At 32.6% G+C, this 216,530-nt stretch overlaps 8 protein-coding genes across 9 annotated transcripts; 1 reads left to right on the top strand and 7 right to left on the bottom strand.

Annotated features, from left to right (window-relative positions):
- Positions 1–9,379: 9,379 nt before the first annotated feature.
- LOC136980642 (longitudinals lacking protein, isoforms H/M/V-like) lies at positions 9,380–10,168 on the bottom strand. Its single transcript, XM_067276780.1, has one exon. It carries the CDS (start codon positions 10,166–10,168, stop codon positions 9,380–9,382), a length of 789 nt encoding a protein of 262 aa, XP_067132881.1.
- A 10,073-nt stretch (positions 10,169–20,241) lies between these two features.
- On the bottom strand, positions 20,242–35,715 carry beta4GalT7 (beta-1,4-galactosyltransferase 7). The gene is made up of 7 exons (XM_067276917.1): positions 35,578–35,715; positions 26,288–26,434; positions 23,107–23,276; positions 22,637–22,862; positions 22,476–22,559; positions 20,569–20,676; positions 20,242–20,497 (listed from the first exon to the last, which is right to left on the bottom strand). Exons 2-7 carry the CDS (start codon positions 26,420–26,422, stop codon positions 20,324–20,326), a joined length of 897 nt encoding a protein of 298 aa, XP_067133018.1. The 5' UTR covers positions 26,423–26,434; positions 35,578–35,715; the 3' UTR covers positions 20,242–20,323.
- Positions 35,716–64,786: 29,071 nt separating this feature from the next.
- On the bottom strand, positions 64,787–89,409 carry LOC136980736 (serine/threonine-protein phosphatase 6 regulatory ankyrin repeat subunit B-like). The gene is made up of 5 exons (XM_067276934.1): positions 88,955–89,409; positions 79,431–79,577; positions 70,173–70,400; positions 66,861–67,082; positions 64,787–66,179 (listed from the first exon to the last, which is right to left on the bottom strand). The coding sequence occupies exons 1-5, from the start codon at positions 89,193–89,195 to the stop codon at positions 65,611–65,613; spliced, it is 1,407 nt and encodes a 468-aa protein (XP_067133035.1). The 5' UTR covers positions 89,196–89,409; the 3' UTR covers positions 64,787–65,610.
- A 654-nt stretch (positions 89,410–90,063) lies between these two features.
- Positions 90,064–100,264, bottom strand: LOC136980640 (uncharacterized). Its single transcript, XM_067276779.1, is given in 6 exon segments — positions 90,064–90,906; positions 90,953–91,782; positions 91,785–92,247; positions 94,701–94,856; positions 97,685–97,922; positions 100,173–100,264. Coding segments are annotated over 6 exon segments (2,622 nt in total).
- A 9,328-nt stretch (positions 100,265–109,592) lies between these two features.
- Positions 109,593–152,655, top strand: LOC136980731 (uncharacterized). Its single transcript, XM_067276929.1, has 14 exons — positions 109,593–109,799; positions 111,168–111,250; positions 117,209–117,319; positions 119,333–119,434; positions 120,288–120,542; positions 123,597–123,764; positions 126,463–126,930; positions 131,298–131,415; positions 136,764–136,912; positions 138,301–138,399; positions 140,488–140,617; positions 143,900–150,255; positions 150,345–150,473; positions 152,441–152,655. Exons 3-14 carry the CDS (start codon positions 117,221–117,223, stop codon positions 152,489–152,491), a joined length of 8,124 nt encoding a protein of 2,707 aa, XP_067133030.1. The 5' UTR covers positions 109,593–109,799; positions 111,168–111,250; positions 117,209–117,220; the 3' UTR covers positions 152,492–152,655.
- Positions 152,656–154,589: 1,934 nt separating this feature from the next.
- LOC136980735 (tryptophan 5-hydroxylase 1-like) lies at positions 154,590–171,444 on the bottom strand. Its single transcript, XM_067276933.1, has 13 exons — positions 171,309–171,444; positions 170,904–171,047; positions 170,612–170,828; positions 170,388–170,488; positions 170,255–170,322; positions 170,136–170,186; positions 169,970–170,068; positions 169,848–169,894; positions 169,645–169,780; positions 169,456–169,582; positions 169,290–169,385; positions 154,906–155,039; positions 154,590–154,840 (listed from the first exon to the last, which is right to left on the bottom strand). Exons 1-13 carry the CDS (start codon positions 171,417–171,419, stop codon positions 154,672–154,674), a joined length of 1,500 nt encoding a protein of 499 aa, XP_067133034.1. The 5' UTR covers positions 171,420–171,444; the 3' UTR covers positions 154,590–154,671.
- Positions 171,445–183,126: 11,682 nt separating this feature from the next.
- Positions 183,127–198,697, bottom strand: LOC136980738 (uncharacterized). Of its 2 annotated transcripts, none has more exons than XM_067276935.1 (6): positions 198,511–198,697; positions 194,352–194,482; positions 194,157–194,294; positions 193,415–193,549; positions 183,786–183,941; positions 183,127–183,592 (listed from the first exon to the last, which is right to left on the bottom strand). In XM_067276935.1, the coding sequence occupies exons 1-6, from the start codon at positions 198,540–198,542 to the stop codon at positions 183,564–183,566; spliced, it is 621 nt and encodes a 206-aa protein (XP_067133036.1). In that variant the 5' UTR covers positions 198,543–198,697; the 3' UTR covers positions 183,127–183,563. The 2 variants fall into 2 exon arrangements, with proteins under 2 accessions (XP_067133036.1, XP_067133037.1); XM_067276936.1 differs by having other exon boundaries at positions 198,479–198,694.
- Positions 198,698–199,078: 381 nt separating this feature from the next.
- Positions 199,079–208,405, bottom strand: snky (sneaky). The gene is made up of 17 exons (XM_067276778.1): positions 208,268–208,405; positions 208,063–208,173; positions 207,797–208,000; positions 207,589–207,728; positions 207,451–207,519; positions 207,159–207,333; positions 206,938–207,075; positions 206,736–206,863; positions 206,520–206,674; positions 203,038–203,137; positions 202,866–202,961; positions 200,227–200,353; positions 200,032–200,148; positions 199,828–199,970; positions 199,650–199,763; positions 199,392–199,574; positions 199,079–199,179 (listed from the first exon to the last, which is right to left on the bottom strand). The coding sequence occupies exons 1-17, from the start codon at positions 208,326–208,328 to the stop codon at positions 199,102–199,104; spliced, it is 2,139 nt and encodes a 712-aa protein (XP_067132879.1). The 5' UTR covers positions 208,329–208,405; the 3' UTR covers positions 199,079–199,101.
- Positions 208,406–216,530: the final 8,125 nt, after the last annotated feature.

The following is a 216,530-nucleotide window of genomic DNA, read 5'->3' as shown; positions in this document are numbered from 1 at the left end:
ACTCGTCAATGGAGGAAATCGGCACCCTACTCAATGCATCGGCATTGGTGTGCGCCTTTCCTGGACGATGAACTATTTCAAACTGGTACTCCTGCAGAGCCAGATTCCATCTGCTCAACCTTGAGCTCTCATCCTTCACGTTGATAAGCCATTTTAGAGGCCGGTGATCGGTTATAATTTTAAACTTCCGACCATACAAATATGGCCTAAAATACTTTATGGCCCAGATGACGGCTAGACATTCCTTCTCCGTCGTGCTGTAGTTTCGCTCGGCTTTCTTGAGCAAGCGGCTCGCGTAAGCCACTGGTAGGTCGCCGCTTTCGTCCTCCTGCGACAACACAGCGCCTATTGCTACATTGGATGCGTCTGTTGCTATAATGAAGGGTCGACTAAAGTCAGGCGATCGCAGAAGCGGAGCAGAGGTCAACGCTTTCTTCAATCTCTCAAAAGCTGACTCCTGTTCCTCTTGCCATTGGAATTTCGTTTCTTTCTTCAAAAGCTCGGAGAGAGGCCTTGACATTTTCGCGTATTGGGCTATATGTCTTCGATAGTATCCAGTCAATCCCAAAAATGCCCGGACATCTCGCTCATTTCTCGGCCGTGGGAAGTCTCGAACAGATTCTATTTTTCCCGAATCCGGTCGGATTCCCGCTTCGGAGACCTCATGTCCCAAAAATTTTATCTGTCTCTTTAAAAAGTGACATTTCCTAGGCTTAAGTTTTAATCCCGCTACGGCTAATCTTTGGAAGACTAGTTCTAACCTCTCTAGATGAGAGTGGAAGTCGGGACTAAACACAAGGATGTCATCCATATATACTAAGCATATTTTGTTCTTCAGCCCACTTAATATCAAATCGGCGCACCTTTGGAATGTGGCCGCTGCGTTGCATAAACCCATCGCGAGGCGATTAAAGTGGTAATGCCCCGATGGAGTACTGAACCCCGTTTTCTCTTTTGAATCCGGGCTCAGCGGCAGTTGCCAATAGCCACTCAACGTGTCCATAGTAGAATAATATTTGGTCTTGCCCAATAAGCTCAATGATTCCTGAATCAATGGCAAGGGGTATGGATCTACCTTCGTCACTTTATTTAATTGCCTATAATCTACCACAAATCGATAGCTCGAATCAGCTTTCTTGACTAATAAAGCTGGCGATGACCATGGGGAGCTGGAGGGTTCAACTACCCCACTCTCCATCATGTCTTCAATTAATTTGTCCATAACTTCTCGCTGCGCATAGGGAATGCGATATGGAGCCCGATAGAGTGGAGGACTATCGCCCGTATCTATCTTATGCTCGGCAAAATTGCAATAGCCCAAGTCAAAATCATCCCTCGCAAATACCTGTCTGTATTTATACAATAGGTCCAGCAGAGGGGTCAGTTTGTCCTTCCCTATTTCGCTTAAATCGAATAAATTTGCTACTTGAGCTCTAGTTAACTCCTTTCCCTTAGGACGTAATGCATTATTTCGTTCGCCCATTTCCTTTGTTTCTTCCTCCGCCTTAAAAAAGGTGCCTACTTTACTTCCTCTATTTAATTTAATAGGTTGAGTTGCAACATTCATAATTCTAATCGGTATTTTACCGCGGTGTTGTGTTTTCACTAAGATCCCTGCTATAAACGTTTCTTCTCGGTCTAAGGTGCAAGGTTCTACTACTCCTACCTGGTTAACGACTTCTCCTCTCACATTTCCTTCCACAATGACTTCCGATCGCGGAGGAATTACGCAATCGTTTAACAACACGACGTCTTTCGGAGCGTCATCTTCCCTTTTGTTTTTTCTAACCGCTGAACTTTGGTTTAGAGTTTCTAAATTGTTTCTCTGTTTGCTTATCCGCACGCGGCTACCTTTTCTTTGTCTTTTATATTTGTTACATTTATTAAACTTGTTCCTAACTTCGCCAACATAGTCTAATCGTGTCACATTTTCCTCGACCCTAACATGTGGCTTCTTCTCTTTCTGTCTATTATCCCTTGTTTCTAATCTTCGCGGATTACTAACTTTGTTGTGAAAACTCGCTAATCCCCAAAAGGTTATCTCATCTCCCGTTGGGAATATTAGCTTCGCATTTTTAATGGATATGGTTATATCATATTTCTCAATTATATCCCTTCCTAAAATTCCCTCATTTGGCTCGGTTATTTTAGGGTCTACCACGTAACAGTCGTGCGAAAACGCTAGGTTGCCAATTTTAAATTTTATGTTATATTTTCCCATTGTTTCTATTTCATGCCCTGTTACGCTTATTAACTCTACCGCGCTCGTTTCCGCTTTCTGCACTTTGCTCAAATCAGGAAAGAGAGTTTTAGATACTAATGTAACGGCTGCGCCCGTATCTATCGTTAGTCGCGTTCTTTTACTTTCTATTTCGCAGACCAAGGTACACGGCGGTAATTCCAGCGGAGAATCCTCACTCTTTGATCTCCCGACTCCCGCTAATGGGATTGTATTGCGCGCTTCCTCCTGTAAACGTTCCCAGTCGCGTGGTTGATCTCTAACTTTAACCGTGATAACTCTATCGCCGCGATTCCCTTTTGAACTATCTCGCCTTCCTTCCCTCTGATAATCGGCTTGTTCGCCGCTTCCTTCTGAACTTGGCAAGGCTAGGCATTTGCTGGCGGTCGCCCCAAACGGTGTTCGCGGCGTCGCGTAACTCCCTTCCGGCCAATCCTGATCGTACCGCGCCGGAAAATAAGGCGTTTGTTCCCAATTTTGCCCTTCATTTTGCCCAAACTGCCTATAATGGGCCTGATAAAAAGGAGCACGACCCGTATATTGTAAATACAATGGGTTTGGAAAGGGTGCTATCGGGGTTTGTTTCCTAGACACCGACTGATCGCACTGGTTAAATTCCGGCCATACCTGATATGAATGGACAAAAGGCAAGGGTTTTTCCCGGTCTACTTGTCCCGTTAGTGGAAAAGGGTTCGGTCCGCGGTATTGCCACAACGGCCTTGGATAGAAATTCGCGGGAGAGGGCCTAAATGATCGCCCACCCGGGGGTCTAGAAAAGTTCGGAGGCCGTGGTTGGCGTTGCCCGCTCGAATAATTCTGCGCTTTTCCCCTTCCAAAATTGGGTGTAGTAGCGGATTGGGGTGTTTGCCTAAATTGCGTGTACGCCTCCTTACGAGGATTATTTATTGGTTCTTTTGAAATGCGCTTCTCAAATTTTTTTCCTAAATCTTCGAGTTGCCTCGAAATTTGCTCGATTTTCGCATCCAGCGCGGGTTCTTGGTTTACGTTTTTGTTCTCCCTTTCTAGTGCGTGATCGTCCTGCGTTTCCTCTACGCCCGCAACCAAATTCCTATTTTTCCCCGTTAGCTGTTCGATCGTTTCCTCCCTAATCGCTATCCTTAATGCTTCTGCGAATGTGGGAGGGTCTTGTGCCATAACATTTCTTTTATGCTTCTCGTTTAGTCCGTACAAAAATTGGACGCGAAGCTTTTCATCTAGCTCCCGCTGCAGACATTGTCTTATGGTGGCGCGCTCCTGCTCTGTCGTTCCCGTGTGTTGGATGGTCGTCGCGCTGGCTAGAGTTTGCAACCTAACCGCAAATTCTTGCACCTTTTCTTCCCGTCTCTGGACGCAAGCGTGAAATTTTTGCACGCGAATCGAATACGGTTCTTGGTCAAACCTCTGCACCATTAATCGTCGAAACTCGTCGTACGCGATAACGCTTTTCATCTGCATGTCCCTCCATGCAAAATCTCTGGCTACGCCCGCTAGTTTGCATTTCGCGATACCTAATTTCTGTCTCGCGGTCCATCCCGCTAAGCTGGCTACCTCGTCCAACGTATCAAAAAAGTCGGAGATGCGCCCGCTTTCCCCGGAAAAGGTTGGGATCATCCCACCAAACGCCGCGATTGAGCCTCCGCCTACTTCCCGCGTTTGCGATGGGGCAGATGGAACACCTGTCTCAGTAGCCATGTTCTGACCCACGTTTCTCTCTCACCCCGTAAATTTTGTGTCGGCTTCCTCGGGATTCTGGCGGACGGTACTGCTACCTTTCCCCACCAGCGTGACTTGGGCCGAAAGATCCCACTTTACTGACACCAGTGTAAAGGCCAGCCGATGGGAGAGAAAGAAAGTTACGGCGGTCGAGCGGTCAGACTGACTTGTGGGAATGGACTGACATCACTGAGACAGGTTACCATCTAAAACCGTTTAATAAACATAAAAATGGAGCTTACAAAAATGCTTTTAATTCGGCGTAACACCAATCCAACGGGCGGATCAGTCCGTGTAACAGTTCAATAGTCCCGTCGATCGTTTAAACTTCCGATGAAGGTGAGGAGGGTGGTGTCGGCCCGGGGGCACACTGCACGACTTGTTGTGACGCTTTCGGCGGCGGGATGTACCTGGTCGCAACTCGTCGGGAGCGGAGGTCGGAGACCAGGTCGAAGCGACGATCCAGACTTCGTTGTTAAACTTTATCCGGAACCCAGTAGCGGAGCACCCTGCACCGAAGACCAAGAACTCCGAATGTCCTTGAAACGACGATTTTATAATCTTTCTCCCCCAAATCGCCTCTTCATTGGTCTCTCATTGTCACCTGGTGCCAATTCGAAACCCGATGGAGGGCGCGGGAGAGGTCATCGTCGCGACAGAACTTGATTCCTCTCTCGTCGCGTGTTTCTCGAATTCGTTCTTTTCCTTTGTTTTAAATACACAGAAAAAAACTTCCATAAAACAATGGAAAGCTCCAATTTCGTCCCTTTTTAGTCGAACCCCGTTCAGGTCCTCACATACATAACTAACACAACCTTTGATCTGACATGACAATAGCGTTTCGCTTTTAATATATAAAAATTAAATTTTAGTTTCGACCCGTTCTGGATCCTTAGTTTCCGTAAAAATTTTAAACAAATACTGGAAATGAAAAAAATAAACAGTTTATTTATTTTAATTCTATAATTGATATATTGACACGAAACAAAGATATAAAAACTTGTTTTTATTATTTATTATTTACTAACTCTGTTCAGCGATTTTTTTCCGCAAAGTCGTTAATTACTTTATCATAAAAATCGCTCTTTGTCCATTCCATTAAAGTACTGTACTTAAAAATTCTTTTTCTATTGAAAGCAACGTTAGTGACAACAATGTTTCACCCGAGTGTTCCTTGCAAATTCCTTCATGGTTGAAAAACAGCGCTCAACAACGCACTCGTAGATGGTAGCGTAAAAATTAATGATATTAAATCATATAATTCTTTTAGTATATCTTTGTTAGGATCGTCATTAATTATAATATTTTTTACGTCTAAGAGTGATTCGCCAATATAGTCTGGACACGAATATAAATATTACAATTCACTACGTAATTTAGATAAATCAATAAAGTTCTCCATTAAAATTTGCTTAAAGAATTAAAACTCGCTTTGGAAAATTGTTTTTCATATTATTTAAAATTATTAACATCTAAAACTGATAAATATTCTAAAGATTTTATGTCTGAAAATCTGTCAATATAATTATAATTAAAAGAAAATTATAATTAAATATAGCTTTGTAAAATAACGTACATAAAAATAACATAAAATATTTTTTACTTTTTAAATCTTAAAACAATGCATTTAGTCAAATAGCTCCCTACCAGTAGCAAATGGCTGCTGTACACGATTCAGATATTTTCGCCGTAGAAACTGTCAATACGGCGCTTTCGTTGGGAATATGCATATACGACTTTATATTCGAATATACAATAGCAATCTTATCGTTTTTCACCTGTATAGAAATTTGTAATAAAATAGAAAATGCAGTTATAATAAAATATTAATTTTAAGTAATTCAAAGTACGTTAAAATATGAAAATAATCGCATAGTATGTATATATATTTTAGAAAATACAAGGGAAGCGTTGCTTCCACAGCTTCCATGGACTCCACTGAAAAGTGGGTATACAGTTGAGAATCTGAGAAAAACAAATGTTTGATGTTCATTATTATTATTTTTACAAGTCAAAAGGCCAGATGCAGTCATCAGGATATACTAAATTACAAATAAAAATATACTGAATATTATACTGTAAAAATATAAAATAAATATAATTTATATTGTTAATTTAAATAATAGCTAGGGGCGTCCCTACTGGCCGTTTTTGGCATACCGTGACAGAAAGAAACAAAGAGACTGCCCATTTTTTCAGCTTTATATAGTAGATTAGTTCGTATTCCGTAGTTGTGATTTAATTTGTACATAAAAATAAACGTTTTTTCTTCCTAATTTCTCCCTGTATGTTTTTCCCCATAACAACAACTGTTTACCTACTTTTGCACCTATTTACCTCTAAATAGCGGACACTGTAAATAACGGACGCCGTCGTCCATAACCAACCTCACAAAAACGCAATGTTCCGCCTTCAATATTCTGAATGAATTGCGTACGAAATATTTTAAAACTAAGGCCGCGACTCCACTAGCCGTAAACGGGTCGTAAAACCCCTCGCCGTAAAAGCTTTTAATCACGTGACCATGCTATTTTACGCCTGAGCAGGTCGTAAAACCAACGTAAAAGCGAGTTGAGCAGTGTTCAACTTTCGAAGTGAATACGACCGTAAACTGGTACCATCCACCAATCAGAAGTCAGTTAAATCTAGGTCATCGTGACACGGTGCGAAAATGGCGGAAAACGAGCTTTTCTCGTGGCTACTCTAGAACAGGGGTGGCCAACCAGTCGATCGTGATCGATCGGTCGATCGCCAAGCCAATTTTGGTCGATCGCTCGCGATGTCTTATATGTAATATATGTATTATATTTGTAACTGAACGCAACAGTATGCATGCAGTTATGACTCGACACATAAACAGTGCACCTCGTACTGAAACAGTGTATAAACATAGTACGTATTTCACACCTCTCCTCCCCACTTATACTCTGCCTATGACAACAAGTCGATCGCGACACATTTTTAAGATAAAAAGTAGATCTTATGTACACAAAAGTTGGCCACCCCTGCTCTAGAAGATCTGGAAAGATTTATCGAAACATCCGAAAGTATTCATGTATCTACGACAAGTGGTATCCCGATTATAATAATGGATGCCTAAAACACGCGATATGAACGGCCAAAGGAAAATCCTTCAATTTAGAGGAGTATATAATAAAAAAGCTAAGCTTATAAATGCTGTATATTATCTTAATTAATAATATAATAATAAAAGTCAATATATGAAAGTAAAGATATTACTTTTACTATATTTGTAATTATAGTATAGAGAAAACTCGTAGAATATAATTATTGTCTTTATATTGATATATCACGTATACACCGTAATCAGAGTCGGATCCAATAGGTGCGAGGCCCGATTGAATTTTTTTGCGGGGCCCCAGTGGCGTCTTTAGAATGTAAGGGGCCCTGGGCCAGGACCAAGATGGGGCCCTCTTAAGGAAACAGAAAGAATAGTATATTACAGACCTAGGGCATTGGCGTAGCCAGGGTTTTGTTATGGGAAGCCTAGTAGAGGCCAGCCTGACACGAAATTGAATTATTTCAAATTACTGGTCATTGAAACGAAATTTACATTGGAATCTACAATAACTGAACACATAATATGAAACTTTCTTTAACCATACGTTCTCGTAATTCCGTAAAGAACACGCAGTACGTAGTGTTTTCGGATACATTTTTCACCTTGCACACAATTAGCCGTTGACCTTTTTTTTAGTCGCCAGAGTTTTTTAACTTTGTCGAACCATTCAGCCATCTATTAGTACTCAAGTAACTGATATTCAGAAGTTAGTCGCGGACTGGGGACCCTGGGCCAGAGCCCCGTACGCCCTGCTATAAAGACGACACTGCGGGGCCTCTCAAACTTTACATAACAAAATTAATTAACAGTTCATTTACATATTATAATAATATATTGATACCTAGATATTTTTGTAAAATGTACTATTTTTAAATATATAAATTTTGAAGTGATGCGGGGCCCGATTGACTCTAATCGCCTCAAATCCGGCCCTGACCGTAATAGTACTGTCGCCGTAAAAAGCTTCGCTAACCGGACCTCCACCGCAATCCGAGCGCAAACGCAAATAGGTCACGTGATTAAAAGCTTTTACGGCTGTTTTACGGCTAGTGGAGTCGCGGCCTAAAACAAAGAGTCAGTTCAAATACTCTAGGGCAGGGGTGGCCAACAAGTCGATCTCCAAGCCAATTTTGGTCGATCGCTAGCGATGACTTAATGTATTATATTTGTAACCGAACGCAACTGTATGCATGCAGTTATGACTCGACTCATAAGCAGTGAGTACACTTCATACTGAAACAGTGTATGAACATAGTATGTATTTCACACTTCCCCCTCCCCACTTAGACTATGCCTATGATAACAAGTCGATCGCGACACATTTTTACGATAAAAAGTAGATCTTATGTGCACAGAAGTTGGCCACCCCTGCTCTAGGGGACGAATTTGACCGTAAGCATCGAATACACTTAAAATAGGATTAGGGGAGGAAAGTAGGTTGTAAAAAGCCGAACAATACTCTCCATCTGTTAGAGAAGACTAATCTGGTTAAGTTGTCAATCACCACTTATCATCATATTGTTAAACTTCTGTTTTATTGTTGAAATTAAGCTTCGGTAGAAAGAAACTATAAACTTTTCCGAAGTTATTCATTACTTCAAGAAGAACCGTGGTAGGCTATAGTAGTAACGAAAAAACAAACAGTTACTACAACAGCGTTTATTTGGCGAATGCGTCATAAATAAAGTTACAAATTCAACTAATATCCACCCCCTTGAAGTGACTAGTAACTCGACATTCGAACTCATCGCCTAAACCAGGGATGGCGAACCTATGGCACGCGTGCCCAAAGTGGCACGTAATGTATCATTTCTGTCTTTTTCAATCATTCTTTCTCTTTATCACCTGATCATCTTTTTTTTTATCAGATTTTTTACATTTATTCGAATTAAAGCGTACTCGTTTAATTTCTTTAAATATCATTATTCTAAGTCTAAGACATTGGCACGCATTAACATCTTTAAAGCTAAGTATGCTTACAACACGGCACGCGGACTCAAAAAGGTTCGTCATCCCTGGCCTAAACCGTCCTTCGCCACCTTTCCGTTCAAGTTTCATTTTTAAAATAAGTGTCCAATTACTTACTATTCCTGACAATAAATTTATCGGCAAATTAATTAGGTTTAACATTTTTTTTATTGAAATAAATACATGGACAATTGTAAAACTTTAAAATACACAGAAGTCATTATTTCTCTTATTTTATTAAGACCAACCTTTGAACTTATAAAGTATATTTAGAAATCAACTATTACATAATAAAATAACTAAAACTTGTTAGTTGAATGTAGTAAAGGTTATTTTATTTCAAATAATAATTTTAATATAAAATCTAAGAATATGCTTTAAGTGCACTCAACTGACGAGTCAGACTCCAGCGAATGAAGTTGCATGTGACGTTGCAATCGACTTTTATGAATGAAAGATATATTACAAACTTCACAAAAAAATTTATCGTCGTTTTGCATTTCCTTGAAACTTCCATCTTTTATCAATTCCTGCTCGTAGTTACGGCTGCTTTTGTCATATTGGGAGAAAGGATTACAGGAAACTGTTACCGAGTGTCCTTGCGATGTTAAAATACCAGTTTTCTGTTCTGTATATTCGCAAACTGTTGAAGTCGAGGGGGAATTCATTTGAATAAAACAGGTGCCTTTTTCTAATTTCTCCTTCAAAAACTTGTAATTTGACGACGATTCCGCCGTTGGTGTAGAATCATTATCGAATTTTAATCGTTTTCTTATCAATGTTTTCGATTCGTCCAATTCTTCAATTAAATTTTCTGTTTTCACACATCTTTCATCGTTTAAATATTTCGATTCGTCATTCTTCTCATCAATCATTTTTACTATATTTTTAATTTGAAATTTATCCGCAGCGTCAATAAATTCTGACATTTGGTCAAGAGTCAATTGGACTTCTCCATAATACATGAAATCTATCAAATCTTTCAAGAGCTTATATTTTAAATCGGTTAAGTAAACCACCGTATCATTGCTTGGATTTTCCAAAAATAAAGTACAAAAATAAGGACTGAATGATGATAGTATTATTTTGTGACATTTCAGTATCTTTCCTTCGCACATTAAAGTCACATCGACGAATCTTCCCGTTGAATAAAAGTCAGCAAACATTTTGCCGAGTAAATCGCAATTATCTCGAACAAATTTAATTGAGTTATTCATTCTAAAAAAGAAGAAATTTCTTTAAATTAAATATTCTCTTCTTTAAATTTTAAAGTAATTGATACAAATTTACCTTGCGAAACGTTTAACACCAACACGAAACTTACCCACGTGCTAACTACTGACCTGACTGTCGTATGGGTGTCAATGATGAATATTAAGGAGTAATTATACAAATTAAGGAGATATGAGTTTTTTTTCTTAATTTATTTCAAGAAGAAGGTATATTTAATATACATTCAGAAAACGCATAATATTTTCCAGATGATCCAGATATAAAGTGCTATAAAGAAAAAATCATAGAACTATTTACCGATTGTGCCCCGTTCGAGACGCCATTGTTTAAGCCGATCGTCCTCGTGGAAGTGCACACTGGACGGCGGATGCACACGAACCGTGTCATGTGACCCTATTTTGACGTCACTCGGTCACGTGAATGTCTATTTTATTTAATAATAGACATTCTTCTCATCTTTTTGAAACCGTCTTTTTGAAATAAAACAGTGGCGTGCCGTGACATTTGATGATAGGGAAGCTGTGTTTCTGTAAGAAGCCGACTTACAGGGGCAATCAATTAATTGCGCGTCAGGGCCCGTTCGTATTCGTTTGTTCGATAAGCCAGTAAAAACCGTATACTTCTTTAAATGTATTTTTAATAGATTATCTGACGTACTTAATAAATAAGAAAGTTCAATATAATTACCTCCGTTATTAGATTCAATAAATTCCCTATGCCCTCTAAATGCCAATTCTTGCTTTGAGAAAAAACATATAACGCCTATTAATTTAGATATATCTATTAATCGTAATTATCTGGTTATAATTTTCAATATTTATTTTATATTGTCTACCAATGTTAAATTCTATTCCGCTTTGATTTCCAAATTGCTTCAATTTTACGAAAGAATCGTCATTCGTGATAAATTTTATCGTCAAAATGTCGAAATTTTTTGTCGACGTATTTATATTTAATTTAGACATTGGTCTTTCTCTTTTAATAATGTTTTCTTTTTCATTATACGGTCTCGAGCCAAAACTTTTTTAAAATAAATTTTTGAATCACTAGCCACGATATAAGGGCTAAAATTAAAATTATCAGAAAAACTTACTTGGTAAAACAAAATGTGTGATGAATATACATGCCTAGTATAAAAAATTCTTCAATTGTACGAATATGCTTTTAAAGAAACTTATAATTAAATATAACTTTGTGAAGAAACGTACATAAAAATAACAAAATATTCTTTACTTTTTAAATCTTAAAACAATCCACTTAGTGAAGTAGCTCCCTACGGGTGGCTAATGAATGGAATCAGAGACGGTCCAGGTAGGTGTGTCCGTGCCAAATCCCGAGGGTGCCGATACCGGTCAATGTCAAATGCCTCTTTTGTCGCATCACTAGTATATATCAAAGGACGCTACGGGGTTGTTGTAGATTTTAAACGTTTCTCACCACAGCTGTAAAAATCTAAATATGTTAAACTTAACAGATTGTCCGTCGTTCGTTTTCTAACTAATTCGTTTTAGGACCAAGTGTTCACGGAAATTTCCGAAATTTACGACTTTTCGGTCACTCTCATTGAACTGGAGAAATTTCTGTCTTTATTACATCTAATATTACGAAGAGATCAGACCCCACTGTACTCGGCAAGAGATTGGTTCAGTTAAGCTTCTGATTAAGTAAACTTTCGGCTCTTTCATCAGGGTTTTATTTATGTTTCTAATTCCCTAATCGCTTAATTATTTAACTACTTCTTAAGTAGAAATAAGTTGAAACCGGTTACTTTGTACTTGAATATCTGTAGTCTTGGGAAAGAAGTGGAAAGAAATTTTTATGACAACCGATACATAAATCGTAAATTTAAGGAAAATAAATTCTAGAGCTTTTTTTGTACCATTGTACTGTACGTACGTAAGAGCAGCTTGAGTTTTTTCGTGCATACAATGTGATGAGCCTGTGAATGTTGCAGAAGAATAACTCGTTGACCTAAAATCATTTTGGCCATCATATGAACACAGTATTGATTAAATAATTGTCTATAAAGATGTAGATGGTTAAGACTATTTTTTCTGACCATAAAGTGGTTGACATAGAATGGCATGCAAGAAACAGTTTTTGCCTGGTTATTATGCTGTTTAATATTGATATGATATCAATCTTCTCCTCTAATAAAATTATTATCATCTTGACCCAGGATTTTAAAAGTAGGGCATGAAATTCCCTTCTCTTATTACTTTGGCTCCAAATGATGCCATATGAAATAGAGTGTCGTACTGTCTAGAATTGTCTAAGAAATGTATAGAAAGAGGATCTGTTCCTAAAATCAAATTTTTAATAAAATCAGGAGGTTCTTCAAGTTGTTCAAGAACAATTTTCTCTGCAGCACAACAAATTACAGAAGTTTCGTGATACCATTTTTTGACAAAACAATGATCACATATTTTAATCATTTTACCTATTCGAACCTCTTTCATATCCAAACAGTCATTTTCACGATGATAATCAAAAGCTGATTTGAAACCTAAAAAATTCCTCGCTACACACGTTGGATTCTGAGCCAAACGAATTCGTTGCTCTTCCAGTCTTTGAGACCGCTCTGCTGTAGATTCACGCACTGTTGCCATGCCGATTTGCTTGCCATCAGTAGATTCCTTAGGCAATTTTCGGTAGATCGACTTTTTGTGGCAGAAAGGGTGTTGCACATAAACAATAACGTGTTTTTATCGTCATTTATTTTATTATAAACTATAAAACAATAAAAAAAAATCTAACACAGAACACTTACGTAAAAAAATAATAATTTACTAATTAAATAAGTACATTTTGTCTTATTTTTCTAACAAAAAATTATCTTTTACTTTTTGGAAATTAATAATAATAATAATAATAATTCAGTATTTTCCGTTTGTATGTTTTTTAATACTGTTTGTTGTTTTTGAAATTCAATTATCTTTTACAGAAAAATCGTAACAGTAACTTTTTCCAATTAATAGTTTAGTAAGAAGTAAGCCAGTGATTGTTTCAGAGTTCAGTTTATCTCTTTGTTTCGTTTTAAACAGATTTATTGACGAGAAAATTCTTTCCACATTAGCTGAAGAATAAAGCAGACACAAGATATTCTCAACGATACTAGACAACACTGGAAAACAAGTGTTTCATCGTCCAGAGTAATAGTTTTAATATTTCGCCAGAAAACTTGCACATCATTGCTAAACGACTGTATTTCTTGATTATATCTTAAAATAAATTTTAATCTCTACTTTATAATTAATTATTTTAACTTTTATAGGAAAAAATAAGATTATATACAGTATATATATAATGCTCAGAAAAATTTTTTGCTCAGAATCTGCTCAGCAAAAATTTTTTTGCTCAGAGAAGTATATGTTCCGCTCATCTACAAAAAAAAAAAAAAAAAAAAAAAAAGAGGAACATTGGCAAGCAACCCCATTAATTTTTCACGGGCAGTCTGTGGAGAATCCCGGTTTTCCCATCATCCCCTATTATGGGCCTGGTCGAACTCGCATTGAGCATGGAAAAGAGCCATTCTTTAGTGCCTACAAGATGGAGTCAAAAATGTAAAAGATGCCTTACCAGAAATTTTATGCATTTATATGTACTGTACAAATTACTGGGTAATGAAAGTACAGTGGGTAATCAGTTAACGAACAAATCGGATAATGAACACTTTCGCGGAAGATTTTTATATTCGGACAACGAACACATGTTCGGATAACGAACACCTCACAGAACAAACATAAGAAGCGACGTAAAATAATGACTACCGATTGATCTTCCCTCGTCTTCGGACAAAAATTCGAAACTTTTCGGAGCGTGGGAGACGTCGACATCGACGTCTCCCGCGTATCGACATCGACCCGGTATATACTGATCAGATAATATTTCTCCAAACTTTGAAACTGTCCCTTGTAATTCCAGCCTTTTATTTTTCTGACAGAAACAATTTTTTTATAGTATTCGCGAGACTGTCGAATGGGCACTCGTTAAATTTTGCGTCGGTTTTTATTTTCGAAAGGTGAGAGAAAGGTTATAATAGCAAAGGTAGAGAGTGGGCAGAAGATGCTTGATGTTCCTGGGCAGTATGGCTCGAACAGGTCTACAGTAGGCTGCAGTTCAATCTTATTTAAGAAAGATACAGTATAATCAAGAAGACTCAATCAGCTAAACGAGTAACAAAAATCACATCTAAGAAATAAAGAACATTGAAGAGCTCATAACGGACCTGAAACAGATCTGACGATGGAAGAATGCCAAGAACTCTTGAATGAAGAACACCAAAAACTCGGCGAGATATGTTTTCTTCTGAAAAAAAGGATTAATGCCGATATCTTCTCTTAAACATCTTTTGAAGTGGGAGGATGTCAGAACGACGGTCTTAGAATGGCATCCAAACCAGATTGAGGTTAATAGGCTTGGGGATCTCTACAATTACAATGTTATTAATTACTTCTGAAAATCCTGAAGAAAAAAGCAATTGACATTAGACAGATCTTTAACCCCTACAAACGGAAAAAACATGATTAATAAAAATGCAATACTGTGTATACATGTATTTTTAAATTTTACATATAAATAAACGTAGTAAGAAAGTATATATTTTTTTATTTCTTGAGGTCTTCGGAACGAATTAATCAAATTCTCATAAAAACCTATGGTAAATCGATAATCGGTTAACGAACAATTCGGATAGCGAACAAAGTCTTGGAACGGATTATGTTCATTAACCGATCACCAACTTTATTAGTCAAAATCAAGAAAAAGAATGTTTTACAGGTAAATTATAAAATTTATTTTAAAATTGATTGATTTATTCATGAAAACTTTGAAAATAGATTTAAAATGAATATTGGAACTGCGGTTTAAGAAAGAATTTCGTTCCTAAACATAACATTTTTTGAAATGTGATCATGACAAGAAATTTCAAGACGAATTGGTTACTACTCAAAACGTTGTGTTAAATAGGATATAATCTGTAATTATGGGCGTTTGTAAAACATTTTCTAAGAGGAAAAGCTTTGAGATAAATAATTATATCAATCAATTTTAATTATTTAATTTTTTTTTTCCACAAGTAGATTGTAGAACACTATTGCATCAATACAAAAAGACAGACAAAGCATCCCATGGTTGAGGGTGTAAGGTTACATATCTTAATCACTTTTACGATTATTTTTGGAATTTTTTTTTACTCAATTCAGGAAGGGCAAGTGCTCTGTCTCCTCTGCGGACGCGCAGGTTTGCAACAATTATCATCTTCCCCCCTTTCTATAGTTATCCTTCATTTGTGAATAGATGAATGCATAGTTCAATCTTATCAATTTAGAGAATTCAAGAAAAATTCGAATTTGAATTAGGATTGCGCGATTCTTTGTGGGTAATACAAGTTGAGACCATTTATTTATTCCTAATTCGTATCGAACGGCGAGTCAGTTCTATCTGTAAATATCGTGACTTGTCCTTTAGCTTTTAATGAAGTAGAGCGACGCCCTAACAAACCAATTCTGCTCTTCCTGCAGATGTTCATCAGGAAAGAACTAAGAAATCTTGAGCACTTTTCACACTTGGTTCCGTGTCATTACTATTTTAACACGTCTTTTTTTTAAAAAAATTAGCACAAATTTCTAGATTCATATTAGGATTTAAAAATACTATATTTATACATATATTCAAATTAAGTGTATAAAATATAATTATAGTGCTGGCGATAATTAGATTTTCTTATGAAAATAAGCTGGATAGTAGACATTTTTAACACTGTCCTGTGGGAACTAAGAATATTTTTCATACCTCTCATGGATTCAGCCATGTACACAATAGAGGGGTTTCAAGGTCGCATGTCACGTGATAAAACACACGTTTGCTCCGCCCATTCGCCATTTTTGTGGTAGTTTTCGCTCGCTTAGCTTGCACGTGGTCTGTTATTCGACGTCTTTTTTTAGTTTAAACGTGCAAAAATACTGCAGTTCTGTTATCATGGATTAAGTTAAAAAAGATTCTTTTCTTGTGGGCTATTCTAGCGGTCTAACAGGACGAGATGCAGCTCTGTACGAAGAGAAAATTTCGTTATGTCAAGGCGATCCATACGAAGCCAGTTTATCAGACTTCGTCGTAGATCAAGAGTTGTGGCCGAAAGTAGAATTTGGTGACATTATAAACTATTTGCTTTTGACAACAAATTTCTACACCCTGTCACAAATGAAAGCTTATAAATCTTTAGAGGCCCATAACTATTTAACAAGTGGCTGGGTTTCTCCTGATATAAAAGTAAAAGTAACCTTTATTTTCTAGTTGAAACTAGCATATAATAAGCCTCCTTGCTTTTAGTTTTAACGTGTAATGTTTATAAGTTTGCACTAGCTAAATCATGAAATTACATTAGTTATTCGTTTATAAATGCACTACACCTAACTAAATTAATATAAGCAAATCAGTAAACTCTTTTAGGTTTTAAAATATAACTTAGTGTTTATTAACGTAAATATTGAAATGAAATGTTTCTGACAAACTCTTGTATTGATATTCACTTTATTCGTAACGAAATTTTTCCGGTTAATTCTCGAGAGCCATGCAGTTTGCCTTCGTCGTGAAAGCTCCTCAGTTTGGGATCCTTGATGACAAATAATGCCGGGAATTTTAAAAAATGATGTTCCTTTGTTCTTGAGTGAACTAGCATTACACCCAATTACACAACAACTCACCATAGTGATATTCGCGACGAAAAAAACAACACAAGAACTCCAGTTAAAGCGCACGCGAACACACACAAAACGTAAACAAGTCACAGTCACAAAGATGGCGCTGGACAATTGCGCATGCTCATGACGTCACTCGTGATGTCGACATGAAACCTCTATAGTAGCAGCTGAGTGGTGAAGGACAAGGCCCGATATATCCAGAAAAATTCCTGTAGTTGTTCGCCAGATTCGACTCCGAATCTGCCAGTGATAGGGATGGGTCTATGCAACTACAGCCTATGTTAGCGGCTGTTGCTGTGGACAATCTAAATTTGGATATTGTCCGAATTTCCATTATTTGTACGATAATACGATTTTCCATCCCTCTGTTGTCGATTCTATTGCAGGTTAGACCAGTCTGCAACGGGTATAGTTGTGAACGACTGTATAAGGTATTTGTACCTCGCGCTGATTAATCAATTTATACAATTCGCTATCAATAGATATGTAAAATATATCTACTCTTGGAATTCTGACGTCACTCCAACAGCAACTTTATTTGGACAGTATTTTCTAGTTGTTCTTCGAAATTACGCAATTTTCCCTAATAGGAGATAAATCTTTAAATGGCATTTACGTCATATAAAGATATGACGTTTCTACTTGAAAATAAATCTTTTGTTTTTACAGTATTTTTCCGTAAGTGGAACTAGGATTTGTCCATATGTAACAATGTAGGTTTCTTTTATTGTTTACGTCAACGCAGCATGTTATCGATCTGCCGAGAATGTCTCCGAAAGGACTTAATATAAGGGAAACTGTCCCTATTTAGATATTACTAACGAAGAAAGACTGGAAAACTACGTATGGCCAATTCGTTGGAGACGTGAACCCACGACCAACTGATGTTCAGTAGTTTTATCTACTTGGCCACTAGTGGGTGTAATGTCAATATTTTGAATTTATTAAACTATGTTTTAAAATTAAGTTAAAAAAGGCAGTTTTTTTTTCTTAAAGATGAAAACTGATAACACATTAATAAAGACATCAAAATGATTACCAATACAAACTGAAGATACCCTATGTAAATTAACTTCTGCAAAATCTGAAATGCACTTCAATAAATGTGTGGAGATTATCTATGAACATGGATAAACAAAATATCTATATGTGAGAGGTAGAGATGGTAGTATAAAAATGAATAATGCAAAACTTACAGTATTTGACCATTAGAAATATTTTTCTTTAATTCCACTCCTAAATAAGACATAACAGAGACTGGAAAGGAATAAAAAGGTATTAAGCTAAATGGAATCTGGTAGAATGTCAAAATGTTGAAATGAAAATTGAATATACTGTATTATATAAAACTATATACAAAATTTAAAAAAAAAAATGAACATGAAGATATTAATTACTGATGAAAAAAAAAAAAAAGGCAGTAGTATGGTGTGATCATATGAAATGAATTACAGGATGCAAATCACCAAGAATAGCTAAATAGGAACCATAAAAAAAGGAAAATTGAGAAAGACCTAGGAAAAAAGGACAAGAAAAATGATGGACACATACCAAAAGATAAGTAAAGTATGTATGAATAGAACAGAGTGGAAAGATAATGTTTGAAGATATATGTGTAAAAAGAAAACATTAAACTCCAGAGACTATAGCATTTCCCAGGTTAGAAATGGAACTGATGTGATGGATCTTATGTGTACCACTTTGCTGTCTTAATTAAGCAATGAAAATTCTTCAAAACAATGTTTGAACTTAAAAAATAAACTTTGAATTTTCAAATATAAAAAAAAAATTACATGACATTGTGATGCCTAATGTTTTTTTTTTAATCATCTCAAAATTTCATGCAAAAATGTTTGAAATGTCAAATTTCAAATAGATTTTTATATATATATATATTATATATATGTTTGAATTGTTACACATATATTGTATTAAAAAATTGTTTTACTTTGTAATGAACATAGGACTATTTTTGTTTGCATATGTACACTAATGGACCTTCAGCTCCATTCTTACTCTGTTCAAGACTGATATACATACCCACACTTCCAGTGTGTATACATTTATTTGTACAAAAAGGTGAAAGTTGTATTTACATATACCAGAAAAATTTATAATACTGAACAATATTATATATATATATATATATATTTTTTTTGGTTTATTTGGATACTCCTTCATTTTGCCTGTTTTTATTTTTTTTGTATATGTTACCGGCAGAACCCGATTTTACACCAAACTAGTTTGGCGTAAGCGTGCCAGGCCAAACTAGTTTAGAATTATTATTCAAGTTTATTAACGGTTAAATATATTAATGGTTAATTTAAGTTCACCATAAAACACAAATAAGTTCATTTTTAATTTTAGTTTGATTTTAAAAGTTATTTTTATTATTTCGTTTGAATTTTTGAAAATATTTTCGAAAGTTAATTACCTTTAAAAGTGCATGGCTTAATAAAAAAATACAAATTGATAAGTATTGATTAGCTTATTTTTATTTTATAGTTTTGTACAAGTGTTGTGTCACTTCTAATCAATACCGTTTTTGGTTAATTTTACCCTAGGTGTCGAAGATGGCGGCTCGTCTCTGATTCCACCGATCAGAAGACAGGGAACAGTGGGGATGCACGTTCTAACCTAACCTATTCTAATAATTTGGTTGCTAATAATTATGGTAATTTATTAGAATAGGTTAGGTTAGGTTAGAACGTGCGTCCCCACTGTTCCGTCTTCTAATAGCTGAAATCAGACGAGCCGCCACCTTCGATATCTAGGGTAACATCAATCCCGTTTTTTATAATTAAGTAGACTATAAATAAATATTGTTCATCTAATTGATTGCCTTTTAATTTTATTTTAACTATTAATATATTTAACCATTAATATACTTGAATAATAATTCTAAACTAGTTTGGCCTAGGCAAAACTAGTTTAGCGTAAAATCGGGTATTGCCGGTAACATATATAATTCATTCTGTCTTATGGGCACAAAGGCGCCTTTTTAACAAGCCCATTATGAATTTGGCCAGGCTCAGAATGGGGCTCAACATATTCAGATAAATCATTCCCCAAAAAATTCCTGAGATTTTCAATCCATCAATATTCAATTCCAGTTGCTACAGTGTGGTAGGCTGCCATCTTAATCATTTGGCATCTGGACATCCATTCCATCTGATTAGTAAAAATTCATGGGAGGATATTGATAAATATCATCATTTTAATGAATTAAATTTTAATAGTTGGAATGATAATGTAGTTAGTTCAGAAATTCAAACTATCATATTTAAAAGATCAAAATCACTAAATAAATATTATAAACAACTTTTAATAATTCTTTGGATAAACAAGAGCACCGTCATTTTCTTAGAACTATTTTTCATCATGTAATTATAATTTTTTTGGTATATATTTATGCTCGCACCAAGGCGTCAAAGTATAGTTACAGACAAGTTTGACATTGTATACAAAAACAGGGGCAGTGCCTATCACTAATTCATGTCTGTTGACCACTGTATATTTTACTGTGGTCAGTCCAGTTAATCGGTCTCGACGTCTTGTAGCCTAAAAAATAAATAAAAGTTAAAGAAACATATCAGAAGGAATCTAATAAAACTGAAAATATTTTAGCAAACCTCTTTCTGATTAAAAAGTCGTGCTGTATCTCTTCTTCGACTTTTGTGATCATGGATATGAAGAAACGTATTCTTAGGACCTGTTACTATTCCCTTTGGACGAGTTACCTAAACAAAATCATTAATTACACAATATCTCAAATAGTAGCTGTTTTTCAAATAAAAAATTTTTATATCAACTTACAAATTATTTACTATTGGCAATCAGATTTTTCTTCAGTATTTTTTAATACCTGAATAATGCCTTGATATGATAATGAACTGTCCTAGGAAGATACCTGCAATGAAATAATGCAAAACTTCACCACTTTTAGAAATGAAAAGCAACTCTAAAATTATATCAATTAATGTTAAAGGATTTTTAAGCTGGATGAATGAGAGCCAAAATTTTTTATTTTTCTGTTTATTATTATTATTATTATTTTTACTTTATAAATAAAAATACAGTGTAATTTTCATAATTCTATAGTTTTTAAATTAAAACATTAAGATTTATGGAAATAAACCAACAAAAATGTAGAATTCCATTTATATAATGCACTTTAACAATCATACAAAATTTCTTAGTGTTATTTAAATTATAAAGCTTTGATTTAGTGAGAAATAATCTGAATACATTTTAATGTATCTTCTACAGACAGTTCATAATAAATACTAGAGAAAGAAAAACAATTCAATTTATAAATCAATAAAAATTATTATATTTTATATAATTATAAATTGGTCTGAGATTTGTAAAATATAGTGAATAATGTTCTAAAGACAAAAGTAATAAACAAAGACATGATGAAACAATTAGATATTTTGTATATATTATTTTGTAATAGCTATAATTAAGTGTAAAATTTCTTAATAAAATAACTTCCCACTTCAAAAAATTTTTATCTTTTCTGTATAAATGACCATCATTCAGCTAAAAAGGAAAGATGTATGAAAATGTGCAAATTGATCTTCACTGGAAATATATATTCATTTCTCCCCTAGTTCAATGATTTGCAACCTGCAGTCTGGAGTTGCATGTGGCTGTTTGAGAATGTTTCTGTCTTCTGACATCTTTAATTTAAATTATCAATAATTTTGGTCCTAATTTTTAAGAATTTTGCTTCACAAACAATTTTTTTTTTTTAGACCAGTGCTTCTCAAAGTACTGGAATATCGTCACCTGAAGTTTGGTTGAATTATCCAAAAAGGCGTTAGGCTTGATAGGGGGGGTGATAGGTTCTGTTGCCTCCTATCCTTGTTCTGTGTACAAATAACAGGACGCATTACTATTAACAGTCACAATCAAGGGAGCAGTGATCCAAAAAAGTTTGAGATGCACTATTTCAGACTAATATTAAGCCAGTAAATCAAGAAAAACACATATTTTTAAAAGTAGAACAGAAATGTATAAATTCCTTAAAATCAAGAAATTATAATAATTTAGTTTATTGTTTGGATCTGTATCAAATTATTACTTCAGCAACTTCTAATGTGTTGCTGAAGTAAAAATTCAAAATAATTCTGTTTTAAGATACAGTAAATTATAAATAATTTTTCCAAATGAATTATGTAATTTATAATAAATGATTTTTTCAATAGAATGATGAGAAATTATTGTAATGCTAAAATATATTTTTAAATGAAAACTTCTGAAATATAATCTGTTTAATTCTAAATAGTGAAAGGCTGCAATAAATACTACACTAAAAAATATTTAAAAATTAGATATTTATGGTATTGTTAATGTTTTGTAATGGTTAGCTAATATACTGTACATAATCATATTTTATAAAATTAATTTTACTTTTAAAGAAGAATTTGCTTATATCAATCATTAATATCAATCAAGGCAATATTCAAAATAATTTGTTTCACATAAAACTTTAAATATATATATATATTAAAGTAAAACTTGTAATACTTACATTCAATTTAGCTTCTTTAATTCTAGCATAGAATTCATCATCTTCTAAACCCCAACCCCAGTATTTATTAGATAGTCCATTTAACTAAAAGTGAAATTATAGTAACATTATTCTTCCATAAATTTAATAATAATGTAAATAAAAAATAAGAATAATCATACAAGTTCAAAATGTTCCCTTGTCAAAAGAAGGATGCCTCCAACAAAAGTCGAATAATGATATCTAGGATGCAATTCAGGTGCAGCAATATGATAAGGACCACTTTCTGGATATGAATAGCTTAAATTGGGATTCAATGGCAAAAGGTCCACATCATGCATGACTAAATAATCACATTCAGAACGACTCAATAAATGACCAACATTGATCAATGATGCTCGGTTAAATCTATATAAAAAAGTTAGTATGTAATCAAATTTTAATTCTGAACAATTACTTTTAGAAAAGACATAATTAAAATTGAGTACAGTAAGGACATAGAGGTATAAGAATTAATTACTTTTAAAATTTGTAAATTAATATTTACAGAGATTAAATTAAATAATTATTAAACTACTAAATGTTTTTAGATACAGTTAATAACAAATTTTCTTATAATTAATATCTTAACCAAATCATATCTGAATCTTACCTTAAATTGTCTACTTGGTTTATAACATAAATTTTATGACGAATCTGTTGGTTATTTAAAAAACGATGAATATAAGGTGAAAATTGTAGCAATTCTTCAAATCGATTACGGAATGGCACAATTACAGCTAACTGATGTGGTCCCCAATTTGAGAGTCTATTCAATTGATACTTAAATAAATACAATCAAATTAATTATAAAGTATAAAATATTTTATTTATATTTAATTATATGTTTTAGCAATTAATGTAATTTAATTTAGGATTACAATTTAATATATTATTTGTAATGATACAGTGTAGTTCAGTACACTACAGTGGAATCGCATTATGTCAGATTGCAATAAGTTGAAATTATATAAAATCAAATATATTTATATTCTCCAGTAATCCACTACATGAATTTAAGTGTGAATTTAAATTTGTTAACACTAGAACGCCTAGCAGGGATCAACTGACTGCTTTTGATTTTCGAATTTGCTTATTTACAGTGTTTTTGGTAATTATTCTGAGATCTTTGATATTTTAGTTAGTTATTTTTGACTAGTAATCATTGTTTTCCAGGATAAAGTTTTTAAGATAACACTGATTTTACTTTTTGCTCCCAGCAGAGGTCAATTAACCGTCCTCTGTTTAACAAGGTGTTTTCATATACTTTTAATGATAAAAGTTCACTAATTTATCACTTAATACTGAAAAGAATATAGTAAGTATGATAACTGCAAAAGATGTTTGCTGTACCAGTTTTGAGGATGCACAGCTGCCAGCTCTAGACTTGCAGTTTTTATAGAAGTTTCCTGGCCCTTTAATGTAACATCTGTTTAAGTTGCATTGCATTTACTACTTTATATATAGTTGCATATGTATCTTTGCTCAAGCATGATCTTACTGCACATGAAATTATGAAAGCTGTGCAAGTGACATATATCATTTATTTTTGTTTCTTCATTTTCATTTATACAATTTTTTAATAAATGTCACTAGGGGAAGCAAATCCATTTCCAGTAATTATATATAATAAAATATATCTAAAGTAAAAGCTGTAAAAAGAGTAAAACTTGTCAGTGCTCTCTGAAAAATTATATCAAAAGGGAAAAATTGTAATCCATGTGAAAAACAGAAAATTGTAAGTAATTTTAACTAACAAAATATAATTGTAAAACAAATAGATAAAATATTTCAATTGTTAATTATAGTAAAAAATACAACAAGTGTATACTGTTAAAAATGATGAAAAAAATATTTTCTAAAATTATATTCTAATTAAGTTAAATTTAATTCATGTCTCTTAAAAATATAAGTAATGTTGTAAGATAAAATTTTAATTATGTAGACTTTATTAGATCAAATTGTAAAACTCCAACTGAAGAAGGGTAGAAAACCTGAAATGTACTGTACATCTTGGAGATTTAGTCTAATGAAAAATAATAAAACCAAGTAAAAGTTCCTCAAAAAATGTGATGTGATTAGTCTGATTAAATAGCCAAAAAAAGTAACTATAAAAGAATAAAATAAAAATCCTTATTTGTTACTGTATTTTACAGTATATAAGATTCATTGCCATTTTAGTGCAGGTCACATGATTTTTTTACTGTATTCTGGTTAAAAAAAGAGGTAAAATTAGAATGCACACTTATTTATCAAGCAAAATGACTGTTTTATTGTATATGATCAAAAAGTGTTAGCTATTAAACTATTCATGAATAAAATAAAGTTAATAAATAATATACAATTTGAATAGGAAGGAGAAGTTAATAATGGTTTAGATTATTTACATGTTTTCCTAGTCTGATTAGATAGTAAATTGTTATTCAACAAATACATTAAGGAATGAGCTACAGAAAAAGTCATACATTATAAATTTAATATACCACTATGTATAAAAAAAGAGCACATTTCAGATGTATAGTAGTAAAATTAAAAATTGGAGATAGACTAGAAAAAATCTCCAATTGTGTTATGAAAAGTTGTGCGCATATTTAAAAAACTTTTGTCACATCATACTTTGTCATTATGTATGTCACGTTTTTGTTCTGAATTTGAACACAGTCACATGGCACACAGAATGTTCCATGTTTTAAAAAATCCAGCAATGAGTCACTTAACTTTCCTCGCAACATTTGGTGATGCCATCTGTTATCATATTTTATGTAAAACTTTTTAAATTTTTAACTGTTATAAAATGGCTTGTTGCCATGAATGGCTTTTATAAAAATTATAAATACTAATAACAAGTAAAATTGTAATTAAGTCTGATCCTACTGAAGATACACGCAACCCTCTATCTCCCCACTCTGACCTTTAATCACCAAAATTTAATATCATTAATCCTCCCTGCTAAATTTCAGAAACTTTCAACAAAAAGAACGAGAGTTATTAAGCTTCAAGGAGGTTGAACAAAATTGTGCTCCCCCCACACACATCCATACATACAGAAAAATCTCCCAAATTGTTTTGCATTTCTCAATATTTCAAACTGTTCTGAGTCCAACAATGTAAAAATCTTGATGGTGTCATTTTTTGACCAATTTCTATACTTTTCCAGCTGTTATATATTAACAGCTGGAAAAGTAAAAACAGCTCAAATAACAATCAATTCAAGGAACAGTACATTAACCTGACGAAGATCTCTGACAGTGATCAAAAATGTTAGTTTGGTTGTTTTTTACATTAAATGTACCTGCTGAAATCAACACATAAGCTGTCTGAATATTTATATCCATTTCCAGCTTCTGAGGTGTTTTTTAATTTAATTTTTTATCTAATGAATATTTACATGTAATTTATAATTCAGAGGAGAATACTAAATCTTCTAGATTTATATAAATAAACCTACTAGAATCCATTTAGAACATTTGGTAATCAAAATATTTAAATTAAATTTTTCATAAAGTATCTTATAAATTAAATTTATTATTCATTAATTTATGAGACATATATTAAACAATCCACAATTATAAGTGAAACATAATTTACTTAACACTTTCTCATATTTTCTGAAAATCAATAAAAAAAATTAAATTTTAAATTTCATATTTTGACATATTAACAAATTAAAATAAACTAAATATTTTAATAATATAATTCAGTGTTAAATATCATAAACTGAAGTTATATATTAAGAAATTAAGTTTGTATATTATAAAATTGAAAATTAATATTTACTCAATAATTAAACTAACCAGATTATCATTTTGAAGTTTATCACATGAGCATGAAGAAAAAGTTGAAAATGCTATGAATACAGAGCAAATTACAGAAATGACCAAACATAATAATAAAAATCCAACTAAACGCCTCATCGGTCCAAGATTCATAATTTTAAATTCCTGAAAATAAAAAAAAAGTTTAGTGTAATATTATATTAATTACAATATACAATTAAATTTAATAAAATGATTGCTGATCAAAATTATTTTGTACTGTACATATTCATTAGTTTACTTCAACAAATAAACAAGTACTTATAAAAAAAACATGTAAATTACAAATAATATATTCCAGAAAATATTGCATTTTAAAAGTAAAAAATTTAAAAAATAATTGTATCAAGAAATTAATATTAAGAATAAAAACATACCTAAAAGAATACTTTTATTTGGAATTAAAAAGTTTTGTTATTTGTGAAAAACATTCTAAAAGGATTGACTTTATTTACAGTTTATAATAGTTCAAAATCAAACATACTGTCAAAACAAATTTGAATTTTTCCATCACTAGAGTCTTGTTTGGAGTTTCGTCATCTCATATTTTTAACTCTTCAAAACTTTAGAAAATCAGAGTTTGAAATTTAAAAAAACTTAAAATGATGGGCTAGTCAAATTTAAACAAAAATCAGTGTATATGATTCTGAACTGAAAATGAACACCATATATTCACTCTTTTCTATAAGTAATAGTAATAAAACTGAATTCAGAACACAAAAAATTAATTTGAATATCAAAATGATAAATGTTACAGAACAATGATAATGCATTTTTAATAACAATATAAAAATTCTTAAATTTTATTTTAAATGAAATTACTGTCATTTGAAAGTATGTGAAATTTATTAGCATCCTAATTATCCAAGGTAATGTGGACCATAGGTACCATACTTTGGATATCAGTTTTATTTGAGTAATAAACTACCCTCAAATAGTAACCGCATCTTGTCCTTAAAGTTTGAAATAATTACTATTTGAGAATTTCTGAAAACTTAAGAAAACAATGTAAAATTAATAAATAATGAAGCCCAATATAAATACATCTGTAAGCAAAGGTTTGCTTGGGGTCCTGGTGACAACTGCCAAGTACACCACATGGTAAGCAGGGGTTGCAGATTCAAGCCCCACCCCAGGCTATGTAAAATTAATAAATAATGAAGCCCAATATAAATACATCTGTAAGCAAAGGTTTTCTTGGGGTCCTGGTGACACAACTGCCAAGTACACCACATGGCAAGCAGAGGTTGCAGATTCAAGCCCCACCCCAGGCTAACTTTTCTTCCAGATGATTCTAAATTGTTTAATAAATTATTTAAATTAATACACAACCAACCATAATAATTGGGCAGAATACAAGCAACAAATATTAAATTTGGAAATTAATTGTTACTTGTAATCTGTCCAATTATTACGGTTGATGGTTGTGTACTAATTTATATTTATCGGATTAATGTGATGTTGTGTTATTGTTAAATTATTTAAATTATAATTATTAATTTAAATAAATTAATAATTATAATTTAAATAAAAGATGGCGCCTAACGTCTATCTCTAGTAGCAAATTATAGTATTAATTATTAAAATTAGCAGATTTATAGCTCGAGTAATTAAGGCAAGTGTTTGGCTATGTACTGTACAGTATACATATTGTAATTACATGCAGAAATGCCTGAGTAAATTGACTTATTATGGTTTGAAAAAGACCATGACTGATTATAATGGTAAGCTTTGATGAATTAAAATATTTCTTTATTATGTCAAAATTTTTATGTCTTTAGGTATTCTTACCTATTGTCTCTCTCAGGAATGTTATATGAAAATAAATTTCTGAAATAGAACAGATTAAAGAAATAAAAAGAACAAATTCAAAATATAAATTTAGTATTTTCTAGAATTTCTTTGTTCTTTATAAAATACTGTTAAAGATACTGTAAGTAGCTGAAAACAAGCATAATAGCATTTTGCAAATTTTCCATCATAATCATATAGTACTGGTCAAATATCCAATAACCTTGGGACCAGAAGAGATCTGGATTTTCTAGTTTCTAGACACATGCTAAATATACTTAATATATAAAAAGAAAACAATGGAAAGTAAAGAACAAAACTGTTTTTAACACCATATAACAGCAGTCAGACTGGAACCAGTGTTGCTTGACACACATTATGAAAATCAAAACAAAATGGCCATATGGCAAACCACAGCTGTACTATCAAATTCAAAACTAACCAGTTTTCTGGTAATCCTAGATTTCTGGAAGTCAAACTTGGTCCAAATATTGTATAAAATGCTATACAGTAGAGGTTCCTAGCTTAATTTTATCATGGAACCCTTTTCACTACAATAAAAAATGTTATAACTATCACCTTTTCAAATTACTGGAGCAATCAAATAAAAACACAACCTTTAAATAGCAGTAACAGAACCCATAAAAAAACATTGAACATAAACGTACTCAGCAAAAATATATACTCCAGTAACCACCACCTTATAAGTTGCCGAGGGAATTTTTAATTAAGAAAACTAACGTTTTCAATCTATTCCATAGATCATCTTCAGGTTTAAACTGACGAACAAAAATAATTTCATAGAATAGAACACAACATATTTAAATTCAAAAAAACCGACAACAGAGCAACTAATTAAAATAAGAATTAAAGCGTAAAAAATACACAAATGTAAACTAACAAACACATAACAATTCCAAAGTTATTAGTACACACGCTAACACCATTTAACAGATAATAAAATATTAAAGTTCTCCAAATACGAAACACATCGCAAATCATAAGCCATTTGAAAGTCTCTTAATTGCAAACTTCCAAGCTGACGGTAATCCCTCAGCGTCCCTGGCGTTAATGCATCTATTGTCGAGTCTACTCTTGTATATTTCTATTTTTTCCACCGTCTTTGCTAAAGTTGGGAAATATATTTGTCTGACAATTTCCGCCTCTTCCCATTCAATGACGGATCCTCTTTGGCCTGGGCCAGTACCGTTGCGTTCGAACTTTTCCTTACATCATATTTGTGTTCTTTGACCCTTACAACTAGGTTTCTCGTTGTGACCCCTATATACTCCTGTTTTAATCCTAATTGCTGGTTTTCATAAGGGATCCTATAAACCCCAGCTTTATTCTCTTTCTTAATCTCCCCTTATGTGTTTGTTAGTTTACATTTGTGTATTTTTTACACTTTAATTCTCATTTTAATTAGTTGCTCCGTTGTCGATTTTTTTGAATTTAAATATGTTGTGTTCTATTCTATGAAATTATTTTTGTTTGTCAGTTTAAACCTGAAGATGATCTATGGAATAGATCAAAAACGTTAGTTTTCTTAATTAAAAATTCTCTCGGCAACTTATAAGGTGGTGGTTACTGGAGCCCATAAAAAACGTTGGAACCCTGACCATAACAAACATTGAAACCCTGCAGATATTAACAAATTAATGCATACTAGGTAGCCACTTTACACCAAAACAGAAAATAAAACTACAATTAAAAATAAATTCAAAATTAATTAAATAAAATTGTTTTAATTTCAATTGATTTGATTTCAATCTTTTAAAAGACATTTAAAAGTCGTTTTGAAATTTTCAAATATATACACATACATACAGATTTAACAGAGTATTTGTATTTTTGTATTTATATGTTGGATCCTTTTTAAAGTTATAATTTTTGAATGATTTTCTAGCTTTAGTTTGTTTTACTGTTTGTATGGTTTCCATTACCTTATCAAATATTATATCATAATTTCAATTTGTTCCATTGCTGCTAAATCAGTTCCCACTGTTTATAAAGCTATAAATAACTTTAGCATATGTATAGTAGGGTGTCCCTTATTTTTCGAATATTTTTTCTGTAACGCATAGGGCCTAGTTTTGTTTATTTTACCCTTAAATACTCCCACAATAAATTTCAGCTCATTTTGATCACTAGAACCCGTGCTGACTTGCATCGAATCATTTCCATACATGTGGTGCTAGAGAAGCTTGTGGCACGTATTCGCTTTGTTTGCCATTCTAACACAATTTGTCGGGCTATTAACACGTATAGTTTTTTTCGAAGATGTCAGTGGAATTACGAAGCCCTAAAAAAACATGTTTTCTTAGTCGGAGAGATAAACCACCAAATCACGGGTGCAAAATTAGCATCAAATCGGCAAGTACTCACAGTTTTGTTTTTTAACATTTACAAAGTTAAACTAACTGTGAGTGAAAGCATAAATCTTGTAATACACGAGTGTATCATATTTTGGGAAAAAGCTAGAATACCTAAAAAATCTATACCTAAGTGTTTCAAGAAATTGGTGGATATTTATCTGGTATGGAGACTCTCCATATGTGATAAAGATCCACCAATTTCTTGACACACTTAGGTATAGATTTTTTAGGTATTCTAGCTTTTTCCCAAAATATGATACACTCATGTATTACAAGATTTATGCTTTCACTCAGTTAGTTTAACTTTGTAAATGTTAAAAATCAAAACTGTGAGTACTTGCCGATTTGATGCTAATTTTGCACCCGTGATTTAGTGGTTTATCTCTCCGACTAAGAAAACATGTTTTTTTTAGGGCTTCGTAATTCCACTGACATCTTCGAAAAAAACTATACGTGTTAATAGCCCGACAAATTGTGTTAGAATGGCAAACAAAGCAAATACGTGCCACTTCTCTAGCACCACATGTATGGAAATGATTCGATGCAAGTCAGCACGGGTTCTAGTGATCAAAATGAGCTGAAATTTATTGTGGGAGTATTTAAGGGTAAAATAAACAAAACTAGGCCCTATGCGTTAGAAAAAAAAAATATTCGAAAAATAAGGGACATCCTAATGTATAGTCTCTAATCAAGTTCTTATATGAGAATCCAAGACTAGAACAATTACATCTCACATCCCAAATCTGCATTGGCTCATTTATACATCACTAGACTCAACGGATTTTATTGTGGAACCACAAATTTTTATTGTTGGAACCCTAGGGTTCTGCAGAACACAAGTTGGGAGCCCATGCTATACAGCATAGTGCACACTACCTAATCTGAATCTGTGTTAACATAAACATTGCTTAATCTAAATCATTTTATTTGGTATTTTTACTACTTTTTACTTAGTTAATAACACGTTTTATTTTTAAACTGTGTTTAATTATAAAAAAAATTAATGCAAGTAAAATATTCAGTACCACATAAAATAGAATTTTCTCAAAATATTCATTTGGTCATATTAAACTTGCTGTTTTTTAAAACAAGATTTCTAGTTTTTAGTGAAACAATAGATGATAACAGTGTAATAATTTAGTCACAATACAACACTTACAAACAAAAATTAAAACAAACTTTGCATACAAACGTATATATGTTACTTTCATTACGTGACAGCATCTTAAAAAAATTTGCAAGATTAATATGAACACATTTTAAGATTTAGCATATTTGGTACTGCACATCTAATTTAAAAAAACATTTTTAAAAGACATGTTTGTATATAGTCCTTTTTGACTTTCTTTTTTCATATATACAACTCTGCTTTTATACAATTGAACTCTTCAGTAATTTCAACAACCTTACACAATAATTAAAGTATAAAGGATAAACACCGGAACGAAATTAAAATAAAAACCAAAGTGCCTTTGACCGGTGTGTTTCTTCTCTCAGTAAATCGCAAATGTTTTCAAACTTCGTTGGGTTCTTCCTCAGGCATAATGGAATTCTGTATTCTAAAAATTTAAATATCCCATCAAAGTTCACCATTAGAAAATAATAAAAGTTAACTCACGCCAAAGTTGCATATACTTCTGATAAGTAGCACTGAGTTCAGCGTTAACGTAGATTCTTCCTTTTTATTGCAAGTACTTTCGACGAAAAATTATGATCGTCGTCTTCAGGCGAATGTGGAAAGAACAAATTTGAAAGAGGCACGTGCCGAACGTTCCAAACCGATAACGGAAGATTTTCGTTGGCGAATTTTTAAAAATAATGTATTCTTTTAGCGTTCGGTAACTTCGCCGGTTTGAAGGAGATTTTAAATCGGCACGATTGACAGTGCATGCGCTGAAAAGCACACGCGCTACGTGTGCGCTTGTCGGCGTGTTTGAGTGTTTATGCGCTTGTAAAGAGTGACCCAAATTTCGGGCAAGTCCAGGGTGGGGACATTGCATGCCTCTGCTGTTATTGTGAGGATCGCTTCCCAGATAAATATTATTTTTCTATTGTTGGAGCTTTTTAGGAGCGCTGTTTCTGACCAAAGCGGAGTGTAACCTTGTTGTAGAACTTTTCTGGTCAGCTCTGTTGTTTGCCTTCCTTTATTTATATCATCCTGGTGTTCTGCGATACGGCAGGCGATCATTCTTGCTGTTGCCCCTATATATTTCTCTATTTCTCCTGTTGTTGGATTTTCTAGTGGCACCGCGTAGACCCCCGATTTTTCTAATGCGCTGATTTTGTCTCGGTCGTTGCATATGCTTCTGCGTAGGCTGGGTAGAGGGGTCAAGGGGAGCACGAAGCCGTACCGCTGGAATATACGGCTAATGAGTATGAACTGTGCTCCTAGATATGGTAATGTTGACGATACTATTGCCATTTCTTTTTTGTTGTGTAGCGTGGTGAATGGGTGGATGGAGTCGTTCACTCTACGCAGTATATGTGTAAATTTGGCGCCTGTAAACCCAGCGTGTTGTACTGCCGTTCGTATGATTTCCAATTCATCGTTTAGGAAGAAAGGAAGAATCTACGTTAACGCTGAACTCAGTGCTACTTATCAGAAGTAAAGTTCACCATTGTTTTAGAAAAACAATAATTAGTTTGGATTGGCAAAAGTATACTATAATTAAATGTTTTTTAATTGTATAAACTTTATGTACAGATGGAAAAAAATTATTTTCATTAATACAGTCTCAAATTCAAAATTAAAGTTATGGAAAATAAGATTTGTTTCCCATTTCTTTAGAAACAAATTAGGTAGTAAAAGTAGAGTCCTACTATATCCAGAGAAATTTTTTCCCTAGATATATTTCACTAATATTTTTTTTAATGTTAATTTTGCTTAATTATTGACAACTGTTCTTGTTTACTGTCATAATTTTCTGGAAATAAACCAAATTTATTATGTAGGAGTTAAATCTACATGTTTTCATAAATAATTAAAAATGATTTAAAAAATTGTTTTCTTTTATTAGAAATTCCTTTAATATTGATAGTTAAAGCTGATGAAAAAAGAAGATTGAAATATATGAATACATTGTCTTGTAAATTTTTATGTCTGGTATAAAAAATTTTCAAAGGCAGGATTTAAGAATATAAAGATTTGAGAAAAGGAAGAGTAATTATAGACCTAACAGAATATGTATTAAATAAGGAAGTTAAATAAACTGAAGATGGATTTTGATCTAAACAATTAGACAAATACCCAATGAAGTTGACTGGCAATAAGTTTCGATAGTAATAGCTGTAAATAAGGATGTAAAATTTAAGAAAAAAGAAAAATTGCTAGAACTTTAGAACTTTACAGAAAAAAAAAAATTCAAACTTAGAGAAAAATATAACATAAACATAATATCAATTAAATTCAATTAGACAATGCATTGCTTATCAATTAAAAAACCCTTAATGATGTTACATAATTGTTGAGTGACACTTTACCAACAAAACATTAAAATTTTAGATTATTATATTCTTAAAGAATCAAGCTGCAAATAAAATTTACAGCTTGTTTTTAATTTTGTATCATTTAAATTGAATTATTTTGATGTTTTGAAAATGATCTAATTTGTTTAATTTATATGCTCAACAAATGGAATTGACAAAATGCAAGGAATTATTTTTTCAGCCTATTTTCATTTTATTTGGTTCTAAAAAAATCTAAAATAAACAAGCATATTGTAAAGGAAATAAGATAAAGGTATATTTTTGACTTAAACTTGTTTATTAATAAAAGCTTCCACATCTGCAATTTCCAAAACATTTAATATTTCATATATAGATCTGAAGTAAATTAGCAAAAATAATACACTGTATTAATACTAAGATATTAAATAATACTGTATTTTATGCCCTATATTTCTCATTACTTTCACTTTTATTTCCATTTTAGTAAGAATGATAGAAACAAAGATTGTCTTAAATTTGCAAGTAGATTTAGCTATTTAATTCAAACTAATTATTGTTAATAAGATCTATGGTCTGTTTACTAGATCAAAAACATCTTTCTACAATTAAATACAATTTGATACCTAAGATTTTGTCAGTACAGTTAACAAATATAGAATTCTAGCAAGCAGATTTAGCAAATTCAATTTTTCTGAAAACTAATTTAGACTTATTACATTAATTTATCTATATACATAAAAACCTAAAATTTAGATTTTTAAAAAAGAATCTTGACTTGAAAATCATTCTTATTTTATTGTTTCTCATTAAATGATCAACAATGTAAAACATATGGTGATCATTTAATCAAATTATTGTGAAAATTCCAGAAAAATCTCATAATGATTGAAATTTTCTTATACATTGGCTGCATTCAGCAAACTCAACAGTTCTGGAGCTGTCGAGTATTTTTCTGCCAAACGCTTTCTACAGTTGTGCCGTTTCGGAACATGCTTGATATTTTGACATCACATTTAGTAATGTCTTTCATTTATGCTACCCGAAACTGACCAACAGTGGCTGCCTTTTGTTCCAACGCATACATCTCTCACCGTTCAGCAGATGTAACTACATAACAGTTACTGATCAAAACAGCTTTGCTCAGTTACAACTGTTGACTCTGCCGAACGCAGCCATTGTCTTCACGTTACACACTGTGAAAATGAAACTCTTTAGTTTGTTATTAATTCTTCTTCTTCTCTTAATCCAAGAAGAGGAAGAATTATATTATTTGTTAATAATATATGTAAAATATTTAAAAATTGTATATAAATAAATTTTATTTTTGCTTATAATAATAATAAATGATTAGAATTATTTACATAGAATTTGTTGTTAAATCTGATAAATCACATCTGGAATTTAACAGAAATTTTAGTCCAAAATCTTAAATAAAATTATTTAAAGAATTTTAAATTTCATTAGAACATAACAAATGAGAGATTTTTAAAGTGCAATATTATATTCTCAAAGATATCCGATCGACTTTTTAATTCTCCCAATCACATTTTTTTCATCATAAAATCATTTTCAAACTGGACGCTCGCCAAGTATTAAATATCCAAACCATATAAACAACAATTTCAAATTCAAAAACTTATACAATATTAAACTTACCGAACGTTAAAGACGCTCTCGTAATTATTCATTTTGTTTTTGGGATAACCCTTCCGTTCTCATTTTTACAAAATCACTACATCTTCCCCACCAGACCACACGACTCCTAACAAATACAATATACAGCTCGGCAAGGCATACAGTAGATACTTATAGCGCTGCCATCTTTTAAAATCGCTTAAAAAAAAAAAAAAAAAAAAACAAATTTAATTGCGAGAATCTCAGATTATTCTAAAATACGGAAAATAAAATATTTTTTGTGTTTATAAATATTTTATTTAAATTATGTTTAATAGTAATAGTTTTTATGTAAGAGTAAATATATTTTTTAACTCTCCGCTCTGTGGGCACTAAGAGGGCTTCTTTTAGCAAGTCCATTATATGACGGCCGGATGGCCGAGCGGTCAAGGTGGCAGCCTACCGCTCTGGGGAACCCGGGATCGAATCCGAACGGGTCGAATAATCCCCAGGAATTTTTCGGGGGGTGGTCCGTTCGGATATGTCGGGCCCCGTCCCTCACCACCCGGTCGTCCCATTGTGGGCCTGGCCGAACCCATAATGGGCCTACTAAAAGAGGCCCTCTTAGTGCCCACAGGGCGGAAAGAGTTTAAAAAAAAAAGCAAGTCCATTATGGGTTAGTCCAAGCCCACAATAGGGCGACCAAGTAATGAGGAACTGGGCCCGACATATCTGGACGGACCGCCACCGGCCGAAAAGTTCTTAGGAATTTATCGGCCGGTACGGATTTAATCTCTGGTTCCCCAAAGCAGCAGGCTGTCACCACGACCGCTCGGCTATCCGGCCGTCACACAAGAGTAGTTGAAGATGTTAAAATATGGAAGTGTGGCTGTACGCCATATTTTTGTACATATGAATTTTAGATTTAATTAGTTTTAATAATTTTCTCTCCTTCTTAACCCTTCTTTCTAATTTCCTTTGTCCATTGTTCTGGCTTCTGGGAACGCGGGCTTCCCACTCCCCACCCACCAGGGGGTCGTGTGGAACAAAGAGTTCGAGTGGAGGACGAGTAAAATCTGGGTCATCGAAGAGTCACTTTTTCTCCGGCCGGACACGAGGAAGCACGGACGAGAACGGCGAGCTCGTGAGACGGAATTCTACGAGGGCCGAATAGAGAGCCGTGAGGTGAGGATCCGGACCGTAGAGTCAAAGACACTGACAAGAAATTATCCTAAAAGGTATTTTTACAACGTTGACGAACCCAGAGATACGCAGAATAAACCACCAGCCGGAATCGGAGTTCAGCGAGAACAAGGGTACCCCACTATCCTATCAATTCTTCTCACTTCCTACTTTTATACTTTTCTATCCTTTTAGGTTTAAGTTAGTTAAGAATCGCGCGGGTTTTATTGTTACAATCGGACAACAAGAGAAGTTGGACTGAGGGAATCCACAAAGAACTTTTTGTATATATTATTAATCGCGAAATTAAATTTGTTTTAATTGAATTCACGTGTCTGTGTATTCCTATCGCGCTTCACACTTTACATTGGCGTCCGCGACAGGATTCCCTCCTCGTTGATCCAATTCTCTGTATAGCTGTACTGATTATCAGCCATCGTTGTAAGTTATATGGAGGACAAAGGTACTCCCAGTATGAGTTTGGTGGCAGAAAGCCACAGTGAGAACCCCCCACTCGTGGTTACTGGATTCTTAGGGATGATCCCCACTTTCTCAAATTCGCCTAACGACACGGTAAATATAAATCAACTATTTAGAACCATTGATAATGTGGCTAAGTTAGCCCAATGGGGGGACGAGGTTAAGGTGGCTGCGTTGCAAGCTAAACTAAAAGGTGAACCATTAAACACTTTCTTTTGTTTATTGGAGCAATCGCCTGCACCAACGTTTAAGGAAATTGAGCAAGATCTAATTAAATGTTTCCAGAAGCACGAAGGGAAAGGAAGGGGCTTACTCGATCAATTACTAAATTTGAGGCAAGGAGGAAAGGAATTAGTCAGTGAGTATATCATTAGGACTAAAACCATAATGTCTAGGGCTATCCGGAGTAACCCAAATATCGTGACATTCAAAGATGAGATTATCAAGGAGAGGTTCATCAGGGGATTAGACATAAGTATCCGAAGTCACGTATGTCGCAGGGAACCTGCTACCTTAGAGAAAGCTTTCGAATGCGCTGAAAGGGAGGAAGAGCTAGAAAAGGAATGTAGTAATCCTAGAGACCTCAAAACGGTCTGTTATAACTCCCAAAGCGAAGTGGGTGCTGAATGTACTAGTCCTGAAGTAAACCCTGACAAGACTCCAAAAGATGAGGATCGGTTAGCCAATTTAGAAAAAGGGTTGAAAACCCTGTTCGAAATAGTTTCCAAGATGGCCGAAAACTCGACCCAGACTACTAAGTCGCCTAATATTAACAGCAGACTTTGTTTCGTTTGCAATAGCCCAAATCACTTGGCTAGGAAATGCCCCAAAAGAAATAGTCAGGATTTAAACTAGTCCGGGAACCTGATCAGGGTCAGTGTCGTGTTCCCATCCTCATCTTTAAACTGACCGAATTTTCATGTTCGGAGAGGGGACTCCCATTAATATGTGGCAGGGTAGTGGGGGTAGAGATTAAATTCTTAATTGACTCAGGTGCGGAAAGGTCTTTAGTTGATATAGCGCTGACTCAAAACGCGAAATTGGCTAAGTCCTTCCAGGTTGCAAGAAGGGGTGAGATCACCCATATCAGAGGTATCAACGGCACAATCTCCACATGTAAGGAAGTCCTAAAGGGATCGATAAGCTACAAGGATGAGATAATACCCGCTTCCCTTTGTTGTATGGAATTCCCGGATAGGCTAGAATACCAAGGGATCTTGGGGATGGATGTCATCAACTCAATCCCGTCATTGATAATTGATGGATGTACATTCATCAGTCGTGAAGCTAGAGTATTGAACCATAGTCCTCGCCCATCGATCATGTATTTCGATTGCTTAAGTAGTACTCTGGTTGGCACCGCCATAACTCCAGGAACTACAAAAATGAATGACGAAAATCAGGTGACTCGCGTCCTCGATAAGTATCCCGGTTTGTTTTCGGAGGGGGTCGAAGATTTGAAAGGCACCGATCTTTTTATGCACAGCCCTGAAATAGACACTAACCGGGTAATCAATACCCGTCAATACCGTATTCCGAATTGCTACCTTGCCGAGTTAAAAAAATTGACTGATGCATATCTTAAGGCAGGCATCATAGAGGAAAGCCATTCGGAATGGAATTCCCCCATCCATATTGTGAAGAAAACCTCGGGTGAAATCAGGATGACTTTGGACTTACGTAGGATTAATGACATAACGAAACCACAGGTGTTCCCGCTAAGTAGGGTGGACGAAATACTCACGACCTTCCATGGTAGCAAATACTTTTCCGTAATAGACCTCAAATCCGGTTACTTCCAGATCCCGCTTGACCCCAAGGTTAGGCATATATTTGCATTCACTACCCCTTGGTCCAAATATCAATTAACGCGTATCCCACAAGGGGGGAAGAACAGCGGTCGGTTCTTTCAATATTGTATGTCACGTCTCCTCGCCCCCTTCATCGGAAACAAATGTTATGTATTTCAGGATGATATCATCCTTTTTTCCCCTTCTCTGGAGGAGCATTTAAAACTTCTTGATCAAGTGATAGGGATCTTACATAAGGCAAATCTGAAGCTCCACCCTACCAAAAGCAAATTTTGTGTTAGAGAAATTAAATATTTAGGTCACATCATTAGTAGTGATGGTATATACCCTGACCCAGGCAACGTCGAAGCAATTAAGGAATGTAGAACCCCGCGTAATGTCAAAGAGGTTCGCAGTTTCCTCGGAATGGTCGGTTTTTTCCGCAATTTCATCCCCAATTTTTCCGAGATGGCGCTGCCCATGACTGAACTAACAAAAAAAGGGAAACATTTTGTTTGGGACAGTAATTGTCAGTCCAAGTTTATGAGGTTCAAGGAAGTTTTATCAAACCCCCCCCTTTTGGCACACCCAGATTTCTCTTCTCCATTTGTGCTATATACCGATGCCTCTGATAGTTGGCTAGGTGCCGTTTTGGGACAGCAACGGGATGAAGGCGTGGTCCCACTCGGATATTATAGCAGGAAGTTTAGGGGACCGGAATTGAGGTATTCAACGATCGAGAAGGAGTGCCTTGCGATTATTCTCTCTCTCCGGCACTTCAAATCGATAGTTCTAGGTCACGAAGTTTCTGTATATTCGGATCATAAGCCCTTATCTTACTTGAGGAGTATGAATAATCACAACGACAGATTAATGAGATGGGCCTTAGAATTGACGAATTACGATGTTACGATAGCTCATGTTAGGGGTAAACACAATCCGGTGGCCGACCTTTTGTCACGCCCGATATGTTGCGGAGAGAGACCTAACTTGGTCAACCAGTGTTTAGATGTGCATAGTCCCAGTTTCCACCATAGAGTAGTGGAATCACAAATGGAAGACGATTTTTTAAAAAAAATGAAACTAGGTCTTGCGAAGGCTCAAAGGAACATGCATCAGGGTCTTGCCGGAAAGGGTGTCCAGCCAGAATTCCAGTTGGAAGGAGGTGTGTTGGTCCACATTAAACCGGGAAGATATGGCCTATATAACTGGAAGCGGATATGTGTAGGTCAGAAAATGGGTGAAGAGGTTGTTAGAGCGTTCCATGAGTCGGGCCTTGGGGGGCACTTGGGCATAGAGAAGACTTGTAATACCGTTGACAGGCATTACTACATACGGGGTCTACAATCGGTAGTCCGATCGGTAGTGAGGGTGTGTAGGACATGTCAGAGGTTTAATTTACACAAGGGAAAGGAGCCGTTCCAAGAAACAGAGTTAGCTGGCTTCCCTTTTCAGAAGGTAGCTATAGATATAGTCGGCCCACTCATGGTTACTCCCAGCGGAAATCGGTACATTCTATCTATCATTGACGTTTTCACCAGGTATTCTGAAGCAATTCCTATTAAGGACCAGACTGCAAAGAACGTAGCAGACGCCATATTCCAGCATGTGATATGCCGTTACGGTTGCCCCGAAATTATTATCTCAGACCGGGGGGCTAATTTCACTTCTTCCACGTTTCAGGAATTATGTGGCATACTCCGTATCAAACATAAAATCACTACTGCTTACCGTCCGTGTGCGAACTCGGTTTGTGAGCGGTTTAATAAGTCTATATGTAGTATTATAGCTCGGATCTCCAGAGGAAGTAATGGGAAGTGGGATGAGCATCTTGCTCAGGCAGTGTTTGCTTATAATAACGCCACTCATGCATCCACCGGCGAATCCCCTGCCTTCCTTCTCTTCGGTTTTGACCCCAGGTTACCTCAGGTCTTTCCGACGGGCGTGCCGGCCCACCATAATTTGCATGATTATCGGAGGGAGCTGTTAGAAAAATTGAACACTGTTCGTAACTTGGCTTATTCACGGAGCAGGCAAAACAACTTAAAGAATAGGGAGCGGTGCAATATAAAAAGGAAAGGGCGTGGCTTTAGTGTTGGTGAGAGAGTGTGGCTGTTACGCAAGCACCAGGGTAGGAAGTTCGGAAAATTTTCCCCTAAGTATTCGGGTCCTTTCCGTATTACGAGAATTTTAGGTCCAGTAACCGCAGAGTTGGGTGGTAGTGATGGAAAGAAAAATTGTATTGTGCATTTCGATCGTTTGAAACCATATTATTCATATGCTGTATATAAAGGTCGAAACCATTACCGACCCAACAACAATGATTCCCCGGATATGTCTGATGATGATGGAGGTGATGAGATTGCATTACAGTACAGGAGACAGCCGATGATACCTATCAGGCGGCAAGAAGACGATGCATCACCAGAGAATCCCCTTGAATCGGATGACGAGCATCAAGCTGTTCCCGCAAGCGAGGGTCGATACCACCTTCGGAAAAGGAGAGTAGATTACTACAAACTCCATCATGGACTTTGAGCCTTTCCGATGGGGCGTATGTGGCTGTACGCCATATTTTTGTACATATGAATTTTAGATTTAATTAGTTTTAATAATTTTCTCTCCTTCTTAACCCTTCTTTCTAATTTCCTTTGTCCATTGTTCTGGCTTCTGGGAACGCGGGCTTCCCACTCCCCACCCACCAGGGGGTCGTGTGGAACAAAGAGTTCGAGTGGAGGACGAGTAAAATCTGGGTCATCGAAGAGTCACTTTTTCTCCGGCCGGACACGAGGAAGCACGGACGAGAACGGCGAGCTCGTGAGACGGAATTCTACGAGGGCCGAATAGAGAGCCGTGAGGTGAGGATCCGGACCGTAGAGTCAAAGACACTGACAAGAAATTATCCTAAAAGGTATTTTTACAACGTTGACGAACCCAGAGATACGCAGAATAAACCACCAGCCGGAATCGGAGTTCAGCGAGAACAAGGGTACCCCACTATCCTATCAATTCTTCTCACTTCCTACTTTTATACTTTTCTATCCTTTTAGGTTTAAGTTAGTTAAGAATCGCGCGGGTTTTATTGTTACAATCGGACAACAAGAGAAGTTGGACTGAGGGAATCCACAAAGAACTTATTTGTATATATTATTAATCGCGAAATTAAATTTGTTTTAATTGAATTCACGTGTCTGTGTATTCCTATCGCGCTTCACACCTTACAGAAGATATTGGAACATGTTATCAAAACATTTGTGATTGATTCTAATGTAGTTTTCAATTAAAATTTCAATCAAATTTAGTAGCTTTTATAATTCATTATTGAATTTAACGTTTTAAAACGTTTAAAATAAATTTAAGCTTAATTATACTGCTTTATATTGCACAAATCGATGTAGGAACAAAACTGCAACTTTAAAAAAATTTATAATTATTATTATACTTTCCTCATTTTTGATATTGATAACCTGGAACGCTAAGAGGATTTATTTAGGTTTTGACTTTTTCTACCGTATGGGCATTAATAAAGCATTTTTATCGTACCCACAATGGAGTCGGCTAGGTGGTGAGGGACGAGGCCGACTTATCCGGAACAGACCGTCTATGAAAATTCCTGATGTTGCTAATGAAAAGCGCATCATTTTCGGTTTTGTTATCGTCGTTCTTTATTTTTCTTGAGGAAATTTCGATGTTCTTCAAAATCGCGCTTTCTTGAAATGAATTCACTGAAATAAAAGAGAGTCGTTCTACATTTCAACTAGGAAAGATTTCATTTAGAATATTAATTTAGCTATAAGATTAGGGTTGCCATAAGTTCAAAACTAAAAATCGGGACAATGAAGTTGTATTGTGATAAAAATTGATGGATACCCCATTAGGAAAATAGTAGCTACTTTAGAAAATAAGTGAGTAACTATAATTAAATAAATTTTATTGAATTATCAATTACTAAACATTTATTATTATGTTACAAAATTTGCTTTAAAAGCTTTAACTAAGCTTTTGTTAGAAAATCCGGCTGCTCTATTGTGGACTTGGCCGAATCCATGGTAAACATGATTAAATAGTGTGCACAAAGTAAAAACAGCAAAAGACAAATAAAAAAGCTAGGCTATGGAAAGATGTAACCATTGATTAATCCTACGTCAATGATTGCAAGAAATTATAGATAGTTGTGAAGCCATTTCACAGCACTACACAAGGCTACATAACACGGCGCATGCTTCAAAGATTACTAAAGGCGTGCGCATATGAGATTGCGATAACAGTTGATACATGCATGCACGACAAAATTCTTATTTAACTTTTTTAAAAGACAAATCAGAGTATTTTTAATAAAAATGAACAAATCGGGACATTTCGGAAAAACTTTTCCAATCGAAACGAATGTTCCAAATCAGGAAGTACGGCGACCCTACATAAAATTCAATTTCGGAATTTTGTTAGTAGATTTATTAAAAAATAACTGAGAACATCCTTAGACAAAACTATTTTTGCAGCGATCACCATCCATGTCTATCAAGGCAAATGGTCTCAGGATTAAAATTTACCGCCAATAAAACTTTTATCCAACCTACGAAAATATAATTTCCATTAACTACATTTTTTTCAGTTGAATTCGTTTTTGTTAGAAATCCTAGAAAGCTAAGCTTCTTATTAATTAACAAAATACTTTCTAAGAAATGTGATAAATTCTCGTGAATTTAATTTATATGTAGGGTAACCTAAAACAAATGTACGAACAAAGGTTTTTTCGTAAACTAATGAATATGTTATTGTAAAAGCCTTACTGTCCTTAAATTCTAATATTATTGTTAATTGTCTACTTGGACTTTACTTATTAATAGGACTTTATACTGGTGTTTAAAGATTGGCACAGTGATGAGAGTTAGTTCAGGAAAGAACAAAATTTCTTTATTATATCACCTGTAGTAATAATTTCAGTACACATATTATACGTGTTTCGGGCTAGCATGCCCCTCATCAGCAGTATTACTAACAAACACTAAAAAGTAACAAAACAAACAAATAAGTTACTGTATAACTTAAAATTTCTTAGCAATAAAATACAATTTTAAAACTTACTGTAAATACATATTCCAATCCCGAGTATAACTGGATAATATTTCTCGTTTTACAATTAAACATTTCACTGTATAATTAAAATTAAATAAATAAAGTAAATAAAGACTGTTATTAACAGTTTTTATTTACTTTATTTAGAAATTATTTTATTAGTTTACAGAAATTATTACTACAGGTGATATAATAAAGAAATTTTGTTCTTTCCTGAACTAACTCTCATTACTGTGCCAATCTTTAAACACCAGTATAAAGTCCTATTAATAAGTAAAGTCCAAGTAGACAATTAACAATAATATAATGAATATGTTGATAACATCTCTACTTCAGTAGTAAATAAAATGGTGGACATGTAATACGTATTATGTGGACGTTCTTATTATGCGATAATTATTGTTTTATTATAATCTAACTCTTGTTTTATTATTTAAATCGAAGTGCTATTACTCGGCCCCTGATTAGTTTTTAGAAATTTTATTATCTTTGTAGTATTAAGTGTTTATTAATCTTCAAATGATATGTGTTTAAACACCGGTTATTTCTGTGAAGAAAGATGGGCAGAGTCAACGAGTATAAGTGGCGTTTTAGAGCAAAAGTACTCAACACACTACATTCACAGGTATTTACTGACGAAAATTTTCTTCAAGGCATGAATTTTCTGTCATCAACTCTATTCTCCTTGTCTATTTTTCAGTTTACCTCTATTGAGCGAAAAAAACTTCAATTAAAAACAAGTGAAAAATTTAATTTGAATAGTTATTAATTAAATAATTAATTGAATATATAGCCTATATTTTGACTAAAAAGCAAAATACGGTAAAAGTTTGATTTATGACTACCAGAGCCCGTAGCAATGTTTTTGACGTCTTTGGCAAATATCTAAACAGCTGCCCCTTTTTAACTTATTTTATCATAAGTAGCTGAATGATGAAGATCTGTATTGTACGAAATAATTTTATTTTAAATAAGAATTTATTATAGAAAATAAAACATACCGGTAAGTTCAAAATAAAATATACAATATATACAGGGTGGGCCTGAATACCTACAACTCCGATGTTCAGATATAGATGGTGCCACAATTTTTTAATTAAATATTCATAATTTAACGGAATTACTAGTGCCAGATCTTTGGTTCATCCATCAGGCTGCGTCGCAGCACCATTTCAACTATTAGTTTAAAAGAAGAATCACTGTGCACTGACGGGAAATTTCAGGGACATACTAGGGCCGGACGAATATGCAATAATAGCAATAGGACGAAAATAGCAAAGAGCGCGAGATATTTTTAGTTTTTTTAGTCCACGACGCATAAATGTTTGCCAGGTGTGAGAGGCGCTTGCTTACCTTTACACCTCGCGTCCTTGGTACTTGGCTCCGTTGCCAATACATTACAATGATTCTGATGATTACTTCGGTTACATGGTCACCCCTAAATTCTGAGAAAACGACACAAGTTTAAATATAAATCAAATTTCATCTTGGTGGCTACATGGTCAAGAACGTTCAATAGTGACACTTATCATCATTACGTGGCCATTAGAACAAAAAAAAAAAAAAAAAAAAAAAAACTCATGCGTTCCTAAACAAATTGTATTGTTTAAAGTCCTTTAAACAATAGCAATTTTTTAAAGGACTAAATTGCTAATTGCTATTTAGCTTTGCTAAATTGCTGTTAGGTATTTCAATTGCTGTCTGTTTGATCAATGAAATTGTGCCATTTCGTACCACCGAGTGATAATAGTAGGGTGAAATCACCAAACTCTCTATATGGTTTTCGTTTTAATGTTTGTTATATATCATAGTATTTGATTTATATAACTACAAAGGTTATCTTACGTAATGGTTTATCACACCGCGTGACTAATCTAACACATTTAAAAAATTTTTTAAATTGTGTACAGTAGAGGAATAAAGGTTTCAAATAACGGGCTAGTTATTTATAAATAATAAACTGAACTCCAAGCATACTATATATAGATTCGAAAAATGAAAGGTAAGAAAACGAATAAAATTCGATAATGATTCTACTCAAATGGCGGAATCGTCGTCAAATTACTTTTTTAAATGAACTGAGGTTTGTTGGTATAGTTTTAAAACAGTTTGCTGAGATCCCTACAAGAGATGAGGCTTCAAATAAAATAAATGTTCAAATAAAATAAAATAAAATAAATAAAATTTAATTTTTCGACTGTAAGTGACTGTAAGTAAAGTAATTTTTCGACTGTAAGATTTTTCGAAAAATTAAATTTGTTTCTAGAATTTAGTAAGAAAAACAATTATGCATTTTTCAATATTTTTATACAAAATTACATTTTGTACAAATATAACTATGTATATTGGCGGTATTGGTCTATATCATTGACAGGTCATTTGTAACACTCGAAGAAAAATATCGACGAGTCTGATGTAAAAGCCCGTTTAATTATTCACACTATTTTCCGACACTTGAACACTTTTGCATATCTAGTGACTTCTGTTTAATATTTTCTAAATTCTCCTGTCAAAATGCGGTACTGTATTTAAATAAAAACTGTATTATTATTTCATAAATATATTAATTTTGTTGGGGTATTGAATCCGTCTATGGGTACAAAACAATTCCGTTTGGTACTGTGTTGTACAGTACTTGAATACAGTACCAAAAGGAGCCCTGTACTGCACAATACAGTACAGGGTTCGTCGAGTATGTTCACTTGAACAAACCTTACTGAAACAGCTTGCGTTCATTTTACACGAACCCTGTATACTCCAATCTATTCTTTAGCGTTAATACATTATTCTGTACGAAAGTTTGAATTACCGTATATTGCAAATTACTAGTGTGTACAGTATTATGTAAATTATTTCGTTTACTTTTATAATCTGTATTGAACTTTCAACAGGATTCAACAAAGCACTCTAATTACAGTTCTGCATATCAATTTTTTCATAACACCGTCTAGGCGGCCACTTCTTCTTCGTTTACGGTTTCATACGGAGAATCTAGGCGGCCACCTCACTTATGTAAGTACCCCGTAGGTGATCACATAAGTGAGATTTTGCTGTATATAGGAAAAAACGGTATTATGACATATAAGTTTCTGTGGTTTATTAAAAAAAATTGGGCATGAATAGAGAAATGATATTATTTTTCCTATCTAAATATGAAGAGTTAGTTAAATAATAAAAAAATCTAATTATGAAATTTTATACAGTAATCTTTAAAAACTTATATTTAATAAAAAAATATATATATGTTTAGACTTGCTCTCGATCTGCCGAATATATATGAACAAATGCTGTTTTGTACTGAATATGAACTTTCCTTCTAATCACCTCATTACAGAAGATATGATTTTAAGTTTTATTCGGAATAGAGAGTTTAAGATCTTAAGATCATAAATACTTAACTTCATAAATAAACTATCATTAAATAAATGATAATTGAATCTATCTCGCTGCGCTGATATATTAATACTATTTGATTTTAAAAAACGAAGCTCCAAAGCTTCGCACACTATTAATAAACTGGAACATGATAAAGATTTAATGAAGGCGCGAAGGCACGAGTAACAACTAAAAAAAGGATTAAGAAAAAATCACCGCCAACGATCATATACAATCGTTTACTCTTCAACCTGATTATTAACTTAATTTGTGCTACAAAAAAACGCGAATCTTATTACAAATTATTAGATGCGGAACAGTTTTGAAAACAAAATTATCTGCATAAAAAGGCCAGAAAAGATATCTTCGATATTTTTAATATTTTACTACTTTCATCTTCGACGAAAGAATGAATATATGTTTTTGTATTGTCCTGTTTCGTGTTTTTGTGTTGTTTAATGGCTTATGATAAAGAAAAGCCGTCATATATAACATCACAATGAAAATAACTAAATTTGCTAAACAAATTTAGTTTTGTTTCTGTTTTGCTCTGCTGAACCAAGGAATTCATTTACATATTGCCACGCTACAATATAGTATTTTTTTGTGTACCAGTTTCTAGTTAAGCTTCGCAAATTATTCCCTATTTAATTAATACTGTACTTTTGTTTATAAAACGCGATGAAACTCGTTTATTTTAAAATTCTAATATTTTGTTGAAATCAGCTTTAAAAATGAAATTTGTTAATATTCTCAGTACATTTATTTCATAATAAAATGCGCGCTACTTATACGATAATTTTGAAATTTAAGATATTTCAAAACACAGGAATTTTGCGAATTATTTTGATTTTTATTTATAACTTTTATATAAAATACATTAATGATATTTAAAAAATTAACACGTTTAATAACAAGATAAATTTTATGATATTTAATACATAGAAATCCATTTAATCAAGTATTTGTTTTTGTCGCCATAAAAATAGTATTATGTCGAATAGGAAAAAAATGTATTTAATTCATTGTTTACTTTTCAAGTAGTATAAAAACAAATTTTATTTTTTTAAACTAGATTCTCATTAATTAAAGGCCATTATAGAAATGTTATAAAAAATTGCATTTGTTGTCCTTGACGGATTTTAACTTAAAATTCAATATCTTTTCTAAAGAAACAACTTCCTGCCGAAGTTTAATTAAGAAAAATAATTTAAAAAATTGAATTACATTTTTCAGTATTTTAGGAAGTGAAGCATATCTTAATAGAAATAACATGAAAAATAAATTTTATCGACATTTCGATATGGTTGTGTCAGTTGGGATCTTTGTGACTTACTTAATCAAATGTATCATTTATTACTTGAAGAATAAGATAATATCTATTACGTGCAATTTGTTTTCGCCATTATATCCTCTATCTTTGCGATCATTTACATAATTTCTATAGAATAAATATAATGTAAATTATCTTAATGCTCTGTTTTCCTTTTTCTAATGGTTTCAAAAGAGTTTAAAATGATTTTTTTTTTACATTTTTTTCTTCATTTGCCATATGCAGCAATGATTTCGTCGTCAATCAGACAACTAGTAAAAATAGAATGGCCTGTCCCCGTAAGGAACTATTCTTCTTTTATATTCTTTTTACTGAGTTTTACCTTTTAGTAACAGCGAATAAATCTGTAAAAATCACTTTCCCCCAATGCACCTAAAAATACTTTTTCCTAATCGATAAGAATGTTGAGTAGAGATAGTGATCACATGCTTTATAAGTTTTGCATTCAGCATTATCCTGTCAAGTAGGCATACCGTAAATATACTGATAGATATTGTATCATTCATTTGTACAAAGTAACTATTTTGTTAAAAATTATGATCATAAACATAACTTACAAATTAATTTTAAACCAAAAAATGATAGTTGAACTATGATATTGAGTAACACAGCCTATATTGATTGATGCTAAATAAGAAATGTCCTATCGAAACATCTAGAGAGAGGGGAGTGTAGAAAATGGAGTTGGGCGTGGCAGGCACCATTGACACATAAACTGCAAAATAATTAATTACAAAACTCTGCCATTAATTGCTTCCAACTATGTTTGTTGTCAATCCATAAAATTCATCGGTCCGAGATGTGGCAAATCTAATTGTTCTAAAACAATAAAATGAATATTTAAAAAACTTGTCCTCCAGAAAAATTACTTTCGAGTTTCGTTAAATACTCAAAAACTAAGACGACCTTCAAAATCGACATCTTTGAAAAATTTTATAGGCCAACAGCGAAAAATATGAAAGAGAAAGTCAACTTTCCTGTAACGATGTAATAGTAGCCATGTTTTTGCACATTTCCCATTAAGCAGACCGAGTTTGAAAATATTATGGCTAATTTAATTGGTTGAGAAAAAAGCATCATCGGTTGTAATCATTCAAGTATTGAAGAACCTCCCACTATTTTTTTTTACTACAAAACAATATTCAGTTCGAGTAACGTCGCAATGCGTGACGATTTCGACTGAAACTTCCTGGTGGCGACTCCCGCCAAAAAGATGCATCCTTCTTATAAAAGGTTTGTCGATATTAGAAAATATTCGAATAGCGGATCGATAATTCTACTATTTTCATCGTTCTCTTCAAAAAGTAAATATGGTAAGCGATAACTTTTATTTAATCACTTTTGCTCTTACAGACAAACGAATTTTTACAATCTTCTGTCGCAAAGACCTCAATAAGATTTTTGCCATAGAATGAGTAATATAACGTAATGAGTATTATAAGTAAAATCTTTGTGACAGTTAAAATTTGTTTCTTCTGTAAAGATTTCATATATTATACTCGTTGTAATACGGGTTAAAAGGCTAAAAGTTTTTCTATTTGTGTTTTAAATAATTTATTGCGAGAATTGTTGAAAGTGATATTTTACGAGTAGAAAGTAGTTTTATTATATATATATATATATATATATATATATATATATTCTTTTTATCCGTGTATAATCTATTTTTTCATCCAGAATTTCATTCGTTACAAAAGGATAATGGTGACACGCGTAAAAAACTTTCATGTGATAACGATGCCAATAAGAAGATTTAAATTTAAATCTTCTTACTGGAAGATTAAAACAATCTGAAACATCCGTTCAAAAATAGCATTTTGAAAGTAGAAGAATACAAATATTTTCCGTCACTTCTAGTGAATTAAGATTTTTTCTGCTTTAAATTCGTTGCGATCATAGATTAATTTTTCTGAATCAAAATACAGTAGTCTATTCTTTTCAGATATGTGTTTATCTTTTTTGATATTAAAATAATTTGTTTTTTAAATTTAAGTATAGAAATGAGTCATTTCGATTTTAATTACAATGTTTAATTTGGTAACCACTAAAATGGGGTTTATAGACCAATAAACGAATTTGTTATGACTTTCTAATCCAACATTCAGCAGGTGCCAATAGGTGATTATATCAGGCAAATATTGTTAACTTTAGCTTTACGTTAATTACAATGTTCTTTTTACAGCGCTTAATTCTTACGTTGGGACTTTTCTTGTGTGTTGTCAGTACGTGCCTAACATGGGAGAAATTCGAAACTGCTGCTTCCCACGGCCATTATTATCATCATCATGGTCATGGTTATCGCGGCCATGACCATGATGATCATCACGACGACCATCATCACGACCATCATCACGACGACCATCATGACGATCACCACGACGATCACCACGACGATCATCATGACGATCACCACGACGATCATCATGATGACCACCACGACGATCATCACGACGATCATCATGATGACCACCACGACGATCATCACGACGATCATCATGATGACCACCATGACGATCATCATCATGACGATCATCATCATGACCACCACGATGATCACCACGACGATCATCACCATGACGATCATCACCACGATCACGACCATCATCATGATCACGATCATCACCACGATCATGAGCATCATCATGAGCATCATCATGATGACCATCATGGCGACCATCATGACGACCATCACGACGACCATCACGACGACCATCACGGTCATCATCACCATCGCTATCATCCACATCATCATTATCATCATCATCCTCTTCACCATCGCCACTATGATGGTCATCATCACCACCTCTTCCATCATCACAAATAATGATTACAATAGAATCAGCTCAAAATCTAAATTTTCAAGGATTATGTTTCTTCGAAATTATCTTTAATAAAGCAAACTCAATAAATTTGACTTCTGTTAATGAAGTATTAAGCTTAATGATTTAAGTATATCTCACCGGAGACCAGAATTTTAATGGAATATTGATCTCTTCTCAGCAATATCTCATCATCAAATATTAACGGACTTATAATGTCATAAATATCGCTTATAAATTTATTGTTATTTACGTTTAAATTTGCTATAATTTGAGTGTGAAATATCTGATGTCACTCCGTAGTATTTAAATACACGTAAATGGCAACTATGAATTGATGTGCTCAAATTATTCTATGAAGATGATTCTCTGTAAATCAAGTATAGACAACAACTTCAGATTTAATATTTATTTATTTGCGTTTAAAGTTTTAACTGTCAATTTTTCGACTATGAATAATATAAAGATACTTCAATTCTATTTATATGCAGAGTATTGTTTTTGAAAAATTGAGGTTTAATTAAGAGAGTTTTTAAGATGCCTTGAATATGAGTAATTGATTTCAAGATAATTTAATATCTGTCATTAAAAAAGTACTTAAGTTATTATTACTGAAAATGATAACTAAATGATTAATGGTTATTAATAATTTGGAAATCAGTAATTCGTTCAGGATTCACAAATCATTCATGGATCTAGAATTCATTCATACTTGAAGCGTGCAATGCCATAAGGTTGTAAATGCCATTTTTCTCAAAATACGTTTTATTGAAGAAACGAATTTTAAATGCAATGTTTTTTCTTACAAAAAAATATTGTGGCAATTATGGCGCTCTAAATGGCTATATTTTGAAGATGAATTTATGTGCAAGCCATAACGTTTTAAGTGCCAAAGTTCAAGCCACGTGACTTTTGGCGCGTAAAATGTTACGGTTTACATTTACATCATTTTGTTATTCCAATTTGTAACGCAGTGAGTTTTTTACGCAGAACCGGATAACTGAATCTCAGTTTATTAATAGTTAACCCAGTGGTCCCCAACCCTATGCTCGATGGCCGGATGGCCGACGGTAAAGGTGGCAGTCTACCGCTCTGGGGAACCCGGGATCGAATCCGAACGAGTCGAATAATCCCCAGGAATTTTTCGGGGGGTGGTCCGTTCGGATATGTCGGGCCCCATCCCTCACCACCCGGTCGCCCCATTGTGGGCCTGGCCGAACCCATAATGGGCTTACTAAAAGAGGCCCTCTTAGTGCCCACAGGGCGGAAAGAGTTTAAAAAAAAAAAACCCTATGCCTGCGGGCACCATAGCGCCCGCCGATCGTTTCACGTGTGCCCGCCGCTGTGCGACCACGTGCTATAAAAATAAAAATATTTCGGTTTTCAATAAAATGCTATGTAAAAGTTTTTTCGTTTTTAATGATTAACCACTCAAAAGTAGAAATGGCGTCCAACACAGATAAAAGCACAAAACGAAATGCGACTGATCTCTTTTTCCCCTCCGCCAAATCTTCACCAACCAAATTTCCCATACCTGAAATGAAATAAACCGGTCCGTTCTGAATATAATAAAATCAAAGTACAGATCACGACTTACAGATGAACACCGTGACGATTGCTTACGAGCAGGAATATCATCATACTCTCCTAATTACGAAGCAATGGCCAATGAAATGCAATGCCAAAAATCACATTTACTTTCAGATTTATATTTTTTATAAAGAATTTTTATACTCTGTAGATTTTGTATGCATTGTTTAGTAATTACTTGTTTTGTAAAAATTATTGTCAATAGTCTTGTGTATGTTTTATTACATTTTTGGAATTAAATGTTTTCTGTACATTATGTGTATGTATTATTAACTATGTCCAAGTATAAATTCACCTTGAAAAAATAAATGGTGCCCGCCGTCCGGCCGGTATTCTAGAAGGTGCTCTTAGGTACAAAAAGGTTGGGGACCCCTGAGTTAACCTGTATCATCTTATTATTTGATATTTCAAAATGATATTCGGACTTCCATTAATCTTTCAAATTTGAAGTTTTTAAATACATTTTAACTTTTATTACACTAAATTAATACCTTATTGTTTATATTTTCCTTTATTTATCATAATTATATTACAATTGATAAAGATTACAGCCCAGTTCAAGTACCAAAACTGTGGGCCCACATTGTTGAAGCCAGGAAGCAGTCACTAATAGGTTATTGCCAGTTTTTAATGTTAAAATTGATATTGAATTTGTAAATTGTGTTTAATAATTTAAATGTAAGTTTTTGGTATTCGAAACTGTTTTTCAGCTGTAGAAACATTAATTTTATGATTGCAATTGTTTTTGGCATTTACAACTTTATGCACTTGCACAATTTTGGCATTTACAACGTTATGGCTCTAACTCTGTTTTTAAACTTTTTTTGTTTCCTTACCATCATACTTAGGTGTTTGAAATTAAACCCAATGTTTTATTCCAAAGTGTAAATTGTTAAAATAATTTTTTTAGCATTTGATTAAAGTTTGTTCATTAGAAAAAGTGTTTTTTCTCTCTCCTGAAAAGTTTGTTTTTTGACATTTACAACATTAGGGCTTTGCACGCTTCACTTGTGTGATGATTTAGAAATGTCATAGTTGATATAAATGAAAAACGAGCATATAATTTCAATATTTGCACTATTTTTGAAATCTTTTTCTTTTCTTTTAACTCCTGTCCTGTGGGCACTGGAAGGTCTTTGTTCAGTAGTCATCGTGGCCCAGGCCCACAATGGGGATAACTGGGTAACAATGGACTGGGCCTGAGACATAGGAGACAGATCGTATTTGAAAAATTCCTGGGGTTGCTCGCAAGATTTAACCCTAACTCTCCCTGACATTTGCGGTCACTAAAACATATTGAAGCGGTGAGCAAGGCAGCGATGAAAGCGGAGAAACAATTTCTACTAGGTGACAGAGTCATATATATAAAGTCATGCTAAAAAGTTTCAAATCGAGAAAGAACTAATAAAACCATGGATTTGAGAAAATTCGTCCTTAAAATTTGGCATTTACAGTATTGAAAAATAAAAGCAAACTAAAAGTTGTAATTTTCACGTGATAAATAAAAGTAGATTTATACACCGTAAATTTCATCATTTGTATGAATAATTACGTGAAGATCCGGCAAGTTCCATTTATATTTTCGTATGAGTATTTCAACGTTTGATTATATTTTGGACACAATACATCATCCCACATTTTATGTAAAATGAAACGGGTATGATGTTGAGAATCTTTTTGATCTCACAGATTTTTTAGCGAAAACACTACTTATAAATTCATCGATGTTTATTTTTATCTATGTGTGACACTGTGAATGACGATAACAGCAAAGAAATCAAACTTGTTTGAACGCTTCGTTTTGCTTTACTATAAAGCTAAATGAATCCAATTTGATGCTATATCCATGGTACCCAAGGCTTTGGATAGCATGGACATGATATCTAATTGGCGTCATTTTGCTGCATATTAGACACGACACTCAAGAACTTAAATCCAACTTAACAACAGTGCAGTAACATCTCGTTATGCATGTTCTAACACAAATACATTTGTTTATTTTCGCCGCTTTGCTCTCCGCTTCAACATGTTTCGCCTTAGATGTTCAAATGCGCATCGTAAGCCTTCTGTTTTGCTATTGCAAATCGAAACTTCGATATTATCAAAAATAGTTAAGACTAGGCCCGAAATCTATAATGAGAGTGAACAAGGGCCGTATCCAGTGACATAGATTGCTAATTAAGAAATTTAATTGGCTAGGAAAGCGGAGCAAAAAGTTGTTCTTAAGTGTCCTGTGTTAGCGAGTCACACCACTGTTTAAAATGGTGAAACAGATAAAAATGATTCATTGAGCATCAAACACAAGACCGTGTTGAATAAATGAATCCAGCGTTAGTTGACTGAAGAGGGGCAAAATGCCCGAAACGAGTGAAATAAAATCTCGTCTCAACTAATAGAGGTGGAAAAATGCCAAGTGTTTAATAAATAACACGGTCTTGTGTTTGATGCTCAACATGTAAGGAACCAAGTCCGAGCGTTATTTTTTATTTTACTTTTATTTTGCTTATTATTCTATTTTTGTTTGGGGCTTATGTTTTGTTAGGACGAAGGTTTCCTCACCATTCACCTTCAGTAATTAAACAGAGAAGAATTAAAACCCAACTCACCGACGAAAGAAAAGCGCCATAGGACTCACGCACATTTTCGCGCCCCGAGCGGCAAAGAATAGGTCCGCACCGAGAAGAGGGGGGGGGAGAACCTACAAGCACGAAATAAAACTCGCTAAACCTTAAGTAATAAAAACGTCCCGGAAAGAATTGTAACAACAAATAATGTAAAAGGTTAGTGAGTAAACTGTCGGAAAAAGGGCTGCCAGACGATGAAAAACGTTATTGTTAGCATTTAAGTATGTAAATGAGGGGAGTGACCGCATTCAGAATTGTGACGTCACCTCACACTATAAATCCCGAGTCTCAAGTGAAGACGGAGAGGTGAATTCTGATAGCAACGAGCTTGGTGAGCTTCGCAGCAGTAATAGAGGTGTCCGATAGGATCTCGAGTAGTTCCAAGGTGATTTTGAAGTGATTCGAAGTTTGGATCGACAGTCTGAGAAAGTCTTGAGAGTTTAAGGAAATAGGTTCCGAGTATATTGAGGTGACGATTAGGATTTCTAGTTTATAAGAATTATTGTTATAAGTTAAACTTTTGGTTTTGTCGGATTCCCAAGGGGAATAGAGTTAAGTTAGACATAGATTTGAATCGAGAATTGTCGGGTTGACTTTGTTGAATTTCTTTGAATAAATTATTGTTTGATTTTACTAAATATTGTACATAGTTATTGCTAAACGATTAATTAAATCTTTGGTTTTTTTCTATTGACAAATATTGTCTTTATTTAATTCGGTGCACGCTTAAAGTCCAGGCCTGGCACGCTAACGCGAATCCGAGTAAAGTACCCGGTAGGTTAACGGTTGTTTCCGACACGGTAGAGTCGAATAATGCCAAGTGTTTAATAAATAACACGGTCTTGTGTTTGATGCTCAACATATAAGAAAACACGGAATATTTAAATTAATGATTCATTCACTCAAAATGATTCCATTGTCATTGTAATTTTTTCATAGTTATAAAAATGTACAGGCTATTTTGTACAAAAATAGCATATACATTCTCGTGTTACAAGCCGTAAACTGTTGTTTTTGATGGAATGAAAAATTGTTTTTCTAAAATTACGTAATCTTTATTGAGTTGCAAAATTTCTTTTATCACAACACTTTTCACGAAGACCGTCGTCGCCTAATAAAAGGTTTGCGTTGCTGTTCGAAATCTGAAATACAGTCAAACTTGTTAATAGAATGTTGAAAGAAATTAAAAATTGACATTTTGTATTAATGAGGTTTGTATTAAACAAACAAATTTTATATATATTTTTTTTTATTAATGTAACAAGAAAAGCTTAAGAGGAGTAATTCCGTTGAATTGTGAGAAATGTCTTTATTTTAAAAAAAATATTTATAACACTAAAGGAGACACATTGGCACAAAGTTGAAATTGTATCTGGCGCAATCTGTTTAGAAATGTTATTAAAAATAACTTTTATATTATTAATTTATTTATTTTTACATATGATCAGAAAAGTCCCGAAATACAATTGATATCTGCCCCTCAAGTTAACAAATTTACAAACAAATATAAAAATAACAATTTATTAAAAGTTGTGCAACGCGTTTTTACATTTTAATTTAAAACTAGAAAAGTCAGCAATATTGTTTGAATTTTAAGCAATACGGTAAAAAAAAGTCCAGCAACGAGTTGCATAACTTTCCCGGCTATTATGAGATCTCATTTACCGTGGAAAATAACTTTTATCATTTTAATTACAATATGGCTTCATAAAATTGTATGGTACCATCTGTTATAAAAAGCTTTTTATAATAAAATCTCACATCTTTAATTACTATAAAATGGCAAAAAGCTTACTTTTGAGAGTAGGGATAAGTTTTATAAAAAGTAAATGTTAATAACGAGTAAAATTATCATTAAGTCTGACCCTACTGGAGATAAACACGATTCCCATTATCTCCCCACTCTCTCGACTTTTAACCTCCAAAATTTAACAGCATCAATGTTCCCTATGTGCAAGTTACCATAACAAAATTAGATTTTTAAACTACCAATACCAGATATGAAACGAAATAGACGCTCACACCCACACAATTTTTCCCTTCTTTTTACTTTTTTTGGGTTCCGGTCTCAAAACGTCGACATTTGAAAAAAACACGTAGTCAGATTCGACACGATTACAATACTTTCCCGTGTTATATACATAATAGCCAGGAAAGTAAAATCAATGGTCCTACCATCAAATTTTTACTGGCTTATCGAACAAATGAATACGAATGGAACCTAGACCAGGGACGGGCAACCTTTTTCTATGTAATAGCCGCATTTTAAGACTTTTGAACTGATGCGGGGCCGCATACAACAGAAAGAGAAAAAAAAATGTTGGTAAATCAGAATTATTTATTCATGTATAATTATAAATTAGCATAGGTATACTTAATTTAGCTTCTGGAACTGATGTGAACGTAATATATTGGAAATATTTGGTTAAATATTCGTCACTGCTAGTTTTAAATTAGTTTCGATGTGTCTGTTAGCCGGTTTCTTGTTTTAATTTTCACTAAATTCATTGCGGGAAAAACTATTCACATAAAAAGTTGTAAAAATAACGTTTGAATTTTTGCTGCATACTTCCTTTAGCTGGGAAATTGATATATTTATTCACATTTTATGTGTCACGGGCCGCAGGTTGCCCATCCCTGCCCTAGACCATCACTGACGCGTAATTAACTGATTGCCCCTGGAGTCGGCTTCTTACAGAAACGCAGCTTCCCTGTCATCAAATGTCACGGCACGCCACTGGTTCATTGAAACAAATAAGGCAAATCGATTTATTGACACAAAGAAAAAAGACAGAGCTCTCTAGCAATTGCATGGGCTCAAGGATACCGGCACATTTCATCGTAACGCAATGACATCACTGCTATTCCGCTCGTCAAACAGTCCGTGTTTTACTTCTTATATTCTGATGACAATCGTATTAATTTCTATTGTACCCAATTTAATGTTTCATGGATAGGAAACTGTAAAGAGATTTATTCCAGTTTGTATTTCAATACAAAAGGCAACTTTGTACTGTTGGTGCCAAGATCTTTTATCCAGGCCCATTACGAGACTGGCTGGGGTAATGAAGGATGCATTCAATATATCGAGTACAGACCTCCCCTGAAAAATTTCTGAGGTTGCTGACCCAGGCATGAGCAGCAATACATCATATTTTTAAATTGCATAATATCTATATTATTTTTTTTAAATAAATATAATTAGCGGTATAACTTCTAATCATATGTAATAATTTCATCCAATCGGCATATTAAATGTTACCTTATTATTTCCGCCATGCGGATTCTATGGGAATCTTTTTTTCATTTTCATTATTGGTTCGACAAACTAACTCAGATAATGAGACAAGGCTTCGATATATCCGATCAACCTGTACATTAAAATTCTCAGTTAATATACAATATTTGTTGTGCCATATATCAATTTAAGAATTTTCTTATTATATCACTTTAAAGTTTAGTTTTCATGTAACACGTTATTTTAAAGCAAACGTAAGAAATCAGTCAGTAGTTAATGAGATAGATATTCAGCTTGTCAAAACTTCTACTGTATTTACTAATTTGAAATAGAAAATTTGACAACCCATTGTCGCTACTCTGATATCTAGGTACTCTAATTGACAGGCTACACGTATGCCATCTTGTAACGAAATTTTAAACTAGACCTTCCCAAGTTATTTATATACCTGTTAATACATTTTAGTGTAAATGTTATGTGATTGCATTAAAAACCAAAATATATATTAATGTATATAAATATATATTTTACAGCCTCTCTTTTCATTAAACAAAAAATATGCAATTTATAAAGTTACTATTTATTAAAAAAAAAATAGAAGAAATGTTACTTCTAATTTGGTTTATAAAAATATTAACATTTAGGGTTGTATATTTTCACAAATTTTCAATTAAGTAGAATTACTTGAATTTTTAAATTAAATATAAAGTAAAAACGGAATATATTTACATTAATGCCATCTGGAGATCAGAACAGAAATTATCTTTTCCATACTGAAATAATATATTTTATATATTATAAAATATATTTAACTTATTAATATATTACAAAATAATTATTAGAATGTATTTTCTGTAGTTTTTATTCTAATAACTTATTATTATATATTATTTTCATAATAAAATTCATTTATTCTTTTAATATATTTAAATTTAATTTATCATTAATATCTCAACAATAAATGAATTCATTTAGCGAAATTATAGTTTTAAATAATAAAAAACATTTAATATACTAAATTATTTTGATGTTTTGGATATTACGTCATAGGTAGGTCACAGGAAGTAGAATGGCGTCACCAGGCGTTTCTGCGGTCACATGACCTCTCACGTCACCACTAAAACACGTGCTTTTGTTTACAATATTTGTCACTATTATATGTTATAAAGTAATTAACAAAAGTGAACAAAAATGTGAAAAATAACAGAAAGCTGTCAATAACAAACATATAACAGCTTAAATTAGTACAAAATCTAACAAAATAATAAAAACATCAACAAAAGTAACTTTTATATATTGCTTTTACGTTAAAAAAATATATATATATATCATCAGAAATTATAAAAAGTATAATGGACATATGTAATGAACTAAATAAATTTGTATTAACACAAAAATTAGCACAAAAATTAAAGAAAAAGACAGAAAAAGGAACGTTTACCTCTAGTCTATAGATGACCTTGAGTTGTGTTTTTTAAAAAAATCCAAAATAACAAATCTATTTAATAAAAAAATCCAAAACAATTTTTTCTATGTAAATTAAACACAGAAGAAAACAATCGTGAAAACTGCGAGAGTCTAAGATGTATAGTTCTCAAGTAATATTTTTTCTAAACCGTTAACTCTGAACTGCAGAAAATTCTGCAGCTTGAGCGTTACAGGGAGTAAAACAACTGCAGAAAATTCTGCAGGTTGAGCGTAAGAGGGTTAACTAGAATTCCTAAATCAGCACGCAGATGCCTTTACCGCCTCGGTCTCCGGCAATATTAATTTTTGATTGAAAACACGAATACATTTCTTTAACATAAGCTCAGTAAATGTAGAAAAAAGTTTATTTAATTCATTAAGATTACACTTAAAATTACATCTTATTGTATACATATGCTTTGTACTAAATTTTATTTAAAACTAAATAAGCCAATTTAATAAAAATTATTGTAAAACAAAGTATAGGTAGGTATCCCTCGTACAACACGGCTTTTCTACAACACGGTTCGAAAATTTGAGAAATCCTCCGTAGAAAATTTCGTAACTTTTAACTGCAAACTCAGTTATTTGAAAGTTTTTGCTCAAGTAAGCCTGCGTGCTTGCCCATGGGTTTTAAAATACTGAAATTTTCAATTTGTTTTGTGTCTTTCGTCAGGTTTATTTAATAAAAAACTGACAGTACAATATTTTTCTTCCTTGTTCTTAGCTTTCCTATCAACCAGGTGTCATTGTCGTTACTTTCAGATTTTAGCCTTAATTAAACATGGTCACTGTGTTTTGACTTTATAGATTAATTTTCGTATTTAGTAAAGCTTATTCAAACACAGAGGCGTAGCTACCGTGGAGCAGTTGGAGAAAAATGTTCCAGGCGCTCGAATCACGAGGACTCCAAATTAGAAAGGGCGAAATAAAAACTTATAAAAACATTTGTAAAAAAACATTTTGGGTTTAATTAATAGTTAATCGATTAACTATTAGAAAGTGTAAATAACTGTCGAACGGATTCAATTCTAAGTGCTTATCACCTGCATATCTCGTCGCGTCATCTGATAAAAATGGCAACGCTTTAATTTGTTTTAAATTGTTCTTTCTGTTAACGGGCTTAAAGTTACAACTGGCGTCCTGCCAAATGTAACTTTAACCACCAAAATTTAATTTAATCAATTCCCGTAATACACGAACTCTTCCTGCAAAATTCCTAAAATTTTCGACAAAAAGCACAAGAGTTATTAGGCTTCAAACAGGGTGAACAAAATCGTGCGACACACACACTAACATCCATACATGCGGAACCCCTCACCCGAATTTCTTCGCATTTCTCGTAATTTCAAGGTCCCCGAGTCCAAAAATGTAAAAATCTCGAAGGGTCATTCTTTGACCGATCGCCATACTTTCTCGCTGCTATATGTAACAGCCGAGAAAGTAAAAATACTCTCTCAAATGATATATATTTTATTGAAATGTAAGACTCGCATGAGAAAACTCTCTCTTGTTCGTTCCACGTGCAAAACAACGTGTTTCAAGATGACAAAACGAAGATTTCTCTGTAAAACAATTAACTCTTTGTGGTTACCGTTAAGACAACGACAAGAAATATGTTTAGAAAAAGTGAATGCTTATGAATTTATGTAAATTTAAAACAGGATAAGTAAAAAGTTGTAATGGAGAATGTTGTTGCTAGAACGAATTTACAAATTGTCTGCAATAATTTAATTCATTGATTATACATTAATATAATTGTGAAAAATTTGATTTATAAATTGCAAAAGTTTCTGTGAAAATATCAATATACCGATTGACGAAACAATAAACAATCGACAATACAAATAACAAGAATGTAATATAACAATCGGGCGTCTTATTTAATTGTTTGACTTCATTTAATGCGGAGAGACGAAATACGCGTCTCTCCGGACTAAATGGGGGCGGAAACCCAAATCCTCCGAGCCTTGACCTCCTCGTGGTGCCCCGGGATACTTCCTTTCTGCCCCGGCGTAAGTCCTTTCGGTGCAGGACTTTTGGCCTTTTTTTTTTTTTTTTTTTTTTGGTTAATGTAACCCTTGGTGCCAAGATGGCGGCTCGTCTCTGATTCCAGCGAGGAAACAGTGGGACGCACGTTCTAACGTAACCTAACCTATTCTAATAATTTGGTTGCTAATGATTATGGTAATATTAGAATAGGTTAGGCTAGGTTAGAACCTGCGTCCCACTGTTTCCTTGCTGGAATCAGAGACGAGCCGCCATCTTGGCACCAAGGGTTACATTAACCGTTTTTTTTTTTCTAAATTTTGTCAGACTGGAGTATGCAAACAAGGCAGGGGGTACTCCTCCCCGTCGTGTCTCCACCTTGTCGTGGTGGGGAGGCTTGATGATCTGTGCTGCAGTGTCTCGATGGGATTTCTCGTCAGAGTGTTGCCGCCGGATCCAACTAAGAGAGACACACTCCAATGCCGAGCAGGAAGGCATGGTGCAGAGGTAGCTTTCTGCCTTATCTTTGAGTACGCTTTGTCAAAAAATTCACGTGGCTGGTGACATTTAAAATCTGGAGTTTAGAGGAAGTTTCTGTAGTTACTATAAATATACACCGAATTCTAGTCTGTAACAAAATGTATAAACACACCTGTTTTTTTTTTTTTTTTTTTAATTTTAAGTTAAAAAGCTATAAAAATTACTTATATCTACAGATTTTAAATATAATTTAATACATTTTAGTAAATTGTTATATTAAAATGATTACTAGTTTAAAAACAACTTCCTACACTTATCAAAATCATCGTCATTGTCTGCATGCAAAGCATTCAACAACTCACTTTATAATATTTATCTATTTAAGCATTACTACAGTAGAACCTCGATTATCCGGACTAATTGGGGATGAAGGTAGTCCGGATAAGGAAAAATCCGGATAATCGAAAAATACTGTAATTCAATTATTTCTTTATAAACTGTTTAATGTAATATGCTATATTAAAAATAATAGAATATTTAACAATTTAGCATAAAGTAATTTAAAAATGAGTACATAATAACCGATCGTCACGTCGTTAAAAGTGTACCAAACCTCACCCACCCAAGTCAGGTGGTGAGAGTACCACCCACAGTCGTTCTAGGAAGCGGACTCTGACCCTAGGACTAAACACGTAGTATTTTCTTTGTGAAACTAAATTTGTAATCTAATTTTGTAAATTTGGGAGTGCTTCAAATATGACGTTAAAACAGGGTTTTATGTCGTTACAAGCAAGTTTTTTAAGAAAAAGTTATGCATTCAATCACGTACATAAACAGTGTCGCAATCGCCAAGTGCAAATCAGCGAATTTGTAAAATTTTTATTTTGAACAATCCGGATAATGGAGGTTCTACTGTATTTGAATTTTAGCAAAACATAATTAGTACGTAAATGCTTTGTGTAACGCATGAAAAGGAAAAACAATTTGTGAACTTACCTGAATGTAGTACTAGAAGTAAGTGCTATGAAATAGCAACAACCATCAACCAACACATGTAGAATGCTTATTAAATACAAAAAAGACTAGCAACTTATTGCCTAAATTATTCAAATTTCAGCCAAATGATTATCATATGCTATAAAGTGATGAGTCTGAGACTCACCTTGCCCATTTACCTCAAATAATTTCAAAATAATTTATAAGAAAAACAAAAGCACAATTGAAAAGACTGCATTTAATCTGAAAAATTACTACAAAACATACAAAAGCAAAAAGTTTAAACTTCTAGAATTAATTTTTAACAATATGCTGTGATGGATCCAACTCACCTTGCCCAAAAGGTTAAAAAAAGCTGCTTAAGATCAGCTCTGCTATTGCTGCTTTGTAGTTTGTACAATATTTTTTGTTTAAATCAAATGCTTACTCAGAAAAGAAACAAAACTATCATAAAAATCATATCATAGGTAGCTAACAACATATCCAAATGTATTCCCCAATCTAAAAAATTTAACGATGCTTTACTGTTCACAGCAGTTATCTTCAATTTGTCTTTCAGTACTTCCAACCCTTGCTGAATGAGCCACAGAGGCTAACTTGAAGCTAAAGGTTACTAATCTATCTTTTAGCAAAGCCTTTCAGCAGATTTACTGACCAATGTGCCCTATATCTTGTTAATTTAAAAATGTATCTTGCTGTCTTGAATGTCCTAGTGGGTCAAGAATGGTTGAACATGTTTCATCTTCAATTGATGAAACGTTTGTGTTTCATCATAATGACTACTAAAGGCAATTGAAAAAATTATTAAAATCTTCTGGTGATTAATAATTTGCATTTATTTGAAAACGAAATATTCATAATTACAGATCTCAGTATTTGGCAAATGTTTCCGATATAGAAGCAAGTTTACATAAACCAGTTTTAATCTAACTATTCATTCCAATCTAACTTCCTAATGATCAAATTAATCTCCAGTTCTAAATACAAATTTTACATAAAAACAAAAACTAAAAAAATTAGTTGCAGTTTATTTTACAAATTATTTTTATTTACATAACAATATAATTATAAAGCTGAAGTTTTCTTTTTTTTTATAAATTTAAATTTTTCTTATATAACATTTTTAAAAAAGATACATAAAAGCCTGTTGGGCTTTTTTTCTCATAAATTACAACTTCACCACTATATAATTAAAAATAGATTTGAAATGTTCATTTCATTTTTCACTTTCTAAAAATAATTTATAAATAAATATTCAATTTCTTTTAACTTTTTTTAAAAAATTGTTTTCTATAAATTGAGTAAAACAAAGTTAAAAATTTGTATTCTTGAATATATAATACTTTCTGTTGAAAGATAAGAATTTTATATAGACACTATAACATTTCATATATTTAACAAGATGTACAGTACTGTCCATGGTACATAATCTGATATGGCATTTTTAACTCCAAAGATGGAGATTACATTTAGATAAATTTTAGGAATAAAAATTTTCAAACATTTTGCTCTTTCAGAAAAAACTCATTGTAAGAATAATTAAAAACTATTTTCATGCTCTTGTATTGGCTAGAATCGTTGGCAAGTATTCCACATGCTTATGCATGAACACAGATTTAAATGCACAAAAATTTTATTATCTATCAAATTCTAATAGTATGTACTGCTGAAGTAATTTTGGAATTGGAAGATTTTTTGTGAATCTGAGACGCTTTGAACCTAAGGTACTTCGGATAGCATATCGACAATAATGCTGGAGGGAGCGTGGTGACGATACAATAGATGTATACCATAGATATTTTTCCCATTCGTGATTCCTCTTTTGGTGGTCAAGAAAATCTTGTAGAGAAGACCCCAGAATCGACAATGGAATCTCTGCTCGATTGGGAGGGGCCCACCAAGAATTTTCATATTGAACATTGGAAATTCGAGCAATAGTCTGAGGACAGGGTGGAGATTCAGGTTCTGGAGGTGGTGAAATATTTAAAGAAGACAAACTGGGTAAATGAAGCATACTTCTATTAATTGCTTTCAGGATGATAGTGCAATCTCCAAATTTTTCAAATTCAACTCTTATCAAACTGTATCCCTTTTGATTAGTGATGGTTACTTCGGCTCCATACGCAATCAAAAACACAGCCAGTTCTGGTCGTCTTTTCTGACGTCCACCATCACAGAAACAGACATAATGCAAAGGTGACAAACCTGAAATAGATAATTTAGCAAAAATTACAAGAAAATTGTTATGATGAGAAATTAACAGAATAAACATGCAATTTAAGCTAAAACAGATTAACATGGTTATTCAAATATCACTAATAGTGCAATTATGAAAGTTTTATTGTAACAAATTTTGGACGTTTCATAAAATCGTATTTAATTTTTTTATAAAAGTACCATAAAATGGATTTCACATTTCCGATCTATTAGAAATTACTGTATTTATTGGAAAGTTATTTGTTGTTATTTTTCTGCAACTGATAATCCATTTCTCATTCTTTATTTACTTTTTATAATTTTAAATTTCTTAATAATTTTCATTACATATGAAAAAATCCAGCAACATTTAAATTGCCATTTTTTACTTTTTTGGGTTTAGGGGTCTCAAAATGTGGAGATTTTTGCAAATCTCCGAGGATCAAATTTTACACATTCCAATACCTTTTCCTTGTTATGTATACATAACATGAGCGGTAATCCAAAAACATCCGAAATTGAACATTTGAAACAAAAATTATCAAACTGAAAATAATGCTGGGTTCAAATAACCAATAATTAAAATGAATAAAGTGTAAATTAATCAGATTTGACTGCATACAAAGACTAAATTTATTGAGATAAATCAAAATATACTATTTTGAATTTTTTAAAAATAATTGTTTTTACCTGAAGGATCTGGTTGATTTATATCTACATCATGACCCTTTAAAACTAGAAGATGAAGTATCTCTTTGGCAACATGTTCAGTATCAGGACTTTTTGATACTGCAAAATGAAGTGGTGAAAATCTTGCATAATTACGGTGATTAACATCAGCTCCATGATCCAATAATTCTGACACACACTCAACCATGCCATGTTTTACACAGAAATGTAATGGAGTGTTTCCTATAAATAAAGTTTATAATTTTAATATATTTAAACAATCTTTTACATGTTTTAATATTACTTTATAACATAACAGATGTGTTTTAAATCCAGATCGGTGACTTATTAACAATACATTTGTTTTTATACAAATAAATTATCAGTAAAGATAGTTAAGTTAGATAAATAGTCTTAAATTTTATAATATTTATTTTAACAGATGACCATACAATGCACAAGTTTCTTCAAAATTTCAGAAGACTAATTTTTTTTTTTTTTTTTACCATTTGGCAAGAGTTTATGCCAAATAATAAAAACATTAATAGGCAAAAATTGGCCATTATTACTGCAATAGAAGTGATAATGGCCAATTTGGGTTCTGTACTTGTGATCATTTTATGAATAAAGTTCACTCCTCTCATTCTTTTATTAAATGAACTAAATGAAAGCAGCTGTAAAACTCTCACTTTATTTAACTTTTTGGTCATTTGGAACAAATTCCTATTTATTATTATTGAATTGCATTTGTTGAGGAGTTATTAGTTACCTGAAGAAGAACCTGAGAGTTCGAAAACGTTTGTAACAGTCTATTTATTAGAAGACACACACTGGTAACAGGCTCAGTGGTATGTTTGTTTACTTTACTCCGGTGTAGTATCACTGTTATTTAATTCCTATTTTATTTCCTTTATGATTTATTCTAGAATTTTCAATAATCATTATATATAATAATTAATTGGAATTATTATAAGGAAATAAATCATAAAGGAAATATATATATATATTTTTTTTCAGATTTAAAAACAGGAAAAAAAAATTCAACAATATAAAAAAAAGCAAGTTTTCTTGAAATATGTACAGTAAGACCTGCTTAACGTGAAGGATGCATTCCTAGATGACAAAGTGCTAAACAAAACAGTGTTAAATGAGGTCATTTTAACAGAGTAAATAGGGAAAGGGAAACACTCGACCAAAAATAAACAGATTTTACTTTAATTTTAAGTTATTTTTATATTAATTTGCATCATAATATATGTTAAATAACACAAACATGTGCAAACAGAAATGTAAAGTTCATTTTTTGTGATGAAGGTCATGGCTTTTCTGAAATTCTTGTTTTTTTGTGATAAAGTCGTGTAGTTTCATTTGTTGCTTTTTTTCTTTCCTTAAGCAAATGTCAGTAGCAGAAGATTGCATCCAAAATGCATTGTTTTGCTTTTGCACTTTCAAAATCTGGATTATTCACTACAAATTTGATCAATGATTTTGGTTATCATTACCAAACTTTTACTAAGGAAATCTGTAGAGAAATTCTTTGGGTTCTTTGTTTTCAGAATCACTATTTTCCAGTTCTGTATGAATTCCTTGTTCTGCCAGTTCTTGAAGGTCATCGTTGGTAAGGCTCTCACCAGAAACCTGCAGTAACTCCTCAATATCCTGCTTGTCTACATCTGCTGCTGTATAGATTAGGTTGAGTTTGGTCAACCTAATGATACAGCGATAGGCTCTGTTCATTGAGAATTCTTGGATACCTTCAGCCATAACTTCTTTCACACCCCGTTCATGCATTTATCAATTAATTCTTGCCAAATGAAGTTGATATTTCCTATGGCATTCATGATGTTATATTTTTTCCAAAATTGCACCAAACAAACAGATTTAGGAAAAGTACAGCACTACAATGAATTGTCACCTTTTGCTGATTGGTTCATGTTTGTAAATAATCGTATTATATATGAATCAATGAAATGCCGTGATAATTTGAATCATCATAAATTCTGAGCTTTTTTTTAGGCTTCGAGTAGACCGCGTTATATCAAATCAGTGTTAAGTGGGGTCTTACTGTATATCACAACAATGACTAATGTCTTAGGAATTACTATGCAAGAAAAGAATGATAAAAAAAAAAGTAATGGAAATGTAAAAAATAAAATTAACTCTTGCAATGCATAAAGTATGTTGTCTGCCTGATGCCATGTTGACTTAAAAAAGTTAGACATTGTTGCTAACCTTTTAAAATGATTAACTATATTTTTTCATAAATAAGTGATCTCTAGCTTATGGAATAAATATATATATTTTTTCATATTAATGAAAAAAATATTTTTTCCTAAATGTGGACTCTAAAGCACAATCCAAGTTTTCAGATCACATGCAGTAATGGTTTAAATAAAAATGCTAATCTTTTTAAATAATTTTTCTATTTCTGCAGCAGACTTATCATACTAATGAACTATTCCTGCAATTGTTAAGTAATTTTCTTACAGCTAGTTGACAGCTCTTATCATACAATCGCATATGCCATATCTGATTCATCTCAAAAAGGCATTAAAACAATTCATTAAACAAGATAAAATTCTAATTTTATTACTTCTTTTTTATTTAGCTTTACAATGTGTTTTTCTATTATAGCTATAATATATTTCTTCAGTGACTAGTAATAAAGATATTTCATATTATACAGTGTTTCTGCATTATTCATTTCACTTTTATTTTTGATAATTTTTTATCATTAGAAATAATTTTCCCATATTATCTGCCCTATCATTTAGCATTATCTCCATCCTTATGTGTGAATATAAAATAAACAAGCTTTGGTTAAATTAAATAATGCAGAAGATTTACTGAAACATTTCAAGTACAGATCCCAACAAAGCTGAAGGCAGAATATAAAATAAAGCATTATGCAATAATTGGGTTTATTTCACAATATTTCAAAAAGAAAACAGTACAGCTACAGATATTTTATAATTTTACACCAATAAATTTATAATGGCATAAAAATTTTGTAATGAACAAATTTTTATAAGAATATAATAAAATTGATATTTTTAAAAATAATAATATTGTGATTCATCAGGCAAGCATTACTATAAATGTTATTTCTAATTAAACAATAATTTAAAAATTATTAAAGTAACAAATTTCACTGTCATAAAAGTAATGTATAGAATATAAATCATCATGGCACTTAAAAAAGTGTGCATATATTAATATATATATATTCTGGATTGCAGTTTCTCTTTAATACATCATAAAAAAACAAACACACTCTTATTCATTTATCAAAAAAGCATTAATAATTTTTATTCAACATTCTTTCAATAGTACCTGTTTCTAATCCTGGCAATGATAAAATATCTTTTCCAATGGCATTTCTAAGAAGAGTTAAAACACAATCAGCATGACCAGCTTCAGCAGCTATATATAAACTTGTTCTTCCCCTCTCATCTACTGCATTATAATCTGCACCATACTGAATTAATTCTTTGACACATTCTACATGATTGTGAGCAGCTGCTAGATGTAATGGAGTTGTTCCACCTGGATATGGAGAAGCTGAATAACAATAAAAAGTATTTTTAATTTGAACAATAAATTGAACTTACTGAAAATGTTCAAAAATAGAAATTTTTGAGTCTTAAATATTTTCTTTCCTCTTAGTAAACAACACTAGATGGTTATTTTCTGTGTATAATGCTACTCCATAGTGTTCATTGTTCTTGATAATTATAAATCAAATAAGTTTTTTTTTGTAAAATTTGTGGAGTCGTTATAAATTTTATAGAAGTCAGAAATGAAAAATTTAGAATAACTGAAGTGCGACATTTCTAAAAAATTATGAATTTTTATAATTTTATGAATAAAATTATGAATTTACTTATTTCATAAATTTTAAAAATTTATATAATGATGCAAAAAAAAAAAAAAAATTATGACTACATGCATAAGGCCACTACAAATTAGGCAATATTGAAGCAAATTCATTTGATCATTGACTGTTTGATGGCCATCAATTTTTCTCTTACCAACTCACTGTCAATCTGTCATAGCCTTCGACGGAAAGTAGGTGGTCTATTTGTTGCCTCTCAAATCCAAGAAAAGTTTGAATTTTTAGATGGCAATTGATGATGCTCATGCACATTTGAAAGTTTGTGAGTAAAGAGCACGCATCATAAGCCACAAAAAAAGGGCACGCATTTGTGCTACGATCTTTATCAGGTTTCAGTGATGTCTTTGCTAGTTAGGATTATGAAACTGACAGCTGTTTGATAGGCTTTCATAGATGTGAGAATATAAATTATTTCATTGATTTTATTGAAATTTATAAATGTTATGTACATATCATTAAAGATATTTATTACAGCTCATTGGGTACTCTGGGATCCCAAAAATTCACAGTATTTTAATAGAGTTTTAAGAAGAAATCATCTTTAAGATTTAGGGAAAATTACAGAAAATACGTGTAAAAGATTAGTCAATGGCAAGCTATTTCTATTATGTACAGTATTATTATTATTATTTTTAATAAGCTCTTTATGAAAGTTTAAAGAATGTGGATTAGTTTAAAAATAAATTATACATTTATAATATTCAAATTCAATTAAATATTAAGTATTATTAGTAAAATAAAGCTGAATCTTGCATTGTTAGAAATGAAAAAGAACAATTCTGGATAGACGTGAATAAGTCTAGAGGAGAATTCTAGAAAACAAAATAAATTTCTGTGGTTACAACTCTGTCAACCACATGTTACAGAACTTAGTTACTCCAGATTAAAAATTTTAAAATGACAAAAATAAATGAGTGGAGGAGTATGTAAGTTATGACTTATTTCAAGAGTATGACAGTGAATCTGTTTTTTTTTTTTTAAATACTGAAGTATTTAACTAATTTTGTTGCTTTTGTGAATTCTCAAGTGCCATAAAAGCAATTTTTACTTTAATAATAATAATTTATTTTGTATGTTTATAATTTACAGTACATTTAAAAACAGTAAGTTATATTAACAACTTTTATAAAACATAACATTCCCTTTTTTTGAGGAAAATATTATAAAGAAATAGAAAAAACCTTAGAACCTAAGTATCTTCAGTTTTTCCTTATTGCAGTGCAATCTTGTGTTATCATGGTACAAGAAAAAGACCATTCTTTCCAACCTTACTTAGAACAGCTGTCTTGAATGTTCTCAGATATATTTTACGAACAGTAAAAACTGGTTTGGATTAGCTACATGTTACTTGTGGTTTAGTTGCTTCCAATGAAACAACTAAATTTAGAATTTAAACAATTGGGCATAATGTAGACTAAAAACAAACTGGCATTTAGTTTTACCTTTGGTATCTAAATTTCAAACATCTAAAAACATTTTTTAAATAAGTTTTGTATTTATGTCAATTTTTTCTATTTACCTTTGGGAAAAAAAGATTTAAAATAAGTTTTACTTTATAATCAATTTATAAAAATTGGACTTAAATAACTTTATTATGTACTTTTGTTTATCATATAACAGCTCAAATAAAAGTGTTCATGAAAAGTAATTCGCTTGCTTTTTGTGTGTAAAGAATTTTTGCACTGGTAAATTTTCAAATATCAAGTGTAATTGAGCAAAGACAGTGCATTAAATTTTGTTTTAAAATGGAATTACTGCTACAAAATATTGGAATTGTTGCAAAAACCATTTAGTTATGATTGTCTATCAAAAACAAGAGTGAGTGGTACAAGATGTTCAAGGAAGGCTGAAAATGCATTGCAAATGAACCATGTTCTGGGAGACCTCCCACTTCAACTGATGAACATGTTGTTCAAGTCAGAGATTTGGTGTTCAATGATCATCATTTAACAATTAGGACATTATTGAACATGTTTAGGTATCATTTGTATCTTGTCAAGCAATTTTAAAAGATTATTAGGCTTGTGATGTGTTACAGAGTTGTCCTGAAAACATTGAATTTTTTCCAAAAACAATGAGTGGCTTAGGAAATGCTTTCTCAAAGCAAATTGTTCTTAAAACACATTATTACAGGTGATGAAACATGGATCTACACTTCTGACACAAAAAGACCTCAACAATCAAGTGAATGGCATTCAAAAGGTGAAGCAAGACTGTGTAGGAAAATTCTCCAGGCAAGTACAGTGTTTGTCCAGAAACTAGTTCAGCTGCAGTGGTGTCAATGTTGTCTTTGTAGGCCGGATTCCAAGGGTACGATGGGCAGGTCATGTGTCCAGTGATCGGAAGAGTGACACTTGATTGCTGCCTTGAGTTGCCAGTGGAATTGCTCTCGATTATTCTGTTGGCAGCTGGATGAAAGGCAGTGGTGTGGATCCTCGATGTCCCTGTCAGCAATGTCAATGCTTTAAACAGGTAAAACTCGAATTGTTGCCCCTGGTCAGTTGTCAATTATTGTGGAATGACAAAATGAGTGATCCAATCTTTGAAAAATGTTTTCACTACAGCGGCAGCTGTAATTTCTGACATGGAGAATGCTTCCGTCCGATGGGAAAAATGGTTGATTGCCATGAGGCAATATGTAAAACCATTGGATGGCAGAAGCAGTCCAATGGTCCATGTCTAGGTAGACATGATCAAATCGCTGATTTGATGAAGTGAATGATCCAGCTGGTGATATGGTGTGCTGAGTGATTTTGTTTTTCTGGCACATGATACAGTTTCATACAAACTTCTTGCAGTCACACTTGATGTCAGGCCACACAAAGGACTTCTTAGCGAGACAACATGTGGTTCTTACCTCCAAGTGTGACAAACCGTGTAGTGAGGCAATCGCCTGATGTCAGAAGTGTTTGGTGACGAAAGGACAGGCGTTGAGTGTGGCTGTATCGCAGTATTCATCCATAGCTGTGCCGTACGGGACATTCCAATTTTCAACGCTGACTCGCCGCTGATCTCAACATTCGTTAAAATTCGTTCCTTTTTTCAACGTTGAAGTGGCACTGTTGTCAGCACTGACTCAACACACTCAGCACACAACAGATATGTTGACTGCTACTTTCCAATGAATTGTGGGTAATTGGTACGACATTTGAATGGAATCCATCTTGCTAAGAATGGAATTATGGGAACTAAGCACTTCGTACTCAAGTTGGAATGCTGTTGATGACGTCAAATTGTTGGTTTCAACACTCAACACTCGTGTTGAAAATTGGAATGTCCCGGTAGTATTCAGGATGGTAATCCATTTTAGCTGTAGGCCTGTGTTTGAACAAAAAAGTTGCCTCAAGTTCATTGTCAGATTCCTGGGCAGAGAAGAGTGCTGGGAAGTCAATCACCTGCATGATAAACTCTATACGAGACAAGGCATATGCAAGGATGTTGCTGGCTCCCTTGACATGATGGATGTCATGGTGAACTGTGCTATAAAATCTAAGTGATGAAACTGTTGGGGTGATTCTCTTTTGGGTTTTTGCTTCAGGGTGAAAGTTAGTAAATTGCCTTCCTTCCAGCATGTATTTGAACTTCCTGATAGCAGTTTAAGTGGCATACAACTCGTGGTCATATGCAGACCACTTTTTTTTTGTGATTCTGAGAGTTTCTGACCAAAAAATGTTAATGGCTGCCAATGTCTGCCGATCATCTGTTGCTACAAAGAGTTGATAATCTTCTACACAGTTCCTTGGAAGATGCGAAGCTGGGTAAACAAAGATGTCGGCGCCAGTGTCGATCAGGAATGCCACTTTGGATGTACAGTCAGTGATAAATAGGAGATGGCTTTGGTTTTCGGAACAGTCGCCATCTCTACTGACTGTTGTTTTTATTTCCCATTGAACAAGGTGGTCGGCATCATCGGGCATTTGTGCCAAATTTCTAATGGTACCAGTAGATATTGTTAGGAGAGGTAGTAGGTAAAGTGTCAACCAAGTCTTCCATGGCTCGAGTGATGGCATCAAGTTGGGGAATGGCCATATTGTCATAACATCTCAGAAATTTGTGCTGAGAGCTCTGTGATTTGCACTTCGAGCACAGCGATCTTGGGATTGTTTGTGGCAGGGGTCGTTGACATGGTAGAGATGTTCAGTGTCAAAGGATATACAGACGACTTCGCATAAGTTGACACCTGGATAACTCATCCATTATGTAGTAAATTTTTTGTGGTCCCGGCCGACTTACATAGGCATTAATGTTATTAACCTTAAAAAACTCGGTTTACTCGACATCATTTAACTCATCACCACTGGATAAATCAACATACTTTTTCTGTTTCACACTTTTTAGAATGCAACTTGAACACAAACTATATGGTGTATTTTCTCGGACACATGGCAAATTTCATCACTAAGTTTTCCTCAGTTGATACGTGTATTAAGTTTTGTACACGTTTCGGGCTGTTGACGCCCCTCTTCAGCCAACTTTAAATCACAGATTTTTGCAAACATAAAATTGTTTTAAAACCTCTCTGTACATTAATTAATTTTTTATCATCTAGTCGATCTTTTTTCATCGAGGCCAGAGATTCTGTTGTACAAACGAATTCTTATTGGTTTTGTTGCGTATGACTCTATTCATTTACATAGTGATGTGGTAGATGGGCCACCTCGTGGCAATCTTCTGTTTATAGGCATTAATTTTTATTTTATTATTTTACATAAAAAATAATTTACTTTTTAGTTTATATGTAAAATAATAAAATAAAAATTAATGCCTATAAACAGAAGATTGCCACGAGGTGGCCCATCTACCACATCACTATGTAAATGAATAGAGTCATACGCAACAAAACCAATAAGAATTCGTTTGTACAACAGAATCTCTGGCCTCGATGAAAAAAGATCGACTAGATGATAAAAAATTAATTAATGTACAGAGAGGTTTTAAAACAATTTTATGTTTGCAAAAATCTGTGATTTAAAGTTGGCTGAAGAGGGGCGTCAACAGCCCGAAACGTGTACAAAACTTAATACACGTATCAACTGAGGAAAACTTAGTGATGAAATTTGCCATGTGTCCGAGAAAATACACCATATAGTTTGTGTTCAAGTTGCAGAATAAGCACCGGCACGGTTTCATAAACACTACTTTTTAGAATTCTGATAAGTCGACTCCCCCCTGAAAAATGAGTTCACACCACACAGCTTATTGTACGGTGTGAACTCATTTTTTCAGAAGGGAAGTCAATTTATCAGACATCAAAAAAGTGTGAAACAGAAAAAGTACGTCGATTTATCCAGTAGTGATGAATTAAACGATGTCAAGTAAACAGAGTTTTTTAACGTTAATAACATTATTGCCTATGTAAGTCGGCCGGAACCACAGAAAATTAAATAATTAACCTACGGTGACAAGTTATCCGGGTGTCGACTTATGCGGAGTCAACTGTAGTTTGATAAGATGATCAGCGATCTTAGGGATTCGAGCTTGGAGCTTGGTAGGGATTCAAGCTTGCCCTTGGATACAGTTAGTATCTTCTGCATATCTGTGGAAAGACAGGATAACCAAATACTTTTAAGTCCTCCGTAATTGTATGACCTACGAGTGTTCTCAAGCATTGGAGAAACTGCGATGGCATGTGGTTGCAGAGCTCTTTGGTACATAGAAGCTTTTCGAGATGTTGAGCTTCGGACTGGGGCATGCGGTCGATCAATGCCCATTTTATCACTTTGTACCTGTCGATGTTTGGAGGTGTGGCTAATATGTCCTGGACTTCGGTAGCCATGCACTCTAATAAACTCACAACCACGCAGCTATATTTAGTTTTGTCATGAGATACATTAGTGAGGATAAATTAACTCTCTAGCTGGGCAAACCATAGAGTCGGGTTTTCGGTCCAAAATGGCGGAGGCTTAACTGCTACGTGGTTGACAACGAGTTTGCTCATTTTTGTCATGTACCTGGTCAAACGATGCTAATATCTCGGGCAAAATTTCCAAATTCAATAGGAATTAAATGTTCGAAGGCTTCAAATGTTCGGGTCACCAATGCAGGCTATGGTTGTCGGGCATTGATAGTCTTTGTCTGGTCAAAGCGGTTGGATGACAATGGATAGCCGTCTGATCTCATGAGTCGCCAGAGGAAAAAGCAGGATTTCTTTGATGTTGCTGATGTCACCACTATGCAAGACCCTCTGGTGGTATCCATAGATGTTCATGCCCTCAACTGAAAAGACCATGTCAAAGTCAGTCAAAAATCAAGGTTGTGTTGACTGTTTTCTTTGATTATCAATGTGTTGTGAATCACAAATTCCTTCCAACTGCCAAACTGTAAATAAAAATTATTATTTAAGCATTTTGCATCATTTGCATAAAACAATTTGTAGAAAATAACCTGATTTGTGGCAAGAAAATTCATGGACTTTGCACCATAATAATGCACCTGATCACAATGCACAATTTTTGGTCAAAAATTCAACAAATACAGTTCTGCAAGCTCTGTATTCACCTAATATGGCAATGTACAACATTTTCTTGTTTTCTCAACTAAAATTTCCACTTTGTGGTCACCGTTTTAAGTTGAATGATGCCATAAAACAAAATTCACCAAGAGTCTTAAAGTGGTTTCATGAAAGGGTCTTTAAAGCATGTTTCAAGGATTGGGAAAAAGGTTGGCATAAGTGAATTGCAGTGGAAAGGGGGTTATTTTGAAAAAGATGAAATAAATTTTGATGAATAAATTAAACTCTGGTGTATTATTGAACAACTACTGATACTTTTTGATTACAGTAGTACCATCTTAAAAGTATAAAATATTTCATAGCAATTACCTATTTTTAAAATTCTTCTAACCAATTTCTATTCATTTCCAAATTTCTGATCACAACTTTGAAAGCAATTAGAATCTGATATTAAAACATTAACATCCTAAAGCTAATTTAAAGATTTAATTTTTACTAATCACTCTTACATAAATTCAGAATATATAAAAAATTATTTTTTTATGGATATATTCTAATTTCAAATTATAATTTTCAAACTTAACACTACTTGAAAATATTTTACTTGCTGGCTGAAGATAAAGTGATCATGTTGCAAATTATTTGTAACACAATTACAAATTTACTTCAAATTCTTCATATAAGAAAACCACTAGTGTACTTTATCATCTATTCATTTGCTTTTTCTAGAAGGACTAAAAAATTTTGAATACAAGTTTTCATTTAAAATACTTCCAAAGATGGCTTATTAATTAAATAATATAAAGCTAATTTGTATGTGCAAATATACCAAAACTATATACTGGTATATCTTTGTTACATGATGAATGAAGATGATTGAAAACATTTCTTTAGTATAAATATACTGCTGAATTATAAGGTTTTAGTTTTAATTTCATTCAGTTTATTTGTTTTTATAATTTTTATTACAGCTTATAAAATATGAAAAACCTAAAACTTTTAATTAAATAATACACTTTTAAATATATGCAATGAGTAATATTAAACAGTTTTATCAATATTTTAAGGAAACAAACAAATATGACCACTACAATTTTACCATCAAACTGGGTTTGGTTTTAGAAAGATCCAAACAAGATTAAGTTTGTGTTAAAATCAAATCAAAAATTGATGCATCTATTTTTATAAAAAGTGTTCAGCTAACATGTATTCTTAACTTGTTCGTAACAAAAACTTTACATCTATTTTAGAAAAAATTTTTAAATCTGCACCATATAATTTAAATGAAAAAAAAACTGTTCTGAACTGCATTGCATTTTGAGTAGCCACACACTAAAAATAGAACAAATAACTTTAAAGCAAAGGTCTGATGATGAAGCAAAGAAGCTTTAAAAACATTTATTGATAATTATTAATTAACTCCTAAAAAGACAAGTTAAATATATTTTTTAGTTTTAAATATTAAAATATGGAATGAATCTGAGTATCAGCTTTTAAAATAAGCAAATGCAACAAACACAAAAAATTAGTTTTTAAATTTTTTCTAAATATCTATATATTTAGAAAAAAAAAATGATATATAATTTGTTAGAACAGACAGATTACCGAATAAAAAGTTTTTCCCTGTTTTAAGTAACATCAACCCACAGTATGATGAGTATTTAAGTAACAGTTTTTTAAAATGTTTTTTATTGAACAGTATGAAAAAATCATTGATGTAAGAAAAATTATTCAAAACTAAAAAAACCTGTATTGGTTATAAGACAATTTTCAATTTTCATTTTGAATATTTAGTATTTGACCAAATTCTTATTTGTAGCTTTCCTAAATATAAATCTGACATCTTTAAAATCAGTGTGTTACTTTTAATGCTTCTAATTGAAATGAAGAATCAATTTGTAAAATATGGATGGTGAATAGTTTATCGCAGATATAATTTAGTTATTACTAATATCATAAAATACTACAAAGATTTACAATACTGTAAATTTGCAGAGTGAGATGTAAAATTAAGTGCATACTCTATATTAAAACAGTTCTGAACATTTAAACAGAGTTTATTAATTCAGATATATTATTATAATACTTATTACTTTATTACACATTAATTCAAAAATTTTTAATAAATTTTATTAGAACTTTTAATGAAGGTTATATTGTTTTTATCTAAAATTTGGTTTATATCCTAAAATTAATGTTAGTAGTAAACACTGTTGAATTTTATTCTGTTATAATTTTTTTATACCTGTGTAACATCCTTTCTTTGAATATTTTGTTGGTGTGCAACACTCTGCACCAGCATCTAATAATAATTCCAAACAATTATGATGTCCACAGTCAGCTGCCAAATGAACTGCAGTTGCATCAAATCGATCCTTGGCATTTAGATCAGCTATTTATAAAAATGAAAGGATTTTTAAATTTAAATTAATTAAAATTTAAATAAAAGTTTAAAAAATAAAAATATATAACTAAATAACTATACATACAGTGCTGTTAAGGTGGCAGAGTCGGTACGGCAATGTGCTCCAGACACGGGACAAGAATTCATTCCTGGTCATTTAGGGGTTTATTTGTTTTTCCTAAGCTGTAACAGTTGTCAAGTAGCTTCTCAAGGATTGGTTGCCCAGTTCATCTTGATCCATCCAGCATCTAGTGCAGCTAAGCAAGTAATTCTCTGCTAATGCCAGACAGTCAAGGATTCGGAGACGGCCGTACCCACCCAGCCCCCAAATATACTTGCACGGTCCAATGATTCAAAAGCTAATTAATTACATATAAGTTATAAAATTACTTAATAAATAAAATACAATTTAGAATTTAAAAAATTAATTTAGTAATAAAAAATGAATTATTACAATAACTATTTTCATTAAAACAAAAACATTTATTTGTCAAAAATCACTTATTTAACATCAAAATTATCAAAGATAAATAATATAAAAAGTAATGAAGCTACATGATGTTAGAAGTAGATACTTTCAAATTTCTTCAAACTTTACTCTGGTCCAGTTAAACTGCTGATCATTAAATAGCAACCATCGTACGCAAATCATAATTTTTTTTAATTATGTAATTATTAATTTTAAAAATACCACAATGTCCATATAAAAATGGCATAAATGCAAGAGAAAGCAAAAATTGTTACAAGGTGTGTAGAAAGCAAATCTGTTACATTTAAATTATCTTTCACTGCTAGTGTCTTCCAAAAATATGAACTAATTGTTTTTTGCAGAGATATCAATATCCTGTTATATTGATATTGAGAATTGCCTTATATTGACATCTTATTAAAATTTTGCAACATGCTGCAATATGAAATAAAACTTTCTAAAATCACACTGCTGTCAATGGCTGCACACCTTAGAGGTACAAAGGAGTACGTCAGAAATTGCAATTTGGCCCAGAATATTTGGTGCCCAAACCATGTGCACATAAAATAAATCAGACTTGTAGGAAGCCAGGAGACTGAGAACTGGGTCAAAAGAAAATATGAAATGTCGATACTGTTTCTACAAACAGGCACAAGTGTGAGATTTGCGCATGCATCGCATGCACTCTCCGAGACATAGTCTTGTCCCAAAAATGGCTTTGCCGTTTTACTTGTTTAAATTAAAATGTATTAGTTAATTGACTCAATATTTATTATAATCATGACTATAAACAATGCTTATTAAACTTAAATTTATCTTTGTATACTAGTACATTTATCAATTAACAGGACTTATTATACTGGAAAATTATGGATGCAGATATTTAGTCTTACAGATCAGAAATAATATTTTTTATTTAGTTCACCTGGTGAACTAAATAAAAATATTATTTCTGATTCACAGGTGAACTAAATATTATTTCTGGTTCACAGGTGAATTAAATAAAAAATATTATTTCTGATCTGTAAGACTAAATATCTGCATCCATAATTTTCCAGTATAATAAGTCCTGTTAATTGATAAATGTACTAGTACACAAAGATAAATTTAAGCTATGATAAAGGACACAAAGGCATAATAATTGAATACTTATTAAAAGTTCAAGATTATTTTAATGGTTCAATTAAATCAATGATGTAAGTCATTAAAACAAAAAACGTACTTAAAAATAGGATAGCCTGTAATAATAGATTTTTAATCAAAAAATTTGCTCCAAAATTCTTCAAAACTTGTTAACAGAATAAAATTATTGAGTCAATATCAGTATACTGTACATTTTTATGCTAGCGCTAAATGCTATAGAAATTTTTTTGCACTTGTGTACCAGAGATAATTTGGGTAGAGCAGTGTTTCTTTAACTAGTCAAATCCCTGGTAATCAGGATTTGCTTATGGCAGTAAATATAGGTGGCGTATGAGTTGACCAAAATGGCTGCCACAAAGGGTATAGCATACCTGACAACATACAAGAGTTACTTGTGTGTTGTCTTTTTAATAACTTTTCTCTCTGTAGTCAAAATGTTTTATCCGCATTTGTGTCCAACATTTCGTAGTTGTCAAGTCATGATGATTACACTTTGTGACATTTTAGAATATGTGGATGATCAAAAAAGATGTCTTATAGAAGGAGAGAAAATGCTAAAACTGATAACTTCACATCTATCCAGCTCTTTTTCAGCAAATAATTCACTTCAATTCACTACATGTAATTTTGCTGAGCTTAAAATTATTTTATTTTTAAAAATGTTTTCACCTTATCTAATATAGACCATCGTCAGGTTTAATATTATAAATGTTCCAAAATGGAACGTACTATTTTCGAATATTTTAAATATTTAAAATTCAAAAAAGCAAAAATTATAATAATTTAACTTTAAAATAAATTGAAAGAAGTGTGTATATAAAATAAATAAACAAATAAAACAAAGCTAACTATAAAGTAACATGATTTAAGGGTTTTTAAGTCCCATTCTTTTTCCTATTATATATTTCCACACTGTTGGAAGCACATTAGCATCCCTAGCATTTAGGCAACGGATTTTCATTTTACTTTTATAAATTTTCACCTTTTCCATCTCCAACACAATACATGGAGAGTGCACCATTTTAATGACTTTAGCCTCTTCTCATTTTACAATCGCTCCTTCAGTCTGCACCATAATCATTAATATTGTGTTGCGTCATTTGTCAACGTTGTATCTAATGCTAGTTTTCTTATAAAAACTTGAGAATGGTCTATAAAAGAGCACCCAGTAACTATATAGCTTTCTACTCAACAATAAGACAGTGTAAGAAAGGAAGAGAAAGCTGGGATATATAAAATACCATTTGAAAATCAACAGTTAGGAATCAAAAAAGATTATGTGGGTGTAACTAGAAGAAACCTGGCGGTACTTCTGCAAACAGATACAACGTTGACAAACACAGAACAACACAATATTAACGATTATGGTGCAAATTGAAGGAGCGATTGTAAAATGGGAAGAGGCTAAAGTCGTTAAAACAATGCACTCTCCATCTATTGTGTTGGAGACAGAAAAGGTAAAAATTTATAAAAGTAAAATGAAAAACCGTTGCCTAAATGCTAGGGATGCTAATGACACTAATACACTTCCAACAGCTGTTGGAAGCACATTAGCATCCCTAGCATTAGTGGTGATAGATGCGCATTAGTGGCATTAACATTAGCAAAATTTTATTTTTATTCCTATGCAAAAGAACTGCTTTTAAGAATTTGCTATTTAATTGTTTCTTATTTCTTACAACCTGAAAACAAAGACATTATTTTTAAGTTTTTAAATTTAAAATTGATAATCATTGATATCAATGCATGATCACATTCAAAATAACCAGGTTGATAGTGATAGTAAGTTACACAAAACACCTTTACTCCAGCAATTTATTTTTAACAACATTTTCAATACTCCACCATAAATTGATACATTTCTAGAAGTTATCAGCGAGATCTGTTTCTAATATTCATTTTAGTAATATCTAGAGATCAAGATGATAATTTTTTAATGATCTCTTCTTAAGGTGTGTATTCAAAGTTCTGAATAAGTTTGGAGCTGTTTCAAACCAGCTCAACAACAGTTCCAAACTTGGTGAGTATGTTTCTAGTTTTAAACTGCTTCTGAGACTTATACAACCACTTGAGGAGTGGTACATCAAAGGTCTCAGACTTGAAATGTGCTATTGCAGGTTACAAGTTTAGATTCTGAATTCTAGTGTGGACAGGTCAAACATCTTTAATCTGGTTCTGAGTGAAAGAGTTCTGAAACAGTTCCAAGCTAGCTTAAAACTTTTCTTTTGATGAATATGCACCTGTGTAATGTCTATTGTTCTCTTGCTGAAGTTTTGTTATAATTCTTTCTTCCTTCTGGGTACTAAGAGGAACTTTTTCTAGCAAGCCCATTATAGATTTGGCCAAGCCCACAGTGGAGAGGCCAGGTAGTAAGGGATGGAGCATGGCATATGCAGATGGACTACCTCCAAAAAATCCCTGTTTTTAACCAATCCAGATTTGATTCTGGTTCCCTAGAGCAGTAGTACCATCTTAACTGCTTGACCATCTCTTACTAAATCAACCTTCCATTCTAGTTTTATTTTCTAAAATCTAACTATTTCATAAATATAACAAATGATTTTTCTTCTACTTTTAAGATCAACAATGAATAATGATAATTATAGTCATACTATAGACCTGTTTCCAAAGAACAACCAATTGAGCATGCACAACAAACAATAACAAGAGAAAACATCTGGTTTACTTAAATAATGAAGCATATATGAGATTATTATAGTTTTAAAATAAATTAATATTTCAAAATACAACAGACATTTTTCTCTAATAATCATAATATGAAAATTTTCATAAACAAATTTTCATAAATTAAATATTTTATAAATTTCCTAATGCTGAAATTTGTAGAAACTTGCAAAATGTCACTACATCAGGAATGTAAAATTTGTTCAGACAGGTCAAAATTATCTATAATTAAATCTGTAGAGCTTGTCCATGGTTATACTGCTAGACTTTATTTCCTACAAATTTAATTGATGTTTTATTTTGCTGTATTTGTTGATACTACATATTACTAAAAGTAAAATTTAATAATAATTTTGCTATTGTATGAAATAATGTAGTTTTTGAAAGCTTAATATGTTCATTATAAGAATATGCTAATAAAAATGATCAAAATGGATGAAAAAAATTATTTTAAAACTTTTGTATTAATTTATAATATTTAAAAAAGCATATATTTTAATAAGATTAAGTGACAAAACATTTACATACACCATTTATATTGTGCTAACTTTTTAACTATATCATTTACATTTAATCTAAATATCAGTATTAATCTAATTTGTATGTAGGACTGATTATAGGCAAAAATTATAGTTCATTTGGTTCATGTCAGTTTCCCTGAGATGTAGGAAAAATAAGAGCAAAATTTCTAATTGAGTCTTGCATAGTCTAATGACACACAACTTTGCTTTTGTAGAAAAAGTGAACTCTATCTCTTGTAAGCCAGAAAAAAAAAAAATTGCATGTTAGAGCAGACACTGGCCTATGTTATGCACATCTATTTTACACTAAACACAATTTAATGTTTAGAAATACAGTATTTATCTTATATCCTAGGCATTTTATAAACTTCAGACTAATTTTATAAGCTTGATTCAAATGTGAAATTTTACATATTACACAACTACAGTACATGAAATACATCCATAGTACATAGTTAAATATAATCCTTACTTATCACAAAATATTTATAAAAGAAGATGTTATGTGCAGTTTGATTGAAATAATAAATATTTAGGTACGGGAGATCCTCAGTTCAAAATTCAAGGGACAAAATAATCACAACTTTGAATTATCTGAGATTTACATATTTCTTACAATATGCCAAATGCCATATAACTGATGTAATTTATTAAGCAAACAAAATACAACTATGTATACAGAATGCTATTTTTATTAATTATATATATTATTACTATTAATTATTAAACTGCAAGTAAAAAGCATGTGTCTGCTGAGAACATCAAAGGTTCCCAAATAGGCTTCATAAAAAGTAAAGTAGAATTCCTTGAAATGTAGCCCATACTATTTTTGAAGTGACCCAAAAACTAGTAAGTTGCCAAAATGTACTAGCCTAGAGCCCTTTAAATATGTCAATCTGTTGCTTGTAGCCCAATCTTGCAACTCCAAAAACCTTCTGTATTTTATAAGATAAGAGAAAAAGATTAGTCCATGGGTAAGGTGACACACAAAAATGTGTTACCATAAAAGCAAAGCCATATTGACTAGATTAGAGTTGTTCTTGGTCTATTGTACTCTTATTGTAGAGGCACTTCAATTTAAATGAACAATTTAACATACATATTTCATAGTTTGATGAAATTTTCACTTCAAATGTCAAAGTAGCCTTATTTCAAACTAACCAAATTTTTTAACATATAAATCTATCCCTGATTGGGACAAATAGTATAGTTACAAACACAAGATTTTGAACTATTTGAGTTCAAATTAATGAGGATTTCCTGTACATGTTATTGCATGTAAATGTAATTTACAGGATGTAATTTACAGGACTGTCGTCCAGGGAAGGGCTTGACCCAACTCAAACGGGGAGCGGCCCAGATGGGGAAGTTCGGGGATCTTCGGCGACCCCACGGTCCGAATTGCGTCCCTGGCAACAGACCGGAGACCAATGGAATAAAAGTTAGACCCTCGTTCGGACCAACCAGAACCCCGGAATTTCGGGAAAAAATTTAACATAAAAGCTCAAAGTCCCCAGGACCCAGGGAGGTTAAAAGGTTGAGGTATAGAGTGCGAGATCGGACGACCAGGAATTTCGTTATGATCACCTTGGATTAAATCCAAACGTAGATTATCTCAAAAGGAAGAGAAGATCCAGAGATTCCAAGGACAATCCCGGAAAGAGTCATCACCTGGACCTTACGGATACGATTTCCACTGCCTCGAGCCCAGCAAGACCTCCCGCTTCTGATCTCCCAACCACCACCGGAGGGGACCGAAGATGATTGTAGCAGATCACACTGCAGACCAGCCTATGGCAGGAAATGAACATTCCCCCGCAGAAATTATATCAACAGATCGACATTGACCTCCTTCACCTGGACGAATGTTGGCTTTGATTGTAAGCATGTTTTGTAAAATAAATGCGTTAAACTGGTAATTATGGTCTCTGTGTGAATCTCTGTGTCCTCTAAAACACTACCCCCATATGGTAAAGGCTTTCTTGCATCATCCTGACCGGCAGCAAGACAAGCGAGTCGGGTCAACTTCCCCCTTTCAAAAGGGGGCAAATCCTTACAAATTACATTCACCATATTGTTATAAGACAGCATGAAAAACTCCTAATATTTTAAAATATGCCCTAGTGAATTCAGTAACAAATTAACTATTTCAAACAATGATTGTTAACTTTTGATATTTACTTTGAATACATTCTAACAAAGAAAACTCGCTGTTATTCTGGTAACATAAATACCAAGATGGCAATATTTTTTATATACAAATCATGCCTGATTCATAGAAACGTAGTATGGTAAAAGTACATTGCTTGAAACATTTATTTTAGTGTGTGCCGAGAATAGACTAGAAAGACTAAGCTAGTCCCCTGAATTCCTTGAAATACAGTCTAAATATTATTTTTAACACATTTGTATTTGAATATGTATTTTTTTTTTTGTGAATTTTTCCCATCTGTCTTCGTGTGAGTTTAACTCTTCCAAGAACCAACTCGGACACCCCTCATGGATCTTTTAGTCCAGTGTTCCGCAACCTTTTTCTACTCGCAACATACCTATGACTCGACATGGCTCAACGTGGAACACCAAAATGTTATTCCCCTCAAAAACGTATGATATTAATAGAATTTTGTAATGCCATAAACCTATTATTAGTATTATGTTGGGTTTTGTGAGTTATACTTGGTTGACTGATGGCTGTGTAGTATGCCAGAGCAGAGTCAAGGCATAGTAACTTCAAAACAAGACAAAAATTAGTGTGTCAATGTGTGTCTGTATTCAGGAATTTCCTAACAATATGACTCTTTGCACGTCAGACAGGTCGGACATAATGGCGCTTTGCTGGGAACAGAATTTTCTCATGCAACTGTCACATCGCCAAATGCTCGACTGATACCTTCCCTTTCACTGCCACTGGATGGCAGACTGTTGCGACACGTGGTGGGGCCGTATTGGACAGTCGAAGTAAAACACATTTCGAAAGGGGTGTTCCTATTATTTTGTCCTATACTTTATGTGTTTATTTTATCATCATCATCTTATTTCATCAGTGCTGAAGCAGAGAATGAAATATAAGAATAAGAAAAACAGCAACTGTGATAAAAACATATAAATAAAACTTGATATCAATAGAATATGTAAAAGTTCATGTCACACCTTTCACCTCGTGACGGCACACCGGTTGCGGAACATTGCTTTAGTCGACTCATCAGTAGGACTAATAACAGCAGACACGTGTTCCTATCATACTATTGTTTTGTGTGCATCCAGGTGATTCTGTAATAAAATATTTTGTTTCTTGTGCTTATTGAAAACAATATTGCATTAGTGATTTTTGTATTTCTATTATGATAAAATACAAAAGATTTCATCTAAAGTGTTAATCTACTTAAAAGACAGCATGAATAGAACGTGGAAGAGGACTTATTAAGATAAGCGAGTCTTTCGCAGAAAAACATAGTGCAGTTTGAATCTGTTAATCATACAGCCAATCTAGGTGAATCACCACAGCAGAGCGAAGACAATCAACAATTTCTGTGTTGTATTCTGTTTTATTTAAAATTTTTAATATTTTTAATTATTATAAAACGGCAAAAAGCTTTATTTTGAAGGTAGAAATGGGCTTTATAAAAAAAAAACTAAATGCCGACAACGAATAAAATCATCATTAAGTCTGATTTACTCGAGATATTACACGACCCCCTTTATTTCACCACCCCTTTAATCATCAAAATTTAATAGCATCAATCCCCCTAATACACAAACCTCCCTGCTGGTTAAAGTTTACCTAGGGAACCCCAACAACCACACTTCCAGAATCTCGATAGCATTTTCGATTAGAAATGCAAATTTTTAATTTTCATGGGCCCGAGTACACATGTTCTAACCTAACCTATTCTAATAAATTACCCAATTATTCTTTTCTTCTGTTTGCTGGAATCAGGGAACATGTTCTAACCTAACCTAACCTATTCTATTCCCTAATATTTACCAATAATTTTGGAAATTTATTAGAATAGGTTAATTAAAACGAAAATTAAAAATTTGCATTTCTAATCATAAATGCTATTGAGATTCTGGAAGTGTGGCTGTTGGGGTTCCCTAGGTAAACTTTAACCCAAAAAGGTAAAAGTGTCGGGGGTCATACTTTCACCCTGTTATATATATAACAGAGCCAGGAAAGTAAAATTAATGTGCCAAAAATATTCAAATAAAATGAATTTTTTTCCAGGTGTTTAAATAATTGTTCTAATGTATGAAAAATAGGCTCTCTCTCATCTGATCCCATTTGAAAATTGTCACTGCACACTACTGATTTGTTTATACATAAAGTAAATCAGTAGGCTGAACTCAATATATAAATATCCAGTAAGTTCAACCCCAAGATATTAGTGAGTTTGGGGTTAAATTTTCAACTAAAGATATTTATTTTTCTAGATTTAAAAACAATTACAAACACTGAGTAACGAACTTCGTTTGTATTATTCAAAATGATAATCTATTTACGCTATATTGTTTAGAAAGGAATTAAAAGAAAAAAAAAAAAAACTCACCTCCTCTATCAATTAGTAATTTAACACAATCCGCGTGTCCGTTGGAGGCAGCTACTTGTAAAGGAGTCATGTAGTTTTTTGATGCATAGAATAGACTCTTGTTGTATTCTTCGGAATTTATAGATATGCCAGCATTTAATAAGCTTAATACCTGGAAATAATCGCCATTAGCAGCTGCGTCAACTAAAGCTTTGGCTCTTTCCACTTCTTCGAAGTATCCCTTGCATCGTACAGAAGCCATCTTGGACCGTCTCAATACTGCCTGATAATGTTTCGTCTCTTACAAAATAAATGCTCGCTTTATCGATATACGGGACAAACTTACATTGAAAGCGACAATTCGGTAGAATTACAGCTTGTGCTAATTTTGAAGTCTCAGAATTCGAACAATTTTGACATACGAGAGTAACAATTTTAAAAGGCCACCGACAAAAGCAGAGCCGGATTTGAGGCGATTAGAGCGATATGCTTATTCTTGTTCTTGTTCACGGGTTTATACTGGAAGATGTGGCCGTTATCGGCTTTTCTTCCGATGCGCCGCCTGGTGGCTAGGCGAAGCGGCCGGTCTTGTAAATATACCGCTCGAGGGCTGCGATGTGATGGCGCGGGTCTATCCCCGCGTTTGGCCAATAGAGTTGGCTAAGATGACGAGTCAGGTCCAAGGAAAGGGCTTGGCCCAACTCCCGACGGGCCTCGTCGTACGCCGGACACACCAGCCAAAAGTGGTCGGGGGATTCCTCCAGACCAGTGATTCTCAAAGTGGGGGTCGCGACCCCCAAGGTGGTCGTGAAAAATATTTGGGGGTTCGCTAAAAAATTGATGTCCGATCAATTTTTTCAAATATTTTATAAATTTACTATGGATTCATGTTTAGAAATAATAGAAAAAATATATATAAAATAATTTTTACTTAAATAAATTGCACATATAAATAATAAAAATAATATAAATATTTAAATACGGGCCTAACCCCCTCCCTCCAGGATGTTTTTTGACACATGCTTATTCTTCGGGGTCCTTTGAAATTTTTAAGTGCAGAAGGAAGGTCGCCGTCCAAAAAGTTTGAGAAACACTGCTCCAGACCACAGTGCTGACAATCCGGTGAGCGGCTAAGGTGACGTGAATAAAGAAAAGATTGTAAAGGCGCCGTATTTGTACGAAACTTCGCCAAAAGCGATTCCGCTCGGCGCGAGAAGGCCAGGGGAGAACGGCCGGAGGTGTTCCCTCCCCTTAAGCCGAAGAGCTGCCGACCAATTGTCGGTGAGGGCGAGCACAATCTTATCCCTGTTGATCTGACGTAGTTCCCTCGGGGTCAGGGAGCGGCGCCAGGAGCCAGTAAGGTCAGCGTGGCTGGCCGCCCTATCGGCCGCTTCGTTAATCAGTATTCCCGAGTGTCCTGGGATCCAAACAATGTCCAGGGGGGCGGTGAACCTACTAATCGTAGATGCGATATCTGAGATAATGGCCGTCGAAGAAAAAGAGACATTCGCTATTGCCTGCAGAACTGAGCGGCTGTCGGAAAAGATAACTGTCGGACGATTATGATGGGAGGCGATCATCAACGCTCGCTGAACCCCGATTGCTTCTGTCGAAAAAACGCTACAGGCGTCGTTAAGACGCCAGGTCTCCCGGATTCCTTCGTTCGGGATGACTATACCGATCTGAGTCCTGAGAGGGGTTTTCGATGCATCTGTACCGATACAGTACCTATCGTGCCTTTGATTAGCCTGGAGCTCGGAATACCGGCTTTTCAAGCCCTCGTCGTGGGCCGCTCCAGCTGCGGACCACTCATTGAGGTAGATCTTGGGCCAGACCTGATCTGCACACGGGGTGGAAACTCTGGCGGTAGAGACTGGCAACCGGAGACTCCCGTTAGCGAAATGAGAGAAGACCCGGTCGACATAGGGGGCCTGAAAGCGGCGCCAGTGGTAAAAGGCCAGGCTGGGTGCCGCCTGGAAAAGCCAGAGGGCTTAATGGGCCCCGGGATAAGTGGGTTACCGCATGCGCTATCGCTCGATGGCGAAGGCGAAGCTGAAGCGGAAAATACCCTGATTCGGTGTATAGAGATAACAGGGGGGTCGATTTGGGGACCCCCAGCGCTGTCCGAAGGGCCTCATGTAGTGGACGCTCCATCCGGTAAATGCTGGAGGGCGGAGCCCCCTCGAGAAGCGGGGCACCAAATTCCGCCATTGGGCGAAGCATCGAGTAGACTAGGTGCAGGAGGTCAGTTGTCCGGGCCCCGTTCCGGCGGGAAGCGAAATACTTTAAATAAGAACAGGACCGTGTAAGTTTGGTCCGTAGGAATTGGGCATGGCCGTCCCAGGTGAAAGATTGTGAAAGTTGGAGGCCCAAGACCCGGACAATCCTTTGCTGGGGAATGGTCCCCGAGCTGAGGGTAAAAGATAAAGGTGAGCGATTGGTTTTTGCCGAAAAGTCGATTGACGCGCTCTTCATTGCAGAAATAGACATGCTCCATCCCAAAGCCCAGTGTTCCAAGTGGTCCAAAGCCTGTTGGGCACGGGCATGGGCCCTGGTGGGGCTCGAGCTAGCAGAGATAAGATAGATGTCATCGGCGTATACTATTGTCGTAACGTCCGACGGAACAGCCGTCCAAATATCAGCCATATATAAGGTAAACAGGAGGGGGGCCAACACACTCCCCTGAGGGATCCCCTGCCGGAAAGAGTGGGGATGGGAGAGGATACCACGCCAGCGGACTTGGAACTGGCGGTCAAGAAGAAACGCCTGGAGCCAAGAGAGAAACCTGCCCCCGAAGCCATAGGACCGGATCTTGGCCAGGAGGCCCTGCTGGCTAACAGAGTCGTAGGCCCCTCCAGGTCAAGGGCCAACATAAAGACCCACTTCCGTTGTGCCCGAGCCACTGCGATCTGGTGGTGAATGAGAATCAGCGCTTCCTCGGCGCCCCTATAGGGCAAAAACCCAAAGTGGTGAGGGTGGAAAAAGGTGGAACTAGTCGCAAAGAGATGGAAACGGTGCAAAACCATCCGCTCGAATAGCTTAGCCATATGAGAAGTTAGCGAAATTGGCCGATAGGAGGCGCAATTGGTCGCCGGGCGGCCCGGTTTGCGAATAGGAATTATATAAGCTATCTTCCACTCCGGGGGGCATGTCCCCGCCATCCATTCCCTGTTCAAGGTCGCCAGGAGGGCTGCAAGGCCCGCCGAGGGGAGAGCGCGAATGGCCTGAGCCTGGATGCGGTCTGGGCCCGGAGTTTTAGGGCGAAGGCCACGAAGGGCCCGAAGCAACTCTGCTGGACGAAAACGGGCCGTCCTCTAAGGTTAACTTGTCGCTGTTGTGCACTGTAATTGGGGCGAAAGTGCCCAATGGGCGGGTCCGACCAAAGTAGGCGGCCAGCGCCTCTGCTTGCTGGGCTGGTGACGTAATCTCTTCCGTCGTCTGCAAAATGAGGTGAGTCGTTGGCGCGTCCGCGGGCGTGCGGAGGCGGCGAAAAATCCTATAGAATCGTGGACGGAGAAGGAGGGGAGGAGCAGAAACGGCCCCACCACTCCCGACGCGCTTGCCGAGACTGCCGAAGGAGCAGGGCACCGAGTTGTTTGTAGCAGGCCCAAAGGTCCAAGGAGGCAGATTGGCAGGCACTACGAAAAGCCCTCCGCTTCTTTGCCCTAAGGAGGCTGCACGCCGGAGTCCACCAAGGTGGGGAGCGATATGCTCCAATCGGGCCCCGCTCTTAAAGGGGCCCCGCAGCACATCAAAATTTATATAGGTTGGTTTGTTGTTTTTATATTTGGCACAGGTTATTTAATGTAGAAATTTGTCTACCTTATGGTTCATGACTTTTGACTTTTGTAATTGGATTTTGGATTTTGTTTTAAATAAATATTTAAAATATATATTTCAATATGTAAATTAACGATTAATTAATTTTGTTATTTAAAGTTTGAGGGGCCCCGCAAAAAAAATTTCAAATCGGGCCTCGCACCTATTGGATCTGGCACTGGACAAAAGTGAATAAAGTACAATAATCTGGCAGCAAAATTGCTGTATTACAAACGTTGTGTATTTTCATACTCAATTTTAACACAAAAAAATCAAGTAATTAAATTATAGATTTTTGGCATAGTTTGTATTGAAATGAAGTCTTTATTTTGAAAGATCTTGAATGAAAATTTATTTATTTATTTATACTTTTAATTTTATTTATGGAGTCCCTATGGTGGCACTTTCGGTAGTCATCTTGTTTGTGAATGTCATGTCCACAAACAAAATGGCGACCGGCGCTGCTACTAGCTATACCGGTATTCAAATGAAACAGAGTTTACTAGTCATTAACATATTTCTAATTTGTTTTCGTTTTCTTCGACAAACAATTGGATGAACAGGGTTCGGCTCATTCTTTCATAAATTTAACTTTCTTCGTAAGAATTTTTTACGTTTGCTTAATTAACACTCTTGTCGACAACTTTCCTCTTACAATGTTCAGATTTCTTGGGAATAACATTCACGGCTAGAAGAACAGTTTTGGGCTCTTTCCACACTGGCACACGGCCCGCTCTCTTTCTTGAATGCCGGATACAATGGGGGGCCAAGAGACCTGGCACTCCCCAAAGACAAAGGGGCAAAAACAACTCTAAAATATTTTTCAAGAACACTTTTTAATTTTAATTCGTTTTAAAATTCAAATTTTGTTGTTTCTATTTCTAAATTTCTTCGAATTAGCGGTTACATAAGGTGGAAATTCTTATAACTCTTGGAAATCACGGGCGCTATGAACACAAGGCAAATGAAAGGGTGTTCGGACTGACCGAACGTTATTCCATTTGTCCAATCTGAACCAGCAGAGATCGCGAGTATCGTATTTTCAATCCTTGCAGACGCTCAGCCATAGGTCATATGCGATGCGTAGTCTATATTCTCAAATGGTCTATCCAAAGCTCGTATTCTGTATTATTTTGCAATGAGTTTATTGAAAAGTAAAAATCTTATACTGCTGTGAGAACCCTAACGGAGGTCAGTCGGGTGGTCCGAATGTGGGATATCAATCGAGAAATTAAAAATCTCCTTTACAGACGCAATTAGGAGGAATTGAATGTCTCGATTGAACAATGGAAAATTTTTCTATTTAAACAATAGAAGGGAATAAAGTCGAGGAAAAAGTATGCGTCGCTCACATGGTGGACTACATACAAGAAGATGGGAGCGGAGCTCCGCCGGTGGGTTCGGCAGTTCCGGCGTGATTGGTGGAACAGCATTTGCGCCAGACCGCTCACAACAGCAACAATCTACAGGATCTTCCGGCGCTTGCGCTCCCCGTCGGAGAATGCAGAGGATCATTGCATCCTGCTAACTCTAACAGTCCTCATCACACCGAGTCAACAGGCGGATGAATTGGCGAGATTTTTCGGTCGTCCCCGTGTGCAGGGATGTTTTGCGCCCCTCACGGAGCCCAACGATCACAGAATAGATGCGACGAGCAGCCTTTCACGATGCCGGAACTGATACAAGCGATCCGCCGGTTGCAACCCACAACACCGGGCCCGGACCAAATAGCGGCCACCGGCCGCTATTTGGTCCGGGTCTTGAAGGGCCTTGGTCCAAACTTTGAGGGCCTTCCGCCAGAGGGCCTAAGGGCTCTTCTCGATAGATTCAACGACATCTGGACAACAGGGGACTGCCCCCAGAATGGAAAACGGCAATAATAGTCCCCGATAGCAAAGCCCGGACGTCCGCCCACGTCTGCAAGCTCATACAGGCCGATATCACTCACTTCGCAGGTAGCGAAAACATTCGAGAAAGATGGTCCAACATCGCATCCAACTTCAGCTGGTCCGGGAGAACCCTTTCCACCGCCACCACTTCGGGTTCCTCCCTTACAGGGGCATGGAGGAGGCCCTGGTGGTTTTACATCACCACGTCGCAGTGGCTAGAGACAAACATAAATGGACATATGTAGTGGCATTGGATCTCGAAGGAGCGTATGACTCGGTCTGCCAAGAAGGACTTCTGGCGAAACTGCCGACCTTGGGGATCGGAAACCACACCTGTCGTTGGCTCTCCTCGTTTCTCTTGAGGTGCGTATTTCGAGTCCGTTGGAGAGGGGTGTTCTCCACCCTCTACGAGTTCAACCAGGGTGTCCCGCCAGCCCGCCAGGGAGTGTCCTTGCGTTCGTTTTTCACGTGCTACATGGCGGACCTGTGGGAAGCCCTCCCGCCCTCAGTCATGACTTTAGTATATGCTGACGATATCTACATCATTGCGACGAGTACTTCTCAGGCTAGCGCGACTAAGTACGCGCAAAACGCACTGGACGTCCTAGACGACTGGGCGATCCGTTGGAGCTTGACCTTCTCAGCAAAGAAAAGTGCAGTCATTGACTTCTCTCCCAAGAAGAGACGACCGGCGATTACCCTAACTTTGAGCTTGGGGACTATCCCCCCACGAGACACGCTACGGATACTAGGGATCTACCTTCACCAGCAGTGGCGTGCCGTCATTGGAAGCGATGGAAGCGCCGATTCCACCTTCCAATGACCTTCCCTTGCATTTTATAAAATATAAATTTTCATATTTTAACGTACTTTGAATTAATTAAAATTAATATTTTATTATAACTGCATTATGTATCTTTTACAAATTTCTATACTACATGTGAAAAAAAAACGATAAGATTGCTATTGTATATTCGAATAATTCGATGGCGGAAGGAATGTCGAAACCGGGTCAGTCTCCAATCAGCCAGATTATATAGGCATTAGCACATGCAGTTTACAGTGCACCAACCTCACCCGGTTTAGCTGGTAGAAGCGACACACTCGTAAAGAGTACAGCTTTATATCCCGGAGCGGTTGTGGGCTGTTATCCGCCTGCCTGTCAACTTCCAAGCAACCAGATTATAGGCATTGGCGCATGCGCTTTACATAGCACAAACGTCACGGTTTAGCTGGTAGAAGCGACACACGTGTAAAGAGTACGCGACTTTATATCTCGGAGCGGTTGTGGGCTGTTAGCCGCCTGCTAGATATTCGGCCACTGTCGCCCGATTATGTGAATAAGGAAGAGACTAGATCAACGGCGGGCAACCCGCGGGCCAGCTACGGCTGGCGAAAAGTTTCTATCCGGCCCGCGAGATCTTTAATAGATTATTAAATTGGAAAAATAACTAATTAATAGTTATTTTTCCAATTCTTTGTAATTTTCGAAAACGATAAAGAGAAATAAATGTAGTAATTAACTTTTTATTTATTTATTTCATAATTGCAGACTAAAAAAATTACGAGTCACAAGAAGGCGTCAATTAACTACTACGGCGCGGAAAAAAACGTAAAATTTATTCTGGCCCATGTTATAAAAAGGGTTGCCCACCGTAGACTAGATTTATAACTTAACCCAACCGATAGGAATTTACTGGCACGTTTTTATGATAGTTCTGTATAGTTGACAGGAGTTTAAAAAAACTCCATTAAAATATTTGATATATTTATTCTGCGTTTATTCCGCTCTCCCATCTTATATTACTTACGGATTTCGATGTTAAACCGGTGACATTACGATTTAGTATGTCCCATCTGTAAGGGGATGCAGAAAAAACGTGTACAATTCTAGTACAGTGTTAAAAATTAACTGTTACTTTGGCAGCATCATTTACAACCAAATTTAATGAATGAGACGTACAGTACATACAATGGTACAAAAAAAAAGCTTTAGAATTTATTTTCCTTAAATTTACGATTTATATATCCGTTGTCATAAAAATTTGTCTTTCCACTGTTTTCCCAAGACTACAGATATTCAGGTACAAAGTAACTGGTTTCGACTTATTTCTACTTAAGAAGTGACTAAATAATTAAGAGATTAGGGAATGGGGACATAAATAAAACCCTGTTGAAAGAGCCAGAATTTTACTTCAACAAAAGCTTAACAGAACCAATCACTCGCTCAGTACAGTGGGAAACTGATTTCCGTGTACACCTGGTATTAAAACGAATTAGTTAGAAAACGAATGACTATTAAGTTTAACATAGTTAGATTTTTACAGCTACGGTGAGAAACGTTTAAAATTTACAACAGCCCTGTGGCGTCCTTTGAGATATACTAGTGATGCGACAAAAGAGGCATTTGACATTGACCGGTATCGGCACCCTCGGGATTTGGCACGCACACACTCACTACACACCTACCTGGACCGGCACTAGTTCCATCCATTAGCTACTCGTATCAAGATATTTGACTAAGTGGATTGCTTTAAGATTTAAAAAGTAAAGAATATTTTATGTTATTTTTATGTAAACAAAATCTAACACCTTATCTTCGCTGAGAAAGTTTAATTTTAAACAAACGTTTTCAGCCTATTCTATAGGCCATCATCAGGCTAAAAAATCGAATAGTATTGTTCCATAAGAACGAATACAAATATTTAAACTTTAAATTAACAACGGATTAATACAAATATTTAAATTTAAAAATTAACAACGGATTAAAAGATGATACATAATAAACTAATAATCGTATAGAATTAAAAACAAAATAAAAAACAAAATAAAAATCAAAAATAAACTCAGAAAAACTTCTAAACACAAGCATAGAACCATAAAATAAACATGTAAATTAAGAGTTCCTTGCAGAGTTCTTAACCATATACTTCCAGGCCGATGGAAGGCCCTCAGCGTCCCTCGCATTTATACACGCCCCTTCCAGCTTGCTCTTGTAAATCTCTATTTTCTCAGCGGTCCTCGCCAACGTTGGGGAGCTTACGGGTTTTATAATGTCCGCTTCATCCCATTTAACTATCGAGCTTTCGGTCTGAGCCATTTGGGATAGTACCGTGGCGTTGGAGCTTTTTCTGATGTTATACTTGTGCTCCTTGAGTCTTACACTCAAACTCCTTGTCGTAACGCCGATATAATCTTTCTTAATTCCTAGCTGTGCGTTCTCGTATGGTATCCTATACACACCCGCTTTTTCTTCCTTCCTAATGCTATCCTTGTCATTCCTAAATCTTATAAAGGTTCGGGCTTTTCAGAATATTGATGATTATGAGGAGTTTGAGTGTAAGACTCAAGGAGCACGAGTATAACATCAGAAAAAGCTCCAACGCCACGGTACTATCCCAAATGGCTCAGACCGAAAGCTCGATAGTTAAATGGGATGAAGCGGACATTATAAAACCCGTGAGCTCCCCAACGTTGGCGAGGACCGCTGAGAAAATAGAGATTTACAAGAGCAAGCTGGAAGGGGCGTGTATAAATGCGAGGGACGCTGAGGGCCTTCCATCGGCCTGGAAGTATATGGTTAAGAACTCTGCAAGGAACTCTTAATTTACATGTTTATTTTATGGTTCTATGCTTGTGTTTAGAAGTTTTTCTGAGTTTATTTTTGATTTTTATTTTGTTTTTTATTTTGTTTTTAATTCTATACGTTATTAGTTTATTATGTATCATCTTTTAATCCGTTGTTGATTTTTAAATTTAAATATTTGTATTAATCCGTTGTTAATTTAAAGTTTAAATATTTGTATTCGTTCTTATGGAACAATACTATTCGATTTTTTAGCCTGATGATGGCCTATAGAATAGGCTGAAAACGTTTGTTTAAAAGTAAACTTTCTCAGCGAAGATAAGGTGTTAGATTTTGTTTATATAATTTTTGCTGGGCACGTTTTATTTAATGTTATTTTTATGTACGTTTCTTTACAAAGCTATATTTTAATTATAATTTTCTTTAAAAGTATATTAATACAATCGAACAATACATTGTACCAGGTATGTATATCCACCGCACATTTTATTTCACCGAGTAAGTTTTTATAATTTATTTTTAATTTTAGCCCTTATATCGTGGCTAGCGATTCGGAATGTAATTGTGATATTAAAAATACATTTAGAGAAGTCTACAGTTTTTACTGGCTTATCGAACAAATGAATACGGATGGACCCTAGACCAGTGATTCGTAACAGGGGGCCACGGTCCCTGGGGGTCCATAAGAAGTTTGCCGGGGCCGCCAAATTATGCAAAATTTCCTTCAGAATATAATTAAAAAAAAATTGATGTATAATCCGAATATCGTATTGAAAAGTGAAATAAGAAAAATAAAGTTTTCTTATTTAGTTTTTATTTATTTATTTTGTATTTCTTCCTACATACAACTTTGTTAGTACAGAAGAAATAAATGTAAATATGCTACTTACACCGCAGTATTTACTTCTTTTATTCCAAAGCAATTTTAAGAAACTATTAATGCTTGGAATTTTAAAAATAATTAGGAAAAATAGTAGGCTTTGAAAATTTAAATATTTTTGCAAAAGTTATGCAAAATCCTTACGACAAGTGGGCGTTTTAGTTTTAGTTTAGTTTTAGCATCGACATTGCATCGATTTATCGACATGTTTCTTATTTTATTTTCTGTTAAAAATTAATGAGTTTTCATGTTTAATTGTGAAGTTTGAATGTTTTTAATAGATAATGAAATAATAAAGTTATGATTTACATTTATTATATAAAAAATAAAGCAATAATTAAAAAAATCAATTTATTATAGATAAATTATCAAATATAAATTATTATTAAAAAAATGGGGTCACAAAAAAATTATAAAATATTTGGTGGGCCGCGAGTATAAAAAGGTTAAGAACCACTGCCCTAGACCATCACTGACGCGCAATTAACTGATTGCCCCTGGAAGTCAGCTTCTTACAGAAACACAGCTTCCCTGTCATCAAATGTCACGGCACGCCACTGTTCACCAGTCTTTCACGTGGTTTAACCTACGCCGAGTACTTAAGGTCCAAACTTACGCGAGCTGGTTCGTACTTTCAATATTTCACTTCCCGACGAAACGGAGCTCGCAGGGCGAGCATCCTAAAGCTGATTAAGGCAGTACTAAGCCCAATGGCAGAGTTCGGGGCTCCCTTACTAGCACAGGCACCTATCACAACGATTAAATGCATAGAGGTTCCTCTTCACAAGGCACTAAGGACCGCTTTGGGGGTGCCGAAAACTACCCCCTTACTGTCACTGTTTGCGGAAACTGGCTACGTCCCGCTGCGCAGTAGGCTCCGGATGCGGGCCCTCTCGCATGCGATGGTGCACCTTCAAGAGGTCAATTCAGCCCAATCTACAACCTCTTTTAGTCGGCGACCGGCCTCACATATTACAAGTGGCGTCAACACCAGGAGCCATACGTCCACCGAGTCCTAGCAGAAGCTAGACGGCCCAGGGACTTCTGAGGGCCTTTACCATTTACGCACAATCAGGCCAACCGACGGCAGTCTTCTCCGACAGCCTGTCGGTCTTGCACGCCGTAGAGAACGTGACGTTTACCTCGCCAGCCCTCATTATCGACCTGGCGGCGAGCATAGTAATGCAGAGGGCGGACTGTGTGGCGGGCTGGACCCCTGACCACACGGGAATCGCCATAAATGAAGCAGCCGACAAGGCGGCGCGAAACGAGAAGTTGAATAGGTCGGTCTGGAGGACCCTGCTGCCACGTGACCTTGCCCGGGTAGTCTGGGACGACACAGTCCGGCTGCTGACGAACGCCTGGTTGGCAGAACTTCAGAACAAAAGTCGGGAGCACATCAAACCATTTAATAACTGGTATTACCATCATGCCACGACCCGACAAACAGAGACTCTACTGGCACGACTGAGAACGGGAACGGCGCCGTTGAACGACTTCTTACACTCCCGCAAACTGAATGAGACGCCGAACTGTCCCCATTGCTCGGAGCAGGAAACACCTCGGCACTATTGGCTGCGCTGCCCGCACTACGCAGCTGCCCGACAAGAACTGGGGTTGACGTTAAATACGAACCCTGCCACAGCAGACACGCTACTCTCGATCTACGATCCGGCTGAGCATACCACATCCCGCCGCCTAGTGCTGGGTCTGGAAACATATATAAAACGAACGGGACGATTTAACTAAAAACGAAATAACGTCAGATCGGAGAAAGAGCCTCATCAGCGCTAAAATCTCCATATGAGATAGAAGAAGAAGAAAAAAAAAAAAAAAAAAAAAATCGAGAAAAACGCGACTAGAGAGGCATCATATTCAGACGTTGAGCTCTCCCGCGCCCTCCATCGGGTTACGAATTGTCACCAGGTGACAAGGAGAGACCAATGGAGAGGCGACTTTTGATGCAAAACTTTTAATTAAAAACCGCGCGTTCAAGGACATCTGGGTTTCTTGGTTCTCAGTTCGTGCTTGTTGGTGATTTTGTTGTTATTGCTAGTCATCTGAATTCGCTACCGTGCGGAATAACCACCACCATCTAGTCGGCGCCCGGATTTACCCTCGCAGCCGGAGACATCAGGTTCCTACCCGATCCATCCTTTCTCTCGAATTTTCAATTCGAGACTGTGCCACACGCCCCGGGGCTTCCACCGAAACGTACGTCGACGTGGGATCGAGTGAGCTTTCAACCGAACGCGGAACATTCCATCAAAAAGAAGGAAAAGAAACTTTTTATTCTCTCCCAGAATTGGGTTTGTGTCCAAGCTTTGAGGAGAATTGTAAGAACCTACTATTTTTATTAAACGATTTTTTTTTATGGTAACCTGTCTACCAACGGAGATCCGTGGCTACAAAATCTTGAAAGGAGACCTGTTTTGGCAGAATAGTGACGATCGTGGTCATAGTTATCTGAGGCTTTGTGTCGGGGAAGAAGCGATAAAGGATGAGCCAAAAAGTCATAATTAGGCATTTTCACGTAACCGCATATGCTGGACATGAGGGGTTAGTAAAACTACGAGAAATATTGCTCGTTACCACTATTTCCGTAACATACGTAAGCTAGTCAAGGATTTCATTCAAAGTGTGAGGTATGCCAACGTTATAACCTGCATCAAGGGAATGCCCCGTACTGCGAACACGAAAAACCCCAGTATCCATACCAAATCATTTCGGTCGACTTTATTGGCCCGTTACCTACCTCATCTAGAGGAAACCGTTACATTCTGGTTATCATTGACTTGTTTACTCGTTTTGCTGAGGCAGTACCTTTAGCAAATCAAACAGCTCACTCTCTCATATCCGAACCGTTTGAGAAAGTGATATGTAGATACGGGTGTCCTGAAAAGATAATATCCGACAGGGGAGCTAATTTCACGTCACAATTGGTAAATGATGCGCTAGGACTCCCGAAAATAAAGCACAATCTAACCACTTCTTATCGCCCCTGCTCTAATGGTACTTGTAAAAGAATGAACAAGTCACTCATGTCAATTTTAGCAAAGATTTCGAACGGGTGCAAATCGAATTGGGATACCTTCATTCCACCTGCCCTGTTTTCATACAACACATCTCCTCATGAGTCGACTAATGAAACGCCTTCCTTCTTATTGTACGGCATTGACTCCCAGCATGATTCTTGCATTAACTGAGAGATTAAAATATTTGGAGAGACCAAGAGCTGAGACATCTTTGGACGAAGGCAGGGCAATATCTGGAGTGTTTTCAGATGCTATATAAGCAACAGAGCACCCAGTTGACTGCAAGTAGTCTTCGTTACTTTGTTTAACTTGCTTGTTTGTTGGATATAGCTCTACTGCTGTTTGGAACTGATCAAGTTCATCTCTGGATAAATAGGCTCGATAAATAGACGCTGCCACGTAGGACGTAGCCTTAGTCAATTCATTTTGACCTCTAATACTGAAGAAAAACGCGACCTTCGTTTTGACCCCTATCTCCAGTTCTACAAAAATGGAACATTTCTGAGAGTTGAAATTTTAATCAGTTCACCCTTGAGTGATGATGAGTCTTCCTAGAAAATTTCATCAAGATCGGACAATCATTCTAGCGTTATAATGTTAACAAGGAATGCATGAAGTCAAGTATTAGTCGTCAAGTATGATAACTATGAAGATTTCCTTCCCCACTATAAAACTCTATTAATTTAATAACAATGCTTTTTTCAACTACTTTTTAAATTAATTAACTACACACTAATTTTTTGACGTCCTTTTCCATTAATGTGTATGTCTCATTTCCTTCGAATAAAACTGTTGGTTGTTTCTCAGCCTTACTTCTACAAACCACGGATTTATCCTAATCCGTGCTACAAACTACACACAACGAACCGCGGTGCTCCATTTCTTGATGACGTGTCGTGTGAAATGTAAACTCCATGATCCGGTACATTGTTATAAAAAATATTTGCACCACTGTAAAGTACACTGCCATAATATACAGTAGACCCCCTATAACACAGTCATATACACAGGTTCATATAACACGGCGAAAAAAATTGTGATCGGTTTCGTATAACATGCTAAAATAGACTCGTATAACACGGCAAAACGTCATCGCCGACTCGTGTCGCGCCAAGATTGGTCGAATCTGGACCAATAGTGGACTAGCAGACGAACTACTTGCCGCCGTCCAGCGCCACGCGTATATACGGAGAGTTTAGGCGGAAAGTATTGATAAATTTTTATACAGTTCTTGTGAAAACAACATTTACAACATTATTCAACGGCCATAAAAATTATATTTCTATTAATGATGTCTCCAAAGTTCAGCGAATTCTTCGCAGAAAGAATAACTTATCAGGAAACGCATCCGCCGTTCGGTGAGTCACTCCGCGACGAATACAAGTTTAGGCAATGGCGCCTTCGAACGGTGCACACTCGGTAAGTAATCCAACAACTTTTTGTTTATAGCATAATTTATATGGATTATTTCCAAAAAATTATACGTGATTTGGAAATGTTGAGTCAAATTATTCTAGAATCGATTAATTTTATGGAAGAAAACCTTTCAAACATCCGTAGCCCCTAAACTGCACACGTGCCGGGCTGTGATTGGCTCATATATTAAAAAGAGACTCGTACAACGGGGAGTTATACGTTATTATTTTATTAAATTTTGCTGGATTGATTAAGGTATAGTTTATTTATAAGTAATTTAATTATTAGTGTTAGTAAAGTAGTGAGTAAGTAATTAGTAGCAGTCTAGTAGTTAGCAAAGCGGCAACGCGACAACGTAGACTTTTGCGCAATTATTTAGAAAGTTAATTGAGTATTTGCGGATCCGCAGCGCTGGATCCAACTGGATTGCTGGATGAGAGATCCAGCAATTGCAATCCCTAGTTGCAACACGATTTTGTGTCACTTTGCACGTTTTTCTCTTGCCAAACGGACGTGTGCGCTCTTTCCTCCTGTTTTCGCTGTGTTTTTTGCCTTTTTTCAGTGTTCTTTGCTACCCGAACGTGGTTTTAAGAAGACTTTTGGACGCCGACATTACACCAAGTAAGATTTTCATTAGAATTTAGCTAGATGTAAGATTTTATTTTCGTTTCGTTTCGTCCAACTTTCGGAGACGACATCGGCCGGCATATTTGCGTTTAAATCTTGTGAATTACCATCCGAAACGACTTTTAAACGAGCCGCCACATTGGAAAGCGACCGAAGCGCCGAAAACGGATTAAGTATTTGCTCATTTTCCTAATAAATTCATTTATATTTTATAAACACTGTCAAAGAATAAGGATTATTTATAGAAATTCAATTAAAAATTATTTAATACTAACTTTAAATACGAATTCCATCGTAATTTTAACTGAAATATACTTTGGTAACATTGATGGACGGAGACCGTATTCTGAAGCATGGGATGTTCCTTCGACAGGTCAAAAATTTCGCCTTTTGACCTCCGACTTCTCCATGCAATTTATGTATTAGTTACAACGCTTTTCAATGGCTTATTTTGCCAGAATTAAATTGTCTGCAAACACATTTAATACTAATACACTTAACAGTTATCTATACAGGCTGGACACAAAGAATTCTTTTCCTTAGGATCTTTGTCTCTTTCCACAAGGTGGTCTTTTCTGAGTGCAGTCGATCTTCCACACTTACGTAACCCTCTGCCAATGCTTTGTGCCACTTAAACGTTCGTGTCCCGAATGGCGAGTTGGGCTGTGGGCACGTTTCGCTTCTTCGTACGTTTGTCTTGTGTTTTGGTCGACTCGTTCGCAATTTCTTTGCACGAAACTCTTTTAAATGCCGTCGTTGCGTTTATGTGACGTACACGTTAGGGTAAATTGCTCTAGAACGAAACACTTGTTACGACTTGGGCTCGAGTGCCTTTTCCGCATGGCTACGTGCGGCGTGCCTTTAATTTTCTGTCGTACAAATACAAATTACACGTAAGGGAGTTTCTTCGTTTCGGGTCGGTCGTCTCTACTGCAAATACAGTTGGAACGTTCTAGCAATTTCCGGTAGGATCTAACGCGAGCTATCCGAATTCCGATTCGTCGTGAACGTTTTTCTGCGTTAAGTATATCCGAATCCCATTAATATAATTATATATATATACTAGCTGACCCGGCCACGCGTTGTTGTGGCTCAAAATGTATCTATTATAAATGTATAACACTTCCCCCGTGGGGAGAATTTCAAAAAATCCCTTCTTAGTGTACATTCTCTTGACGTACCCTATTAAAACGCAATCAAAAACGCATCTAAAATAGTATAATAAAAGCCGAGTTCTTCACAGTAAGCCTTAATCCCGTCACTTTTCCCGCTGGGAAATATCGAAAAATCCCTTTTTAATGTATATATCTGTTGACGCAATTAAAAACGCAAAAAACCGCATGTAAAATAGTATAATAGAAGCCAACTCGGCTTCTATTATACTATTTTACATGCGGTTTTTTTGCGTTTAGACTCGTTTTTGCGTTTAGTCTCGTTTAGATAGTTTGCGGATGGACGGGATTAAGGCTTACCGTGAAGAACTCCTTCACGGTAAGCCTTAATCCCGTCCATCTCCCCCCACTGGGGGGAATTTCGACATATAATAGTCCCCCCACTGGGGGGACTATTATATAAAAACACGTGCGTATTCGAATGCAACGTTGTGTCAAAATTTCAAAGGAATCGGTAGGAACAAACGAACGTTATATTTTATTTATATAGATAGATAAAAAATGATCTGCTTCAGTCCATTCTCACAGAAAAGCACAATGCCTCACAGAAAGCAAACTTAGGTCGTCGGAAGTTAGCGCCATCTGTTGGACATAAAAGCCTTAATCCATATATAAATATATTTTTGAAAGGGGGGAAATGGTGTAGGGGTATGAAAAATAGATAGTAGCCGATTCTCAGACCTACTGAATATGCATATAAAATTTGGTAGAAATCGGTAAAGCCGTTTCGGAGGAGTAAGGTAACTAACATTGTGACACGAGAATTTTATATATAAGATATATTTTTTTCTTTCCTTACAGAATGAAGGACTGGCAGTTTTGGCGGTGGCTGCGGCCCAAGAAGATGAAGTGTGAAGGGCGTTGTCCTTCTGCAATGGATGAAGAGAGGGCCTTTTCCCCCTTTGAGCGGGGAGAGGAACTCTATTCCATCAATTGCGGAAGGGGTTCTTTCTTCACGGAAACGACTTCAGGAATAGAAGATGTCGACAGCATTCTCTGTTCCGCGTTGAACGGAGAGGAGGCATTTCGCTGTTCGGACTTGTTCCGAAAAGTGAAAATTCTCCATGTTGTCGACATCATCTTTGCCGCACTGGGAGGAGAGGAATGTTTCGATCATTCCTCCCTTTTCCAACGAGTGGGATCCTCTCGTTCGGTGTGGGCAAGGATGCGAAGGAAAAAGCGTCGCTTCGCAAGAGATGTGAACGACTTTTTCCTTTGCTATTTCTGAAGTATCATTTAAATTTAAGGTTTTAGTTTCAATTTACTAACGTAGTATAAGAAGGCAAGAGGTTTTTAAATTTTTTTTTCCTTTTGTCATACTAACAATTAAACTAAAACCTTAAATTTAATTTATCTTGTTTTTTATTTAATCCTTACCGGACTTGACACCTTTTCCCGGACGTGACCCACGGACTTGTCTCCCGAACGTGACACTCGGTCGACGACAACGGACTTGACTCTCGATTGTGACCACCCGGACGTGACACGTTTACTCATCAGACGCGACATTCGGCCCACCTTTCTTCCCAAACAGCTGTTATGAGGATTGATCTTCCGGTTAGGGTAGGTTTTTTTTTTTTTTTTGTAACTCTATCCGCCCAGTGGGCACTAAGAGGGCCTCTTACAGCAAGCCCATTATGGGTTCGGCCAGGCCCACAATGGGGCGGACGGGTGGTGAGGGATGGGGACCGACATATCCGGACGGACCACCCCCCGAAAAATTCCTGGGGATTTCTCGACCCGTCCGGATTCGATCCCGGGTCCCCCAGGGCGGTAGGCTGCTAACCTTGACCGCTCGGCCATCCGGCCGCGGTTAGGTTAGGCTAGGTCAGGCCCTTCGCTCTTCTCATAACTGTTCGGAAAGAAAAACTGTCTGATAAAGGTAATAATTTTTACCTTAGGTAATAAATGAATCAACTTGTTTCTTTCTCACTGTCTTTGTGTTTTGTAGGAACATTTGGGAGGGAGATACTTTTTCCTCCCCAACTTTACCACGAAGAGGACGAAGCGGCCGTTTATCGTTCAAGCGAATATTTGCCGAAATCTCCGATGGTAAGAACTCTTTCATTTTATTTCTCACATATCTTATTCTTGTATCGTAATTTACTGTTTTTCTGTTTTTAGACACGCCGAAAGATGTTCTTCGATCACACACGTACACACACGGACACAACATCACTGTACACGAAGATATACACCGTTTAACCTTAACTCGAATTCTCGCACTCATACACTTACACGTCAAGCGCCTCGTTCTCTGTGATTCGACATAATGAAACAACCCGAACACTCGCTTCCCACAAATCCAACCCCAACCCCTGGGTCCTCGTCCCGGGAAGTGGAAACGCCAATTTTAAAGATTAAAACACTTTAAATTGGCGGCCGAAGGGGCTCTGGTAATCACATATCTTGCATGGATTAAATGGAATTTCACACATTCGCATCAATAATCTCTTTGCGATGAACTTTTCTGTTAATTCTCTGTAAATTTATTATGGTAAGAAATTATCTGCGCACAAATCTCGCTCGTATTTCAGTATTGCTAACTCTTACCTAAGATCATCAATTAAAGATCTTCGTGCTCATCGTATATTTCATCACACTTGCAATGTGGCAGCTGGTGATTTTTTGTTTTGTTGTTATGGAGGGCCGTTTTAATCTTACCCATCGTCGGTTTCTGAAGATCCACAATTTGGGCTGCCGGACTGTCTTGACACACCAGGTACAGATCGCCCCGCCCCGGGTTCTTCAACAGCCCTAATTTGATGTCAGACCAGTATACCGAAGTCTTAACAGCTCAAACATCCGGCCGTCACCTTGTTATACCAGGTGTTGAAAGTATAACAAGTAGCGACACTTCCATATAAACAGTTTCTTATTGTACGCAGGACACTTGCACATAAATCGTTTTTAGTTGGTCTGCAATGTACCATATCTCTTACACAATATATTATTTCGGTGAAAAATTGACACCATTTTGTTCACGACGCGTTTTAGGATCTAAATGGCCAATTATTTCTAACACCACCGGATTTCAGCAAATCTAACCAAACTTGGCCAAATATATAACACATAGGAAAGATGGATGGGAGGCCGACAAAGTCTTGGAATAACTCAGGGCCGGTTTTTGTAGGTATGCAGTACGTGCATGCACGCTGGCAGCCTATAGTACTTTAAAAAATATAATTTTTTATATTGTAAATATAGTAATCAACTTGCTCCTGCCGGTCGTTTTCTAACTTCTTTCGGGGGAGATCTTTTTGAACGATGTGTAATTAATCGGAACATGCCGCCCCTACGCTTTCTATATTTGGTCTTGAGTTTCGTGTATCGAACTCCGTTCTCGAGATTAAGAAGCCGCCGAGCAAACAGAAAAATAAAACATAAAAAAATTTAAAAAGTAATAAAAAGTTCATCCATCGACTGAAGTGTAAACAAATGGCGTCAAGTAACATTCTCAGACGAATCACGCTTTCAGTTGTTCAGCAATAGGACCTAGCGGTCCTAAGACACCCCTTCACTCGAATTAGTCCGTAAAATCGAGGTTTTACTGTATTTAGGTTGCACGCTGCGCCCCTGCTGCGAGAGCGCTGCCATATTAGATGCCACCAGCCGCCTCTACCGCAGTTAATGTAAAAATAACACTGTTCACGTCACTATTACCTTTTTTCATTTTTTCTCGTACATCACATTTGAAAATGGTAAATAAATAAATTAATTTTTGCCTTTGAATTTAACACGTTTTTTTTTTTTTTTTTTTTAAACATCAACGCTCATTCAATAGATTGCGGTAAAATTACGATTTTATTAGTGGTGTTAGAACGTTAAAATTACGGGGATGGAGACGACGCAATTGCAAGCGAAAAATCGGATATCGGAAAATCACTCATCACTATACAGTATATGATTTTATGCGCTATTCTTTTATAAATTGATAATTTTAACCGAAACTTTATTACGAAATAAAAATCTTTAATTTTGCCTACAAAAATTTTACGTTAAAATCTATATAAAAATAAACTTGAGCATTTTCAATAGTGTTCTAATATATAATTTAGTAATGAATAATTAGTCATTTTAAATTCAAACTTGCGTAATTTGATAAAGATATATTAATGTATACTCTGATGAGATTACAAATAATAAAATTCGCGTTATTATTATTATTATCATATTTAAAAAAAATAATTTTATGTTTGAAGAGAAATTTTTTCTGGCAACGTTTGTTATCCATGTATGGGTACGTAATACGCGTGTCATTTATTTACAAACATGGAGGGATGTTGTTTTCCCTCGATGTTTGGATCGTGGTAACTACTTTGTCCTTGAAAAATATAATCGATTCGACTTATGTCAAAATTTTAAATTAATTATATCTCCTGTTCTTACATCGTCCAAAAGAAATCTAAGTAAGAATATGAGTTTGTGTAGCAGGTGTTAATGTAAGTATTGTAGGAATTTACATGTAAAACTACCCACCCAAATTAGTTTATGAATGGTACTAGTAAATGTATTTTATTACCATTTTACAGGAATAAAGATAGCTTTTCGGGAGGAAACAAGATATATTGCTGATTTTTATGACTGCTTTGCATCCTTTTTGAAAAATATTTGCTTACAAGTTGAAAATAAACTGGAAAAGGAATAATTCTGATAATTATTCTTAATCAAAGCTAAAAGCTATTAAATGAGTACTGCAAAATATATTAATAATAGAGTTGTTTGTGGTGCTCTAGATTGGTCTGCACCCATTTTTATTCCCGAATGAGAGAGGAATAGCTAGAATAAATAATGACAATCTGTGCTTATTAAATTTGAATCTCTGATTTAATATATATTTCACATGTTGTTATCAAGTTTCAATGAACAATAGAAAAATTAAGTTTGATAATGCTTTAGATTGAATTTAATAAATATGTGCTTATACATAAATTGCTTGGGAGATCTTTAATATTATTTACACTTATAAATTAAATTAGAGTTTTGATTTGAAATAAAAAATCTTACTTGATCATTATCTTAACATTATCTTACAAAAACTTAAAAAGGTAATGTTAAATTTTTTTTTCAAAGACATATTTGTTAAAATATGCTTTGAAAATTGGTGGTCGTTTGTTTTTACATTAAAATTTACATTAGATTTCACATATTAAATTTATATAACCTGTAATTAATTCAGTTTCTTTGATAAATTCAATAAAGAATATTTAATATCATTGATTAAATTATCTTAGTGACATTAAGCTTCAAATTTATAGTGTTTAATATGGTAATGCTTATATTACCATATTAGATGCAATGATCAAAGTTCAAGCTATTATTTACAACTGATAATTTGAATATTCTTGAAATATTCTATGTTAAAATGGATTCAATATAATTTATAACATTTACAATGGATTAGCTGAAGGAACGGCATTTGTTTTCGTGCAAATTATAACAGTTACGTGAAAGTATATCAAATACAGTAGTTATATCAATGTTATTGATTGTAACAGATTTTTGTTAATTGTTATATTATTTATTTTTATAAATTATGAATGATAATTTTCAAATTTGTAAGCAAATATCTTTATAAAAAATATCAAATAATACATTCTACGGTGGGCATTGTTTAACCCCTTTGTACCCGTGTCTCAAATATGTAAAAATTGAAACAAAAATTTTAAAAATATGTAATTCTTTCTTTCTTTATTGTCCTCATTATTTCATTTTAATAGACAGTTTGCAATGCTTTGTGTAAGCATATTGCTATTGTTTCTTAGTTAAAGTTATGACTAGTTTAATTATTTTAAAATATTTATTTCTAGTGCATAAAGGAGGAAATGGAATATACGAGATGTATTGAAGAATATATTATAAAAAGTATTTAATTTGAAATATCTGAAGAAAGGTAAATAAAGATTTAGAACTATATAAAAACAATCTGTATATATTTTTCTATATTAGAGTCCTATTAATTCATCAGTATTATATAAAATTAAAAATATTGATTATTTAATATATTTTACAGTATTTGAAATTCTTTTGCACTAAAAATATAATGTAAATAAATTAAGAACACAGTTTGATGACAATAAGCTATTTATTAATTCATATTATTAGTATCATCAAATTTTCTGTAATAACATAAAAGATAAAGCACTCCTAAAATCTGGAATCAGTCGATAATAAAAGATATCTTTCACACTTTTCCAGTACTACTACTTTATTAGAATAAATGTTTTCAGCCACTTTTAGGGCCTGCATCTGGTTGTAATGAATATAAATTGAATGTTTACACCAATATATCTAATGGCCTTCTAACAGTGTTTAGCATTTGAAATGCAAAATTTAAAAATTGAGCAAATTTACATATTTTAAAATTGTAGCTGAGGATTTATCCAAATAAATGTAACTTCTTTATATAAATTCAGTAAAATTAAAATAAAATAAAGTAAATAAACACATCTATATTTACAATACCAGAAACAAAATAACTAATTAATATAGATTATATTTTTAATTTAAAGGTTTCATACTATGCTTAAGTGGTTGATTGTGTGTATTGTTGCCACTGGTTATCAGTTAATGACTGCCAAGCAATTGATAATGTATCTTAAACATAGGATGAAACCTTTAAATTAAAAAATATAATCTATGTTAATTAATTATTTCATTTCCAGTATTGTAAATATAGGTGTATTTATTTATTTATTTTATTTTAATTTTAATGTATTTATATAAAAAGTTATATTTATTTGAATGTATCCTCAGCTACAATTTTAAAATGCTTAAATTTGTTCGATTTTCAAATTTCACATTGCAATGCTATTAGATCAGTTGGTTTAAATATTCAATTTATATTTATTTCAAGTTGATGGAGGCCATAAAAGTAACTGAAAATATTTGTTTTGATAAAGGAGTGGTGTTGGAAAAGTGTGGATTCTTTTATTAACATATAAAAGAACAATAGCAACAGCTGACGATTTTGTACAAAACTGTTTTTTGGAAATTTTTAAATATTTCACTGAACACTTAGTTGTAATAGATATTAGCAAATACTTATTTTAATAGATCAGTCAGATCTATTAAATAGAAAAATTTCTTCTTTGTTCTTTCTAGAAGAATTTCATAATTTAAAGATTTTATCACTTTTTCACTCGATAAAACATTTTTAAAAAGACTTTTTATTTTTAAGTTTAATATTTCATTAATAAGAATCAGTTATATTAATTTTATTTTAAAAAAGGTGCTTATTTATCATCTTTAAATTTGAGGATTACATGTAAATATTAAGATACAATAGTTGAATAAACCGTAATACTTGAGCCAAATAATTTCATTTGTATTGCAAAATAAAATAAAGTATTTGTACAAAAGATGAAAAATTTTTTATAATTTTTATACAAAAAAATTTGCAAATATTATTAAAGAAGTTTTAGAGATGATTAAAATTTATATTATGGAAGAGGATTAATACTAATAAAAATAAAAGGAATATTATTAAAATATATTAAACATTTTTATTATTATTAAAAGATTGATTCTAACCTAATTGAACAAATAAATTAAAGATTTTGATGATTTACTGCATTTAATCATAAAACCAGGAAACTGTATAACAGCTGTATGGAAAATAAATCACTTTACATTTTCTAGAAGCCTAGATTAAAATATTTTTAATTAGGAAAAACTTTTTAAGAAATTCAACATTCTGCCTTCAGATCCACCATAAACAAAAATTTTTTAAATCAAAAAATAGAATGTGAAACAGCTATTTTTGAACTAAAAAATTTTTGCTTGTGATGAGAAACTATCTAGGAGAAAAAGAGAAATTTAACTGTATTGTTTAGCATCTCAGACAATTTTGTTAAAAAATAATTTTTATATTATTAATTATTATAAAATGGCAAAAACCTAATTTTGAAGATAGAGATGAGTTTTATAAAAAAGAAAAGTTGTAAATGCTAACAATGAATAAAATCTTCATGAAGTCCACACCACTTGAGATATACATCCACAAGAGCCGAATTATTGGGCTAGAGTTGGCTATAATAAATAAATAATTAATATGACAATTTGGCACTAGAGCTTGGCGTTAGGCGCCATCTCTTATTAAACTTAATAATTATAATTAAATTAAATAAATAATTTTAATAATTTGGAACTGGAGGAAAAGAAATCGGCCCGAAGCGGGACTCGAACCCGCAACTTCTGCTATCCGTGCAGACACGTTACAAGTTACGCTACTCGGACCTTCGGTCCGATCTCCTCCTCCAGTATATATAAGCTAACACGACGACCATCGACGTGTTAGCTTAATTATTAAATTATTAAATTATTAAATTATAATTATTAAATTTATTTATTTAATTTAATTATAATCATTAAGTTTAGTAAGAGATGGCGCCTAACGCCAAGCTCTAGTGCCAAATTGTCATATTAATTATTTATTTATTATAGCCAACTCTAGCCCGATAATTCGGCTCTTGTGGATGTATAGCTTTGTAACAGGTTAGTTGTTATTTATTTATATTTATATGCCTTGCCGGGGTTGCGATGGCCGGTTGAGTGCCTTGGGAGGACGTGGACACTTGATGTGTCCCCAGCCAGCATTGTAATGACCGTCGATGGTCGTCGTGTTAGCTTATATATACTGGAAGAGGAGATCGGACCGAAGGTCCGGGTAGCGTAACTCGTAACGTGTCTGCACGGATAGCAGAAGTTGTGGGTTCGAGTCCCGCTTTGGGCCGATTTCTTTTCCTCCAGTTCCAAATTATTAAAATTATTTATTTAATTTAATTATAATTATTAAGTTTAGTAAGAAATGGCGCCTAACGCCAAGCTCTAGTGCCAAATTGTCATATTAATTATTTATTTATTATAGCCAACTCTAGCCCGATAATTCAGCTCTTGTGGATGTATAGCTTTGTAACGGGTTAGTCGTTATTTATTTACACCACTTGAGATACAATGTGACCTCCCTTGAGCTCTAATGTGACCTCCTCTTTGACATTTAATGACCAAAATTTAATAGCATCAATGTCCCTTATATACAATCTATCATGCAAAATTCTGTTTCTTAATCATTATCCCATCCTGAGATATTAAATGAAATAGATGCCAACATACATACCTATGAAATTTTTCCGTTTTTATTTTTTTTTTTTTACGTTTTGGATTCAGGGAATCTGAAAATGTTCAGATTTGCAAAAATCCAAGAGGATCAAATTTGACACAATTTTTCAATACATTGCTGAGTTATATACATAACAAGTCAGGAAAGAGTAAAATGTAATTAATTCAGTTGGCATGCATTCCATAATAAGAATATGTTTTAGCCGAGTAATTTATATTAAATTATTTCTCCACAAAATTTCAAAATATTCCTCAACAAAATTTCAAAATATTTATATTGATAGCTTATAATTTTATTTTAAAAAATGAAGGAATAGTTCTATTGTCTTTTTAGAAGTGTAGCACTTTCAGCATTTTTAGAAGTTAAATACTGAAAGAATTTAGTCTATTATAACAATTCCACCAACAAAACATTGAGATACTAAAAGGAATGTTTAAGCAGGTCAATGTCTACCAATATTACTATAAAATAAATAATTCATATATTTATCTTTTTGTGACAAACTACTTATTTTGTGTTTTTTTGTCCATATATGATAATTTGTGTTATACAATATAGACAACATTAATTTTCAAAATCAGAAATTATGTACATTATGTTTTATAAAATTATTGCCAATTCTTTGTTTATAAAAAAGTTAACAATATAGAATTTGTTGATTAGAATTCATCAGTCCAAAATACATGTGCAATAACAAAATGTAGTTAATAAAAATTGTTTTGTCATTGATAATCTTTGAATGTTGGAATTGATGGATGAAACACTCAACCTTAATAGTTTAGGATTATAGAATGTAGAATAAGAACAATTAGAATATAGTAAGAATTTGATATTTATACAAATATAAACACCAATCGAAACCCAATGTATAGCAAATAGACATCCACAACTGCTGTAAATAATTGGACTATAATTTGGAAATATTAATTAAGAATTTCTTAATTAATATTTCCAAATTTTTACAGCAGTTGTGGATGTCTATTTGATATTTAAATTCTAAATTAGAATAAAATTATCTGAAATTATTGTTTTTTATTTTTCTTCTAATTTACAATTATTTATAAAATGTAATTATATTTTATAAAAATTCTCATTAATATTTTATAATGTTCTATTTGTTGAGATATTATTCCATACAATTACAATGTTGTCATGTATAGAAATCTTTTAGAGCTAACACAGTTCAGACAGTTGGTTAAACATTTAGGTCCAATTTCAAAAGCAAAGTGTAATTCTAAATTGAAAATTTAGATCTACTTCTATCCATGTGTAAACTACAGTTTTTGATGTAGACAACAATGAAACTATTTATCCAAAAGGCAAAAGCTGACATAGATAGTGATCTAGGCTTGATTTAGACTATATCTGATTTCTATTATTGACTATAATCTTCATGAAAGACTTTATTATTAATCGTTTTCACACACCGGGATGAAATACAAAAACAAACTTACGTAAAACCAGATAACCGGAGTGGTAGAATTACAAGGACACTATTATTATTGAGAATGATAACAATTTTATATTGTTGGTATTGGAAAATGAAAGATTGAATCTGTTTCACTAACATGAGGGTTTCAAGTGTTCCTTGAAGTTGCAAAAAAATTTATTATTACTGTGGAAATCTGTTAATAGAACTTTTCTATAATATAATTTGTCTAAGAATAATGATGAAGATTAGAGATTAAAAAAAACAAAGATTCTCTTAAACTATTTTGGAGTACAACTTTTAATCAATGCTTTATCAATAGATTAAAATATAAACCATAATATGTAAAGAATAATATGATATCTCCCATTAAGGAAAAAGTATTCAAAGTGTAATCATGGATAAATAAGATAATTTATTTATTTTATTGATAAGATGTATGCTTATGAATATCCTGATAGAGAGAAGATTATGTCTAACTAATAAACATTTGGAAAAGACTAATTTCATTTAATGCATTATTTTCATTTAAAGCATATAAAATGTAGATATTAACTTAAAGAACCAAAAGTTCTCTCATAAAACAATACTAATTTGCTTTCAGGCAAGTGAAAATTGTTATGCTTTGTTCATTCTGTAATTTTGATTTTTAATTTCATTGCACTCTTTTCTTAACAAGAAACATCTTTTACAAGGAATATATCCATTATCTACTTATTTCCCATTATAAACTAAGTTTGCCTTTGTAACTGGAATGAAGCACTACTGTTTTATTATTATAAAAATTAAATTATGAGTAATTGGGAAAAATAATAATAAATGTTTATTGTAATTTTCTTAAAAATATTAGACTGTATAGTTAATTTTGAACAATGAAAATATAATATAGGAAAGATTATTTTTTAATTAAATGTAATTGTTTAAAGATGAACATTTGATAAATTTATATTTTTACATTATTATTTAATTGTATAATTTCCTTTAATGAAAATGCTTTCAGCTAAACATAAATTTTATTAAATTAAACAGTTTTAAAAATCACTTTATAACTTTTATATATTAGATATTTATTTCCAAATTTGTCAATGAAAACTTGTTTGAAATAATAAAATCAAATTTAAATGTTTATTGAAATTTATGTTTTGTTTAAATTAAATGAGTGAAAATTTGTCATGTAACAAATTTATTAACTTTTCTGTAAGGAGTGAAGTGTATTATACTAAAAGCAGTTTAATTTTTCATATTGGAGAATTATTATATATTCCAGAAATAAAATTAATGTTATTCTATTAATGATATAGCATAAAATAAAAATGGAGTTTGTAGAAGATCAACAACTTCTGATAGCACAATTAAAAGAACTAGTACGTAAAAATGAAACAGAACTTCAAGCAAAAAATAAAGAATTAGAGGTATGTTAAACTTTTATTTGTTTAAGAATCATTTTCATTATGAAAAATTTCTAATATTGTAATAATGACATTTTCTATTCATTTCATATTATTTAATTAATTTTCTATTCATTTAATAAATAAAAATTCAAAAGAAATTCACAAAAACAATTTTTAATTAATGTGAAAAAGTATAAGCTGTTTGCTTATAAGGAAACTTAACTGTTGCTTAGTGTGAAATTTAACTAATTACGATGAAACCTCCATTAATGGACACCACACCTCCACTTAACAAACATTTTTATAATCCCCAGACCCGTCAAATAGGTTATCTATTATATTTACCTCTAAATAATGGACACTAAATAACAGATGCCATCATCCACAACAAATCTTATGAAAACATATAGTTCTGCCTTCAATATTCTGAAAGAATTAATTACATACAAAATATTTTAAAATGAAACAAAGAATTGGTTGAAATACTCTCTCAGACAATGATAATTTTGACCATTAGTGTCAAATAACAGATATAAGCTTTTTGAGCTTGAGAGCTCTTCATTATCAGGGTCATTTACAATATATTATAGCAATCATAATTGTAGTCTTGTAAAATGTACTGTATTCTAATTATAATTAGTATACAGTAGGTATAATTATAGCAAATTACCTTTTATAACATAATTAATTTTTTTTAAATTTATGAGATATTAATTCATTTCCAATGTAAATGAATAATTATTTAAAAACTTAAAAATTATATACGAATCCTTTGGTAAAGAAAATAATATTGATTTTACAAAAATTTTTATTTAACCAAGAAAATAAAGTCAATTCTTATGATTTTTTTCTTCTGATACTCATGTCAAATAAATCTTCTATCAAACTGAGATGCATCAAATTGCTGGTGTCAAATTGGAAGATGGCCATTTCTTTCAAGTTTGAATTTAATCATCCTACTTAGCTACCAAAAAATTGATAATTTGTGTATATATTAACACTTGAAGTAAACATTTTAAACTCATCAAATCTACAAATCATTTGTATATATATAAAATTAAATCATTAAATATAGACAGATTAAGTAATAGATTCATTATACAGAATATTACAGAGGGGTGTCCCATTCTATTGCACAGGGAAATGACAGATGTAACTAGATGAGAGAATGTTTCACATATTCACTGCCTGTATAAAAACTGATTTTCCTATCAATATGTGAAAGTAAAAAAAGGTTTTTTTTTTTTTTTAAATCATAATACATATGTTAAAAGTGTCTAAGGAATTTTTTTACATTACAAAGTAAGATGTGATACTTGGTTTGTACCGATAAAGAATTAATATATAGAGTGTTTTGAAGTGTATGCAGAGTTTGAAGTATATAATAAATGATAAAAATAAACTTTCTTTTTTAAAAATAAAGAATAAAATTTTCCTGAGTGATAATATAATCAAACTGAGAACGCACAAGAGCATCCTTAGCATATTGGACATGGCAGTGTAAAATGCTCTAAGATGTCTTCAGCACTGAATGTGTTAAGTTGTACTTTGGCCAAATGGCTGAGGCAGTTAAGACATCAACCTACCACTCTGGGAACCTGGGATTGAATCTGGGCTAGTGAAGAATTCCAGAAATTTTTCATTGGTGGTCTGTTCTAGATATGTTAGGCTCCGTCTCTTGGTATAGAAAAAAGACATATGAAGAGGACTTTAAAGCTATAAAGTAGAGGAGCTATAAAGTAGACAAGATTCTTTATAATTACAATTTTTATGGTTATATATAAAATTGCTTACACTTTCTTTAAATAAAAAAAATATTTCAAATTTATATTTTATTTATTTGATGTAATTATTTATTATTAAAGCATAAAATTTTTTATATATTTAGTTAATTGAGTTTTTAAAGAAATATCTGAGAGATGTTTTGATTGTTCGTATTAATATAAAAAGTTAATTTAATTTTTGTTTTAGGAAATTTTTAAAATTTTATTTTGTTTTAATCTATATGATGATAAAATTCAATTATTAATTTAGGATTCATATTCAAAATATCAGAAACTCAAATTACAGTCAAAAGCTAAAATAGCTCAATTAACCAATCAGTTAAAAGAAAGAAATAAAATTAGTTCAGTTGAGGTAAGTGTAGAAATATTTTGTTACTAATAGTTTTAATAAATTTTTTATTTTTCTATCTGAATTTCTTTACAATTTTGTAATGTATTATTATTCGTCCTGGCATTTTTTAATTAATTAATGTTAAACTGTAAATTAAATCTTGAGTGTGCCACTGACTCTAATTTACAGCTCTCAAAGCATATTTATTCAACCTCATTGCTTGTTTTCACTAACATATTTTATCATCAGCATTTGAACTAGTTCAAAGCATTGAAAAGTCAACTAGGATTAATAAACTTTGTTGCAAATGATTTTTATGGAACTTATTCAAAGAAAGAAGTTTGTGAAATTTTTACAGATCTCTGCCAGAAGAAAATTTTAAAAGTATTAAGAAGTTTGCATGAGAGGTAGTTTCTATTTTCCTTTCTTCAAGAACAAATCTTTTGAAAAATGAAATATATAAAAGAGATTGAATACCACAAAATTTTTTTCCCAATTTTGATGACATTGTTTTGAAAAAGCAGTCACAAATTTCACATTGATTTATGTCTGTTGTAATTCAGAAATAAAAGTCTTAATCTTTGATATATTTTTCATGTATGGCTTCCAGACATGTCTTTTACAGCTCACATGACCCTTCACAGGAGACCATTGATTTATACAATGCACCAAATTTTCTAAACTTTTATATTTTTTTTTTAATTTTTAAAAATATGTGTTTAAACAAAAATTTAATAATTGAGTTTTATAAAAGAAATTTTTTATTTGCATTTTGTGTATTTAAATAATATAAATATATAAATTATAGTTTGGTTAAATATGAGAATAATGAAAGTTTATAATATAAATTAAATATTTTTTTTTTTCTTTCAAGGAAAGTTCAGCTGAAACAACATCTGATACCATAGAAAATAATGAACAAAGTCAAAGAGGAAAAGTTATAATGTTAAAAAAACAATTGGAAGATGTAAAACAAACATTTGATAAAACAGAAAAAGAATTGATAGCTGATAAAACTATTTTGGAGAATCAGTTAAGAAATCTTGAAGTTCAGTTAGAAGATAAAGAGAATATCATCAAATCTTTGAAGAGTGAATTAAAATCTACTAATTCTGAAGGAAATTATAAGGTTGATATTCAAGAATTATTTTAAAACTTTCTGTTTTGATATCTTCTTACTTTTTATTTTTTTTCATGTAACCAAGATAGCACTTTTTATTTCACAATTTTCAAATTTTTATTTGTTATTGTTTTGTTTTAAAATTATAGTCTTCAATGATGCTTAAGTAATGGATGATGATAAAATTATCATTCTTCATCACTTAAGATGTATTTTATATATTACTGAGTAAGGCAGATATTTCTAGAAATTTTTTTTCTCATTTATTGAATTTAGATCAATATTTAATATTATGCTATTGATACAAAGCTAATAAATTTATTTATGAGTAAAACTTCAAAAAATTGTTTTAATATTTAGTATTAATAAATGATATTTTCACAACTGCTCATTACCATATTTCTGTGCAAATAAGAGCATTCTTTTATGTGTGAACATTGCTTGTTTTTGAATTTTTGAAATTCATACTGCTTTGCTTATAAAAGCATATTTCACATATAAGGGCATGCTCTTACTATGTATGTTAGTTTTTGCTTACAAAAGCATTGTATCAATGTGTCAATGCAAATTACAGATGGCCCTCGACTTTCGCAGATAATTGGTTCCTGAAAGTGTGTGCGAATGTAGAATGTTCAAAAGTAGAGGGATGTAAGAAAATATGCACTAAAAATTGTTTTAAAGTATTTATTTCTCAATATGTATACATAATGAAGTTAACGAGGCGTGTTTAAGTGCTTTGGGTGTTTTCTTTATAAACTTGTCAAGAGTTAGTTGAATACCATCCCTTCTTTTCTTTTCTTGATAAATATTTCTATAACAATCTGTGTCTTTCTCAATTGCCCTATGTACTTGAGATATACATTCTCCATTGGGATCACATTCTTCCATGATAGTCAAAAATTTGTCAAGATGCATGAAGGCTTCATTCATATTTTTAATTGTCAAAATCTTGATGTTTTTATCAGCTTCTTCTTCCTCACTTTCATTGTGTATTTCATTGTTGCTCAATTAAGTATTCATTTAACAGAGGTACTGAGTGAGATTCAATCAACTCATTAACATCTTCATTGTTGACATCCAAGTTTAGTTCATTCACTGAGGTATATGAAAATCACTTTGGCTTAGATTCTTATACTCTCAGCATATCAACATATGTTTCCAGGAGATGCTGAATTTTGTACATGGTTAGTACAAAGTAACTCAGAGAAATGACAGATTGTCTTCGGACACAAGTTGTAAAATGTGTTGAGGTTGAATTCAATTTTTGAGCATTTGTTATGAATGTAACACATGTATCATTAATTATTATTGTTGTATGTGAACAACTTACAAATAGCTGTATTTCAAAAGTTCCTAAGAATAATAGCCATGTTCATATAAAGTTTTTGTTTACAATGATTCATACTATCATTCCCAACCTATTTCCCCCTCCACTCGACTTATCCTGTATATACCAGTTCAGTTTTGTTTCATCTATAAGAGCATGTTCTTATATGCACAACAATATGATATGCATAAAAATTTATTAATTTGAAGAAACTTAAATTTAAGCATTTATTCAATATTATGTATTATGATTTAATGCAGTTTATTATTGGAAACACATTGAATCTGATATATTTTCAATGCTTCTTAAAAAAGTAATTACATAAACAAGATTTTTAAACAGAGAACATTTTAAATTAATTTTTGTACAATTTGTAAATACAGTGGACCCCTGATATAATGCGCATGTTGGGCAGGAAACAACACCCGCATTGTAAGGTGAACCATGTTATACCGAGCGGCACGGTGTAACGCGGTTCACCTCTTTACTTTAGCAATAATGTCAAGCTTTTCTTTCACACTGTAAGCTTTTCTTTTACTCATCATGCATACAATAATTAAACACTATTCAAAATACATTCAGGAACTCAATACATACACAATTACTCAATACGCAGTAACAATAAAATGCGCTACTCACTAATGCCACACGGACTTGTATAAACATGTTTGAGCTTATCGCATCGCAAACATCGCCCGCACTATAACCGAGTGCACGGTATAGTGAGCAGCGCTATAACGAAGGTCCACTGTAGTTTAAAAACTAATATATATGTCTTTTCCAGATTAAACTAGATGAATATAAAATAGAATTTTGTTTGATTGATAAACTGCAATATTTATCAGTCAATGATCAATTTATCATATTTAATCTCTTTATTCTTATGTAGATGTTTTACTATGTAAAGAACACTGAATAATTTATAATTAGAATTATTTCATTACTAAAATTTATTATTTAATGAACTGTATTCATAAAAAAAAACTACATTTTGATATAAATGTTTTATGATTTTATTTTGTATTACATTATGTAATCATTCAGAGCATTTTGATGATTTCATGGATAATGAAGATAGTATAGATTATGCATGCAAAATACTTTTACCGAGTGCACGGTATAGTGAGCAGCGCTATAACGAAGGTCCACTGTAGTTTAAAAACTAATATATATGTCTTTTCCAGATTAAACTAGATGAATATAAAATAGAATTTTGTTTGATTGATAAACTGCAATATTTATCAGTCAATGATCAATTTATCATATTTAATCTCTTTATTCTTATGTAGATGTTTTACTATGTAAAGAACACTGAATAATTTATAATTAGAATTATTTCATTACTAAAATTTATTATTTAATGAACTGTATTCATAAAAAAAAACTACATTTTGATATAAATGTTTTATGATTTTATTTTGTATTACATTATGTAATCATTCAGAGCATTTTGATGATTTCATGGATAATGAAGATAGTAAGATTAAATATAAAAATACTTTTCCTTGAATATTGTATTTATCTTGTTATTGTTGAATGCATGTTTTAATAATGCAAATATATTTATATTGTATTTCTTGCTTATATTTATTGTTTCTATGAATTTTTTAATTAAGAATATTAATCAAAGATTTCTTATTGTCTTTTGTTTGTTGGAAAATAGAGTAGATAGCTACTGATAATCTTTTTGTATTTATTTTTTAAAAATTACATTATTTGTTTTATTTATTATTTAGCAAGATACACACAATGTGCAAGAACTATATGCTCAAATGGTATACAAAGACTCCAAAATTATGGAATTAAATGATTTGATTTCAGAGAAAGAACGAACGATAATAGATTTACAAGAACATATTAAAGAAAAGAATGAAGTATTGAAAACTCGTAATCAAGCAATACAGGTACTGTATATTTTTGCATATGGTTTTAACAATATTTTTAGAAATCTGGAACAATTCCAATTTAATACCATATATTTTTGTGATGATCTGTTTACACAAAGACTAATCTGTTTTAATTTTGTTGGTTTAAATAAATATTTGGTAATACATCTTATTTTAAGTAGTCATACCTTTTTTTTGATCATTAAATGGCATGCTCAATAGAATACTGAAAAAGTGCCATTGAAAGTTGGAAGGATGAGCAATAGCATAGTAATTTTGACACACGAAACTTTCAAGTCAGAGGCAACAGACCAATAAAATAGTGTCACCTCTCCAGGAATGCATGAAGCGAATGTGTTGCAGTGTTGTCTGATTTTTGACAAAAACCAATCAACATCTACTGGCAAATGCAGATACAGTAAGGAGACAACTATATGACTTGCACACAAATGTACAAGTAGATTTATAAGGTTCTGAAAACATCCATGGTTCTATGGAAGATTCCCTTGGCATTCATTGCAGTCCCTGCCATTGAGAATCTTCCTTAGAACTGTGACTATTTTTGGAATCTTAGAACTGTACTCATACACTTGAGTGCAACTCATGTAGTTGTCTCCTTACTGTACCTGCATGTGCCAGTGGATGTTGATTGGTTTTTGCAAAAAATTGGACAACACTGCAACACTCTTGCTTCATGCATTGCTAGAGAGAAGCCACCATTTTATCAGTCTGTTGTCTTATGTTCTCAGTGTTGGCAGTCACAGTACTGTTGCCTCTGACTTGGAGGTTTCGTGTGCCAAAATTACTATGCCATTACTCATCCTCCTGAGTTTTAATGACACTTTTCTGATTTTCTATTGAATATACATTCACTTAAATATTATTAAAGAAAACATATTTTATTCTATTCTACTATATTTTATTCTATATTTTGATCAAAAACATACGATCGAGTCCGCATAAGTCGACACCTGGATAACTCGACAGCATCGCTTAAGTAGTCAGTTTTCTGTGGTCCCGGCTGACTTACAAAGGCATTAATGTTAAAAACTCCAGTTTATTCAACACCGTTTAACTCGTCACTACTGGATAAGTCGACATACTTTTGCTGTCCCACACACTGATAAGTCATCACCCCCTCCTGAAAAAATGAATTCACTCTGCACGTGTGGTGCAAACTCATTTTTTTTCAGGAGGGGGAGTCGATTTATTTATTAATATATAATTAATATATTTAATAATATATTAATATTATTATATATATAATAATATTAAATATATAATATATATATATATATAATATATAATATATATATATATTATTACATAATATATATACACATATTAATAAAAATGCCTTAACATTTTATGTATTTTTATGTATAAAATAATAACAGATAAACAAAAAGAAAATATACAATCTACATCAACATTACACCAGAATCCAATTTTGCATTTTCTCATGCCAGAGGCATTAAGAATCCTTAGATGTTACTTGCCAACAATTGACAATTGAGAAGATGATGTTTTTAAAGGCATTCGTGATCATTGAAAAAGAAAGTCGAGACAGTTAAGTGCTCAAAACAAACAACACTAAACAAATTTTTCAGTTTTTCATTTACAGAGTAATTTTAAATGGAGGACACAATGTATTGTAAGCCTATACTACTGTATAACCTACTACTGTATTTTATTATTGTAGTTTTGTGGTTTTTTTTCCAACTTTGCTTTAGTCGTCACATTGGATAACTCGACACATTTCCACTTCCCCTTGGAATGTCGACTTATGCAGACTTGACTGTATTATTGATTGGTGAATTTCCCATGTGTTTTACTAAGGAATTGTATTTAGTTTTTACATACAACTGTAATCAGTAAAATATAAATGTACTTTGACTTACAACTTCTCAGCTCTGTGAAGTTACAGCAGTTGTCCCATAAAGTATTCATAGTAGCCATGTTGTCAAACACAAGATAAATACAGTTAAAATAAAACAATGTAACAAATGCTACAAATTGTATAAATGTACATACAACCTCATATTTTCTATAACACATTTTATATTAACTATAATAAATGTAATTGTAAATGTAATAAATTAAACATAAGGTACATTTTGTTTTTATCATTACTGACATGCAATACTGTTTATAGTCATATAAAGTCTCTCAGTACGATATGTTTGTAGTGGTCATGTGACTTCTCTCACCATCTGACATCATGTTTTAATTTGCACATACTATGGTGGACTTGCAGTTATAAGGACTTACAACTAGACTATTGGAACAGATGCCCATTATAAACTGAGGCAAACAAAATGAATGAACTTTATAATAATATCAAAAATTGAATTCTTTAAATAAATAGTTGAATGTATATAATAAATAAAAATAAAGAGTATGCAATGTGATTATTATTGTTTCTCATTTAAATAATTCATGAATTAATGGCAGTCTTCAAACTAGTCTAATTATACTAATGTAATTAATTTGCATAACTGCACATACAACTCATATTTTCTATAATACACTTCATATTAGTTATAATAAATATAATTGTAAATGTAATAAATTAAATGTAAGATATATTTTGTATTAGTAACTTTATATTTTTGTTTAGAAATTATACATTATGTTTAACAGATGATAGAGAATCTCATAAATCAGATTTTATAGTTTTCAAATATGGCTTATTCTAATAAACGTTTTTTTATAGTTGATGACTGAAGATCTGAATCGTAAAGGTAAATCTGTGATTGATCAATTAGATGTTACCAGAGATGAAATGCGTTTAATGCAGGAAAATTTTATTAGTAAAGAAAATGAATGGAAGGAAGAAAGTCAGCAATTGAAAAATCAAATTGAATTACTTGAAGATAAATATAATAAATTGTTACAGAATAAAAACGATGAGGTAAAGACTTTAGAAGAAAGTGTGCAAAAACTAGAAAAAGTTAGATTTGAACTTGCTACAAAAAATGGGGAATTGCAAGAAAAATTAGTACGCGTGCATGATGAATCAGTGAATTTAAAAAAAGAAATTGAATCTGAAAGAACAGAGAGAAATGAACTCAAGAAAACTTTAAAGGATATAGAAAACCAAACTGATGAGAAAGTTCTTAAAGCTAGAGTGAAAGAAAGAATTAAATTTAAAGCATTGGAAAGAGAGTTAGAATCTGCAAAGGTAATTTAAAAATTTTTATTTAATGTAATATTTCAATGTTATTGTTATATTTCAATTAATATTTATTATTATGAATATCCTAAATAATCAAAAGTTATTTTTGAAAGTAAAATTAATGTTGAAAAATTCAAAATATGTAATCAAAAATTTATATTATTTATATTTATTTATATATTTATATTATAATAATGATGATAATAATAATAATATAATATATAATATATAATATAATATTATAATATAATATATTTATATTAATTTAACTCCAAATAATTACACACTATTTCATAATTTACAGTATTCTATAAATTATGAAATATTTTGTTCAATAGATGCCAGGTGTCTTTTAGACAGAATATACCTAGCATATGGCATTATGGCATTCCATTCTTGCAGAATTTTGCATCAAAACTAGTGATAAAAAAGGAGGAAATACATTTCAATCTTCTTTCCACCACTACCACCACCATTGTTTCCTCCACCTATTCTCTCTCCAAATAATGAAAACTGTGGGTAATTTACAAGAATTTTCCTTTTTTATTTAATTCCTTACTTAACAGAAAGCACAATACTATACAACAACATTACTTGTAAGCATAAAGTTAATGATTCTGCATAACTTCAGTACTATGGTTCTGTATTTTTTGGCCGGCAATACCAAATTATAATTCTTCTGGGACTGCATAATATAATAACTAAACACCTACTCAAAAACGTTTAAATAGTGCAGCCAAACTTTAACATTTCGAATGTTTTCGGTCTTGTTCAAAGTCCTTTCTCAAGAAAAGAACAATGTAAAATTAAAACATAGTATGAATACAAACCGAACAAGCTTTAGAATGTTTTTAAACATTAATCTGTTGCAAAATCACATGCATCATCTTGAAACATAGCTAAAGTTAAAAATATGCACATAAAAATACATAAAGTACTGGAAAAACAAAATAAAAATAAAAAAATAAAATAATGGTAAGACATCGGGATCGGAGTGAATAACATCCACCATTATACTACGGGTTCCGAAGTATAAAGTAAAACAACAGAGGGCATATACAGGGTGGGCCAGCGAAAACGAAACGGCAGAGTGTTCGTGTTCGTCCAAGCAAAGCGCTCGGACAGGTCGATTTTTTCTCGAGGGGACATCTTTTGCAATAAAGTTTTTGCGATTCTGAATACAACAGACAACAAAAAAATTTTAAAAACTCATTTATTGTTGTATTAACTAAACAAACATGTATTTCGAAAAAAATGTTTGTTTAGTTAATATTCAGAATCGCAAAAACTTTATTGCAAAAGATGTCCCCTCGAGATAAAATCGACCTGTCCGAGCGCTTTGCTTGGACGAACACGAACACTCTGCCGTTTCGTTTTCGCTGGCCCACCCTGTATTAAAGTAAGCTTGAACGCCAAGCCACAGAAACTTTAGTGGAGTCCCTGAAGTTTACAGAGCGACCTTTATGGGCTGCTTTTCATATCTGCCATGCTTCTGCATAGCAGCGGTGCTTAATGTCTCGAACTACTTGTAAAAGCCATGTTTGGTCCCATTCTGCTTTGACCTGTTGTGGGTTGGCTAACACGTAGGTGGCCAGTGCTGTGCATGGTTGTTCCTTATTAGTGTTTCTTTGATGTTCCAGTATCCTATCCTTGATGGATCTTCCTGTGGCTCCAATATATACCAGGCTATTTTGTCGTCGTGTGTCGGTAATGGGAATTTCATAAACCCCAGGAAGTGCATTTCTGTTGGCCTCGTCCTTATCGGATCTTAAGAGCTGGTAGATGGTAGGATTCCTTTTAAATATGATTCGTTTGTTTGTGGCTTGTCCAATATGTCTGAAGATGTTACACAGTGGTGGCTGGTATTTCAACGCTATAAACTCCTCATTAATGGGTAGAATACTTTTCGTGTGGTGTGTCTTGTTTTGTCGGATAATTGTGTTAATATTGACTCTGTAGTTCTTGGCCAATTTATATATATAATTCAGCTCGTCTCTTCTGTCTGTGGTGGTGTTACAATGCGAAAAGGCTCTTCTTATGAGCGCACAGAAGGTCCATCAAGGATAGGATAGCGGAACATCAAAGAAACATTAATAAAGATTTGTATTGCTGATGTGGCAGCAATACAAATCCTATACAAGCACTTTATGCTGGAGAAGAAGACTTACCATAGATTTTCTGCAGTCACTCGAAAATTTTCTTGTCTGACATCCGATTGTTGATTGAAACTTGGAACATCATCTCCAGGAACATTCCGCAGCCTCTTCACTTCATGCACCCCTTTCCAAAATATGATGAAAGGTTTCAATTTTGATCCTTTTGCTACTAAAGCAACAGTGAAATGATATTTCTCATGACAGGATACTTTTTCTTTCAGTTGTTATAATCTTGATGCTTCCATGCATATCAAAACACACTAATGTTTTATCCATATCTATGAGTCACTGATGTGCTTTTTTCTTGCTTGTTGGAAACTGTTATTGTATACAATATTAGCATATCAAGTAACACCCAAGGATCTTTTTGCTCGAGTGATGTCTTTCATCTCATGGACAAATGGTTACATTTCATGAATTTTTCTAGCTCCCCTCTGCTAGCTATGAGCACCTCATTTTTTAAAATAAATTTCATCTAACTGGGAAGATTTCTCTTGCCTTTTCTATCATCATTTATCTGGAGACATGGTTGTTTTTCTCTCACTGCTCACAGATCCACTGCAGAACCTTTACTTCTAATTTTTCACTGATCTTGCACTGTCCTGCAAGCCTCCCTGTTTCACTCTTATTTTTGATAACTTAAGAGCATCATGCCTACTCCTCTATTCATGAATTTGCTTTGGATGCAGTTTGAATTTCCATACTGCTGTTTTTCTGGATTGTTCTTCGTGCATGCAACTGCATTTAGTTTGAAGGCAATGATGACCTCTTGATTGTCATTCAAATTGATATCTAGTTCACTGATCTATGTAAAATGAAGAGTTTGAAACAGAAAATACAGGAAGCTAAACCCATTCATGTATTATTTAACATATACCTCAGTTGTACCATATGTCATGAGAAAAGCATTTTTTTTAAGGGTTTCCATGGAAAAATTACCACAGCACATACACATACACATACAGGACACTCCTAAGCATCACAAACTGCATATAGGAATTTAATGACACCTGGCATCTATTTATCAGTTTAAACTAAATAGCTGGCATTTATAGGAAACTCAGTGTCTATTGGAGGATTTGGTAGCTATTCTACATAATTGTATTATTGATTTAGAGAAACAGTACATTAAATAGTTATGAAGATCAATTATGTATTTCATATTAACTATTGCTATGAAAGAAAAACAGAATGGTAAAATTTAAATAGTTATGAAATGAAAAACAAAAACGTCAAAAGAGTTTTATCAGTCATTTAGTTGACACATGAATATAATGTACACAATAAAACTATAAATGAATAAATTTTCACTATTAAAACTGTTGCATGTAGTTTATAAGACTTGAAGTAATGGAAGTTGATTGTGATGTCACTTGATTCTGTCTTTTTAATTTTTCTTATTTATTAAATAACATTAAACTTAATTATAAATTTGTCAAATTACATTCATGACTTATGCAGTACAATGAAATTTCTTACTACAATTCTGTTTAAGAACTGTGAACATTTTAGCAGAGAAATTTTTCCTGCAACTCCATTATCATTAATATAAATGTATTGATATCACATTTGGTTGGCCAGATGGCTAAGATGGTTAAGATGTCAGCCTACTGTTCTGGGGAACCTCGGATCAAATCTGGGCAGTCAAAAAAACTCCAGGGATTTTTGGGGGTGATTTTACCTGGATATGTCAGGTTCTGTTCCTCATTACCTGGCCTCCCTTAATGTGAATCCAGTGAATCCATGATGGATAAGATTAAAAAGACCCTCTTAGTACCCACAGAGCAGAAAAAGTAAGGAAAAAATTAATTACATTTACATTACATTTGAATTAATATTTTAGTAATTGAAATGTTAATTCATAAAGCATTTTTAGAGATTTCTACTTCTATTTTTAAGATTGCTGAATATGAAAAGTTATGAAAATAGAGTTATGTATAAAATAGAAACATTTATTATTATTTTATATTCTGTAATTAAGCATTTTGTAATATGTCTTATATATCTTTAATATTAGTACTTTTAATAATTAGGATATTTTAAAGAAATTAAATATTTAATCATTTAAATATAACCTGCAAAAAGTGATTTAATGATTCTCTGAATATACATTCAGAGTATATGAGAGATTCATTAATAGAGATTCTTCTGTAATTTTCAATAATCAGAAATTTTAATTAATATTTATAATTACATAATAAATATTCTTTTGTGCAGAAAGAAAGTGATTCAAATCAAATTGCATCATTGAATTTAAGGATAGCTGAATTAGAAGAAGAAAAAGGTAGCTTACAGTTAAAACTATTAGAAATTGAAGAGAATTCATCTTTACAAAGTAAGTTAAAATTAGTATTAATTTAAATTTACAATCAGTTTGATGATCACATCCAATACCTGATAATTTTAATTTTTGCCTAAAATAAAATTTTATTTGTGTTTTATTTTTTGGTTTTTTTTCTCCTGTAATTGTGATAATGAATCAAAATAGATAAAGTGATAAGAAAGTACCAAAAATTGCTTCACAACAGTTGAAATGCTTGCATGAATGTTTTGTGAAAAATAAAAAATTAATGATAATAATAATAGAGAAAACAATTAGACTAGCTAATAAGTCCTAACATACTTCTAAAGAAAAACTATGCATGTACTGTACATAAAAAGTACTCTACCTTTTATTTATATAATAAAAAATTTTTTTAAATTTATGAAATTTATGTATTATCATTTAAACTTTCTTTTATGATTTAAAATATAAGAAAAATACTGTGTTTAAAATACTTATTACATGATTAGTAGAACTAGAATTGTTGTTAGAAGGGAACAAGAGTAAAGTTAGGATCAGTGTAACATGTGATATGCAGTGGCTGTAAATTGACCAGTATTAAAGATGGTCATGATATGATAATGTTGAGGAGAGTTTTGCTAATACTGCTAGATTAAAGGTTAAGCTAGATTAAAGGTTATAGAGTATCAGTCTGGTGTTTTGCATTATTATTATTATGTTGCAAATGTCATGCTCAGCTAATACTGGTACCAAGTACTATGCCAGACTAAAGTCAAAGCATAGCTACCCAAACAAGTGTAACATTAAGCTGTGTTATTAGTATGTGTGTCAACATCTAGAAACTTCCTGGCAATGTGACATGTGTAGAATATTGCAGCTTTCTGTAGTGCCATGTATATGTTTTTATTAAGGTTTAATGTTTCTAGACTTTGGTATAGTGTATGTGGTATAATACCAGCAGAAGAGAGGACAACAGTGCAATAAATACCAAATCCATCCTCCATATCTCTTATTTCTTGAGCGAGTAGAGTGTACTTGTTGATTTTTTCAGTGTGAGCATTTTTTATGTTATGAATGTTTGGAACAGAGATGTTTATTGTATAAGCAATCTTACTGTATTTGTCAATGAGAGTGATGTCAAGTGTATTGTGATGAATTGTTTTATCTGAGATTATGGCTCTGTCGTAGTATATTTTGTCTGTGTCATTTTCTAATACTGCCTGTGGGGTATGTTTGTAACATCTGGGTATTTAATAATCTGTGTTTATGTACAAGCTCTTGGTGTATTATATTTGCTATTTGATTATGCCTATGTAAATAGTCTGTTTGTGCTAAGAGCTTGCAACCAGAAGTTATATGTTGTATTGTTTCTGGCAGAATGTGGCATTTTTTGCAAGTCATTTGTTAGTGATGCATCCTTCAGGATGTGTTTTTCTATAGTTTTCAGTATGGCAACCATAAACTCAGTCTCTCCAAACAGACAGCCCCTAGTCAGCTAGTAGTTTGATATAGTTCTGAGCTAAGTCATGCCTGTCATAAAGTGCTTTTTGGGCCCATGACTGCTTAGTGGTGTCCATGTTATTTATGTATTGAACTATGTCCAGGTGCTTAGATGTAAGTTTAAAGGTGTGTGGTTTTTGTCTGCCAGATAGCCTTAAGTAATCTTCATGTTTCTTGCTTTTTGTAGAAAAACTCCTGCTGTGTCAGAATTTGTAGTGTAGGTTAACTACAAGGGTGGATCCAAGAAAAGGTTACAGGGGTAATAAAAAATTATATATTAATAATAGACAAAAAATACAAAAGGGAATTAAGAGGCATACTTGCAAACACTTTTCCACATAATCACCAAATCTATTTAGGCATTTATCTAAACACAGGACCAACTCGTATAATCTGGCTTGGTAGAAATCACGTCCTTGCCCATTAAGCCAGTTCTCGGCAGCTGTTTTCACATCACTGAAGAGAACCTTGTTCCAGATAAGTGTTCCTTCATTTTCAGAAAAAGGAAGCTCACTGGGTGCCAAATCTGGCTATATGGGGGGTGGCTCCAGACTTCCCATTTGAACTTTTGCAGCAATTGTTGAGTTTTGCAAGCAGTATGGGGCCTGGCATTGTCATGCAGGAGGATGACACCATCACTCAACATGCCAGGGTGTTTGTGTCAGAAGCCCATAAGAAACGAATCACAGCTCACACCTTCAAGTGAGACCACTTTTCTAAATATCTTGCCATTTCAATCACTTTGACATGTCAGCAAACTTACACTACCTACTCGCACAACTGCTGTAAGACAACTAGTGCCATCTGGCTCCACTCTGGGGAAAAAATATTCCTTCCACATTAATTACTTTTCAAATGCTGCTGTTTGTAACCTTTTGTTTGGATCTACCTATGTATATTAGTCAGGCCACTGTCACCTTCTTTATGAGGAAGAGTTAGTCTTTCTATGGATGATTTTGGATGATATTGTTTATGCTTAGTAAGTGTTGTTCTTGTTTTCCTTTGGTGTTGCTTGAGATCTGTGCTTCACCAGAAGATTTGTCCAGTGTATAACTGTGTACAGGAACAACATATGTATTAATAGCTTTAATAGTATGTTTTGCATTAGATGTGTTCTTAGTACTACATGTACTCTGTTCTGGTGGTATTCGAGTGTTAATATTTGTTTTATTTGTACATGTTCTGTAAGTTTGGCTTGTTGGAATGCTGAATATTTGTAATCACACTCTTCCATGGATTTGATATCTCCACTTCTGAGTACAAAGTCGCCTTTCTTCAGAACTCCTTTTTCAATGTGTAGTGTTTTGCATTTGTCTAGACCAGAGGTTCCCAACTTGAAAAGGGTTCCCTGATAAAATTACCTTAATGAAAAATGTTGAAACCATGTAGATATCAACTAGTTAATGCATACTAGGTAGCCACTTTATATCAAAACTGAAAATAAAACTACAGTTAAAAATAAAATCAAAGATAATTAAAACAAAATTGAAATCAAATCAATTAAAATTTAAAACAATGTTTTTAAAAATCTAATATTGTTTATTTGTGTTTCTATTATCCTTTGCCTGGCAGGCTTCTGAAGGGTTTTTGATTTGTGTGCTTCTGTCTGTGGATGTAGTTTTTATCAGTGGTAGGTCACTACTGTGACTGCACCAGCATAGACTAGTGTGTATTTGGATTGAGTTGTTTGTTTGTTAAGCTATGGCAATGCAACACTTGGGTGATCTGCCTAGGGGGATGCCTTCCAGGAGGTCTTTTTAAGGGAAACTGGCCCTTATTTAGGTGTTACAGACGTGGATAAAACCAGAAAACTCCATGTGGCCAGCCTGTCTGAGTGAGGTGTATGTTCAGAGACAAGCATGACAAAACTCCGTGTTCAGGGAACAAAGACCACTTGGCCACTGGTGGGCTGTGGATGTCTGAGAGTGTAGAAATAGAATGAATGCAATCTGGTAATACGTAAGTGTTTACATAATGTAGTGTTTTCCCTACTAGTTTAAAAGTGTTGATTGCATGGCCATACTGCAGGGTCCGTGCCTGTAACTTTAGTAAATGCTTCTTGGGAAAAAAGAGAGTATGAATTAAACCTGAATCTATTTCAGGCACTGAAGAAGTTTTGATATTGTCAGCATCAGTGAAAATAGTGGTGATAAGAACAGTATTGCCAATGCATGTATTTTGATGATCCTGATGGATAATATGATTGTTATTGATGTTGAGAGTATTTGTTGGTGTAATTGTTCTGCAGTTTGTTGTTTGTTATGTTCTAGTGTTGTTTGTGGTGTAAGGTATAATTGTTCTTTTTTGATCAACAGCCCTTTGTACAGTGACCATAGATGAGGATAATGTTGTGAAAACAGGTGATGTAAATGTCTATATGCTGTCATGTCTGTTTCGAGTTTTGTGATAATAGTGAAGCAAGTAGGATGATAAACTCCCCCATTTGTGATGTCCATTTCATCTGTTGGCATGGTTTAGCTGCCTTAGTGGTCTGTTGCTGGATTGCCTCAGAAACATCGAGGTTTGGTGGTGTCTGACAACTGGTGTGGGCATTTTAGTAACCATACTTGGACCAGTGCTGCTTTCACCACTCGTGGCCAAGTGAGACCGTTAAAAATTTTGTGAATATGAGCTTCTGCCTAACTCACGAGCATTGACTACACTTGGATCGTGTTATCATTATGGTTAAGTCTCCACAGATGTGGGTTCAGTCATTCTTGGCTTCATTTCTCCCCACAGACCTTACTAGCATGAGTGACCTTACCAGGAGCAGATGCTCCAACTGGAATAGCTCTGTGGTTCATCAAAATTACTGAGCTCTCCCATCACTGCAAGGTGATAACTGGTGAGAGTCATTATTATTATTATTATTGGTATTTTACAATTTTAGACTTATCCTTGAAGTTTTGATTAACACCATTATTGAATTTATTACTAGCCCTGAGTTTTTTTTATAACCATTTGTTGTACATATATTTATTAAATAATCCATTGACCTTTTTTCATTGTGTTTTATTACTACTAACATATCTGCCCCTCTCATTTACTATGAAGTAAAGGGATTGGTTTTTTCTTGCTAAGATCAAACTGTACAGTACATATTCACCTATAAATTTGCCTTGGATAATTTGGAACCTCAGATAATTGGGGTTCTACTATATTTAGATTTATTTCATATCTATGATTCAGTTAAAAACAAACAATTAATTACATAAATTGTAAATTGATGAAACTTGCATTGCATTCAATATAATTTTCATTATTGATTGATTAGTAATGAACATACTTTTTTAACTTAAAAACTTTTATAAAATATTTAATAAGAAAGTATATAAATTAAAAATATTAATTTATCTCAACTGTTGCACTTTTATAAATTAATTCACTACTTTATCAATGTTCAAGTAAACCAACCCAACAAAGTGTAAATCAAAACACAATACCTTGTGTTGCTGAGAAATTTAATAAAAATGTAACAAATGTTTTCAGCCAAATGTATTGGTGGTCAGGTTAAACAAATTTGAGATATTCAAATTTGTTTAACCTGACGATGACCAATAGATTTGCTGAAAACATTTGTTACATTTTTATTAAATTTCTCAGCAACATAAGGTGTTGTGTTTTGATTCACTACTTTATCATTGAATGAAAGGCTCACTTTTCTTAAATTTTATAATTGCTCCATTTCAATGCAATTAAGTTCTTATTTCATTGTTTAAAATTCATTTATAGTAGATTTCTATTTAATCAGTAGATAAACTATTTATTCATTTGACAATTGTTATTTTTTAAAAATACTGAAACAGTTAAACAAATAATTTAGTTCAATAATTACTGATATTACATCAATAATATTAGTGTCTGTTTACAAATTAATATTTTTATGTATATATGTATAGAAAGTAATGAAAATGAAAGTAGAGACCAAAATTATGAAATTGAAATTAGTAATGTGAGAAAAGAATATGAACAGAAAATTATTTTATTAGAAAATGAAAATAAAGATATGAAAGATACTTTGGATGAAACAAAGAAGATGCTTGGAAAGGTTTGTTTAAAATATTTTAATTAACATTTTTTAGTTGTTCAAGTATTTAATTATATATTTACCATCGTCAATTATTAAAAACAAAAGTCACAAAACAATTATTATAAATAAAAATTACCCACTGAAACTTATTCAGAATAAGCATTATTAACAGTAAAAGTTATCAAGTTTTACAAATTCAAATATGTTTGAAAATAAATCTGTCAAATTGATTTACTTTGAATATCTTTTAATCATTTTACTTTCCTGGTTGTTATATATAACAGAAGGAAAGTATGGCAATTGGTCAAAAAATGACTCCCCTCTAAGATTTTTGCATTTTTGGACTCTGGACTTTGAAATGTCAAGAAATGCAAAAAATTTGGGAGTTTTTTTTGTACGTATGGATGTTTGTGTAGGGGACACAATTTTGTTTACCCACTTTCGAGCTTAATAACTTCTGTGCCTTTTGTTGAAAATTTCTGAAATTTTGCAGGACAGTTTGGGTATTAGGGAGATTGATGCTATTAAATTTTGATGGTTAAAGGTTGAGATGGTAGGGAGGTAGAGGGGGATACATGTGTCATACCTGAAGTGGGGACAGACTTTAATGAAGATTTTACTCATTATTAGCATTTACAATTTTTTGTGAAACTTATCTGTACCTTGCAAATTAAACTTTTTCAATTTTATAATAATTAATAATATAAAAAGTTTTTAAATAAAATATCATAACAGATGGTGCTGCGCACGATTTAAATTCTTTTGCTGGGAAATTTGCACAACTCCTTGCTGGATCTTTTAACAAATAAGAGTGTTTTGTAGTTTTTACTTTCATGCATTATTCATTTATTAATTATATTTTTCATTTTAATATTGTTATTTATTGATATCTAATAGACATAAAACATAAAATAGGATATTTCCTGAAAAGGTCAATAAATAGATCAAAAATGTTAGAAGTTTAAATAAAAAAAACTGCATCTTAAAGGGTTTTTGTTGTTTTATGTTATTTGATTTAAGTGTACGTAGAGAATCTAATAGCCAGTATAAATAAATAAAATCAATGATTTAGATAAATTATTTATTATTTTTTATTTATAGGTTACTTTAATTTGTAAACTTTTTAGTATATCTTCTTTGTGTTTTGCTAAATATAGTCTTTAAAAGCCTAATAAACTTGTTTTCAAATTAGTAAAAAGAAAAAAGCATAGAATAGTTTTAATAATAGTTGTTTAAATTATGATTAATAATTGTTTTGGAATCAAAATGTCAATTCTTTTGCAAAGTACATAAGTTGTTTACAACATAAGTTCTCTCATAAAATAAAATTATCATAAATCTGAATAAGATTAACATTGAAAAAAAATTAAATTATGTTAAAATAATGCAAAATTTATTTTCAATAGATAAATACAGAAAATCAAGAAAAAGAATTAAAAATTCAAGAACTGATAGCAGATTTGCAAAAGTTGCAAAATATGGAAAAACAAAAGGAAATTGAATTGGTATGTTTCTGTTAATTTTTCAAATTATATTTCTATTGAAGTCAATGAAATGGTTAGGCAGATATTATTGATATACATGAATTAATTGAAGTTAAATTCTTGTATTTCTAAAAATTTTAAATGATATAAGATGAAAATTAAATAAGTTATTTTAAATATTAATTTCAGTCATGCATTATTAAGACTTATTATTATTTAAATAGAATGGGCTTTGTATTTATTATTAGAAAAAATAAATTACATTGTATATTATAGTGTTCTAATAAGCAATACATTTTACTGATTTCAAATGAAATTTTAATAATAATTTACTGATTTACAGTGATGATTATTCTAAATTAGTTATGAGGGAATGCAAGAAATTTTCCAAATTATCAGTATTATTAGAAATTACTCAGTTGTTATTAACTAAAAGTTGTAATAAACAAAGAAATGAAATGGCATTAATATATTAGAAGTTTAAAATTTTAAATAAATGTAAAATATTTTATTGTTATTACTTCTAGAGTAATCTTAAATTATATCAACAAAAAATTATAAATTATGAATTTCTTATTATATTATTAATGAATTTTCAATAACACTTTAAACTAGTTTAGGAAAGTGAGCATTTTAAGCTGAAGTGTCAAGTATGAAATAATATATGATACATTTATTCATATATAAATAACATTAATTGAAATAATTTGCATATATTTAAATTATTTATAGTAAATATTGCATTAGACATATCTTTATACATTTTTTCTTGTATTTATATCAATTATCTGGCAATTATGTATCTAAATATAAATGTCTTAACAACACCCAATACATTGTAATAACTCACCTTCAATTGCTGTATATTATCGGGCTATAATTTGGTAATAATAATTATAAATTACTAATGAATTTGACCGTAGAGGGAGGCGTTAGACGCGTTTATTATGAGATGGTGCTTAACGCCTCCCTCTAGAGTCAAATTCATTAGTAATTTATAATTATTATTACCAAATTATAGCCCAATATATAGGGCAATTGAAAGTGGGTTATTATAATTATGTATCTTTTTCTGGATTTCAGATCTAAGAATTTTAAAATTAAAACTTCATCTTTCAAGATTTTCAAATTTGTTATTTTTATATAATAAGATGTTATAATGATTCAGCTATTCAGTTTATTATGTAATAGCTCATAAATATGAGACATAGACTTATATTCTATATATTTAATTAATCTGAAAAATTTTGATTTTATTTTATAGCTAAAACAAAATTCATATAACTGAATATTTTTAAGATTTAAGTTAACTCTATTAATTAAAATGTAAATCATATTGTAATTTTTAATTTACATTTTAATTGTAAAGAATAAATTAAGTTTAATTTCAATTTATGAGCTCTATGACGTCTTTTCTTTTCTGCTAGACTTATTACATCATCATTCAGAAACAGGACAAGCTTTAGAAAATCACATTTTATTTCTTAGAGTATGCATTTTGGTCTTTGACTTATTTCTGTGAATCGTTTCAATGTGTTAAGCTTCTACCATAAATAAGTTTATAGTCTTATTGTTTTAATGGTAAATGGGTTTTTTTACTTCATTATTCCATTTTATTGTTTTAATGGTAAAACAGTTTGCAATGTCATGGTTTTAAATGTTATGGTGTTATTTTTTAACAATGTACTTTATTATATATATTATTTGCCTCTCACTGCTAATACTATTTTATGTATTGTACCATCATATCTAATCAAATACCTGTAAATTAATAACTGTCATCTGTATTTTATCAATTGTCACCATTTCTGTGCTTATAATCATTTACATCACAAAGAGTTGATAAGGGACTCAAAGTTTGAAATGCATACTCTAGGAAATAAAATGTGATTTTGTAAAGCTTGTCCTGTTTCTGAATGATGATGTAATAAGTCTAGAGGAAAAGAAAAGATGTCATAGAGCTCATAAATTGAATACAAGACTAGACAAGAAGCGTATTATGAAGATAAGTTTAATTTATTAATAAAACATAATAAAAATAAATTACAATAAAATAGTTAAATAAAACATGAGAATGTATTTAATTATATTTGTATTTTTTTTATGTAGGAAAATCTCAAAGTTTTGCTAAATGAAAAGGATAATAAATTAATTGAACTCACTGATGAAATGAATTCATTAAAAGCTGAAAAAGTCAGTTTAGAAATGAGAATTATTGAATTAGAAGAACAAAAAGAAGGTAAATTTAATTATATTTTGTTGACTTAAATATCTTTAAAGAATTTCTTTTTGTTTTATGTAATTAAAATATATTTGTGAATAATAAAAGTAGAATTGATAAACACATATGTAAGATGAATTTTGTTTATTAATTGCAGTTATATTTGTTGTTACTATTAACTTATTTTAAACATTTTTGAGGTGATGCTATAATTCAAGTAAAATAAAGTGCACATTATAAGTTATTTATGAAATTAAAAACATTATCTTCAATAATCTATTTAATCTGTATTTTATTTCATAAAGTTTACCCAGTAATTCTGAATTCAAAAATCTTGTAAGATTTTCTGTTTTATTTTCATTCAGTCTAATATACTTAAAAATGTTTTAATTAAATAATTTTATCAATTATTTTTAAACAAACTGATTTTTTTTAATATTATAAAACAAAGAAACTTCTTTCATTAATATCAAGGAGAATACTAATAATAGGCAACTCTGTTTATTGTGTGAACAAATTTAATAAAACCCAAACTAAAACATTTTAAAAGTTTTACGCTAATATGTTTTACTTTTTCCCCATCCTCAAATGAAGAATATCAAAATTGAGTAACTGATTACAGATTGGAATTGATTGGGCTGCAATTTGAAAAAATTGTAGACTTATAAATTTCCATTGTTGTCTATTTTTATGTCTGTCAGTCTGTTTGTCTCTAATCTCAAGAATGGTGTTAGATTAAAGTCAGGACCAGAAATAGAAAACTTAGGGAAAAGGGTCTCAATTAACTATGTACAAAAAATTGTAAGAGACCAAACACTAATACAAAAAACTAAGAAACAAAACTGTCTATCAGTATTACAGAACAATATTTATTTTACAAATACTGTATTTCAACAGTAAATAACTGTCCTCTTCAGGCAATATTGTTCATAAAGAACAGAACATTTGAATTGTAGAAATAAAATATTTTCAAACTGTTTATTGTGCATGAGCATAGAATTTACATAATATATATAAAAAAATACAAAATTATACAATATTAAAAAACAATTAAAATGGCAAGGCCATTTTTGGGACAAGACTATGTCTCAGAGATGCACTACTAAGCGGGATCACTTCGATGCTTATGGCGGGTCTCGTTCTCATTCTCCAATCTTTTTTGGTATTGCTGGTTTTGAGCACAATCATTCAAACTTTGCCAGCCTTGGCCATGGCCACGACCACAAGGTTGTCCACGATGCATTTTTGGTGAAATTAACCTATCCAATGTTGAAATTTCTCTCCGTTGTGTGTCGCCCGGGTTGAATTTTTGTCAATGTCTAATGAAAATTTCCCGTTTTTGAAAAAATAATCATGGCTATTGTATTATCCGAAATTATTTTTTTATTTTGCACAAATGAAATAAATATATTAATAAATGTAAAAACAAAACAAAATTATATTTCAAAAGTTAGTTTTAATATAAAATTACAATGACTAGCGCCATCTAGTTTCAAAAACATTCCGATGCTGAAACAAGATATCTCGGGTCAACCGGTCAAGGTTAGCAGGTCATGACCAGAGAGGTAAATGGGTTTTTTCAAAGATTCGTTTGTCAAAATTCAATTTCATAACGTTTGCATTTCCATCTTCCCAACAAGCAACACATGTGCAAATCTTGCCCTCTTGCCTATTTGTAGAAAGAGTGTCACCATTTTGTATTTTATTTTGACTCAATTCTCAGCCCTCTGAGTACCTACAAGTTTGGTTTTTTTTATGTGCACATGATTTGGGCACCAAATACTCAGCACCAAATTGCAACTCCTGATATGTACTCCTTTATACCTTTAAGTTGTCCAGCTGTTGACAGCAGTGTGATTTTATAAACAAGACATAGTTTTGTCAATAACAATTATATACAAAGAAATAACACTGATAAAAGTGACAGTATTAAAATACAAAATAAATAAGTAATAATAAATAAACAAATACACTGCTGTGCCATTGATGATACAGGATGTTTTATAGCAAATCACACAACTTATGATTTTAGGTTAAACAGTGCTGTACACAGCTCCAGTATATCAAGTGTGGGAGAGTTGCATGGTTATATTAATGTAATAAAAAAGTGATTTCCATATAAACTATATATGAACTTCCAAACTAGACTGGAAGTCACATGATTTCAATTTAAAAATTTTTCCCACAAAAAAGTTACATGATTGACTGGCATGACACCATTGTTATTAGGAAAAGTATGATGTATAGGGGCAATTTGTGGTGGAGAGCATATATTTTAAATTAAACAAATTAAAAATATGATTAAAAGTTGCAGCTTGGCCTTATGAGGGCTAAAGCTAAGCCAAAGAAGTCCTAAATTCAAAATACTGACTGGCAAAATGTGACTGAAACAATCTATGCCACAATTAAGTAGCTTAGGATATCCAATACTCCAGGAGTTCTAATGTAGGGCAGGCTTGCTGATGATGCTACATAATATTCCCATATATAGAACAATTTCTATTTGAAACATTAATGGAGGAATTGCATTTCTGCCAAGATGGGCTGAAATTTTAGATGATAAGGCTATCCTTGACAACTCAGTTGTGTTTTTGGCTCACTTTATATCTTTCTGGTGTTCTTTCATGTGACATTGCCCCAATATGAAAGATGCAAGTATTTGCTTAACTCTTTTAGTGGAATCATATAAATCTGTAACTTTCTGGTAAACCATAAGGAACCCTATCATTGCACAATAATCGACAAAAGTTTGGTTGAGATCTAATAGAGATGATGTGGTTAAATGCACTAAAGAGGTGTGCTACAGCTAAGGAAACATAACCCAAATAAGGAATAGTGTTTTTTCAGCAAACTCACACGTTTTCTTAACTATAATAGTGGAAATAAGATTTAGAGTTCAAAGGATTCTATGATTGAGAAAGTTAAATTTTGCATAAGAGTAACTGGACGGTTACTCTTATTTGCACATTTTATTTTATCGTTATCTTATTTATTTTGTGTCTCTATTCAACTTTACAGATTTCATAATAGTTGTTATATGTGCATATAAGTGTTATTTTTGAAAACTTTTACAAACAGGGTATTATCTCTTAATATTTGTTAGTTTGAGATTTATAAATTTTGATAGTAATTGGCAAAAATGGAAAAAGAAAGCTGAAAAAATCAGTTGGTTAATTTTTTTGAATATTGTTATTAGTTTTAATCTGATTTTATGATATTAATTATGTAATAAAATATAAGTTTTATGGTGATATTATATTTAGTTATAATAATAGATAATAATAAAATTTTATTTGTTAGTGAAAGAAAAATATGAAGAAGAATTACTTGAAGAGAATAAATATTGGAAAAATATATTAGAAGAGGAAAGAAAAGTAGCATTATCTGTTAAAGCTGAAAAAGATAAAGCTGTTACTGAACTTGAAGAAATTAAAATTTTGCAAAGTTCAGAAAAAGTGGGTATTGAGGAATTAAGTGAAAATTTAGCCGCACTTCAAAAATGCTATGATGAATTACTTCTAGAAAATGCTTGTTTGCATAAGAATATAGATGAGAAGATGTCAGAATTAGAAAATAAATGTGTAGAAATGGAAAAGTTTAAAGAAATTAATTTATCTCTTACTGAACAACAAGAAATAGCTAGAATGAAATTAACAGAATTTGAAGATAAAGAAAATCAGTTAATGTCTTTCATTCAAAAATATTCCTGTAAAAATCTATCAGATTTGCAATCAAAATGGGAAGAAAATGTAAATAAATTAAATGAAATGAAAACATTCATTGATAAAGAGAGCAATCAGTCAGAACTTCATTCTTTACAAATGAAAGAATTACAAGAAAAAGAGAATTCACATCAAAAGCAAATAAATGATTTAAATTTGGCATTAGAAGAAAGCAGTGCAGAAAATAAATATTTAAAGCATTTGATCTCTGAAAAAGACAATTTAATGGCAGACTTTGAAAAAAGATTGCATGAAAAAGAAAATACCATTTTAGAATTAGAAGAAGCTAAAGATTTAGCAGCTAAATTAACAACAGAGTTAAATAAAATGACAATAGATATGGGTGAAGTTGTACAGAGAGAAAATAATGAAAAGTCAGAATTATTAAAAAAACTAGAATTATCTGAAGATAACATTTTAAGATTAAAAGATCAGTTAAATCAGTATGAAATCCTCAATGCAAATTTTCAGGAAGAACTCAAATGCAAAAATTTAGAAAATGAAAACCAGAAATTGTATTTTGATACTAAATTGGATGAGAATGAAATTCTAATCAACAGCTTAAATAAAGACATAGAAGCATTTAGAAATAAATGGATTAATATAAATAATCTATTTCCAAATAATAATGATAATTTATCTATAGAAGAAAACATCACAAAACTGATAACAGAAAATAGCAAATTTAACACTGATATGCAAAATTTAAAGCAGAAGCTAACAGATTTGTATTCAAATAGCAAAATTTTAGAAGAGGAATTATCTGTTACAAAACACGAAAATCAGTCATTGAAAGAGATTTGTTCAAATTCAGAATCACACATTGAAGAACTGAAAACTCAAATGGCATTTTATAATGAAAATATATCAAAGTATGAGAAAGAACTAATTAAATTAAACCAAACAAATGAAGAATTGGTTAGTAAAAATAATAGTTTTACTGAAACAAACAAAGATCTTGAAAATAAAAATAATGAACTGTCTGACAAATTAAATGATATGTACGTGAGATATTCGGAAGCCATTTTGTGTAATGAAGAAGTAGAAAAAGAAATATTGATAAAAGCTACTGAATTAAATAATTCATTAAGTAAAATCGAAGAGCTTGAAAAACAACTCCAAATATTAAATGATAAGAGTTTGGAGTGTGAGAAAGAAATAACATTAAATAAAAAAGTCATTGATGAATTAAAATTCAATTTAAATGAAAAAGAACAGCTTTACCAGGAATTGAAAGATACTTTAATACAGAAAGAAAATGAAATCTCTGAATTTAACAAGTTAAAAGCAGATTATGAACAACAAACTGATGAATTACAGAGAAATAAAGAAAATCTTCAAGTTTTGCAGAACGAATTTCATAACACAAGCACTAAACTCTACGAAGCAGAGGAGAAAATAAAAATGGCTGAAATGTCTCTCCAGTATTTAGGAGAAGAAAAGACAAGTTTAATAAAACAATTAGAAACAAAAGATGATGATTTTAAAGAACTGATTGAAAAAATTGAAGTAATGCAGCAGAAAAATTTTAATTTAGAAAATAATTTAAAACTAGTGATCGAGGAAACAGAACAAAAGAGCTCAAACAAGTTTATTACTGAATTACAGGACATACAGAATAAATTAGAAACCTCTTATACATCAAATAGAAAATTAGAGAATGAATTAACAACAGTAAATAATTTAAATAAAGAATATCAATCCGAAATAACATCATTGAAAAAAACAGTTAACGATAAAAATTCGGAGATTGAGAATTTGAAGAGTGCAAATAAAGAGATAAGTGAAGAAAATAACAATTTACAAGACCAACTTCAACAAAAATTAACAGAAAAAAACACTTTATTAGAGGAGATAGAATTGTATAAAAAGAATAATACGTCGTCGTTGGAGCAAATTTCTGTTCTTGAGAATAACGAAGCAAAACTCAAAGAAACTTTTACTACATTAGAAGGAGAAAATCAAGCACTCTCGAATTTATTAAAAGAAATGACTGAAAAATCTGAAAATTTGTCTTCGCAACTTCTACAATCAGTTTCTTGCACAAATATATTACAACAAGAATTAGAAGAGCTAAAATATAATTTTGACAATTCGAAACAGTTGACAGAAGAAAAAATTATGAAATCGGTGGAACAAAATAAATTACTCGAAGAACTAAACAACAGTCTCGAAACAAAAATAGAAAAACTTCAATTAGAAATTGAACACAAAGACGCTGTGATTACAGATTTGAATACGTGTAAAGAAGAACTCTGTGAGCTCAAAATTCAATTCGATAAGAAAGAAGAAGAGATAGAATTATTAAACGATCAGTTAAAGGGCCTACGAAAATCATCCCAGTGTCTACAAAATGATGTAGAGCGTTTACAGTTTTTTGAAACCGAGTATCACAATCTGGTAGGACAGCATCAGAAGTTAGAAGAAGAAATGAATTCAAAGATAAAGTCAATGGAAATTACAGGGGGAGAAAATGAAAATATTATTACTCATTTGAAATCCGAAAACGATAAGTTAAACAAATATTTAAAAGAAAAATCAGATGAATTACAAAATTATACAGAAATCGCTTTAAAGGAGAAAGATTCTTACCAACTAGAAATAAAAAGTTTACAAGAAAAGTTGCTTAGTTCTAACTCTTCATCGGAAGAAACAAAACGGAACATATCTGAATTGGAAAATTCTTTAAAACAAAGTGAAAAATTACTAGAAGAACAGAAAAATGATTTGGAACAAAGTAGAAAAGAATTAGAAGTGTATAAAAATCAAACAAACGTTAAAATTGCTGATCTCGAATTGACGTTGAAAGGTAAGCAAGCAGAATACGAAGTTATACAAGAGCAATTGAAAAACATGGATGACGAAAACTCGAAACTTGTTCAAAAAATTAAAGATTTAGAAAACGAAAACGAATCTTTAAGCGAAAATCAAAAATATTTGAAAAGTAGGGAAGAAAATTGCGACGATTTAAAAAATCAGCTTAAGGCATACAAAGAATTAAATGAAAATTCTGAACGTAATATTCACGCATTAAAAGCCGATTTACAAGCATCGAATGATCAAATACAGAATCTAGAATCAAAAATTAAATTATTGGAAACAGATTCTGAATCTGTAGGGAAATTGGTCGAAGAAATAAGTAATTTAAAACAAAACATCATTGACGCAAATAATTGTTACGAAGAAGAAAAATTGCAAGTTAACAAGTTGCAAACGATTTTACACGAAAAAGAATTAATGGTCAACGACTTGAAAGAAAAGTTGACTGTGTTAGAAGAGAAAAACAAGAGCTGTTCTTCGCAACTTTTGGAATTTCAAAAGATAGTCGAAGGTCAAGCATCGGAAATTGAATCGATATTATTAGAAAAGGGCAAAATTAAAAATAAATTTGAGAATTATCAGTTAAAAGCCGAAGCTGAAATTGCAAATCAAATTCGGGAAATAGAAGAATTAAAAAGCGATAATTTAGTTGGAAAAGAAGAAATAAAATCACTTATTAAAAAACTAGAAAGCTTTGAAAAAGAAAATGTAGACCTTAAAAACTATAGCGAAGAATTACAAACTGGAATTAAAAAACTCGATGAAAGGGCATTAAATTACAAGTTAGAAGCCGATAGTTTAAAAGTCCAATATAAAGAATTGCAGTCAGTAAACTCCAGTCTTAACGAATCTGTGCAAACTTTGCTGGATGAAAAAGAACAACAAAATACCTTACACGAACTGCAAAATTTGAACAATGCCTTGGAATGTGAACTTCGAAATCTCAGAGCAGAATTTTATAAACTGGAAGAAGAACGAAGTTATTTGACAAACCGCGTTAACGAAAGTTCGAGGAGAATAGAAAATTTGGAATTATGTAATCAAAAACAAGTGCAGGAAAATTCTGCAATCGTGAAAGAAATAGAGGAACTCAAATCAAAAAATTATTCGCTAATACAAGAAATTGAACAGTTAAACACGATTAACAAAGAAACTGATGAAACTGCTATTGAATCACTGAAACTGGAAATGGAAAAGTACGCGACCGAAAATGTAGAACTGAAAAGAATAATAGAAGAGTTACAAAATAACAACAAATGTGAAAATCTCAAAAGTCAACTCAAAGAAAGCGAAGAGAAAATTCTCTTAATGGAGAAAGAAATTAAAGCTCTAGAAACAGAACTGGAAAATTTACGAATTAAACTCGATTCCGAAGAAGAAACTAATAAAAACTTATCGGAGATTCAAGATCAGTTGAGAGAATCAGATAAGCAAAGATTTGATTTAGAAAATAAAATCAAAAAACTGGAAGAGGAAATTGAAAATAAAGATTTGGAGTTAGAAAGATTGAAAAATGAACATTCGACTCTCAGAAATCTCGTTGAAAATTATAAAAAAGAAAATTTTGAAATAAAAACAAAACAGGTGGAGGAAGTGAAAATTAGTAATGTACCTCTAATCGAAAAGGAAACTTATCAGAGAAGCGATGCAGATCCAAATCGACAAAAATTAATTAAAGAAAACGAAACAATGAAAACTAATCTCGACGTGCAGAAGATAAAATTGGAGAAAATGTTTGCAAAACTTAAAGCTTTTAAAGAAAAAAATGATCAGTTACAAGAAGAGATTCAAACTTTAAATGAAAAACTAACATTTGTAGAAAAAGAAAAGGAAAATTGGGAAAAAATGATGACCGATAAAACAGAAATGATAAGTAATTTACAACAATGTATAGAAGAAAATGAAAATCTTCATCGACAAGAAATTTCGGCCAAAGAAAATTTAATAATAGAATTAAAAGAACGTAATTCAGAAATAATGGAGAAATACCGCCAGTTAGAAAAATCTCTTACGGAAAATAAAGAAATTACAGAAAGCATTCAACTTTCTTTAAATAAAAGAAATAAGGAATTCGAGCTTCTGGCGAAGAGATTAAAAGAGATGGACGAAAATCAGTCTTTACTGGAGGAAAAAGCTAATAATTACGTCAGACAGTACAATCAATTAATTTATGAAAGAGAATGTCTGCAACACGAATTCCTGGACGCGAAACAACAAATGGAAATGTTAGTTTCGGACAACGAAATATTTCAAGGGATGATAGAAAACCTACAGAAAACAAAAACAAGTTTGGAGTCGGAAGTTCAAAGGTTAAAAGAGCATCACATTAGAGAAGTCAAAATAATTCAAAACGCCAACTCACAAGAAATCATCAAGTTAAAAGAAATGCTACAACAGAGCGAAATGACCATTTCTACTTTGAAGAAACAAATGGAAGAAATGGAAACGAGTGAAAACGACGAACGATTTCTTGTCACGGATCAAAGCAAAGTAGAGGAGGAGAACTCTCGATTAAAGAGAGAATTGATTGATCTCAGAAACGAAGTGAGTTCTCTGAAGGCCTTTGCAGCTTGGGATTCGGACGGAGAATCTACCAGAAGTACATTGGAAGAAGAAAGATTAAGAGAACAGAACAGAGTTCTACAGAAAGACAAAGAATTGTTACATATCGAGTTAACGTCGCTCAAAAATGACAGATGCGAATTTCAGACTAGACTGAACGATTTAAAGGAAAAATTAACACTCCGGGAAACAGAATATAGTTTAAAGTGTCAAGAAACAGGTAACGCCATCGGAGTTCTCAATCGGCAATTAAACGAAGCAGTTGAACAAAACAAACTCTTATCTCGCGAGTTTGAGGAAAGACAAAAACAGTGGAACGATGAAGTAAGCTTATATCTACAGAAAGAGGAATCTCTTCGTTACAGCATCAAGTCCTTACAAGAGGAATTGGAAAAGTCGAGAGCAAACAATGGTAATCCGGCAAACAGTGATACGCCGAATGAATGCTGTATCAAAAATACAGATAAACTCAACAAGGAATTGGAACAGGCAATGTATTGTTTGCATAGACAAAGTTTAAGAAACGAAAGCCTTAGCCAGGAGATCAATAAGGTAAATTATTTTTTTGTAAACGCTTTTTTTGTTGTGTATTAAAGATGTAAACTTTGGTTTATTTTATTAAAAAAAACTCTTTCATTCAGTTAATAGAAGAACGAAATACGCTACAGCATCAATTTTCACATTATCTACGAAACGTTCGTCCGACAGAACAGATACGTCAACAAAATACTTTACAGATGGAGATGCTAGATAATGTGTATTCCTCGCAGGTATTTTCCAATAATAATTAGTGAATATTTTAAGACTATTGTAGAATTCACAAATGTTAAACCGATAAAGCAATTCTTACAAGTAAAACAATCCGCTTTGTAAGACAGTAGTAAACTTCATAAAATAAAATAATTTCGTTTATATCGTTGTTAACACAAATCACATATGTTAATTTATGAAAGTATTTTACATTATACTTTTTGTGTTGGTATTATTTTTATTTTACTCTTAATTTTGTTTCATATTTTGTATTTCAATATTTATATCATATATATTAATGTTAGAATACTCTGCAAATAGGTATTTTGCCAATTTTCTTTTAACAAAGTATTATTATAAAATTATAAATCTGATATATAGTTATTAGAATAACTCAATTTTTTAATATCTTATTCCTTTTCCTCCTATTTCTTCTGATTTAGAATAGTTCTAATAGAAATTATGCCAATTTATTACATATAAAATATTTTAAAACTTACGTTTGGTGGGTTTTATACATGAAAAATGTCAAACTTTGAGTGATTTGTGGTAATGATTTTTCTACTGCATTCGTTTTTTATCACCTAATCGTTAGTTCGGACCTACCACGCTTCTGTTAGTGATGCAGAGAACATTTTCATTGAAATTATCTTACCATTTTCAATAAGAATAACTCCGAGGGTCGATAATCGCATGCATTTGTCTTTTTTAGAGACAACTTTCACCATGAAGATTCGGAAAAAATTAAATGTAATAAGATTTTTTTAGCACCCGGACCAGATACCACGTCATAATTTATGGCAGCAAATAATTGCAAATAACGAAACATTTATGTAATTCAGATTCAATTATAATTCCCCGTATGGCATTTCGATTTTTTTGAATGTAATCAATCCATTAGTTTTGTAGAATTTATTTTCTTTATTAATATAGAGTATTTTTTATATTGCAAATAATTTATTTGATTTCTTTCAAGGATTCTGAATATAGTACTATTTTTAAGTATTCTTGGTCGTTTAATCATTTAGTCTTTCCTATTTAGTCACTTTAAAATTTACAAAAATGATTATTATTCTGGTAAATCGACTTCCTGAAAATCGGAATATGAGAACTTTACACAGAAAATAGACCAGAACGGTATTGTAAATCCGGAAACCTGTCTAATGCGGAAACGGAAGACTTTGCGAACCAATTACACAATATAAACCAAAACAATTCCGTTTTATTCAAGTTAACTGTAACCAAATTCTAAATCATAATTAATGCCTGGCTTTTGCGGGCTTGGTTCATTATCGACTTATTGTGAGAAGAATCGGTCTGCTCATTTTGTTACTGCTGTTTTACTATTTATTATTGAATGTAATTTTACAGAAAAACCGATTTCTTTCTCATGACCAGACAGGTGCGAAATTGACCGGCGACCTGCAGTTTTAGAAACACTGTTCTAGAGTTAACGCGTTTCTTAGAGTAACGAATATTTAAAAAAATACGTGCTAATCTTGGGGGGAAGTCTCACTCTCTAAAATGTAAAAATGAAGTTATTAAAAACAACATCGGTTAGGTTTCCTAATTGTTTTGCCAAATTCTTAGAACTAAACTTCAGTATTGTATGAAGAACGATGGAATTATTCTTACAAGAAATGTAAGAATAATATTTAAATAAAAATTGAGAAGTTCTCTGTTAGTCTGTCTAACTTGACGATTGTTAATGATTTAAATGGAATTAAAACACATTCCGTGAGTATTTAGTTTTCCTCTGTGCATCATACAGGCTAGGCATGCGTATTTCCGTGTTTTTAACATGTCTTTAAAACATAGAACACATTGAAGGCGAAGTAACTTAAATACGAGACATTTTTCCACTGTTTTTGCGTTAATGAAAACTTAACCCTGTATAAAATAGAAAGTTCTGGATGACACCGTTTTAGACAGGTTTTGCTGTAATCATTAAAGATTTTTATTCACTTATCACTTTTATTTTCGTTAGGATACGACTTCGGATTTGCAGATGGAGTTAAAGAAACTGCAAGAAAGGTAATTATAGAAAATTCATATTTTCTCAATATTTTCACTTGTGGAATAACTTATTCGGAAAGCCAAGTACAATTAATTTAACTCGGTTTAACCCGAATGCGGTTTATAATCTGACGTAACGCACTTCGATGACGTACGACGTTGACATGTCCATGTTTGTAAATCGTTGTTAATCGCAATATAACTCTTGACCGAAAATCGATATCTTAGAGCGAATTCCTAGTTGAAATCCCTGGTTAGAGGGGATTACATGCAAAAAATAGGAACGATTGAAGCTAACTTTTATTAAAATAAAAAAGTTATTTGTGTATTTTCGATACGAAACGATTAGATTAAATTAACTTTATATGAAGAAGAAATAAAGCTAAGAATTAACTATAGATTATGTTCATGGGCATACGCAATTATAATGTAATATTAGATATAATTTTAACTCTATCGCATCAAAATTCGCTTCGTTAAAAATGTTAATTTTTGTAGACCAACGTCTGGAGGAAGGAAGAGGACATCTCTTTCGGTTCTGCAAAGAGGTTAAATATAATCTTATTTTATTATTTTGCAAGTCTGGAAAGCCTTGTTGTTTCGTTCGCATCCGTACGTGCAGTAAATAGGGACGTGTAAAATTAATACGCGATTTATTGTTTTTTGAAAACTTCTTCCAATGTTACCACCAATTTAAATTAGTAATACATTTAAAGAAAGAGCACTTTCTTTAAATACTTCGAATACCAAAAGACGTTGCTCTCTGCTATGTTTTGTATACTCGAATAAAACCTTCTCGTTTATTCGTAGTCTTAAGTAAATATAACTATAAGAAAAAGAACGTAAAACGATGGTTATTTTTATCGGCGTGCCGACTCGCCAAAAATATCGAACTCACTACGGAACAAAAACAGAAAACTCTGTTTAGATGAATAGATGGAAGGAATGCAGATAGGAAATTCCAAATTGTCGATACGTTTAGTTAGAAATAGTTTATAAAAAGGTAACAGGTAACGGTGTGACTTTTGTTGTGGTAGGTTGGGAGAGGGCGGAAGGAGAACGAGAAGAGGCGTGTCGAGCGGGAGAAAAGCTGGAACAACAACTGGAAACGGAGAGATCCTGGAGGAAGAGATTGGAACGCGATCTGGAGATGGTAGGAGAAGAGACTGCCTTGCGCGTCTCCTTTCCTCCCGGTCGCGAGGTAAGTCTTCTTACTTGGGTCTTCGGTCAGTTTCCACACTTGCCGTGACGCGACGGAACGAAGAATCCGGACGAATTCCACTTTGAGCCGAGTGGAAGACCGAGTTATCTTTGAATTCGACAAACAGAATGAAATTTCGTAAAGATTAAAATTCCATTTGTTTTGTTTTCAGTGTCGTTTACCTATAGAAGACGAATCCGAAGTGGTTCCGGCTACCGATTATTCCATCGGTAAGTATCGAGCACCCGATGATCTTTCGCTTCGTTCCGTTAACCTTTTCCTATTTTCAGTCCGGACGGTGGCGTCTCGAGCCCATCGACTGCGTCTGTGGATTCGACGAAACAGGTAAGAATTTCTCTACCGGAGTTCTGGCTTTCAACAGTTTTAGACGCCGTTTTTCCGTTTTTGACAGGAATCGGTGGTATCGGACGTTGAGGAGAACGCCGACGGTCAAAATCCTGTTGTGCGTATACCTGGTGGCCGTCCACTTGTGGCTACTCTCCTGCCTACTGCCTTAAAAGAACCGGACGTGCCTTATCTTCTTTCTTGTCGGTAGACGCCATTGTAGCTCCCCGTGTACATATTTTCTGTTGCTTACCTCTCGGATCTATTCTATTTTTTTAGAACTTAGAGATTAAAATCTTCCTTGCAAAAAACAAAAAAAGACTTCGAGAGTGGCGGTCATCGTCTTCTGGAAAGTCGAATCCGTACTGCCGACGTTCTTCCCTCGAGACGTTCTCGTTTTTTCCCTTTTCTTCGGAGGAATTCTCAGGACGAAAATGTCGAATGGTGTCGAGAGGCTCCGTCTACATCCGGTCTTCCCGATTGTATATGAACAGAAAAAAAAATAAACGACCGGACACTTTATTTTCTTGTTTGTGAATTATACATTGCGAAGGAACCATGAAAAGAAAACGAGTTTGCAGGTAAACTTTATTCTACGAGACAAAGGGGATGGGGAGAGGGAACGATGCTCTAAATGCCCGAAAGACTGTGTGGTCTTAACGTTTCTCTCTAATCTTCCTCAGGGCGGTACTGACGATGCAGAGATCGCCCTTCAGCTCGCTGACGAGATTAGCGATTTTACTAGTGTTGCTGAGAATCTCCACCGTCTGCGTGTAAGGGTTGTATCGGATGCCGAAGGGCCGCTTGATGGTGCAGGCAAATTCTCTGTAAAGAATCCGAGTTATTTACAGGGATCGGAAATGCGCGAGAAGGTCAAATAATGTACTCGCCTCATTTTTTCTTTGGCCTCTTCGAAGCTGTCGGTGTAGAAGTAGACTTCCTGGAAGGTCGTGATCAGGGGTTCTTGCTCGCAAGTGCTGACCGGCTCAAACGGAAGTATTTTAGCGGAGGGAGATAGCGCGTGCTAAGGAAAAAATAGAAAAAGGATTGAATATTATTTGAATGAACAATAATTGGCACCGCGTGTCTTTTCGGAAGCGAAAACGATTGTCAAAAGTGACGATTGTCTCGTTTCTAACGTAAAGGTTACATCCCGGTATTTCTTTTATGCACGATTGTCAATAACGGAAAGAATAATCTATCCGTGCGAATTGGATGAAGAATTTAGGACTAGACAGGAAATCATTGACTATCAAACGTTAAAGGAGTGGGAGGAGCATTATTCCCAGTTGTGAATTTAACATTTTGCCAGCTCTAGACAATTTTTTCCATCGGGTAACATTAAGTATTTTTTTTTTAAATTAAGATATAAAGGTATTAAATATAATTTTAAAATTACATTTATACACATGAGAATTTTAAGAAAAATTATTTTGTATTTAAAAATTTGCCGTTCTAGGCTTCGGCTTCGGCTTACTTAACCTTTTGGGAAATTTACCTCAGATTATTCAGGCATAGATTCCAGTTATAGTTTGAATACGTAAGTGAAAAGAGTATCGTATTTAAGATGAACATTTAATTAGTGAATAAGCCTGATGTTGTGTGAAAAAAAAAGAAGTTGTTTCATTTATCTCTCTATATAAATGGTATATATGAAGTTTTCCGAGTAAAGGTCTTTCTCCCATTCTATTCTCTCGTTGCCTTTGCTCTGACGGAATTATCTTCCTCTCGAAGAATAATGTAAGAGCAATGCCATTTCTGCGATTCGTACGAGTAAGAAAATTTACGTGCGAGTCGAGTGATAAGAGACTGAATTTCTTTCAGCTGTTTAATGTAAGTCAGATTGAGGGAAATATATGGGAAGAAAAGCGTTTGGTCTGTTTGCACGATTTACATATAATTTTCTAAAGATTTTAGAGTGAATTTAAGATGTTTTTTTTTTGGTAAACGATCGTTTTAAATTGGCCGAAGTAGCACGAATTGATTCATTTATAAAGTATGTTAAGAAATTATAAAACCACAATAGGGTTTTTTTTATCTGTGATAATACCAACACATTAATAACCAATGGAATCTTCATTATTACTAATGAGTGTAAATACATGTTTTCGCATTGAAATAATCAAATTTTGCAACATTTCAACTTTTATTTTGTCTCACTTTCTCATTATCTCAGTTTCCGAGTGTTTTCGTTAGCAAATTCTCTGTTATTGCCGTAAACTTTATGACTCGATATGGCCCACACATGTACTATCGTTTTTAGGTCCGGTCTTCTTCATGGCCGGGACAGAACAAACTTTTTCACGTTTTCGTAGTTCTCGGAGCACGACAAAGGAGCGTTGTCTGCTGGAAATCTAATTGTCGCCTCCCCATCAGTGGTCCAAACAGAATTAAATGGTTACAACAGGTGATATTCTGAAGAATCCATCCTGCCATAAACTCCTACAAAATCGGATTTTATAGCAGAGCAATGCGTCCCACACCACAACCGACCACCCTATTTGACGTCTAAAGAATTGAGTTTCTTCCACTTTTTCACTTCAGAGAACACTACAGTTTCCCATTTAGACATCTAGGACATGATTTCTTGAGCCCAATGTAATCTCGTTTATTTAAGGCAATATCGCAGTTGTGGTGTTTCTTGAAATTTCACGTGTTTCACGTTTCTATTTAGATATAGTTCTTTCCAAGCTTTGTCGCCGATTTCAATAGCTATTTGCCTTGTTGACAAATTATTTCCAGTTGCCATTCGAGAAATGCGCCGATAATCACGTGGTTTTAAAACCTTTTTCCGGCCAGTTCGTTGTGTTTTTCCACAATAACCGTCTTTTACTAACACCGTGTACTGCTCCATTTGTTCTTCCTACGGTTCCTCCTATTTTCCTCTCAGAGAGACCGTCATCATGATAGAAAAACGTTTTTCGCACTTCCTTTTAACTCAATTCGTTCCTTGAGCATTTCGATCTTATACAAATTCGCGTATTATTTTTCTATGTTTATTTATAATAGTTATTTAAAAGCTTTTCTTGCAAATAAATAAAAATTTCATTGAGTAGTTGTCATATAAGGAATTCAAGAGCACAATTTTATTATTAATTTTTGAATTTTTAACAATTTAATTATTGATAAATGCAATTATAATATACCGTATAAATATTATCCTTTCTGCTTGAAACTCGATAAATAAAAATTTATTTGCTATTATTACATATATTAGAAATGCTGGCACATTTGCATTAATTAACTTTTCTAGACATTCGATTTTGATTTTTAAGATAAACGTCAGAATACTAAACAATACATCTGCTTTATTATTAAGAATAATAAAAAAAACGTAGAAACGTTTAAAATATTTCATTAAACAAGAAAGGTGTAAATGAAAAAAACTACTGTATATAAAATTTAATTCCTTAATCTTTTATAAAGGAAAAATCCTATCCTTTTTTACCATAGAATAGGGGGAGGGTAATGTAAAACTTGTACGATACGAAGTTAATTCAATTTATGTTTATCAAATTAAGTAAAGTGAACATCCGGTAGAAGAGAAGATCGGCCGATCGTTATTTTCAATTGTTCTACGCGATTCATGGAGAGGACCTAACTTAATAGCACTGCTTATTAAATTAATAACACTAAAAGATGATTTACGAGTATTTTTTGAATCGTATGTTAATAATATTAATAGAGGAGGAGCGTGATAAAAATTATTAGATTTGGATTCGCTTTAAAGGTTTTTTATTTTTATTTTTATAGAAATTCTATTAGACTATGCCAAGCAACAACGGTATACTATTCGAAGAGTAGGCTAATATAAATGTTTAAAAAATATTTTATAATTTGTAAATTTTGTTTTCATTAAAATATTTTTACCATCGATATTTGTGATTTAATTTTTTTTTATAAACTAAGAAAATTGTCAACATTCAATTTTGTTGTTGCAAATAAAATAACCCGTTTCTCCATTTATATATTATTTTCAACAAATGGAAAATATCTAACTATAAGGAAAAAATTCTTAATGGCCACAGGGCGAGAAAGTCAAACATGGAAAAAACTTCACGTATAATTTGGATTTCACGTTTATATATTTGAATGAGCCAATTAGTAATGTTTAATCTTTCATCTATTAAAAAGGTAATTTATAACGACAAGGACAAACCACAGAAACAGAAAATCCGAAAATCACAACAACTATAAAGAGAAACGGAAATGACGGAAAGAAAACGAAGAACGAACGTCCATGCAAAAGGTCTAAAGATGACAAGCAACAACGATAACTTTTTCATTAATTAAACAATAGAAAAAGCAGTTATATCAATCCGAAAAAATCGTTGATAATGTAAGTCAGGAGTCAGAAAATTTTTTTTATTAAAATAATTTACGTTAATAGAAGAATTAAATTGGATCGTGACGTTCAGTTTTCGAGAATCTTTGTGAAGAGATTTTCCCATAGAAAAATAATTAAATTTTTAAAGCCAACTGCTGGAGATCGCGTGCAATGACCAAATAGGTTACTATTAACCTTAACTTACATGTAATTGTTAATTCTGATGATGATACAATACTACCTGTGATTACAATAAATACTACCGAATAAAAATTGTAAACTATTTTAATCAGGAAACAGTTGAAGTTTCCTTAAGCTAATGAGCTAAGAAGTTGATCCTCGGAGTCATCGAAGAAACAGTAGGAACTCTGGCAGTCATTGAACAGAATTAAAAACTATAATTAATCTATTAATTGATGCAATTGTTTATATTTAAGCAGCAATTGTTTTTTAAGGCACGAAATAAAAGCGCATCCGAGAGACAGTGTGTAGGGCCCGACTACGGAAGTGGGAAGGATGATCAGATTCTATGCCGATGCCGACTTTATTCTCTCTTCGAAGGTCATCCTTCAAGGCCCCATTGAAAAGGATGTTAATTAAATTTCAGATCTTCACATATCGCTACAGACAGAAACCAATGAGATTCGATTCCGACTCGTCCACTCAGTAGTCCAGCAGTATTAGATTATATATTTAATATAAAATTGGAAATCAAAGAAAAAACGTAAAGACGAGACTCTCTGCAATCCTTGTTCGTGTTACATGGTATGAAATAAAACGTGAAAAATGTGCCCTAGTGAAATTAGGGACGTGCAGCATCTTAAAAACTAGTCTAGCCTTAATTCGTGTAATTATTGCTATCGAGTTTTTACTAAAATAATTTGATTCATAAATTTTGAAACATATTTTTCGAGCTTCATTGATGAGATTCTAAGAAAAGATGAAAAAAGTGCAACAGAGAACGAAATCGCATAATGTATAATCGTTACGTTGAAATAAATGTAAAATGTGCGCATCGAAACAGGTAATACAGCTGATCAAATATAGCCAATTTCGTCAAAAACAGTCTTCCAAAAATTACATAGATCTGGATACAACAAATTTTCTGAGCGCAAAATTATTACATCTGCTAACATCAAAGTATTTTTGTTTCCATTGGTGTAATGACCAACAAATAGCGGAGTCCCGAAAAATGGAAGAATATGATACATTTCAATGTATCAATCTTTCCTTGCATGCCATAAAATGTTTCTTACACGCAAGGACGATTGCATTTCTGAATAACTCGCATTATAAAATCGTCAGAATCAGCCAGAATGTAACAAAGGAGATCCAGGAACAAATCTTAGGAGGCAAGTTTTAATTCGTATAGCCTAACGAACTGTAAACAACAGATAAAAGTTTATTGTTTAGTAATTATTTAAAATAAACAACATTGAAAAGTAACGCGATAAAAATATTAAAATATAAACATTATTTTAAAGAAATAATGAAAACTGTTAGCGACAGAAAATCTTACGAGGGTCCCTACAGCTACTCCTCTAAATCCGTTCTCAGAATTGAATTGATGGGTTAAGGAATGGACAATCTGCCAAGGGAAAGACTCTACGGTAAAGTGCCCCTATTTAGGTGTCAGACACGTGAAGAAAACCCAATGGTCAGCCGTTGGTAAGGCAAACTCACTACCATTTTAGTGGGTTTTTCCACTCGACTACTGGTAGGCAGACCCGCTCTAAATAGTAACATAAAGTAGGGGCTCCAACTTAATGGTCTCCTAGAGCCAATAAATCGGGATATTTTCAAGACCCAAAATTTCCCCGTACACAGACAATTCCTCCGAAAATTATTGCGCACAAAATAAAACAATTTACGAGCCAATTTCATAATTACTACTACTAAGTTGAAAATTTGTATTAAATCATATAAATAATTAAATAGGTCTACCGTATAATTTGCCCCTCGACACTAATACTTATGACGTAAAACTTTTTTAAATATTAAAAGAAAGCTTTAATTTAAGCACGTATTCGCAGATATCTTAGAATAGCACAAAAAATTATAAACTCGATGTTGATTAATAGAAATTGAAGCCGACATTGCCAATGACCTATTTATTTAGCAAGGGCGCTAATTAACGAACTTTTTGATGTTCAAAAACAATTTTTTGCTGCATGATAAACATTTTTAGAGTTTTTGACTATTTTTCATTATTATTATTTTGAAAACGCTATTTTTACTATCACAAATTTCCCTAGGACTGCTTTAATTTCCTCGCCGTCGGACATATTCGATACCTTTGCGCGCAATACAGACGTTTGAGGATCAATGAACAAATTTATTCTTTATTATATTTATTTAAAAAGAACAAGGTAAGAAAAGAAAAATAAATTAGACCGACAAAATGAAATAGATGATAGAGGAAGTTGTTTTCACCTCTTTTACCACCCATTTCATTTTGTCCTATTTTGGTCCTGTGAACTGGGTCTCGACGGGGGCCTAAACTTTAGGTATTAATTACTAACCTGTGATGCACAAATACCATACATTCTTTTTTTTTTATCGACTGCCCACTCTTAATTTAAATTCGCAGTTTTCCACATACAAGAAAGCTTATATAAAAATAATTGAAAAAATACAATTGAGTATGAATCACTAGGTGCTGGTAATATTGACTCCATCCTTTTTTGAAGTACAGGAAGTATTTTATATATTAAAAAATTATTACAGTAAATTTAGTTTACTGTAATAATTTGTCAATATATAAAATTTGAGTTTGTTACAATAGTTTGTTTTCTCAATAGACTGTAATGTTAAAAATTTGGCAGAGATTGATTTTGATTTTTTTTACGTCTATCATACAAATCTATTGTCTCTATAAGTTGATGAACTTCGAGACAATAGAGGAAGAATCCGGATAACGTTTTCTGCCGCTAACTGTAAGCCGTTTTACGTAATATGAACCCGGATCAATATTACAAGCACCATAGGATTTCATATTACAAACATTATCATTTTGAATAAACACTGAAGCCTGCCGCAAAACGAACAGAACAAGACTAATGTTTTAATCGTGAAGATGTCTAGTTATAGAAGTTATCTGTTAATCATGATCGATTAAAAACAAACGAGGTGTTCTATACCTTTCAAACATTTGGAAATAGACGAAAGACAAAAAGACTTTTTCTCAACCATTATTACAAAACTAGCAACTCCCAGCCTTTCTGTGATCCTTAGGGCTACTTAAACACGCTCCAGCTGATACTACTAGTTATTCTTCAAACATTGGAGGTTCCATACTGTCAGCAGAGGGTTCTATATTATTTCCACCCTTTCCTCTACTGTTAAAACTATGCGTGGAGTACTGTTAATTTTCACGGTAGTGTTTACAAAATTTTCTCTGTGCTGGATAAGTTTAACGTCAAATTGTATAAGGCAAATGCCTTTTATAATTCGACGATGAAACGTCTGGATTTTGTGTGCTACATGATTCGTCCCAATGATGCGGGCAATAGCTTTCGAGTTTGTTAGGTCTGTTACTCCACCTATTAAATTCTTGGTTTTTCAAAGTCGTCAGTTCTTATTAAACGTGGTTGTCCCTGCTATCTTTTTTTTTTCTTTTTTTTTTTGAAAAAAAAGTTTCGCAATTGATTACGGGTTGCGGCAAACGTTGAATGGTGGGGATATTTGACAGTAGGGTATCCCTTTGCTTTTAGCCTTTCTCTAAATAAGATGCGTATCAAATCGCTTCTGAGGTGCGAATTTCTTCATTATGTTTGAAATTCGTTTATTCAATGCAATTAAAAGTACTGAACACTGGAAGTTGGTCGCGGGGTTCGCGCCTGACCAACAGGTTAATCGGGTTAATTTTTCCAGATTTTCTTAGCATATCAAACATCTAAATAGTGGTCAGTTTCCCACAAAAATTCTCCCGGGAGGCACCCATCATTATGAAATGTACTGTGCATTTTCTTCTATCTTAATCGATCTTATTGCACTTCAAAATCCAAAAGAGAATGTCTTTATTTAAGTGTTATTTTTTATTTATTAAAGTATTTTGCCCGACTGCTGCCTCTTTAATTGATTACGCTTAAAAGACATGAAATTAAAAGTGGGCTATTAAAGAAATAAGAAGTAATAAGCTTATTCTGTTGTGATTTGTTTCCATTTCTCTAATATGCATCTGACTTCTGTTTGTAGAAGCAGTTTCGGATAGGTCATAGATCTATTTCCCACTAAGAGGTAAATCTATCTACGGTTTTAAAACTTCTACGTTACGAAACAAGGTACATACTGTACGTGGAAAAGACGGCAAGCTTTCCTACATAAATGCTGCGCAGTACTGTTAATGTTTATGATAGTAAATAAACTTTAGGAACCTGTGTCTTGTGAGGGGTCTGCGATGACTCCAGTTTGTTAGACTAAAATTGCTTATTTTGACTCCCTCTACCACTTTATCGGTCTAATTTCTTAACACTGTATAATAAAAAATATAATACCTTTGAAAAGGTACCTCGCACGCTACGAGTCATCTACACTGCATATTTTGGCATATGCTACACCGTTGAAATTCCAGTCAAAACCTGCACTCACATTGCAAGGATAACTTAGAGATGAACTCAATGACGTTCTGAAAGTTTGTATAAAACCAGTTAACAAAATGTAAACCAGCAATTTTGATCAATTCTACGATTAAAAACGATTAAAACGAAACTTACAGTCGCGTTTTGCATACAGAGGTCCGATGTCTTTCGAAAGCTAATAGTCTACAAAGACTGGTAAATTTATTCGGTACAATGGTAGAATGTGTAAAGAAACTATAGCAAAGTACTAACTAGCAAGTTGGTAGAAGAAAAAGTCCTGGAAAGAAAGTGTAGTTGGTAGATTCTTAATCGTTAAATAATGGATAGCATTCAGAATTCCAGCTGTATATTCGTTTGGAAAGCTATAAGAAAAGCTATTTAGGCCTGTATTGTATGCTCGGAAAATTTTATTGCTATTCACTTGAAAAATAGATCTGAGATGTTTATTGTACACTCAGGCAAAAAGATTTTTCTAATTTAAATCTTTTAGATGATACGCCAAGCTAAATAGTATCACCATTTAATTGCAATTTCAAAAGGTTTGGCCAATTTCAGTTTTGATTTTAAAAAATTATTGAGCCTGAGTTTATATCCGTCATACGGGAAGAAATATAATATAGTATAGAAATAACCCCAACAATTTGTAATAAATTTCAACACAATCTATGTTTTCAATTTTAAATAATTTAATATAAAAATTATCATTCGTGTGAATTTTTTAAATTAAAAACTTGAATTTACGTGCGAAGGAACACAAGAATTAAGTTTTTATCTTGGCACACATTAAAGAAAATGATATCGTTTTTTAACGTAACAAAAGTATTTATTGAATCCTTTTTATAAATATTAACGCATGCATAAGTACTTAAAAGAATAAGTAAATAAGCAAAATTATACATATGTTGTACTGTATTTGTACGTTGCTATTGATACAAACAAGTTAATAAAAAGTCATCAGCAACATTAAACAATAGAAATGTTTAATAACAAATAAAATAAAAGCACAGTGGGTATAGGTTAGAATATAAAGTTCATTTAACCTAAGTTATTAATTGAAACAGCCTGATTACGAAAAATTGCTTTTGCTACCTTTTTAAAAATTATTATTAAACTTTTTTAACATTTAAAGTTGCGGGTGACTTTGTATTAAATATAAATTAACCTTGTTCCTTAAATGGTGGAACGAAGAAACATTGTTTATAGGGATAAATAATACCGAATATTCATTTTTGTGCTAACTATAATTTTTATAGTAATGTTAAATAATACAGGTCAGGAGTTCCCCATATTTTCTGAAAGAAAAAGGATTTTTCCCTCCTTGATTTTTAATCCAAAAAGTACAGAGATTTTAATTTTAATAAATAAGTTTTAAAAATCAGTTAATAATAGCTAATTTATTTATTAAAAATATAAAATAACGAGCACTTATTATTGTGGCATTGTCACAATACCGGGCTACAATTTTTATCACATTTTTTAATTTATTTAATTTAAAATATATGCTCTCCACTTTCAAATTAGCAGTGTCTTGCCCCTGTACATCATACTTTACCTGTTAGCATAGAGTCGTGCCGGTCATCTGCCTAACTGCTTCCAGGGAAATTTCTGAATCGAAATTACACGACTTTCGGTTTGCATGTACAGTAGTTCATTAATAGGAACTTCCTGCCCCTAAGGTTTTGACAACGGGTTTCATCTTTTATCTAACTCCGTTCTCGAGTTTAAGGAAAGACCGTGGTAATTTATAGGTCTACAATGTTTTCAAATTGCAGCCAAATTATAATACAAAGATAGCATTCAGAATTCCAGCTGTATATTTGTTTGGAATAAAACTTATAAAGTATTTGATTTCATTATTATACCATTTTAGTTTCGCAAAAATCCATTAAATATCTATTCTCATTATCATTAATAAATGGACTAGTATATATATTATTACTGCATATAATTTTTTCATCGATTTTCATTTGACCTCTAGACATCTCGACCTTTCAAGCCGATCGAACCTATTGGGAATTCCTGTTCTATGCTCGTAATCTATCTTTATACGTAAGATATTAATTTGCTATTTACATATATATGATTTGCAAATATTCTTAATTTCTCCATAATATGGAAACAAGACTTTGTTACACGTTGCATCGGCTTCTAATTCTAAAATGTAAGCCTTCAAATAAATTAAAATGAACATACTAAACAGAAACTCGTTTAATTTTTCTATTTTACCAACAATTTTTTCAACTTTTGCCAGGAAGCAGTTGACTTTGGAAGGAATCTCAAAGTTATATTTTGATATTCTGAGTAGGATATTTCTCTGAAAGAACGGCTTGATGGCATTAGTAATACATACGGGTGATCTATCGAGGGAAAGATGCCTTCCGGGAGCACTTGTATAGGAAACTGGGCCCTATTTAGGCGTTAGGCACGCGAAGGAAATCAGGAAAACTTCACGCGCCCAACCCAGAGTACCAGTAACTTCACGCAAACTCGCGATCACAGTACCAGTAGCTTAATTCCCTCGACCACTGGTAGAGTCGTCCGAAGGAAAGAAATGACGATTCAAAAATAATCTTTTGAGACAATGGAATTAATTAATTAAATTTTGAAAAAGAAGAAATTTATATCCTTAATGATTAATAAGTAAAAATTTAGTAAAAGTGAATCAATTTTCGCTTTGCTTCTACAATGGGCTATATAAAAGGCCGGATTTTACCCACTTTAGCAAGACTTGTTTTAAATAAGAATGTAGTCAGAGAAGGAATCCGATCCGAAATATTTAAGAGTAATCACTACAATTCGAACCCTACCAATTCAATTACAGTATTACGTTTAACGGGTAAAATAATACTTTAATGCACAATTAATTGAAAGATTTTATATTATTATGTGACAATACTAACTCAATGTTTAAAGTTGTTTCCGTAATATTCTTGTAACTTTAATTACTTGGAAAAAATTCGGCAAATAATCAATCCCACAATATTAATTGATATGATTTGCAACAAACGAATCAATGGATATTAGACTAAAACATTTTCGAGGAACGGCAAAACACAAAGTTGAGAAAGAGCAGAAAACTTAAATTTATTACATTAATTAAAAAGTGACAAAAATTAGAAGAAGGCGACAGTAATTTAATTGCATCGCAGAAACTTTAAAAATTAAATGATATAAAATATTTTTTGTAAAGCAGTGATCGATCCGCTTCTGAAGTATTTTACTCGCATTAATTTATAATCTTTTAGTTAATTTTTCATTAAATTAAAAAAAAAAACACCGAAAATATTTTTCGTGTAGCATTTTTTCAAGATTTACAAGGATTTTTAATTATAAATCTGTATTAATTTATAAAAAAGTTTACAAGTAGTTAGTCGATATCAATTCTTAATTAGAAAAGACTTACGAATAGATTATTTATGTAATATTTAAATCTGATTCGGAAAGTAACTTCATAATAATTAGTACAATTCTTATGAAGTTAGCCACCGAATTATCTTAAGGAATCGTACATTATTCGAAAAATAACGCAGAAATCAAATTTGTACTACTAAAAAAAAGTTCGAAATTTACGAGCTTATATTTTTTCAAAGACAAGAAGTATTACCCAGATGTAAAGTCGTTTGAAAACCTCAATAATTTATCGTCATTTAACCAATCAATCATTTATCAAACCTCCAGATATTAATGTGATAAAGATGCGTAAAGAGTGTACGGAAAAATTCTTTACACATTTCGAAGGATTGTTGAAATTGAGAATCGGTAACATTGTCTCCGCCGTGGAATTCGCGCCGTGTCAGAATCGCACATTTTCTCGTCAATCTGTACAATTTTCCGTTCCTTTAACCTTATTTAATCCTTAAAGGTTAATAAAATTAAACCTAGTTTCACCTCTAACTGACATTTCGGCGCATAACTTAACGATGAGCACGTTTTTCAACTTCCGTATTTATAAAACGTCTTACTTTAATATTCCCGAAATTTGTAAAATAGACCACATCCCGTTTCCAAACTGGTGACTTTTTAAATCGAGGTTTGCTACAAAGGAAATTTACTAAGTGTTATTCGATTTTAAGTGCGTAAAACAAATGAGAACAACCTCCGATATTTTATTTTTCAGAATCTTTGTTCGTTCCTACAATTATCTCTACAAGTACAGTACAAATGGCAGGGTTCTCGAGAGGGGAGGGGAGTTGGGAATTTTTTCCGGACCTGCAAAATATTTAGGAACCTTCCTATAAAATAAAATCTTTAAAAAAAAAGGCTAGGGGGCCCGCTCTATCCCCGTGTCCCGTACGAGTTCTCGACGGCCTTATAATTGGTAATATAATTACTCGAAAGATAAAGTGTGTTTTTGTAGGATCGATTCGATTCGACTCGAGTATTCTTTATTACAGAAGCTGAAATCTACAAATCATCCGCAGCAATTGCGCGTTACTTCGCTCTCTCTCTTTTCGGGTTTCATCTTAATTTTTTAGACCTCCGTTCGACGGAGATACGTCGAACGTTTCGGTAGGAGTAGTCTCCGGGCAACGTCGTCCGGAGGGCATTCGAATAATAATGCAGAGGGGCATTCCCAGCGGTCGCCCGGCGGCCAACGGAACGCGCGACAGAAGATAAGTGACGAAAAATAGAAACGAAGGTCTCCTTGTCTCCTGAGGAAAGCGATAACCCGCATCGATCGCTATTCCGGGGTTATCTCTCTCCCGCAAAAGATTAACGACCGCCGACCCACTATCGCTTTGGCAAGATTCATTCGTCTTCCGGACGGACTCGTTTGCATATTTTCCAATCGACTCCTTTCTTTTCGAAATTGCGCCAGTCGCTGGCTTGGTCATCACTCGACGTTATAAAGAGGTGAAACGAGAAAATAATCTCTTTTCTTAAAGCGTTCTGTTCTAACCGTCTGCTCGTTGTATCAGGGGTAGGAATCTCATTATATATAGAACTTTCGCTTTTATATAGCCTAAATATAGTAACAAGAAAATAAGAAAGAACGATATGGGTGCCGCGTTACGTTAGAGAGTAATAGGTTCGATAATGCGTTAAAGATGAGACGATTTATTTAAAAAAGAAGTAAAGAATAATGTCGATATTAGTAAATACGTTTAATTTAATCTGACTTTAGTTAAAGAAGTGGATGAAAAGTTGGAGAAGAAAACGTACAGTACATCTATCCATCTCATTGGTTTATATGGAGTGCGCAGCCTTTCCCGCTATAATACTCCGAAAAAGCGATGGCGTTAGCATCCGATAATCCGGTCGAAGCTTTTAACTGCTTGGCCTTACGTGAGAGCGGGGGAATATTGCCTTTCGGGAGGTGTTTTAAGGGTAACTGGCCCCTATTCGGGTGTTACAGACGTGGAGAAAATCCGGATAACTCACGTGGCCAGCCCGTCCCGGTAAGGCCGAACTCCCAGTGTTCGGGGAGCGGAACCGCTTGGCCACTGGTGGGCCAGGAAACATAGATTGTTATATGGCAGCTTTATAAATGGAGCCCTTCACCCGTTTTGTTTTAGATTTTTGACGCGTCCATCCGGAAAAAGTTAATTTATCGTATAAGTCAACAGACATTTCATATTTACATTTGGTCGAAAAGCGGAAAGTGATTATTTGTAGTAATTAATCTTGTTTAAGTATAGGCTTACGCTTATTCTCAGTAATATGAATAAATAAAGGATGAGATCGGTGTTTACTCACGTCTTATTCTTCCGTAGAAATGAAAAGGGATCGGAGTTAAATTCGTTGCTAATTCGGGATTTTATTTTTATACATTTATAAACATCAATTTCGTTTTGTCAACAAAAAGTATCGGCAAAATTATTATTACTTCATTTTTTAAAAATCTATTTGATGGTTTCTTAAATAAATTCGACATTTTGCCTTAACGAATTCAACATTGAAAATTCCTCAATATTCAAGTGTTTTTAAGAAACTCACTCGGTACTAGAGACTAATCGGCGTAGAAAATATGTTTTAATTTGTATGAATTTATATTTAAAATGAAATAGTACAGTGTCGTTACATGTACTATCATCACTACCATTATAAGTTAACAATATAATTTATTTACGCTAAATTTCGATATATAATTGAGTGGTAAAATCGGAAGTAGATTTTTATAAGCGTTCTGGACTAACTACTTATAAATTTACGAACAACTTCCAAAATATAAAAAATTCTGTCAACTGAAAATCGTTTAAGTCTTACTTGGGTTTTATGCAGAGAAATGAAAGTCTGCCTGCGTTTTTCCAATCTATCTTTAAATTATTTAAGCAGTCGTTTCGTGGTAGACGGAAGACCACAACCACGAATTCCGAAACTTCGATTATCGGGAAACTGAAATACAAAGTGAGAAAATACAACTTACTTGCAACTCTGCTACCGAAGAAAGAAGACCAGCTCCGAACACCCTCATCTCTTGATTTTGCTTACACAGTCCGAACTCCACCGTGAAGAAGTAGCACTGAAACGACAATCGGTTATCGAAAGTAATGATATTTCTTTACGCTATCGGTTCTATCTGGCACACTCACAGTAGCCAGTTTGTCGATCTCGTCGTCGGCCGCTCCCAAAGAGCTGAGTCCTAATTCTTGAGAAAACTGGGCAAAGCTGGGATCTGCCAACATGGGCACGTGGCCTAGCAACTCGTGACAACAATCGCTACAAAAAGTAAAATTGAGTGAGCGACGTCTATTAGTTAAACATCGAAACGAAAAACTTACGGTTCTGGAGTGTAGAAGGGGTCGGAAGCGTGACGAATATATTGGGTGCAATGGAATACCCGGAAAGCCAATCCTGCCAAGAAGTCTCGTGACGACAGATAACCGGCCACTGGTCGCAACCGGAAACCCGTCCTCTCTGCCCCAAAATATTTGTTATTAACGATCGGAAGAAAAGTGGAAACCAAGACGAAACGAATACTTACGTTTGAGAAAGTTACTCAGATCTTCTAATTGAGGGATGTTATCCTCTCTGTCGAAATGAAAAGCCGGTATCGTAATTTCCTTTATCACAAGTGCACTACCAAATCCACAAAGAACGACCTACCTGTATCCGCAGAACTTGATCAACAGTTCGAAGTTTTCCAAGAATTCTTTGCAAGCGTAACTTGGATATAACTTCTTCAGCTGTCCGAAAACAGTGCCCCTAAGAAGACCAGAAGTCTCAGTTTTGTATTGTCGAAGCAATTAGATTATCCCGCAACGAAACTTACCAAGTCTTGATCTCTTCTTCGGAGTATTGCACTCGGGGAATCGGCTGTCCGCTGTAAAAAAAAAGATCAAATAGTTTATCTGGAATATCTCTTCACTTTTCCGTTGGAGATTCACTTACTGTTTGTATTGCATGGCCAAGTCGGTAAAATACTTGCGCCTCTTTCTATAGACTGCATCCTTAAAACCCTAAAGAAATATTTTGGTGTGAGAATTAGACGCCAAGAAAGAAGTTAGAAAATTTCGACAAATACCGGGTGATCGGCGTCCAGTTCGGCTCCATACATCAGTACTCTGCTGGCCGTCTTGTCCAAATCGGAGAGTTTCTGAGGAAACCAGGGCATTCCTTCGAAGGCTGACGACGAAAAGAAAAAAGGGAGATAGAAAAGTGGATAGAAGACCCCGAACACCTTCCTTAAGGAACGAAAAAGCGTTCTTAAAGTTAAGAGAGAATTCTTCTGGCCCGAAAGCTTCTCACCTGTGGGTAGACCGGGACTGGTAGGTGTAGTCGGAGTCAGGTCCACTCGGCCCGTCTCATATTCCTCCAGCGAGATGCACTCGACTTCGTGCTCCAGAGCATGGATCAAGTCTTTCATTTGATTTTTCTCACAATCCACATTTACGAAGATCTCGTATTGGGAAGGTCTCTTACGAGACTTCCGAGACTCGATATGGACCACGTCCACATCCTTTTCCTAACAGGTCGTCGATTGGAAAGACGGATATAAAGAAGAGAAGGTGAGAGAAAGAGAAAATGGAAAGGTTCCTACCTGAAAGACCCTGAGGGCCCGGACCAATCCTCCTACTTGATTCCTGAGGGAAAAGACGACGGCAGTGCGGGGATGGATTTCCTCGGTTTCGTCTTCCTGTCGAGTTTCCTCCTCCTCGACCAAGCGGCTACGTCCGATCTTTTTCTGAAAGAAGAAAAGGTTCACTTCGTTGCCTGGAATTCGGGCGGCAGAACGTCACCCCCGTCCGGAAACGGGTGACGGTGCCTCCCCTCGTAAATTGTATCGGGAGGCGGTTATCGACGGTCGGTCGACTTAACGAGGCGCTTTTCCGGTTTTAACGAGGGGCGGAGGCATCTCCCACCATAGAGCGGAAGATTGGCATCGTTAGTCCGAACACTTCGTCCGACCGTTTTGTAAAATTGTAGAGCGTGGAGAGGGACCCACCTGGATCTCCTGAGTGTACCTGTCGGAGAAGTCCGGCAGGCTGGCCATGGCCGGGGTGCTGCAACAGCGCCGGGATTGGAAGACTTGTCTCCTGCGGTCGGCCCGATCCATCGGCAGGCGGCGTCCAAGGGGCTCCGCGTCCTCCGTCGCGGTCTGAGGACGGCCCCGGGCGCCGGCGCTTTTCTCTACCCGACCCGTCGCTGGTTGGTTCATTCTGCCTCCGGCCGTGACGTCACGCCCCCGGAGGCCTCCGGGCCGCGGTCGTCGCCGCCTCTTCTGGCCGCGACTATATCTTCGGGATCGCGAGCCGGACGGTCCCGGGTCGGCGAGAAGATCAAGGACTACGAGTGAAGATAGAAATTCCGAAAACGAAACAACGAAGAACTTACGAACTAACTGAGGTATTGTTCTTGGTCTCGTTTAAGCGTAATAAGACGTTTGATAATCATTTCGATCGATGAACTTAGCCCTTCTAACTTACTTTTCCTTTTATTAAGAAGCGACAATCGCTCTTTGACCCGTAAAGTTTATTAGAAGAAAGCTAATTTGTTGCTTTACGGTTTATGTTGTCCGCACCCACTTCAATCTAAATGCTTTACTATACGCTTTCTTGCGAAGCAAGAGGAGAAATCCCGACCTAGTCCTTAGATGCGGGCTAATTTGTTAAGGTGACAAAGAAAAAATTCTGCAACAGGTAATCGAGTAACCTTTAAGTTCCTGTCAAATTAGACGTCGACTTGTTGCGTGCTAGGATGAACGAGGGGCATTAAAAGTTTGAAATTTTCGGAACGAATCAAAAGTTATTTTTGTGGGTCTCTTTACGTTTTATTCTAACTCATGAAATCAGAAAGAATTTTTAAAAAATCATTTTGTTCGACATACAAATAAATATTAGATAAAACAAAATTATTAAACAGAAATATATAGTTTTTTCTTCGCTTTCTTCAAAATTTGCTGAATTATAGAAGAATACGAGTTTTAATCACGGGCTTTGATTAAAACTCTTCATTTAGAAACAAAGAAAACGATGGTATAAAGGAGTGAAGACATTGAAAAGTGTAGAAAAAAATCCAATAGACTACACCTGTATGAAATTTCAATACGTTTGTAACAACAAATGGATGGAAGAAAAACAGAAACGAATTTCTTCCAGTCTATCACGTTTTATAATGCAAAATGTGGATCGTTTACAATTATATGATATGTATTGTTTTCACTATCCATCCCAAATCGTAATTGCAAGTTATTCAATAATTATCGCAATTCCAATTGCTCGAAATACGGTACAATTAACTGGGTGTAAATTGTTATTGTAACATTCTTTATTTATTTAAATGAAAAATTAATAAAGTGAAGAAGCTGTCAGTAATTTACACTTTAACCTTTTCTGATAATCGCCAGACATCACCTTGTAGCATTAATTATTAGTGGAATCTTACGCACAACTTTTTATCGCCATCGAAAACAAAAAAGCATTTTTTCACTATACGATTTCGATGTCTGTAAATGACTGTAAACTAACAGTTTTTAATTATATATTTATTACTTTCTATCGGTATTAGACTATAATTAGCTAACGGGAAACCATAGAAAATATAAACGATAATTCCAACAACTGACTTTAAAGACGGTATCGATCGGCAATTTGAATAATGTTTTTATCATCGATAGCTTTTTATAACGTCAATAACAGGCATGAAAATTCTCACCATGGATGCTAAACTTGTCGAAAACCACCACCACTTCCGATTACGCTGGTATATATTTGGCTGTTGCTAACCTATCGTCACGAAAATCATTCCGGTATACACTAACAAAGTTCTATTCTCATTTCGAGTTGATGTAACTTCAACCGGAAGTTGTGAAAGTTTAAATTTCAACTTCCGAACGATTTAAAATGCTATACGTTTCTTTTGGAGCGACGATAGAAAGAACGCACCGACAACTGTTGGAAGGAAGTGGACAATCGACTGGGAAAAGGGAGGAGGTGGTGTTTAGTCTCCCGATCGATTGCGTTTGATACTTCTGTTTATCATTTTGTTATATTTTCTTTGGAGGATTGTCGAGAAATTATCTTCTCTGCGAAATTTCTTTTGGACGGACGATCTTCTGTCCAAACGGCATCGCTCCGTCGTTGACAAATCTCGGCATCTAAAACAAACTTTTCTCTATTAAGAATGGAATGAGTTATCTTTCTTGCTTTCCTTTTCAGATTTCTACAGATTGTTTTGTGTGTGAAATCTGTAGCCAATAGGCCTACTTGTTGCCGGAGTTTCTGATCTGCTGTGAACGTAGAAATGAATTGGAACTTCTAGCATTTGGTCGTTTATTGCCGTTTTGTATCTTTGAAAGTAAAAATAAATTGTCTATATCATATTACGTAGGATGTGTGCAAAATTTTTAAAAGATGGAATGAAAAATATATTTTTTTATCACTTAGTTTATTAATTTTTACAATATAGGTATATAGAGTAAAGCAATACGTTAGACTGAGAAGGAATTGAATAGGTAGAAAATAAATACATAAAATATGTCGTTTAATTAACGTAGTAATTTAAGTGGGTTTGGTGTTAACTCTCAAGAACGAATTGCCTACAGCATACAGAAAGTTTTTCTCAATGCTTTCTTACTTTCGTTTGCAGGTAAAAAAATTAGACCTGTGTATGGAGGACACTTGTTAATAAGAATTAATCATTAAGATTTAAAAATAATTTGAATTCGACACTCATTCCATTTCCTTCTATGCCAATAGAATCGAAGCACCGATCTAGACTCGATCGATCGATCTTTCAAGTATTGCGAGAGTAAATAAATGATGATAGATTCTGAATAAAACTGTACAAAACCCTTTGTTAATTATAAAATTTTCATTTTATTCGTATACTGTTGTAGAAACGAACATATTTTCTCCTTTCTCTCTAATTATAATTGTAATAGAAAGTCCTCTCGGGAGGATTTTATATAGCATATTGGTCCCTATTTAGGTGTTAGAAGCGGTCAGTGGGACTAACTGCTAGTGTCAATGGTTCACTCGGCCACCAGTGGGCTGCTGTTATCAATTTTATTGTAATTAAACGAAAAATTCGAGTGAAAAATTTTCAAGATCGACGTTTGATGTTGAAAAGTAACTTTTTACATACAAACACGCGTAATGGAAATAAAAAGGAAACATAATAATAATGCTGACTATATCAATTATTCCATAAAATCCATGAAATGAATCTTCCATGTTTTTATAATGGCATTCTTTATATAATAAATTCTTTTCTACGATGATTTCCATCGTAGGAAAGAAAAATTAATTTCCTCGTCTCGGTAAAGATGATTTCCTGAATCAAATGGAAGGTCTTAAGAAAAGGAGTAAGTTTTCCGGTGTAGAATTTAGTTTGGAAGAAATATGCAAAAGACGATTCGAATAAATTCGAGTTGTCCCTTCGACAATATAAAAAAGAAATTGTTTTAAAAATAAGAAAAATTTTATTTTGTAGTATGATACCACCAAATTTGAATTTCTGTCTAATTGTAAAGAAGCGAAATTAAAAGAACGAATGGATAAGCCAGAAAAAAACCAAAGAAAAGAATTGTAATGCTAACATTGTTTAGTCAATAAAATTTTATCAGTTTTTATATTTGCATTTATTTCATTCCCATGCCCCATGTATCGTAAAATTAGCAATTTATAGAACCGCATTATATTTATTATTTATATATATCAACTTTTAAGTATTAATGGAAATGTTGAAACCATTAATACTTCCATTAATACTTTCACTGTCTCCATTATTCCCCGAATTAAAGCTTTAAAAATCCCTACTTCACTTTTTATAGAACGTTTAAAAGAATAAATCATTTTAACTCTAAAATAAAAAAAAAATAAATAAAAACTTTTCTTAAAACTTTTTTTTTAAATATTCCATTTAAAATCACAAATTTTTACTTCTTTTTTAAAACATTAAGAAATATTTTGAGGATTTATCTCTTTTACCTCTTTTGGTACCTTTATTTTCCTTGATTCTTTCATCCAGTATATACCACAGCAAAATTCGTCCACACATCTCCATCTCCATTATAACAAAGAAATTCATTATTCCTACTGGAGAACGCTACCCTAAAGTTGTCTAAATTCTTCATCTTTGTTTTTATTTAAATTATTCTTAATTTCAATGATATAACAACATTCTTTATATTTTCTACAGAAATTTTACCTTACTCTTTGCTTTCATTTCTGGTCTATTATACTTTCAGAATGAGATATTCTCCTTGAGTTCCACATTCCCCATGGTTTCTCTGACGCAAAATTGTTCATCTATAAACGTGCAAAGTATACGATTTACAACTCCTGCCGTATTCCTATCATCGTCTTTGGTAGAAATTCGGGTACAAGTACACATCCAGTAGTTATAATTTGTATATATAAAATTATAAAAACTGGATTTGTAAGCTGCTTGTAAGCTATCCGAATTTCCACCTATAGTTGTTCTTTAAAAAAGAAAACGCGTACAAATTCACTAAAGAGGGGTTGAGCTTTTACGTCAACCCGAAGTGTGTATGTAGAAGAAAAAATTGATTAATAAGTTGTTCGTTGTTAAACCAATGGATATTTGTTTGGCTGTTTGATATACTATACCTGATAATAATATTATAGAGTTAAAACTTATAAGAATACATCTATAATGAAGGAAGGTTTATATTTCCTTATTTTCATCACACTTCCCTTCGTTTCAAGAACCTTCCTGTTCATTTATCCGGATAATGATTCAAAACATTTTTTTTTTCAATTTTTAATAAGCTTTTATACCGGAAACTTGAATCGGAGTATCCGATCCCTAAGCTTTCCATACCTAGTCTGAGTTTTAGTGGTGTTTGCCCCTGTACATCATACTTCTCCCGATAACAATCGAGTCATGCAGGTCGTCTATCTAATTCCGTTTTCGAGAAAATTTTGAATTAAAATCACGTGTCTTCCGGTCCAGATCAGAAGTTCGTGTGTAGTTAATAGGAGCCTCCGTTCCACGAGCTTTCTTATCTGGTCTCGATTCTCTTAACTCCGTTCTCCAGATTAACGAAGGACAACAGACATTCAAACATATAGAAATGTATAGATCTGCAATTTGAAAATTGCAACCCAATAATCTATGATTTTTAAAATATTACATAAATATTATAAATAATTTACCAAACCTAACCTTCGTCATTCTTTGTATTTATGTTTAAAAAAGGAGTTATTTTAGGGTTTTCAATCGGAGAGATTCTTTCCTGTCCTGTTGGACATTACTTATAGTAATTGTAGTACAGTAATACTTTTATTGCAATTTTGTTTCTATTTCAAATTTAATATTTTTATCTAAATCGCTAATAACCGATAACGGTCTAACTATATTAATTATTTCATCATCATATAATACGAAAATATCGTCTACATATGTAAAATATTCTATATACACCATGAATTTTACTTATTATTTTACTTAACATCATAAAATCCAATGGGTCAGGAGTAAAGACAAAATAATCACTAGTGTTTTAAAAAAGAAGTAAAGATTTGTGATTTTAAATGAAATATTCTAAAAAGTTTTTAAAAGAATGTTTTATTTAATTTTTTTTTAATTCTAAGATTAAAAATGTGTTTGTACTTTTTAAAATGTAAAAAGTGAAATAAAAGAATTTTTAAAGCTCCAATTCAGAGAATGTTGGATAAATGTATTTATGTATTTAAAAAAAAAAAAAACTTTTATTCTCCTTTGGCTCCTAATTGAAACCGGAATTTCTTTGATTATAAATTTCAAAGGGTTTAAATGCCTTATATTCATGGAATTGGATTGCATAAATATATGGTACGTAATAAAGGATAGCAAATTTTATCTAGGTCCTATAGAATTTTAAATTATGGGGTACATATGTATACTTTTGATTTTTACGTTCTATGAGATAATACAAAAACATTTTTTAATGTAAGGATGCGAGTGATGAGGAAAAAGATTTTCGAAATTCAATTTTTAACTAAGGTCTTGGAAAAATTAAAGATTGAGAAATAAGAAACTATTCTTTATGAAACTACGAAATACGAAAGCTTTGTGTTATTGTAAACTTTGTTTGTAGGTGTGAAAATTGAAATATGGATATATAAATAAAATTATTCAAAATAGAATTAATTACTTATGTATTGTGTACAAATTACTTCCAATTTCTTCAAAAGATAATTCAGTAACCGCAATTATTTTAGTAAACGGGAAAGAGAATCAATTTAAATGTTGAGAAGAGTTTAACTGGAAAGAGAAATTGATTGGTGACTCTGAGGACGTCACTACCACGAAGAACACAATTATTTTCTACCAAACGTCAGTTAATCGTCTTTCCCGATCGGTCGTCTTTCGTTACCTGTGTCTGGGTGGAGAAAGGGTTAAATTATTATGATTACAGATTTAAGCTATAAGTAAAAATGTCTGGCAAAAGTATTTCGCTCTTTTATAAATTGTTTTTCTCTTAAAAAGTGTAAGAGTTTCGATCACAATCCTAGAAAAAGATGACAAAATATAATTAAGCTCCCGTAATCGACTAATATAAACTCTTCGGAGCAGGGAAACATTCATATATTCTCTACAGCAAAGTAATACAACGGAATCTTCTTTCGAAAATCTTAATTAATTGATTAATTTTTAGTCTTTAGACGTTTATCCATGAAATTTAAACGCTTCCATTTCTAAAAATAAAACAATCATTTTTTTTATGTGTGTAATGTAGGTATATTTAATATCGATCGCCAAAAAGAAAGCTCTACACATCCTTACATTTAGCGCACAAAATAATTGAGAATCAATGAAAAAGGAAGTGGATTTAAAAGGAGATAATGATTTATTTTTGGAAGATGATGCGAGAAAAAGAACATGGCAAACCTTTAAAACAAATGCAAGAAAAAATGCACTGAGCACTTCATTCTAATGAGGATTATAGCAGAAAACATTCCGAATGTAGAATAATGTTCTAAAAAGCCTCATCCAATAAACAAAAGTATTTAAAAAATTGTGTCCACTGGCATTTGCAATCGAACTAAACTAACTTTAAACTTAAAATTTCAGATGTCTGAAACGTAATAATTAGTTTCTTTTCATACAACGTATCTGTCAATATATACAGGCATTTAGAATTGTTACCAAGTATTGTCCAGGTTTCTCCATTATCAATCGAACATTTGACGTTGTCTGCTACTAGAGTGCCGTCACTAAGCAACCTAACTTTCTATCGTTGACGAAGTGAGGGACCGATTCCAGCAAAATAAATCCCATTAAAAATTGTCTATCAGTAACATTCCTGCGGAATCGGAATTCGGACCTTTCATTTATGTGATCAAATAAATTTTATTATAATAAACTTTATTGGTTTGATAAACGAAAAAATTTAGTTATGAGATCAGAAGATGATAAGGAAACACTATTTGTTAAATAATTAAAACATCTTTTTTTATATCTTTGTTAAATATTATATTATTAACTTAAAATGAAAGATAAAGTCGTTTATAAGATTATTATTTGTAAAATACAATTTCAATAATTAATAATTTAATAATATATAAATTTTTATTATAAAATAATTATAAAATCTTCAAAAATAACAACAGTCTAAGATTGTTTTGTTTCCTACAATCATTGTCTTCTCCCTCGTTCCTCAGGCATTAAGAGGGCTTTTAATCAAAACCACAATGGATTTTCTGGATTGTGAGGAACTGGGCCCAACATATCCGGGATGAATCACCCGAAAAATTCCTAGGGTTTTTCGACCGTCCGGGTTCGTTTCAGTTTTCCCCAGAATGATGGACTGACCCTTTAGGCTAATCACTCGGCCATCGACCGTCGTACAATTTACAATGGATACTACAAATTCAGGAAACTACGTGTTTTGTGAACTATAAAATAATAATATCATCGAAATTTACAATTTTATATAAAAATTAAAGACTTTACACATTTCAACTACAATGCAGAGCTTACGAGCGTATCTTTTTCCTGACATTTCTTATAAATAGAGACGAGCTTTTCCATATATGCGAAGAGCTTAGGCTAGGGCTTAGTGAATTTGGTATATTTTAATATATCAGTCATCAAATCGATAGTTATTGAAAATATAATTTGTGTTTCACTGCCTGTTTCTACAGTATATTAAAATATTTATACTATTGTAAACTAAATAAATCTACCCTCTACTTTCATCACTCTTTTAATGGGCCTCAGAAATAAATCTTTCCTAGGGTCTTGCAAATCCTAGGACTACCTTTGCTTTTCCATTATTTCTTAAGGTAAAAGTCTATAGCCTACCCCTTTTCGACGTAACCCAGTCGCCCTGCTCGTGTTCTTCAAATAACATTAAAGTTATTAGAAGAAAAGAAAATAATAGGTTACGAAATGAGGTGAGTGAATACAACATAATCAAACGCGTAAGTTATCAAACTTTTCTTTATTCCATGCTAAGTGATAATAGTTATTTTACGCAATAAGTAGAAAACAGATAAAGTAAAATAGTTTTTTCTTTATTTAATAAAACTGTAATCATCGATAGAAGTTTAACGATTAAATGACAATTATTAAACTGTACAACCGCGTTGCGACGAAGCTCCTACGTGAAAAATACAGAAAACGGAGACTACAACCTATCGGAAATTTCAACAGACTTCAGGTTATGCATTACAATTCTACGTACAAATGGCCGCCAAAGAGTAATAAGACGCATGTGTTACAATATATTAAAAATTGTATTTAATATAACATTGTTGTCACTATTTTCAATTTCTAAAGCAGTTTATAATTAATATATTAAATGTACGGTTAAGTTCTTTATGTAGGCTTTATTGTAAAATCATATTCCTCAAATAAAAAACTGAATATGTTATAAATTTATAAATATTCTTAAAGTTATTTTTAATACTTGTTCAACTATAGGAAATATATGGGCCAATGTCTATTAGCGCTCACTAGTGGCCGAGGCCGTGCGTTCGTCCTCGTCAAGGGGTTGGCTACATGGAGTCTTTTGCGATTTCTTCATGTTTGTATCACCTAAATAGGGGCAGTTTCCCAATGAAAGACCTCCCGGGAAGCATTCTTCTCGGCAGATCGCTCAGGTGGCTTGATTGGTTTATTTGGTTACGGCAACGCGACAACGGATGTTCAATGGTTTTATCCACTCGGTCACTGGTGGGATCTCGCCCATGTGTCGCGTTGCCAGTTAGTTCGACTTTTTTATTTTCACAACACAATATCGCATTATAAACACAAGCGTCCATTTTGCTTTACACGTGTAGCGGATGTAAAAGCTGCTTTATCTTTGCTGCAAACGTTTAGAAGCAGTTAGCTACATGATAGTGCTTCATTTAGGAACGCTTTGCTATGTAGCGATCGGGCAGCGCTGCATAAAGAAACGCGACCAAACAAAACAAGCCAGTTCACTAGCCGTATTGGCGCCTCTTGAAATTTTGAAATTTTCCGACTCCCGTTAAAGGCTCTTTCAACCTAGTCTGCTCAACATTTCTTGAATTGAGCACATTAAACAAATCATTCATCACTTGGATAAATTTTATAATTGATTCACAATCAGCTGCAAATGAGTATTACAAAATGCTATAGCATCAGCGACAGAAGCACTTACTGTGTTGCTAACTTCGTTTTCATTTTTTGTCTGTAAAAAGAAAACATACGAACTCTTGAGCTTATTTCCCAAATGAATATTTTCAGTCTCTTGTAAATTGCGCAATGCGTTGATATAACCCAATCAACAATGCCTTTTGAGAATATAGCAGGGACGAATTCTCTGGGCTTGCTTAGCATGTTTAAGAGAAAGTTTTGACTGTCAATATATTTTTTATAAGAGAACAAATATGCCAATAATAATTTGTTCTAACGTGTAAACTCTTTTATCAATTTTGTTTCCTTTTACATTGACTGCTAGCGGCATTTAACACGGCCAGATTTTGTATCGAAAGCTTGCTGTACCCAGTCAGCATATATATGTGTCTGGGGGCAGATCTACATAAGGACTAATAGGGTTAAAGCTCTGGGCCCCCAGCGTCAAGGGCCCACAAAAATTTTTAATACTTTTTCATTATAATACGTGGTACGATCCAAAAGTTCGAGGAATGCAGTAATCCATAACAACAAAAGCATGTATTTGAAGTTACAACGTATGAAATGGATTCTATCAAACCACCTCTACGTGTTCAGGTTAATTTCATCCATGTTATGTGATTAAACCGCGAGCGCTGCTGTTTTTTTCCGGAGATAGTTACCTTTGTCCTGCGACTTAATCAAAGTGGAGTTTCAAGAACAACTTCCAACATTAAATTTTGTCAGCGTTTAGGTAAAACACCTACGGAGATTTTAAAATTGCTAAGAAAGGTGTACGGTGATTCTACGGTGAAAGGTCACGGTGAAGTCGAAATGTTGGAGGTTGTTCTTGAAACTCCACTTTGATTACGTCGCAGGACAAAGGTAACTGTTTCCGGAAAAAAAAACAGCAGCGCTCGCGGTTTAATCACATGACATGGGTGAAATTAACCTGAACACGTAGAGGTGGTTTGATAGAATCCATTTCATACGCTGTAACTTCAAATACATGCTTTTGTTGTCGTAGATTACTGCATTCCCCGAACTTTTGGATCGTACCACGTATATTTCGTGTGTAGATATAATGGGCTTTATAATAGTCCATACTTTTTATTCACACCAAATAACGTTTCTGCCTATTCTTAGGTGCCTATTATTTTTATTATAACTTTCGGCATGCCCAAAAATTTTGGTCAGGATTCGCCCCTGAAATATAGTTTTTTTTTTTTATCCTAAAGTATTTCATACTAATTTAATCACATGGTTAGGATCAAAACACTATCTCATTACCACTAACAAAATGAACAATAGGTTCGTTAGTAACTGACACATACCTGTGAAACGTGATGCCAGATAATTTTTTAGACCTTCTATTAGTACAACCATATCTAATGAACGGAATTTCCCAAGAAATAAAATGTTTGGTTCCATTATAATTACATTATTATTTTCTTTTTACTTATACAGAATTTATTATTTTTCTTAAAACATTTTATTTTTCTTAAAAATTAGAACATTAATGCTTCATAATAAACTTCCACATTAATATATTATTATTTCATTTTAAAATTTTCCCCTGAAAGGTGTTAGATGACTGGCACGACTCTATTGTTAAAGGAAAAGTATGATGTACAGGGGCAAACCATTAATAAATTGAGATGGAGAGCATATATTTTAAATTAAATTAATTAAAAATTGCAGCCTGGCATTGTGGCGACGTCTTAATAAATAACTGCTTGTATTTATTTTAAGTAACCTTCTCATTATGTATTCCTTTTAATTTAAAAATAGAACAAAACTGATGTGGAATAAGAAATGTATGCTTAAATGCCTATTTTATTAAAAACTTCCATATGTATCTTACAATAATTATATTAACATTTATTTGGATATTTAAAAGATATTTTTTGAGAAATATCATTTATGATTTTAAACAGGAAAAAGTTTTAGGAAAAATTTGGTAATATGAATGATGTGAAGAAAATGCATCTGTGAAAAATTTTATCTGAAGAAAAGAAAACTGTTTTAAGATGCATTTATTATGTTTGTGAAATAATAGAAGTATTTGATAGAGTTTTCCATCCACCAAGTGTTTTTTCATTGGATCAGCTTCAAGGTAAAATAAAAATGCTGGAGACAATTTAAAATTTTAACAGATGTTTTGTTTTGAATATGAAAACAATATAATCTGTAATGTGTTATCAACTGAATGAAATGAAATAAATATCAAATAGGTTGTGTAAAACTTTATTGCCACTTCTTTTAAAAAGACATGGGACACCAATACACACAACAAGTTATTCATTCAAATTCTTTACTCATACAATACTCAATAGCAATAAGTTGACAAAAATTAATTCCAATTTAAAAAATACTTAGAAAATATTAAATATTTAAAGAAATACCATAAAAACTAGGAAGTCTGGAATCTATAATAATCCCGTAAAAATCTATGGAGTATTACTGATGCCATAGAAAAGAGGCACTTTCACTTCACTAATGTATATAATTACAGAAAAAAATCACAATACCACATCGATAAAAAGGCAAACTGTATATTTTGGCACAACTCTGATAATTGCTTCCATACCAGAAGTAGATAATAATCATTTTCTGTCTAAACTCTCAATAGAAACTCCCTTCCCATTTTCTCTTTGGATACAACTCCTTATTCATAATCTTCATAATCATCATTGGCTGAAAATAAAAGATTTTCATTTTAAAACATTATATCTTGGCAGTTGCTTGAAGATATGCATATTATGGCTTTGTTCTGTTATTTCAAATTAAGTTATAAACTAAACTGATTTTTTAACTTAAATTTACAGCTTACAATGAAAAATATTAATAATTATAGTTATCAATATATTAATTATTTTCAAAAAGCTACCTTTCTTATTTTTGCCTTTCTTGCCACAGGGTTTCTTTACCAATCTTGTTGGTTCACAAATGGAAGGATCTCCCTGAACTAGATTTAAAACCTTCACTTTTTGTCCAGTGTTAGTGTCACATCGTCCCCAGTCAACTTTTCTGTTATATTGACATACTGTAAAATAAAAATATATGATCAGAAAATTTTCTATTCTAAAGTCAAAACAAAAAATAGTTTAAAAACACGATTTTTAACTCAATAAATCGTGTGGCAAAGCTTATGACAGATTCTGTTATTTCTCTAATAATAATCAGTAAATAAAATTTAAAAAAGCATTCTGTTAGTTTTATTCAAATTAATTTCTTTCTAAACACTATAAATTTATCAGTTTTTTTCATTTATTACAAATTAAATATATTCACCTTTTTTTTATTATCTTGTGGAATTTTTTAAAATCTAATTGTTTAGTTTGAAAAAAGTAATTGATTTTTCTATTTCAATTTACTAATATTCATTAATTATTAAATTTATTAGGTTATCCTGTCAAAGTGGGTGAAAGTTTGTCATCAATGTAATTATTATTATTTATTTATTATTTTTGTTGTTAATGATCTAGTTCAGCAATTCCCAACTGGAGGCATGAGTAAATCACCCAAAATCAATTTCTAAACCATCAAGCACATACCCCTGGGTACACACTTGGTGGTTTAGGAGTATGTGAAAAAAATTAATAATGGTGGATATACTATAAGAAGATTCGGATTTTGCATTGAGGCCTTTGGTGACATCATGGTACCTGATGCTTAGTTTTAAATAAAAATACAATTATATTTTTATTATATTTATCCGTGTCCTTTTTCACAATTTTTAATTAAAAAAATCTTTTTTTACATGTAATTGTACAACATTGTATAAGTGACCAAGGCACCATTGATAAACGTGAGAAGTAAAACTCAGCAGAAGTGGGAAATAAAACTTTAAAAAATGGGCTGCTAAGGAGCACACAAGTCAAAAAATGCTGCTCTAGTTAATTGGCAACATGACTAACATGAATAACACTAAAGATTGGTCAACCAATTTTTGTTAATCAATACTGCTGTACTATGCTACAGGCAGTGTAGTAATAAAGAATTTTCACAATATAAATATGCATTTGTGTGTTTTTATGTAATAAATATGCAACGTAAGACAATGTTTGACCTATCTACTATCTATTTTCTGATCTAGATCAAGAAACAATTTTTTAATAATGAATTATATTATATTTAAAATATTGCTATAGTCAATTGCAATTTTATATTTTATAGACTGACAGATAAAACTCTTAAACAGATATGAATAATGAACATTAGAAAACATAGAAAAATATTAGAACATAGAAAAAAAATGAACATAGAAAAAGTCTTCAGCCATTCTGCTTCCCTCAGCCCAATAATATGTCCTTTCTCAAACTCTGTCAGCTGTGCATAATCTCTTTTATTGCATCATACAAGCATTCTTGGAAGCCAAATGTACTTAAAATTCTAAACAAAGTGAGTAAGCCTTTATGTAGAATACTAGGGTAGTAATTTTAAGGCAGTCTAGTAGTATTGTCCGGCATGCAATAGGACCACAACTGTAATCATTTACATATTTGTCTGAAACATACTGTAGTTGTATGTCAGTTTTGCACTAATTAGACGATTCTATATGGGTGTGTAACTTTTTTCAATGCATGGTATCTTAAACTAATTTTATCCTAGTAATTTATAACAAAATCTGTTAAAATATATGTATTATAGATTAAACTTAAATATTTTAAACTAGTAATTTAATCTATAAATTCTTATTATTAATTTATTTTTTAAATTTTATTAAAAAGATTTATATTAAATTTTATTAATGATTTAATATTACAAAAATATTCAGTATTGATTATACGCTTTTAATTATAAGTATTGATTATAAATTTGGACATAACAACTATAAGAAAAGACATATTAAATAATTCTGTAAAAATGACTGTGTATAATAAATAAAAGTAAATCTAATATATTTAATGGACTTTTTATAACTACAAAATTGTAAAACTGTAAGGTGTTTAATAATTTATTTTTTAATATTTTGGAAAAAGTTTCTAATAGTTGATCATTATTATGTCATGATTACAATTTTTTATTGAAATTATAAAATGCAATTTACTTTTGTTTCTTTTTTATAGAAGAATTAAATTTTATATTATTTTCTGATTATTCAGAATAAGAAGCAAAATACGATATTTCATTATATTTGAAACAAAAGCAGATTTAAAAACAAATACAAAAATACTTAGCCAATGACTGCTGTCTTAAAATGTTAGAACATGTGATCTTACATGCTGAAAATGCCAATGTTTGGAAATTTGAATGTCGGTTATGTTCAATTGAGTTTGGAGTTGTGTCTGAAGATGAGTCAGATGGACTTGATAAACATTTTATACCAAAAATAAAAATAACCTCTATAACAGAATAGCATTTGGAGATGGTATAATGTAACAAGGGGTTGAAACTTGAAGATGATATATTGATTTTAAGTGATCATGAAAAAATTCTTTAAACAAAACTAAAAGTGAAGTTTATTTAAAATAAAACATACTAGATTCAGTTCTTATTTAAGCTTAAATACTATTTAGTTACTATAATTATTTGAATCAGTAACATTTTACTTGTGAAAGTTTTTATTTTACATTACATGCCATTTTAAATAAATTATAAATATGACCATGACTATCATCCATTTAACAAAAAGAAGAAAAAAGACTATTGTTTAAAATAATCAACAATATATATTCACACTCAACATTAATTTTTTTTTAATTTGTTTTTAACACTAATTGATTAAACTGTTTTTCTCTATATGTAAAATGAATTTATTTGCCCTTGCATTAATTACACAGTTCCTTTAAGTTTTATTTTAACATTGTCATTACAGTATATATTATACACACACAAATGCAATTTATTATATATTGCAATATAATGTAAATATACTGTATATTTAACTTTAATTGAAAATCAAGGATGTGTTTATTTAAACTGCAAATGCATATTTGCTGATTATCATTTTATTATCTACCACTCATAACATACTTTTAATATTTTAAGACACATTTTAATTAATAATTTAACCTTGTTTAATTGGTAGTTATGAGAATTGGAGAGATTACATTGCCTTGTTAGGAGTTATTCATTTGTTAATATCTGATGGAAGAATGTGACCTAATTATATCATTAACTGTTTTCATAACTTCTAGCCATATATTACATTATTTCATGAATAAGAGGCAATTATTGGATGTTTAGGATGAAGATATAAAATATATAGTTACATTTATTGTATTTACGTATTATATATAAATACTTAAGGGATACAAAGTTTTTAAAAATAAATACTATAATTTTATATTAGTTGCTATATATAAATATTTTACATATTTTAGTCATTTAGTTTAAAAATAATTATTGTTTTGAAGTTGCTATTAATTGTCTTCTTATTGCTGTTTTTCATTATAACATCTCAATAAAATTCTAAATTCTTAATAAAATTATATTTTATTTAACATAAATTGTTTTTAAAGTACTGTATATTAATTAAAATATTTTACTTGTCTATGTATTATATTACTTTTTACTTTAATTCAAAATATTAATACATCAAAACACTTGTTTCTTTTGAATAATAATCTGTGAAATCTAATCTACTAAAAGGATCTCAAATTTTTCTTTTAATTATTATATTAACATTTACTTTTCTATATAACTTATGCCAGGATTATATTTGTTATATAATAAATTACACTACGATTGTTTTTAGAGATCAAATTGTATCAATTTATATTAATACTACTTGATCAAAATGTTTTTTCCCTAGTAAAAGTATAATTTTTAACTTCTTATATAAATCATATACAGTTGCAAAACAAATTTAATTAGTTAAATATCTTAATATGATGTTTCCTCTGTCAAAGAATTTTAGGATCTTGTGCAACTACTAGCCTTTAATTCTTTTTATATTATCTGTTTTAAAACATCATCATTAAGACAACAGTAAACCATATTATTTGAATCAAAGAATGCATATAATACAATGAAAGTGACTGAATTATGAAAAATGATACTAGAAATATGCTAGATTAATTGAAATTACTTCAATATACAATCATGCTATTAAAGGATACTGCTACCTGAATAGTTTTCTGTGAAGGAGCTATAAAAAAAGACTTTTATATAATCTATTCCAAAGTAAAAGCACCAAAGAATTCATAAGTTCAATAGAAAAGATTTTTCCACAAAAATATTTGCAAAAAGAATTGAATATATCTAATTTAACTTCAAGACTAAATAAAAATAATTACAGAAAACTATAGATAATATTTTTACATTAATGTTATATTTTATAAATATAATATACTATTTATAAATTATGTTTCAGATCTTTAAAATATGAAATCTTACGATCATTTCTTTTTATCATTGTTGTTACTTCAAAATTCTATTCAAAAAATATAATAATTTTGCCATCAGTTTTGAAAATATTTTATTCTGATGTGACTTAATATACACAGTATATATTAATTTTATTACTTCAAAAATTGTCAAATATAAGAAATGATCAATTCTGAAACTTTAAAATACCAAATTTTATTGTAAGTTTTACAAAAGAATGATTATATTATCAAGAATATTTACAACTTCTCAAAACTGCTTTCATATTCAGTGTATAAAAACCTTTCTAAATCTTATAGACTGGATATATGCATTAGCTTATGTCTGAACTGATTAGTCCCCTATCGTAGAGAAATTTTAAAGTTTGTACTAATATTAGCAAAATTATCTTTGATGCTTGTAATAAGTGATAGATATCAACAATAGAAAGTATTCAAATACACTATATACAGTTTTACATAAAAAATTATAATATTGAAAACAAATTAGCTTTTAAATGAAACCAGAATGAAAACAAATATATACAATCATATGAATTATATTTTTATAATTATGAATTATGAGCTAAAGAAGTCATCTCTCATATGTTTCATACTTCAAGGCATCAAATTTCTTATACTCTGTATAATCTCTGTATACTTTGAAATCTATCCAACAGATTCTGAACAAATATTCTACTAATGAAACCAAGATTCATTTTGTAATAAAAAGATTCTTAGGTCATAAAATTTTGAAGTAAAAAATTTCTTAATAATTTAACAAAAAGCAAGAGTAAATACTGAAAGTTATATTTGTAAAAAGAAGGTCATTAATTTCTATTTTCCAAATACCAGGATATATATTTTATACTAATTACTAGAATTCTTTTTAAAAACTTAAAATATTTAATTTTAATATTTGAAATAACTTACTAACGCTACAGAGAGCAGATTGCATTTTGTAAATCTTTTCAGCAGTAATACAATCTTAAACAAAAAAAAAATTGCTTACAACATTGATTTATATGTTTTCACCAATTCTTTTATGTGTTATTTCAATTTCTTAAAAATCCTTAACTACAGTAGAAATTTGTTAATTTAGCACACAATAATCTGGAATATCTAATAATTTGGCACTCTGAGAAGTTATTGAAAACTTACAAATACATTTCTCATATTCAGAGCATGCATAGTTTTTGTGAATCGTATGTATTCAATACATACCTGAAAAATAAATATAATATATGCAATTTTAATTTCAACTTTTTTGAAGAAAAGTTTTTTAAACCCAATTGTTTACTTCTATTTATTAGGTTTTATTCAAAATTTGTCTAAGTTTTTCTAATTTGTCTTAAATCTTACCAATTCATAATTTTACCCATTTAAATTATTTTTAAAAATTCAGTTTAAATTAGTTTAAATTTAGTAGCAGTTTAAATTATTTTTTTAAATAAAATTCTAATTTAAAAAAAAAATATTTATTTAATTTTGTTACTTATCTATTTCAATTTTATTTTATACAGCATTTTTTTTTAAACAAATTTTTATAATATATCCAATTAATTGCCCAATTTTTAATTTCAATTTGTATTCAATAATCAGCTAATGAAAATAGAAAAAACTTTTTGTAGATATCTGTAAACAGATATGTGTGATGTAATTTATAACTATTATTTGTTTTGATAAGATCTGTACAGAAAATAAGGACTGAAGAGCCAAATTAAGATATTCACATCCAATAATAAAGTCTATATGAATAAGAGTTCCTTGCGTGTGTAAGTTACTGAAAAAAAGCCAAAAATTTTAGGCTTAAAAAAATCCACAGAAACTAGTAATGAAAACAATTAATTAAATAATATATGCATATGAATATTTTGAATATTGATTTTATACAATAACATATTCATTAATATTTCTATAGGTTTTTCAGTCAGTCTTAACACAGTATAGTCAAGCATTTTATCATCTTCAGACTGATTAAAGAGTATGCATATACAAATCGGAAGTATACAGTAGCACAGTAGTGTAGCGAGGGAAGCAAGGGGATCTATCATGCCCCTGGCGCCACTCTCCGGGCATGAAGGTAATAGTAACTATTCGTAATATATTATAGATATTTTAAGGTAGACACTACATTCTGTTATTATTTGTATTATATTCTTATTACGAGTAAATTCTATACATTATATTACTATATGTGTTTCTGGAGGGGGAAGGGGGCCAATAAAGTGTCATTCCTTGGGCGTCAGTTATGTTTGCTACATCTCTGTAGCAGCATCCACTGATACAAAATGTACAGCAATATTTGCAATGTTTAAATTGCATATAATTTACTAAATTTTGCAAGATTACCAAAAATGTCCAGTAATATGGTATTTTTGATAATCTTGCACAGCTCTGGTTCTACATGTAACAATTAATAAACTTCTACTTATTTAACAAATTTTTCAAAAACGAAAAAAATAGACATTTTAAGTAACATAATGCCAAAATTACTTATTAAACTAAGTAATACTGCATATTATTAGATTTTTGTAGTAACTGGATGCTTCAGATTTTTTATAACATTATTTACTAAACTATAGTTTAATAGGTTTGTTTGCAATCAAGCATTCTCATAAGCTGTAAGACCTATGAATTAATAAACATTTTATAGGGTTATCCATAATCTTTTTTATAATATTTCATTTTAAAGTAATGATATTATCAAACGTTTTAAAGCATTTTTTAGGTTTGTTCATAAGAATGAAATAGTTCTGTAGCATATTTCAGAATGTGTAAAATGCAAACCAAAAATGTGAAAAATAATACATAAATAATCTATTTTTTAAAAATATATATCTTAAAACTGTTCAGTTTAAATATTTATATAATTTTAAAAAATCAAAATGACTGATATTTGTATTAAAATAATTAAATTGTACTAAACAAATTTAAATAAATCAAGCCAACTTTAGTTATTTGTAAGCAATTGTTAAAACAAATTTTTTAATTTACAATTTTTTAAACTGTTGTTATAACAGTTTAAAAATCAAATAATTTGTAATAAACCACTTTTGAGTTTCTGCTTAGCAGTTTTGTTAGCCTTAGTTTCATTAGCCTTAGCTATGTTTATCGGTGTTTCTTTCAGCATTCTTTTAAATAAAAATCTCATTAAAAATATAGAAGAATTAGAAAAAAATGTAAGGAATAGATCTAGAAATAGATTATCTATTTCTTTTATAACAGTTCATAATTTTGTTATAACTAATAATGAGGTTTTTCTAGTTCAGTTTGACTTTATATAGCAAAGTCAGAAACATCTTAAAGCAATGAACATAATTACAAGTCATGTAATTTGAAGATCAGAAAATTTTTAATTTCTATAATTTTTTTTTTTAGATTATCTTAATATGTGAAACCAAACATCTGATTACCTCTATTTAAAATTTAATATCTTTTATTGTTCTAATCAAATTCTTTATTATTTTATTGTATTATTGAAAAGTATATTTGTAATATGTAACTGTAATAAACCTAATTAATAGTAATAAAATGATATTATCATTTTATTACTATTAATTAGGTTTATTTATAAAATAGATGCATTTTGTTTTAATATTTCTATATTGAAACATGTAGATTGAACTTATAACTTATTAAAACACTAACTTATAGTTAATATATTTGAGTATATAAAATATAATTATACAGGGTGGGCCAGCGAAAACGAAATGGCAGAGTGTTCGTGTTCGTCCAAGCAAAGCGCTCGGACAGGTCGATTTTACTCTCGAGGGGACATTTTTTGCAATAAAGTTTTTGTGATTCTGAATATTAACTAAACAAACATGTTTTTCGAAATAAATGTTTGTTTAGTTAATACAAAATAAATGAGTTTTTAAAATTTTTTGTTGTCTGTTGTATTCAGAATCGCAAAAACTTTATTGCAAAAGATGTCCCCTCGAGAGTAAAATCGACCTGTCTGAGCGCTTTGCTTGGACGAACACGAACACTCTGCCGTTTCGTTTTCGCTGGCCCACCCTGTATATATAAATATATATTAACTATATATATTTCATTAATAATTTGCAAGCTCTTATTTTATGACAGTTATGGCTTTATATCTATTTCAAATCTTATTATGTAGTTTTTATTCAACAATAAAAAGCATCATTTACACTTGTAATTATGATCTATTTTACTATCTGTGAATTGAGACAAAATAAGACTTGAAATTTACATAATAAAACAGTTAATGTTAGATAGGAAAAAAAGCAAAATATCTGATGTCTAAATGCTATTCTAAAAACTCAAGTTTCATTCCATTTTGATCTTCAGAAATTTTCTTTTATGGATGATCTGATCTGAATGTATTGGGCATCCTTCTTTACTGCCCATTCATCTTATAGATCTGGCAAATTCTGTAAAAGGCTCTCTTGGTAACCACATTACAGAAAGACTAAAAAAATAATATTATATTATATTAACTAAAATTTTATTCCTCAAATAAAATGGAAGAAGAAACAGTTTTGTTCTGGATTCCTACTATTAGTTTTTCCTTCAACAATTGGCACTAAGAGAATCTATATTTTATATAATTGCAAATCGAAACTAGATCCAAAATAAGGTTTCAAGTGCTACAGAAATTTTCATTTTTTTTTCTTATAGAAATTATAGCTTATCTTTTTTCTCCCCTCTAAAAGGAATGTTTAGCAACTGTTTGTGAGTTTAAAGATCAGATTACATATAAGAAAATTTCTAATGCTAAGATCAAAGTAAATACACATAATTTTTTGTAGACCTTTGTAACTTCCAATTCTGAATATAATAATCCTGCTAATTCAATCCCATACAATAACTAGTTCAAATTAGTAAAAGTTATTATGCCAGATAGTTCTGGTGTTGTGAAAAAAATAAAAAGTATTCATAAACACAATTGGAAAAATTTGTGCTTAATACTTAAACAGATAACATGATGTTTGGATTTTATTGTTATTTTGTTAGTGAAGAAATCTTCAGTCAGAATGTATAATTTTTTATGCATTGATCATTAAATTGTTCATTTAGAAATAAAATTGAATAAAATACATATTATGCAAGATGGAATTAAAACTTATTTGTAAAATGTAATGCTACTGGAGGAAGTAATCAAGGAGAAAAAAAAGCAAACAGTTATAAAATATTAGTGAAAAATAACGTCATTAGTAAAAACTGTTACATTACTTACTTTTTTTACATTTTTTGGTAATTTTTCTGGTGTCGTCGCAGGAAGGATCGCTCTTAGGTTTCAGTTTATCGATGCGGACGCGTTCGTTAGTGATGGCATCGCACTCTTTCCATTCTCCCTTTTCATATTTACAAGCTGAAACAAAATTTTTCACCGCAATTAATATTGATTCGTTCCTCTTTTGTTTCGCTGCAAGCAGTACAATTACTCTTTCCCGTTTGGTAATGCGTCAACGTCAATCTTTACAGGCAACGCTTATGCTCGTTTGTTTCAGTCAGATTTACTTCCAAAAAAAAGAAAGAAAGAAAGAAAGAATAATAAACCTAGCACGATTTAAAAACTGATCCATACAAAAGTCACGTTTAATAATAGCGATAAATTTACAATTGCATACAGCTAAAATGCGAATTATATCATTGTAAAACAACCTTGTTTTTTTGTAACGAATAGAAAATAGATATTCCTTAATTCTGATCGGCAGTTTAAATATTAAGCATTTTTATAATTAAAAGAATGAAAGTACGAGTTGTTCGAGAATTATCAATAATCAAATGAAAATCCTGGGTTGCTGCTCAAGCATGCCCGTAATGGACGAAATTGCAGCTTTCCACGCATCCATATTTTGTCTCGCGTTAAAAAATTAATCAGCGATAAAAAAAACGATTCTATGTATGAAACGGAGAGTCGAATGCGAACTGAAGTGCGATAAAGAGCAGTAATGAGAATAGAAAAAAGCATTTACCTTTCTTGCATTTTCTGGTCAAGGTTCTGGAAGGCTCGCAGCTGGAATCACCCCTCTTTATCGTCAGAGTGCGTTGTTCTGTATTGGTGACAGGGTCACACGGTTCCCACGGTCCTTTTTTATAACGGCAGTCGCCACCTGCAACGAGGTTGTGTTAGAGGATCCGGAGACGAGTCAGAAAGCGGATAATCTTACCTTTGATCCGCGAGTTTTTGATGCCTCGGACGGTTCGGTATATGATGTCCCGGTGTTCTTCTTCGGTCTGGCGACAGGCGACCACGCCAATAAGCAGGAAGACGCAGACCAACACGCAGCTCTTCATCTCGCTATGAGAGAGAAAAACAGCGATGAGAGGAGGCGGAAGGCCTCTCGTTGACCTTGGACCCCTCTTCCTCGTTAACGGCACATTACTGTCAATTGAACGCCCTTAGCGACGCCAATTCCCGGCTAATAACCCCCAAAAGAGGATTGTCGGCCAGGGCTCTCTCCCGTCCCACTTCCATCGCCTCCTCACCTAAGAGGTATTGGAGTTGTCCCGACCTTGTAGACTCGCCGTTTCCGGACAGTTCCGCAACTAGTACCGGATGGATGAGTATGATTCCGTTAGTTCCACCATATACCCTTCTGGCAGTTTTCCAAATTCCCTTCCTTTTAATCCGACGTTTCCCAATATTTTATTTTATTTCCCTCTTTTGCGTACTATTAAGCCACGATACTACTCAAGGTTAGTTTGCCATCTATTACATGGAAAACATTTATCTCGCTCGGCGTAATTCGTTTTTCCAGTAAAGACTAGCTGTATTTTAAAGCATTATATGATTCATTCATATATCTTATAATGTAAGAACATATTTAGAGAAAGTAAATTGTTTTTCTTAATAAATTTTCGTAATAAAAACCTACAAAAACACAGAATTATGAACTTGCAAATAACTGCAACGAAGTTTTTGTTTTTGTTCCTAATCTGAACTTCAGTCAGGATGGAATCCTGATGATGGCAACTAAATCAGAGTTGTAATATTCGTGTAAAATCGTGCAAAATTATGCATTAATTAAATTCGCCTGTCTATATATTCCTAATCAATTAACTAATGTCATTCCTGCCGATTAAATATTATTCACATTTCAAATATTCTCTGAAATAAACAATAACGTCGTTTTCTTAATTTGTTACAAAAGTCTTCTTCACTAATGAAATTCGATAAGGTATCCATAGCGATAAGCGACGAAATCTATTAAATATTTTGATATGATCGCGAGCAAAAGTGAAAGGAAAATGAATTAATAGTTTTTTAAAATGAATTTAAAGGTTTTTTTCGTATAACAAAAATTATAGGCCCATATATATATATATATTGTATTAATATACAGTTCTCTATATACACTTCATATAAAATTAAAAAATCGTTTAATTTAGCCAAATACTTGAAATATAGTGAAATGTTCTCGAAAATAATATTATTTTTAGAATTTAAAGTCCATAAAAATTCCTTTGTTTAATGTTGTATTTTTGCCGAGACCAATATTTACATGAAAACATATCTGTATTTTTAATGAAGATAAATTCTCGTGTCATATAACATTTGATCTGTTTTCATCTCTCAATAGTTACAGGCTTAGTGAGAATAGTATGAAAATAAATGAATAATAATTACTTTTATCGCTTTATAATTATAGTAATATTGATTTATAGACGCATGAACTTCATAATTTATTCTGACTTTAAAAGAAACATAACAGGAGCAATAAAGAACAGTACATAATACATTTTTAAAGTATTTCACGCAGAAATATACTGTATATATAAGAATTTTAATTGTTTACTTGATCTAATTTTAAAAATTTATTATATACTTATAAATTAACTGTGTATTGATAACAAAAGAAAAACGTTCTAACCAAAGCTTGATGTGTCTTTAGATTACACGAAGGCATTCGAAAAAGATTTCTGAATTCCACAATTCGAAAAACAGATCAATAAACTTCTCAGAAGTTATAGGCATATATATATATAGCGTATAATAATAATAAATAATATTTGGATCTGATCGATCAATAAAAAATAAATTTAAAAATTTAGGATAGAATAAAAGTATCGATCATCACTTCTGTTAAATCAATCGGAATATTTTATCGTTGACACCGTCAATGCATGAATGCCAATATAAAAACGGAACGAATGCAGAACTCGACGTGTATGCATTTATATATTAAAATATCGATAGCATCTTTCCGGTAGTCGCAATAGTGAAAATGCAGCTTTACACTTTCGGTCGTGATAGTATTGCAGTAAACAGTAGTCATGGCAACATCAGAACAAAGTTCGCCTTTATTTCCCTGCATGAAACGGATAAAACGTTAATGGAAAACAGAAAAGGTAGAAACTCGCAACGATAGAAATCCATTCGTATTGAAGTAAATTGAAAAAATTTAAGGAATTTCCATTGGTCAACTAAAATTTCTTGAAAGAGCTTTCGTACACTGCTCTATTTTTATGCGCTAAATAAATTTGTTGCCACGGAATACCCGGGCCATTCTGTTTCGATACAATTATCCTTCTTCCTATCGCAAAATAATGTATATTTAGTATATTTATTTATCTATTTTTACCTTATATATTCGAGTATATATATTTGTAATCGAAATGTAATTAAATTCCGTTATTTTGCTTGTAAAAAAATTTCTAAAATTAATGATGCGGTTCGACGCGATCATCTATCGGCTTAAACGAGACGATGAAGAGTAGAACGAACTTTTCACGGACCAAACAACAGAAATTCTTCCGGCTATGTTACTATAGCAACAGAACTTGTTTTCCCCGACGTTTAGAACAGAGCGAATCGGCCTTATCTAACCAACGTAAACATTCTAAGCGACGTTCTTCGTAGCTCTTCTTTGTTCTCAGTTTCGAAATATCTCTTCGACAATAACGAATAACTCAATGCCCGTTAACGCTAAAATATGGAAAACAAAATTTTCAGAATATAGAATGATTATCGATAGAAACCAAAATAATTTTTAACTCCGCAGGCAGACACGACGCTAATTAACGAGGTCGACATTATTATTCCCTCTTTTCATCGCTAATTATAGAACGGAGAAATCTTCGAATTATAACAACGTTTAGCCTACTAATTGCAGACAGATGCCATTTCTTCTAATTACCTAATTACTGCAGTCTCTCTCGTTCCGTAACGTTGGTAAAGTACGAATCGGGCGATTTGCGAGACCTTTAATGTATGTAGAAATAGATTAAAATGTCACACGCTCCGTATCTCACATGTATTTGAAGCTTAAAATTCCTTATCCTCGCATTTCTTCTCGAAGATTTTTTCATTTCGATGAGTGAATCTATATATGTGAACTATCTATGCGGAAAGAATTTCCTGGGATTTAATTTTCACCATTAATTGAGGAAAACTTATCGTTTCGATACTGTGGATAACATATACGCAACGGACCGCTTCAAATAACCAATCGATCGATGGAAATTCGTTCTTTCGTAACTTCTTAGGATGAGATTTACGCGACGTTCCGCTGTGTATATACCGGAAACATAAGCATAAAGATTTGTGCAAATCTGTGAGATGAATCGAACAGTTCTCGTCTTCTTATTCCTTCAGACCGCTTCTCTATTGTCGTTCTGTGTGAAGCACCTTCATGAGTCATTGAGATTCAATTCTCGCGTTAAAGCAAATAGGAAAGATGGATGATTCCGAGTTAAGGATTAAAAATATCCACTTTTACCACGAAAAACAGAGAGATGTTGGAAATTGATGGGTTTTTTTTCCTAAACAGCGATATGCGGCAACTGCGCGTGAGTACGCGAGTACACGCGACAGTTGCCGCGCCGATGATGACGTGTTTCCTGTATATATAGAGGCGATTCTCTAGATAACAAAGGATTTTTCCATCTCACACCGGAAAGGGATGTTTTTTGTGCGAACGGAAGGTCTCCCCGGCCGAATTTCTTGGTGTATAAATCGCGTTTTCTGTCAACGGTTAGTTTCTTTCTCGGAATTGTTAAATGGAAAAGAACCGTTACTTCTACCAACGCGACTCTTCGATTCGACTGGAAGAAGAGAAATCATCAGGCGCGTCTTTCTTTGTCATAGAATAGCCCGGTTAATCGGATCCTCGAAGGGGACGGCCGAAGAAATTGGGTCTGGCGCATTCGAGCGATCGATCGATGCCGTCCCCTCTCTCCGACGACATTTTTACGACTCGGACAAGAATTTTACGAGCGCGGGGCGACTCGCGCCCTTTTTCGGCCCCGGTGGATCGATACCCGCACCCGCGGACCGAGAGCGACGGCCACTTACCTCCCGCGCTAGACAAAGGGACTGCTACAAACCGGCCCGATCTGGATCTGCCTCGGTCTGGCATTCGCCCTACTCTCGACCCCGGCCCGGGAAATTCCCCTCTCGGATTCGATTTTCTCGCTTCTCACAGAAGATCCATTATCCCTGGGCCTGGGACTAAACACCTCCCCCTTTCTCCCGTCGCAGCCTCTACGGCGCTCCGTCTTCGGTCCTCCAAGGAAATTTCCCCTCCGGTAGGGAAAATCCCTCCCTTGGCCGGATGGCCGTTTCCAAATCCCGACGGAAGAAAAACGAAATACGAAGATTATAATCGTAATTTCGAATTTCTTAAATGAGATTTTTGTCGGGACATTTTAACTTAATTTCCCGTAATCTGTGTTTGCCATTAAATCGGGCGACGTTGCGATTCGGACGACAACCAAGTGATTTCGATCCGACAAATGTCAACGAACGATCGTCTTCCAAAATGACGTCGACTTTCCGGGAAGGGAAATTTTCGTCGAGAGAAAGTGACATCGATCATTCTTTATTCGGAAAAAGGCAACAATTTATCGCCTTATTCGAATTACGCTTTTTAGAAAGCAAAACAAACACTGTATATAAAATTGGGAAAATTTTATTTGTTAATCATCTGCTTGTGCCTCATCGGAACTCAATTCGGAAAGTGAATCGTCAGTCGGGCTACAACTGTAGCAACGCTCCTGTTAAAGAAAAGAAAAGAAAAGAGCATTAACTTGTTGAAACGCGTCACTCGTAATCCACGTCTCCTTCGTAATCACTACATTTAAAATGACTTTAGTCTAATGGTTAGGCTACATTAAAGAAACAAAGATTTTTAAAATGCACGTAATTAAATTTGCTTAGTCGATCGAAGTTTCTCTAACACGACACGGTAGAAAAATACAATGTTTACTCCAAAGTCTTTCCAGCAATCGTTGCAGTAGCACAATCCACACGGGTCGGGACAGATGTAATGTTGGGGAGTCTCCCGTTCTTGGCAGATAATACAGCTCATCAATCCAATTTTCAGATATTTCAGCCAACCGAACGTTTTTGGATAGTCTTGAACTAAGATCTGTGCAACGCTTCTGTCTAACTGCCAGGAAAAAAACCCCATCAAATTAACCATTTGTATTATTCGAAATATTATTTCATTTTCAGTTAAATTTACCATAAATCCTTCGTCTCTGATCATCTTTCTTAGTCGATGTCGCATCCAACGAAGATAGTTTTTTCTTTTTTTCAACTGTTCGTTATACACATAGATGATCCTTCTTTTCTGGCGCTGCAGAATCAAAAATTTTAAATCAAGGAGGGAAAAAATAATTAAAATTGGATCCGTATCTCACTTTTGGATAAAAAATGCTGCAGAAGTAACTTCTAAGTCTCAATCCGTAAGCTTGAGTGCAGATCAGGATCCAAATAATGCCGTAGATAATCCATATTGTGGTGATACGTTGGGAATTTACAGCCCGAGGATAGGGAAGACAATCTGTCGGAGTGAATGGTAAATATTTCGAAGTATTATTCTACTTCGAAAAATTTCCACTTACCCATAGTTGTGGTAATTTTATCTAGACTATGTTTCGCTTTAAAGCTATTCACTATGGAACGAACAATTTTGGCCACAAATCCTTCTCCATCAATGTCCAACTGAATATGATGAATACCTAGGGGGAAAAAATCGAAGAATTTGAGAAATGAGTATCATTATTCCCATTCTTCAAAAAAAAGGAAAAGATTTCTACCTTTTTGTCTATATTGGACCTGGGAAGAACGTCTCAGAATCATCAGTAATTCGTAGAAAATGCGATCGAAACCGATGAGGACTGCAACAAATATTATCTGGAAGAACAGGAGCACCGTCCCAGTCATCTATCAAACAAGAATTTTAATCATTTAACTGAAATTGAAATGTATTTCCCTGCTAGCGGGTTATTTATTTTGCTCTTTTACTATATCTCAACTTTTATTAAATAATAAACTTAGAAAAAGTGTTAAATAAACCAACTGCATATCTGGATTCTTGAAAATAGAGGCAAATTAATACAAAATATGGACCAAATTGGGTCATCGAACCCCATTTCGAGTTACTTGATATCGATAATTCGAGTTGTGGCAATGTATAAAATCTCATACTTCCTAATTTATTTCAAGAAAGTAATTACTTACAATGCGAAGGGTATTAATTAATTTCTGTAGATTATTGATTGTTATATTTTTATATTGTATTCTGTATTCAAAATATGTTTTTCTTTTCTTAAAAATAATTATCATTATCTTGATAGACACATTCTTTATTTTAAAATTATATCCTTCCTAATTTTCTTCTGTATGAAATTACCCTTATTTATGAAATCATGACAGATAATAGTAGTTGTTTTATACAACGCGTATAATATTATGTGTAATATGTATAAAATAAAAAGTTGGAAACTAATTGCCGTTTCGCAATTTGTCGGTTCTTGATGCATGAAAGTCTGGGAATCTTCCGAGATTACCAGTAGAAAAATTGCCTTTTATACCTATTCTGGCATAAAATTTCCTAAATTATCTATGTTGTAGTGTATTTTTATAGCTAGTTGTACTATTTATATATTATAATAAAGACGAATGTCTTTATTGTTATGTCGGTTTTGAATACTTAAGATAGAATATATTTATAAAACATTATTTTGAACTAAATCAATTTATAATACTTATAAATTCTTTTATTATATAGATAAAGTTAGGAATAAAAATAACTATGAATTCCTGTGACTCAGATGAGTCATATCGCGCATAATTTTCACGAAATACAGTTGTGAATCTGAGAAATACGGATGTTTGATGCTCATTATTATTATTATTATCTATTATTATTTCGTATTTCTTATTTGTGATTTAATTTATGAATAAAAATAAATGTTTTTTTCCTATATTTAATAACTTCTAATAATAATAATAATTAATAATTTCTATATCTTAATAACAACTGTATATGTATACAGTTGTTATTAAGAAAATACTTTTGCACCTTCCTCTGTACATTAATGTTAAGGAAAAAACTATAAAAATTGATTATTTTCAACTAAATATAAATATTTATTTTTTAAACTTGAGCACATTTCATTAAAAAATAAGCAAATATTTATTACAAATGTTTATATTTGTAAACGCTCCTGTATATAATACGAAACGGAAGTTTATTTTCTCTGTGAGGTACTGTACAATTAGCTCCATCTAGTAACTAACCGACGTAATATAATAGAGACGACTTACGTACAAGAGTTAAAGAGTTAAAGTAAATATAAATAAAGTAGAATGTCTGTGTATACACTTCTGAACCCTTTGACTGATCTGCATTAATTTTTTCATACTTATTCTCTAGAACCCTGTGAAAAATACAGATTATCATAAAATCTGGGCACTCTACTCCAGTGGTAAGTTAAAGCTTTATGGATCCCGGGTAAATTTGAATTAGCGGGCTCATGTATAGAAAGGGAGGCCAACCAAAAATAAAGTTTTGTACAGGGTACTTGAAAAGTTAGTTCGGCATTATGTATTGATAGTCAATAGCGTAACCAGTGGTACCCAGGCTTGATTCCCTTGTCTTTGTAAATAATTAAATGAAAAAAAGAAAATTATATAAGTAGAGGAAAAATATTTGAATGTGACATACGCACGTACACATGTATGTGCGTATGTCGCGTTCATGTGTATAAAATTACTAATATTTATTTGTATAAAAGAATAATTTTTAACGAATATTTAATGAGAGAAAAAAGAGGGAGCGTTAAAATTCTACATCTACATATCTTTATTCCACAGCTTTTGCACTTCAATTTTACCTTTCCAGAAAAGTTAGTCCAACTAAAAAGTGTGCGATCTAGCTACTTCAGCCCCTTGTTCAGAAAAGAAAAATATATACTTTGATCAATTAGTTTGGCTCATTTAAAAAATAGAGTACTTATTTAAAGCGGGAATAACAAAGGAATGAATCAAAAATATTCAAATTCAATTGGGTCAAAATAATTTAACTACTAAACACAAATACTACAAAGAAAACTATTGATACATATTTAATAAATTAAATTGTTGCATTTTGTATTTAAAATAAATGAATTATAACAAAATACAAAAACATTTTAAAAAATTATTAAATATAAAATAAATTTTCTTTCATTTAAATAAAAAAAACTAAATTAAATTTTTGTGTTGATGCCTGTGGAGTCAGAGTCGGAGACTCCGACTCTGACTCCACAGCCCTGGCATCAACACAAAAAAATAGACAAAGCCTCTCATATTGAGGGTTTAAGGTTATATATCTTTCGTTAGATAAGGTTGTATATTTTCCTTTCCAATCTGAGGTTATAAAACGATTAATCAGAAGAAACAAGGTACTCACGAATCGTTTTCTCTCGACTTTTGAAAATCCCAGACCAGAAGAAACTACGAAGGACTTTTTCTCCGTCTTTATCAGAGGCAAAAGAGAAGACTTACCCTATAAAGGAAAACAAAGGTTACTTTATACATAAGTACTGTATATATTTAAAACAAGGAGCGAAATACGAACATACCAGTCGTTTTCTCCTTTGGTCGATGCGCCGAAAATATTTAGTGATGTAGATGTTATCGTGTTTAATATCTTTCAAGTACTTGTCGTTATAACTCTTCGCTCTGTATCAAAAACATTAAATTTCTAGATTATTGGTAATGGATACTATGTGTGTGAATGTTTCAGGCGAGACAAAAGCAGTGCTTCATAAAGCTGGTGCTAAACTTGCAATAAGCTCAGGAGGGCTAACAAAAAAGCTGCAACTTTTGAGTTTGCCAGTTCGTTAATCACGACTTCAAAACAAAAATTCGAGAACATTGGAAAGCTAGATGCAAGCCGACTTGGGAAAATGCGTCGTGCTACGTACAGCGACGTCGCACACTTACACAGTGGGCGAAAGCAACATGGATTGCCGTTTCTTCGATAATCATTGTTCACTGTTTCAGAAAGCTGGAATCAACACGCATTCTGAAGTTGAACAAGTGAAGGAATGTGATGGCACAGAGGAGATAGAGAGAGAATATGAATCTGCTGACGAAGTTGAAACCACACCAGCTGAATCGATAAAGTTATTTTGTTCTGACGTAGATTCGAACGTTATACTCAGTTAAAGTTTATTATTTTTAACTAGCTGCGTTGCTTGGGCTTTTAGGGATAAGGAATTGGTGAGGTTGAGTTGTGAGAGGGTGATGAAAACAATGGTCGTAGTAAGTAAAATGTACATTTATTCATTGACATGAGTATTTACAATAATGAAACTGTAAAACACAAAAATTACTCGGGCTTAAGTAAAGAGGAGAAGCTTTAGGGGTGCTTGAGTGTGGGGACCCTCACAATATTTTTCTAGGGTATCGAACAATATTCATGTCTTTTTCACCCATCCAGATGCAATCCCAGGTCTCTCACAGAGGTAGGCTGACACCTTAACCACTCGGCCATCCGGCCGTCCATTGAGAATTTATTAGCAACTAAAAGTTGGTTGGCTTATGTCGATCAGTTTACAACAATATTCTATTTTTATCCATCCAAAAATAACGGTATCTTATTCAATAAGCATTTTATTCAAAAGCTATATTTGGACAACAGAAAAAAAATCTGTTATCAAAATTTAATATAATTGCAAGATTTATATAAAAAAATTAAACTATTTAATAATATCCTTGATATATGAATGTATAGATTAAGGCAACACAGGAACAATCTGTAAGAAACGTACCGGTATATTTGAACATGCGGATAAAAAATCGACATAAAACTGTTGGTTTTTCATTCGCATGTTCAAATATACCGGTACGCGGATAATAAAACTTATCCATACTTTCTGGTATACATACCGGTACGTGTGTAGCTGACTTAAGACACATGAAGAAAACCAGAATAACTCTATGCGGTCAGTCTTTTATCAGACGCAACTGACAAGTGAGATCTGTTTGAAATCCATGACGAATTAGTTTCACCAGAGAAACTCGAAGTCTAGTAGAGTTTTTGGATAACACCAATCAGACGACCGGAGGGTCGAGACGATTAAAACTTTTCGACGGAACGACATCGGTCTCGAAAAAATTATCTAATCGTTGAAGATGTATGTAAAAATGTCACAACCAACGAGAGACGTTCTTTTATATTTACTTAGTTTGGAATGTCAAGTCATCTAGTAGGCCTAACTATAATATACAGTGGATTAATTAACTCGAATGAATCTGTGGGGTAAAAATATTCGGTCTTGAACTTAAAATGTTCTAGTTGCGGATATTCGGCTAAAAATCAAGTGCATTGTTTATCGGTGACCCACAATAAACTATCCATACGATATTTCCGTGGGTCTTATTATTTAGTATCGTTGCGTCGATATAAACCTGTGTGTGTTGTCTAGAAACTCGAAAACGCTTAACCGAATGGTTAAATAAGCTACCGAGAATTGCTTTCCCAAACAGTTGATCCGTTCACTCGGTGTTTAGTAAGGACTTTTTTACACTACGATATTTCGCGTCTAAAATTGACCTGCTGTTTATTTCTGATCACAAATACAATTCTTTACGATTGTTACATTTTTAAAATTTTTATATGAAATCGGACTATAATCGTTTTTTAAAAATTAATTTATCAAAAATTCATTTATTTATTACGTCGGCTAGTCAGAGTAATCAAATTTAAGTACATCAGTAATCAAATTTAAAAAGTGTCCAGAAAAAACAGGTTCGAATGCCAGTTACATTATCTAGGTAAGAGGTGACGAACCTTTTTGAGCCATATAGTAAGCATACTTAGCTTTAAAGATGTTTATGCGTGTCAAAGTTTTAGACTTCAAATAACGATATTTAAATAAATTAAACGAATATGCTTTAATTGGAATAAATGTAAAAAGCTGATTGAAAAGGGGGTAATCGGGTGATAAATCGAAAAGATGATTGAAAAAGACAGATGATAAATTGGAATCGTATGATAAGTTACGTGCCAGATGATTTCTCCAGAGAAAAAAGAAAGAAGAAGAAGGAAAAAAAAACAGAGAATTTTAATAAAAATGAAGAAAAAAGACTTTAACGAATATTAATAGAAGAAATAAAACATTATATGTGACAGTGTATCAGACTTTTTCATTTTTATTCATTTAAAATGTTCCTAAAATTCTGAAATCCTCTTACTTTCCCGATGGTCACATGGAATTTCCAGGTCTTTGCGTTAGTAATTACCACCTAAATAGAGGCCAGTTTTTCATATAAGATCTCCGGTGAGGCATTTTCCCTTCGGCAGATCGCCCATATGTCGCGTTGCCCTCCTTATACGACTAAAATCAATTAAAAATTATTCCCCAAGACTTTTACATTTATGTACTTGGGACCTTGAAACGTCGGGAAATGCAAGAAAAAAAAAAAAGGCTTCTTTTCTGTTTATGTGGATGTGTGTTTATACGTGCGCTTGTGGGTTTGTATGGGAGCACAATTTTGTTTACCAATTTTGAAGCTTAATAACTCCTGTGCCTTATGTGAAAAATTTTCTGAAATTTTGCAGTGAGATTTGTTTATTAAGACTTTGATGCTATTAAATTTTGGTGGTTAAAGGTCCAGTGTATGTAAAGATAGAGGAGGGTCAGGTGTCATATCTCTAGTGGGATCGGATTTAATGAAAATTTTACTCATAGCATCTACAGTTTTTTTTTTATTTTTTAAACTCATTCCTACCCTATTAATTTTCTAAATACGAAGAATTCATAGAAAATTATTATTATGATTAGGGTTGGAACAGTAATAAAATAAAGCAAAAGAAAACATCACATCACAATTTTTCCTACATTACGGAAAGAAGATAATTTTATTGGGAAAAAAAATGTTTTCACAATAAAATTGTTATCTTCTTTTCCATAATTGGAAATAATTATCTCAGCTCAGAATACAGAATCATAATTAATCCGAAGACTTTTATCATACTGTATCAAATCCTCACTAATTTGAATGTTTATTTCATAGAAATTACAGTAATAAGAAAAACAAAGAAAGCTAAACTTGCCTGAGAAAGACAAAGAGAAACATGAAAGCCAAGAAGCGCTTAATAACAACGATCACTAAATTGGCCAGTCTTTTCTTCGTAGTAAAGCGCTCGGCCAAAGCTTCAGTTATGTCTTCGGGAGTGGCTTGATGCACTTTCTCTTTCGGAACATTCACCTGTCAAAATAAATCATCAGTCCAAATAGAGAGAAAGAGAGTTATTCTAATATCCTTGTACCTTATATTGCAAATTAAATATGAAATTTTCATTCATTTCTTGGTCTACCATCGCCAATGACTCGTAACTCGGTCCGAAATTTCTATTGATACTGTTTTCGGATCTACAACCATCTTTACCTTTCTTAGCTATTTTAAACACAAAAAATATTGAAGACCACAAAACATATCAAAGAGATATATGTATTGTTTATTATCTTTACCTTCCATTAAATCGCAAGCGTTATGTATGAGTATGGGAAGACAAATAAGGTAACCAACTAAAAATATTTTTGCTACGCATTTACCATACGTATCTTTAAGATAGTATCGACATTTTTCAACTGCCTTAGTGAAAAGATCTAAAAGAGAGAGTATTCAACAGTACATATTGTTTATGTTCATTGAAATATTACCAATTAAAAAACAATCAGATATAACAAACATTCGCAACGATATTCAAGTTTTTTCTTATAATTCAACTCTTTCTTCTTTCCAATTCCACTTTGATTACGCTTTCTGTACCTTTGCTCTATGTCTTGAACACGATTCTCATTTATTTGCTTGTCAAGGTGTTCTATCTCTTTGATATTCTCGGTCACTTCCTCTTTTCCTTCCACCTGTTAACAAAGGAATCCTTTTCATGTTAATCAAATAATATTATTAATGCTTATTAAAAATATAGTCCGATAAATGTGAAAAAATTTAATATTTTCATAAAAACAATTATAAGTTACCTCATTCTTTATGGGGAAGTAACTATCGATGACTCTTTGCACTTCTTTTTCTAAAACATTGCCTCCATTCTAAATTGAAAAGTAAAATTAGCTCAATTATCGAATCTAAATTTTTGTCCCTGAAAGTTGTTCTCTCACATTGAATTCGTTTGCCATTTGTTTGATCGGACGAAACATCAAGCGAGATCTTTCAATCGAATGGTTAAAAGCAAGAGAAGTGATGCACCCCATAACTCGAACAGATTCGTTAGTATTGAACAACACGTTATCGAAAGGACCTGCAGACGAATGAAATTGATCGTATGCAGAATATTTTTCGGCATTAGAAAAAACAATGCAGTCTTACCATCAATGACATGAGTGATAGCTAAAGTGACCAAATAAGCCCTACCACTCTTTCCAAAAATAGTAGGTAATACCAACCAACACATACATCGAATTTGTACCGACATGGCGTAACCCAGTGTTAAACAGAAGCCTAAAGTGAGCGACAAAACTTGCATGACAAATTCTTCCAACTCTAAGTACCGGATTATACCGTAATGTAACCCTTAAATGGAAAAGTAATTTATTATGTTATCTGAAATGAAAACTATTCGAATTTTTACTTACCCAAAGCGAAAAGAACTCCGATGGGAAAGTGTAGAGCAGTCTTGACCACTCTGTGTTCATATTCTTTGCTGCAAAATACGTCTCGTATCGCCTGTATAAACCAGCAATGACCTGAAGAAATTTAAATGCCACCATCTCAAGATGAAAAGACACCAAATAACAAAATCTGACAGATGCTAATTATAATGAAAAAAGGTTCACTCACGTCTCCTTTTCGTTGTTTCTTTAATTTTAATTATTTCATCAATTATTTTGTCTTTAGTCATTATAATTTCTAAATTTGTTAACTATTAACAATTATAATTTCTAAATGTCTAAAAAACGCAATAATGCAATTATTACGTTCGGTAATATTGTTTGTTTAAATTGTTTCTGTTCTAGCCGTAATCCATTTTGAAGGAAAATAAATATATTCAATATATTTAGTTTTTACAATTTCTACAAAAGCGCCCTTAAAAATATTTCATTAAAAAAAGGCCTTAATATTTTTATTCTATTTAATTTGAACAATTTTAACAAAAAAGAGAAAAATAAAGAAAAAATAAAACTTTAGTTTCTTATAATACTATAAACTAGGCTGAAAATTAAATACTGTTTGAAACATGAGCCGTGAAGAATAATTTGGGCGCCTATGGCAAACTACATACCTTGGCGCCCTTAATTCAACATTAATTACATAAAATATATAATTAAACATTATTAGGTAGTTTTCAAACAAATTAAACAACATAAATATTTAAAAATAGAATAAACTCAGTCAACAAGGTCAATGTTTTTCGAAAAATTGTACAGTAATTTAAAATTTCTCTTCAATCAAAAAATAATTAACGAGCGTTTTCGCTATTCTTGCAATGCATTATAAGTTATTACTGTAGTTGGTAAGTTACTAAAAGACATAAAAGTAAAATAAGGACAATAATACAAGTTTTGTATATGTATAATTATTTATTAATTTATTAAATCCTCGTTCAATTTTAATTGTTATATACGTGCAGCACGCATTATGCCCTTACATGTGATATAATTTACTATACGATGAGTGCTCTGCGGCTGTGGATTTTAGATTTAAATGATAATTTTGATGTTGCAGCTGTATAAAAAAATATCTACTGTATATATTTGATACAAATGGTAAACCCTACCAACATACCATAGCTTTTCTTTCTTTTTTTTGTGGACCAAATAATATATATGTTATGGACTAAGTGATTAATATGGCCACTTTAAACAATGGCCGGGCATTATGAATCGGGCACTAAAAAATTTCGCGTTTTTATCATTATTTATTACATTGGCTGATCACTATACTGCTATCTGGTCGAGCAAAATGATATTAATTACTTGAGGAGCGATCATCTGACAGATGCTAGCCAATCAGCGCTCACGTCTGAGTATTGCGTTTAGTATGAAATTTTAACTCTTTCCACCCCGTGGGCACTAAGAGGGCCTCTTTTAGCAAGCCCATTATGGGTTCGGCCAGGCCCACAAGGGGGCGGCCGCGTGGTGAGGGATGGGGCTCGACATATACAAACGGATCATCATCTGAAAAATTCCTGGGCTTTTTCGATCCATCCGGATCGATCTCAAGTTCCCTAGAGCGGCAGGCTGCCACCTTAAGCGCTCGACCTTTCAGCCATTACGATACGATATTGTCGATATCGACGATATTGACGTTAAATATTATCATTAAATATCGATATTACATACCAATATAGATACGATAACACTTGAATTGCGCCATCTAGCAAAATGTATATTTACTGCTTTTTGCAACGAATGTCTTTCCACAGATGTAGTGTCTTGGCTGTCAGGATCATGTAATCTGTAAATTCCGTTATGTCTTGTCTTCCCTGATAGTTTTATGATCTAGAGTATCGATAAACGCATACTTACTATCTCACGATTATCTTTAAAAAAATGATTTCTAATTAAACGTTTTGAAAAACTTAATCAACTTTAAAAGTATGATTCATTAAAAATGGCTGACGATGATTTACATAGTAAAAAACATGTTAAAGAACATAAACATTTTTCTTTGCAATCCATCGTTTCACAGTCTTCATTGGATCTTTTATTTGAGGCTACTCCTCTGTAAGAAAATGTAAAATAATTAAAATTGGTGAGTGAAACAATGGATTGTGAAGACAAAATTTTTTGTATTCTTCAATATATTTTTTACTATTTAAAAAAATGCGTCAAATTTTATTTTAGAATCGAATTTTATTTAATTCATAAGTGTAGAAATATAAATTTTTATAAATAACGTTTACTTATTAATTAATATAACGACATTATAGTTATAATATAGTTATCAAGCAGAAAATTAATGTATTAAATTTCTATATGGTAATGTTAAAATAACTAACAGTTTTAATAAGAAAATGAGAATGTTTTATGGAGATCAAATTATACATATTTGAAGTTGTCCAGAAATAAAATATAGTTTGATGTATACCTAGTAAAATATCAATTGACCTTATTTGACATGATCAAATAATGCAAAATGATAGGAAAACGTAAGATATGCTACGAGTGAACTTGTCAATAGAATATTTCAAGTAAATTCCTTTATAAATCTACTCAAGTCATGTAATTTTAAATGTTCCTGACTTTAGAAATGTTTCAAATGCTAGCTTTATGTCATTTAACACCCACACATCAATTAGAACCGACTGAAATAAGCTTTTGATTTAACTGACTTTATATACTTTATTCCTTTTATCTACAAAAGCAATTTCTCTCAGAAAAATCAATTTTTGCATTAATTAAAGTACAAAAATCAATTTAATCTTCAACTTGACAATTAAATTGATTTTTAAAAGACTTGCAATGACTTGATTTTTAAAGACTTGAAAATTCTTTTCCACTTCCATTGTACAGACATTACAAAAGTAATAAATATTCGTACAATGTTATTAAAAAATTACATGTTTAAATGCTTAAAAAGTTAAATATTTTGTATGTAAAATACAAAGTTCGGAAATTAATGATTTATGCAAAGTTAATGCTATACTACTAGCCTATACGTCCGAAAAAAAAAAAAAAAAAAAAAATTGGTCTCTGTCCACAAATGGACGGTCTATATCTGACAATTAAATTGCGGCATCCTAGTATTAAAGTACAGTACTATCGAAATCATACTGTGAATAAATAAACGACATATACAGTACCTAGAAATTTGCAAGAATTATTTTACACTATTAGCATTATTTATTATTTTATATTATTATGTTGGGTTAAGTTAGATATACTCGGTTAACACCGGTGGCTAAGTACTATGCCGGACCAAAGTCAAGGCATAGTAACCAAAACAGAAATTAAAGAAGTGTATCAGTGTGTGTGTCTGTATTCAGGAATTTTCTCACAATATGACATGTATTCAATATAGTGGCCTTCTGTAGAGTGATGTATGTGTTTCTATTCAATTCTAATGTGCCCAGGCTTTTGTGTAGTGTGTGTGGTATGACACCTGTAGAGGAGAGAACTACAGGTACAATAAGCACCCCATCCATCCTCCACAGATGCCTTATTTCCTGGGCGAGTTCTGTGTACTTGCTAATTTTTTCAGTGCATGCGTTTTGTATATTGTGAGTGTTTGGAATGGATATGTCTATAATGTATGTGATTTTATTGTGTTTGTCAATGAGTGTGATGTCTGGTCTGTTGTGGTAAATTGTTTTATCCGTGATTATGGCTCTGTCGTAGTACATTTTGTGCGTGTTGTTTTCCAATACTGTCTGTGGAATGTATTTGTAGTATGGTTCGTGGATGTCTGCTAATTTGTGTTTCTTTGCAAGCTCTTGGTGTATTATATTTGCTACTTGATTATGTCTGTGTAAATAATCTGTCTGTGCCAAGAGCTTGCAACCAGAGGTGGTGTTGTATAGTTTCTGGCATGATGTGACATTTTCTGCATGTGTCATTTGTGAGTGTTGCATCTTTGAGTATGTGTTTTCTGTAGTTTTTAGTATTTATGACCTGATCCTGTATGGCAATCATGAATCCTTCCGTCTCCCCAAAGAGGCATCCCTGAGCTATCCAGCTGTTTGACGCAGTTTTGTCAACAAAATCCTGGGCCAGATCGTAAGGATGCCTGTCATGGAGTGCCTTTCGAGCCCACGATTGCTTAATGGTGTCTATGCTTTTTATATGTTGTGTTGTGTCCATATGATGTGAGTGTAAGTTTAATGGTGTGTTATTCGAGTCTGCTAGAGTTACTGCTTTATGTAATTGTGATGTTTCTTGTTTTTTGTAGAAAAACTCTCGCAGTGACTGTATTTGTTTGTAGTGAAGGTTAACTATGTCAATCAGGCCACGTCCGCCGTCTTTACGTGGAAGGGTTAATCTTTCTGTGGCGGATTTAGGATGATGTTGTTTATGCTTAGTAAGTGTTGTTCTTGTTTTCCTTTGGAGTTGCTCAAGATCAGTGTGAGTCCAATGTATAACTCCAAAAGAATATGTGAGTACTGGGATGACATATGTGTTTATTGCTTTAACTGTGTGTTTTGCATTTAATTGTGTTCTGAGAATAGCATTTAACCTACTTTGGTATTCTTTAATTAATCTTTGCTTTATTTGTGTATGTTCTGTTAGTTTGGCCTGTTGGAATCCTAAATACTTGTAGAACTCGCCCTCTTCCATGGATTCAATAATGTCTCCATTTCCAAGTGCAAAATCTTCTTTCTTCAGGATTCCTTTTTCTATGTGAACTGTTTTGCATTTATCTAGGCCAAATTCCATTTGTATGTCCTTGGTGTATGAATGTGTGATTTGTAGGAGTTGATGAAGTTGTTTTTGTGTGGATGCATAAAGTTTTAATGCATAAATGCATAAATTTAATGCATAAATAAAATAATAATAATAATATTATTATTATTATTATTATTATTATTATTATTACATTTTAGTTGTAATTTCAAGATCGAGTTTCCAAACTGATATATACAATAACTTCTGTAATGTCACACGATGATACTTTTCGGATCGATTGGTACTGTACTTTTCCATGAACGAGAGTGAGCAGTTGTTAAACAAAACGACCGGCAGATAAATCATTCTGTAAGTGAACTCGCGTGTTGGTTTTCAGCTCCAGCTTGCGCACGTATCTCTAGAGATATGAAGTTCTCAAACAAGTAGTGTTCCCTTGGAATGACAAGCAGAGTTTCACGAACGTATATTGCCATAAACTAAAAATATGTAGATCACTCTTCTTTATAAGATTTTGGATTGTAAATTGTAGAAAATTAAAAAAAGGCAATGTCAAATTTCCGGACGAACCCCGGGTATTTCCGCTACTTAAATATAGCCATCACTCAACTTAATCTAAAACGAGTCCATCGTGCCAATCATCTGCAACCAACACTACAACACATCTATTTATATAATAAGTTATGTAATAAAATAACTAAATCATAAAATATATCGCGACAGTTAACTAACGAAAGTCTGCAACGCTAAACGATTCGAAGATTTGCATGTAGAAATCTTACAAAATTGATTGAAAAGTCTTGTAGAGAAGTTAATTGCAGTCTTAGCAAGTGCAATAAATGAACATATTGAACTGTTATAAGATATTAAAACATTTTTAGAGTACATTTCGTAAAGGTTTGGGTTTAATTTTGACGCATTTATTGTGCTTTTATAAGTACAGTACATTTTTGTAATCGTTTTTAATATGGCGATTTCAGTTAACAGATGGCGTAACTTTACCAATCCGATAACACTGGATAGGTTCGTTTTGGTAGGTGCAGTGTGGTCTCTTCAGTTATACAATAATAAATTTCAAACAATGACGTTAAATTAAGAGTTTTGCTTAAGATGGCTTTGTGGTAATTTGTAATTAAATTTAAATATGCTTATTCATTTTTCAATCGAAATCTACAACAAATTGAAATGTTTTTCTTAGTCTGTATTAAACAACAGGGTCTATAAATTGATAAGGACTTGGAAAAAAAGGAGTTATACATTTTGTCTTCGTCGAAATCTAAATAAATAGATGTTAGCCTTTAAAAAAAATTTAATTTAATTTTAATAGATTCATCTAAGACAAATAGAACAATAAAATAATTCCCAAATGCATTAACACTTTTAGAAATTTATTTTATAATTCCTATACCGAATGCTTCGGGAAAAAGATTTTCAATACTGTGAAAAGCGTTTAAAATTAGGCCTATACTAGGTCAATAAAGTCGTTTCGAGTCGTTAGCGATATTAAATATTGAAAATGAAGACATCAATAAAACAGGTTATGACGATATAAGTGATATTTTTGCTCAGTTAATACCAGACCTAAGTAAATTGCAGTTATTTTTAAATATAATTTATTGTCAGAATAAAAAAAGCTTTCTGTAATAAAAATGTTTATTCTTACAACACACAGTATCTGCATTTTTGTAATTGATTTGAATGAAGCATATCTGCGTGAAATTCTCCAATGATATTTTATGAAAGAATTTTATTCATTTAATATTCGTGTAATGAATTGTTTTATTTTAATCTACACTTAAAATTGTACATTTTACTGATTTATAATTCAAATGTCTATAATTGTAATTATTATATAAATTAAACAGCTTTATTGTGTTCAAAGTATCCTGGGAGGGAGGGACATTTTTAACCCATCCACTTCTGTGTAGATCCGATCCAGTCTTTGCTTCGCAGTTATATACAGTACACTGTGATAAATTGGAATAGTCAAACTCATTCGCAATCAATTCAGACCAATTTGATTCGGAGATCGGCGAATATTTTGTTGTAGAAAAGTAAATTTTCCGTGAATGCCCAGAATTCACTACATCATACTTTATTTATTTATCAAAAATAGTGTAAATTACTGTACTTTAGGCAAATTTATATTTAAATCTGCTTATTCGCTTGTTTTCTGTTAGTAATTTGCTGTCTGTTATCTTTCTGTATACAAATCTTTTCACTTTTTATCTTGAAAAGCATAATTCATTTTTCTCTTTTTTCATCTTCCATTTATTTTTTTACTTTGTTTTAGTCTAGCATTTAATGAAAGTTTCACTGCATATAATTCATTTTATTAGAGAAAATTTTTTCAGATGACACCTCAACGTAATTTACAATTTACGTTGAGGTGTCATCTAATAAAATGAATCTCATTTAGTCCCATCTAAAAAGCTTTAACTTAGAAAATATTTGATCTGCTTTACGGCATTGTTATTTAACACATTTTGCTACGGTATTCGCATTTAATTTATTTTATATATTAATTTTCTCGATTAAAAAGTTTGGGATTTTGTTTCATAACTCCGTAATTACTTGTAAACGATAATTTTTACGGTGAGCCTTCTGAAAACGAATTGTTCATGGTGCAATTTATATAGGCCTACTAAAATTGAAAAGCTTTAAGAACTCTAAAAGATTCTTTCTTTACTGTAATATTTATCATGCTGTTTTGTACCAAGCAAATTTATGAAGTCGTTTAGTGTAATATTTTCTCGAAATATTGTTTACCTAACGTATGATCGAGTATCATTAATTGTTGAGTAAACATTATATCAATATAATACCAAAGACATGGATAAATCATATTTTGTCTTTTAAAAATCTATTTTTGTGTTTTGTGCCTTTTCTATCATCATTCATTAAATCGATAACGAGCAAACCGCATCAAAATATAGGAAAACAGATCTCGTATTTTTATATTAATCATGTATAAAATTTCGTATACGCCTAACTATAAAAGGAGTGCATTTGATCATAACTGAAAGAACCGAAAGATTAATAAATGAGATATTAAGAGAGCGATTGTTTGATATAATCCATCATAAAACTTGCTAAAAAATGGAAAGAAATAAATGAAAGAAGTTGGCCATTCAGATGAGTATCATATCTATTGTTATGAATAATCATTGAATATGTTCATAAGATACAACTAACAAAAGACAAATTGTTCGAGTTAAACTAGATTCGTCCGTTGATAGGTCGTCTCGGTACATTTATTTCGAGCACTCCGTGCACTTTAGAGTCTCGTGTGTGAAGAGGGTGCAGAAATTTGAATAGACGAACTCAGCTGATACTTGACAAAATTTTTCCTTGACCGACCACACGAGTCGCCTTTTTGATCATAGAATTACGACGACATCAGCTGTCGGGACGGTCACACACCCCGTTGCTGCTAAGGTGAGTAAAACATTGACTCCTTCGAAAAGAAAGTATATTTTTGTGTTACAGGAATTTTTAAATTATATTGTTTTTCTAATTTGCTTTTTATATCTTTGACTCAAATTTAAGAATCCCTAATGCCATTTCTTATTAATTTATAAATTAATTTAATTTCGTTAGGAGTAATCGAATTTAAAAATTCGAAATAAAATAAATTTTACTCTGACATGAGACTAATACTATTCTCCCCGAATGAATGTGATTAATGAAAACATTGATTCCAGTTTGTCGTCCAATTTTCTTCTAAAACAATAACATAATTTAAAGAATTAAGGATTTGA

Source organism: Centruroides vittatus, unplaced genomic scaffold, assembly GCF_030686945.1.
Source record: "Centruroides vittatus isolate TY-2023 unplaced genomic scaffold, ASM3068694v2 contig_717, whole genome shotgun sequence".
Classification (NCBI taxonomy): Eukaryota; Metazoa; Arthropoda; class Arachnida; order Scorpiones; family Buthidae; genus Centruroides; species Centruroides vittatus.
Note: the sequence above shows the minus strand (reverse complement) of the source record. Positions and strands in the feature narration are given on the sequence as shown.

Coding starts and splice junctions, on each gene's coding strand:
- LOC136980642 (XM_067276780.1), bottom strand. CDS start 10,168: ATGTTTGCTGACTTTTATTCAACGGGAAGATTCGTCGATGTGACTTTA.
- beta4GalT7 (XM_067276917.1), bottom strand. CDS start 26,422: ATGAATCTTGGACCGATGAGGCGTTTAGTTGGATTTTTATTATTATGT. Junction 22,863..23,106: donor AACCAAGTAGACAATTTAAG/GTAAGATTCAGA, acceptor TTTTTTATATAG/ATTTAACCGAGCATCATTGA. Junction 22,560..22,636: donor CAAGGGAACATTTTGAACTT/GTATGATTATTC, acceptor TTTCACTTTTAG/TTAAATGGACTATCTAATAA.
- LOC136980736 (XM_067276934.1), bottom strand. CDS start 89,195: ATGGCTTCTGTACGATGCAAGGGATACTTCGAAGAAGTGGAAAGAGCC. Junction 79,578..88,954: donor ATTACTAATTGATAGAGGAG/GTGAGTTTTTTT, acceptor TTTTATAAATAG/CTGATCTAAATGCCAAGGAT. Junction 70,401..79,430: donor AAAGAAAGGATGTTACACAG/GTATAAAAAAAT, acceptor ATTGTTATTCAG/CTTCTCCATATCCAGGTGGA.
- LOC136980731 (XM_067276929.1), top strand. CDS start 117,221: ATGGAGTTTGTAGAAGATCAACAACTTCTGATAGCACAATTAAAAGAA. Junction 117,320..119,332: donor CAAAAAATAAAGAATTAGAG/GTATGTTAAACT, acceptor TTATTAATTTAG/GATTCATATTCAAAATATCA. Junction 119,435..120,287: donor ATAAAATTAGTTCAGTTGAG/GTAAGTGTAGAA, acceptor TTTTCTTTCAAG/GAAAGTTCAGCTGAAACAAC.
- LOC136980735 (XM_067276933.1), bottom strand. CDS start 171,419: ATGGATCGGGCCGACCGCAGGAGACAAGTCTTCCAATCCCGGCGCTGT. Junction 170,323..170,387: donor AACTGGACGCCGATCACCCG/GTATTTGTCGAA, acceptor ATATTTCTTTAG/GGTTTTAAGGATGCAGTCTA. Junction 170,187..170,254: donor TTGGCCATGCAATACAAACA/GTAAGTGAATCT, acceptor TTTTTTTTACAG/CGGACAGCCGATTCCCCGAG.
- LOC136980738 (XM_067276935.1), bottom strand. CDS start 198,542: ATGCCAGACCGAGGCAGATCCAGATCGGGCCG. Junction 194,295..194,351: donor CAAAAACTCGCGGATCAAAG/GTAAGATTATCC, acceptor ACCTCGTTGCAG/GTGGCGACTGCCGTTATAAA. Junction 193,550..194,156: donor GACCAGAAAATGCAAGAAAG/GTAAATGCTTTT, acceptor ATTTTGTTTCAG/CTTGTAAATATGAAAAGGGA.
- snky (XM_067276778.1), bottom strand. CDS start 208,328: ATGACTAAAGACAAAATAATTGATGAAATAATTAAAATTAAAGAAACA. Junction 207,334..207,450: donor ACTTCCCCATAAAGAATGAG/GTAACTTATAAT, acceptor CTTTGTTAACAG/GTGGAAGGAAAAGAGGAAGT. Junction 206,675..206,735: donor TATTTAATTTGCAATATAAG/GTACAAGGATAT, acceptor TTATTTTGACAG/GTGAATGTTCCGAAAGAGAA.